A 288,358-nucleotide genomic window follows, 5' to 3' on the forward strand; every position below is an offset into this window, starting at 1 on the left:
ACCATGAAGAGGATAGCACTTTATCTAGATAAAAACTGGATTTCTTATTTTTTAAATATCTTGAACTGTTTGTTGCTCAGAACTTAAGCATGCCAACACTTCATTTGTTCATGCTTGAAGTGAAATGTTTTACTCTTCACTGGAGAAGACTGTCAGCGTGATCTTCATGTTACTGTTTCATACAAGTGATGAAAGTGTATCTTGCCTTAATTAGAGGCAAATTCGTATTTACAATAGTTTCTTTTTTTTTTCTCCACAAAACATTCTGTGGTCAGATACCTAGGAGGTGATTTTAGTCTTTAAAGGAAAAATCACTTTCCAATTGAAGGTGATTGATACAAGGAAATGTTTGTACTATATATAACCCATATATTTGGCTGCAAGTTACAAAGATTAAGAACATGAAGATTGAATTCTAATATATTTGGAACTGATTCATAAGAAAAAAACTATTAAAATTATCTTTGAATACACTCTTGACGCTAATTTATTAGGCAAAAATGTTTCAATCGCAGGCCTGTGGAAGCAATAATTCAGTGTTAAGTCATAAGTTCAGTGCATTTTTCTTTCCTTTTATGAATATGTAAAGAATTTTCCCCAGTGATTTTAACTGAAGTAATTGCTTTTAATAGAGTTAGTTAAAATTTAGTATTCATAGATTTTTGAAATAAAAAAATGGATAGTTTTTGGAATAAAAAATAAATATGGAAAATATTGCACAGACATTCAAATAGTTATGTGATGCAAGAAGAGAGGATTAGAAAAGATTAAAACACACTTCTCAATGTGAATCCACTTAGCTATAAATGTCTCTAATTTCTCATTTTTTATGGCTGAGTAGTACTCCATTTTATAAAAAAAACACATTTTCTTTATCCAGTCTCCAGTTGATGGGCATTTGGGCTGTTTCTAAGTTTTAGCTATTACAAACTGTGCTGCTATGAACATGGGTGCATATATATCACTGTGGTATGATTCTTTTAATTCTTTGGGAAAGATCCCCAGCAGTGGAATAGTGGGGTCAAATGGGACTTCCAGTCCTAGTTCTTTGAGGTATCTCCATACTGATTTCCACAGTGGTTGCACCAGTCTACACTCCCACCAGCAGTGGAGCAGGGTTCCTTTTTCCCCACAGCCCTGCCAGCATTTGTTATTGGTTGATTTCATGATAGCAGCCATTCTTTCTGGAGTGAAGTGGAATCTCAGTGTTGTTTTCATTTGCATCTCTCCAATGACCAGTGATGTGGAACATTTTTTCATGTATTTATTTGCTATTTCTACTTCCTTGCCTGAGAAATGTCTGTTCATTTCAGATGCCCATTTTTCAATTGGGTCTTTAAATTTGGGAGGTCTGATCTTTTTAAGTTCTTTATAGATTTGAGATAGGAGACCTTTGTCTGAGGAAGAGCAGGTGAAGATTTTTTCCCACATTGTAGGTTGTCTCTTCACACTGTTGGTGGTTTCTCTTGCTGTGCAGAAGCTTTTTAATAAGAAGAGATCCCATTTGTTCATTGTTTGTGCTAGTTCATGGGCAACTGAGGTTTTGTTCATAAAATCTTTTCCTACACCGATGTCTTCAAGGGTTCTACGTAACCTCTGTTCCAACTGGTTCAGAGTTTCTATTTTAATATTTAGATCTTTAATCCATTTTGATTTTAGTTTAGTTCATGGTGAGAGATACAGGTCTAGTTTTAATCTTTAGCGAGTTGAAGCCCAATTTTTCTAGCACCATTTATTAAAGAGGCTATCTTTCCTCCAGTGAGGGTGTTTGGCTCCTCTGTCAAAGATGAGATGGCTGAGTGTGTCTGGCATTGTTTCTGCATCTTCTAATCTGTTCCACTGGTCCTCAAGTCTGTTTCTTTGCCAGTACCATGCTGTTTTTATCACAGTAGCTTTGTAGTGGAGTGGCAGGTTGGGGATTGTGATACCCCCTGCCATGTCTCTGTTACCTAGAATTGCTTTTGCTATTCTGGGTCTCTTCTTGCTCCAAATGAATTTTTGGATTGTTTTCTCAAGGTCTATGAAGTATGCTGCTGGGATCTCAATTGGAATTGCATTAAATCTATATAGCAGTTTTGGAAGTATGGCCATTTTCACTATATTAATCCTTCCTACCCAGGAGCAGGGGATGCCTGTCCATTTTCTGATATCATCTTCAATCTCTCTTTTCAGAGTGCCATAGTTTTCAGAGAAGAGGCCTTTGATTTCTTTCATTAGGATGATTTCTAGGTATTTCAGTTTTTTGGATGCTATTGTGAAAGGAATTATTTGCCCGATTTCTCTCTCAGTGAGTCTGTCATTCGTGTAGAGGAAAGCCATTGATTTTTGTGTGTTGACCTTGTAACCAGCTACTTGACTGAATTTGGTTATTAAGTCTAGAAAACTTCTGGTGGACTTCTTGGGGTCTTCTGTATAGAGTATCATGTCATCTGCAAATAATGACAATTTGACTTCTTCATTTCCTATCTTTATTCCTTTTATTTCTTTCTCTTGTCTAATTGCCTTGGCTAATGTTTCCAAAACTATATTGAACAAGAGTGGTGATAGTGGACATCCTTGTCTTGTTCCTGATTTTAGTGTGAAGGATTTCAGTTTTTGACCACTTAGTATGATATTGGCTGTTGGTTTTTCATAGCTAAGTGGATTCACATTGAGGCAATACTCTTAAGTGAAATAAATAGGACACAGATGTGTAAATACCGAATAGTTTCTCTGGTGTGAGAAATTGAAAGTGTAAATAAGGACTAAATGTATAATAGGTAATGTGAAATAGGAAGAAAAGGGGCAAAGGGGAAGGAAGTGGGAGGGCTAGGGGAAAGGATAGAAGGGAATGGGATTAATATGAGAAAATGGAATAATAGGAACAAAAATCTTTGTAAATAGGGAGGAATGGAGGGGTTGAAGGGAGGGCTGGGCAAGGGTGAAAAATAAGAACCAAGAGAGACTATGTAAAGGTGCAAATTTCCAATGATGAATGTCATTATATTGTATACCTAAAATGTACCATTGATTAGAATGAATAATCGATAATGCAAAATAGGAAGAAAAGGTCCAAAGGGGTAGGGGTAGTGGGAGGGGCAGGGGAAAGGAAAGAAGGGAAAGGAAAAAATGATGAGAAATGGAAAAAATGGAAATAAAGTCTTTGTAAACAGGGAAGGGTGGAGGGCGTGAGGGGAGGGCTAGGAATGGGGAAAAAATAAGAACCAAGATGCATTATGTAAAGGTACAATTCCCAATGAGAAATGTAATTGTGTTGTATACCTACAATGTACCAATAAAAGAATTTAATAACAAAAAAAAGAAAAAAAAACACACTTCTCTATCAAACACTTCATCAGCTTTAAAAAATTTGGGGCTATCTGGTAATTTCTTACCTCTTCCTCTTGGATTAAAAAAAAAAAAAACTCTAGGCAGCTACATTTGCCTTCCAATCAGTTTTCTTTATGTAAAGACAATAGCATGGACACACTTTGTTACTTTCTGTCCCCATTTCTAGCATAAAGCAGAGAATCCTGTGGAGTACACAAGGCCATTCCACAGTCACAGTGATAGCACAAAGGCTCAGCAGTACTCCCTCCAATGGCTAGGGTTTTGTGTGTCTTTCCAGCAGGAGTGGGTAGGCCTGCTGTATTTCTCTAACTGCTGGATGTTTAAGATAAGTTATAGTGTTTTACACTTGAAAAAAATAAATATTTGCTTTATTGGTTACTTAGTACTTTCATGTCTAGATTATGGTACAGTATGCTAAAGTCTTTTGTTTAAAAGCAAATTTTGATAAAATGCTGGCATCCAGTCCTTTTATCTTGATGCATCTTCCATTCCAAGGCAATACCAAGTGGACTGGTGTGAAGAGAGCAAGGAATATTATCAGCCTGTGGGTTTGACTAGAAAGCCAGTCACTTCATTTTATGGCTTGGTATACTTTGGTTTTAAGATGAAATGGAAAAAAAAATGACAGAAATTGTCCCTATACATTTATTGTCATGAATATGCTTAATTTTATGGGCATGCCTAACAAGGAACTATGTTCTAACTGGCAGTTAGGGCTTATTTTAGATATTGGATTGTAGCTTTATTACAGATGGATTTTATCTTTGAACATTGAGTTTTGATCAACTTTGTAGATTCATGTGTATTAAAATACTGTGCATTAAATGTTTTGCCCTCCTTTGCTATTATAGGTCAAGGCATTTATCAGCACTACTGTTATTAACTCATGTAAATGGCATGGGTTAGTGAAAATTATTTCCTATTTTCTGCCTAATTAAATTTCTGTTTTCTAGTATTTCACTAATTTAATTTTGGTTCCCATTTCTGTATAACAAAAATAGTTACTGTATTTGTGTGACATTCACTTGACTTTGTTGCTAAAAAAAAAAAGACTTGTAGTTTTTATTTAAAATAATCTGTACCTTAGTGTTTTTTTAATTAAATTCTTTTATTGGTACATTGTAGGTATACAACACAATTACATTTCTCATTGGGAACTTGTACCTTTACATGATGCATCTTGGTTCTTATTTTTTCCCCATTCCTAGCTCTCCCTTCACCCTCTCCACCCTTCCCTATTTACAAAGACTTTATTTCCATTTTTTCCATTTCTCATCATTTTTCCTTTCCCTTCTTTCCTTTCCCCTGCCCCTCCCACTACCCCTACCCCTTTGGACCTTTTCTTCCTATTTTGCATTATCGATTATTCATTTTAATCATTGGTACATTTTAGGTATACAATATAATGACATTCATCATTGGAAATTTGCACCTTTACACAGTCTCTCTTGGTACTTATTTTTCACCCTTGCCCAGCCCTCCCTTCAACCCCTCCATTCCTCCCTATTTACAAAGATTTTATTCCTATTTTTCCATTTTCTCATATTAATCCCATTCCCTTCTATCCTGTACCTTAGTTTTTTAATGTAAGCAATTCAAGCACTTTAAGCAATAATGTCAATCTTGTGAAATTTCAGTTTAACAACCTGCCCCTAGAATTGTTTGGAAAAAATAAAAAAATAAGAAAAAAAATTCAAACATTCCCAGAAGAAGATATTAGCCTTCATCTTAATAAAATTCATGTTTACAATGATTTTTTGTGTGTGTGTGACTAGAAGCCCTGTAGATGACAGAAAGCAGAAATAAAAATGCCTAGGAGCAGCTTCACAGAGCTTGAAACTCTGGAGAGTTTGCTTAGTCTAAAATCAGAGTAGAGTCATAGCTAAATTATCAGAGATGAAGCAGCTTATTCTTCTGCAGAAAACGAGCATCTTACACCACTCATGTGGACAAGTTTATTGCTACCTGGTCAGTGGGTACTTGTGGTGGAAAATCCCATGTGGTTGAACCAGAAACAAACTGCAAATTAACTGTTTCACTGGCTCCAGGAATGATTGCTTTAAAATTAAGATAATGATATGATCATTTTGAATAACCATAAGATGTCCTTGCCATTGAGCTAAGATGACGAGATGGTTCAAATTCCTCTACTCTTCAGCCTAATACCTGTACCTTCCATTTTCCTTTTAATCCTAGAGAAAGAAGAGGGAGGCACTAGTTTCAATTAACTATTCTCTTTTTCTTTCTGTCATGTTTCCTCAAAGGATGCACTGAAACAAACGCGCCTGATCTGCTCACAACACCAGTTTAGCCTCTCAAATAGTCTGAGTCCCTGATATTGCATTCACTCATCTCACATCTCTCCAGTTGCCCTGAAATATTTACCAACCTTGTCTCCTATGGACCCATAGAATCTATTCCCCCAAAGGCTTTACCTCTCTGGATTACAAAGAATTTAGAATCAGGGAAAAATCCCCAAAAGAATAATAGCTTGTGGGCCTATAAAGTTGGGAGATTTCAAAGAGCATCCTTTCATTCATTTAATCTTCTTCAATGACACACTTCCTTTGTCTACATCTCCATCCATCATCTGCAACCCAGATAAGCTTTTGACGTTGAAACCCCTTTTAATAACAAATGCAATTTATCATTTTATAAACTATATTCTTTTTTGGCTCCCAAGATATATTTTAATAGTATATTGCATCTAAGTGTGTGCAATCATGAGATAGTAATCAACATGGTTTGGCTAAATTATTGTAACTTTCCTTTATTTCCTTACACATCCACTTGTGTAATTCTGAGTCCATATTCCTAAAATGAATAACTCTTGATTCAATAAACATACATAAATAAGACTGATCTTTGGACAGGCATAAGATTTATTCTCATAGAATACACACCTCTACCTGAAGCCCAGCCAAAACTGTCATCTCTTATAGAAATCTGGGCTTGTGATATTTCTTAGAGAAAAAATTTTAAATCAGGGAGGGAGGGATGACCTAAAATCTCATCAGTGTCCTAAATTCTGTACTAGTAATTTTAGAATCTTAATTTTAGAACATAAGATTGCACTAAGGAGCTAATAATACTACTAAAACTTGTTGCCATCTTTTCTCAGCCTAGATTAAAGGTTCTATAAGCAAAGAACTGTCTGGACGGGCCACTTTGTCTTCTCTAAGTAGAAGAAAACAGGAGACAGCTTCTGGGGTCATTGTTTATTGAAATCCCTTCCAGAGATCTCTTGTGATGCATCAATGACAACTATGCCCTATTCATTGTTTTCTCCATTTCTAATTACTTGTTTTAAAATTGAGTGTTTTCTAGAGGCCAATCACTGTGCAGGGACGTGATGGCAATAAATTGGCTCCATTCCTACTTTCAAGACAGTAACTCAGTTTTAAAGTTCATGTGTCTTGATCAGTGTCTCTACTTAGAATGGTGAAGTTATCCTTTGTTTCTGGAATCTACTGACCCTCCTCTTCCCTTTCAGTGCTTTTGCGCCCTCCAAAGACTCTTCTCTAAAAAGTGGCTTAAAGTGGCTTAAAATAATTAGCAAACAAATGAGTGGCTGCATGCCTCAGCCCTCCTTTCCCTCTCTTTCCATGTATCTACAACTCATCTTTCCCAGAAGACTAAGAATCTATTATTACAGAATAAGTTATGGGTTAGGCATATTACTTTTCATGAAATTTCACTTTTTATAAAGGGCTATGGGAGAAGATAAAGTGTAGCTCAGGATATGAAGCCTTTACCAATAAACATTCAGGCTATGGGGAACCTGGCTATCTAGTGTCTTACATCTCTTACGTTAACAAGAAGCAGAAACAAACTAATATGACTACAAAGGAAGATTTATGATAAGACAACAAATATTTCCTGGACCAAGGACAGAAAATAAACAATAGATGAGCATTTGGTGGTAAATCTACTGGAACCTAGAATGACAAATGCAGTTATTGTTCTCCATCAAGGTTTCAAATCTAATTCTCTTTGAATTTGGTCCATCTTTCTTTCTCAACCAGCTGCTTTTTCTATCCAGCAATCTTCCATATGGCTTAGTGTAAGTATCAGTCCCAGTTCTATATAATGAAGTTTTAGCCCTTCTATTCATCATTAACTAGTATCAGTCTTGATCTAGTTCAAACATGAGCAAGAGAGAGAAATGGGGAGATTATATGAGTCAGAATTGAACTGGTCCAGCTCATTCTTCACACCAAGCCCTTATATTTGCTGACTAAACAATGCATAAGCAGAAACTGGAGAAGGTCTTTCTCCTGGCCCAATTATGTGACCCTAGAAAGTACCAAGGTTCAGATCATGTAGGGGTGTTTATATAGGAATTGGATTTCAAAAAGTCTGTGGGTAGGGACAGTCAATGAAATATACTTTTCTTCATTGACACATAATAACAATACATATTTATGGAATACAATGTAATGTTTCAATCCATGTATACACTGTATACTAATGAAATCAGGGCATTTATCATACATTTATCATTTGTTTATGGTGAAAACAGAGTTGACTCTTTTAGTTATTTTGAAGTAATCAATACAATATTGCTATGTATAGTCATCCAACCGCAATAACACCAGACCTTATTGTTTCAAGATAACTGGGTAACTTTGTACCTTTGTGCCCACTGACCAATTCCTGCCCCACTACACTGCCCTCCTTCCCCTCTGGTAACCACCCTTCTGCTCTCTACTGCTAGGAGATCAGCTTTAAATCCTACCTATTAATTAAACATCTTTCTCCCATCTGTATCTGTAGGTTACTACAAAATATGATCAGCCATTGATCCTTTCCAATTATTATAGATTTTCTAACTCAATCCATTTTACATTGTTTGCTTGCCTCCCATATCTCTTTTATTTGCCTTCATTTCAGGCCCTCAACCTTCAGAACCTAACAAGTACTGAAGTAAACAAAATCCACATAGATCTGCCAGTGGCCATGATTGCCCACTTTGATAGCAATCATGATAAGAGGGTGCTCAGACAAATCCCATCTGCCTGGCAGTTTGTGGCTAGAACAGTGAGTATCATAGAGACAAGTGGGCAGAGCAGATGGGCTGTTCACAAAGGCCCTTCACAATGCATTGAGAGAGGAGCCAAGGGTCTCTAGATTGTTTCCTCTTCAGCTGACAAGACTGGATTGGCTCTGCCTCATAATATAATTTGCTTTCTTTCCTATACTTACTTGGTCTCTTAAATCTTTGTTAGCTTTTGTCTTTCTCTCCCTCACCTTCCTGCCCATATTCTAGCCTTAATCTTAGCTATTGATAAAAACCAAAAAGTTTTACAGAACACATAGTGGTCCAAGAAATGATACCATAAATGACATAAAAGAAAGTTTGTGCTGTTACAAAATTCCCTTATGAAGTCTCACAGTATTTCACAAATTCAACCAGCCTCTGGGGCTATTTCACAAACTTCATTTCATAGTGATGGATTTGATGTCATGGAAAACTTGAAAAGTAAATATATTTTATCCTTCAGACACAGCTTTTTGATGAATGGGAACAAGCTGAATGGAAACAAAATAGAAGGAGTTCTCTGGTAAGTTCCCTGGTTCCCTTATTTGATCTCTCATTGACCAACCTTATGACCTTGGGAAAAAAATGCCTAATTCTTATGGGGCTAAGTTTCCTCAAAAGTTAAGTACTGAGTTAGATATTAAAGCAAACACTGTTGGTTGCAAGGAATCATTTTCTCCCATCCTTCCTTGTTGGTGTAGCTGAACTCCTATGACAGAAAATATAACTGATCATTCTTAATGTACCCAGCATTCCATAAAGGTAGGACCCAGTCACCTAACAAGTCTTGGCCAATTCTACCTGAAGCCTTCTGAGAAAAGCTTTCTTTGCTACTGAAAATACATTTTCTTCCTACATGTCTATAATTTTGATGTCTGGAATTGTGGAAGCCAGCAGGTAACGATGGTACAGAAGCTCAGAATATTACAGAACATCTGAGGCAGACCCCTGACATTTTTAGCTGCTGAATTATCAGTCTACAAGTCATTAAGCAATTTCTCATTGTAAAAACTATTTTTAATTGAGGTATTACATTCCCTCTTAACCAAAAAGCACCCAACCTATTGAATAAACTTCATTACCTTTGAGATCTATTCTACCTTTAACAATCTATGATCCCACAAAAGATTAAAGAAGAGAACAATTATAATTATTCCTTTGAAAAGTAAATTATTTTAAGGACCAACAGACCTTTATGCCTTGGTTGAGGGAAAGAATGTCTACAGTTATATATGTAGCTTTTTGACTACCCATCATTCAACACCCTTCTGTTTTAGGAATCTGCCTCTTGCTATGGAAATCAAAAAGAGATATAGCCTTTCCTTAGAAGTTGGATATCCTAAGAGCTGGACAGTTGAGTGCTCACACTCAGTATTTTGACTCTCAAGGGTTGGGAAAGAGGGTTGCCAACACAGTTCTAAAATTACTGAGGCAGATCCTTGGCATTCACAGGACAGCAAAGGTACCACCAATCCTGGCTTGCTAACTAGACTTTCTCTGTGGTGTGAACTTGGATAAGGATTCCTGACGCTCACTCTCCCTGATACAGCTTGTTTGTTTTTGTTTGTTTGTTTGTTTGTTTGTTTTTTGGTACCAGGGATTGAACTTGGGAACTTGCGCTTGTGAGGCAGGGGCCGGAACAACTGAACTAAATCCCCAGCTCTACAGTTTGTGTTTTGAGCCCAGTTCTCCACTTTTCCAGAAGTTTCGGGGGGTGGGGAGGGGTTATCCCTCAATATATTTCAAATGAATTGTTTTCTGGTGTTGACTGAGCAGAGACTGTTTCTCACAAGCAAGAAACCAGACTGCTATCTTAAAGATGAAGAAATGTGTAAGAGTTCAGATTTTATACAGACTTATAAAAAGAAAATTCAGAACAGCTGGAGTTTTCAAAGAACATCTGGAATTTTTGAATACCACTGACTCCATCCAAGAGAAGAAGTCTTAGAGGCACTGAGGGAACCTAGGCAGTCAGTCCTCCATAGCTCCTCTCCCTGAGCATAGTCTCCCAAAGGCTCTAAAACAAGAAGTCATTCCTGACTTCAGAAAATACTCTCATTTCTCATTGCCATCTTTTAAAGAAAGCAATGATTGTTCTTCAAGGTGTTTCTGAGATATATTAATGAGACATGTGTTTGAAAACCAAAACTGAATAGGATATGACCTTTATTGAGGTGATACCTACAGAGTTGGCTGGAGAGAAAGAGAAAGTCTTTTCATTTAGTGGAGTTGTTTCCCTACTCCCCCCAGACCAGTCTTCCTGCCATATTTATAGAAACAAGTTACCAACACAAAATTAAATGAAAATATAAATGAAAGCTGTATCAAAACAATGATAATAACTTAATTATAAGCTAAATTTGTTGGTGTAAAAAGACAATGAGCAAAAATAAGCAAGAAAGATAATCATTAAAAAGAAAACAGGAATCAGAACAGTTCCATGGTAATACAGAATAAGAAAAATAAAATATTTAAATATATTAAATATGAGAAATTTAAAGATTAAATTAAATTAGGAGTGAAAAGGAAAGTAGAGTTGCAATTAGAGATAAGAAAGAAAATATAAAGCCAGGCATTGTAGTGCATGCCTGCAATCCCAGCACTCAGAAGCCTATAGCAGGAGGACCATAAATTCAAGGCCAACCTGGGCTACATAGCAAGCCCAGCCCCAGGAACTTAGCAACACTCTGTCTTAAAATAAAAAATAGAGGCTGAAGATGTAGCTCAGTGAGAAAGCCCTAATTCAATCCCCAATATCACCCCTCCAAAATTGTCACTTAATTCTGATATTTCACCTTTAATCTTTATGTTAAACATGTTAAAAGTCCTTCATGAAATGAAAATATATTACTCTGCTTAGATAAATAATTTAAAATGAAATGGCATGCATTCACTAAAGATGAATGAGGTAGCTTGCTACTAGCAAGGACTTGAGGAAATGAGACCCAGAAAATCAGTCTTATGGCTAAGACAAAAATCTGGTCTCAAAGTGCATGAATATAGAGTCCAACCACATATTTCAAAATTTTCAGTCCAAGTAAGCCTTCCTTCAACTAATTCATCCTATTGTCTCTGTAGGTATATTTACACTTCTCTGCTATTAAGTGTCAAAGAATGGAACTTAGAAATATAATACTATCTTCTATATGAAGGGATAGCCAAGGAGGCAGGTGCACATGTGGAGGAAAAGAAGAGCTCATACCTGTTTCTTAGGACCCAGCAGGTTCAAAGACTGAAAGAACAATAAGGGATATTTGGTAATGCAGTGCAAAGCAAAGAGAGACAGAATGCAAAGCAGCATTCTAAGAGGATGGCCATCATAGCAGAGAACAATTTCTGATTATCATGCAGATGCTACACTGAGTGTCTGAACACTTTCCTCAGTTCTGCCTCCCTCCATGGTCCACACTGGGTAGAAGTGATGGACCCGAATGATTTACACCACAAAAGAGACAAGGCCCAGAAGGACAGAGTAGAGGAGATAGAAACTTAGGAGCATCCAAAGAAAGAACACATTCTCACCTACTGATATTGACAAGACACCTTAAATGAGTCTTGTCACCTGTGAGGTGGGAGTTGTGGTCACACTTACTGAAGAGGTGGGTAAAAGTAGCAGAGCCACTTGCATCTTCTAGCCTTCCTATGGATTCCACATGAGTTGTAAGATATAAATAAAACCTGAGGGATTTTGGGTTCATTTTTCTGTACTTGGGCATGCTAATACAGTTAATTATAAAGATGCTTAATAAAGAGTCAAATTTTAATCCTCTGTACAGGCAATAATGATCTCTGGGTGAACCATAAGACAGAGATGGACTTGAAGCCCTGAGGGAGGTTTGGTGGGAGACGAAAGTGAACTTCACCTAAGATTCAGGACCTCAGTGGTCCCACCCATCACATTGGCCAGGACATCCTTTGTCTCTGGACTCTAGAACTTGGCTAGATACATTGGGTGGGAAAGTGGCCTACTTCCTGCTAAGAGCACTTTCAAATGTAAAGGGCCCTTCAAAGGTTTGCTTTTTTCCTGTCCTCATTTTTTAAATCCATAAAACTCCTGGCTATGGAGAAACCCAGTTGCTTTCTGAAGGAACAAAGTAGAAGAAAATGAATCTTAGAAATGACTCTGAGCCCTGTGTGACATTGGTTCAGTGTTAGCACTTGCAGCCCAAGTAGCATGAATTTTCAAGTGCTTTGTGCCCAGACTCCAGCGCTTAGCAGCTCTTGCTCTGGAATGGAGGCTAAAAGCCCACAAACTGAATGGAAAGTGAATGAAGCATTCCCTAAACTCCTCTCTCTGCACTGTCCTGACATGCTGGCTGCCTTCCAGACTACCTGATTAAATTAGGACCTAAATTTGTCCCTGACCTGCTTTCACATCTCTGGTATAATCAGTTCATGTAAGCTCAGTGTTCTGTGAGTTATTTTCTGTGAAACTTGGGTTTAGCTTATGCTGTTTGTCATATCTGAATTTTTCAAACTCTCACCTATGATTCTAATTATTCTTAGAAGGGTGTAATGACCTAATACTGTGGGAGCAAAACAAGACTGTGAGAGAGCCAAAGAAAAAAAGCTAGATCCATGTCTATGAATGATTGCATAAGCATGCTATTTCAGATTCTTTCAGAGGACACAGCAGGTCATGAAGAAATCAGAAAATCATTGAAATAATCTGACTCCATTCAGCACTTTTCAGAATATCTTAGTTTCACACTGGTAACAAGAACAATTCTCACTTCAGTACCATTTCATGCCCCTCTGCATGAGAATCTCTTTGGTGAGGTGTTCAATGCCTAGAATTCTAGAACAGAGTATATGAAAATAAAACACACGATTCTTAGCTTTAAAGGATGTAAAATTTGGTGAGGAAAAGGCAGAGAAACATACTTATAAAACAGTGTGATGAATACTATCATGAAGGTAAGTCTGTATGTTGTGAGAGCCAGAGCCAGAGACGGGCAGTCAGCCCAGTACAGCCTGGCTCAAAGGCCAGAAAGAAGAGAGGAAACAGAGGACAAGGGAAATGCCCAGGTTTATTTTTTACATTCCAGTGAGTTCTTTCACTCCCTCTATATTTTCAGAAGAGCTGAGAATAAGCTCTCAGCAGTGGCCCTGGATTCTCATAAAAGCCTGAGGAGCCCTATCTTTCCTTGAAGAATTAAGAGGAAGCACTAAAGGGCTGATGACAAACATGGGATTGAACTGGAGGAGATTGTGTTAAGTGAAATAAGGCAGGCAAAGAAAGACAAATACCATATGTTCTCAGTTATATGTGAAAGCTAAAGTCAATCTCAAACAAGGAGATCAGTATAGGGGAAGGAGGAATGGCAAGAGGGTGCAATTAGATAGGAGGAATGACTTCCAATATTGTATCATGTGGTAGGATGACTATGGTTGGCAATAATTAATTGAAATATCTAATAGAGAACAATTTGAATGTTCCTATCACAAAGAAATGATACATGTCTCAGGTGACAGATGTGTAAATTACCCAGATCTGATCGTTACACTTTGTATACATGTATTTTGGGCACTACTCCGGGAAAGATTTATGATAAAGCTAATGAATTTCAAAGTTTGGGGTCCCTCACTTGCATTGGCCCACTCTTCCATAAAGAGGACACTAAAAATTTTTATACTTCAGGATCTACAAAACTTGAATACAACCTGTACACAGTATAATTTTCTGTGACAAGAATCCACGTGTATACGTATTTCACATTTTGGATGAGATCACTGAACTCCAAAAGCAAGTCTGTAATCCAGGTTGATGAAAAAATTTTCTACCTCCTTAGAATTTCTGTGGTCTTCTTTTAACACTTCTGGTAGGATATATACCTTTATGTCTTACATTAGTTAATCAGGTATTTGTCGTATCTTCTTCATGGGACTGTAAGCACCTTGAAGCAAGCACTCGAGTCTGCTGTCTCCATATTCTACTCAGTGCCTAGCATGGGGCCTTTCATGTAGCAGACACTCAAATATTTGTTTGAATCTCCTGGAATTTATTTTTAGATGTGATGCATATTTAATCAACCAGTTAATAAAAAATTCATGGAAAGGATAAATAAACTTCTTTGACATCCTATTAAGCACAATTTGAATTTGGGCTCTATCTGTAAGATACTATCACTGACAGATTTGAAGATTAGAAGTGGTTCTTTCCATCACTAAAGTCATGTAAGAATGGTATAAAGCAGTGACTTAAGGCCCATACATACAAAATATTGTCTAATTTGAAATATCTTTACCAGTTAATATGAAGCCACTAATATTACAGTCTAACTATAACCTTGCAAAGAAATTGAATTCACAAATATGAAAAAGAATCCAAATCTTATTGAAGACTAAACACATACTGGCTACAACTTTCTCATTATCTTTAATAATGGGTCTACTATTTTGCCAGAGGCAAATTTCATTTGTCACATATAATTGGTTCTTTACAAAAGCAGCTCCAGGTACTAGAAAGCTTCAATTTCTATGCAGTGCTTCCCATTCAATTCAGAGGCATTCAAGTTAAGGTGACCAGACTATATAGTATTAAATTGAATAGGAGACATAATTTCTCATTTAAACAATATGAAGGTTAGAAGTGCTGGAATCAATGCTAAAGGCATCATTTTCCCTTGATCTAAATAAAAACTTGGTATAGAAGATACCAGAATTCCAAGTAAGCATTGTCATGTATTAACTTTGGCCTCTCACCTCAACTCTTACTCACTTGATCTCAATTCCACTGAACCTTTCCTGCTTCCTAAATTCTGTTTTTTCTTTCTCATTCTCAGTGGTTCTTTGATTTTGATATGCATCATAATCACCTAGTAAATTTGCTAAAATATAGCTCCCTGATCACATCCTTAGAATGTCCAATTCAGCAATGTCACTAGATTATTTAATGAAAGATATGTTCCCTACAACACAGTGTTGATATCAACTGAGGACTTGTTAAAATATTGCAAGCCCAGGCCCCATCCCAGCTCTACTGAATTAGAATCTGCACCTGTAGCATCCCTAGGTGATCTGCATACACATTAAATTTGCAGAGACATTGAACTACCCTCCTCTTCCTTCCATTGTTATGACCTGAGTGGAAGAAAGGTTTAAGGAGTGAGAAATGACTGTGGGAGATTAAGAAAAGACAAAGACAAAGAGATATAAAAGAAAATAAAGCTGGGGCCAGGTGGAGCTCTATCTCTTGATGGGAGAAAAAGACCACTAGGCAAACGTCGTGTGTTTATTTATAGTGGTAAGGGGAAGTAAAGTGTAAGGGGAAGTGTAAGGGGCTGGTTTGTAACCAGAACTAGGAGAGTAGCTAAGGTCTGTAGGACATCAAGTTTGATGATTTTTTTTGGCAAATGGGCAGGGAGGAAGACTTTTTTTTTTTGACCAGGCCTTGTTTTATCATGCCCTCTTGTCACTTGTTTGTTTTGTTTTGTTTTGTTTCGTTTTATGGGGCCCTATCTCATCTATAAAAGGAGATGAGTTAGGCTTGCCATAGAGATCTATAACACAGCAATCCCAACATTCCATCATATTTCAGTTTGTCTCCTTGATTCTATCCCTTCCTGTCTACTCAGAGACATTATTACTTAAAACTTCTCCATTTTTTGTATATGTTTACTGTGCAGTGTATGAAGTATAAGAGTAAATGCATCAAAGTTTCTACCACCATGGAGTTTATGTTGTCTTCAGGAAGATACACAATAAATAAAACCAACACATGAGATAAAACAGGTAATGACTGGGATAGGTTAAGAAAGAAATAAACATGGAAGAATGAGAATGGGGTAGGTACTATTTCATCCTTATTTCTAAGCACTTCTCATAAGGGATAGTCAGTCCATACCTGAGTCATTCATTAAGGTAGGTTAGCCACGGCCATCACCTAGGAGAAAGAATAAGATCCCTAACTGCGAGTGTTTTTCAATTTGCTATCTGGTGCATTATCCTATAGAGGAAAATAACATGTATGAAATGCTTGTGTGTGCCTTTACTAATAAGCAGCAAGCCATTACAGAGAGTATCCATCGAACCTGTTCTTCATAGAACTCCAGAAGGTAGAAGGTAGGTATGAACACTTCCATTTTACAGATGAGAAAACTCAGATTCAGAAATTATGTGCGCAAATTGCCAAAGCTCAGACTTAGGCTGAAATCTCTGATTCCTTGCTTTCTCTATAGAACCTATAACAATTTCTTATTTTGTCTGACAGACAGCACATCCTTAATGAGACAAAACCAATCTTAAAGACTTGTCTTGGCCACGATTATATAAGAGTGTGTAACATTCACAGAATGGTGAAAATGCAAATCCACTTCCCTGCTAAAATTTTAAAATAAATAAATAAAACAAAAAAACCTCCTTTGCCATAAAACTAGTAGTCAGATGTTTCAACTCAGAGGAACTCAGCAAAGTAGGTCTTGCTGAATTAAGTGTGCCTTTAATTGGTGTTTTGGTTAAATGTCCCTTTTGTAACAAATGAATTCAATAATAATTGCCATTAAATTGGAGCTCATTTTCCAAATGAGTGAACAAAACTGGGTGAGGCTGGAAAGTTTGGTTGTTTCATTTTCCATATTGTTGCATTATGTAAAATTAATGTGTATGAAGTAGTGTGTGGGGGTAGGCAAAAATATTTCCAGCATCAAAATACAAAAATACTTTGGTTAGCCAAAGCAAACACAACATGGGATATATCTTAAACCCTGAGCTGAATTCCTGACCAATTCTCTCACCTCCGGCATCCAGGCACAATAGTGCTACCCTGAGCACCAAGCATACATTTACATTGGTGTTTTGACACAAACTGAATGCACTGTGAGCCCTTACACTTTCTCTTTTATATTCTATCAAATAACAATATAAAGTAATTCTTTGCTTCCACCTTACTCATAAATTTTCTGGATAATGAGATAATAATATCATTGGAAGTTGTCTTTTGCTTCAACAAACTATGACTAACATCCATTGATTATTTATTTCATGCCAGACAATGGGCTAATTTCCTTATATAATTATATTAATTAATCCTCAGATACTCCACTTTAGATAGGAGAAAATTAGCAACAAGAATTTGAATAATTTCATCACGATTTCACCCATGAGTGAGCAAGTTAGAATTTGAATAAGCAAGAAATGTAGCTAGAGATCCAAATACTGAGCAATCTCATCTTCCTATCAGGTGCTTAGCATTACTACCAGCTGCATCATCTCAACATGGTCCAGTACTGACCTCCTAGTTCACACCCAGAAGCTACCAAGTTCTAAGGTTAGAATCCAAGTTTCGGTGTTGCGTAACCCAATTCTTCATGCTTTTTTCTGTACTGAATCTTTTGCCACTCTTGCATAGGTCACTTCTTTCTCAGACTCAGTTTCCTCCATTAAAAAAGGAGGTCATAACAAGGACTTTTCCAAATCTCATTCATTCGATCGATGTGAAACTGAAAAAGAGAAAAGAGGAAGACATAAATCTAACCACTGCTTCTCCATCAGTAGGTAAAGGGGGAAAAATTTTGCCCACTGCTTGAAACCCTCTCATCCAGAACTCTACACTGTAAAGAGCATTCTGCATACAGGCACTCATTGGCAGCCTTCTTTGTCCTACATCTGCTATATTATAGCAAGAAAAAATGCACATACAGCCCTCCCATCCTTGTCTTTTCTAGATCGGACTCCATTCCAACAGGTCAAATTCAATGTTAAGAAACATCTCTTTACCAGCCAACTTATTTAGCAACTTCATTACCCACAGTATATACTTTTGGGATAGTTAATATTCTGAAGAACACATAGGTATTTTCTTATGCATATTCTTATTGTTAAAATTCAAATAATACTGAAGAGAATATTTTTACTTGCTCCAAATTTCTTTACATGGTGGCCTGTTTTATAGGAACACTGATGGTTTTCACATATCTGGGGATAATATTTGGATGGTCTACTTTTCAAATGTGTTGCTTCTATTTCATAGAATTGCCTTTCCTAAAATGCATATTGACCTTCTTTGTCCTTTTCTTTTTTATTGTTAGATGTCTGTTCATTTCTTAATGCATCATATCTGTTGATTACTATTTAAATTTCTGATTTATGTTCTATAGTAGTCTGTCTGGCAAGTGTGTGTGTGTGTGTGTGTGTGTATGTGTGTGCGTAGTGAAAGAGAGAAAAGATTATGCGAGTTCTAGTGGAGTTTACATAGTTGGTTCTCTGGATGCTGGGGTTCGTCGCTCTCCTGTCATCATTTATCTGGGTCATTTCCTCACTTTTCTCATACCAGCTCCATCTTGGTGAGGATCTAAATAGAAACATGCACAGCTTTATAATTTCACATTTCCAAGTGATTTCCGTCATCTATAAAAAAGGATCACAGTAGATGTTTTCTGATCTACTTTCAGTGTGAATATTCTGTGATCTATAAAACTAAATTAGATTTTCCAGAGAAACACAATCAACAGGATATGTGTGTTTTCTCATGTGTATGTATATGCATATATATTTAATCCTATAAAATATTGTAACTTAGAGACTATGAGCCCTACATTACAAGTGAGATAACTGACGTGCAAGGCCTCTGAGTGAGTAAACAGCAAAACCCTATACTCTTTGCTCCACCCTGTGCTGTTTCCTAGTGTAAAATTTCTTTGTACAAACCATTCAAATTACTTATGTCATCTTCCTCTTCTTTAAAACAGAGGAAATTACACACACACACACACACACACACACACTTTAGTCACTTCCCAGAATCACTGTAAGAATAAAGCACATACATATACCATCATCTTTCTAAAGTAATTTATGATTCTCAGAGCACATTCACATTGTTGACCCCACAACATAAATATGTGGTGTCGTTAACCAAGTCATACAGATGAGCTTGGACCTCATGACTAGGAAAACCGCATAGCGTTATGTTTCTGCCGGCTATGATAATGGAAGAAATACTGCTAACATTCAGACTCCTTTTAAAACTCATCCATATAAAATTAATGTAGGTAAATACTTAGCATGAATATATCATTTGGCTATTCTCTCCCTATGTCTTTCCTCCTTGGAGTCTCATGGAAACTTTACAATGTAAATGTCACCATATCCCCATTACTAGATGTGAAAACAGATGCTAGTGAGTGGTATGATGTCTAAAGTTAGATAACTGTTGTAAGGTTGAGCTGAGATTTCCACCCAAGTTACCAGACTGCAAAACCCCTTATTTTAAACATTATACTTTATCAACTCCTAATACTGACATATGTGGTGGTTGTTAAGATTTAATAAAAGCATTATGGAACTGCAAGGCATATTTGAAAGGTAAAATTCCATTTTTTATAAATCACAATGAACATAAATTCAAAATTAGACTTATCAAGCAGTAGCTTCAGTTCTGTTTGAAAGGTTAATATTCTCTTCACAAAATCTTCCCATTAATTTCTGCTTTCCTTCTTTAACTTGAAAATGTACAAATGCATATAATTAGCATTTTATTATTCTATCCTTGTTATTTTTAAACCCAAATTACTCTAGCATTTATTTTAAAAAATCAGAAAACTTGCCCTTTTATTTCATTGACAAATGTTTTCTTACTTGAATATAGAAAGTCTGGATGTAATAAATTATTCCTGTTTGTATTTAGGCAATTAAAAAGGTCAGATCTAGTTTTTATTGGAAAAATATTAAAGATACTATTAAATTGCCATATTTTACTTCCAAGAATTTTTGTTAACCTGAAGAATTCAAATTATCATTTGGCCATAAAGAGTAGTACATTGTGTGAAAGATGAAAATAGGTATGTTTATGTCACAGTCTTGTCTGATATGTGTTTTGTACACAAATGCACATGTATATCGTAATGACCAGTCAATGACCAGTATTCATTTTGAGAAATGCCTCATTAGGTGATTTCATCACTGTGTGAACATCATAGAGTATACTTACATAAATCTAGATGGTATAACCTACTATACCTCTATGCTACATGAGATAGTTTATTGCTCTTTGACTACAAACTTGTATAGTGTGTTGTACTGAATTCTGCGGGCAACTGTCTCACAAGGAAGGTGTTTTTGTAGGCACAGATGAGCGGCATAGCTATATAGGGCATGTGCTATGAATGAAACTTGTAAAACTGAAATTGCTCTGGGTGAGACAGTGAATGAATGGTCAGTGAACAGTAAATGAGATGGCCAGGGACATTACCATCCACTACTGTAGATTTTACATGCACTGTACACATGGGCTACATGAAACTTGTAAAACTATGTTTTTGTTCAAGAATAAGTTCATCTTAGCCTACTGTAATATTTTTATTTTATGAACTTAAAAAAATCTTTTTGTTCTAATAATCCTTAGCTTAAACACAAGCATGTTATACAGGTATATGAAAATATTTTCTCACTTTATATCCCTATTCTACAAGCATTTTTCTATTTAAATTTTTCTTTGCTTCTTAAGCTTTTTTGTTGAAAACTAAGACAAAAACTTACTCCATAGCTTAGGCTTACACAAGATCGCGATCATCAGGGTCACTGTCCTCCGCCTCCACATCTTGTCCCATTGGAAGGTTTCCAGGAGTGCTAGGGTTTGAATATGAATGACCCCCAAGGTCCATGTGTTGAAGCCTTTGTGCCCAGAACATGGTACTATTAGGAGGTGACAGAAGCTATAAGAGGTGTGGCTTCATGGGAAGAAGTCACATCACTGGAACTTGGCCTTGAGGGGGTATTGGAACCAGGGCCCCTTCCTTTTACCTTTTGCTTCCCAGCCACCATAAATGAATAGGATTCAACTGCTACACACTCCTATAAGGATGGTCCTGCCATCACAGACCAAAGCAACAGAGCCAAGTAACCATGGACCAAAACCACTGAAACTGTGAAACCAATTACCCTTTTCCTTTATTAACTTGATTATCTCAGGTGTTTTGTCACAGTGATGAAAAGATAACACAAGAGGCAATACCACATAAGGAGCTATAATCTCTTATAATAACAGAGGCTTCACCTCCTGAAGTACCTGTCTGAGGCTGTTTTACAGTTAGCTTTTTTTAATATGAAGAAGGCATACATTCAAAAATAACAATAAAAATAGAGTAAATACCATAAATAAGTAACATAGGCATTTATTATGAAGTATTTTGTACTATATATAATTGGATGTGCTATGCTCTTATATGCCTTGCAGTACGGGTTTATTTATACCAGCATCACCTCAAATACACGATGATGCACTACAGTACAGTGTCATCATGGGTATGACATCACTTAGGCAACAGGAACTTCTTACCTCCATTATAATCCTACAAGCCCACCATACATGTGGCCTGTGACTTTCCAAAGCATACTTACCTGTCACATGATTATGTATTTTGTCTTTGTTTTTTCATAGTGGCCCCACCATTTGAACACAGTATTCTCTTTTTTGTCAATATGTAGTAAAATGAATGCAAATAAATGAGTAATGGTATGATTATTTAAAGGACAATTATGTGATAAATCCTTCTCAGGAAATTATCTACAAGCTAGTAAAGATTTTCCTGTGGGAACTATTTCCTTTACAGTAAAGAAAATATAGCACAGCACAGATTAAAGCCATATTTCCCAATGAGCCATATTTCCTAATATTACTAGAGGAAAATATCAGATTTGCTAACTAGATTTCTTTTACTATAATTGCTCTTTTACAGAAAACCAATATATTTGCTTTTGAGCTTGTTGAGCTAAATGTTGATTAATAAAAAAAATAGGATGACAGTAAAAACTAATTTTAAGAACATTTGTTAAACACAGGAGTACCTATTAAAGGGAACAAGGATTGAGAAGCCAAAGAGTTCCGGTATAAAGGGCAAGGCCAACATAGCACCCCACTTGCTGCCATGGTTTATAGACACAGCCTGGGCTTATATAAATTCTCAAATTCTCATTCAATCCTACAATTCTGTGATATTAGAATGCCATTTAAATGTTCCATGAAAACCAAATGTAATTCAGTGTGTGATGTGGAGGGAGGGTATGCATGTATTTAAACAATTCAACACTAGATGGCCCTAGTTACAAAACCAATGCATTTTCAAAAGCCTAAAAAGCAAAACTATGCCATTCTGAGAACTGATGGATTCTAGGGCACTAAATCAACATCCATTATCTTCCAAAATCATGTATGCATTAAAAATAGCATTGAATACTTATGTTTAAAATGCTATGGCTCTCCAGAAGAGCAAGCATAAATCCTAGAAGTCTTACAGGTAAAAAAACAAGTTGCATTGCCATAGGCTTGAAGGCTCTAGATTTAATTTGCTCTGAAATTATTTCACTTTATAGTCACATAGTACTCTATTATTTTAATGTTACTTTCACATATACCGATTGATTTGACCCTGTCAATAATCAGTGAGATAGATAATGGAGGTAGATACTTTCCTCTTCAAAGGGCAGGACACTGGGATTCAGACAGAGGCATTTTGTTCAAGGGTTTATGTCTTATAAATTACAGTGTTGGGACTGGATTCTCAAGGTCTTGACTCCTGGATCAGTGTCATTTCTATACAATAATCAAGGATTATTACATTAGGCTTCCCACTATATAGTATATCTGACATGACACTTCCATTCTTTAGAACAGTCCCTGCTAATGAATTAAATATCCACACACAACTATCAAATATTCAGAAACTGAATGTCAAATTCCTAGAGACTGGACAGAGAGGTAGTGTAATCATACGACAATTTATTCTTCACCGTACACCCAGAATATACACAAATGGATTATGTGTCTCTCCTTCAAACCCTCCAGTGACTTCCCATTGTCCCAGGATTATAATGGAAAACTACAATACCTTTATGCATGGCCTTTCAGGAGCTACCACCTAATCTAGTCACTTTTTTTTTTTTTGTCCTCTTACTACTCACTACTAGCTTTCTATTAGTTATCTGAATGTGTCAAACTCATTCTAACTCAGGGTGTTCACTTGTGCTGTTCCTACCAACTAGCACGCCCCCCCCCCAACACACACATATTCTTCAGGTCTCAGTGCAAATAATTCATCCTTTGGAAATTTTTCCTCACCTACCACTTGTTCCACAAAGCTCCAGACTTAGTTAGGTCCCTGTGTTTTCTGGTATGTTTGGCATCTGTACTTCTTCTTTATAATGTTATTACAACTACAATGAGTTTACCATTAAAGTATTTACTTCATGCACCCTTAATCTGCTCTATTAACTGCTAAATCCCTAGAGAGAAGTATAGTATTTTGCCAACTTTCAAAATTGTCATCAATGATAAAAAATAATTTCCACATCATAATTAGTAACACAGGTATACAGGTACCTGAAAAAAAGGCTCATAAACATTTCTTATTTCTAGTTTTAATTCTCTTGATACTTTCTCCTTTTTTTTGTACCAGGGATCAAACTCAAGTCCTTGTGCTTGCGCAGCAGGCAGTGAAACCACTGAGCTAAATCCCCGGGCCTTCTCTTCTATTTTTAATATGTTGGATACCATCTACTTTATTGAGTTATAGTCTATTAATAGCCCCAACTCTGACTTTAAATAATCATCCACTTACCAAAACTCTTAGCAGAGAATAGATGTCTGGTAGTTGCTTATACAAAAAAAACTAACAGAAAATGAATATTTACCAAGCATTATCTAAACTTGGTTTGTTTTTACAAAGTAAAAGCAAGCCTTGCCATGTTCGAGTGGGGTCCCAGGTCCTCTGACCCAAAGCCACAGATTTTCTCTGTAAGCATCCTTCAGAAGAAGAGAGCCTAACCCATTATTTTGGCTTTATTTCTGGTCACTATATTTATATCGCTGAACAATGGTTTAGAAAATATAAAGCAATAACTTAGAAATGTTACAAAATTCATTACTACCCTTGGCTCTTAATGAGTAATAGGTGAATTGTGGTAAGGAAGCCGGTCTGGCACCCTGAGTTTCGATGGCCAACCTCCAGCACCATGAAAAAGAAATGTGTACTATTGAAGCCACCCATTCTATGTGTTCTATTTTTTTAATGATGTATGCATTTATTCCCTCATGATTAAATTATGAAAGACAAAAACAATTCTAGGCCACCTGAAGCAGGACAGGAAACAACCAGAACTGATCTGACTTGGACTTCTGATGTGACTATCTTAGTTTAGCAATTGGAGTCTGGGTTTGGGGCCTAGAAGTCTGGGTTCAGAGAGCAGTTCCACTACTTTACTTGCTAAGTGAATTTGAACAAGCTTTTTTAGTTTGTCTCATGCTTCTTTCATCATCTCTAAAAGAAGGACAATATAGCACTTACATCATGGGATTATTGTGAGGATTCTATAAACCAATGCACATAAAATGCTTAATACAACAATCGAGTAAGTATTCAATAGATGTTACTCAACACCATTAGCCTACACTTTTTTTTCCCATAGAAATAGGCATTTGAAACTACTATGGGAACCCTTCATATCAATTAAGATAGGTGTTGCCAGCTGGTCTTTGAAGATTCCATAGTCCTCAAAAATCCCTTTAGTTTTTTGTTCTCATATCTAAAACATGAAGATCTAATGTCATGGACTGGAATAGCTGTTCCAGGCTCAGACATTATAACTGCATTCTAAGTCAGGTGCAAGGAGAAAGCATATTCTCTTATGGCAACCTGAAAATTTTTTCCTTCTCTTCATTCTGATCCTTTTTCTGTGAGTTTTTTCCTCCCTCCAGGGTTTTCTGTGTAGACTGAAGCTGTTACTAGAGAATTGAGAATGTAGAGTTTATATTTTTGAACATACCATTTCTCTATTCTTCCAGACACATAGCTACCATTGAGATTTCTGGCAATTAACAATAGCATTGGCTTTAATATAAGCCCAGTACACTGTTGATTGTTATGGTTTCAGAGAGCTGGCTCCCTCTTAAAATCTGAATGAGCAGCTTGAATACAAACAAGTATGTTCTCCCCAACCTGAGCTGGCCTTAATCTCCCCACATGGTTATATAAATGCTTTGTGTTTTCTGTTTGTAGGCCAGCGTTTATCTTCATACTTGACCTAAAACTCCACACTTGATGTAATACAGTGATAGAAAATGTGTGAAACAAAAAAAAAATTCTCAATTATCTTAGCCTTAATTTCACTTTGAAGCAGCAAAAAAACAAGAAAACTATCATAAACAGAAGTTTAGTTACCCAAATTGCAGTAAGTTTTACTTTTCAAATATATAAATTGATAAAACAGCTTCAAAATAGCATTTACCCCAGTGGTTTTTAATGCAAAACGCATTTTAATTCTGTAAACAAAAAAGAAGGATAATTTTGTAGATTCTGTTTGAGCTGTAGGGACCCACTATCTGGTCAAAGGGTTGTATGGACAGAAGAGACAGGGTGAGTTAAAGTTTAACTCCCAGGAATTGTAAACCAAACCTAAAGCCACTGAACCTTTGGAGTTTGATATGATGATTAGAACATAACCACAGTGACACGTTGAATTCGCCATAATCAAGGAACCTTTTCCGGGTGGGGATCTCTGAAATTACTCAGGTATGGTCCATGTGTTTTTCTTTTTCTATCTCAAGCCTGTGGAACTGTGCAATGTGATATCTGCGACAGTGCATGAAAACAGCTTTTGCTCTCTTCTAGTACTAAGTCTAATCCACTGTATTGTCTAGTTTGTTCTTAAGAAAACAAGGAACATATTGGAATAATCATAAATCTCAAAATGAAGTGACTGCTGCATATTTCTCTTTGATTTAATCAATTTCTAAGGTTTAAGAAAAAAAGCATATTCAGCCCCGTGGGTTTAAGAATGGGGCTAGTGTTCTGAGAAGCTTATTTAGTCAGACAGCAGGGAGAATTATAGTTTAGTGCCTGCTCTGGTCCTAGGACCTTGGAACCAGAAATGTAATTAACTTCTCTGACAGATTTTGAATTCTCTATATGGGTCATAATTTCTACGATACTTTAGACTTCATATGTTTAATTATGCCCTCTGCTATCAGCCCCCATTTAAAAAAACACGTGATTTCTTGCTACTCTATCATTATCCTGCTTACCAAAAGAATGCCCTAAGCCATTTCTTTATAATTCTTGCAAAAATGATAACAAAATCAGAATATGTTAAATCTCAACCTTGGAATAGCTAATAATTAGACCATTTCCATAGTCTGGGCAACTGTATTACAGGGGATATATTTTCACATCATCATTTTTTTCACCCCAAAGAGGTGATCCACAACCAGAGGATGAGGGTTCTAAAGGAAGAAATCAGTCCAGGCATTTAATAGGAATATCCTATTCCTGTCAGAAATCTCCTAAACCCTCTGATTAAAATACTTTTGTTTCATGATTATGAAAGTTCCAAGAAGAAAGTTTCCATGATAAATAAGTTTCTTTAGTATAGAATTTTGCAAGTGTGCACTGTGTATCTCCAAGATGAAGGCTATAAAATTATATGTGCTGTGTATAGGATTATTAATGTTTGACAGAACATATATTGGTATAAATTAACTCTAGTTATAATTCAGGAACCCCAAAACTGTGTTGTCTGATATGTAACATTCTTTATAATGTGCTGAGAGCATGTAATTGGAGGACAATTCTGGAAGGAAAAGTGAACTCACTTATCAAAGCAATGAGACTCTCCTGATAAATACAAAGAAATAGACAACTTACAGGGTTCATCCTTAAGGAGCATATTTTCTGGAATAACATTGATTCTACCCACTTTGGATGAATTTTACATTTTACTGGCCCAATTTATTATTTATCAAATTATGGGAAGAAAAGATAGTTGGCAAGAAAAAGAAACTGTCATGAAACAAATATTAAAAAATGGCATAATGGATATAAAAATCAATGAATACTTAGTAATTTCCAACTGGGCTAATACTAAGCACTCTTCTAATAATTTGAACATTTTCTACACTATATTTAGTAGACATTGATAAATGTGGCACAAAAAGTGACCATAGTCAAGTAAGTCAAGTGGTTAGACAACTTTTATTAATGTCTAGCATATTACACATTTAAATCATATCTATCCTCCTTATTACCACCTCATAAACCCTCTATCCCCTATGCCTGTTCTCTTCCTTTTGTCTCATAAGATTCTCCCTTCTACTTACATAGGACCTTGTCTTTTTCCATTTTTTAATATTTCACTTATAAAGGAAAACACGATACTTGCCTTTTTATGCCTGGATTGTTTCACTTGACATGATGATCTCTGGCTCCTGCAAGTGACACGACTTCGTTCTTCTTTGTGGCTGAATAATACTTCATTGTGTATATATACCATATTTTCTTTACCCATTCATATGCTGATGGGCACCTAGACTAGTTCCATATCTTAGATACTGTGAATTGTCCCCCAATATACTCGGGTATATAGGAATCTCTATAGTATGCTGACCTTAATTCCTTCATGTATATACCAAGAAATGTTATAACTGCACCATTTGGTAGTTCTATTTGTAGTTTTTTGTGGAACCTCCATACTGGTTTCCATAGTGGTGGTTATACTAATTTACATTTCCGCCAGCAGTGTGCAAGAGTTCCTTTTTCACCTCATTCTCACCAGGCTCGCGCTCTCTCTCTCTCTCTCTCTCTCTCTCTCTCTCTCTCTCTCTCTCCCCTCTCTCTCTCTCTCTCTGATCTTGATGATAGCCGTTCTGATTAGGGTGAAATGGAAATTCAGTGTTGTTTTGATTTGCATAAGTCTCTTCAATTCGTTTTCCCATTTATAGATGGAGCTATTTGTGGGTGCTTGTGTGTGTTAAACATTTTTAGTTCTTTATATATTCTAGACATGTATTAACCCTTTGTCAGCAGAGTAGCTGGTGAAGATTTTCTCCTGTTCTCTAGATGGTCTCTTCACTCTGTTGATTGTTCCCTTGCTGTGCAAAAACTTAATTTTATATAGTCCCATTTGTTGATTCTTGACATTATTTCCTATGCTACTGTGCTTCCTATTCAGCAGGAAGTCTTTGCCTGTGCCATGATTCTAACTGTTTCCCCTATGCTTTCTTCATGAAGTTTTAAGGCTTTAAGTCTTCTACCTAAACTGTGATCCAATTACCATTAATCTTTGTACAGGATGAGAGACAAGGACCTAGTTTCAGTATTCTACTTATGGATATCCAGTTTTCCTGGCACCATTTATTAAAGATGTTGTCTTTTCTCCAATGTATGTTTTGGGCCTCTTTGTCAAAAACCAGATGATTGTAGATATATGAATTTATTTCTGTGTCCTGTCTTATATTTCATTGGTCTATATATCTATTTTTGTGCCATTCTGTTTTGTTACAGGGTATTTTGTGGGTTTTTTAGTATAATTTGAAATCTGGTATGGTGATGGCTTCAGCATTGTTCTTTTTGTTTAGGGTTATTTTGGCCATTCTGGATTTTTTTTGTTTTTCCATATGAATTTTAGGATTTTTTTCTAGTTTTGTGAAGAATATCAATGAAATTTTGGTGGGAATTACATGAAGTTAGTCAATTGTTTTAGTAATATCACCATTTTAACAATATTAATTCTGTCAATCTACGAATATGAGAGGTCTTTCCATCTTCTCATGTCTTCAATTTCTCTTTTCCACCCTGTATAATTTTTCTTGCAGAGGTCTTTCACCTCCTTGGCTAAATTGATTCCTAGGTACTTTTTTTTTTTTGGTACCAGGGATTGAACTCGGTCACTTGTGCTTGTGAGGCAGGCAGCGGAACCACTGAGCTAAATCCCTGGCCCAATTCCTAGATACTTTTAAGCTGTTGTGAATGGAATTGTTTTCCTGATTTCTTTCACCACTAGTTCATCATTGCTGTACAGGAGACCAGTGGATTTTATTCTGGGTATTAGACAATTTAAATCAGGCCCTCTACTATATGATTGAGTAATAACATATAGTAAGCATTATATTGTGAAGGACACTTCTAAGTACTCTCTATACACATTTATTCTTAGAACAACCATATGAGGCAAATACTATTATGACAAAACTGAGTTTCAAACAAGTTACCAAACAGGCTCAATGTCACCCAGATAGTTAGAGGCAGAACTAGGTTCCCTAGCTGAGTGGTCTGATTTCAGAATACAAGCATATAACCATTGTAATGTAGGGACTATATGTGTAACTCTGTTCACTCATTGTGAATACAGAACCAAAACAATAGTCAATGTTTTCTTTCCTAAACATACTTTACTACAGAATATGTTCTTCCAGTAATAGCTATTAATGTCTCTCAGAACTGATATTCCTCAGAACACAGATTTTTTTTAAAAAATACATAATTTTTATAGCCTGTATCCAGCATTCATCACAACAAGAATCATTAATGCATCATTACTTTTGAAATCACCACAGTTGGACACATCTAGGGACCACACTCTTATCATTTCCCACCAAACAGGACTGTGCCTGCCTGAGAGGCTTTCAAAATTAGTTACAGAAAAATATTGGACTTTTCTCCAGACAGAACTAGGTTGGAATGCCTGTTCCAAATCTTCCTGGGTTTACGAATTTGTACACATTATTTGATTTTCCAGAATCTCAGATTCCTCAGTTGTGAAATAGGCATAAAATGATAAATAAATAGAATGATAAATTTATAGTTAAGCAAAGTCCCCAGTGCTTAGAAATTCAGTAAAACTCTCCATTTCTCTCTTTATAACAATCTCTTAAAAACTCCAGAAAAATCTTTTCAGACTTTCCAAATGTATCCATTAGCTCCTGTTTGTCAGAACAATTCCATTAAAACAGAAAACTGCATAAATAATGAAATTTTGATTAATCACAGATTCTATTCTATTTTTTAAAGTTACAACCTAAAATTCTTTTTTTAATATTAAAACACCCACAGGGTATACTTTATTTTAGAGAATATTGCAAAAACACCTAGTTGAAAGCCCAGTACCCCTTTTCCTCAAACCTATGGTAAACTCTGATATGATATATGTTCATTTCATCACATAGTCAATGTTAAAAATATGTTTCAGTAATTGTCTTTTAAAATACTGCCATCCCTCAGAAAGCAGGGCAGTACTTTGAGTACTGTTGCACAATGGCTGTCATTGCCTGATGTGTCTCTAAATGACTCAATAAGTTCAAACAACACAGTATTGATCCACCAAGGATAAACACCATTTTATCTTATTCACGGAAACAGTAACCAGGCTCCTCTAAAGTGCAGTTCTAACAGTCCAAACTCCCCCAGGAAAAGCGGCTGGAAAAGGAGCCCCACTCTTGCAGTGACAGACTACATTAGACATCTAAATCCCATCTGCTCCTTGACCTGGAATTGCAAATCCAGCCAGTTATTATTAACAAATATTTACTGCTAATTGGATCAGGAAAGCAAGTTTATCACTTTATGTCAAACTTAATCCAACTAACTAGGTTACCAGCTTCAAACAATATTTAAAATTTTTAATTTAATAAAATAAAATTTTGTATGATATATATTTTGGTTGATACAAATCAAAAATCAAAATATAAGCCAGGAATGCTGGTGCATGCCTGTAATGCCAGAATTCTAGGAGTCCAAGGTGGGAGGATTCCAAGTTCGAGCCAGCCTGGGCAGCTTGGTGACTTAGCAAGAACTTGTCTCAAAAAGTACAAAGGGCTAGGGGTTTAGCTCAGTGTGAAGGCCCTGGGTTTAAGCTCCAAACCAAAACACACACACACACACACATTTGATAACCACTAGGCTTGGTACCAGAACTCTTATGGGTACCAAAATCATCACAAGCTCAAGTCCCTTATATAAAATTGTGCAGTATTTACATATAACCTACTCACATCCTCTCATATACTTTAAATCATCTCTAAGCTATCTATAATATCAAAGACAGTGTAAAAGCTATTGCATAGTTGTTTTTAAAGGAATATTTTTAAAGGAATATAATACAAGGAAAAAAAGCCTCTGCATGTCCAATACAGATGAAGTTTTTTTTCAAATATTTTAAATCTGCAATTGATTGAATATATGAATGAAGAAACCACAGATTTGGAAAACTGTATTTCCTTTCATAAAACTGGTTGTCTTCACTAAAATGTGCTGGTACCTCTGACTCTCAGATTTGAATTTTTAAAAATATGTAAGCTTTTTATATATGGATATATAGGTAGAATTTTATTTATATAGCTATGTATTAACAACCATATGGAAAACATTTTCCATGCACGTTTATTCCAATGGGGATTGACCTGTCATAATATTAAGAGGGAAATAGTAATGAGAATGTAAGAACTTCCTCTAGTTTGCATAGTTACATACAGTGCTCTGCTCTAGAAAATAATATGACTAAAGAAAATCAGCATGTGACAATTTGGCTAGACAGAATGTCTAAGTGAGCAAATTGGTTTGTAATTCTATAAAACCCTATTTTCAATTATGTAATAATGTCTTCCTTCCTCCAGCAGTTAAAAAATTATCATTGTTTTGGGGTGCCAAATTGATTTAGGGAGACTAGATTTTTTTTAATTCATTAAGTTTATTGGTACATTTTAGGTATACAATATGATGACATTCATCATTGGGAATTTGTACCTTTTACATGATCTATCTTGGTTCTTATTTTTTCTCCATTCCCCTGCCCTCCCTTCAACCCCTCCACCCCACCCTATTTACAAAGACTTTGTTTCTATTTTTTCCTGGGAACACTAGAGTTAAGTAATAGATTAACTCCCCTACTCTCCCATCCTCATAGAATATTTGAGCCTATAAAAATATTTCAGCCTATAAAAATATTTCATGCAAAAGCAATTATATGAACTTTTAAATGCCAAATCTCTTCATAGTCCACTTAGTATTCTTAGTTTTTTTAAAGTAATTGAGTTATTATTCATTATTTCAATAGTACAAAGTTAGTAGTTCATTGAAAGATATTCTCACCCATTCTTTTTATATACCACAGTGCTGGTTATTAGTGGGTCTTCAACTACTCTACTGGAAATTAACTGATTTATTGAGCAGTTAAAAGGCTAGATGAAACAATGAAGAGAGAACATATGGGTCCACATGGATTTGAGAGAAAAATCAATGGGGGACCATGCTGGTCCCAGAAGGAAACAGCCCTTAAAAGATTTAATTCAGTCCGGATACTATAGTATACAGCAGAAGACCCAAAGAAATGGAGGGTTATAAAAATCTCCTAACACACAGTTAGGAGACTGGCAAAGTATTATACACAAATGCAATTGTTTCTCATTTCTAGCATTTTGGTATTTTGCATTTATTTCTTTTATTGGGAACTTGCTTATCTTTTTTAGCTGTGGCCTTCCACAAGAAATAAATTGGCTTAGTAGATATATTTAAACCCTAATGTCTCTGCTTATTTGCAGGCAGAAATCAGAAACTGATTTCATGGGGGAAAGAACTGTGGGGGCACAGATACATGTCCATCCCAGGAATCCTCTTTCTAATCCTCTTTCCTTAAGAGCTCTTGGGGCTCCTTATAATTCAGGCATTTTCTCCCAACAAAATAAAGTTACCACTTCATAATTGTGATAGTGATGTTATAATAACAGCTCAACTTTGATATTCTCACATAGCTACTGCTCCTTGCCGAGCCCATTGGCAAATTTGTAAATCTGCCTATAAAAGAGATACTCTTGTTATGTCATTTTTCTACTAGAGAAACTAAGGCTTGCAAACACGAACAAACTGTCCTAAATTTACAAGCTAATCAGTAGTGGAAGCAGGAATGATTCACAGCACTCTGGCACACACCTCACCCATGCAAACTGAAGAGAAATGGAATGCCAAAAAGCAATGAGGCTTGGAGCCGGAAAGAAACTATGAGATCCTTTGACAGAGAAAAGCTAAATGAATTTCTCAAGGATAGAAGACACTTCCATTAGGTTAAGAATCAAACTCAAAACTCCAACCATCACACAATAGCATCCAAAAAACTGGAATACCTAGGAATCATCCTAACAAAAGAAATCAAAGACCTCTTCTCTGAAAACTATGGCACTCTGAAAAGAGAGATTGAAGATGATATCAGAAAATGGACAGACATCCCCTGCTCCTGGGTAGGAAGGATTAATATAGTGAAAATGGCCATACTTCCAAAACTGCTATATAGATTTAATGGAATTCCAATTGAGATCCCAGCAGCATACTTCATAGACCTTGAGAAAACAATCCAAAAATTCATTTGGAACAAGAAGAGACCCAGAATAGCAAAAGCAATTCTAGGTAACAGAGACATGGCAGGGGGTATCACAATCCCCAACCTGCAACTCTACTACAAAGCTATTGTGATAAAAACAGCATGGTACTGGCAAAGAAACAGACCTGAGGACCAGTGGAACAGATTAGAAGATGCAGAAACAACGCCAGACACACTCAGCCATCTCATCTTTGACAAAGGAGCGAAACACCCTCACTGAAGAGAAGATAACCTCTTTAATAAATGGAGCTGGAAAAATTGGGCTTCAACTTGCCAAAGATTAAAACTAGACCTATATCTCTCACCATGCACTAAACTAAAATCAAAATGGATTAAAGATCTAAATATTAAAATAGAAACTCTGAACCAGTTGGAACAGAAGTTAGGTAGAACTCTTGAAGATATCACTGTAGGAAAAGATTTTATGAACAAAACCTCAGTTGCCCATGAACTAGCACAAACAATCACCAAATGGGATCTCTTCTTATTAAAAGGCTTCTGCACAGCAAGAGAAACCACCAGCAGTGTGAAGAGACAACCCACAATGTGGGAAAAAATCTTCACCTGCTCTTCCTCAGACAAAGGTCTACTATCTCAAATCTATAAAGAACTTCAAAAGATCAGACCTCCCAAATTTAAAGACCCAATCCAAAAATCAGCATCTGAAATGAACAGACATTTCTCAGACAAGAAGTAGAAATAGCAAATAAATTCATGAAAAAATGTTCAACATCAGTGGTCATTCGAGAGATGCAAATGAAAAGAATGCTGAGATTCCCCTTCACTCTAGAAAGAATGGCTGCTATCATGAAATCAACCAATAACAAATGCTGGTGGGGCTGTGGGGAAAGAGGAACCCTGCTCCACTGCTGCTGGGAGTGTAGACTGGTGCAACCACTGTGGAAATCAGTATGGAGATACCTCAAAGAACTAGGACTGGAAGTCCCATTTGACCCCTCTATTCCACTGCTGGGGATCTTCCCCAAAGAATTAAAAGAATCATACCATAGTGATATATGTGTGCCCATGTTCATAGCAGTGCAGTTTGTAATAGCTAAAACTTAGAAACAGCCCAAATGCCCATCAACTGGAGACTGGATAAAGAAAATGTGTTTTTTTTATAAAATGGAGTACTACTCAGCCATAAAAAATGAGAAATTAGAGACATTTACAGCTAAGTGGATGCACTTTGAGGCAATACTTTTAAGTGAAATAAATAGGACACACATGAATAAATTCCGAATAGTTTCTCTGGTGTGAGAAACTGAAAGTGTAAATAAAGACTAAATGTATAATCGGTAATGTTAAATAGGAAGAAAAGGGGCAAAGGGGAAGGAAGTGGGAGGGCTAGGGGAAAGGATAGAAGGGAATGGGATTAATATGAGAAAATGGAAAAATAGGAACAAAATCTTTGTAAATAGGGAGGACTGGAGGGCTTGAAGGGAGGGCTGGGGAAGGGTGAAAAATAAGAACCAAGAGAGACTATGTAAAGGTGCAAATTTCCAATGATGAATGTCATTGTATTGTATACCTAAAGTGTACCAATGATTAGAATGAATAATCGATAATGCAAAATAGGAAGAAAAGGTCCAAAGGGGTAGGGGTAGTGGGAGGGGCAGGGGAAAGGAAAGAAGGGAAAGGCAAAATGATGGGAAATGGAAAAAATGGAAATAAAGTCTTTGTAAACAGGGAAGGGTGGAGGGCGTGAGGGGAGGGCTAGGAATGGGGAAAAAATAAGAACCAAGATGCATTATGTAAAGGTACAATTCCCAATGAGAAATGTAATTGTGTTGTATACCTACAATGTACCAATAAAAGAATTTAATACAAAAAAAACCCTCCAACCATCAGGAGGGCTCTTGCCATTATACCACCTCCCATCATACACAAGTCTACTCAGCCTGATTCTCTATACAAATTTTAAGAAAAAAAAGATTAATAGGACCCCCATAGTTAAGAAATCTACTTTCTATGTCCTGAATCAAAGACTCATAGACAGGGACTCAGTTAAAGGAGACCCTTTTTGTGACTTGGGAGATGCCAAGGTTCAGATCACAGACATATATACAAGAGAAAGCACAGGCACCGTGAACATTATGACAGAATCAGCCCTGGAGACATCACTGAAAATACAAAGTAATTGTGCTAAAAGACTTGGATGTCCAACAACCAAATTCTGTTAGTGTCTGAAGAGGACAAAGTACCTCCCATCTGGAAGACACAACTTTCTCCCCTTGGGAAGAATAACTGGGCTTCTAGGTCCATGTCTGCTAAGGGATTCCCATATTACACTGACCTAATTTGGAAGTTTAAATTGAAGCTCAGCGGCTTCCAAATAGCAGCTCCCCCAGCCAGAATGGTGATTCATTTAGGGTAAAAATGAGTTAGTTTCCAGAAGTTCCTTATCAAAACACAAATTAACTAGGGTGCTAAGAATGAATGATAGGGACACTTAGCCTGAAATCACCTAACAGTTGAAAAAGCCGAGCAAAGCCAGATATGGTGGTGCATGGCCATAATCCCAGCACTCACGGGGCTGAGGCAGGAGGATCAGTGTGTGTTCCAGGGAAGCCTGGGTTACATAGTGAGTTCAGGGCCAGCCTGAACTATATAGTGAGACCCTGTCTTCAAAAAAACCCCAAAAATAAAAAAATAAAACTAGAATAAAATGCCTGGAAAAATATTGTGGGAATGATGCTTAGGAGAAGGAAGTTCTGATGGGGAAGAGAGGATGTAGAGGGTAGGCAGCCATGAGTAACCAGAGGGTGATATAAGGGTCTTGGATGACAGGTATTTGTCTGACTTTTGATGAAGAACTTATTTATTAAATAATTATGCTTAGCTATTAAATTCATTCAAGCACCACTATACATACAATAATTCTTTTCTAAATATACCTATAAAATAAAATTTTTTAAAAAATTTGTTTTCTGTCACTCCCTCATTGTACCAGGTACTTAATACAAGAGTACTGGCTTGAATTGGAAACGGGGAACGCCATTATATGGTCCCTTAGGATACTAAAAGAAAAACCTGAATCTAGAAACTCATTTTTATTTGCCTTTAAGAAACCAGCCATGAAATCAAGTATTTTCTGTAATAATAATTCAGTAACTCATAAATTACAAAGACTTCTCTAATTCTGCATGATGCAGTGTTATCATAGCAAAAAAAAAGAGATTATGTTAAAGTAGAGAATTCTAGACCCAGAATTTCTAGCTAGAGTCAAATCCTGACCCCACCTTGATCTCATTATTCCTGTTTGACCTTGAGCTAATACTTAGCTTCTCTATGCCTGTTCCCTCTTCTGTTAAGTTTAGAATTGTTTTAAGAATTAGATCAGAAATTACATATGAAGGGCTTAGAACATTACCAAGCAAATGTGTAGAAACCTTAATTATTATAGCCATAATTCTAATCACATTTCTATGTTGACAACAAAATTCTTTAATAAAAGCAAATGGTTGGGAGAAAATGAGGGCACGAGGTAAAAATTTATGGAATAATTTTTAAATTGGAATGAGGAGGCTCAGAAATTAATTCCATTCTCACCACTATTTGGAGCCTCATTTCCCTGATTCTGTCACAGTTTTTCCAAGGCAAAAATCCTCTCTGGTTAAGTCTGAATTGTTAGAAGAAACCTAGGTAATTACTGAGCAAAGCAGGAGAGAAAGATGGAACCTCATGCCAGAGGCATTATTATTCTCACGCATGATTATTTTCATCATTACAACAAAAAGATCAGTACTCAAAGCCACCTCTAAAAATTCAGGTAATTGTCAAAGAGTAGGATGATTACCGGTACTTAGCACAACAAAATGCAAGCATGAAATAAATTAACCTTTTCCTAAATCAGTCCCCTAGGCATAGGGACTTCCTGAAGAGCAAATCCCCAAAGAGAAAATTGAACACAGTGGTGGGTAGAAGCTCACTGGGTCCAGAGGGATATCAGGACTGCTCTGGAAAGTGTTAGAGGTCAGTTTGCATTTTAAGGGAAGTGACTGGATGAAAGGACAACAAAGGGACCCTCCCTTCTATATGGAAACAGTGTATGGCCATTCTATTACAGGGGTCAGTCCTCAAAGTGGCTTTGGAACTAAGGAATTCTAGCACACATTAGTACGTTCCAAGACATCTTTGTGTCTTAAGGCACCTGCACTCCATCCCCATCTCAACATTTAATGACCATTCCTTCTTCTAGACAAGTGCACAGCACATCCTCCTGTTCCCCATTGGATTTGGATATTGAGTTTATCCTGGAAGAGGTTGGATTATGTTAACTTATACACTGAGAATTTATTTGGTGGCACCCTCCACCCACCACTGGAGTTCAATGTTGTTCTCAGTGCTATGCTGGATACATGGATGGATTGTGCTTTTCTCCCTAACTTGAGGGAACTGCAGAGGCTTCTTCAGAGTTCCCAACGCAATCCTAGGGTAACTGATCACTTTCTTCTTCAAAGGCTCTTATTTCTCTGAAAAAATAATATTTATTTACTATGGTTAATTAGTACTTTCCTAAAGGCCAGAAAAGCATTCTATTTGTTTTTTAATTCCCAGATGTAGCACACACAGTGTTAGACACCTAATACTGGTACAATCTTGCTTGTTGAATTAGTCACTTCACTGGGAAGAAACAAAGAAGAAAACCACTGAGTGCTCTGTGCCTAGCCCCATGCTCAGTAGTTATCTTTTCTCCCTGAATTGGTATTATAACTCTAGGTGGTAAGCATTCTTATCGCCAAATATGAAATTAAGGCATTGGTCAAATAACTTGAGCCAGGTCTGCAAAGTACCAAGGAGAAGAACTCCAATATTCAAACCTAAATCAGTATGAATCCAAGATCCTGTGTTTTTGTTTTCTCTAATACAATTGCATCATGCCTATAAATCAATAATGAACAAATTGTATGGCAATATGTAATACAATTGTAATATCAGAAATAAAGAAGACAAAGTCTGTGACAATCAAAGATGCTATATAAAATTTTCATTTACTTTGACAAGTATCTATGAATTAGTTATTAAGTGTTCAGTGCTAAGGTCTGGACTAAAGACATGTGTACATGGCCTTTGGGAGTTTATAGTCTTCCCTCTATTTGCTACAGTCCTAGTTCTGCCATTTTTTCCCACCTGCCTCTAAACTGGTTTTTCTGCCTCTGATCCATTCACAACAAAACTCATGGAGTCACCTTCCTGAAGTACACCCATTTCTGGTAGAATTCTTCTGGGAACTTCACAGCAAGATAAGAACGTTCTATCATGCTGATGTGGAGTTCATTCCTTCCTACCTTACCAGCCTTGTTTTCACACACACTCCCTTAATACTGTCCTAAAACCTGCCTTCATCATCCCAAACATACTCAATTTCTTACTCATCCATGATGTTTTGACTTACACCTCTGTTCCTTAGAGTCCATCTTTTTTTCCTCTTCACCTAACTCCAAAGCATCCTTGAACCACTCTGAGTAAAGGGCACATGCTATAAGTTAATGGAGTACAAGGTTGGAAAAGTTCAATATGTGATGAAAGAAAAGTTGACATTGATTGATAGTGATAAAATATGGGTCCACTGAACATATTTAATAGGAGAGCAACATAATGAAAAGGATATTCAGGATAATTACCAAAGATTGTGACGATAATATTAGAGCTGGAAAATAGTAGAAACTAAATTAAGATGATAATATAGGTATGAAGTGATGGTAGAATTGATGGTAATTAATGACAAAAGAGCAACATATCAGTACTTCATGGCTGGCTAATAAACAGCCAAGAATTTAGTAAAAGCAGTTTATACCAATGCATGTAAGTTAGCACAAGATCAAAGCATACATAATGGGGCTTTTTCAAAGGAAACAGCCTTTTTTTTCTTTGTTAGAGTCAGAGGAGTTTAGTGCCACTTTAACACAGAGCTTCAGAAAGTTAGATTCTATAAACTTTGTTCAAGAATCAAATGTTTTCCATTCATCAGGGACTGGAAGTCTTGGAAATAATTGAGTTTTCAACTCAAATTTTTCCACATTGGTTTGAGGAAACCTAATACAGCTACTAAGTTCAAAAGAACAATCTCAGTGTGTGTGGGGGGGGGGTATGGGGTAGAGGGAGAGGAGAGAAGGAGAGAGAGAGAGAATAAAAACAACTCAACATATTTCTGTAACACGCCATATGCAATTGGCCCTAACACTACTGAACAATCATCAGCTTTTAAGGCAAAAAAGATCTATACTACATTCCATGATTAATATTTTATTGATTAACAAATCCACTTAAAACAAAACATATGCAAAGAAATTCTACTCTTCTCATTATGTCATGTCATTCCAGAATTTCTAATCTCTGCCATGCTGTTTCCTGGGGTTTTTAAGAAAGTCAGGGATGACAAAAAGAGTTGAGTATCATTACTTCATGAAGATAACACAAAAGTCATTGGTAGCCTGATCATGTAGGTACTAGAATAACAACACAGGAAGTAGAGAGCTATCTATATGCATTAACCAGGTTTCTCCAAAGAAATATAATGAATAGGATATGTTTGTGAGATGTGTGTGTATGTGTGGGGAGAGAGAGACAGAGAGAAAGACAGAGAGACAGAAAAGTTTACAGAGATTTATTACCTATAAAGAGATGTATTATAAGGAACTTGCTTATGTGATTATGGAAGAGGAAGTCTCAAAATTTGTCATTAGAAAACAAGACCTTGGGGTTAGACTGTGTGTATTCCCAGTCTAAGTTCAAAGGCCTGAGAACCAGGAGAGCCAGTGGTGTATGTCCCAGTCTATAAGCTGCCAAGCTGTGGACCCCAGAAGAGTAAATATTTCATTTTAATCTAAAAGTCAGAAAAGACTAGTTGTCCCATTCAACACAGTTGGGCAGGAGGAATTTCCTCCAACTAAGCCTTACTTGTCTGCGGAGGTCTTCAACTGATGAAATGAGACTCACTCCTTAATAAACAAATTGCTTAACTCAGTCCACTGCTTCAAATGTTTGACTCATCCAGAAACACTCCCCCCACATACACCCAGTATAACATTTGGCCAGATGTCTGGGCCCCCAGTAACCTGTCACATTTAATTAACCTTCACAGTATAAACTTAAGGGAAGTGGACATCTGCTCATGTTATCTGATTTTAAAACTCTCCACTGCTTCCCCCATACACCTCTGCTCTCAACATATGCACAGTTTTCATCTGCTCTTAAAATTTTTCAGAATCTCTTTTTGGATGAAAAAAACCCTATCATTCATCACTCAGTATAAAGCATTGAGAAGGATAGGTCACACATGAGTATCTCTGTTTCATAGTTTCTGCCCTCTGCAATTTTGCAAGATACTGTTGGTAACGGAGCTAATTATGAAAGGAAAGATGATGCCTGCACTCTTGTGTGGTGTTGTGCAGCCAGTTTATTCATCCAGAAGTTTATGCACAATTGTGCACATCTCCTAATGCACTCACACATGCACACAACCACACATACACCGCTGTTCTCTCTTCTAAAGGCTGTCCTTACTCTCACTATTCAGTTTTTGCTTCACAGGGCTCTTCTATACAGAGAGCCCTAGCAAACAATAGTCTTATGCATACAGTGTTAAATACCTGTTTAGTGGGTCCATACTAAGACTGAGTTAAAAACAAATTAGTTGACTTGGAATCTAGGAAGAATGAGAGTCTTTTTAGGTCATTATTTCTAAATGCCAGAAATTCAGAAAATATTTACTAATTAGAAATGATGAAAATATAGACAATATATTAGAGAAAATGTGGGATCACTATTCCATTTCCTCTGTTGTCTAGTCTTGAATCTTTTTTTTCTCTTAGTGAGAATGTTTATGTATCTATCCTATTTATTTGTCAGGTGGGATAAATTCATTACCCTAAATTGGTTTGTTTTGACATTTAACGTGTATAGATTAGAGCTGAAGTCAGCAGTTCCAAACTCAGCTGCATGTTATTATTAACAAGGGACCTTTAAAACATACCATTTCCAGGACCCCACTCTAGATCAGTTGGATCCAAATCCTCCAGATGGGAAGGCAATGCCTATGGCCTAAGCGAGAGTGGACTTTTAGCTACTTGCTAAAATTTAAGAACACTATCACTTAAACATCAAAATCCTGTTTTTGACAAGATTCACACAAGTTCATACTTCTTCTTGTTGTCTTTCCTTATATAATTCACAGTTCCAAGCTAAATCCCAGGAATTTAAAGGGCTTCACAATGATATTTAAAGGGCATTTTAAGCAAATAAATGGTGAAATGTTTTTTTCAAGTACATAAAATATGCCTCCATAATTCCCACTTAATGAGAAATGAGCTGAAAAGTACAAGTGTTTCTATTGGACTATAAATTACAGAATTTAAGGAGATCTTTAAAATAATAATTTGTTCTGGCTATTTGAAATTACTTTTCCCTCAAACAAAACAGAAAGAATTTCTAGATGTCAGAATTATTTTTCAAGAATGATGGTCTGTGAGCCAGATAAGCTTGTTTAACTTTCCCAATAGTTCTGGTAACTTTTTTCGAAATGAGATTATGTCTAATTCCTGAATTTAACAGTTTTTTAAATGAGAAAACATCTCCTCCACCTTGCATGTTTTAAAGCCCTGATATAGTTCAGATATATCATGCAGATGAATTCATACATATGTATATATAAACCATGTACAAAAATTACACTATGAGAATCATTTTTCTATTATGCATCTCCTTGTTCTTTTTCTCTGATAAACTCGAAGTTAATAGAAGTAAAGGCTTTTTTCCTAATACAGTTTTATTTTTCTCTGTAGATAGTTTTTATCATAGTACAGTTTCCCCAGGATCTTAAGTTTTACTATTTTATGTTACTTTAGTAAGGATTCAGAATAATTCCAAAAAGAATGGTATATGGATTTTAAACATCAACAAACAGTAATCAAAACATTGGCCCCATACATCTCTGAAAAAATATTGTTTCTTTAGAAAGTTATGAGTTACCCTTGCTTCTTGACAACAGTTACTCTCTTTTCTTTAAAATATACTATATATTTCAGACAGAATCAGCCATTTCTTAGCCATAAGAGCTACCACAGGAGCAGGAGAAAGAATAATGAATTAAAGCATGGAAGAGAGTTGGGGGAAAAAAGGAATAAAAGTGTATATGGACATTTGAAAGTGAAGGATAGGAGGACTGTACTTTCAAAGTAGTGTGTTTCACGCCGTGGAAGGCACCATGACTTTGGTTACCCACCATATCCTTACCTCATCAGATATTCAATCCATAGTTGATTTTTTCTCTCTGAATATCTGCAATCTAGAAGATCGGTGGAAAGAACTAACATTTAGTTTATGTACAATAAACATGAAGACAGAGTCACATCCTCCCAAGTGATGCATTACATGATAAACCGTGAGCATGTTACACCTTCAGGAAGTAATGTTTGGGTTCTATTTCTAAAGGGCTCAGATCCTGGTCCAAGTGAAATATCAGATTATCCACCCACCACCTGCTCAAAGGATCCCCTATAATAGCTCATTTTCACTTCACCCAACAGGCTAAATTACATAGTGTGTTAAGGAACCAAGGCCACATGTCCCTATGGAACAGAATGCAGACTCACAGTGTCACCCCATCAGCATCTTCATGGCTCCCTGTGTTGTTCATAGCAACACCTTAAGAGAAGCAGAATAGCTATTATAATCTCTCCATCCCCTGGCTACTTTTGTTTAAGGTGAGGAAACTTAGAAGAAATAAAATTTAGTAATTAAGACCACAGATCCTCTTCCCGGAATAACTAGATTCAGATTGTTAGTCTCTTACTTATTATCTGTGTAACACAAGACACATTAATTCACCTTTCTCTACCTTGGCTTATTACCTTTACTGCAGGAATGATAATACCTATCCCACTGAGGACTTATGAGGATTAAGCGATATATTGAAAATTTTTAGAACATATCATTAAATATGTATTCAGTAAATGTTGGCTGTATCTGTCTTATTTAAAATCTTTTAAAATTTTGCCACAAAGTAGGCAAAATGTTATCTTAGTTTTTCATAACTTTTTACTTAATTTGCATTTTCCTGATCACTAAAGATGAGAATATTTAAATTATAAATTTATAAGATTGTTTATATCTTTTTTCCGTGAATTGCCTATGTGTACTGATGTGTGAGTCTATCATTGACTTAAAATTATTTTTTGTATATTATAAATATTATTTCCCTATTACTTAAATAACAATCATTTTCTTTTAGTCTTTACCATTACAAAAGTCTGACATTAGTATGTAGTTCAATCTGTTAGTCTTTTCATTATGGCTATTTATGGGACTAGTCTGAAGACCTTCTGTACCACAAGATTATAAAAATATTCTCCTATTCTCCTATTTTTCTTCTAGTAATTGCACAATGTTTTTAAAGGTTATTTCTTTAATCTACTTAGACTGATACCATAGATTACTTTGCTTGCCAACTTTGTCTCTTTCTCACGTCATCTACGATTTCCCTATAACTTGAAATGGCATCTACTGGCAAATTCCAATACAAACAGAATTATGAGTCAGGATTTTTACTCTATGTTGTTAATCTATTTGTCTGTTCCTACATTTGTTCTATTGTTAACTTTATTAGGCTAGTTCCAAATCACTCTATACTTTTAATACATGTTATGGCACTAATTGCACATTTTTCCTGCCAGATGAATTGTGAAATCAATTTGTCAAATTTCAAAATAATTTCATTAGGATATAAATTGTAATTTCATTAAATTAATAATATGGGAAGAACTGGTATTTTTACAATAATAAGATTTTCACTTATCCAGGCCTTTAGATCTTTCAGTAGAAATTTATTATTTTTATCATACAGGTTTTAGAGACTTCTCACTGTTTATTATTCTTTTATAAGTTTTCTATTCATATTATACTTCACTATTTCTGTTAGAGAAATACCCCTTGTATTTTTTATTAATTCTAATGGTTTTAAATAGTTTATTTTCTTGTTCTTTTTAATGTTTTTTAATTTTTGGGGGGGTACCAGTGATCGAACTCGGGTCCCTGCGCTTGCGAGGCAGGCAATATTTTCTTGTTCTTAGTGAGGAGGAATGAATGAATTGTTTCAATAGTCAGTATGATGTGTGTTTCATGTTCAGACTGATGCTCTTTATCAATACAAACATGTTTGTACTCTATTGCTAACTTATGAAGAATTTTGTTATTTTTTAGAAAACAGTATGGGTGTTAAATTTTACTAAGTGCCACTTTTACATTTACTGTGATAATCATGCATTATCCTGTGTTAGTGAAGATAATTTAATGAAATCTCTCATGTTGAATAATCTTAAAATGATCTTTTTTATATATATTATTTTTAAACTTTGCTCTATCCAGGTATATATGTTCTTATATGTGGTATTTGTCTAGGTTGCCTTTTCTATTATATTTGCCTGGTTTTATGTTAGAGATGTGATAAGCCTTAGGACAATTTCACAAGATTTCCATTATTTTCTCTTCTTCATATAGCTATATATAATAAAGGAATTGTTTCTTTAATGATTTGCAGAACTTGCCTGATAAAACCATCTAGAAGTGGTGTTATTTGGAAGAAAAACATTGACTATTTTTCAGTGAAATTAATGATTATTAGTTTGTCCAAATTGTTAACATATCCTTGAGCCAACTTTGAAAATCCACACTTTTTTAACTTAATTTTCCATGGCATCTGTGTTTTTCAAATTATTGGTAAAGTGTTCTCATTTTTCACAAGTCTCTGGGTCTGTGGTTATATTTTTTCCACGTTATTTTTTAAATATATTTTTCCCTTTTTACCTTGTCAGGATTGCCAGCAGTATACTAACTTATTGATCTTTTCAATCATCTTTTATATTATTTATCAAGTATGCAGATTTTTGTATGATTAATTCTACTTTCACCTGTGATTTCTTTTCATTCACTTTGTTCTTTTCCTTGCTTCATTCGTTGAATGCTGTTATTTATTTTCTAGTAAATGATAACGTAGACTCTTGACCAGCTCTTGTAATAAAAAAGATGGGACTTCCTCTGAACATTTATTTTTAACATATTAAATTATATGACCAATATATCATAAAAGCTAAAAGTAATCAAATAAGCAAGAATGAAGAAAATTAAAGTAGTTCAGGAATCCACCACCTAGAGATAACCAGTCAGCCTCTTAGAATCAGTCTTTGTGAATGTAAAAGGTAACGCTCATGGAATCAGACCACAGGTTTTGTTTTGCAACCTGCCTTTTTTGTTTGACTATATTTCAAAAATGTATATCTCAGACATTAGATATTCTTCTAGAATATCAATTTGATCAGCTGTGCTGTTACACCAGACAAATATTTTTTATCACTGGGCATTAAGGTTGTCTCTAATTTTCAGTACAACATTAAATGCTCTATGAGAGATGAAAAACAGTTATGGGATCCTGAGGACTTTTCCCATTAAGAGGTAAAAACAAATATTGGTGAAATAACTAGATTAATTATTATGGCAATAGGAAGGATCTCAAGATAATGCATCCCAAACTGCATTTCTTTTAGCACAGACAATTGCTAGAAGAGAAAAGCATCACTGAGAGCAACACAACTGATGGCAAGGACAAGTCAACAAAAGTAGCACATAAGGAACCAGAAAGGAACATGTATTATTATTCTAAATATAATGCCCAGCACTGTATCAGGTCATCTCATGTCCAATATCTTATTCATTTAATTTTATTTAAAAATCAAATCATGTATTTGTGTTCCTATTCTTTTTTAAAGTTAGGAAACTAGGTTTTATAAAAGATAACATACTGGCAGAACTTAAACTGACATGGAAGGTTGTCCTTCTCTAGAAATGTAGAGCCTACTGCAGAGGAGGATTTTGTCAATATTTATAAGTTAAAAGTAATATATTCACTATGAAAAACTTTTGTTTCTTTTCTTTCTTCATTTTTAAGGCTAATCTATGCCCAAACTGGTATGGGTCAAATTAGTGCATAATTCACTACTAATCTGTTAATAACATAGAGGAGATTCTAATTATTTTCTAATATATTTTATTTTTTAAAATAAAATACCACATATTGATACTTTGTGTGATGTCATTTTGGCTACATTTTGGAATTTTATGTATGCATAATCTGTATTATTTTTGTTATGCTTCATGATGTGCAACCAAATGAAGATCTCTCACATTAATTCACTTCCAAAATAAACCTAAGACCAAATGTAAAAATTTTCCAAGTGGAAAGCTAGTTTATATCTCTTCTATCAAGCAATGCATAGTAATATTTACTTAGCATCATCAGGCAGATGCAGGAACTTTGGTCACAAACCCTTCAACCTTTACCATTTCAGTACAATCTGGAATTCCATGTAAAATGACCAGGCAATACTAAAAGCCTGAAATTCACTCTGAAACCATTTGTACAACCTGCCTGTTACATCAAGGTTATGTCCCTCCTACATCATGCAATGTCAACGCACAACAAACATTAGGGAAAGACTAGATTTGGCCTAGAGAGGTCCCGATAGCAAGTAAAGCCATGAATAACTTTAAACACTCACGGGGCACATTGCTACTACAGGCCCAAGAGGCTCCCACTCAGTTACAAAGGATACTTCTCCACTGTTTACCAAATCTGAAGAAAATCTTTCTCCTCATTCAGTTACCTCATTCAGCCTCTTCCAAAAAGTCAAATCATGCAAATAGTACAGTTAATGTAATAATAATGGAACTCCTCCATTTTCTAATTCTAAATCATCTACCACAGGTAGATAGCAGATATTAAATTAATATTTACTGACCTTTTTGTTAAATTTGAGGATAATTACATCTATTATTTTTTAAGCTCCTTTTTGTTTTCTGCCTATCATTCGCAACTATCATTTCTGCTTTCTCTTTCCAAGCTATTCTTTCTTGACTCTTTAAACGTGCTTTCCTGTCATGTGCTTTTCTTACTTTTGCCTCATGTCTTGCTCAATTTACCATTTTGAGACTCTAACTAGTAAAACAAAATCTGTTCCCCCACTTTTGCTGTTTTCCTAGTTGCCAATGTATGTTCTGCTAGGACAATAAACTTTTCCACCTTTCTAGCAAATTTAGATAACAAATCTTACTTAAAATCCTCTCTTGGCTGTCTTTCACAAATTGGTTCTCTGTGTGGAACCAATTTTTATGTACAGTGCTATAATTATAGTACAGAATATAATATACACCTGATAGATATGAATTTGGAAAAAATCTAAATCTCTTCCTCAAACCTGCTCCTCTCTTCCATATTCTTTTCCGTCTGTTTTTCTGCCACCTTCTCTGAAGCACATCCCACTGGCAGAATACAGAACTGCAGCTCTGACCTTGTCCAATAGTGAACGCTGGCAGTTTCTTTGAGGAGTCAGCCAAGTGATAAGGTGGGCTGTACACTCCAATCTTCCCTAACTTTCAAAATCCAGAAAATTTGAACCCCAATTCTAGGTTATTTTTCTTGCTTTATATTGCTGGGTTATTTTTCTTGCTTTAGATTGCAAATATAAAGCCAGAAATCCACCCAGAAGGAAAAAAGTGTATCCAAATTTCAACTCTATTTTTAATCATTTTGCACTTGAAAAATTTTTACTTTCTTGTCCCTCATAAATATAATGGCATATGCATAAATGCAGAAAAACCATGAAAATCAATTTCTCATGTAATGCAATTGTATCCCAAGATGGAACTTTCAGAAATAAATTGGAAAAAAGAGAAATAATATGTATTAAGTATTAGGACATTAGGTTCAGGTTATATTTACTTTTGATTAACTGTATGTCATAGTAATTTATCAAATTGCTATTTCAAAGTCTTTCATTTATCCCACAAGTATCTATCGAGTACTTAGCATAACATCAGGCTAAAACCTTTTGGGCAAACATCAATAAGTGCAAGATAGTCCCTACATTTAACAAGCTCACAATTCAGTGAGAAACACAGACATGGAAGCAAATAATTACAGCACTGGTGCAACAATAAAGAGCTGAAACAGCCTTTCTTGACAGGATGGAGGGGGTGGCATTAATGTTATCCACCTGGGTGGTCAAAGAAAGCTTTGCAGAGCAGACAACATTTCAATCAAATCTAGATGGATCAGTAAGGATAACACAGTAAAGTTAAGAGACATAGGAAGGGAAAACATTCTAAGCAGAAAGGCTGGAGGTATAAGCAAGCATGGTAATGCTAAGTGACTGAGCATATGAATGACACCTGATGGAAAATCTAGGATCTAGTTCAGAAGGGACAGTGTGTGATGCTGAGGACTTGAGACTTCATCTTCCCCACAAGGACTTTTGAAATTCCAGATCTTGGAATTAGATAGAGATTAATGATTATGACAATAAAATGATATCATCACTAACACTATTAAATGTTTAGTATTTAAAATGTATATTAGTATTTAATCCTCAGAGGAACTATGAAACAGAAATTATTATTATCCTGATTTTACACATAAGGAAACTTAGGCTCAGAGATCTTCTACTGGGACAGGAACAGAAAAACAAAATAGGAGAACATTTTTTAATTGCTGGTTTTCAGTATACATTTGAGCCAAGAGTTGGTTCCATTGTTGAGGGAAATATTCTGTCAGAGAGGGAGGGGAGACATTAATTACTGAAAGCTGGCAGCACTAGAGGAGACTCTGACTTCTCATACTGCTGGTCCATCCCTCATTCCATTTTTAGAATGAAAAAACAAAGAAAAAAGGGTGAAAGTTATATAAGAAAGTGCTGCCATCTCCACAAGGCGGATTCTGGAATCACTTCGCTTTCTCTCTGCCTCTGTCTTCCAGTAGAAGTTACTAACGGGAGCACTAAGTCACACTGTAGGGCTTGCTACACACTACGTCTAAACCTTCACAGCTGCTTTCTCATTCAACTTCACAACAGAATTGGCCACACTGTTTGTTGCCCTGGTACACAAAGGAAGAACTTGTTGCTTAGGGAGTGTGTAAATATACAATTCTTTCCTATAATATTGGCTATAGCCTTTCTCCATCCAACTTCCCTCTGTTTGTCCCTTTCTTCTCTCATCCATCCTCATCTGGAAAGCAGTGCTGTTCCACACACCTGTAGGATTTCTTACTGTAGAAGCTCTGAACTCAGAGCTTAGGTACTCTCTGTATAATTGGTGATTATATTGCCACTCCCTTTTTCACTTTAGATGTTATCTATCTATGCCTAATACTAGGTTAGCATTTCTTGTATACCAGAAGCTCTTCTAAAACCCCTCTAGTGCAGCACTCACATATTTTCACAATGACTCTGATAGAGATACTGTTACTGCTTCAGCTTAGGATACTGCGACACACAGAAGTAACTTGCCTAGAAAGGGAAGTGAGAGGCAGGATGAGGATTTAAACCCAGTCAGGTCCTTAGGTCAGTATTCCTACTGAAGCCTATGCTCCTTGACTTAGCAGGTCTTGGCATAGCGGGTCACCCCTTTGTTTTCAAAACCCTTCTTTATTTGGCTTCCAAACCATCTCACTCACCTGGTTCTCCTACATTTATGGTTTTTCATTTTAGTCTTCTTGCCAGGTCTTCTTTTTTTTAAATAACTTTATTATCCAACACACACACATACAAAAATTAAAACCATTCAAAGAAGAACAATGCAAGGGAAAAAAACTATAAAAATATTCAAATACAGTAGAACTCAACCAAAACAAAACTGAAAAGCACTTAAACATTTTCCCATATAACTTAAATAAGCATCTCAAGCACCAACAAGACACCAGAGGATGTGATTTGTTTCAGAAAGATCCCCAAAACCAACACTGAACAAATAATGATCTGGAAAAAAACTCCAGTTAGCTAGCAGACTCTACATACGCTAAGATTCTCCCTAATTTAAATTTTGATACAGTCATATGACAAGCAATGGAAACACAATCTGAGAAATATGGTATTAGGCCATTTCATCCGTGTGTATCCTTAATTACAATTTCAGTTTCTCACACCAGAGAAACTATAAGTATTTACACTTGTGTGTCCTATTTATTGACTTAAGAGTGTGGCCTCAATATGCATCCATTTAGCTATAACTGTCTCTAGTTTCTCGTTCTTTATGGCTGAGTAGTACTCCATTTTATAAAAACAAAAAACAAAAAACACATCTTCTTTATCCAGTTTCCAGTTAATGGGTACTTGGGCTGTTTCCAAGCTTTAGCTATTGCGAACTGTGCCACTATAGGGTGGCACATGTATCATGGGTGCACATGTACATGGGTGCACATGTATCGCTCTGGTATAATTCTTTTAATTCATTTGGGAAGATACCCAGCAGGGGAATAGCTGCGTTGAATGGGACCTCTAAACCTAATTCTTTGAGGTAGCTCCATACTGATTTCCATAATGGTTGCACCAGTCTGCACTCCCAACAACAATGGAGAAGGGTTCTTTTCTCCCCACACCCCAGCCAGCATTTGTTATTGGATGATTTCATGATAGCAGCCATTCTTTCTGGGGGGAGGTGGAATCTCAGTGTTCTTTTCATCTGCATCTCTCGAATAACCAGTGATGTTGAACATTTTTTCATATATTTATTTGCTGCTTTTGATTCTTTGTCTGAGAAATGTCTGTTCATTTCAGATGCCCATTTTTGAATTGGGTCCTTGAATTTGGGGGGTCTAATTTTTTTCAGTTCTTTATATATTCTAGATAGTGGTCCTTTAAGGTACAGTTGCTGAAAATTTTTTCCCCCATTGTAGGTTGTCTGTTAGCTCTGTTGGTGGTTTCTCTTGCAGTGCAGAAGATTTTCATAAGATAAGATCTCAGTTGTTGATTCTTTGTGCAAGTTCCCATGCCACTGAGGTTTTGTTCATAAAATCTTTTCCTATACCAATGTCTTCAAGAGTTTTACCTAACTTATCTTCCAGCAAATTTAGTGTTTCTGTCTTAATATTTAAATCTTCAATAGACTTTGATCTTAATTTAGTGCATGGTGATAGGCATGGGTCTAGTTTTAATCTTTGGCAGGTTAAAATCCAGTTTTTCCAACACCATTTATTAAATAGGCTATCTTTCCTCCAATGAGGATGGTTGGCTCCTTTGTCAAAGATGAGGTAGCTGAGCATATCTGTAGTCATTTCTGCATCTTCTAATCTATTACACTGATCCTTGGGTCTGTTTCTTTGCCAGTACCTAGCCGTTTCTATCACAGTAGCTTTGTAGTATAGTTTCAAGTTGGGGATTGTAATACCCCCAGCCATATATCTGTTGTGTAAAATTTCTTTTGCTACTCTAGGTCTCTTCTGGTTCCAAATAAATTTTTGGATTGTTTTCTCTAGTTCTGTGAAATATATTGCTGGAATTTCAATAGGCATTGCATTAAATCTATATAATAGTTTTAGAAGTATGGCCACTTTCACTATATTGGTTCTTCCTATCCAGGAACAAGGGATATCTTTCCATTTTCTTATATCCTCCTCAGCTTCCTTTTTCAAACTGCTATAGTTTTCAGTGTAGAGGTCTTTTGCTTCCTTTGTTAGATTGACTCCTAGATATTTCATTTGTTTGGATGCTATTGTAAAAGGAATTGTTTCCCTAATTGCTCTCTCAGTGAGTCTATTATTTCTATATAAAAAGGCTATTGTTTTTCGAGTGTTGACCTTATATCTAGCTACTCTACTGAATCTGTCAATTAAGTCTAGAAGGCTTTTGGCAGAGTATTTTGGGTCTTCTATGTAAAGTATCATATAGTCAGCAAATAATGACAGTTTAACTTCTTCCTTTCCTATTTTTATTCCTGTTATTTCTTTCTCTTTTCTAACTGCTGTGTCTGTTTCAAGAACAATATTAAACAGGAGTGGTGATAGTGGACATCCTTGTCTTGTTCCTGATTTTAGCATGAAAGTTTTCAGTTTTTGACCATTTAGTATGATGTTGGCTATTGGTTTTTCATAGATAGCCTTTATCAAGTTGAGATAAAGACCTATTTCAATTTTCTGTAGGGTTTTTATCATGAATGGGTGCTGGATTTTGTTGAATGTCTTTCCTGCATCTATTGAGATGATCATATGGTTTTTGTCCTTGACTCCATTAATATAGTGTATTACATTTATTGATTTACGAACGTTGAACCATCCTTGCATCCCTGGGATAACTCTGACTTGGTCAGGGTGTATGATCTTCCTGATGACCCTTTGTATTCTGTTTGCCAGTATCTTGTTGAGGATTTTTGCATCTATGTTCATTAGGGAGATTGACCTGTAGTTCTCTTTTTGGGTTGGGTCTTTCCCTGGTTTTGGAATCAAAGTAATACTTGCTTCCAGGAATGAATTTGGAAGCTTTGCTTCCCTTTCAATTTCCTTGATGAGTTTAAAGAGTAATGGCTTTAGTTCTTCTTTAAATGTCTTGTAGAATTCAGCAGTGAAGCCATCAGGACCTGAGCTTTTCTTTGTTGGTAAATTTTTTATTACATTTTCAATTTCACTCTTTGTAATTGGGGTGTTTAAAATTTCTATATCTTCTTCATTTAACTTTGGTAATTCGTATGTATCTAGGAATCTGTCCATTTCTTCAGTGTTTTCCGTTTTATTAGAGTACAGGTTCTCGAAGTAGATATTGACGATGCTTTGGATTTCTGCTGGATCTGTTGTGATGTCACCTTTTTCATTCTTGATTGCAAGGATTTGAGCCTTTTCTTTCCTTTTTTTTGATAAGGTTGGTTAAGGGTTTATCGATTTTATTCATTTTTTCAAAAACCAACTCTGATTTATTAATTATTTGTATCATTCTCTTAGTCTCCATTGCCTTGATTTCTGCTCTGATCTTTATAATTTCCTCTCTTGTATGAGCTTTGGGTTTGTTACGCTCTTCTTTTTCTAGAAGCTTGAGGTTCTGCATTAGATTATTTATTTCAGTTCTCTCTGTTTTCCTAATATGGGTATTGACTGCTATGAATTTCCCACTTAGAACTGCTTTCATTGTGTCCCATAGATTCCTGTATGTTGTACTAGCATTATCATTTACTTGTAGAAACTGTCTAATTTCTTCTTTAATTTCCTCTGTGACCATTGGTTGTTCAGGAGGGTGTTATTTAATTTCCATGTGTTTGTGGGAGTTTTGTAGTTTCTTTTGTTATTGACCTCCAATTTTATTGCACTATGGTCTGATAATATACAGGGGATAACTTCAGTTCTTTTACATTTACTTAGACATGTCCTATGAGCTAGCATATGGTCTATTTTGGAGAATGACTCGTGTGCAGCAGAAAAGAATGTATATTCTGATTTTGTGGGGTGGAACACTCTGTAAACATCTATTAAGTCCATTTGTTGAATAGCTTGTTTCACTTCTAGAATTTCATTGTTAATTTTTTGTCTAGATGATCTGTCTGTGATAATGGGGTATTGAGATCCCCTACTACAATTGTATTACAGCTTATTTGGTTTTTCATGTCCGTTAATATTTGTTTTGTATAGTTGGAGGCATTTGTATTTGGTACATATATAATTATAATTGTCATCTCTTCCTCCTGGACTGTTCCCTTCACAAGAATGTAGTGACCATCTTTGTCTCTCTTAATTAGTTTTGGTTTGAAATCTACTTTATCTACAAATAAGATTGCTACCCCTACTTTTTTCTATGTTCCTATGGTGTGGAGAACCATTTTCCATCCTTTTACTTTCAGTCTATGTGTTTCTTTTTGAGTTAGGTGTGTTTCTTGTATACAGCATATTGTTGGATTTTGCTTCTTAATCCATTCTGTCAGTCTATTTCTTTTGATTGGTGAATTGAGACCATTAACATTGAGAGTTATAATTGATAGATATTGACTCATCCTTGTCATGATGTTTTACTATTGGTGGTTCTTTTATTTCTTGGGGTTTTTTCCCCTTTCCCTTTAGTTTCTTACCTTGCCTGGTGGCTTCCCTCTGTTGGGCCTCATGGAGTTGTGATCTTCATTGTCTTTTTCTAGGATATGGCTTAGGATTGTTTGGAGTGCTGGTTTGGTATTTATGAAATGTCTCAGGTGTTCTTTGTCATGAAAGTGTCTAATTTGCCCATAGATTTTGAAAGATAATTTTGCAGGATACAACAGTCTAGGTTGGAAATTATTTTCTTTTAGGGCTTGAAATACTTGACTCCAGGCTCTCCTTGACTTAAGGGTTTGTGTTGAAAAATCTGCCATGATTCTGATGGGCTTTCTTTTATAGCTGATTTGTTTCTTTTCTCTAACTGCCTGTAGAATTTTGTTCTTCTGTTTGGTTTCTGGGATCTTGATTATTATGTGTCTAGGTGTAGATTTTTTTTTTATCATGGCTAGTTGGAGTTCTATATGCCTCACTTATCTGTATGTCCAATTCTCCACCTCTGTCTGGGAAGTTTTCTACTGTTACTTCTGTGAACAGTTTTTTTATGTCAATTGTATTTTCTCCTGTTTTTTCATGGATTCCTATCAGTCTTATGTTATTCTTCTTTGCAACGTCTAGCAGCTGCTGGATTGATTTCTCATGGTCCCTTACTATTTTTAAGAAATTTCTGTTTTCATGGTCCTTAACCGCAATCCTATCTTCTATATCTGATATTCTATTTTCAGATTCCCTTAATCTGCTATGCATGCTTTCAGTGGAGTTTTTAATCTCCTGAATATCTGTTTGAATCTGTTTCATGGGTTCCATTTCTTTCTTATATTGGGTGATCATAGTTTCTATTTCTTTCTTATGCTGGGCATTCATAACTTCCAGCATGTTTCTAAGCTCATCTATTTTTTCATCTGTTTCTGTTCTAGAGCCTTTAATTATGTCTTTCACTCTGCTCACCATCTCTGTAGTTATCTGGGAGATTATTTCTGCTTTGAGTTTTTCTAAAGCCTCATTCATCTGTTTTTTTACTTCCTGTGCTACCAGTTTAGGGTGTCCAGGTGGTTGATTATCAGACTTTTCCACCTCATTTTCCCCAGAAATTGCCTTTTGTGGGGTGGAGGTCTGAGTTTGTGACTTGCTTAAATGTCTTTTCATTTTTGTTTTTGGTACTGTCAGTTATAAGTCAATGAGTCTCAGTAAGCCAGACACAGACCCACGAGACCCAGACAGACCTCTGGCTGCACGTTCCAAACTGAGCTCCCTATCCTCCTGCAGGGCTGAACTTCTCAAGGTTCCACTACAGGTTCCAGCTGTCCCTCCCCTGAAAACAGTCCAAGTTCAAATGGGAGGTGATGATTCCTCCAACTTATCAAGTACAATGGTCTGGTGTGCCTATATTGCAGAGATTCTCTTCACTTTTCCAGAGGGCTTCAGTTTTCATCAGGGAGCCTGAGAGAGGCCGTCTCTCTGTTGTTCACTTCTGCAATTCAGGACAATGGCCTTTATGTCCCCCTGTGCCTCTGTAGTGTGGAACCAGGTAGCTGCACAGCCAAGAGGCCAAAGAGGTGGTGGAGGAGGCTGTTGTTACAGGCTCACACACGGCCAAGCTGGTGGCTGGTGGGCCCGTGCGGGGCCAGGGAGCGGGGTGTCCTCACGGTCTCCTGGATGCAAGTGGGTGGGTCAAGCCAGACAGAGCAGGGTACAGCCACCGGCATCTGACCGCAAGGCCAAAACTTGCCAGGTCTTCTTTTTCTCTAGATTTCTAGAAGTTAAAGGGCCCCAGAGATCACCTTTGGGCCTATTCACATTCAGTCCTTAAATGATCTCATTCATTTCACAGCTTCAATATCAACTCTTATACAGATAATCTCCAAGTGTGTCTCCTTCCTGGAACTCTCCCATGAAATGCAGACTGATACCTTCCTGCTATTGAACTTATCCACAGAATATCTAAAAACAACCTCAAAACCAGCAAACTCAAAATGAAGCTTCTGCTTTTCTTACACAAACTTCCTTCAACACTGTTATTCCAGTTGCCCAAGTCAAAAAATTGGATGCCATCCTCGGCTTATTGTTTTCCCCCTCGAAATGCAACCACTCAGTTTGTAAAATATTTCCAAAATTTGACTATTTTTTACCACCACCACCTCTGTCATCACTCCAGTGCAAGCCACTATCATTTTCTAGCTGGATGTTATAATGTCCTTTACTGGTTCTGCTTCTCCTCTTTCCTCCCTGCCAATTAGAGTGAGTTAAGTGAATTAAAAGAGGTAATTGTCTCCAATATAAAATGTAAGAGGGGTACCCCAAAACTCAGTAATCCAAACCAGTAATATTTTAATGCAATTTTTAAAACCAAAATCAATACAAAAATTCATTATGAACAAAACAACAAAATTTTAAATAAAAACAGGACTAGACCTTGCATTTGCATTCCATATTTCCCTTGCCTCATCCTAATCCAAGCCCTAGCTCTTCCCTTCAATATATCCCTAACAATCAGAAGAATCCTGTTAACAAATAAGTAAAATACTGCCAATCCTATGGGTTTGAATCCCAGTATAAAAGACATGTGACTGACAAGATCCTTCATGCTCTGATCAGCCCTTTCTCTCTGACCTCAGCTACATCTCTCCACACTCAACCCCTCCTGTAGCACACAGGCCTCTTCACTATTCATCAAGAAGCTCCCAGCTCAGTCTCCACATTTTTCCAGCTGCTGCCCAGAAAGCTCTACCCAAGTACAACCCTCCCTTCACCCAGATCTTTTCCCAAATTCACTTATGACCATACTTTCTAAACGCTCACCAACCCATGAACACATTCTCCACATTCCTTTTCCACACTTCACTTTTGTCTCTTCAGAAATTATAAGTGCATTACATTTATTGATCTTATTTATTGATTCTCCCACCCAGTATAAAACTCCATGAAATGTTTTTAGAGAAAAGGGTCTGTTTTGTGCTTTATCACATCCTCAGTGTCTTGAAAATTCTTGGAAGATAGATGATCAATACCTTTAATTAATAAGTGATAAATACTCAAGAATACTTTCATCTAATTCCAAAAGTCTCAACGCTGGCTATGTATAGTTTTGAACGCTGTGCTTCAATAAATTACACTGGGGACTATTCTTTCAAAATGCTCATATCCATAGAATTTACAACATGTTAAATTAGAAAATGTACTGCAAAAACATTATTTCAAATTGATCAAGCTTTTCAGCAGAAGTTTAACTTGCTAAACATTATTTATCTGGGATTCAAGATAACCCCTTAAATTAGGTCAACATTAGGAGAGAGTGTTGCTTTGCATAAATAAAAATTCAAGATCAGCTGTCTGTTATGTTTAGGGCTTTTGTTATTGTCGTTTGTAGTGCTGCGTCTTAAATATAGGGACCCTCACTTGCTATGCAAGTGCTTCTCCACGGAGCTACAATCCAGCCCCTTAAGTCTCTGTTGCAGCAGACATTGAATTTCCTGTCCTAATTTCCAATGACTTGAGGCTAAATTCAGAAGCTATACAAATCTTTTCAATAACTTTTGAATGAACTCCTGTGAGGTCCAAAGACCTTTCTAATGTCAAAATACCTTTAATCACTTTTACTAATTATTAATGAAAACTAAAGGTAGGTTTTGCAAAAGCAAACTCATTAGGTCACCATGAACTGTTATCTTTTTGATAGCAAAGATGAAATTCAGCAAATCTGCCATTTGTCCAAAAGACTATAGACTTTGCCTTCGAAGTAACCCCATTAAAACTTCCACAGTGTCCCTGCTTTTGTGGGTTAAAGCTGGCACAATGGGAGAGTTTGAGAATGTCCTGATGAAAAAACAATTTTAGTAACTTGGGAAAAGTACAAGAGTTAGATTTTGTCTTAAAGCTAGTTTTTTTTTTTGTAAATCCTCAAAAAATGAATTTTGTAGTTTTATTTATCTGTTTTAAGAGGATTTACCTTGTCCTACAGATATTTCTTCAACTACATTTGCCAGAAGTTTGGGATCATAAACTGAGTGTAGATCTCAATGGACTCTTCATGATAGTATTCATAGGAACAGTATTTACACTCTAAATGCATCAGTAAAGCTACTTGTCCTAACCTAAATTGCCACATGTATATCAAATCACCTCTGTCAGAAATTTTAATTTTTTCTAACATAATACAAAATCAAGATTTCTTTAAAAATCACTATTGCAAAGTATAAACACTAAAGCTAATACATTAACTGAATTAACAGACTGCCTGTAAAACATATGCCCTAAAGCTGGGTAGTAGATGGGGCTGGCATACAGAAAGCACTAAGTAAATACTTCTTAAAAAAATGAATGAAGCTGGGTATGCGCCTGTAATTCCAGCACTTGGGAGGCTGAGGCAGGAGGATTGCTGTGAGTTTGAAGCCAACCTGGGCTACATAGCTCAAGGCCAGCTGAAACTACAGAGTGAGACTCTGTCTCAAAAAAAAATTAATGAATGCAAACTGAACTGATCTGGGTCTAGAATAAGAAAGAGCCATCAGAAAAGCTGCAGGTAAAATAGGTCATGGTTATATGAACAGGATGACACTATTTTATCCCTATAAATAATGAATATTCTCCTTCTAGAATTGATTTTTTCCCTTTGGTTTTCTACATTACATTGAAAGTATTACATTCTAAATGATAGTTTTCAAAATTAGTCTGGAGGCCTTTTTTTCCTATTACTTAGTAATAGAATACTTATTGCTATTGCTACTAATAATAGTATGGTTTCTACTATTAATGGTCCTAATAATATTACTAAAAATAACACTTTATTGCTATTATATTACTTAAGTAATAGTAATTTTGTAATGCTATACCTTGAAGGTACATTTTTCCTGAAATGACCACTTCAGCTTCACTTTTTCTCTGTCACTTGATTTTTGAATCAGTTCCCAATATTGTTAATGGCTTATTTGTTGATTCTTTAAATCACAACAGAAATCAGTATAGAAAAATCTCAATGCACTAAATAGAAAATTTTCAAAATAATTTGTAGCCAAATACATTAAAGTTAAAATTGGCTTGAATCACTGTAAACACATTTCCTCTGTCTTGGGTGGCCCAGCACATTAGGCAGAGTAAAAATCTGGCTAAAACCTCACTGAGTCACTCACATCTAGCCCAGCAGGAGCACATCCATTCACCCCTTTGGACATGGGCACCTCAGGGCCAGGCCACCACAACCCAGAATCTTCAGAATGGCCATTGTCCCTGTGCTGCAAACTTGTGGGTCTGAGCAACCATTACATTTGAAAAGGGGTTCAAATCATGTTGCCAAAACAGAAAGTAGAGACAACAAAATGCTGAGCTTATATATTCATAACTACATACACAACAGGGACCTATGTAAATGTCCATCTTTTCCTAGATGTCACAAAAGGTTTCAGGGACTCAACTGGGTGAAGCATGTGGTGCATGATCAGAAGCATCTTGTTTTGTTAAAATCCACATCATGTTATTACATCATGTTTGTGTAATGACACCTGTATATCTGTCACCAGCACAATGTGTCCTAGAAATGTGTGATTGGAGAATAAGGATGTCTCTTAGGTAACACACAGGCTAGATAAATGAAGCTCAATCTCAGAATTTTGATGCCTTAACTTAGTTTATTTCATTTAGTGACAGTGTCTTTTCTCCACATCTGTAAGAACCATACCTCATATCTCATATCATTTTAACTGATGTGAATTAATTTGTTTTTGAGCAGTTGGTGACATCTTAAAGTAAGGTAGTGAGAATTACTGATCTGCATTTTAATTGAAGAATGGGTGTTATTTTGTTTTGACTTTTAAATTTCAACCAAATTGAACATTTAAAAAAACATTTTCACTGAGTACTTTAAACTATTTTTGTTTGGGTGTGGCTATTAGTTGCTCTAAATTTAATGACTCATTTATATAGAATGTTTCCTACAGATGTCCTTCATGAAAAGGACAAGTTTGGACTAGACAACCATAATTTACTTAATTTGTCTTAAACTTGGTTTCAGTGAGCAACCCTAATTACCCTGATTTTTTGCTGATAATCACTATCAATGGAATCAAATCACAAATCCGGGGATGGATTGAGCGGCACCCAGAAGGAAGCAGCCCTCCGCGCACTGGTCCAGCGCACAGGATATAGCCTGGTCCAGGTAGGAACATCTTGTGACAGCTGGTGAGACTCACCACCAAATTCACGGTGGTGGGGATATTAGTGGCTCTCAGATGTAAAACTTGAATGATCTGGCTGTCCTTTTCCAAAACAGAAGAAAACTATATCATTTCCATTTTATAGATCACATTCATTCTATTCTGGGTTATCCAGTCAACTTAACTTGACATTTGAAATCATAATCCACATCCACAGTCATAGACACTATCTCAGTTTTTAAAGCACATTTTGGAATATAAAAGGCAACTGGAATTTCCGGTGTTCCATGAAGTAAAACTAAGCTAGTATTTGAGGGAATAGCAAGAGTAAACTACTCAGAAACTAGCTTTGGTTTCCAGAGAAATTACTGAGATGTAGGAGGACTTCTACCTGCAAGTCCCTAAAACTGAACATTTTGTCATTCTACCTTTTTCTGTTTTTCTGGTTTTTTTTAGAATGTCTACCCATCCAGTCCAGGATATGTAATACTCACCTCTGTCCATATTTCCACTTTTGAAAAGGAAAAAAGAAAAAGTTGCTATTTTAAAGCTATTTATAGACCTTGGTTGTTAAAAATTACCTGTATAGTATTACTATAATTATGATAACTTCCTTTAGAAAGCTTATATTGCATTAAACTAGCATTTTGATTAAAGTTGCTCTAGCTACAGTAAGACGAAATATTGTAATTCCTCAGCTATTTTCTTTCACCCACATACTTTTTCAACGTAACTAAATCCAGGTACTATTATAAATACAAATAGCACCTGTGATTAGCAATAAAATATACAATCATGTCTTTTCATTAGGTGTCCCTTTGTCAGATTGTCGCAAAAAGTACTAAATTCTAGTTCTATGAAGTGTGACATGCTTTGTTATACATAATATGATAATCAAAGTTATTTATAGTTTTCATCCTAACGAAGAGCATTGTTTAGACTATTTTAAGATTTCAAAAAGTTCTATTTTCATGATGAACTTCGTTAAATCAAGATGAAACTGATATATTTATGCTACTTAATAAAAGTTAAATTACTTTAGAATCATTAATAAACTTTAAATGCTTTTAGTTCTAAAGTTAATCTTCTTCAAAATAAATGATTTAAATGTTTGTGCATCTTTTCACTGCACTAAAGGAGTATGTGTTTATATATAGAAAATTCTATAGAGTTTATAGTCTACAAAACCAATATATTTCATATAATTTTAATACCTCTTTATATACAGTTAGTTGAAAAAAGGATTTTCATTCTTTTGTAATTAACATTTCCATAAATTTTATAAAATCAAAGTGTTTCCAATCTCTTGGGCTTTTTGTTTTGTTTTATTTTGTTTTGATTTTTAACTTCTTGGTGTCTGAAACATTTACAAAAAGGCAGTGGTACTATAAAGCATTTCAACTTCTTTAAAAGCCAGAGGTCAATCTTTATATATAAAGATCTTTCCCCTTCTCTAATGACACAAAATATAATGGAAATAAGTATGAACCTGCCCAAACCAGCATTTATATTACTCTACTATCACAAATATAAGCATATAAAAGTGAGAAAATTATTAATTAAACTATAATCATTATATTCAATAAGTATAACTTACAGGAAATAATTCTATAACAATATAAACTGTCCATTTAATTTAACACTGGAAACTGATTCTTCCTTTTCTCCTAGATGAAATTCAGGTCAAAGTTCATGACTTTTTTGGTAACTTTCAAGTAAAAATGAAAAATCTTCACTGAAAAATGAATATGTCTAATCTAGTATAACAATAAAGACAACATTATTTGTCTTTCTCATTATGTAAGAGTGCAGGTGATTCCTATTCTTCTGATTTATGGTTTAACACTTCCTATACCAGTTTGCTTACTATAACATCTGACTCAGAGTTGAAGCAGAAGGAGGAATAAGAGCAAAGGAGAGGGGAAAAATGGTTTCACTTGACTCATTCTGGCACTGAGGCCCCTGGGCCTAACAGATGAGAGCTTTGTAGGACTATCAGAGATATCCTTAATTCCACTACCAGAGTATCTCACCTGGCTGTACATTTCCTGGCCTCCACTTCCTCTTCAGGCTCTTTTTTGACACTAGGCAGCCCTCTTGGAGAGCATGGAATTTAACAAATGATTCCTACATGTAGCCAAAATCTGGCTTGCTGTACACACATAAATTTTTGACCCAGTACAAATCTGGAAGTTAGAGGTGACACAAAGCAACCAGCCTCCCTCACCAACATCAAAGCAGCAGGTTATCTATCCTATCACTCACCTTTAGTTGCTTCAAGAAAAAAGAGAGACTCACCAGCCTAGTGTTTTCCTCAGACACAAAGGCAGAGAGAAGTACATGTCTATCACCCTAAGTGCTATATTCACAATCCTTTTCCCCTGCTTTAGGCAAAATCAAATGCACCTCTTTTCACTTGAGGAGAACTAGTGCTCAATGAAATGGCAGTTATCCTCACATATCTTTGTGTAAGTTCCAAAAACTTCTCTCAAACTCTCCAATTGTAGCTTTTCTAAACTGGGATGTTGTGAGAGAGGTAAGAATGCAAAAGCAGTTTCTTTCTAACTCCTTGTCCTCCTAAGTCCTTTAGAATCTAAACCAAAAACCTAAAGAGTCAAAGTTCATCTCAAAGTCATGTTACAAATAAAATGTTATATAAAATTTATATAAAAGTGGTCTTTTAAAAAGTTCATTAGGACAGAATTGTGACACATGATTTTTACAGCAATATTAAAAATGTGTGGTCCAATATCACCAGTCCTGTTCAATATACTTTTGGAAACATTAGCCATAGCTATTAGACAAGAGAAAGAAATAAAGGGAATAAAGAAAGGAAAGAAAGAAGTTAAACTGTCACTATTTGCTGACGATATGATACTCTACATAGAAGACCCAAAAAATTCTGCCAAAAGACTTCTAGACTTAAATGACAGGTTCAGTAGAGTAGCTGGATAAAAGGTCAACACTCAAAATTTAATAGCCTTCTTGTACACAAATAACAGACTCACTGAGAGAGAAATTAAGGAAACAATTCTTTTCACAATAGCATCCAAAAAAGGGAAATATCTAGGAATCAATCTAACGAAGGAGACAAAAACCTCTACACTGAAAACTACAGTATTTTTTTTTTAAGATCAAACAAGATATAAGAAAATGGAAAGATATCCCTTGCTCCTGGGTAGAAAGAACCAATATAGTGAAAATGGCCGTACTTCCAAAATTGCTATATAGATTCAATGCAATCTAGATTGAAATCCCAGTAGTATATTTCACAGAACTAGAGAAAGCAATCCAAAAATTCATTTGGAAACAGAAGAGACCTAGAATAGCAAAAACAATTCTAGGCAACAGAGACATGACAGGGAGTATCACAATCCCCAACTTGAAACTATACTACAAAGCTACTGTGGTAAAAACAGCATGGTACTGGCAAAGAAATAGGCCCGAGGACGAGTGGGATAGATTAGAAGATGCAGAAACAACTCCAGACATACTCAGCTACCTCATCTTTGACAAAGGAGCCAACCATCCTCACTGGAGGAAAGATAGCCTCTTTAATAAATGAGGTTGGAAAAACTGGATTTCAACCTGCCAAAGATTAAAACTAGACCCCTATCTTTCACCAAGCAGTAAAGTAAAATAAAGGAAATTAAAGATCTAAATATTAAAACAGAAATACTAAACTTACTGGAAGATAAATTAGGTAGAACTCGTGAAGACATTGGCATGGGAAAAGATTTTATGAACAAATCCTCAGTAGCACGGGAACTAGCACAAAGAATCAATAACTGGGATGTCATCTCATTAAAAAGCTTCTGCATTGCAAGAGAAGCCACCAAAAGAGCAAAGAGACAACCTACAATGTGGGGAAAAAAATGTACTAGCTGTCCGTCAGACAAAGGTCTACTATCTAGAATATATAAAGAACTCAAAAAAATCAGACCCCCCCCAAATATAAATACCTGATTCAAACATTGGCATCTGAAATGAACAGATATTTCTCAGACAAACAAGTAAAAGCAGCAAATAAATATATGAAAAAATGTTCAACATCACTGGCCATTTGAGAGATGTAGATGAAAACAACACTGAGATTCCACCTCACCCCAGAAAGAATGGCTGCTATCAAGAAATCAAACAATAACAAATGTTGGTGGGGCTGTGAGGAGAAAGGAACCCTTCTCCACTGTTGGTGGGAGTGCAAACTCGTGCAACCACTGTGGAAATCAATATGGAGATACCTCGAAAAACTAGAATTAGAGGTCCCATTTGACCCAGCTATCCCTCTGCTGGGTATCTTTCCAAAAGAATTAAAAGAATCATACCACAGTGATATATGCTCACCCATTTTTATAGCAGCACAGTTTGTAATAGGGAAAGCTTGGAAACAGCCCAAGTGCCCATCAACTGGAAACTGGATAAAGAAGATGTGGGGTTTTTTATGAAATGGAGTACTACTCAGCCATAAGGAAAGAGAAGCTAGAGACATTTATAGCTAAATGGATGCATATTGAGTCCATACTCTTAAGTGAAATAAATAGGACATGTGTGTAAATACCGAATAGTTTCTCTGGTGTGAAAAACTAAAAGTGTAAATAAGGTTCAAATGGTATAATTGATAACGTGAAATAGAAGTAAAGGTCTAAAGGAGTAGGGGAAGTGGTAAGGGTAGGGAAAGGAAAGAAGGGAAAAGAAAAAAAATGAGAAAAGGAAAAAATGGAAACAAAGTCTCTGTAAACAGGGAAGGGTGGAGGGGTTGAAGGGAGGGCAGGGAAGTGGGGAAAAAATAAGAACTAAGATACACTATGTAAAGGTACAAGATCCGAACGAGGAATGTAACCATATTTTACACCTAAAATGTACCAATAAACTTAATAAAAAAAAAAGAGTGTGAATAATTTTTCTTCAAAAAAAGAAAGACTCAAATAGCAATGAAGATAGTTTATTCCACCATAACATCTTATTCTATTATCCTAGTGGTATGATTTAAGAACATTTATAGTAGAAGAAAAAGCAATGTCATGATTTTAAATGTTTTATATGAAATTCTCACATATAGCCAATCTGTATACTATTTTGATCTTATACAGTCAATAATATTTTTTAAAAAACAGTTTAAAATGAGGATTTGAATAACAACAACAAAATAATAAAAAAATTATTGGGTACTACATTGTAACAGCTTTGCATAAATTAATTCACTTAATTTTTACTGAAGCATTGGCAGATAGTGTCTATGATCATCCTCACTTTCCTGATGAGAAAAATAGTCCTAAAGAGGTTAAGTAACTTCTAGAATTTATAAGCTAGGATTCCTTTGCTATTGGCCAAAATTTCTGGTCAGATCTAGAATACTAAAGGTAGTTATAATATGATCTTTAAAACTGTCATGTTAGAGATTAGCATACCAAGGGATACAGAAAAATTTTTGTTGGAGACTAAACTTTGTAAGATGACTCACTTTAAACAATATTTGTTAGCAGAATTACTATTGGTTCAAAACTCTCCAGGAACATAGGAGCCTAAAAATTCCAAAAAGTAGTTATTTAGGCCTAAAAACTCCAATCAGAATGTAAGTACACAGATGCTTAAATAGTTGTGAATAAAATGGCAGATCCATTCTGATTTTGGCTGCAAAATTTGGAGGATTACTCAATATTTCAAAGCACAAGACCTATAATCTTACTTGATCCCTACCACATAAAAGTTCTGTGATCTTGAATAAATGTCTTAACTGCTTTAGGCCTTCATTTCCCAACCTATCAGATAGGTCTTATCCCATTCTATTAGGCATGATTATGATTCCAGTATTTTTTGAATCTAGTTATTTCCCCCAAACTGGACTCTAATTGAAAGAGTAGACCAAGCTTGTGTCAAAATATAGCTTCAAGCCCTGCAACTTAGGGAAAATCCTTTACTCTTCTTGTCCTCCTACTCTGGATTATGGAAAAGATTAATATAATTATCAAAAAAGCAAAAAGGGCAACATTGAGTTTTCTTTTTTTAAATATCTACAAAATGATAATAGATATCTTGATACAATACAAGGACAACACCCAGAAGATGACAGTTTAGAAAGTTATGGTGTTTGCTAAGATACAGATTGAAGGATTTGGTTTTGCTGTACCTTGCAGTTTTGAATATTAAATGTTGAAATTTTATAAAAAAAAAAAAAGAATTCAAAAGGCAGAGGGTGGTTTTTGTGGTCCCATCACTAAGTAGGACAAATACAGCTATCAAGAATAGAATTTTGCAAGTTACTTAATAACATGACCTGTTCTTTTATAAAGCAACTGATGCAACAACACATGCTTGGGAGAGTTTAAAAACGTGCTATGTGATACCCTTTTGATAATTAGATATCTTCAGATATTGATGGCTGAAAATTTCATCAACGTACTTTTGAGAATAAAAGGGGCTCAATGCAGTACCTGAATATAGCAGGCATTCAATAAATATTATTGATAAAAATTGTATAATGTTGACAAGTTAGACTTTAAGCTTCACAGTTACAGTAAGCCCTGGAAAAATATTTGAGAATTACACTACAACGTTAACAAGTAAACAATCTTCATCTCGGGGTAATGGTACTATTTATGTGAGTTTTTCCCTGCCTTTTCACTCCTAACTATACTTCCCAGACTTTCTAAAGCTAGCAAATGTTTCTTTGTGAGTCAAGGAAAAAATTATATTATGGTGATCCTTTTCTTAAGAATGCATTAATGATGTGCATCATAAAACCTGTAACGTGGGATGCTTCCTCCTTTTCCTTAGAAAATTCTTTAGAACTAGGAAAATACATTCTCATAGATGAACACATTCAGAAATCTTTCCATCTAATGTTGGGTCAGTTTACATCAATTTTAATTCAACTACAACTAAAACTAAATATATATTTAATAAAGACAACCCTCAAGTAGTCTGAATGCTTTTTTTTAAAGTGGATGCAGGATAGCTACCACATATTATTTCTAAATTACCTAAAATAATAGCATGTACTAGCATTATTTATTTAGTGTTCCCATTGATAATCTATTTTCCAGAAATCACTATATATCAATCAGTGTTTATGAGCTATCATGGTCCTGTTGCTTTTATAAATCAATAGTTGTTCTGGATAAATATCAAAGGTTTTATTTTTCTGTTATGATTCCTTAGTCTTTATTATTGAAAACGATATGTTAGTGCAAGAATTTTGGGATTACAAAGTATAAAATGTTTTCCTGACCTAAAGTTCATATAAAGTATGAGTTTAAAGTGAATTTATTAAAAATAAAAAATGAAAAAGTAAGGTCACCTCAAATGAGCAATATAGTAAAAGTACCACATAATGTAAAGGTACTTTTCTGTAAAAGACTTCAAAATGAGGACAGGAATTTACACATAGGATGCTCATCATAGTGGAATTTATCATTTTTTAAAATTGAACCCATCTTAAATGTTCAAGAAAATATTAATAGCCAATTTAGTATGATCACCTCTATATTTCTATATTTCTAGTCCCATAAAACTATTATTTCAAAGAATTTTCAAAAATGTAGTCTTTATATTTCAATACTTAATTAAAATCTTATTGCCACATATAAATTTACAAATAATGTTTAAGAAATTATTCACCCACAGTTTTAAAAATTGGAAAATAAAAAATGCAATCTTTGATTAAGTATGTTTTTTTTCTTTTTGATGCCCTTCTTTATTTTCTGATCTTTCTCTAATGAAAATGTAGGACAGTGGCTGTGGGACCCACAGCAGACTGCTCAGCAGAGTCTGTACAGGCCAGGAGGGGGAGATAACACATCCAGAGTTCTGAAGGAAAAAAGAAACAGTGCCAGCCAGCAGCACTGTATCCAGCAAAGCTATCCTTCAGAAATAAGGAACATAAAGATTTTCTCGTACAAACAAAAGTGGAGGGAATTCATCACCACCAGGCCTAGAATAAAAGCTAAGGGAGTTTTTCAAGACAAAAGAAAGGACCATGAAAACATGTGAAGGCATAAAACTCACTGGTGAAAAGTAAGAATCTAGCCAAGTTTCAAATTCTCTAATACTGTAATCATGGACTGTAATACATTTATTCTTTAGTGCTAAGGAATATGTAATATAAAAACATGTAAATTATGACATCAAAAATTCAAAATGAAGGAGCTAAGCAATATAAAGGGTTTTTTAATATAATCAAATTAAGTTGCCAGTTAAAAATATAACCCATTATACTACGAGAATTTTTTCTGTAAGCCTCATCATGGTAACCAAAGTGTAAAAACCTTTTAACAGATACAATAAAAGAAAACTATGAAATCAAAATATACCACTAAAGATAATCTCTTAAGTACAAGATAGTAAGAGGAAAAAAGGAATAAGAAATGTATAAAACAACAGGAAAACAATTAACAAAATGGTGGTAGCAGGTCTTCACTCATTAATATTTACTATGAGTATAAATGGATTAAGTTTTCCAGTTAAAAGACATAGAATAGAGGAATGAATAAAAAAAATTACCTAACTATATGTTGCTTACAAGAGACTCACTTCACCAGCAAGAAAACACAGAAACTGAAAGTGAAGGGATGGAAAAATATATTTCATGCAAATGGAAAGCAAAGAGAATGGGAATAGCCACACATAGATCAGATAAAAACACTTTAACTCAAAAAATATAAAAAGAAAGACATTAAATAACAGTAATGTGTCAATTCTGCAACATACTATAAATAATATAATTAAAAACAATAAACAACTCTAGGACCCCATAGTTACTGACTGGCTTCATCTAGACTGGCTTGGAGAGAAGCAGATGGAAAACAGTGACATTGACATTCTTTTCCAACCACTACACAAAATCCTAGGGATCAAAATAGGAATTTGACTTCATGGAAAAATATAGCTTCTTGGTCCTTTTTCTCCTGTTGCTTGTTCTCACCACCTGCTCACATCCCTGCTATCCAAGGTCATTCATCAAGTGCATGGATGTTGATTCTTTAAATAGGTAGCAGTAAGCATGAGAATAAGATAGGACCAGAAGATCATCACAGGCACATAATGAGCTTATCACCCCAGCCACCTACAAGCCAATTTTATTTTAAAGCTAAGAAGCCTTGCTACTACTAGCCAGAGATGCCATAGTGTGGTGTGGAAGACTCCAAATGAAGGAGCAGTCTGTGAATCTATGGAGAGTGCATGTGCTCACCATTTTGCAGGAACCTTATTCCAAGAGATGAAGATGTGTTCCAGAAGCTATTTTCAAATACCAATGAAATAGCCCAATACAAGAGTTGACATGTGAGATCTACAATAGGAAATTCAAAATCTTTGCAAACTATACATTATGTTGCATCTCTTTAAACTAGAAGCACAACAACTTTCTATTTTAGCAGCTTAAAAATTGTGTGAACTTCGTGACCCAAATGGATAGAAGCATGAACTGGTTTTTTGGACTTTGGATTCTTTTTGCAGGCAACTTTAGGAATTTTTTTTAAATGCTATTTGTTAATACTCATCAACAACCAAAATAAGTGACTCTTTATTTTTAGTACTTAATACATATGAGATGGCAAGAAAACTATTAAACATAACTAAATAAAGAAGAAATTAGTGCAATCATGAGCTGTAATCATGAATTTGTCTAGGACCTTAGCAGCTGTTTGTGAGTCTTTACAACATTGAGAAGTGCTGAGCAGGGAACTGACACAGTGTTAAATGGTACCCTGCAGTAGCATTAAATAACAGTGAGAGAATCATTCCATTTCCAGCTCTCTTTCAGGCTTTCTGAGGAAAAAAGTTAGCTGTTGGAGGTATGTCTAAACCATAGTCCACTCCTGCTAATCTTTTTTAAACAAAGAGCAGGACAAGAGATCAAAGCTTATAGTTGACAATATCTATCTAAAAATTTATCATGATTTTCCTGTTTCATTTCTGTTTTTATAAATACCTTCCACTTGTGAGAAATGACACTGCTAGTTAACTCATAGGAAATATAAATATATGTGAAGAATGTATATATATTCTTACTAAAAATTCCCATTCTAAAAATATATTGTGCCAACATGAAGTCACTGATATAAAAATGAATATATATGTATGTATTCATTTACATATATTAAAATCTTGAATCAATGCAAAGAAATTCATGAAATAATTAATAGGTGTCAAGTAAATATGGATATGCAACTGGATATACACTAATTTTTAAATTTTGGCATTACCTGTAAAGTTCCTCCTATTCACTAACTCACAAAACTCGCTGGGAATGTTTTTCTCCTTTTAAGTATAGTGTCTATGTCAGTCTTTCTTTCATGAGTATCTTAATACCACCCCCACCCCAGGACTATTACAATCACCTAGTAAACCCCACTTTTTTAATAGATGAAAAAAATTAAAGTCAGGAAATATTGAATACCTTGCCAAGTCTCTCAGCTTTTGAAAAATTAAACTTCGAAGGTGTGATAAAGAGAAAAATGAAATTCCTTACATGCCAAACTGCATATATATTGGATGAGATTACCTCTAGCATGTATTGAAACTAGGAAAGGATCAAGACCAATTATCCAAACTAAATATTTCTTGTTATATTATATTTTATGCACATATGTACAGTTTTGTAAAGCTTAACCAGATCTTCAGCTGCTATAATATTAGTAATTCAAAAAAAGGCAAACTATGTATAAGTAAAAAGCTAGATGGACCTATTGAATGAATGACATATTCTAAAAGCCCAAAATGCATGAACATGTCACAAAAGCTTCCACCAAGTGATTTCTTAAATGCACTTTAGAGGCTCTGTAAACTGTAGCGGTGTGTCCAGGCACATGTCAGAGCCACAGGTGTGCATAATATAGCAGCATTCGGCCTTAGAAATATATGCTTTGCAGACATCATTATGCAAACTTTGTTGAAAAATATAAATAGAAAGCCTTAGAAGTGAGCTGGAATTTTGCTTATTCTTGTGTCAAAACATATGCACATACTCAGAAATGTTTTCTGATTTCCAATTTTGTCTATTCTTGAAATTAATATCCCTATGAATGGCCAAAAATTTACATTATAAAAAGCTTTATAAAACACACGCTATTTTTAAAAATCTGTTTACTTTTGAATGCTTCAAGCATTGAGATACTGGGTTCCTAAGGGGTAATTAACAAGACATAATCCTCAAAGGTAATGTAAAATTATTAAAAGATTATATTTTAAATGCATCAAAGTGATTAAAAATAAATTCTGCTTCAATGAAACAGCTAATAACTTAAGATAAAACTAAGACTATTTACCCAGGCAACAGAACTTCAATAGTCTATTTCAGGAGAACAATATCTAGCAATCATATTGCATATGCCCTGTAAAGATTATAGAAAGTAGCTCACAAGAGTAATGCCAACTTCCAGAGTATATAAGTTCAATGAACTATTTTTACTAAAATTCTCAATATTAAAATTAACTTTGTCAACATGAAGTTACTGATCTTAAAAATATGTGAAAATGAACAAACTACACAAAACATAATTACCTTTTAAATTAACTAAATGAAGACTCACTATAGCATTACCTGTTGTCCTCAGACAACAAAAACTCTGTAACAAAACTAAAAGTAAAAATCATATCTAAGAAGGTCCAGCTTATTTAAGATTTAAGGCCCCTTTGACTTGTCTTGAACCCTCTTCTATAATAAGAGCTCTAAAAGATAGGTGGACTGTGACAGAAAAAAACATCTAATAAAGACTCTTCAGTCAATCTCATAGATCGGTAATTGGGAACATACAATAGGAACTCATGAACCACAATAGACACAATCCAGAGAGATGTTTCAATACATTGATAGCAACTCTAAGAACCATCCCCTGGAGTTGGCCACAGAACTACTGTTCTGAATTTGGCAAGCTCATGAAGGCTGGAGATACCACCACACACAGATGATTGGGCAGCATCTAACAGAACAGGATCAGGAAGAGATACAAATGGAGTCAATTGCAAAGTGGATTAGAAAACATTGAAAAGCAGTTTAGTTTTCCCTCTTAGCGAGGAAAAATAAATAAAAAGAAACAAAAAGATGATTGTAGATTTAGAATCAAAACTTTCCCAAGAACCATTAGAGGAATTGAAATTACTACTCTGGAAAAAGACACCTAATGAGGGTTTATTAATAGCAGCATCCTTCCAGTTTATGAATAGGCTTGGATATGGGGCAGAGTGACAAGCTGGTCATGTTTGATGATGTTCAACAGGAAAGTAGGCATAATACATACTATGTAGAATTATGAGACTCCTGAACCAGAGATAAATCATCACAACTTTTGAAAACTATATGTGCCATGGAGTTCACTTGATTGAGAATCATAGGACCTTCATTCTACTGTATTTAGCAATAAATTAAACCACTGTGACTTTAAGCAATTCATGTAATGTCCCTGGACTCAGTTTCTTCTTTTATTAAATAAGCACAGGTAATGTAAGAACCAAAGAAAAATAATATCACAACTAAAAGCATGGGTGTAAGATTCAAATTTTATTTCTGCTGCTTACTGCTTGGATGAATTTACACAGTCTACAACTGGAATTCCTTATCCCCATAGGTCTCTTGAGAAGATTCTATAAGATAATACATATATAGCACTTGGCACAGTGCCTGGCTAGACTATTTGGTTGTTGCTTTTGTTGCTCTTACTTCTCTGAGAAAATAAAAGATAATGCTGGCTGAAAAGTAGAAAAGGAGTTCATATAAAGGTATCAGATAATTGAAATTTTAGATTTGGACAAGTTCATGGGCAAGCTTTTAGGGATGAAACACAAAACCACATCACAAATTCATAATGAAAATGTATCCACCATCAAAGAGTCTTCAACAGTAAAGCTTGCAATACTGCAATTTCTGCACCAGAACTCAATTTTATTTTATTGTAAAGCCATGATCATTCCAGTAGCAAGGAAAGCTGAAAAGACAAGTATCTAGGAGGAAAGGGTGTTTGTACCCAGATTTCCTCAAATGTAAAAAAGTTCAAATGCCTGTTGGTCAAAATGAACTCAGTCTTTTTAATTTTCATGCTAAGGCTTATTGCCCAGAATGATCTACCAAGAAAGGTGGTCTGATTTTTCCAAAGTCAGAAAGGTGGTACTTATAATGTCTTGAAGACTATAGCTCCATTGTGAAGGACTTGAAATGTCTGTGACAGGAGGAATTTCCAAATACTTTGATATGTAAACTGAGTTACTGGGTAGGCTCACTATTCAATATTTAAAGCCACTGCATTTACAGTTAGAATTGGATCCTGAAATTTTAATTCGCACAATTTGAAAGATTCCTCCCACCCCCTTTATATGTGGCCAGGAAGAGAGAAGTTTCCAAGTCTTTGATTGGAAAAGTAAAAGTTCCCAGCATTTAATAAACATCCTTTTATTTAAAAAGAAAAGAAAAATAGCTATATTCTTTTACTCTGAACTATTAATACATTTGAGCTGCTGGAGAAAATACATCCCATGAGAAGAACATCAACCAGGAAGGAAAAGAGCAGTTATAATTGGGCTTTATCTATTTTAAACTCTGCAACTATAAAAATAGTGCCTGAAATACCAAAACACAGAGTCCAACTGTTCTTTCTGAGTAATGGACAGCTATTCTAACTCTGTTACTAATGCCCAGGGCTTGCCTTAAATTGGTCTAGACTTCAACTACTGGTACATTCCAAGCCCAGTGGGTGGTTCAGAGAAGAAATCTGCCCCACAGCATAAATGTCAGGGAATCTCTGAATGGGTCAATCTAATTCTTAGAGCATTCTTTTCCAAATGTTTATACAAACCACAGAAAACACAGCAAGTTTACCTAATCAATCATTTAATCTCATAAGCAAATGAATCCTCTAATTCTCATGATATATACAAAATAGTTTGGTACATTTTATAGCAATTATACCAATCAAGAAAGTTAAAGGGAAAATAAAAAGGTCAATTTGTCAATTGTATATTTATTTTGCAACTTCAGACAAAGCTTGCCAAATGAGAAATTTGGAATAACCATTTTACTGTTATGGGTTGAGAGTTTGATTTCCTCAAGCTGAAGGGTAAAAATACTGCCAAATTTCTACTAAATTCATTGTGTAATTATTGATTATTATACATATCTAAGATATACAGAAAAGAAGGCAAGGGGGATCATCATGACACCAAAGAAGAGTTGTCCAGGGAGGAGTTTGGTGGTGAACAACTGAAACATGCATCTCTGTAAGCAACAGATGCAAGATATGTTCTCTTCAAAATTGAGTGTAATAAAATGAGTGGAAACTGGAGAGGATTTTGTTTGTAGCATGGATGTTGTTAAACTTTTTCATAAATAAGAGTATTTTAATGTATATATCTGTTGTAAATTCTCCAACATCCCTAAGTCAAGGCAGCAACGTTATGACTTAGCTGATAAAGTGGAATTCCTGGGTTCAGAACCGCATGGCTTCACCTACAACCATGTAACCTCAGCAAATTACTCTCTGGTCTCAAGGTCTTCAGGAAATTGGGCTGACAATACTTTCTAACCCATGGTCGTGTTGTGAGGATTAGACTATCACCCACACACAGTAAGTGAGGTAGAACCATTTGTTAGAAAATAAATAAATAAATTATTTAATATCCCTACAAGTGTCAAATTTATAGTGTTAGGAAATTTTTGATGAGCTACAGACCACTGAGTTCTAGAGGTTTTGTTTTGTCTTTTTTTCTAAAATATAAAATATTTCATTTCTCAGATTTTTCAGTGATACCAAAGTTTTGCTATTGAATAATCATATAAGAATGCAGGGTAAGAAAAATATTACAAGAAGTCTGTAGCCAAAATTTAAAATATTCAATAAGATGAAAAATCCAGTTGCCAGAAGTAAGTAAAGAAAAGATACAACACTCAGCACACTGTTTAAAGCAACATGATATAAATTGTTGGGAATGCAAAAGTGATGCTGACCATGGAGATCATTTAAATACTGTGATCCAAAGACCCTTTGGGCAAACTCTTATTTTAAAAATTGGAAGTTGATATAGAGATTTGACAGTGATACTAAAAGCTGTTTCACTTTGATTAAAAAAAAAATTTATCACCAAAAAATGTCTTTAAATAACTAATACCAATCTTTTTAGAATACCCAGAGAAAATATTTGAAATGCAGACTGAAGCTTTGAACAGTAACTCGTTCTCATGATGGGTAGTGACACATTGGGGCATTTATCTTTTGACTCCATATATTACTGTTTGTTCCCCAACAACATATATTATAGCATAAAACTTCTTAAATACTAATTGTAAAATTACTAATTAATCCTGATATTTTGTCCTTTACATGTTCCTTTCTCCAAAAATCACAATAAAATATAATGACTAGCTCTTTAACTGTGCCAAAGTGCAAAGTAGTTTACCTTTCCCCAGAAATGAACTAATGCAAATCAGTTAACCTCACTCTTCACTTTGGTCTTTATCCCCTAGAAAACAAAGATAACCCTGCAGAAAACACCAATGTTACTCCTCCTCAAAGGAAAAAAAGTACCTTTGTTAGGTCAAAGGTGGAAAGGACATTTGTTAAGACAAATGTGAAAAATAGAAGTTAACTCTATTTGGACTGGGAGCATCATTGTTCCCTACATAAAAATCCAACATTAGTAAATACCTCTTACCATTCTGTCATTTCTGAAAACAGACTTAAAACCCTCACCAGATATCCCCCAAATTAGCCAGTTAATTTCTCCACATGTGAATCTTCATATGGTTCTCTTCAGGAGCCAATAGTATCTGGCCCGGTTTAGGACAACATAAACCCAGGGAGGCAAGGAAGGAATTAATAATTGTTGATTGTTTATCACAGCCAAGAGCCATGCATATTTGATGTATTGTCCCCTCTGATCAAAACCTTCAGAGACCCTGTCATTGATCTAAGTTCCCACAGCTAATAAGTAACAGAGCTAAATATTCCAGCTCTGAAACCACACAGCCTTCAACATTAAATCAGACTTCCAGATTAAAATTAAGATCAAGTTTTAGAGAATTTATATGACAATAGATAAAAAACTCTTTAATTTATTAAGAAGGTAGATATCATGCTAGGCACTCTAGTAAAATAAAATAAAAATTTTAAATAATCACCCCTTATATTTGTACTTTACAAATTTACAAGTTTTAACAATGTTTATCTTGAGCAAGTCTCTGAACTACAGAGTGTGGTATACTTTATATGAAAGACTTCACTGTCATCTAACCATTCAACTATTAGTACTTATCAGTTAAAACGATTTTGAAAAATAATCAAGGAAATCAAACTAAAGATTTTTATCATCTGCTTCTCTCCTTCATACACCCCACCCTCGACTTGCAGGAAAATGGACAGAGAAAATACGGTGGGCCTCCACCCGGCTGGGATGCTGCACCACCAGAAAGAGGCTGTGAAATTTTTATTGGAAAACTTCCCCGGGACCTTTTTGAGGATGAACTTATACCATTATGTGAAAAAGTGAGTCTAAATTTAGAATTTAACTTTTCTTACCTCTCAAGGGAAAAGTATTGTTTTGTTTACTTTGCTATCACTCTTGTTCATCATGGTTTCTGCTCCAATTGCCAAAGCGAAAATGTTCCTGGCCATGAAGACAGCCTTTTTATTGCCTTGACTCCACTCTTTGACCTATTGACAACTGAACTATCATTGGTAATGACTCTCAGATTTATATCTTGTTCCCCAATAATTTTCTCCACATGGCCATCTCATTGTAAATTCATTGTGTCTATCAATCTAAAATCACATGACAACAATCTGTCTAAATAAAATACTGCCTCAACTTGACATTTTAATACGATTTTTTAAAATGCAGCATTTCCATATAAAAGGAATGTGTGTCCGTCATGGCTCAGACATGTGGCTATACAAATTGACTCAGAATAAAAGTTTGTTCCAGGGCTGGGGATTTAGCTCAGTGGTTCTGATGCCTGCTTTGCAAGAACAAGGACCCGAGTTCGATCTCTGGTACCAAAAAAAAGTTTCTTCCACAAGTTTGAATTTTTTGGTCTACCTTAATGTAACAATAAGATCAAGATTATGGCTTCTCAATATTATAATAAATAACTATCAAGAAATACATTTCCTCGAGGAAGCTCCCCTGCCACCATCCCATGATCCTAGGGCAGAGAAGGTGAGCCGCGCAGGTGACAGGAGCACCTCCCCCGGTGGGAATGAGAAGACACATAAACAAGCCTCAAAAACAGACTTCTGGATCACCTACAGCAACGCCAAAGGGGAATAAGATAGAACAATCTGATACTCAACCACCTGGACTCTCTGAACTGGCAACAAAGGAGGATCTGGGAAAAATGAAATCAGAAATATTTATTCAGATAACAGCAAAGATTTTGCTCATGGTGCAAGACATGATTAATAAATCTAGAGAGGACACAGATTAAAAAAATAGAGGATCTGAGGAACATGATGGAATCCCAACATAGGAAACAAATGGAATCCATAAAACAGATGCAAATAGATTTCCAGGAGATTAAAAACTCTATCGAAAGTCTGCGTAGCAGAATGAACCAATGTGAGGATGGAATTTCAGATATAGAAGATAAGATTGCAATTAGTGACCAGGAAAAGAAAAATTGCTTCAAAATTGTAAAGGAACATGAGAAATCAATCCAGCAGCTGCTAGACATTGTAAAGAAGAATAATATAAGACTGATTGGAGTCAATGAAGAAAGAGGAGAGAGTGCAGATGACATAAAAAACTGTTCACAGAAGTGATGGCAGAAAAATTCCCAAGCAGGGGAAAAGAACTTGACATACAGATAAGTGAGGCATATAGGACTCCAGCTAGCCTTGATCAAAAAAAATCTACACGTAGGCATATAATAGGATTCCAGAAACACAACAGAAGAATAAAATTCTACAAGCAGTGAGAGAAAAGAAACAAATTACATACAAAGGAAAGCCCATCAGAAATGACAGCAGACTTCTCAATAAAAACCCTCAAGGCAAAAAGAGTTTGGAGTTATGTATTTCAAGCCCTAAAGGAAAACAGCCTCCAACCCAGATTGATGTACCCTGCAAAACTATCTTTCAAAATGGATGGAGAAATAAGATACTTTTATGGTAAAGAGCACCTAAGGAACTTCATGAATACCAAACTGGCACTCCAAAAAATTTTAAACAATAACCTAGGAAAAGACAATGAGGATCACAACTTCAGGAAACCCAACAGAATGAATCCATTGGGTGTGACAAATTAAATGCAAAGGGGGAGAATCCAACAACAACAAAAAAAAGTCATGGCAAAGCTTTAAAAACTTTTAACTTCATCTCCCTAATGAGTGTATAATTCAAACTTGTTATTGTACTGATTAGTATTTTTCTGATTCTAGAGTTGCATACCTTTCCTTGTGCTATAATGGCTATTTATCATCTTCTTATGTCTACTTTTTAATTGGATTGTCTATTAATGAGGTGTAAGTGTTCTTTATATATTCTGGTCATAGGTTATATGCATTGTAAATATGGTCTGTTTAAGGACTACTTTTCATTTTAATGATGTCATTTAAAGTTCTAAATTTTGATGGAATCTCATTCATCAATTTTTTTTCTTTTATACATCATGTCTTTTGTATCCTAGGTAGTTCTTGCCTACCCTAAATTCACAAACATTTTCCCTTATAATTTCTTCTAAAAGTTTTATACTTTTAGGCTTTCTTATTTAGGTTCATAGATGCCTTCAAGATATTTTCATGTATGGAAATAAAGGGTTGAGGTTAATTTTTTATATACTGATACCAGGTGTTCTAGTGCAGTTTGGGGAAAACACCATCTCTTCTTCAGCTCTTGAATTGAGTTTATATTCTATAAAATGCTAATGTTAAATAATCTTTCAAAACTCAGTGCACCACATATATATGTGTTGTTCTATTTCTAGATTCTCTGTTTTATTCCAATGATCTATATGTCTTTCCTTACACCAACATTGCCTTGATTACTGCAGCTTTAGAAGTCTTAAAATTAGGTGCTAAACAGCTTCCAACACTGTTTTTGGTCCTTTTTTTAAAACTTTTCTAGGTCCTTTGTACTCCTACATAACTTTTAAATTTCAATATTCAATTCTTCATTTATAGCACATATACACAGACCTAAATTTTTATATATACCTTGTGTTTTCTAATCCTGCCAAATTCAAATACAGGTTCTAGGGGCTCCTAGAGATTTCTTAGTATTTTCTCTGTAGATGATCATTTCATCTACATATAAAGATTTCACTTCTACCTTGCCAATCCTATCCTAATTGTGTCATTTTATTGCCAGACTATTTTGGTTGGGCCTAGGTTTCAAAGTTTAATGGACAGATAAAGAGTAAGCATATCTGCCCTTGTTCCCCACCTTAAGGAGAAAGCATTGTATCTTCTCCATTTATATAAGGCATTCTCACTGGAAGTATGGAGTACATGTCTTTAATCTGTTGAGAAGTTACTGTTCTACTTCTAGTCTCCTGATAGCTTTTACCATGAACAGCTATAGAAGTAGTCCAATACTTTTTCTCCAACTAGTGACAGGATCATATGGCTTTTTCCTTTCCTCTGTTAAAAAGATGACTTTTGGGGGTGGATCTTCCAATGCTGAACCAACACTGGCATCCCTATAACAAAACCACTTTCTACATACTGCCAGATCTGACTTCTAATAGTTTGTTTTGTTAAACAAATTTCTATCTATGTTCATACTTTTTTCTTCTATTAACTTTATTCAGTTTTAGGATTAGCACAATGTTGAGTTCCTAAAATGAGGGGAGAAGCGTTCCTTCTTTTTTCTGTTTTAATTGTTTGATATAATTTATCAGTTAAAATGTATATGAGCCTGCTGTTGTCATGTAGGTAGGGTTTCAAGCTAGGAATATACTTTCTTTAATAGGTGCTATTCAAATTTTATATTTCCTCCAGAGTTAGTTGCATTAATTTGTCTTCCAAGGTACTTCTTAGAAGGTGTCAAATTTTTTTCAAAAAAGATTTTTGTAATATGCTTTCTATATCCTTTTAAATTCTGTAAAATCTGTGGTAATGTCTCCTAGATATTGATATTGTAATTTTTAAAATTTATAATTGATACTGTGTAACAGGAAGAAAAGGTCTAAAGGTGCAGGGGAAGTGGGAGAGATATGGGAAAGGAAAAAAGGGAAAAGAAAAAATATGAGGAAAGGAAAAAAATGGAAACAAAGTCTTTGCAAATAGGGAAGGGTGCAGGGGATGAAGGGAGGGCAGGGGAATGGGGAAAAAATACAAGAACCAAGATACTCATGTAATGGTACAAGATCCCAATGGTGAATGTACCTAAAATATACCAATAAACTTAATGGGAAAAAAAATACATTTCCTCAACTTTGTCACTAAACTCAAAAGTATTTATTTTTTAAGATTTACCAAGTGAATTTATTAACAGCAAGCATGTCCCAGAAAAATTTGGTAAATATGAGAGTTTAATTCTTCTCCTAAATTCCCAAATCTATTTTCAGTGTGCATGTGTATGTGTGTGTGACTCAGACTCAGAAACAGAACCATACATAATATTTTTTGTATTAAATTCTTTTATTGCTACATTGTAGGTGCACAACATAATTACATTTCTCATTGGGAATTGTACCTTTACATAATGCATCTGGGTTCTTATTTTTTCCCCATTCCTAGCCCTCCCTTCATGCCCTCCACCCTTCCCTATTTACAAAGACTGTATTTCCATTCTTTCCATTTCTCAATATTTTTCCTTTCCCTTCTTTCCTTTCCCCTGCCCCTCCCACTACCCCTACCCCTTTGGACCTTTTCTTTCTATTTTGCATTATCGATTATTCATTCTAATCATTGGTACACTTTAGGTATACAATATAATGACATTCATCATTGGAAATTTGCACCTTTACATACTCTCTCTTGGTTCTTATTTTTCACCCTTGCCCAGCCCTCCCTTCAACCCCTCCAGTCCTCCCTATTTACAAAGATTTTGTTCCTATTTTTCCATTTTCTCATATTAATCCCATTCCCTTCTTTCCTTTCCCCTAGCCCTCCCACTTCCTTTCCCTTTGCCCCTTTTCTTCCTATTTCACATTACCTATTATACATTTTATTTTTTTGACCTATTATACATTTTAGTCCTTATTTACACTTTCAGTTTCTCACACCAGAGAAACTATTCAGTATTTATACATGTGTGTCCTCTTTATTTCACTTAAGAGTATCGCCTCAATGTGAATCCACTTAGCTGTAAATGTCTCTAATTTCTCATTTTTTATGGCTGAGTAGTACTCCATTTTATAAAAGACCCACGTTTTCTTTTTCCAGTCTCCAGTTGACGGGCATTTGGGCTGTTTCCAAGTTTTAGCTATTACAAACTGCACTGCTATGAACATGGGCACACATATATCACTATGGTATGATTCTTTTAATTCTTTGGGGAAGATCCCCAGCAGTGGAATAGTGGGGTCAAATGGGACTTCCAGTCCTAGTACTTTGAGGTATCTCCATACTGATTTCCACAGTGCTTGCACCAGTCTACACTCCCACCAACAGTGGAGCAGTGTTCCTCTTTCCACACAGCCCTGCCAGCATTTGTTATTGGTTGCTTTCTTGATAGCAGCCATTCTTTCTGGGGTGAGGTGAAATCTCAGCGTTGTTTTCATTTGCATCTCTCAAACTCTCAAATGACCGGTGATTTTGAACATTTTTTCATATGTTTATTTGCTATTTCTACTTCTTTATCTGTGTTCATTTCAGATGCTGATTTTTGGATTGGGTCTTTAAATTTGGGAGGTCTGATCTTTTTAAGTTCTTTATAGATTTGAGATAGTAGACCTTTGTCTGAGGACGAGCAGGTGAAAATTTTTTCCCACATTGTGGGTTGTCTCTTCACACTGCTGGTGGTTTCTCTTGCTGTGCAGAAGGTTTTTAATAAGAAGAGATCCCATTTGTTGATTGTTTGTGCTAGTTCACGGGCAACTGAGGTTTTGTTCATAAAATCTTTTCCTACACCAATGTCTTCAAGGGTTCTACGTAACCTCTGTTCCAACTGGTTCAGAGTGTCTATTTTAATATTTAGATCTTTAATCCATTTTGATTTTAGTTTAATGCATGGTGAGAGATACAGGTCTAGTTTTAATCTTTAGCGAGTTGAAGCCCAATTTTTCTAGCACCATTTATTAAAGAGGCTATCTTTCCTCCAGTGAGGGTGTTTGGCTCCTTTGTCAAAGATGAGATGGCTGAGTGTGTCTGGCATTGTTTCTGCATCTTCTAATCTGTTCCACTGGTCCTCAAGTCTGTTTCTTTGCCAGTACCATGCTGTTTTTATCACAGTAGCTTTGTAGTGGAGTTGCAGGTTGGGGATTGTGACACCCCCTGCCATGTCTCTGTTACCTAGAATTGCTTTTGCTATTCTGGGTCTCTTTTTGCTCCAAATGAATTTTTGGATTGTTTTCTCAAGGTCTATGAAGTATGCTGCTGGGATCTCAATTGGAATTGCATTAAATCTATATAGCAGTTTTGGAATTATGGCCATTTTCACTATATTAATCCTTGCTACCCAGGAGCAGGGGATGCCTGTCCATTTTCTGATATCAACTTCAATCTCTCTTTTCAGAGTGCCATAGTTTTCAGAGAAGAGGTCTTTGACTTCTTTCATTAGGATGACTCCTAGGTATTTCAGTTTTTTGGATGCTATTGTGAAAGGAATTATTGGCCCTATTTCTCTCTCAGTGAGTCTGTCATTGGTGTAGAGGAAAGCTATTGATTTTTGTGTGTTGACCTTGTATCCAGCTACTTGACTGAATTTGGTTGTTAAGTCTAGAAGACTTTTGGTGGAGTTCTTGGGGTCTTCTCTATAGAGTATCATATCATCTGCAGATAATGACAATTTGACTTCTTCATTACCTATCTTTATTCCTTTTATTTCTTTCTCTTGTCTAATTGCCATGGCTAATGTTTCCAGAACTATATTGAATAAGAATGGTGATAGTGGACATCCTTGTCTTGGTCCTGATTTTAGTGTGAAGGATTTCCATTTTTGACCATTTAGTATGATATTGGCTGTTGGCTTTTCATAGACAGCTTCTATCAGCTTGAAGTAGAGTCCATCTATTCCAATTTTTTGTAGGGTTTTTATCATAAATGCATGTTGGATTTTGTCAAATTCTTTTTCTGGGTCTATGGAGATAATCGTATGGTTTTTGTCCTTGACTCTATTGATATACTGTATTACATTAATTGATTTTCATATATTGAACCATCCCTGCATCCCTGGGATGAATCCCACTTGATCAGGGTGTATGATCTTCTTGATGATCTTCTGCATTCTGTTTGCCAGTATCTTATTAAGGATTTTTGCATCTGTGTTCATTAGTGAGATTGGCCTATAGTTCTCTTTTTCAGTTGGGTCTTTCTCTGCTTTGGGGATCAAGGTGATGCTTGCTTCCAGGAATGAATTTGGGAGTATTGCTTCCCTTTCAATTTCATTGAAGAGTTTCAACAGTAGTGGCAGCAGTTCCTCTCTAAATGTCTTGTAGAATTCAGCAGTGAAGCCATCAGGGCCCTGGCTTTTCTTAGTTGATAAGTTTTTAATTACATTTTCAATTTCATTGGTTGATATTGGGTTGTTCAGAATTTTTAGGTCTTCTTCATTCAACTTTGATAATTCATTTGTATCTACGAATCTGTCCATTTCTTCTGTGTTGTCCATCTTATTGGTGTATAGGTTCCAGAAGTAGGTACTGATGATCCTCTGGATTTCTGCTGGGTCTGTTGTAATTTCACCCTTTTCATTCCTAATTGCATGGATTTGGGCCTTTTCTTTCCTTTTTCTGACAAGGTAGGCTAAAGGTTTGTCAATTTTTTTGATTCTTTTGAAGAACCAACTCTTGGCTTCATTGATTTTTTGTATTATTCTCTTAGTCTCCATTGCATTGATTTCTGATGTGATCTTTATAATTTCCTGCCTTGTATGAGCTCTGGGGTTGTCCTGCTCTTCTTTTTCTAGAAGCTTGAGGTTCAGCATCAGGTTGTTTAATTGGGCTCGTTCTGTTTTCCTAATATGCATATTCACTGCTATGAGTTTCCCTCGTAAGACGGCTTTCATTTTGTCCCATAGATTCTGATATGTTGTATTGTCATTGTCATTTAATTGAAGGAACTGTCTGATTTCTTCTTTAATTTCCTCTGTGACCCATTGGTTATTCAGAAGTGTGTTGTTCAATTTCCACGTGTTTATGAAATTTTTTGAGTTTCTTTTGCTATGGATCTCCAATTTCATCGCACTATGGTCTGATAATATACAGGGGATAACTTCAATTCCTTTGCACTTACTTAAACATGTTCTATGTGTGAGTATGTGGTCTATTTTGGAGAATGATCCATGTGCAGCTGAGAAGAATGTGTATTCCGATTTGGTCGGGGGGAAGACTCTGTAAACATCTGTTAAGTTCATTTGTTCAAGAGTTCGATTGAGTTGTAGTATTTCATTACTTATTTCTAGTCTAGTTGATCTATCTATTTGTGACAGAGGGGTGTTGAGGTCCCCCACTGCAATTGTATTAGTGCATATACGACTTTTCATGTCCGTTAGTATTTGTTTTATATAGTTGGGCACACTAGTGTTTGGTGCATAGATATTTATGATTGTCATCTCTTCCTCTTGGATTCTTCCCTTTACAAGGATGTAGTGTCCTTCTTCATCTCTCTTCATCAGTGTTGGTTTGAAATCTACTTGATCTGCAAAGAGGATAGCTACTCCTGCTTTTTTTCAGGTTCCTGTCTCATGGAGTATTGTTTTCCACCCTTTAACTTTCAGTCTATGAGTTTCCTTTTGAATTAAGTGTGTTTCTTGTATGCAGCATATTGTTGGATTTTGATTCTTGACCCATTCTGCCAATCTATTTCTTTTGATTGGTGAATTGAGACCATTAACGTTGATGGTTATAACTGAAACGTATTGACTTGTCATTGCCATGACTTTTTCTTTTTGTTGGGTTCTCCCCCTTTACATTTAATTTCTTGTCATGCCAGATGGGTTCATTCTGCTTTGCTTCCTGGGGTTGTGATCCTCAATGTCTGTTCCTAGGCTATTGTGTAAAATTCTTTGGAGTGCTGGTTTGGTATTCATGAAGTTCCTAAGGTGGTCTTTGTCATGAAAGTATCTTATTTCTCCATCCATTTTGAAAGATAGTTTTGCAGGGTACATCAATCTGGGTTGGAAGCTGTTTTCTTTTAGGGCTTGGACTATGTCACTCCAAGGTCTTCTTGCCTTGATGGTTTGTGTTAAGAAGTCTGCTGTGATTCTGATGGGCTTTCCTTTGTATGTGATTTGTTTCTTTTCTCTAATTGCTTGGAGCACTTTGTTCTTCTGTTGTGTTTCTGGAATCTTAACAATTATATGCCCATGTGTAGATTATTTTTGATCAAGGCTATTTGGAGTCCTATATGCCTCACTTATCTGTATGTCAAGTTCTTTTCCCCTGCTTGGGAAGTTTTCTGCCATTATTTCTGTGAAGAGATTTTTTATGTCATCTGCACTCTCTCCTGTTTCTTCATTGAGCCCAATCAGTCTTATGTTATGCTTTTTGGCATCATCTAGCAGCTGCTGGATTGATTTCTCATGTTCCCTTATAATTTTGAAGCAATTTTTCTTTTCCTGGTCACTAATTGCAATCTTATCTTCTATATCTGAAATTCTGTCCTCACATTGGCTCATTCTGCTGTGTAGACTTTCAATGGAGTTTTTCATGTCCTGGAAATCTATTTGCATCTGTTTTATGGATTCCATTAGTTTCCTATGTTGGGATTCCATCATGTTCCTGAGCTCCTCTCTAGATTTATTAATCATGTCTTGCACTAGGGGCACAATTTCTCCTGTTATCTGAGAAATTATTTCTGATTTCATTTTTTCCAGATCCCCTTTTGTTGCCAGTTCAGTAGGTCCAGGTGGTTGAGTATCAGGGTGTTCCATTTCATTTCCCTTTGGGGTTGCTGTAGGTGATCTGGAAGTCTGGTTTTGAGACTTATTTATGTCTTTTCTCATTTCAACTGGGGCAGAGGGCTGTTAGTGCCTGCACGGATTACCTCCTCTGAGCTGGGTGAAGTGTGACAGGGGCCGGGAGCAGCAGTAGGGATGGTGACCCAAAAGCCCTTTCCTGTGGGCTGGGAGCAGCAGGAGGGATGGTGGCTGGGAAGCCCCTTTCTCTGGACCAGAAGCAGTGGGATGGCCACTCAGAAGCCCCTCCCTCTTGGCCGGGAGTGGTGGGAAGGATGGTGGCCTAGTAGCCCCTTCCTCTGGGCCGGGAGCAGCGGGACTCAGTACCTTGGTCTGGTGATCTGGTGTCCTCTGCATCTTTGTAGTCTGGAACCAGGTGGTTGCCTCTCTGCAGGGGGCTGATTAATTGTCTTCTGCCGGACTCAGGACCTCGGTAGGGTGTGCACAGACCTGCCTGTCTGCATCGGGCTCAAACTATACTTAATTTTATCTCTACAATCCCATTTGGCATACATGCAATCTATAATCCTGTAAGAATTTTATATTCTTAACTTCCAATGAATATCAAGAGACGCCTATACTGCAGATGAAGCATGTTCAAACTCTTTCCCCATAACCCCAGAAGGAATAGGTATGAATCACTGAAAACTTCAGAGTAGGGTAGCAGAAGGGCAGTCAACCACTAAGGTAATGGTATATGTTTAATGACACTTCTGCCCACACACGCCTATTGTATCTGTTTAGGTCACCCTTTTTGTAGTAGCCCAGGACAATGAACTCCTGAATCTGGATTGCTAGAGGACAGCTGAGGTACAGGAGAGAATAGAATATGGGCAAGCAGAGGAGCTACAGCCAAGCGGTAGAGTGAGTGCTCTTCTGCTAAGGAAGTACGGCTGTGTACCAGTCCCATTGAGATGTGGAGGCATTTACCTTCATCCTACAAACTGTGAAAGTGACAGCATTTTCCAGACCATCTTCTGAAACACTTGTCTTTATTCTTACAAGAAGTTAGTTCAGCAAGGTTCCAAATGAGTGTTCACAGCTTTTGTTTTAAACATCAGTGATAGAATGTGACCATGAAAAGTTCAAATTGTGGACACCTCAAAAGCCAATTTAGAAGGCACGGATGACAATTCTATCAAGAAATCATACTTCTGATGACAAATGTGTTTTCAGAGCCGCAAGAAATTGCATAAATCTCCAGATAATTGCATGATGCAAGGTTATTTGCTCTGAAAAAAACATTTGTTCACTCATGTTGAAATGCCACTTGTATATATTTTCTTTATTTAACTTGACTTTTCCATCAGTCAGATGATTGATCTGAACCTGAAATAAAAAATATGCAGGCTATTCCACATGAGATTCAAATGTTTCAAACATTGGCAGGAGGCACAATGCAGAAAACATTGTGTGTGTGTATATACACATGTGTGTACATGTGTGTATGTTAATTTGGAAGGACAAATGATAAATATGAATTTTCTGTTGTTTTTTCTTATAGATTGGTAAAATTTATGAAATGAGAATGATGATGGATTTTAATGGCAACAATAGAGGATATGCATTTGTAACTTTCTCAAATAAACTGGAAGCCAAGAATGCAATCAAGCAACTTAATAATTATGAAATCAGGTAAAAGTTCCATTTTCTACATTAAAATTGAATCAAACAATATACCTGTTATCTTTTTGTCAAATTTGTCTAATATACTATATATTCAAGATAGCCAAACATAAATATTAGATATTTTCCTTGGTGGAAGTAAGTCTAATTGAATATTTGACTAATACCAATGCTACACAAGGTGCCAGATTAAGCTTCATGAAATGTTCAAACAAACAAAATTCATTAATTTCTCCATTTCACAAATACATGCTGGACACTATTTAAAATGCTGAAACTATGTCAAAGTATCCGTCTTCATAGTAAACAAACAAATATATAAGATAATTTAAAATAGTATAAAAAATAAAACCAGAGATGATGGTATAAAATTGTGTGAGGTGGTAGCTACTTTAATATGGTGTATATAAAAAAAAATCCTCTGGCAAAGTGAAATTTGATCTGGGATGTGAATGAGGAGGTGATAAGAAATGAAGACATAGATTTTTTGCAAATGGGAAGGGATCCAAGAGATGGAAGGGGAGAGAGAAGGGAAAGGGACATAAAAAGAATAAATATGTGCTGTGCACATGTACCAACTCCCCAGGATGAATACAATTGTTATGTATGGCAAACATGTACTAATAAAAAAATTTTTAAAGAGTCAGGTATGACAGACCTAGAATAATATTATTACAGAAAAAGGAAGGACAACAAGTATAAAGTTCCCAGAATGAGAGTAAGCTTGATGTGTTTGAAGGGCCGAAAGAAAGTCCATAGAGGAGGCAGAGTACAGCAGAGTAGTGAGGAGTGTTCAGGGTGAAACATCTGACTCATCTTGTACTCCATGATAAAGAATTTGAGTTTTCTTCAAATGAAAAGAGGAATCGTAACAGGGTTCTAATTAGGTTTAGGGTTTTGAAAACATTCCTCTGGGTGTTGGGCAGAGAACAGAGTACAACCGGCTGGGGACTGTAGGAGGGAAGCCACATAGCCACAAGTAGAAACTTGCCACGTAATGTAGATAGAGATGAGATGTCGGTGAGTAGACAAAGGTTCACTGGTGGAGATGAAAAAAGGATCTGACCTGGGATATATTGTGCAGGTTGAAGCAATAAGACTGCTAGATAATGAAGGTATTCATTTTGAGACAGAGTCTCACTTTGTAGTTCAGGCTGGCCCTGGACTCACTATGTAGCCCAGGCTGGCCTCAAATTTGAAGCAATCCTCCTGCCTCAGTCTCCTGAGTGCTGTTAATACAGGCATATACCACCATGCCAAGCTAGGCAATGAATTAAAAATGTGAGAGAGAACCAGGTGTGGTAGCTCATACCTATAATCCCAGCACTCAAGAAGCAGAGGCAGGAGGGTCACTATGAATTCAAGGCCACGCTGGGCTACCTAGTGAGTTCAAAGCCAACCCAAATTGTATAGCATGACTCTGTCTCAAAAAACCAAAAACATAAATTAAAAATAAATAAAGTGTGAGATAATTCAGAATTTAAGGAGGAAACCTAAGATTTGGTTCCAAGTACTGATGGATGTGATAGTGCTATTAGCATGGAATGGGCTGAGTAATAGTAAGAAACACAGGAAGAGCTCTACTTGGGGCACTTAACACATCAGACATCCCAGGAGAGACATGGTTCGTAGAAGTAACTGAATGACAGTAAAGTCAGGAGAGAGGCTGTGGTTGGAATAGAAATTGGAGGGGCAGGAAGTGTCTGCCAAATACAGATATCAGTGAAAACCATGGGACTACAGGAGCTTTCCAAGATATAACTGGTCCTAAGCAACCCATAACCTGTTTTCATAAAGTGGGGAGGGAGGGAAGGCTAACTTCAGAAAACTGAGTTCTAAAAATTTCATTTGGACAGGAAAACTGCTATAAATCTTTTTGTAAAGGAAGCCTTGGGCCATATGGGAGGAGGATTAGTGCAGCAGTAGAAAAAAAGCCATAGATAATAGACTTGGGGTCAACCAGGCTTCGCTTGAGTGCCAGCAAGTAACAACCTCTCTGTGCCTCAATTTCCTCATCTGTAAAATGGGAATTATAAGCCATTTCATAAATTTATTATGGAGATAACTATAAGATTTTCAAATGCTTAATCCAGTGTTTCAAATGCAGTAATAAATCAAAAAATGATAAAATAGCACAGTTTAGTTCTAAGATGCAGTTTTTCTCATCTATTCCTTTCTGAAATACAGATAAACCTTAAAATTGATGGAATCTTAAACTTGATGAATGCAAGAGTAGATTTTTCACCAGTTTTTTTCCTCCTACTCCTGTAGGCCACAAATAAGTCACATATTGTTTTTATAGTTCTATAAATGAACCAAATACTGTATCATTTTTCTTAAATTCTTTAACCACAGGAAGATAAATCAGATTTGGCAACTACAACTGGCCTAGCTACTACATTACTGGCCTAGTCAGTCAGACTCAAAGTTGAACTCTGGAACAGAATCTTGAATAAACAAAGGAGCCACTCCCACATGTGCCTCTATGGCCCCAAAAGAGTTTTGTGTGGTGTGTGGAAGACTGCTGGGAATAGGAATCAAGACATCTAAGGTCTACCTCAAGCTCCCTTGGACAAATCCTCTAGCTATTTGGAATATTACTTTTAACATCAGCACCTGACCACATAAAGATGTTCTGGGCATCCACCATATGAAATAATGTACACTAAAGCGCTTTAGAAAAGCCTACCCAAGGCTGTATTTTAATACAGCTTTTAAATATTATAGATATATGATTTCAGAATTGGAAAAATTTCCATTTCTTTGTCTTTCATGAAACCCAGACATTCTAACAGGAAGAATTATTCCCCCAAACAGCTTTTCAGTTGAGATGAAAGTGGAATTCACTGTAGGCTTTCAAAGAGTGTTCTATCTATTTAACACATTATTATCATTGGGGCTTGTCAACACTTCTGAAAATAGATAAGGTATGAAAAGTGAATATGATCAATCTTCTATGGTCACTGATAATTAACAGTGTCCTCTGTAACATTCACTGGAGTCATGGAGATACTTTACAAATTAGGGAGTGGGATAAGTGGAGTAGGAAATAGCTCAAGAGAGTCACTAGAGCTAACTTCATGACTTCCACTCTGCCTTGGGTCATCCTGCCAGGGAGGAAACTTCTCTTGCTCTTGCTGAGAAGACAATAATCTTCAATTTGCTTTCAGCCACCATTTCTCAGGGGACAGATATAACTCTTATCTGGAAAAGACCCACAACTGTCATATCATCCTCCTCATCATCAAATATTCACTGAACAACACTTAAATGCCTGGCTTCTAGAGACATTAAGTCAAGCCCTCAGCTTTAGAGAGATGGCTTTTTGTCTCTGAGTAATTCTGGGAAAGTGTCCTGGCAAACCACATGAGTTCAAAAATAAGAAACAGGAATTCTCAGCTCCCCCTTCTGGTAACCAATACGAAATAAAAATAATAATAATAATATAAATTATATATAAATATAAATAATATACATAATATATAAAAAATAATAATATAAATCTAAATAATAATAATGATAATTTCTGAGTAAATATCTTAGAGGATAGGGTTTTTTCTTTTTAAAGTTTAAAAAAATAATTAGAAGATCACTCTATTAACCTTTCCCTCCCCTAAGAAACCACTTTCCTTGGGCAAGGCCTGCCAGACTGAGGTGGGCTTGTCATGGTTCTGACACATGGTCCTTGGTTCTTCAGCAAAGCAGAGAAGAGGACCAGAACAGTGGCCCCACCCTGGCCAGAGTACCTGTCACACACCCTGGAGCCACTAATGCATAAAAGTCAGACCAATCTCCCACTCACCTGGCTGAGAGATTTTATCCATGACAAATGAGGAGTTTCTATTAAGAATACTTTTCCTATTTTAATAACTTTGTGCTATTACAAAAGTCATATGGCCTAATATGCAACACATGGAAAACATCAAAAACTACAAAGTAATAAAACTTAAACCCATTTTCCCATGATCCTAGTGCGTAAATTTAGATAACCACTATGTGGTTATTTTATTATATTTCCAGATTTTTAAAATATTTTTTATATTTATTTATTTTTATTTTTATATTTTTAATTTTTTTCATCAAAATGGCCTCACATCTTTACAAACTCTTTTTTTAAAAAAATGGAACTGCCTAATGTGAACTGTTTTTTTAAAACAAATAATTTTTCTTCTACATTATTTTTAACAGATTTTTTTGTTTTGAGACAAGGTCTCTCACTATGCAGTTCAGGCTGACCTTGAGCTCACTGTGTAGCCCAGGCTGGCTGAACTGGTGGCAATCCTCCTGCCTTCAGAGTGCTGAGATTACAGGCATGCACCACACTATTTTTAATGGTTTCCGAACATTCTGTGATATGAATGCTCATCTTTTGTTGCCCGTGATTGTCAGAGAGGAGCAGTACTGTCCATGATAAGGAACATTTAGAAAGGGGGAGGCATTTGGGGATGACCTGAGAGATGGCTATTAGCATTTAGTGGGCAAGACCCAGGGATAATAAACATTCTGTGAGCGCACAATAAGGTAACCGTCCAGTCACAAAGCCAGTGATGTCTCAGTGGAAATACCTTAATCTAGCTCCTACTGTAAATTATTGCTTATTTCCAATTGGAGTGCTACTTTAACAGCAATGAAATGTTTTACCTATAAAACTTCTTGTTCCTGTCTATTTACTAACATTCCTTTCCCAGAAGAAGGAGTATTTGGTCAAAAGTTATGAACACTCAAGATTTTTGACACATTTTGCCAAATACACTCTAGAGCAGTTTAATCCATCTGTCCTCTTGCAAGGAAGGCAGGTGCACTTTGTCTTGTGAATGAGCCATTTGGTGCAGTGGAAGAAACAGGCTCTGAGGTCCCAGAAGACAGTTTCGTCCCTAAGAATCTGAAGCAAATCACTTAATTTCTTGGAGTCTCAACTTCTTCATCTGTAAAATGAAAACAACACCTATTTTGCCCACTCACAGGCTCCTGTTAAAGGCCAAATGATATGTGAGAATCTGTTACAGTATAAGGGACCATTTTTAATAGCAATGTGTCAAAACACCTTCTCTCTTTGGCTACAAAAGAAGTGATCCCCGACAGGTTGCAGACCCCAGTGCCTGAGGCCTTGTAAGTGAAGGAGGAGGGAGGCCCAAGTGTAGCAACCTTAGTGTTGAGGTGTGTCAGGGAGCAGTGAAGCTCACAGCAGTAGGGAAATCCACGCATAGTCTAATGTAAGCGATGCTACCCAGCTTCACATCATTTTTTTTCCTTTAAAAATATAGAGGCCTCAACCAATAACAAATGCTGGCGGGGCTGTGGGGAAAGAGGAACACTGCTCCACTACTGGTGGGAGTGCAGACTGGTGCAACCACTGTGGAAATCAGTATGGAGATACCTCAAAGAACTCAGTCTGGAAGTCCCACTTGACCCTGCTATTCCACTGCTGGGGATCTTCCCCAAAGAATTAAAAGAATCATACCACAGTGATATATGTGCACCCATGTTCATAGCAGTGCAGTTTGTAATAGCTAAAACTTGGAAACAGCCCAAATGCCCGTCAACTGGAGACTGGAAAAAGAAAACGTGGGTCTTTTATAAAATGGAGTACTACTCAGCCATAAAAAATGAGAAATTAGAGACATTTACAGCTAAGTGGATTCACATTGAGGCGATACTCTTAAGTGAAATAAAGAGGACACACATGTATAAATACTGAATAGTTTCTCTGGTGTGAGAAACTGAAAGTGTAAATAAGGACTAAAATGTATAATAGGTCAGAAAAATAAAATGTATAATAGGTAATGTGAAATAGGAAGAAAAGGGGCAAAGGGGAAGGAAGTGGGAGGGCTAGGGGAAAGGAAAGAAGGGAATGGGATTAATATGAGAAAATGGAAAAATAGGAACAAAATCTTTGTAAATAGGGAGGACTGGAGGGGTTGAAGGGAGGGCTGGGCAAGGGTGAAAAATAAGAACCAAGAGAGACTATGTAAAGGTGCAAATTTCCAATGATGAATGTCATTATATTGTATACCTAAAGTGTACCAATGATTAGAATGAATAATCGATAATGTAAAATAGGAAGAAAAGGTCCAAAGGGGTAGGGGTAGTGGGAGGGGCAGGGAAAAGGAAAGAAGGGAATGGAAAAATGATGAGAAATGGAAATAAAATCTTTGTAAATAGGGAAAGGTGCAGGGGGTGAAGGGAGGTCTAGGAATGGAGACAAAATAAGAACCAAGATGCATCATGTAAAGGTACAATTCCCAATGAGAAATGTAATTGTGTTGTGCACCTACAATGTACCAATAAAAGAATTTAATAAAGTGCAAAAAAAAAATAGAGTCCACTTTGACACATCTTCTGATTTCTCAAAAGAAACCACACCCTCCACAAATGGTTCAAATAATATGATGACCTAACACCTTCCATCTGCAGGCCCTACCTGGCCCAGCACCATACGTGCTCAATCTCTACCTTAAACCTTAACCACACGGGATCATCACTAATCAAAATGCCTGCTCTTTTTGAAGAAATGGGCGTCTCTTAGGGGTCTGTGCCAGCGTGGACAACTGCCGATTGTTTATCGGGGGAATCCCAAAAACTAAGAAGAGAGAAGAAATCTTATCAGAGGTGAAAAAGGTCACAGAAGGAGTTGTCGATGTCATCGTCTACCCAAGTGCTGCAGATAAAACCAAAAACCGGGGCTTTGCCTTTGTGGAGTATGAGAGCCACCGTGCGGCTGCCATGGCCCGGAGGAAACTGCTACCAGGTGAGCAGCCCCAGGCAGAGCCCAACCCTCCTCCCCAACCACTGTGGTCCAGCAAGGAAAGAGAGGGATACTAGGTTTGATTTGTGTTTTGTAGATAGATAGATAGATAGATAGATAGATAGATAGATAGATAGATAGATAGCGATAGGGAGATAGGTAGTATTTTAAACTCTTCCTCTTCCTTATTTATCTCACTGTTGATTCAGTTCCCTGAATTTTTCAGACTGTGTTTAGAAATTTTCAGACTGTGTTTAGAAATATTTGTTCTGTGCATTGGGTTTAATTTATATGCACTGGAGAAATCCAGACCTTTCAACTATTAAAATCCTATAATGAGATTTTATGAACAAAACCTCAGTTGCCCGTGAACTAGCACAAACAGTCAACAAGTGGGATCTCTTCTTATTAAAACCTTCTGCACAGTAAGAGAAACCACCAGCAGTGTGAAGAGACAACCTACAATGTGGGAAAAAATTTTCACCTGCTGTTCCTCAGAAAAAGGTCTACTATCTAGAATATATGAAGAACTTTAAAAAATCAGATCTCCCAAATTTAAAGACCCAATCCAAAAATGGGCATCTGAAATGAGCAGACATTTCTCAAAGAAGTAGAAATAGCAAATAACCATATGAAAAAAGGTTTAACATCACTGGTCATTCGATCCAAATGAAAACAATGCTGAGATTCCACCTCACCCCAGAAAGAATGGTTGCTATTATTTAATCAACTAATAACAAATGCTGGAGAGGCTGTGGGGAAAGAGAAACACTACACCACTGCTGGTGGGAGTGTAGACTGATGCAACCACTGTGGAAATCAGTATGGAGATAACCTCAAAGAACTAGGTCTGGAAGTCTCATTTGGCCCAGCTATTCCCCTGCTGGGTATCTTCCCCAAAGAATTAAAAGAATTATACCACAGTGATATATGTTCACCCATGTTCATATCAGCACAATTTGTAATAGCTAAAGCTTGGAAACAGCCCAACTGCTCATCAACTGGAGACTGGGTAAAGAAAATGTGGGTTTTTTTAATAAAATGGAGTAGCCATTAAAAATGAGAAATTAGAAATATTTATAGCTAAATGGATGCACATTGAGGCCATGTTCTTAAGTGAAATAAATAGGACACACATGTGTAAATACCAAATAGTTTCTCTAGTGTGAGAAACTGAAAGTGTAAATAAGGACTAAAAGGTATAATAGATAGCATGAAATAGGAAGAAAAGGGGCAAAGGGGAAGTGGAAGGGGTACTGGAAAGGAAAGAAGGGAATGGAATTAATATGAGAAAATGAAAAAGAAGAAACAAAGTCTTTGTAAATAGGGAGGGATGGAGGGCTTGAAGTGAAGGCAGGGGTAGGGGGAAAAGTAAGAACCAAGAGAGATTATGTAAAGGTGCAAATTTCCAGTGATGAATGTCACTGTATTGTATACCTAAAATGTACCAATAAAATTAATTTTAAAAAATCTTAAGAATCATACCACAGCGATATATATGCACCCATGTTTATAGTGGTACAGTTCGTAATAGCTAAAGCTTGGAAACAGCCCAGGTGCCCAACAACTGGAAACTGGATAAAGAAGATGTGTTTTTTTTTTATACAATGGAGTACTACTCCACCATAAAGAATGAGAAACTAGAGAACATTTATAGCTACATGTATGCATATCGAGACCATACTCTTAAGTCAAATAGGACACACATGTGTAAATACCAAATAGTTTCTCTGGTGTGAGAAACTGAAAGTGTAAATAAGGATTAAAATGAATAATTAATAATTTGAAATAGGAAGAAAAGGTCCAAGAGGTAGGGGAAGTGGGAGGGGAAGGGGAAAGGAAAGAAGGGAAAGGAAAAAGTATGAGAAAAGGAAAAAACGGAAACAAAGTCTTTGTAAATAGGGAAAGATGGAGGTGGTGAAGGGAGGACAGGGAATAGGGAAAAAATAAGAACCAAGATACATCATGTACCCAATGATAAATGTAAACATATTGTATACCTAAAATGTACTGATAAAAGAATGTAAGAAAGAAAAATCTTGAATCCTTAAAGTGAAGAATCTTCTAAAAATTAAACATATCAATTGCAGTTATTTTTGCATATAAATTATGTTATCAGGCTTATTAGAAAAAGGGTATGTTATCTATTATAGTAGAGACATAATAAAATGCCAAGTGACACATTATCCCAGTGACAATTAAGTGGTGTACTCTTTTTATGACTCCCTATTGTCCAATAAATTCTGTGTAATTGAAGGAAGAGAAATGCAAGCTCTTCTAGGAAAGGCACTCTTGCCAGGTGCCCCGGCCATGTCAGTCATGTGGGCACAGATGTCTAATTCCAGTACTAGGAGGCTGAGGCAGTAGAATAGGGAGTTCAAGTACAACTTAGACTACATAGTGAGAGCCTATCTCAAAAAAAACTAAATAAAGCAAATATATAAAATGATTTTGGGGGCTGGAGAGGATGACAGTGAAAGAAGGTCCTGGGTAGGTGAATGACAGCTTTCAGGGACAGATGATCAATGGTCTTAATGTACGGACCTCTGGAAAGCTTCCTCAGCTTTTCAAAGAAAATAGCAAATTGACAGACTCAAAGAGTATCTGTCTTTATGTGTGTCTGGCTTACTAAGGCCTGAGAAGCTGGATTTCAGAAATTCTCAAGCACTTCATTATGCTTTCCCCCAAAGTCCTAACCTTTCCTTATGAATTCCTTGAGCAAGATCCAGCACAGAGGGGCTGTTTCACTCTGTCCATATTCACCACAAAGCCCCTTACTAATCAGCCTGCAAGCCATCCTAAGCTGGGTTTCACTCTTCTGGGTTTCTATCAGGCTGCCTCATCAGCAAACTAACCAGATGGGGCGGGATGGAGAACAAGTCAGTCAGAGCAAACTTTAGTTTCTAGAAAAAAACTCAGAATAAAACTGTTACTCACTTGGGTGATTCTATTTCTCCAATGTAGACTCAATAATAACAAAGGATATCAGTGATTGGCAACCCTGTGAAAAGCCTAATTTTAAAGAATGAGAAGATACTTATGAAACAATGATAAGCAAGGACCCTAAGTTTCTCCATCTTAATTGACCCAGACTTGGATACAGAGAAAATTGTTCTCTGACGTGGTACAATTGCTCCCCAGCCACTTCCTTTCTTAATAGTAGCCGTTGCCTTTTCACAACTCTTGTCTTCGTTGAGCTGAATATGAAACAGAGTTGTATCTAGCTCAGTTCTGTGAAGGCATTCTGAGGACAGTACTCAGCTTCTGGCTGCATCAGACTTACTTGCTGTGCTTGTTAAACACAGATTGCTGAGCCCCACAACCAGGGTCCCTGCTTTAGTATGTTTGGAGTAGGGCTGGGTAATTTGCATTTATAAGTTCTCAGAATGCTGCTGCTCCTAGGGCCACATATTTGGTAGCCAGTAATCTAAATCAATAATTGTCCCTCCAGTGCTGCACATTAGAATAACCTGAGGATGTTTTCAAACAATACAAGAACCCACATCAACCTCTAAGGAATCTGCTTCTCCTCAGTGTCAGATTGGAGCATTCATGTTTTAAATTTTCCGGATGATATCATTGTGCACACAAATTTTGTAAGCCTCTGCTAAGTCTATCAGCCAATGATGCTGGGTGTTCACCCCCAGGGACATAAATAAGAGTGCCTGAGGAACCATTCAGCTCACAAACATTTATTAAGCACCCACAACATATAATGCTTTCCTCTAAATGATGTGAGAGATTCTACAAATGAAATAATATCTAACCATTGCACTCAGAATGCATACTCTAACTGAGGAAAGTATACAAATAAGAAAATAGAAATATTAAAAGAAGTGCATAATGTTGACTCATCATTTAAAAAGTGAAAACTGAGTCCTTTATCTGCATCTTCTTCTTTTGTCTTCACAACAATGTTAAGTACTTTCATTATCCAGTTTTACAGATGAGGCAACTGATGCTTTGAAAGGATGTGTTGTCTAGCCAAGATCATTGTTCCAATCACTGAATTTATCTGACTTCAAAGCACATGTTCTTAAATCACCCTTCCACTCTTCCACCATAGCGCTCCACATGGATATCTGCAGAAATCACTGCTTTCTATGCCTCCTCTCATTTCTGTTCCCTCCAGATTTATGCAGCTCTTCAAGCTCATGTGTGGTTTACAATAGTCCCAAGCTGGGAAGGCAAAAGCAAAAACAGTGGTATTCAACTTTGGCTGCATATTAGAATTAAAAATCCAGAGGCCTAGACCCTTTGCAGCAACACTGGAAAAGACAGTTTTAGTGTCAGTGATGAGCTGGTAAATCTTTAATAACTGGCTTCCAGGGGAAAAGCAAAGGCCTGAATTTGTAGCATTTGCCCATTTCCATGGTATTAACTCACACATTGTGGCTATTTCAATCTACCAATGCGATGCAAACTGGCCCAAAAGATTCTGAAATTTTCTTTACCCATTTATCTGTTGATGGACACATAGGTTGATTCCATGACTTGGATGCTGTGTGAAGAAGTCTCTTTGACGTACTAATTTTGTTTCCTTTGGCTGTATACCCAGTGGCAGGATTGCTCAATCATATGGTAGCTCTATTTTCAATGGCTGTAACAATCCACATTCCCAAAAGTGTTTAAAATTTCTCTTTTCTCCACATGCTTGCCAGCACCTACATTCTGTCTTTCTGATAATAGACATTCTACCCAGTGTGGAGAAATCTCATTGTAGTTTTAATTTACATTTCCCTGATGATTAGTGATATGAACATTTTTTTCATACTGCTATTGGTACATCTTTTGAGAAATGTCTCTTTAAGTTTTTGGCCATTTTTAATGTGATTATTTATTTTCTCACAACTGAGTTGAGTTCCTTAAATATTTTGGATATTAGTCCCTTATCAGATATATGGCTTGTAATTATTTTCTCCTTCCTCAAGTTTTCACTTCATTAATTGTTTCCTTTGCTGTGAAGATGCAATTTCATTTTTCTCTTTTTGTTTTGTTGCCTGTGCTTTTAGGAGTATCGCAAACAAATTATTGCACAGAACATTATCAAGAAACTTTGCCCCATGTTTTCTTCTTGCACTTTTACAGTTATGCATCTTGACAGTTTTTAATTCATTTGAGTAGATTTTTATATGGTAGGAGAAAAGGATCCAGTTTCATGGTTCTGTAAATGGATATCCAGTGTGCTCCATACCATTTGGTAAAGACACTATTCTTTCTGAATTGTGTGTCCTTGGCACCTTTGTGCTAAAGACCACTTTAAGGAATAAATATATATATTTTAGTTGAAAATACTTGCCTTTACATGTAATAATTAAACAAAAAAAATGCTTGACAACACTGAAAATTCCCAGTTTTGTCCTCTCAAGCTTTATATTGTTTATAGGATATAGCTTGTTTCAAACCAATGAATAACAAACAATTTAGGTTTCCCATCAAATTTAGAACTTACCAGGCAGAGAAGTGAGGGACCTGGGAGGCAGAAAGAAGCAGATCGCAAGGTTGAGCCCAGCCTGGGCAACTCAGTGAAATCTTGTCTCAAAATTAAAAATTATAAAGGACTCGGAATGCAGCTCAGTGTGAGTGTCCTGGTTTTAGTCCTCAGCATTTTCATCCCTCAAAAAACTAGAATTTGAATTGACTCTTTCCCTCTTCTTATCAGTTCAATGTGAGTCTGAACCTCATAGACGTGCAAGAGCTGAGTTACAAACAACAAAGGAGAAAGGAGGTGAAGGGAAATAGTTCTGGACAACTTATCCTCTCTAAAGATCTTTTCTCTTCTATAAAGTTAGGAGTCATTACCTTCCCCGACAAGGCTACTGTGAGAAAAAACTGAAAAGGCACATTGGAAACACGGTGTAAAAAACGCAAATTATTATTATATGAATGCAAAAATAGTTCTTTGAGGTATCTCCATACTGATTTCCACAGTGGTTGCACTAGAGGTCCCATTTGACCCAGCTATTCCCATGCTGGGTATCTTCCCCAAAGAATTAAAAGAATCATACAACAGTGATATATGCTCACCCATGTTTATAGCAGCACAGTTTGTAATAGCGAAAGCTTGGAAACAGCCCAAGTGCCCATCAACTGGAAACTGGATAAAGAAGATGTGAGTTTTTAATAATAAAATGGAGTACTACTCAGACATAAAGAATGAGAAAATATAGACATTTATAGCTAAATGGATGCGTATCGAGGCCATACTCTTAAGTGAAATAAATAGGACACACATGTGTAAATACCGAATAGTTTCTCTAGTGTGAGAAATTGAAAGTGTAAATAAGGATTAACATGGTTAAAACGAATAATTGATAATTTGAAATAGGAAGAAAAGGTCCAAAGGGGAAGGGGAAGTGGGAAAGAAAGGGAAAAGGAAAGAAAGGAAAGGAAAAATTATGAGAAAAGGATAAAATGGAAACAAAGTTATTGTAAATAGGGAAGTGTAGAGGTGGTGAAGGGAGGACAGGGAATAGGGAAAAAATAAGAACCCAGATATATCATGTACAGGTACAAATACCCAATGATAAATGTAAACGTATTGTATACCTAAAATGTGCCAATAAAAGAATTTAAGAAAAAAAACCTTGAATGTACCCATTTCAGCAGCACAAATCCACAAACTGGAATGATACAGAGAACATTAGCACGACTCCTGTGCTGGAATGACATCCAAATCCATAAAGTACTCTAATTAAAAAATTAACTTGATATAAGCAAAAAAAAGAATGCAAAAATATATAGTGCTGGATAAATCTACCCTTTGAAGAGACTTAAATCTCTCAGCATAGACTTCTCTATTGCTCTTCATCTGTCTTCTTAATTAGGATATATTATTTTCTTTAAACTCCCAAGTTACTCATGTCCTGACAGGATTAGGAAAGACACAGTTGGTCTGAGTGTTGACTAAGTGTGAGGAACAGAGAACAAACCAGGGTGCCTGAACTATACTCATGTACCTGAGACTTTACATGCGCTGTGACAGAGTAAGAAGGTGATGATTAATCCCTGGAAACACATCTGGGTGAAGAAGAGGAAGAGAAAGGAATAAAGGGAAGATAGAAGGAAAAAATTAGTTGCCCAAATAATTCTTTGTGGACATCTCAGTGTTGGTGCCTGGATAGTAAAACACCACAGACTCCAACAGCAGCAGACATATGACCCAGTGAGCTTTTGAATATTTATTTCATGAAGTCAGACGCTGTGTCTGAGCCCAAATGCACTCTTTCTTTCTCCCCTTAAACAATTACCTTCACCCGGTAAAAGCTGTTCTAAGAGCCAAACATGCCCACCACGCTCTCATTTCTGCTCCATTTCAGACCACATACTCCTTCCCTCTATAATGAATCATTATAACAAGCCACTAGTCACCTCCTAGCCAACTCTGACATTTATCTGAATGTCTTAAGATCAATAACAACCTCTTTAATGGTCTTGCTCATCCAATACCTCAAGGGTCAGTTCAATTTAAAAGGCCATCAGTATGAACTGAGATGATGTTACCCTGATTTCTAAATAATTAATCACACCTGTGATCATTTGCAACAGGAAGAATTCAGTTATGGGGACATCCGATTGCAGTAGACTGGGCAGAACCAGAAGTGGAAGTTGACGAAGACACAATGTCTTCAGTGAAAATCTTGTATGTAAGAAACCTTATGCTGTCTACCTCTGAAGAGATAATTGAAAGGGAATTCAACAATATTAAACCAGGTAAGACATTCATGTGAAATTACTTCTTCAAAATGTTATTTAAAAGCATTTATACTTAAGGTTACTTTCTATAAGTTTAAAAACTTTAATTTAGCTCATTCTCATAATTAAATATAGATTACTCAAATTATATCCCATCTTTGAATTAGAAAATAGGGACACATGTTTTCTCACCACTTAACAATGTTATTATCTTATAATTATCTCTGTGATTATTTAATAAATACATTGTTTCCTTAACTAAGCTATAAATTCCACGAGTTCTTTTCTGTTATCTCCTCAGTCCTGAGTCAGTTTGTGAACCTAAGATATAATAAATGCTCAATAAATATTTGCTCTTTTAATGAATGTATGGGCATAACTACATGTCTAAGACAGGATTTTTCAACTCAGCACTGCTGCCATTTTGGAACACACGATTCTTGGTAGTGGGAATCTGCCCAGTAGATTGTAAGATATTCAACAGCACCTGACCTTTCACAGTAGATTCCAGTAGGACTCTCCGACCAGTAGTAATCTTCAAAATGTAAAAACCAAAAGAATCTACAGACATTGCCAAATGTACCCTAGATGTGGCAAAAACTGTCTCCAGTTGAGAACTACTGATCTCTTGCAATATATTTGTCACTTTAGGTACATAAGTAGGGAGGTGTCAGTTCATTTGCATGATGAGAAAGGGAAAGGACTAGAGCTGCTACTCATCTTGTCCATACTTCTCAGTATCAATTCTAAACTGTAATGTTGACACTCTGTTTCTTTCTTCTCCATATGGAAGTATGACACTGAGAAAGGTAAAGCATTTTACAAAACAATGCCCAAATGAGCATTTCCCCAAACCATTTCTGAATATCAGTTTTATGAACTGTTAGCTGATGTTACTGATAAAAGGGCTATGTGATCAAATAAGTTTAATCACCACATTCTGCACAATTAAGCAGGTTTCTTTATTACAGGACTTGGAGTCGCTAGCCGTCTAGCATGCTTTGAAATCTCTGAGGAGAGATGAAAGGTCCCTCATATCCCAAACATTTGGAGCGTGGTTCCTCCTTTGTGGCAGACCATCCTGTGAAATTAGTGTGTCTTGGAACACACTGGGCAATGCCAGCCTGTGGTTATCATAGTAGCACCATCTTTCCATGACAGACTTTATCAGGCTCCAGGTAAACTCTCCAGGATGTTGACAAGCATGGACCATGGTGCTATCATGTTAAACCACCTGAGAATATTTACTTTACACATTCATTTTGTCTGTTCCCAACTCTGGGTGCTACTTCAGGTATAATAGGATGATAAGCAGATGATTCTCCCCTAAGACAATTAGTAAGGATGTCATTTTTCTCCTTGTAAAGCATCTCCAAAAATCTGTCTTCCTTTGCCTCAAGAACTCTGCCTTCTCTGCCATGTTAGTATAATGGTGTGTGGCTCCATGCCAATAGCTATGGACCCAAAGCTAATATAGAAAACTGCAAACTGCAGACTGCTTCACTGTGCACCAAGCATGACACTAGGCATATTCACAGCATGTCGTTGATTCATCACAATGTCCCTATTGCAGATTACTTTGTCAGTTTCATTATTTTCTAGATAATAAGACTAGAGCCCAGAGTAGTTAAGCAGCTTGCCCAGGGTCACATAGCTAGAGAGTACAGACACCAAGTATAAACTCTGTGGGCCTCACACCCAACCTCATTCCATGTACTCATTCGTGCAACTCTTGCTCCTTCAGTAGATCCTATGTGCCAGGCACTGTGGGAAGAACTGACAGGTGCAGTATGTGTATGGAAGGAGTTGAAGATGATCCAAGAAAATATCCAGGACAGCCTATTCCCGCCATGCAAGAAAACTCATGCTTAGGAGAAGTTATATGTAAGCTGAGATCTGAAAATCGACCTCTTGTGGTCACAGCCACAGATATGTGTGTATGAATTATCGCTCTTTTGTCCTGCCTCCACATCCTGTGTTAGTTTTCTGCCTTCCCAGGGTGAATGATATTTATTTTTATGTAACTAAAAAGCACCTTTTATTGAAAAAGGCTAGAATGAGAAACTACTAAAAGGGTGCTTCCTTTTATGGTTACTGATTATCAGCTTTCCTGGTCTGTGTATTAGTCTATTGAAGACAGATGTTTCCTCAGTACCCAGTCTATGAAAATAATAAATGCTAGATCTCTCAATCTCTCTCCCCCCCCTCTCTCCTCCTCCTCCTCCTCCTCCTCCTCCTCCTCCTCCTCCTCCTCCTCCTCCTCTCCTCCTCCTCCTCACTTTCTCTCTCCCCATTGAGTCTAAAGCCTAAAGTCTGTCCAAAAATTTCAGGATTCTGGAGTACATCCTGATTCTAATGGCTCAACTTTCAGGGTTCTATAATAACATATAGATTATAGATTATCCTTTTCAGAATTCTACAAATGAATATGAATTGCCAAGAGTAAGTTGACTAGCAGACATCTGCTGCATGCAGAGGGAGAAGTCAGAGCTAACCAGCTCCTTTTCCAGTGAAAGGATATAATGTATCAAGGGTATAATTATCTACCAACATTCTTGGAAACAAGAAAATACCATTTAAGAATTCTATCTAAAATCTGACTCCCTTGGAGCAACCTGCATATTCCCTGCAAATATCTGACCATGTATCATTTTTACACTAATTAATCTGGAAAACATTATATTGCCACTGAGAAACACAAATGACAATCAAAACTGAAACTGGAGCCAGAAAATGTATGTTCTTTCCCAGTGTAGCCTAAGGGTATCTGCTATAATTCTAATTGTAGTACAAAATCTGATTTCCCTAGTGCATTTCGGCAGCACCAGGATCACCTAGAGGTCCTGGTAAAACACACCTTGCTTGCCACACTGGGCCTATAAATTTACACTTCTGTTCAGTTTCCTGATAAAGCTGGTGCTGCTTGAACAAGGGGCTGTACTTTGAGTTCTTAATATTTTTCCAATTCCCTATGAATTCAGAGTTTTCTTCTTTTCTAATGAATGAACCACAAATAATGACTACCAATATTCTATGGCCTCACCCTCTGTTAAATGATGACCAATCAATAAACTCCTGTGCACTAAAAAAGAAATATGTTAAAAATAATAAGCCATAATTTACCATAGAGTAAATGCTATTGTAGAGAAAGCCAACTTTTATAACACAAACTCTTACTTTCTAATTTTTCTGGTTCATTTGTATTTTGATTTGTTTGTTGGGGTTTGGGGGGTTTATTTTGTTTTGTTGGGTTTTTTTGGTTCTTTTGGTTTTGGATTTGCTATTGTTTGGAGGTTGTGTAGGGTTTTTTATTGGGGATTGTTGTCTTTGTTCTGTTGGAGTTGTTTGTTTGTTTGTTTGTTTGCTTGTTTTTGGTAGTACTGGGGATTGAAACCAGGGAATACCCCAGGCCTTTTTATTTTTTGGAGACTGTCTCACTAAGTTTCCCAGACTAACCTGGAACTTGCTCTCTTCCTGCCTCAGCCTCCCAAGTAGTGGCATTACAGGTATACTGAAGTTGAAGTATGCATTGGCTGATAATGTTCCCTCATTTCATGGGTATTTATTGAGTGATCCCTGTGTCCAAGGTGCTGCCTGGGAGCTGGGTGCAGATGATCCCAAGATGCTTCTGAAGCATACCCTTGTTCCCAGAGACATAACAGACTAGGTAAGGGAGCCTCAGAGAGAGTGACACTGAGACACAAACAGCAAAGACTGGAAAGGTAGGGGTCATTCTGGCTGGCCTCTTCCCAACCACTCAAACAAGCCATGGAGCTGAGCCATAATAATTATCCACATCTTATACTGCAAGGGTCAAGTTGGAATTTCAGTGAATTAAATGATGCATGCTCTGTGGACTAGATACCTTTAGTACAGCCAGACAACTTTTCTCTGTAACCACTGCCATATGAAGTCAATGCTAAAAGGAGAGGAAAGAGAAGCATCACAGTATTTTAAATTAGATTTACAGGTCTGCTTGTATTTCAGAAAAAAAAGGTAATTCATGGTCTTTGAAACCTGTGGTAGAGTAGAAACTGTAACTGCCTTTGTGACCTTGAATCTAAAAGGCTAACTGAATGTTGATGAGAAAAGGCAGAAATATTTTCTTCTCTTCTTATTTTTCCATATAATGTCTCATCCCACATTGTGTCTGGGAATCAAGGGGAAAAGAAGAAAACAGCCTCTCAAGACACATACAAATAGGTGTAAACTAAAGAGGATAATTTCGGAATCACCCCTCTGCAGACAGGCAGGTCTGCACATGCCCTACTGAGGTCCCAAGTCAAGTGGAAGACACCGAATCACCCTGCTGCAGACAGACAGGTCTGCCCACGCCCTATGGAGGTCCTGACTTGCGCGGAACACGCCTAATCAGCCCGCACCCCGGCAACAATCCTCTGGACCCCCACCCCCGCTCCTCTGTACAGCCACGTGGTTCCACACTACAAAGACGCAGAGGACACCGGACCAGCAGACCACGGTACTGAGTCCCGCTGCTCCCGGCCCAGAGGTAGGGGCTTCTGAGCCACCATCCCACTGCTCCTGTCCAGAGAAGGGGCTTCCCCATCACCATCCCTCCCACTGCTCCCAGCCCACAGGAAAGGGCTTTTGGGCCACCAACCCTACTGCTGCTCCAAGCCCCTGTCACACCTCTCCCAGCTCAGAGGAGGTAATCCATGCAGGCGCCAACAGCCCCCTCACCCAGTTGAAATGAGAAAACATATAAATAAGTCTTAAAACCAGACTTCCAGATCACCTACAGCAACCGCAAAAGGAAATGAGATGGAACACTCTGATACTCAACCACCTGGACCCACTGAACTGGCAACAAAAGGGGATCTGGGAAAAATGAAATCTGAAATAATTTCTCAGATAACAGGAGAAATTGTGCCCCTAGTGCAAGACATGATTAATAAATCTAGAGAGGAGCTCAGGAACATGATGGAATCCCAACACGGGAAACAAATGGAATCCATAAAGGAGATGCAAATAGATTTCCAGGACATGAAAAACTACATTGAAAGTCTACACAGCAGAATGAGCCAATGTGAGGACAGAATTTCAGATATAGAAGATAAGATTGCAATTAGTGACCAGGAAAAGAAAAATTGCTTCAAAATTATAAAGGAACATGAGAAATCAATCCAGCAGCTGCTAGATGATGCAAAAAAAGAATAACATAAGACTGATCAGAGTCAATGAAGAAACAGGAGAGAGTGCAGATGACATAAAAAAACTCTTCACAGAAAAAATGGCAGAAAACTTCCTAAGCAGGGGAAAAGAGCTTGACATACAGATAAGTGAGGCATATAGGACTCCAAATAGCCTTGATCAAAAAAATCTACACATAGGCATATAATTGTTAAGATTCCAGAAACTCAACAGAAGAACAAAGTTCTACAAGCAGTTAGAGAAAAGAAACAAATCACATACAAAGGAAAGCCCATCAGAATCACAGCAGACTTCTCAACACAAACCATCAAGGCAAGAAGAGCTTGGAGTGACATATTCCAAGCCCTAAAAGAAAACAGCCTCCAACCCAGATGGATGTACCCTGCAAAACTATCTTTCAAAATGGATGGAGAAATAAGATACTTTCATGACAAAGACCACCTTAGGAACTTCATGAATACCAAACCAGCACACCAAAGAATTTTACACAATATCCTAGGAACAGACATTGAGGATCACAACCCCAGGAAGCAAAGCAGAATGAACCCATCTGGAATGACAAGAAATTAAATGTAAAGGGGGAGAACCCAACAGAAAGAAAAAGTCATGGCAATGACAAGTCAATACGTTTCAGTTATAACCATCAACATTAATGGTCTCAATTCACCAATCAAAAGAAATAGACTGGCAGAATGGGTCAAGAATCAAAATCCAACAATATGCTGCATACAAGAAACACACTTAATTCAAAAGGAAACTCATAGACTGAAAGTTAAAGGGTGGAAAACAATACTCCATGAGACAGGAACCTGAAAAAAAGCAGGAGTAGCTATCCTCTTTGCAGATCAAGTAGATTTCAAACCAACACTGATGAAGAGAGATGAAGAAGGACACTACATCCTTATTAAAGGAAAAATTCAACAGGAAGAGACAACAATCATAAATATCTATGCACCAAACACTAGTGTGCCCAGCTATATAAAACAAATACTAACGGACATAAAAAGTCATATATGCACTACAACAATTGTAGTGGGGGATCTCAGCACCCCACTGTCAAAAATAGATAGATCAACTAGACTAAAAATAAGTAATGAAATACTACAACTCAATCGAACTCTTGAACAAATGAACTTAACAAATGTTTACAGAGTCTTCCACCCCACAAAATCAGAATACACATTCTTCTCAGCTGCACATGGGTCATTCTCCAAAATAGACCACATACTCACACATAGAACATGTTTAAGTAAGTGCAAAGGAATTGAAGTTATCCCCTGTATATTATCAGACCATAGTGTGATGAAATTGGAGATCCATAGCAAAAGAAACTCAAAAAATTTCATAAACACATGGAACTTGAACAACACACTTCTGAACAACCAATGGGTCACAGAGGAAATTAAAGAAGAAATCAGACGGTTCCTTCAATTAAATGACAATGACAATACAACATATCAGAATCTATGGGACAAAATGAAAGCATACATATGAGGGAAATTCATAGCAGTGAATACACATATTAGGAACACAGAACGAGCCCAATTAAACAACCTGATGCTGAACCTCAAGTTTCTAGAAAAAGAAGAGCAGGACAACCCCAGAGCTCATACAAGGGAGGAAATTATAAAGATCAGAGGAGAAATCAATGCAATGGAGACTAAGAGAACAATACAAAAAATCAATGAAGCCAAGAGTTGGCTCTTCAAAAGAATCAACAAAATTAACAAACCCTTAGCCAACCTTGTCAGAAAAAGGAAAGAAAAGGCCCAAATTCATGCAATTAGGAATGAAAAGGGTGAAATTACAATAGACACAGCAGAAATCCAGAGGATCATCAATACCTACTTCTGGAACCTATATGCCAATAAGATGAACAACACAGAAGAAATGGACAGATTCGTAGATACAAATGAATTACCAAAGTTGAACGAAGAAGACCTAAAAATTCTGAACAACCCAATATCAACCAATGAAATTGAAAATGTAATTAAAAACTTATCAACTAAGAAAAGCCCAGGCCCTGATGGCTTCACTGCTGAATTCTACAAGACATTTAGAGAGGAACTGCTGCCACTACTGTTGAAATTCTTCAATGAAATTGAAAGGGAAGCAATACTCCCAAATTCATTCCTGGAAGCAAGCATCACCTTGATCCCCAAAGCAGAGAAAGACCCAACTGAAAAAGAGAACTATAGGCCAATCTCACTAATGAACACAGATGCAAAAATCCTTAATAAGATACTGGCAAACAGAATGCAGAAGATCATCAAGAAGATCATACACCCTGATCAAGTGGGATTCATCCCAGGGATGCAGGGATGGTTCAATATACGAAAATCAATTAATGTAATACAGTATATCAATAGAGCCAAGGACAAAAACCATATGATTATCTCCATAGATGCAGAAAAAGCATTTGACAAAATCCAACATGCATTTATGATAAAAACCCTACAAAAATTGGAATAGATGGTCTCTACCTCAAACTGATAAAAGCCATCTATGAAAAACCAACAGCCAATATCATACTAAATGGTTAAAAACTGAAATCCTTCACACTAAAATCAGAAACAAGACAAGGATGTCCACTATCACCATTCTTGTTCAATATAGTTCTCGAAACATTAGCCATGGCAATTACACAAGAGAAAGAAATAAAAGGAATAAAGATAAGAAATGAAGAAATCAAATTGTCATTATTTGCATGACATGATACTGTGTATAGAAGACCCCAAGAACTCCATCAAAAGTCTTCTAGACTTAATGACCAAATTCAGTCAAGTAGCTGGTTACAAGGTCAACACACAAAAATCAATAGCTTTCCTCTACATGAATGACAGGCTCACTGAAAGAGAAACAGGGCAAATAATTCCTTTCACAATAGCATCCAAAAAACTGAAATACCTAGGAATCAACCTAATGAAAGAAATCAAAGACCTCTTCTCTGAAAACTATGGCATTCTGAAAAGAGAGATTGAAGATGATATCAGAAAATGGACAGACATCTCCTGCTCCTGGGTAGGAAGGATTAATATAGTGAAAATGGCCATACTTCCAAAACTGCTATATAGATTTAATGCAATTCCAATTGAGATCCCAGCAGCATACTTCATAGACCTTGAGAAGACAATCCAAAAATTCATTTGGAAAAAGAGACCCAGAATAGCAAAAGCAATTCTAGGTAACAGAGACATGGCAGGGGGTTTCACAACCCCCAACCTCCAACTATACTACAAAGCTACAGTGATGAAAACAGCATGGAACTGGCAAAGAAACAGACTTGAGGATCAGTGGAACAGATTAGAAGATGCAGAAACAATGCCAGACACACTCAGCCATCTCATCTTTGACAAAGGAGCCAAACACCCTCACTGGAGGAAAGATAGCCTCTTTAATAAATGGTGCTAGAAAAATTGGGCTTCAACTCGCTAAAGATTAAAACTAGACCTGTATCTCTCACCATGAACTAAACTAAAATCAAAATGGATTAAAGATCTAAATATTAAAATAGACACTCTGAACCAGTTGGAACAGAGGTTACGTAGAACCCTTGAAGACATCAGTGTAGGAAAAGATTTTATGAACAAAACCTCAGTTGCCCATGAACTAGCACAAACAATCAACAAGTGGGATCTCTTCTTATTAAAAGGTTTCTGCACAGCAAGAGAAACCACCAGCAGTGTGAAGAGACAACCCGCAATGTGGGAAAAAATCTTCACCTGCTCTTCCTCAGACAAAGGTCTACTATCTCGAATCTATAAAGAACTTAAAAAGGTCAGACCTCCCAAATTTAAAGACCCAATCCGAAAATGGGCATTTGAAATGAACAGACTTTTCTCAGACAAAGAAGTAGAAATAGCAAATAAATACATGAAAAAATGTTCCACATCACTGGTCATTCGAGAGATGCAAATGAAAACAACGCTGAGATTCCACTTCACTCCAGAAAGAATGGCTGCTATCATGAAATCAACCAATAACAAATGCTGGAGGGGCTGTGGGGAAAGATGAACACTGCTCCACTGCTGGTGGGAGTGTAGACTGGTGCAACCACTGTGGAAATCAGTATGGAGATACCTCAAAGAACTAGGACTGGAAGTCCCATTTGACCCTGCTATTCCACTGCTGGGGATCTTCCCCAAAGAATTAAAAGAATCATACCACAGTGATATATGTGCACCCATGTTCATAGCAGTGCAGTTTGTAATAGCTAAAACTTGGAAACAGCCCAAATGCCCATCAACTGGAGACTGGATAAAGAAAATGTGGGGTTTTTAATAAAATAGAGTAGTACTCAGCCATAAAAAATGAAAAATTAGAGACATTTATAGCTAAGTGGATGAACATTGAGGTGATACTCTTAAGTGAAATAAAGAGGACACACATGTGTAAATACCGAATAGTTTCTGTCATGTGATAAACTGAAAGTGTAAATAAGGACTAAAATGTATAATAGGTCAAAAAAATAAAATGTATAATAGGTAATGTGAAATAGGAAGAAAAGGGGCAAAGGGGAAGGAAGTGGGAGGGCTAGGGGAAAGGATAGAAGGGAATGGGATTAATATGAGAAAATGGAAAAATAGGAATAAAATCTTTGAAAATAGGGAGGAATGGGGGGGTTGAAGGGAGGGCTGGGCAAGGGTGAAAAATAAGAACCAAGAGAGACTATGTAAAGGTGCAAATTTCCAATGATGAATGTCATTATATTGGATACCTAAAATGTACCAATGATTAAAATGAATAATCGATAATGCAAAATAGGAAGAAAAAGTCCAAAGGGGTAGAGGTAGTGGGAGGGGCAGGGGAAAGGAAAGAAGGGAAAGGACAAATGATTAGAAATGGAAAAAATGAAAATAAACTCTTTGTAAATAGGGAAGGGTGGAGGGTGTGAAGGGAGGGCTAGAAATGGGAAAAAAATAAGAACCAAGATGCATTATGTAAAGATACAATTCCCAATGAGAAATGTAATTGTGTTGTGTACCTACAATGTACCAATAAAAGAATTTAATTTTTAAAAAATGGATAATTTCCATGTTGGTGATTAAACAGTTTCCATCTTACCTTCGCTCTGCACAAAAGTCTGTTTTTAAAAATGAGTAAGAAACAATATTTTTTAAATAGAATATTAAAATATCCTGGCACAACTACTATTTTTATGTTTACATGTTGCCATAAGTATGCACAATAATTCCTCTACCTAAAAATAGGCTAGGTTAGTTTGTTTTACTTTTACACAACAATCTAGATAAACTTGGCAAATATTTGTCAAATACCGAAGTATACCAATTAAAATATGAAGGTCTCTTTTATTCTCTTCAATTTTTCCTACCACTCCTGAAAGTAACCCTTATTATGAATGGTTTGGTTTCTATCTTTCCAGTTCTCTTTCTTCACGTGTATATTTCTACATGTATATACATATATATGGGTTGGTATTTTTAAAACATAATTCTATAATCTCATTTTCTAACTTTTAAAACCAAACAATAAGTCTTGAATCTTTCCATCCAGAGGTTTACTCTGTTCTCTTTAAAGATTCTTTTGTATTGATATAAATTTACCAGACTTAATTGTTCCCATGAAAATGGACATTGAATTGCTTTATGTTTGCTATTTTAATAGTGAGTATAATTTATATCTGTATGCACAGTCTTTGTATATACATAAGTACTTTTGCATAAAACATTCCTTCGAATAAAATTAGTAAATATCTATGATATTTTTAACCTTTAGATATCATGATAGCATGGGAGAAAATCTTTGCTCTCAGAGATTCTTCCATAAACAACTTTCTTACTTTTTTGTTTTTTTGGTACCGGGGATTGAACCCGCGTCCTTGTGCTTATGCAGCAGACAGCAAAACCACTGAGCTAAATCCCCAGCCCTATCTTTCTTACCTTTTTATTTAAAGAGTATTGGATAGGATATAAGACATCTGGTTTTGGATCCCAGCTATGTGGACTATAAATGTCACTTATCTTTTCAGAATTAGTTTCCTAATAATTAAGTAAAAGTAATTGAAGAAAAATGAAAGTGAATCACTGCTAAAATCTCTTCTAACTCTAAAATTCTATTATAAGAGATGAAAGAGATCAGATATACTTCTGGTGAGGGGCATAAAAAAGTAAGCATCTAAATATAGACTTATGAGATGGCCAATATTGAGTTCAACTGAATTCAACAATATTTTACCGGGCATTATCTTTTACATTACATAACATGAAAAGTAAAATGCTATTCTTATACTTAATGCTCATGTACATGTACCAGCTACCCACAATGAATATATTCATCACGTACCGCAAATATGTGCTAATAATAAATAAATAGACAATTTTAAAATTGTTCAAGACTGTATAATCTATAAAGTAGAAAACAGATTTATAACTAATTATAACAAGTCAGACTTATTTTTTAAATTATAAACAAAATCTTTTGTGCAATATATAGAATTTTAAACCTGGACACATGAAAATCTTGATAGGATCTTGACTTACAGTCAAGGAAGCTGACTGCATCATTTTCAGTGCTGTCTCAAATTTGCTAACAATACTACTTTCACTCCATTTACAGGTGCTGTGGAAAGAGTGAAGAAAATCCGGGACTATGCCTTTGTGCACTTCAGTAAACGAGAAGATGCAGTTGAGGCTATGAAAGCTTTAAATGGAAAGGTAATATAGGATAAAGAAAAAAATACACAGATTTTATCAAAGTTCAGTGTGGATATTCTATTCAAAGAAGCATTGCTGAGTCCATCACACCGCAGCTTTCCCCATCTCTGACATAGTTGTTGCAGTCATTTAAAATGATGGGAAACACAATAAAGAATGGAGATGTAGCTACTATATCCAAATCTACCTCTAGTGTTTTTCTGATTTGAACAAGTTACTGGTCCTCCATTTTCTTAGGAAGAAGGTTTAAAGTCGAATATTTCAAGGTGATCTTCCTCAACTTCTCTTATTTCTGTACTGTGTATTTTAAGGGGCTGTGGTCAGAAAAATGTCAAGATAGCTGTCATTCTGCCCTCAGAATTTGATCTTCCACCTGTGGGAGGCTTAGGATCTCTCAGCTTATAAGAGTAGTATCTAGAGTGTTCTAGAGAAACTGATATAATATATACATCAATCTAATAAACACTGAAAACCTTATGTAAACCACTTATCTTCTAATAATGCCCAGGACACACACACACAAAATCAAAACAAACATGCTTATCAAAGATCTAAAAGTCACCTGAACAAATATGTATACAAATAACTGTGCAAAGTACAGTTAGATAATATCATAAAAAAGAGATTTAAAGTAGTATGAAATTTCACAAAAAGAAGTAAGTTATCAAAAATCAGAAACTCTTCAAAGAAGTAGAAATAGCAAATAAACATATGAAAAACTGTTCGACATCACTGGTCATTCCAGAGATGCAAATGAAAACAACTCTGAGATTCCACTTCACCCCAGAAAGAATGGCTGCTATCATGAAATCAACCAATAACAAATGCTGGCGGGGCTGTTGGGAAAAAGGAACCCTTCTCCACTGCTGGTGTGAGTGCAGACTGGTGCAACCACTGTGGAAATCAGTATGGAGATACCTCAAAGAACTAAGGCTGGAATTCCCATTTGACCCAGCTGTTCCCCTGCTGGGTATCTTCCCAAAAGAATTAAAAGAATCATACCACAGTGATATATATGCACCAATGTTCATAGCAGCACAATTTGTAATAGCTAAATCTTGGAAACAGCCCAACTGCTCATCAACTGGAGACTGGGTAAAGAAAATGGGGGGGGGGGGATTAAATGGAGTACTACTCAGCCATAAAAAATGAGAAATTAGAGACATTTATAGCTAAATGGATGCACATTAAGGCCATGCTCTTAAGTGAAATAAATAGGACACACATGTATAAATAAATACTGAATAGCTTCTCTGGTGTGAGAAACTGAAAGTGTAAATAAGGACTAAAAGGTATAATAGTTAATGTGAAATAGGAAGAAAAGTGTCAAAGGGGAAGGGGAAGTGGGAGGGGTAGGGGAAAGGAAAGAAGGGAATGGAATTAATATGAGAAAATGAAAAAATGGGAACAAAGTTTTTGTAAATAGGGTGGGATGGAGGGGTTGAAGGAAGGGCAGGGGAAGGGGAAAAAAAGAAGAACCAAGATATATTATGTAAAGGTACAAATTTCCAATGATGAATGTCATTATATTGTACACCTAAAATGTACCAATAAAATTAATTTTAAAAATCAGAAACTCTTCATGAATATGAGAAGATAATATGTAAGAGAAAGATATTTGGTAATTGGGTATGATTTCAAGAGTATAATTTCAAAAGACAAAAAATGAAAACCAGAATCAGTCTTAAAGGCCAGAATTGAGAAGAACAACACCAAATTGGAGACGGGTAAAATATAGAGCAATTTGTTTAAAATATAGTTCACACCTAGTTGTTTTACCCATTGATCTTTGCATAAGTCCAAATCCCAACAGAAAACAGATAACAAAGGAATTAATTACAGATGTATGAGTGGGAAGTAGAGGAATCAAAAGAGATATTACGGAAACCTAGGGCTCATAACACTCCTGGAGTCAAAAGCACAGGGGCTGGAGAATTAATAGAAATTCTGAAAGGGGAGAGAATCATGGAGGGCTAGTGTTACAAAAGGAGTAGTTATTTTTGGTAGAGGGATAGGGCTGACCCGAAGTGATCTCTTAGAGAGGGAGACCAGAGGATAAATGCCTCAAAGTCACTGTTATCTCTCTTTGTGTCCTCCTGACAGGGTTCCTCATTGGCCAAATCCAATCATAATGCAGAAAGGCTGGAAGCTATAAAGAGGATTCCAAGTACAGTAGCTTCCCAAAGCAGAGGGCAGGCTAGAGATTGGTGTGGAGTAGATCTGAAGCATAAAAGGAGGACCTCCCAACCCAGGTCCTTTAGTGGTTTCTGGGATGTACGCACTCCTTGGAGGTCTTCAAAACTGTTTGACTCTTAGGTTGTGGGAATGGCTCTGAAATACAAAAGAAAACCACAAAGTAAAAATTAATGCATATTTAAGTGCATGCCTATGAAACAAAATACTATTTCTTCTTCATTGATTATCACAATTAGTGTTGTAAAAATGTTATTATTTTGAAAATAATTTGTAAGTTAGCTTTTCTCTAATTGGAAACAGTCCTGAGTGTGCATTACTGCTGAGAAGACACAACCAATTATAAATTAAAAGCTAAATAATTACACTGGAATAATTATAGTAGAAAAGTATTTAAATTATTCCCAGTGTTTGCAGCTAGATATTTTATAGCAATGTTCACACATAATGTAGTTAAATATATTTAATATTAATAGCAAATACATACTAAATATTATATTTAACTATAATGTGGTATGCAAAAATAGGTTTTCTTAGGATCTGTATACTTTTATATTTTGTATACTTGTACATATTTATATTTAATTCATTAGACAATATGAGACTTCAAAGTTTTTTGTGACATAATGATCATATTTACAATTTAGGAAAATTAACCTAGTAAGAGGTGACTTCTTACTGAGTGGAGAGAGATGTAAGGAAACTAGCTATGAAGCTATTACAGTCACCCAAATAAGGACTTAAACTAATGTGGGAATGGAATATAGAAGAGAGATCTACACAGAACTACAGAAAATGAGCTCAAAGGGTCCAGAAACTGACTGAAGATAGGGGTGACACAGGAGAAATCATTATAAATTTTCCAAATGGAAGAAATGGGAGACCGATACCAGACTCAGAAAGGGAAGCCTATTGGGAGAGAAATGTTATAAATTGAAGTTAGGACATGATAATTCATTTGTTTTAGAAATATTTGTGGATATCTATGATGTGAAAGAAATTTTTCTGGGCTTTAGCTATAGAGATCAATATGATATTGTCTTATCTCTTGAAATGTTTAAACTAAATAACTAAAATACAGTGCTTTGTCTAGAATTCAGTTGTAGGTGTTTGAAATTCTGTTGAAGTGGGCAGAGAAGTGCAGAACAAAATATATTACAATAAGAAATCTCACTTGGCAGTAAAGAATCATTCCATTCAAAACATGTCCTGATGTGGAAGTGCCTATAAGCAGAGATCTATGTGAGCACCTCATTTTCCTTAAGACAGAACTAAAAATAGAAAGAAACATATTCAAGGTCACTTCCTTCTTTCAATATTCCAAGTCTCTTTCTTCTAATTATATCAATATTATATCAATATTAGATTGTTGAATATCGATTGTATCCATCTTTCAGCGTGTTTCATCTACTGTATTTGACACTGGCTACTACTACTAAAAAGTAAGGTGTCCACATGAAACTAGGGACAGATTGCTCCAGACACTGACCAGAATGGCCAGGATGACCATGAAACACCAGCTTTGTCCAGCAGACTTCAATCATCCAACAACTACTGAGTCACACATGAAATTGAGGGCTAAGGGTACACATTCAGCTGCTGTGAAAGGGAATTTTTACGGAAACATTTTATACTATTTGCTTTCTTTACATAAAATAGAGATCCATCTTTTTTCATTCAAAGGAAACCATAAATGCTTTCTGACAACACTTTGTCCCTTTAGTAACAAAATAAATCAATCTCTCAAATATTTGTTGAAAACCATCTTTGTTTCTTGAGTAAGCAAATGGAATATAGGAGTCAGTTACGCATGTAGACATATACAGTCATGATGTTCAACATCTGGAGCTATTTGCAATTACAGAATGAATTACTACAGTAATTTTTGAGAATGTGGTTTCAATAGTGCATGACTGGAGAATTCTCAGTATCACTCCTGCCCCCTTTATCCCAATCCCTTGTCACCCCTGTTTATTAGCTCCCAACTTTACATCAGATCATATGATTCCTTCATTAAGTTCCTTCACCTGTATTTTATTTTTCTAGTAGTGAAAATCATATTTCTCTCATAATAAGCCTAAGAGTTCTTATATAAATTTGTAACTTAAAACATATATCACATAATAGACAATATTGGATAAATTTTTCCTTCAGTGACTGTATCTAGATTATAAATTCATAACCAATATATCAATGGACAATATATCATTGTCAAACCTGCTGGCATCTTGTGTGGCTTACCAACAAAAATCACTCAGAGGAAAACTAGGTGGCAGTCAAACACGAACCTATAAAAAGACAAGATGGGAGTAATTGAAACATTCACTAAACACACAGCAAATAGTCAAACACTAAGAAGGAGACATTATTAGGGCTCAGCCACACTTAACTATCCTAATATCTTTTTATGTTGTTTTTTCCTTTTTCTCCACAACAGGTGCTGGATGGTTCCCCCATTGAAGTGACCTTGGCCAAACCAGTGGACAAGGACAGTTATGTTAGGTACACCAGAGGCACAGGTGGAAGAGGAACAATGCTGCAAGGAGAATATACCTACTCTTTGGGCCATGTGTATGATCCCACCACAACCTACCTTGGAGCTCCTGTCTTCTATGCCCCCCAAGCCTATGCAGCGATTCCTAATCTTCATTTCCCAGCCACTAAAGGACACCTAAGCAACAGGGCCATTATCAGAGCCCCTTCTGTTAGAGGTAACATCAGTCAACTCTTGCCACTGAGTAACCCCAAGATTTCAAACGATTTATAGGGCAATAACATTAGACAAATCAGATTGGCCTAAGGATTGGAAGAAAAGGACTGGAAAATTGTTTATTAAAAATCAAATATGATATCAATAGTTCTTATTCCATACGAATCTTTTTTCACATTACAACTGGTTATAGACAAAAGCTTGGTCACATCTTAAGTGTAACAGAACCCAATGTAAAAATCTGATGTTTGCAAAGAAGCATAAAATTTGCCCAAACCAAAACCTAGTGGCATACTTATTAGCTGCTTCTTTATCATTAGACCACCATCTTGCAGTAACATGTAACTTTTTATAAAACTTCTGAAAGGGAAAGTAGTATGATCCGATGGAAACAAATCACCTCAAACAACAAAAACATCTTAAGTCACCTATGTATTTGATGGTGACTTAGTGACAATATCTTTACACATAAACCACAAATTATTATAAATACATTAAAAATGTGGTATAACTTCTAAAAAGCTAAACCATTAAGAAAATCTATTTATTTCTGTAGTACATAGGAAACTAAAATAAGCTCAGTCTGTCAGATCATAACTATTTCATGTTTGAATCCTATAAAAATTCCAAATGTTCAGTTTTCTGAGCTCAGTTCATTCAAACAATATAGGAGATAAATAAAGCTTTTAAAAACATTTTCAAGAGACTAGTTTGTCTCTGCCAATGGGATCCTTCAGTGTGATTGTTCTAGGATGTGGCTAATGCCACCAGAATGACAATCCCATTGTTCAAATATGACACCAATATGGGGCACATCAACAAACAAATCATGTATTCAAATCTATTCTCGGGTTTGACTGAGAAGCAAAATGGCACATCCCGATTATGTGAAAACAATTATCTTACTGTGTTTTGCTGGTTTTTTGTAAACATGAATTGGCCATTTTGGGACCTCTATTTTTCACAGCCTTAACAATTCCAAGCACTAATGTAATTATGCCTGAAAAAATTTATACTGTAAAAGAAATCATCCGGATTTCCTTCAGAAGAACTTGTTTATATGGTAATAAATTGTCATTGAAATATTATGCAAAAATAATCTAAAATATATCAATAAGCAGTAAATACATGAAGTGATCAACCAGTTGTGATGTAGAAAAAAAGAAAACAACTCTACTCTAAGGGAAACATATGTAACTTATAAAAAGAAAAGAATCAATGGATAATATTTATGGATGAAGGGCAATCAATTTAATTTTTTATCACTTTATGCCATCATTAGGAAATCAAAGTAACAACATGGTAAACAAAAATCAGAAGGAATCTAAACATGAAACTCAATGGAAATTTAAGCCTCACTTTGACAGATCATAAGAACAAGGATAGTAAACTTAAAAACGTCTTTTCTAAATGTTGGTTTTCCAATAAGCCATTAGGGGTGGGATAATTGGATGAGCTAGAATCAACTTCTAATTTACTGATCACTGACAGTCTCTGTAAAGACTGATTTCAGTACAAGTCATCATATTATACAGGGATCTTTTAATTAGTATATTCCCTACCTTGATTTGTTTTCAGAAAAACTTTAACAAAATGTTACCTGCAAATGGAAATTGCAAAATTTCTCTCTGTACCAAAATTGTTAAATTACTCATATAGTTAAGAGCTTGGATGGTATTTCTTTCAGGTAGTTTATGAGAAAGAGACACATATAGTGAGCCTTACCTTATATTGAGTTTCATTACATTAGAATCCTAGAGTTTTCTACCCCTCTTCAGGGTAGTAATCAATGTGACTTGGGCTAACTTTTCCATTACAGTAAGATTCAGGGTGATTTTCTGGTGGTTTGATTCAGTTTAATGCCTTCTTACATTCCTAGAAATTTACATGAATGTACCTGTAGGGGCTGCGGGAGTGAGAGGACTGGGCGGCCGTGGCTATTTGGCATACACAGGCCCAGGTCGTGGATACCAGGTCAAAGGAGACAAGAGAGAAGACAAACTCTATGACCTTTTACCGGGGATGGAGCTCACTCCAATGAATCCAGTCACTTTAAAACCCCAAGGAATTAAATTAGCTCCACAGGTAGGTAATGTCATTCAAGAGATAGTTTCTGTAAGCTGGGCCAAAGACCATCATTCATCTACCATTAAATTATTGGATTGATCTTAACTTGGGCTATTTTTTCTTTTAATAACATTAAGTGGCCAATCAATGTAATATCCTTTGGGGGAATGATAGGTATTAAGTGCCATTTTTCCATTACAGGGCCCTTTTTTTTAATCATAGTGTTTAAAACTTTAATCTTCCACTAAATTTTTCACTAAAATGCGAATAATCTAAGATCTACTACAAATGATCAGCCAATACCTCAACAAATATAAGAAAAAGACTGCAGCTCAAAGTTCCAAAACCTAGTAGAATGCATGTTGCATCATGTAAACCAGCTCAGAATAGATGCTGATTGTGTGTGAGACAGGTTGATTGCCAAATGAAAGGTATTCATGACAGGGAATCCTAAATAGACCATTTAGGACACCTTTTCTTGGGAAAATGTGTTTAAGAGAAAGCTCCAGCATGCTATCTAGGTGAATTATTAACTATAAGGTGCCATCAGTGGTACCAAATTAAGTCTTTTACCATGGTCATATTTGGGCAGCGGCATTATGGTGAATTTTTATTGCTTTCATTTAACACTTCTAGGTTTCCATGTCTGCATGAGACTATATCTTTTATTATAGGAAACTTAAAAGTTATAAAAGTTATCACAGTATAGAAACTAAATACCAGGGTTAAAAGTAAAGTAAAACATGATTCATGCTAACCCTTAGCATATGATGAGCTCTCTGAGATACACCTTGACTAAATACCAAGACTTACAGTTTGTGTGCTCTGAAAGAAAGCTCCTTACACCCAGACCAAATGTATAGGCCCAGGACAATTTTATGGAAATAGCCCTTATGAGTACAATCAAGAAGAAAACTTGGTTTTCTAAGAGCTCATCTTGGCTATTGATGTGTGTTGGGGGTGGGAGAAATTAATATATTTCTTTTATGCACAAATTAATTCGTGTATGGTTTCGGCTAAGCCTATCAGGTCACTAAAACAAGAGTGCCTATCAGAGTGGTAAACAGCACTCATTTGTTTAAAATACATTTATCGGACTTTGCTTATGCAGCATGTATTGTGTTAGGTGCTGGAACTTTAAAAATGAATATAACAAAATCTTTTCCATCAAAGGCAATCCACTGGCATAATACTGACACATAACAGATAATTAAAATGAAATCAGATAAGTGACATGATGGAACTTGCTGAGAAAATACAAAACCTACTCCTCTACTTCTCTTGGGTTAAGACCTAAAATAAAAAACATAGTTATCCTAGTACTTTTACTGGGATAGCTAGAAATCTTTTAAGAAAACTCTCTAAAACAATAACCATAAATTCTGCATGTATTTGAGAGCTACTATAGCAAGAGCAAATAGCTCTGCTTTTTACATTAAACTCAGGTTAGAAATTGATCATGTTTTATATTAATCTGTGAGTAACTATGGGTCACCTAATGAAAGTTCTTTAATGAATTTGTCTCTAAATGTGTACAACTGTGGTTGAGAAATTGAAGACAATGCCACCCTATTAGACATAAATGGAGAAACAGCCCTGCAGCAGAGTTACAAACCTCCAACCAGAAGAGCAGATGGACAGACACTGCCCTTCAGGCTGGCAAGTGGAGTTTGCTCTTTGAGCAGATTTGCTTACCTGGAATGAGCAGGCAGACTATTCACCAGCAAAAGCTAATTTATTCTTGCTCAAGAATCTTGGAAAAGGCTTTGTAGATGACAAGAAAAGCTATAATACCATTAAGGAAAGAGTTAAAGAAAATAAGAAAAATCTACAAATTAATAAACTGAACAATGTCATGTCATGCAGCTGGATTAGTGTTAAAACAAATGAGGTAAGATCTTCCAGAGACACATCCTGAGGCACTGTTCTGTCTCCTGGAGTTATTTTCTCAGACTTGGCCCTGTTTTGCACAGTATACTAAATCTCCTGAGTAAAAAGAACATCAAGATGTCTGCATCAACAAAATTGGCTCCCCAATGAAGAAAAAATGAGCCTTTAGAAAAGATTCAATTTGGAGCAATTGTAGAAGAAAAATGCAAAAAAATACTAAAACAAAGATCATCATAAAAATAGCCAGAAGTGCTAAGAGACAACCTACAATGTAGGAAAAAAATTTTAGCAGCTGTACCTTAGACAAAAGACTACTATCTAGAATATATAAAGAATTGAAAAAAATCAGACCCCCCCCAAATTTAAAGACCCAATTCAAAAATGGGCATCTGAAATGAACAGACATTTCTCAGACAAAGAAGTAAAAGCAGCAAATAAATATATAAAAAAATGTTCAACATCACTGGTCATTTGAAAGATGCAAATGAAAACAACATTGAGATTCCACCTCACCCCAGAAAGAATGGCTGCTATCAAGAAAGCAACCAATAACATGCTGGCGGGGGTGTGGGGAGAAAGGAACCCTTCTCCATTATTGGTGGGAGTGCAGACTGGTGCAACCACTGTGGAAATCTGTATGGAGATACCTCAAAGAACTAAGACTAGAGGTCCCATTTGACCCAGCTATTCCCCTGGTGGGTATCTTCCCAAAAGAATTAAAAGAATCACACCACAGCGATATATGTGCACCCATGTTTATAGCAGCACAGTTTGTAATAGCTAAAACTTGGAAACAGCCCAAGTGCCCATCAACTGGAAATTGGATAAAGAAGATATGGCTTTTTTTTAATAAAATGGAATACTTCTCAGCCATAAAGAACGAGAAACTAGAGACATTTATAGATAAATGGATGCATACTGAGGCCATACTCTTAAGTGAAATAAATAGGACACACGTGTAAATACTGAATAGTTTCTGTAGTGTGAGAAACTGGAAATGTAAATAAGGATTAAAATGATTAAAATGAATAATTGATAATTTGAAATAGGAAGAAAAGGTCCAAAGGGGTAGGGGTGGTGAGAGGGGAAAGGGAAAGGAAAAATTATGAGAAAAGAAAAAAAATTGAAACAAAATCTATGTAAATAGGGAAGGGTGGAGGGGGTGAAGGACGCACAGATAATGGGGAAAAAATAAGAACCAAGATACATCATCTACAGATACAAGCACCCATGATAAATGTAAACATATTGTATACCTAAAATGTACCAGTAAAAGAATTTAAGGAAAAAAATAGCCAGAAGAGGTATTTTGCCAAGCAAAAAAATATTACAGCAATCAATATTCATCTATTAATGTTTATCCACAAATATTGAACCATATAAACTTCTAACTTTTTTGAAAATGTAAGATTTAAACCCCATGATAAATGACATGAAATAAAAATATATTCTTAGGTTATCTCCTCTAAACCATTATAAACAGAGGGCTTTGGGTAATAATAAGTAAATCTATCCAAACATGCTGGAGGATCTTTTTTTTAATTGGGGCAAAAATATCAAACAAATAATGAAATGAAGCTCTTAGTAAAAATTTATAGCTAATGGACTAAACTAAAAATATATCCAAATAAATGGTGTGAAAATTATTTCATGAATTAATAGATATAACTTTTTAAATGGAGTTCAAATTCAGTTCAACTTAAATTTTATGAGTCATTAAACCATATGGCATTTTTTATCTTCTCAGATTAGTTTAAACTCTAAAGATCAGAGTTTAAAATCTGAAAATTAGAGAAATAATGTAAAAGTGACTTTTGAGAAAGAAGTAATTTTTTTATTCTTATAGATATTAGAAGAAATTTGTCAGAAAAATAACTGGGGACAGCCAGTGTACCAGCTACATTCTGCCATTGGACAAGACCAAAGACAATTATTCTTATACAAAATAACTATTCCTGCTCTGGCCAGCCAGAATCCTGCAATGTGAGTAACTCTCCAAATTCCTAATCATTTATGTGTCAGATAAATATTCAGTTGTAAATTAAGTGTATTTTGTCATTATCTAAACAATAAAAATATTCAGGTTTCTTAGCTATTCATTTGTCATTAAATACAACATTGAGGTGTGTAGGTGGCATGTATGTGCCACCTATAAGACAAACATCTAAAGCCCCAGATTTCAGATAGAAAATGAAGACTGTAGTATAATCAACCAATAAAAAAAAGCAGGTAAGATAAAATGTGATAGCTATGAGACTACAGCCAATTCCTTTATCTGCACAATATTTAGGTTGAACCATGTGCAATTGCCATTTTTATACATAAATTCATGACCCCCATTTAAAATTTAGGACCAAAGTTGTGACCTTTCTGTTAGTGCATATTACTTTCTGACTTTTGCTTTGAGCCTACCTTCATATATGTCTTAGGACCACTGTATTTCACATGTACCTTAGGAAAGCCATGTAGTAAGATACAAGTATGGCCCAAAAATGTAGTCAACTACATGTGTTCTAGGTCAGTGATGGAGAAACTTTTAGAGACCAAGTGCCCAAACTGCAACCCCAAAGCTCCTTATTTATCACAAAGTGCCAACACTGCCATTAAACTTCAATATTGAGTTTTAGTTTAGAAAAACAACTATTATGCTTGGCTCCTGTGCCAACAGAGAGGGCTCTGTGTGTCTGCTACAGCAAGCCTGCCATATGTTCACCACCATTGTTCTAGAAGAATTCATAAACATTCTTATGTGCATATGTATTTATTTAGAAGCCTTTAACAACACAGCGAATGGAAAATACCCATGCAAAAATCCCATCATCCAGTCATCTCAGCAGTATCTTAGATTTTCATTTAATTCAGTACACCCTGAATTTAAAATGCCTAACCTGGATAACTATGCTTTCCAGCCACCCTTTTACACCTCCAAAACTGAGTGCCTATGTGGATGAAGCAAAGACATACGCAGCTGAGTACACCCTGCAGACTTTGGGCATCCCCGCTGATGGAGGGGATGCTGGGACTGCAGCTACTGCTGCCACTTCTGCTACTATTTTCCCAGGTATGGAAAAATTGTGCCAGATGTTTGGGAAGACTTTCTTGGTACCAAGTACTCATAGAACTGCTTGTGAATCCCACCTACCTAAATTCACTTGCACCACCTGGGGACCAGAAAGAATTTGCCAGTTGAGTGGTCCATTCAAGCATGTGGCAGAAAATTGAGCAGGACAGCAGCAGTTGGTTTCTATGTCACCTCAGCTATAAGCAGATCTTGAATGAGTCAATTGCTCTGATTTTTGGCTGGTTTGGATTTTATTAGTAGTGAGAGACTATTAATAAGTGTTATTTATTGGAGCCCTTACAATAAGCAAGGCACTTACCCAAATGTTGGACAAGATTTATATTTTCTCAGAAATGCTCATGACACCACTAAGAGTTAGATCAGATCATAATGCCCATATACAGATGAAGAAACCAAATACTGGAAAGATTAAGTAATTTCACCAGTGTCATCAGCTTTTACAAACCCTTGAGTTCCCTCCCTGTTTTCAATCTTCAATCAACTTTTATTAATTCGCTTTCTGATAAAGACGTGATGAACTTGTGAAAATTATTTTCAGTGAAAAATTGTATGTGTGCGAGTGACAGACAGATTTTTTCAAAATGTGAATAGGCTCAATTTATCTGTTCTCTCATTTTGCCCGGGGCCTATACTGATTGCTGAATGTAAAGTCTATTTAAAAGATTTCCTCATATATGATGTACCCACCACAAGTGCTAATCATTGAAAAGATCCTCTAGAGATTAAGGCAGTCAGAGTGGCTCTATTCCCATTTGCAATAAAATTTAATTTCTTTTAAAGAAATTTGTCATTCCAGCTTGTCATTGTGTCAGCATGCCCTCCATATCCCCAAATTAGAGAGTTTTCACTAGACCTAGAATAATAGCATTCCTATTAAATTATACACCATGCTACGTGTAGGTGTGAGAATTCCATATTGCTCACATATATTCCTGACATCCAAAACACTTGAGGCTCATTCTCATTTTCTTTTATCTCTCCGAAATTGGAAATATGCCTTTGATTCTGGCAAAGGAGGCTAAAACCAATAATTCTTCACACACAAATGTGACCTCAATTCTAGCATTGTTTCTCTGTAAGAACATAGAGATGCTCTGCAGTGAGTCCTTGTGAGGTTACCAAGGAAACCATGGGCCCTGCAGAGAGAGAGGTCCTTGCTGGCCATGGTGAGCAATCAGCCTCTGTGCATACAAGGTGTTTCCATCTCCATCTACTCGAGACTTATGCATGCCAAAGCTACTCAAGTCCTGGAGAAAGTCGAGCCCCTGCCTTGCAGAAAGCTGCATCCCAAGAAATCTGACTAATGTACTATAAAAATACATGAGCCACTGTCAGAGAATTTTAAACTTTGTTTTCATAGTCAAAAGGATACGGTTTTACCCAATTTTTTTTAAACTTTATCTTTCTTTCTATTTGCTCCTACAAGAAGTTAAAATATTTTGGGCATGAGAATTGTCTTGGGAATGAATGCCTAAGAATGTGAGAGCCTCTCATAACTTTCTGTAGACTCAAACAAAAAGTAATACACACCAAAGGAAGACTCTGAAACACAAATACCCTTACACTTAAGAAATTAACCAAACTGAAAAATAAAACCCCAAAACTCTAAAGACAAAATCTATGCTATACACACACAGTCACATGTTTATATTACTTACTTTAGAAACACCATTTTCAAAATTATGAAAGTAATTGTTAACACATTTCTCATATCTTAGGAAATATACCAAACTTTACTTGTGTGTTAGTCAACACTATTGGCCAATGTGAACAACCAAGGTGTGCTTTCAATTTTTTAAAAACAGTCCAGCTAGCTTCCTGCTGCCACTTCCTGAGAAGCCACCAGAAAATAAATCACTTTTCTGAGGTTGGGCTGACTTCCACTACAAATAAACCAATGGGATTTTATTTTAAACAAATCAGATCCTCACTTGTTCCTTAAGAATACCTCTCCCTTTTACATATTATCTTTCACAATCTTTGAATCATCTTAGAAATGCCCAGGTTTTGGTCTAAAACATTAACAAAGATACATCACTTTTGATAGTAACTACTATGCTTTCTTCTTCACAAGTGAATGTCCGGCAGCGAGACATAATACTAAGATGAAAGTATATGGTTGATTTCATTACTGTTAAAACACTTTGGTTCTCTGAGTGAGGATGAGTATTAAAGCCTCTGAATATATCATGGATAGGCTTTATGGCAAACAGAAAAAGGAGCTTTTGGCATTCATGGTTAATCTAAATCTGGACGGGGCAGGCATTTGCTTTTATGGCATTATGTAGAAACACTCTAAAACTTAACAGTATTTCCCCTACTGTTTTACCCGGTCTCTATATATCTTCTTGGGTGAAGGTAATGGTTTTTAATGTTTCATTTAGGCAGAAGAGGGGTTTTAAGGAGGTGTAGGTTTGTAGCAGAACCAGACTCTCACAGTCCCTCCAGCCCCATGCCCTGCTAAACCCTCAATGGCCCTCCCTCCTTTATAAATTCTGAGATCCTCTGTAAATATTTGGAATTGCAAATTTTTTCAACTCAGCAGACAGTTACATTTCAGTTTCTTGGAACTTGTCCCCAGTGTCTCTAATCTTCTAAGTGTGATGTGATTCTGACATGAGTAACACAAAAGTGTTTCACTTTCAGGATCACTGTCCTAGAATTTTCAGGTGCCATTTAAAAATCACTGAGTCCTCTTCTTGTGTTCCCTAAGACAATATATATATATATATTTGCTTTTAGCTTAAAGTGATATATTAAATTTTCGTATTCCTAAAAGAAGACGATATGCCAAAGGAAGCAAACTTGAATTCCTTGCATGAAGTTTTCTCTGCCTCCTCCTCCAGGATATGCTGTCCCCAGTGCAACTGCACCCATCTCTGCAGCTCAGCTCAAGCAAGCAGTGACCCTTGGACAAGACTTAGCAGCATATGCAACCTATGAGGTCTACCCCACTTTTGCTGTGACTGCCCGAGGGGATGGATATGGACCCTTCTGAAGATGCCTCTCTTTTAATTAGGGATAAGATACATAAAACTCTTTTATAGAAGAAATAAACTTTTCAGTCCCCTAATGACATAAACCATGCCTTCTCTAAAGCAGTGCTTTTCCTGAGACTGTATAACTTATACCATTGTAGAGTCATGAAATGTGAATGTTATTTCTCAATGAAATCAAATATTAAGAAGTCTTTCATTTAACAGAAAGCCAAAGAGCCATTGGCCCCAAACATTGTTCTTCCAAGTTACTTCAGTGTCCTGGGAGTATGTTTACAGTCCCTGACAGAGCAGGTGAGATCTCTCAGCAGGCAAGAGCTGGAGCTGAGCAAACTGGGCCATCAGTTACAAGGGAGCCACTTAAACTCCAGAGTCTCAACCTTGGCTCAGAGCTGCTATGTGGTACACAAAGTCAAGAAGCGGCAAAAGGAAGGTGGAAAGACACTTCGCAAAATGCCTTTACTGTGTGGTGCATTATCTCATGTCTGAACTTATGAAAATTGTCCAATATTTTATGGATTCAGCATCACATCCACCTGAAAATTCCACCCAATTTGTCATAGGCCAGGATCTTCCTAGCCCACACACTTTCTTGGGCTCTCCTAGAAATTGATATGTATTGCAGATGTGGTTAAAACAATTCCGGACTTCTTGTTTATCCAACTCATTAGCCCACACTTATTTTTCCCCAGAACTCCTATCCTTCCCCAGGATACCCACAATACAAAAACCATGCCAACATGAAATGACTTTTCATCATTTTAAAAAGATTTTGAATTGTCCATCCTGATTTACTTTCATCTCAGACTCATTTTGCTTTTCTCTAATATAAAAAAGTAAATCATACCTACAGAATAACACATATGATACTTTTTCCTATTCAGCAAGTTGGCCTAAAATTCATTTTAAAGAGAAAAGTGAAGTTCGGTTTTCATTTCTTGTTTTTGTTGTTGTTGTTGTTGTTTTTTCTGACGTGCTGGGGACCAACCCAGGGTCTTATGCATACTACACAAGCACTCTACCACTGAATCCTACCTTCGGTCCTGCATTCATTACTTTGATCTTTTTGCAGTATCCACATTGCCATCTAGCATTCAAAGACAGTTAATTAACTTGAGGTTAGTCTTGAATTATCTAATCCACTTATATTAAAGCTGCCAAAAATTCCTTTACCTTCCATCCTTTAATTTTTAATAAGTATAGGCAGCTTTATTATACCTAATCCATTTGTCTTGAAAGCATCACAGGAAAATCTTACATCCATCACTGGTGATTAGAAACCATTCCTTTATGCAAGAATATTATTTGGCAAAGTCCCCTAAAGTTGAGGAGCTCTTTCCTGGGAACATCTGTTAGAGGTGGGACAGACGAGGATGCCACAACTTAAGAATGGAGTTAAAAAGGAAGCACTACTTTCCTGCTGTATTTGTAAGTGATTGCTTTGTTTAAAACAAAAATAATCAAAGTCCAATACCAAAGCCCATTGCTACCACTCCAGGCTCTTTAGTGATTTAAGACATACAGCACTAAAATTTTCATTTTAAAAAATCCATTGGCCCTTGTGAAATTCTATAGAATTCAAAGGGAAAATATAAGCATACACAGAGCAGAAAATTTTATCAACTCCTTAATAGAATTCTATGATCCAGAATCAGGCCAGATTCCAACCAGTCAGGTAAGCCTCAATCACAACGATAAGACCTTGTAAGCTTTCAGTTCTATTAAATCCAGTCAGACATACAGCCTTCAAAGCTGAAATTCTGAAAGGCTCTGTGGTTTCTGTTTCGCATTTAGCTCCTCATAGCCCCAAGGACTTTAGTTCCCAAACTTGGCTACACATCTGAAACACCTAGAAAACTTATAAATACACTACTGACAAGATTACACCTTCTACCTGTTACATCAGAAGGTCTTGGAGTGGGAGCCTATCATCAATATTTTTTAGATTCCTCAGTGATTTCAGTGTGCATCTGTTGGGAACTGCTGTATTCTTTAAATTTCTTCCTATCTCTTTTTATTTTCTTTTAATTTTACTTTGATGAAATAGAAAAATGCAAGGAAAACAATCTAAATTCAAACAAATAGCCAGAATATATATATATATATATATATATATATATATATATATATATATTTTCTGGTATTCTGGTTAGCAATAGGCATGTGTGTGTGTGTGTATATATATATATATATAATCTCATAAATATTATAAATGTGAATATAATTCATTTAGTTTCAAAGTCTTGAGCCAAACTATAAAACTACAAAAATGAGAAAATAAAAACTTTCTCCTAAAGCAATTCTTATATCCAAAATCATACTCCCCACAGACCTACCTTTATTCTCAAAGAGAATAATTACATTGACATTGAAAATGACCTTTAGGGAAGGCAAAGTTCTACTCAGTCTTAAGAGCATTCCAAATTCCAAGAGTAAAAGGTTTCTTAGCCCTTTTTTGTTTTTTTGTGTTTTTTGAGACAGGGTCTCATTATGCAGCCCAGGCTAGGCATAGACTTACAATGTAGTCCAGGCTGGCCTTAAACTGGAGCTCTTCCTGCCTCAGTCTTCTGAGTGTTGGGATTATAGGTGTGCACCATGACACTCAGAAAGAGCAATGGTTTTGATTTCTCTTAGAGTCTTTGAAAACAAATAGCAAAGGTTAGTATTCATGTTTAGTCAATATGAAATAGGAGTAACCCAGAGAAGTTTTAAATTTATTCAAAATGAAAAGACATTATTCAATCCACAAATCTCATGAGAAAAATTATTACTCTTGATAAGGTCATCTTTTTTAAAAATTAAGAGCAGAGATCTGAACACAACACATACTAAAAATGTCAAGAAAATTACCATTGGAACTCCCTATTGTTACTTTAGGATAAACATAGTTCTTCATGACATTTACCTCCTTTGGACTGATTTTTGTACAAATGAATAAATGTGGTTTTGTTTTTTGCTGACATTTTACTTAATTTTGGTAATATCTAGAGAAGATTTTGGATTCTATTAGAAAAGATTCATGGAAAGTGCCAATGTGTTTGTTTACTTTCCTCAAGTTAAGAAGTATAGAGTAAACCCTGCTATGATGAGTTTGAAATTATGAAGCTTTTTAAAATCAAGTTCAGAACCAAAAGTTAATTTTGCATAACATTTATATTTTTAGACTTAAGAAATTAATGCCTATGTAAAAGCTTCATATTTTCTTCTTTTCTTGACTACTTCCTAATTCTTTATTTAAAAAATTAGCCAGGCAACCAAGTGAAAATAACAAAATACTGAAACCAATAATTTAGAAATCACTATTAAATCAAAATTGGGTTTCTAAATTTTGGCTCTTAATAGTTTATTGATGATTAAAATTAGCCCAATGTTACTTAAACAGGAGTACATTCTGTGTCTCTTCCTATGAAAGTGCTGCTTCTTTTCAAATCACTGCACTTCTCTCCTACTTCCTTAATATATCAAAACCAACAAAAATAAAATTCAACTGTAACAAAATAAAATTCTCCTAGATGCCAAACCATACTGGGGTTAGGTAACAGCACCAAAAATGCTGCTAGAAAATTATCTCATATTTAGAAAATATTGACATTAAAAATATCTAACAAAAGAGGAGGTTTCAAAATCATAGTCCTTAACTTTTTAAAGGTGGGATAAAAATCAAACTATAGCTATGGATTGATAATGGCTCTGTAGGAAATTAGGGTTTGTTTCACTTAAAAGACTTTTTAAAAAATTCTTCCAATCACACAGATTAGCAAAATATTATATCAATATAATTTTGAACTTTGTTAATTTTCAATATATTTTACATGACTCTATAATTATGTCTTAGACCACTGGGTCATGATAACAATCCACATAGGCAGGAAGATTTCTAGGGTACCATTTGTAAAATAAAAGCCAAGAAAGAAATTTAATATCTGGGGTAAATTTTCTTTGTATTTAAGGCTACAAAGTTTGATAAACTTTATTGTTGTTGAACAACTACAGCCCTATTCAAGATTTCTTAAAGGTAATTTACAAGTGAATAATATGCCAATATTCACATACGGTCAGGTTACTTATCCTCTTCTAGAATTCATATAACAGTACTTGGGGTAGGTGAAAACATACCTAAAAATTAACCTAGAGACTTGGTGCTTTTTATATTTTATAGATATACACTTTTACTTTATGTAAACAATTGTTAAAGATAAAACTAAGGTTCAATTATAACAGTATAAAGACTTTGTCATAAATTCTTTAAAAAGAAAATATTAATAGCATAACATAAATTTTATATACTTATTGGATGATAGAAAGTGGGCAACAAATATTCCTACCTGACCTACAACCATTATCAGCTGGGTTATGTTATACTAATTCTCAAATCTGATGTTGAAATTTTCCTTCATTTTAGTATCATCTTGAAAATTAACTGAGTTTTACTAGCACATAGTCATAGTAAGTATAATGCATCCTTTGGGCTTTGATTGCATTGGCCAATCTGAGAAGAGCATTAGAACAAAGCAAAGAAAATCATGCTATAAGGACAGAAAAACTAGAAAAATGAAAATCTTTTCTCAGCCCCAGACCTTATATCTTTGCTTATGGCGTAAATCCTTAATTTTTATTATATGTAAAAAAGTACAGAATATTTTGTTGCTCCCGAATGGCCAGTGTGTTAAAAGCCAGGGTTTTTTTTCTTCTTACAATGTTATACCAAAATTAGAATGCATAGTATTAGAATAGAGAGCAATGTATATTCTAAACACAGGCTCATTTAGGGGAGAATGTAAACTTTATGCAAACAGTTCTTCTCAGTTTTGTAGGAAAGATTTTTTAAAAACCTTATACTCTACCTGAAAATAAAAAGAAATTAATAACCAGTCTAGATTATAAAAAGGGGGGGGACCAAAAATTTTCATTTATTTCAATATGCCCAGAAGAAAATATGAAACATTTCTACACTACTTCTCCTGCAAACTTTCCTCCTATTTTAAAAGAAAAATCAAAAGGAATATGCCATGGACTCTCTTCACATATGATACTGGATCTAATGGAAGAGAACACGCCAAGACACAGCACATTAAAAAAAAAAAAGTAAGCTGTCCACAAGAACTGTTTGGTTCTTGACTGAAAAATATCAACCCCACCCAAGACTGAGCAATATCTTTCTGAGTTGATGTGCATCCTGCTTTGCCAACATCTTGATTATGTCTGATGTCCCACAATAAATATTAACAATGCCTCCTTTCACTCCTAAATGCCTCAAAAGTTAGATGATATATTTTACAATGGGTTTTTTTTGCTTTTTGGTTTTTTAAAAATTTTTGTTTACTTTTGTTTAGTGTTACACAATTGCATTTTTATTTTTCGTTTACTTTTATTTTTATTTTTTGTTTATTTTTTAGTAATTTTTAATTATTTTTGTTTTTTATTTTTTATATTTTGTTTACTTTCATTTATATTTTTATTTTTGGTTTACTTTTGTTTAGTGTTACACAGTTGCAACATTCTTTCCCTCTTGAGAACTAATGCAATTTAAAGGATCATAGTGAATGGAAAGGAATGCATCACCTTCTCCACCAAGTCATCTTCAATCTATTCCTTAACTATCTGTCCCTTTCCCCAGTCTGCTTCTGGTCCTAATGTTTCTCTCAGTCCCTCTGGGTTGAAAGCCCTGAATTCCACTTTCATTTGTCAAGGCTTGTAGCCATTAGGCCAGATTAGGCATGGGACAAAAAGAATGATGGCTGCTGGGGACATCTGCTTGACTTATGAAGATCAAGATCTTAGTAGATCTTAGTATTAGCTGGTTCCGCCTTTCCTTGAACCAAGATACTTACGCACCAAATCAGAAAGAACTTCCTATGTAAAGCTTTACCTTAAAAAAATCATTTTCTTTTTCCTTTCTGTTTCACAACTGTGCCCAAACACTAAATTTCTTTGCATTTAAGTTCACTGTTAATGTTACTTATCAAGCATTCTTCATAAAAACTATTCACATCATCTTATACGAAGTTTTATGGTTATTTTCCTTTTGTGGAATTTTTACTATTCTTTTATTTGCTTTACTAATATTGAGAATTGAACAAGCTTTAAAAGCTCTATTGTTCTCAACTCATCAACCTTTTCTTTCTAGAATGTGTGATCAGTCTGAGTTTACTATATATCTGCTCTTTTGACAGAAACTGTGAATAAAAATATATTTCTTATTTCTGTCTTCAGCAAGCACAATTCAGTGGTCCATTCTGAGTTTTTCAAAGTTGAACATAGTCTCTTCAGCCAGCAGTTTTGCCGCTTGGTCACAATCCCAAAAATAAATCAACTCTATTCTAAACACTAAGTTTCCACTATTATTGCCAAACAATGAATTGGTACAGTCTTTTTAAAGGATGAATGTAACACTTGACCTATTACTACTACTTAAGTAAAACCAGTTTTCAAGTATTTTCCCCCAGAGAAATATAAAGAACTATGTAAAAACAGAAGCAGAAGACAAAGGTCTAGTTAGGGATTCAGAAGAAGTTTCACAACTCAGAACTGGAACTGACAAATTCACATATTGATTTATGATGCTAATGAGTGGGAATCATGCTTCCCACTTACTTGAAAAAACTTGGTCATCAGCTATTTCTGTTTTCTAAATATGCTTTTCTTTATAAAATTCAAAAATCTGTTTAACAAACCTTAACCATGGTTATACTTTTTGATTTGCTTTGGAGTAAATATACATTTTTTTACAAATGTATGTATTCATTTTGAAATTTGTCATCTTCTATTATAAGAGATTCCTGGTCTCCCAAACTGCACATGTATCATTTAAATCAATCATCATTATTGCTGGTTTAAATATTTAATTAATTATTGGAATTTTTATTCCTATTCCTTTATAGAATTCTTTTTTGTTTTCTGTTTTTCTGACTACAAAATAGCCAGATACTGTTAACCCTTATCTCTTAATGAAAAGCAAGCTGTCAGAGGATTCATTTCCAATTTGCAGGTACTAAACAACCTCTTGCTGTATTTTCCATTTGTTATTATTTTTATTTATGTGATGTTAGCTAAGGTACCAAAAGAAAGAAAGAAAAACAGTATTAAATAGTGTGCAGAAAGCACTTATTTTTGTACTTTGAGTACAATGTTTTTTAGAACTCTAAGCTATTTTAAGTAAAATTATACCATTCATTTATTGGGAAAATAATCACTGGTTTGAGTTATAAAAATTTTGGGTACCTCAGAATCATAAATCACATAAAATGAAAAACAATGCAATATTGTGTAATTCCAGGATGGTGAAATGATTTTAATAGAATTTTCTAGTACCATTAAAAAGTTTTTAAAATCATCAACATGAGTTGCTACTTTTTTCCTTCTTCAAAACTAAAGTTCGATTTTTTTTTTTTTTTTAGTAAATATCTGAATTTTTTTTTTTTTTTTTTTTTGGTACTGGGGATTGAACTCAGGTCCTTGCACTTGCGTAGCAGGCGGCAAGTCCACTGAGCTAAATCTCCGGCCCTTAAATATCTGAATATTAACAATCTGTAATTGCTACGTGTTTCTGGTGACTTCTTTACATTCTCATTTTTATATGTTTCCTCTGGTACATCTTCTGAAAGTAAATGTAACTTTCAATAATTAAGTACATTATTTTTCAATCAATAAAGAAAATAAGAGAAATACTGAGAAACCAGTAATAAAGCAAAAACAGAAAGATAAGTGCGCTTTCAAGTTAACTATTGCCCAGAGGCATCTGATGAGCCCACACAGACAGGAATAGGCAGAAGCAAACTGTTGCTCCAGGACCAAATCCTGTTGTTTGTTGGTCCTTGAGCTAAAAATGGCTTTTGTGTTTGTAGAGGGTTTAACTAAGAATGTTCTTTACATTTTTTAAAGATTTTTTTAAAAAAGAAAAAGAAAAGGGCCAGGGATTTAGCTCAGTGGTTTCGCCACCTGCTGAGCAAGCGCAAGGACCTGAGTTCGATCCCAGTACCAAAAATAAAACTAAAAAAAAGAAAAAGAAAAACTTACGGCTGCATAACCATTTATGGCCTGCAAAGCCTAAAATATTTACTATCTGGCCCTTTATAGCTAAAGTTTACCAACCTTAGACTAAGCCAATACCACCTATTTTGGTATCTGTTAGATGTAGCACCCTATTTCTAGGTACCAAATTCTGAACCAGCTAGGATTAGATTTAGCTGGCAATGACGATACTCCCAAACAGCAGTAGTTTTAATATGATAGCAATTTACTGTCTCTTGCTCGAGTCCCAAAAGACAGTACAATGCTATTATCCTGCTTTACTGTGTCTTGTTCCTTAATTTGCATGGTTTCCACCTATGGTCTAAGATTTATATGCCAAGAAGGATGGAGGACAGATAAAGAGGAAAGGATATCTACTAGCTTTGCCTTAGACAAAGTTACTGGAAGATCCCATATGCTTACATCACATTGGCCAGAATGTGGGCCTATGACCATACCCAGCTGCAATAAAGGATGGGAGCTGTAGTCTTTATCTAGACAACCACAAAAAAATTATTTTTCTATAAGAGAATATTGAGAGAAAACTAGCAGAGTTTGCCACAAATATTTACACCACAGAAAAGATGTAAAGATTAGATTAAGTAAGGCACATGAGATCGTGGCTCCCAACTTGGTACATGGTAGGTGCTTATGAATCTTGACTCTCCTTCATTTTGCCTTCACCAACTAAAAGGAAACTGCAATTTATGTCAGAGCCTCATAAAATATGTCGCCTACTGAAAATTTACTGTAGTAGGGAAAATTTCAGTGATGCTATCTCCTGGTATTCACACCACTGTATAATCCTCTCCCTTTGAGTGCAGGCTGGACCTTAGTAGCTTCATTTTAATGAGCAGAATATGGCAAAAGTGATAGAATATCACTTCCAAAGTTGGGGAATATAACGTGATGATTTGCATCTTCTTGCTCACTCACTATGAGGAAGCAAGCTGTATGGTGTCAGCTGGGCTCTGGAAAAATCCCATAGCAAGGAACTAAAAGTGTCCTGCAGCCAAAACCCCAGGGCATTGAGTCTGTCAATAACCATGTGACTAAGCCTGAAACCAGATACCCCTGCCTTTGAAAGGAGCAATTCAATGTTGTTTGCAAATAATGTAACAAACTTTGCTAATGTCACTATGGGAGAATATATGTCCCTTGCTAAAAAGGATGGAAGTTAAAGGGCCTTGTATGTTGTTAGAAAGCAGGGACTCAAAACTGCTGGTTGAGTAGAAAGAAGAAAGAAAGGGAGGCATGGTTTCAAGGAAGGGATAAAAAATAGAGGAAAAGAGGAAGGGAAGGAGGAATATAGAAAGAGAGGAAAGGAAAGAAAGGAAGAATGAAGAAGAGAAACATGAGAAAGAAGAATCCAGACTTGTGAGGACAGGGATAATACCGTACTCAGTAGCAAAAAGTAGTAGGTAATGCTTTGGCTCCCATATTTCAAACAATTAGAGTAAAGTTTCCTTTTGGTGAGCAGTGTCATGATAGAAATCACTTTAGATCCTAAAGAGTTTCACTGAGGAGAAAACAATCCTCAAATTTGAAAATTAGGAAGGACATCCAATATAATGTCAATGAAAAGAATGGACTCTGAGCTAAGAGCCAAGGGTTCCTACTCCAGCTCTGCCATTCCCTGGCTATTCTGAATACCTCACTGTGATGCTCAGCTGCTATGAAAGTTTAAACATGTGCTAACAATGGTGAACAGGTCAATATTTTCTCAACACAAAGTCAATATGCTGTTACAATGCCTACTTCCTTGACCCTTGCTAAATTTTCCATCCCATTTGTAAGCTCCCACCAAGAAGCAATATGAAAAAAACACACCAGAGAAAGCAAATATCTGGCACATGAGTAGCCACTCCCCTACTTGGCAAATATTGATAAGTGACACCATCAGTCTCCTGCTAATCTGCATACTAGCTGCAGAATCCTTTTTAACCAAGGGCTCCAGGTAGTCACTATGAATTGGTTAGTGTCACTGTGACTATTGGTTAGTCACTATGAATTGGTTAGGGCTTTTGGAAGATAATTGGATCATGCAGGTGCTGTACTTATTGGTAGATTCATCCACTGATGGAATCAGAGGCTAAGTGTGTTGTTGGAAAATGGGGCATGTCTGGAAGAGGAAGGTCACTGGGGGTGTGACCCGGAAGGTTACATCTCCCTCCTTGGGTCCTCTCTTCTCTCTGTTTCCTGGCTGCTATGACCTTAGCAGTTTCCCACAGTCCAGGCCCTCCCATCATACTGCTCCTCCCTTGGACCCAGCCAACTACGCAAGAAGTGAAACTTTCAAACCTGTGAGCCAAAATAAACCTCTCCTCCTTTAAGTTGTGGATGTTGGATATTGTGTCTCTGTGACAAGCAAGTAACTAAAACAATCAGAATACCAGTGAATGATAGCACAATAAATTTCTGCTTTCCTTATTATTACACATCCAAAAAGCTAAAGTTATAATTAACAAAACTACTTAAAGACAGCTTATTGTACAAAGTAAGACCTATCTACAGCCAACAATCAACATGCTGATCTACTGAATTAACTACATTAGCTTTTGTGGGAATATAAATATTTTAGATATTAACCTATTTCTCTTCTCACCATATTTTTCCCTTTCTCAGCAACTTCATCTGCCTATCATTGCTTCAATAAAGATATCTGACCAAAGATCAAAGAGAGATTTTTTGCGATCCTTTCTGGCTGTAGTTTTCAAAAAGCTTTATCTGTTTGAAGAATTTATAGGACTTTTGGAGGGTGCAAAAGAGTAGGAGAAAGTAAGTCATAACCGAGGCAAAATATCATAGAAAAGCAAGGGAAAACATGTGTGCCCTTCCTTCCCAAAATAGAATGGGAATGGGGAGCATGGTTTGAATCTAAAATATCCCCCAAAGACCAAAGGCTTGGTTGCCATCTGATGAGTTTTTGGGAAATGATTGGATCATGATGATTCTAACTTTATCAATGGATTAATGCATGGATGGATTCATAATTTCATGTCATTATTTGGAGGTGGTTGAAATTTAGGACATGGAGCATCTTTAAAGTAACTCATGTGGGTATGACTTCGAGGGCTATTCTGTATCTTCAAGGGAGATACAGTATAGTCTCTTTCTCTCTCTCCCTCTCCCCCCCCCGTGTGTGTGTGTGTGTGTGTGTGTGTGTGTGTGTGTGTGTGTGTCAGGTTCTTTTTCCTAGATGCCATGAGGTGAGCAGGTTTCCTCTCCCATGCCCTTCTGCACTGATGTTTCCACCTCACCACAAACCTAAAAGCATTGAGATCAGCTAATCACAGACTGGAACCTAGGATACCATAAGCTAAAATAAGTGGCTCCTTTCAGTTGATTTTCTCAGATCTTTTGTCACTGCACCAGAAAACTAACACAGGGAGAGAAGAAAGAATCTATAGCAGAAAGTACATTGAGACTTTAGATTCTAAGAGGCAGCAATCAGAATGTGACAAAATCTCAACAAACAGCTGCAGATTCAAGCAGCCTTGAATACATATCCATGCCCCAAACATGACAGTGACTTCTCAAGGGACTGTGAAAGGGATGATAGAAACAGAGATATTGGCCTTCTCAGAAATTATCTCTATGGTCAAATAATGAGGATCAGATTCTCCACTTCCTCTACTGTCCCTTGCCTTTATGTAGAACACCAAAGTTTGTAGCCCAGTCTCAGGAATGAGAGCATGAATCTTGGAAATCTTTATTTTCATCTGTCCCACAAACAGTAGCTCAGGCATAGTTGAGCTATAGAAAAAAGCATTTTTTTTCTTTCATGCTGTTCGTGACCTGAGATCTACACTTCAACACTCAAGCCCCACCTTGGCAGGGTTCCAAATAGCTTATTCAGTTTCCTGCAGCCTTGCAAATTGGCATAAACACAACTTTGGAGTCAGTCAGAACCAAGTTTGCTTTGTCAATTACCAACTAACTATTTGATCTTGGGAAAGTCAATTCTGTTTCCTTGTCTGTTAAAAAGAAATTATAATATAGCCCACAGGGTTATTGTGAGGACTGATTGAGATTAGGTACACTGAAGTATTTGTCCTGTGCCATGGTACACATCAAATAAATAAATAAATGTCATTACTATTACAAAAATCAACAAATTATACCTAGAAGTGTTCTGATAAAAATTTCCAGGTTCTTTTCTCTAAGAAACAAGTAAAAATCATGTTCACAGCCTAATTTGAGGTAAAATAAATGCAACTTTTCATTCTCACTGATTACGACAGAAAAGGCCAGCAGGTAGTTTGGGGTGGAAAGTCAAGGCATGAAGATTGATCCATAAAGGCAGTGAGTTTCCTGAACACTTTCAGCCTTTATCTCCTTGGAATGTAATGTGAGGGTAACCTGCGCAACTGTGCAGCAGGTACAAACACTGGAATGTCCAAGCAAAAGCCCCCTTTCCAGCTTTTCCAAGGAGCTCCTCAAAACCAAATGACTCAAGGGAGAAGGAATCCATGATGGGTGTGGAGAGGAGGCTTAAAATAGCACATAAAGGATTATTGCATTTTATAAGATTCTGAAAAATGCAAACAAACTACCCTATAGTGACAGTGGCTGTTTGGGTTTGGAGTTGGAAAAGACTGCAAAATTACAAAGAAAAGAGACACTTCTGGGTGACAGATATGATCACTGTTTTAAGCATGATGGCATTTTCATAGGTGTATGTATATGTCAAAACCCGTTTAATTATACAATTTAAATATGTATGGTATATTGCATGTCAATTATAGCACATTAAAGCTGGTTTTTAGGTTAAATGCATTCATATAATATGATCTATCCATTCCATTCCTAGGTGTTAACTCAAAAGAAATGAAGGCTATATCAAAGACCTGTATATGAACTTTATAGCAGCTTTATTTGTACTAGTCAATAACTACAAAAAGCTCAAGCATCCATCAACAAGAGAATGAATGGATAAATTGTAGTACATTCATACAGTGGGATGCTGCTCAGCAATAAAAAGAATGAACTATTAATACATGCTATAGTATGTGCAGCTGAATGAAGGAAGTCAGACAAAAGAGAGTACATACTATATAATTCCATTTACTTAAGATTCTAGAATGTGCACTTATCTGGAGTGTCAGAAAGCAAATGAGTCTGGGAGGAAGGACTAGGAAGAAGGATTACCAAGCAGCAATAGGAAACTTAAGGATGATGAGATTGGCTCATCAACTTATTATGAGGATGACTGTAAGAAAGATACACATTGGTCAAAACTTACAAACGTGCACTTTTATTGTATACAATTTATTGTGTATCACTAATTCCTCAATATAAAAATAAAGTGCTTATGAAATAAGAAAAGTAGTATGGTAATTGGAGAAATCAATGAAGGAAGATTCTGGTGCTCTGGGTATAAGAAAATACTGGCTCAGCTAAGTTGCCATGTAACCATCAGCAAGTCTTCTATCACCTCTGGGGCCTCATTCCTGTCCTGTGATATAAAGTGTTCAAGCTTTGTGCTCTCTATCTGTAGCATTTCTAACAAGATATGCTACTTTTAACTATCATCGCTATCAAGATTCCTCAAAATAGACTTTAAAGATACTGCCAGTCAGCTTCCTAAGGAAACTTCAAAACTCATATAAACTAAAGAGATAGGCGTGGCTCATCCACAAAATTTCCTTGTCTCCACATCGTCCCCAAATTGTGTAGGATCTCAGAACAAGAACCCCAGGTAGTACACTGTTTTCAAATAAAATCTAATTTGTTCTTATCTTGGTAGCTCCTACAGTTCTGCGATTCTGCTATCATAATCCCATAAATAAACTTTGATGATTCTAATGAGAATACAACGAAGGAAAACTAAATTTGAGAGATAATTACTGTCTCTAGCTTGATCTTTCCAAAAGGAATGAACAAAATGTGAAAAATATAAGTTTATTTATTCCATCTGGCAGTTCTAAAAATTTAGACTCCTGTGTGTGTGCGTGTGTGTGCAAGCATGTGTGTGTGCAGGCATACATGCACACGTGCCTGAGGTTACATCATAACCTTTTAGTATCAAGAGTGAGCTCTTTGGGTTTGCTTTTTCTGATAAGAGCTTGGATAAATCATGACCCTCAACTTGTCTTACGGATTTCCTTTTAGAGGTTGTAGACTTTATTGTTAGCTAATGTGTCTCACTAAGTGCCTTGGGAATCATATTGCAATGTCCAACCACAGTCTCATCTCCCACCAAATTTATGCAATAAAACATTCATAAGATGAAACATCTGATTTAGTGTTGGTGTGAAAGTCAAAATATTCTATGGCTTTTGATAAGGCAGAGTTTAGGCACAAGCTAGAGCCAAATAAGAATTCTTCTCATTAGTTTACGCATAGTAGAAATTCCCAAAGGTGCATAATTTTAATGTAGCTCTTCAATGCCTGGCTCTGACAGGGACCAACCTGGAAGTCAAGTAACCTGAGTTCTAGTCCTAGATCTACAATTATCTTCACCTGTGGTCTTTGTCAAACCATGTAACATGCTCAGAGGTCAGCCTCCTCTTTTATAAAATGATAGATCAAGAGCTCCTACATTTCATTATTAAGGAAGCAAATGGGTAATTCAGGTGAGTGAGCATTCCAGGAGAAATTTAAAGAATAAGCCACAGTAGCCTCAACTGTGATCAAACTGAAGAGTAAATCTTTGTCTAAACGCATACAAGTTCAGTTAAAACTGAGAAAACTAAAACATGTGGAAAACAAAATGTTTCTACGGTCTCATTTTCAAAGTAGATTCCAGCTCCAAAAGTCCATGACTGCCCAGGCCAAAGTACACTGGACAGTATGTGTATAGTAGCTCAGATCAAGTATGACATCCAGTGGTCTATTTGGCTAATGACATGTAGAGGCTTTCAAATAGCCTGGAAAATTCTTCCCTTTGGCACTTAATCTCACTGAAAAGATTTCCACTGGAGAAGAGCAACTGGAGCTAACAAGTATTCTTCACTGGATAACTGACAATGCAGTAGAAACTTTTCCTATTTATTTTACCCACACTTCACAGTAACTGTGAGACCAATATTATTGTCTCACAAATGGATAAGAAGACAGAAAAGTCCTAAAGGTTAACTAACTTGCCCAACTACCTTACAAGCCTGCAAATAAGAAATTTTAAATGTACTCTGACCCCTGACCTGACACCATGCTACCTGGCACCTGATGCCTGACATCATTCTGAAACTTCAGAGAATATGGTTCTGAGTGTCTATCTTATGAATGTAAAAATTAGTCTGAGGAACATTAATTGATGCCATAAATGCTTAAGGACATTATCAAGGCTGGAACGCAAGGCTTCCAGAAGATCTGCCAATTAATTATGAGTTCCAGTCTAACATGGACATGTTCTTTACCTCCAGACAAATTGTGATCATAAATTCCTTTGTTTTGCCTCAAACAGGATGTAGATTTATCATATCCTAACAGTTGAGAGACTAGAAATGAGTCTGCTAAGTGGTTCATTTCAACAATTGGCAGCAGAAAGTAAACAAAAGAAAAACTAATAATTTTTAAAATATATTTTGAATGTCTAAGTAGTACCATTAACACAGGGATAAAAAGTCTGATACATTAAGCCTTAATGATTTCATCTTATACAAGCTGGCATAATAATTAATATCATAACAATGATCTTGGGTTATTAAGAGAGATTAAATTATTCTTAGAGTCCTATGTTTAATCAAGTAAGGAAATATGTAATCTAATTTAGAAAGATAGTAAGAGCAAATATTTTCTATGTGGTAAAAATAGCTTATCTTGAAAACTGGCTTTGGTTTGGCATATTCTATAAACCCTTGAACATAATCTATAGCAGTAATCAGAAGATATCTCCTATCTAGCCAGAAATTTTTCTACCATTAGTCATTAGGTTAGCTACAAATATGGGTATACTGTTCCCAGAGGGGAACTGTTTAAAATACCCACTGCCTATTTTGCCTTGATAAAACCTAGTCTCTTTTGGTTAATCTCAGAAGAGAAGCCATTTGTAAGGATTTCAATTCTGCACTTCCAACACATGGAAGTAAATTCAAATATAAAGCCCACAATAACTTTTGGAAAAGATATTATCTCTCTTCTCTGTTCACTTTCCTCACACACTAACCTTCTCTGTGACCTACTACTTCAAGACTCCAGGAAACTTTTCTCTGCTTCTCTACCAACCATACTTTTTTTAATACCTGGAAATTCTCCTTGATGTCCACTCCCTTTTGTCTCTTTGAGCTTCTTAGCCATACTCATTAAAAGTGAACTTCTGCCTTAAGATTCAACTCAAATACAACGAAATCTCTCCTTCAACAAATCTTATCCTCTCATGGAGAAAAAAATTCTTCTTCTACTGAATTACAATGACATATTTAGTTCACATCCAAAAGCAATAAATGGACTCAAAGAAAAGTTGAGCACAGGTTTTAGAGTCATCAATTCTGTTTCGTTTGTTTTTTAGTCACTATTTTGCCCTTTCTGCAGGCCAAGCCATGTTCTATGCATTTCACACATATTAACTCAAGCCTCATGGTTTCCCCATGAAATAATTACTATAAAACTCATGATTTAAGATGTGTAACTATGGGCCAGGGATTTAGCTCAGTGGTTTGGATGCGCAAGCGGAAGGATCCGAGTAAATTCCCCGACACCCAAAAAAAAAAAAAAAAAGGGATGTGATGAGTCCTGGAGAAATTCGATACTTTGCCAATGATTATAGAGCTAATAAATGGCACAATAAAATTTCAAGTCGAGAAACCCTGACTCAGATCTCAGATTCTAACCACTGTTATGGTCGGCAGGAGGGGGGGCGGGGCGGGAGCAGGTGTCTCTGGGATCCCAGTAAGAGAATCGCGTAGTGGGCATGCTGGATCTACTATATCGTTCATGCCAAGGCCATACCTCCCCTGGGATGCCCTTGAAAATGATTAACCCCAGCACTGGGCCATTCTATCCCAAAACAGCATCCTTCTAGCAAACATCCTTTGTTGAAGAACTCCTTGTGATGATCCTGACCTGACTCTCTCAAGACTGCACTGTAATGTGATAATCTTCCTATCCAGTCATTTCTTCTTCCACTTCTCCCTTTACATGTGCCAGATCTGCACTGCAGTCTGAAAGTTCTTCTTCATCCTGTATCCTAATAAGGTGTTTTATGGAGCGGGTTCTAAGAAACCACCAGAAGTGGTCCAAGAAATCCAGTCATATTCTGGGGCTTTAAGACTGGCTCACTCACCACTAATCTGGCAAGGAGAATTCTATCCCAAATAAAATATAGGGCAAAGATACTTTCTATCACAGGTGGCAGTCTAGCTGCTAAAAATTTCACGAGTGTTGACCCTGGAAGACGACCTGGTGAAGGGGAATGCCCTTGACAGACCAATGATTAAGGTATTTGAAGATATTTGGGGACTATTCTTACAAACATAATATGGTTACAGTAACTATCAAGTTGTCCCATAGAAGAATAATGTGAAAGTGCAGGTGATTGACAAAGACCTCAGGCTAAGTGGGAAAACAAGGGGATTCCTTTGGTAGCTTCTCCTGAAGAGAAAATGCAGATACAGCTGAGAAGTCATCTCATGGGGGTGAGGAATACAAAGTATAATCTAAAGCATGGATCATATATTCAGGTTTCCCTTACCAGTTCATAAGTCTTGTCAACTGCTTCCCTATGTGGTTATCTTTGGTGGTGTTTTATAATTGTATAACAATTTGGAATGCAAGAATGAGATTTTCAAAATCTCACTTAATATTCAATTCAGCCCAAAGAAACAAACATTACTTCCTATTGACATGTGAGCTACATGAAACTCAGCATCACACAGAGAATAAGTGACAGAGCTAGGATTTAAAGAGCCCATCTTCCCTTGTTCCCTATTCTGAAGTCTCACTCTTAACCAACTTTCACATATAAAATACTCAAAATAGTCTACATAAAAATAGCTTCTGGACAAGTGTTCTCTGAAGCTGTCTTTTTTAAAATATTTGTTCCTTACTGGCAAGGCACCAAATCTATGCTCTCATCAAGAGAATGAGTTTGAAAATGGAATCTCAGAGAATTAAGGTATAATTCTGCTTTCATGGGTAATAAACTCAAAGCCTGGTACAGACCTGGGAACGGACTAAAAATAATACCACTCACACACATTAAGAATTCACCAGAGCTCAGAGATATAGGTCAGTGGTAGAGTACTTGCCCAACATGCAAAAGACCCTGGCTCTGATCCTCAGCACCATAAAAAATAGAAAGAAAAAGAAAAAATTTCCCAGAAACATCCCTTCTCTGCAGGTATCTTTCAAAATAGGGTCAGATTTAAGAGTATGTAGTTGGGTTAGGTTTTTGAGAGTGACACACAAAGCCACAAAACCACAAGCTGGACATCCAGAAGGACCAAATCACTTGCTTCTTCAACAAGAGCCTTTAGTGTCTCTATCACAGAGAAAGATCCACTGAAAATGAAGGTTCATGTGACCCCTCTTGTCAAGCAGAAGATCTTGTCCCTTAGCCATGTGAAAACTAAAATGAACTGTTGAGAGATCATATAATCCATTGGGAACAGTATAGGATTAGAAATCAGACAGGCTTGGGTTTCATTTCTACTATTGGCACTTTCTAACTATATGTTATGATTTAGATGTAAAACTTTCTGCAAAAGAGTTCATGTATTCTAAGGATAGGCTTTTGGAAGGTGATAGGATCATGAAAGCTCTAGCTTCATCATGGGGATTAATTCACTGATGACATCCATGAATTAGTTGAAGTCATTATTGAAGGTGGTGCAAACCAGAGGTGGGAAAGACGGCAGAGTAAAACACAGCAGCAAATCATGGCCTCTCTAGGACCTAGACTTGAGACACCTGGAAAACAAGAACTTAGTGAACAGAAAGAAAAGAAGAGCTGAAGGAATCCATAAAGAACTTACAGGAAAGCTAGAAATCACAGAGAAATTAGAAAAAACTGAAGACAATGCAGAGAAAAGAATGAAACAGTCTGGACAACTAACTCCAGCTCCCAGGAAGGTTGATCTTTCACCACAAACACAAGGTAAGCCCAGAGAGGGTTTGCAGCCGCAGTGATAAATGATGGATCAGCAATGCTAGCCCCAATTAAAGCCCAAGGTTATTGTAAGCTGCAAATATAATGTGGGGTTTTAATCAGACTGTGAAGGAGTAATGGTCTAGTCCTATGCGGTAAGAAGCAAGGCTGATCATGTACAGTTTTCTAAGAGGACTGGATCTGAAAGTGCTGAGATTAGGTCTAGTGGAATGCTTAGCCCTCCTCATTGCCTTTTTCCAGGACAAAACTCCATGGTCTGATTGTTTTTACCATCTGCCAATGTGATCAGGGAGATGCTTCAGCCCGTATATTTGCCACTTCCCAGGTTGTATGGACAGAGGGGCATCTGGAGCAAATGAGGCAAAAGCGGTAGGTCAGACTGCACAGAAGGGCACAAACACTAAAAGCCAGTGGAGTGAATACACACCTGAGGCATAATACATACCATTGACTGACCCTTCATAGCAAGAAAGGTGGTGCAGGACTCCACATTCACACAGAAAAAAGTAGATGTGGAAACACACCAGGTACTAGTTGTGCCTCACTATCATTCCTTCATATCTGGTGGATTTCAATACAATATCGCATGAAAGAAACTACTTACACAAGCACCTCAATGGGAGGAAATTTTGGCATTTATTTCTGTTTTTCTTCGGGGAAGGTTGTTTCCTTTCTTTTGCTCTTTATGTCATTCTTTATTTATTTTCAAATTTTCTTATTCTTGTACTTTTCCTTTTCTCAACCTCCTCCATTTATATTACTGTTACCACTAGACTGTATTAATCTTCAGCTATTTAGTTTACACTCTGCTATTATTGGTAATTTCTTTTATATTGTCAATGATGGTATAATTGTTGCTTTTATTGGATATTTGCTATAGCTCAATATTTGCTCTGCCTTTGTGTAAATATTACTATGGCATATTTCTTCTCTGTTATTGAAGGTCATATAGTTCCAACTTTTTTGCTTTTATGGTATGTCAATATCTGATTTATATTTGCACTATTATTATATTTTTTTTTTTGTACCGGGGATCGAACTCAGGTCCTTGCGCTTGTGGGGGCAGGCAGCAGAACCACTGAGCTAAATCCCCAGCCCTATCTTTGTATTATTATTACTAATTCTTTTCAATTGCTAATACTGGCATAGTTGTTGTTTTTAATTGGTTTTTACTGTATGTCATTATCTGGTTTTTCTTTGTGTCATCAACGTTACTGCTATTTGTGAGTGGTACTGGGAATAAAGCCCCAGAAAAAGGCTGAACACTAAGAAGACTCTCAGATATTACAATATGTAGATTGAAGAGGGTTATGAATACCAAAACAAACAAACACAAGGACACATTACAGGGAGATAGAATCTATCTGTAGAGATCTTCACAGTAGTGACAGTTTTTCTACCCTAACTGATCTTCAATTTTCAGCACAAAACCACTACAATACAAACATAAGAAAGCAAAGCAACAAGGTGCCTCCAAAAATCCTTAAATACCAAAAGCTGAACTCAGGGAACCTGAAGTAAAGAAAGTTACAGGTTGGGGTCAGGGATTTAGCTCAGTGGTTCCACTGCTTGCCTCGCAAGCTCAAGGTCCTCAGTGAGATCCCCAGTACCAAAAAAGAAAGAAAGAAAAAGAAAGTTACAGACAAAAAACTCAAAAACCAAATAGTTAAAATGTTTGAAAAAATCAAAGGAGAAATATATAAGCAAATTCATGAGATGTTTAGTGAGCTTAAACAGTATTTAAATGAAAAAAATAAATGATTTAATTAATAAAATGTATACTAAACTTAAAGAAGAAACAACATGTTGATTGAGTTTAAAAAGAAAATAAAAGGTATGAATGATCATTTTGTAAAGAATTAGAAATTGTGAAAATGTCAAGCAGAAATTCAGGCTATAAAAAATTCATTGGAAAGCATGTGTAGCAGAATTGACACAGTGTGAAGACAGAGTGTCAGAATTTGAAGACCAGGCTGATTTATTAGGTCACCATAAGACACCATGGAAGCTGGCAAATGACTAATAAATAAAGCAAATTCAAAATTACAAAAATAAAGGTAAAATTAAAGGATGAATCAAAAGGTATAAAAAATTTATTCCTGAAATCATAAAAATTTTCCAAATCTAAGAGAAAAATTCAATATTTGAATGCAAGATGCATATAGAACCCTAAATAGCCATTACCAGAAAAGATCCTTTCTACAACACATCATAATAAAAATTTCAGAAATTCAACAAAAATAGAGAATACTAAAAGCTGTTTGAGAAAAACAGGAGTAACCAATAAAAGCAAGTCGATAAAAATAGCAGTGGATTTCTCACTCAAAACTTAAAGTCCAAGAAGGCTTGGAGAGAAGTGTTTCAAGCCCTAACATAAACTATTGTAAACCCAGACTTCTATATCCTGCAAGTTGATGGAGAAATAAACACTTTGCATAATGAAGAACTTCTAAAGAAATGTACAACTACTAAACCAGCATTGCAGAAAATACTTAAAGAGGCCACCAGCATCGAAAAGCCCAAAGATAACTATATATCTAGTTGAAACAGTAGTTTTTAAAAAGAAAAAAACATAAAGAAATCAGCAATGGAAAAATGACAGGATTCAGTAAATACCTTACAATACGCTCAATATCAATGATTAGCTCCCCAATCAAATGACAAAGACAAGCAGATTAGATTTAAAAGGCAAATTCCAGTTGTATTTTCCCTGCAAGAGACACATTTCATCCAAAAGGAAGCACATAGACTGAAAATGAAAGGATGGAAAATAATACCCCATGCAACAAGAACTGAAAAGTAAGGAAGGAGTAGCTATCTTATTTTCAGACACTCCAGTTTTCAAACTTAAATTGATCAGAAGAGAGAAATATTAGCACTATATAACAGTAAAGGGAACAATTCATCAGTAAGAGATAACAATTATAAATTTATATGCACCAAATATTGTGCACCCAGCCTCAGGAAATAATAACTACTAGACATAAAAAGGACATAGAGACCAATATAATCATAACAAGGGACTTTAATACTTCACTTTCACAAATAGTTTAATTAGACAAAAAAATTAACAAAGAAATATCAGAGTTCAATTACACCATTGAACAGAAGGACTTAAAGAATATTCACATAATGTTTCATCCAAAAACAATAAAATTCATGCTTTTCTCCACAGCACATGGAATATTTTTCCAAAATAGTCCTTATGTTGGGCCATAAGGCAAGAATAAATAAATACAAAATAATGTAAACAAACCTATGCATACTACTGGATCATATCAGGATGAAACCAGAAATCAACAGCAAAAGAAACCATGGAAAGTATGTAAGCATGCACACATTAAATAATACATTATTTATTAATCAATGGATCACAGAAGAAATCAATGAAAATTTTAAAAATTCCTTGAGTTAAATGAATGGGAGAGATGGTAGAAATAGGTTGGAAGGGGAAGTAAAAAGGATCAAGATACAATATGTGCATGTACTAATTTTCCACAACTAATGTATTTATTATGTATTACAAGCATATACTAATAAAAATAAATAAACAGAAGAACAAGAAAATAGGTGAGGTATAGTTGTGATGAATGGGTCATAGCAGCATGATCCTTGGGACTATATCCCATCCCCATTCCTTCTTCTCTGCTCTTTCTCCCTCTGTTCCAGGCTGTTACAAGGTGAGCAGCTTTGTTCCACTATGCCCTTCTGCCATAATGTCCTGCCTTATCTCAGACCTAATGCAATAGAGCTAACCCACCATGGACTGAAACTTCTGAAACCATGAACCAAAATAAACTTTTTCTCCCTTAAATTGATATCTCGTGCATTTTGTCACAATGACAGAAAGCTAATACTCTGTATGTTTTGTACAGATAGCTTTGACTCTACCATCTCCATCCCCCTATTCTATAAGACAGATAAAATCCCAAAGCTGTAATGAAGAACAATAGATCAGTTAACATATAGTAATTACCTAGTACAGAGTGTGGTATGGGAAAGAACATGCTGAAAATACTTTCAAACAAATTTGCCATGTTCAACTATACTTAATAAAAACTGTATTGGACAAAGTTAAATCAATTTCTTGCCTTCAGTTTCTCCAAATTGCATCGTGAATCTGTATGAAAAGAATTTTGTATACAGTAATTCCAAAAATTATTAGATCATAGAACTTTTTCATGACTTTAATGTAAACAATGCTAGAAATATCAATTTTAAAATACCAATTTTAAAATCTAACAAGTTCTCAACAAATATTACTTGCCTTCCTTCCACTCCCATCTAGACTTCTTTACCTCCTAGAACTAACATATAAATAAAACAATTTGGTCCCTGTGACTCCAAAGACAACAGAAGTATATTTTTGAGTTTTGAGTTTTTAACCAAGACTTTCACTTAAAGTACCATTTTTTTATTCGTACATGTTTGCAGTGCATAATGTTGACATTCCTTGTGGGGAGTTGGTATGTGTGCATAACACAGCTTAATTCTCTTTGTACCCCTCTCCTGCTGCCTCCCTCCCTCTCCCTCCATCTCTTGATCCTTTCCTCACTGAGAAAAATCTACCTCCCTGCTTCCTATTATCTATCTTTCATTTTGCTCTTTACTTATACTTTGTATTTCTAGAGGAAACAAATGATTCAGCATGTTTTAACAACATGACTGTAATTTATATTGAATTAAAAACACCTGTAAGAATGTATCAGAAGGGGTCAATCAACATAGTACCCTAAAAATGCAGGCTATATTATGTGACTAGAGCATGTGGTTTTACGTAAAAAGCACAAGATTTCCTCTCATTGTCGTATGGCATATTTCTACAGTCTTTGTGTTACTTCCTGCCTGATCAGTAGATGGCACTGTAGATTTAGTGTAGGGAAAATTCCATTGAGTAAGATTTTACTCTAGGGTGAATATCTTGCTGTTCTCTCTCTCTCTCCCTCCCCCCCCCTCCAGGGCAATCTGTGTATTTTGATAGAATCAGATATGGGGTCAGGTAGTGCAAGGCAAAGTTTTCTGCCCCTCCTGGAAATTTTATTCATAAATCATTCCAAACCCTTGAAAATGGGCATTTATAGAATTCCACACATAAGAGGGCAAAACCAGACCACCATTTGGCCTCTCACACAGACCATCTGTTAAATGGTATTTCCTAAAATTCTACAATTATAAATAACATATGGACCTTGAAAGATTAAAATTCACAATATTGAGGGCTCGTGTTAGATTTCTGGACAGAAAAGGGAAAGGGGGCCAAGGAGGCAACTTCATCTGGTTTCAGAGGATGTCAGTGTTTATCAAACTGAAGTCTTTTTAAGAATTCAATAATTATCTTTAAAAATTTCATAATGTTAAAAAGTCAGGCACCATGAACTAGCACAAATAATCAACAAGTGGGATCTCTTCTTACTGAAAAGCTTCTGCACAGCAAGAGAAACCACCAGCAGTGTGAAGAGACAATCCACAATGTGGGAAAATATTTTCACCAGCTGTCCCTCAGACAAAGGTCTACTATCTTGAATCTATAAAGAACTTAAGAAAATCAGACCTCTCAAATTTAAAGACCCAATCCAAAAATGGGCATCTGAAATGAACAGAGACAAAGAAGTAGAAATAGCAAATAAACATATGAAAAAATGTTCAAAATCACTGGTCATTTGAGAGTTTGAGAGATGCAAATGAAAACAACACTGAGATTCCACCTCACCCCAGAAAGAATGGCTGCTATCAAGAAAGCAACCAATAACAAATGCTGGCAGGGCTGTGGGGAAAGAGGAACACTGCTCCACTGTTGGTGGGGGTGTAGACTGGTGCAACCACTGTGGAAATCAGTATGGAGATACCTCAAAGAACTAGGACTGGAAGTCCCATTTGACCCTGCTATTCCACTGCTGGGGATCTTCCCAAAAGAATTAAAAGAATCATACCACAGTGATATATGTGCACCCATGTTAATAGCAGCACAGTTTGTAATAGCTAAAACTTGGAAACAGCCCAAATGCCCATCAACTGGAAACTGGATAAAGAAAATGTGGTTTTTTAATAAAATGGAGTACTACTCAGCCATAAAAAATGAGAAATTAGAGACATTTATAGCTAAATGGATGCACATTGAGGCAATACTTTTAAGTGAAATAAATAGGACACACATGTAAATATTGAATAGTTTCTCTGGTGTGAGAAACTGAAAGTGTAAATAAGGACTAAAATGTATAATAGGTAATGTGAAATAGGAAGAAAAGGGGCAAAGGAGAAGGGGAAGTGGGAGGGGTAGGGGAAAGGATAGAAGGGAATGGAATTAATATGAGAAAATGAAAAAATGAAAGCAAAGTCTTTGTAGTTAGGGAGGGATGGAGGGGTTGAAGGGAGGACAGGGGAAGGGGGAAAAATAAGAACCAAGAGAGTATGTAAAGGTGCAAATTTCCAGTGATGAATGTCATTATATTGTATACCTAAAATGTACCAATAAAAGGATATACAGTTATTTTTTAAAAGTCAGGCATGGAAATGCATGTCTGCAATCCCAGCATTCAGGAGGCTGAGACAAGAGGATCACCATAATCTCAAGGCAGCCTAAGCTACAAAGCAAGTTCCAGGACATTGTGGAATACATAGCAAGAAACTATCTCAATAAAAACCAAAACCATGTATTTTATTATAGGGAATAACTTAAAATATTTATATAAGTGTACTATGTGCTATCCTGGATACATAATATGTGCCAGGCACTTTTTTTTTTAAACCCAACCACTCTTTTTATTTTACAAGTAATTGGACACAAAAGTATAGAGGTCAATATTCACTTACAAAAATAAGTTTGGTCATTTGTCATAAATACTCTGCAGTTGTAATAGTAAATTCATTTTCCCATCTCCCCATCCTTCAGGGTTCTGCTTCTCAGAAAGCTCTGCAGAGGTAGGTCTGCTCCAGATTCTTACTCTTTTTCTTTTTCTTTTCTTTTCCAAAACAGGTGATTTTGTGTCTTGTGCTTTTTTCTTTTTCTTCAAACAACTAAGAGGATTGGGGCCACTTATTTTCTTGCGTTTTTTTCTTCTTCTCTGCTCAGGATTTTTCATTAAACCCTGTTCTTCTTTGAGTTGCTTTATGCTTTCTTTCTCATGCACTGAGACAAGCTGACCCAACTCCACTGCTTTAACAAAGGCGATTGTTTTCGGAGACGGTCTGTCCAAGACTATAGTGTTCTGAATAATAAACATGAGAGGAATTCCAGCCTTTTTCTTTACTTTCACAGATAAATTCTGATCCTGTGTTGCCACTAAATAATGGTGAGGATTTCCCTCTTCAACCATGGAAAGCAGACAGTCTGATCCACTCACTGCATTCTTGAAATGGGGACAGTTTCGAACTTGGCTTTTTTGTGCAATTAGTTTTGCCCCATATAAGTCTTTTCCCAACGTTTCTAACTCCTTTAATACACATCTGGTAGTGCACAGCTGAGCCTCCCCCATCAGGCAGCGGGGCAGCTGCTCCCGCAGCCGAACGTGGCCCCGCAGCGCCGCCTGACAGAAAGTGCTGTCCAGGAGAATCTGGTATGGCTCCCGGACTCCAAAATTGTTGCTAAAGAAGCCAAGATGCTTCTTGGCGTGTTTCTGCCTAGTGATCTTCATTCTTGGTTAGGTGGACCGAGGCCACCGGGCCAGGAAGTGGCGCCACGGCCCTACCTATTCTTTGATACTCGCGGCGCCGGCTACTCCCGGCCAGGCACTTTGATAACTATTTAACATATACATTTCATTAATCATCACAACCAGGACATAAAATAATAAGTATCTCATATTGGGGAGGAAAAAAAAGCACAGAATGCTTATGAACTTGACCAAGAATCCACAGCTGATAACCGATGAGGATGGGATTCATACTCAAGCCATGCAGCTCCCAGGTCCTCCTTGGTAATCACCGTGCTGCACTATCCCTTCAAGTATTGGTAGAGCAGTAGCAGTATTACTTTGTCACAGGTTACTGAGAAAAGAAATAAGGTGAGCTTCACGTAATCGATGCTTTGTATAATAAAACGACCAGTTGGTGCTCCAGCACCTGCTAAATATGAACTTTGCAATAGGATGGAGAAGACCAATGATTAGAAGTGAGTCATCACAATGAAGTACAGGATAGACGGGCAGACTCAAAACATTACAAGAGTAATCAGATCCATAATCAAATTATAACTGGTAATTGAATTTCAGCAATACAGTATCATGCATCCCACTTAATAATTGTTATTATTTCAGTCTTTCTGGTTTGTGGGTTTTTTAGTGTACTTAACATTTTTAAATTTATTTACTTTTTATACTTAAAAAATAGTAAGTAAAACAAATTTATACCTGATTTTGTTTCCATAGATTTAACTAATATTTAATAAGAAATTATAAGTGATGTTGGGATTCATCAGGACTGTTTTTTCCTTTTAACTCTCATTCATTTATCTCTCAAGCTTGAAAAACACTAATGTAGGCTAAGGACAGGAATGCACAGTAGGGCCCCCCACCTCGTTCACAGTATCTAGCACTGGTAGGATTTAGAGCCCAAAGCCTCAGTTTTTCCTGGACTGCTCTTGAGTTCTCTGCCTAGCTCTGCCACACGTTTTCACATCCAGAGACATGCTGCCTAACTTGTTCCTAGAGCTACACATCACAGGTGACCAAACTTTGTAATGAACAGACTTGTGTTTGGAAGGCAGAACTTCCACCTCAAAGATGCACCCAAGTCTGGACAGATTTACTTCTCACTGCTGTGGAAAACTAAGGAGCCTTCTCACTCCTCCATAGAAAAAGGCACCAAAAAATGTCACAGAAATTATAGCAATTTTCCCTGTTCCTGGTGCCTGCTTGGACAAAGAGGCTTTGGACAAAGAGATGATATACATATTCATTCATTTAAGATGTAGTTATTAATTAGGCCATATTTAGACAGTGGAATTACAATGGTGAACACAATAGACAATTCCATAGTTCAATTTCATATGGAGATAATTGCTGGGAGGAAATAATACAAACCAAAGATGAAATGGGAGGGAGCTGTTTTATATTTGGGTGGTCAAGTAAGGTGCCTCTGATCAGAGGACATTCACTAAATGATAAGGAGACAGCAAGGCAAATTTTGGAAAGAGCACACCACCTAGAGGAAATAATCAATGCAAAAAGAAAAATGTTATTGACAAAACAACTGAAATTTTAAAGTATTGTAAGATACTATTTTGTACAACCTGTCATAGAGTAATAACCTAGGGAAAAAATTTCTTAGGCAATCAGTAAAAATGGATAGTTTAAATAGGCGAATATTTATAGAAGAAGTGAGAATTATGACTAAAGAGCTTCCCCCAAAATAGGAAATAAAATAGAAATCTTGAAACCTAGATGGTTCCACATGGGAAGTCTATGAAATGTACAAAGATCAGATAATCCTAAAGATACTTAAAATCTTACAAAGTATAGAAAAACAAGAAAGGTTTCAAATATTCAAAATTCTTTCTATTAAATGAATGTAATACTGATACTAATACTTGACAAATATTGCAAACACACATGCAAAACACAACACAGACTTACTTATGAAAACTGTTGTGGAAATCTTAAATATTGGAGGATCTAATTTATCACTGTATTTTAAAATAGGGTTTATTCAGGAATGCCAACAATAGCTCAATATTAGAAAACCCATTATAAGAAATGTCATATTAAAAGACATAAGGAGGAAAAACTGTATAATCACCCATGGATGTCAAGATGATACTTGTCAGAAAAATGCCAATTCATGTTAAGAATACTCAGTAAAATAAGAATTGGTGGACCGGGAATACAGCTCAGTGGCACAGTGCCTGCCTGGCAAGAGCAAGGCCCTGAGTTCAATACCTGGTACCCCCCCCAAAAAAATTGCTGCATAGTCCTTTAGTATTACAATTATGTATGCCTCAGCCATAACCCAGGAAACTTTAAAATGAGGAACTTTAAAATTAAAGGAAAAATTAAAGGAAACTTTAAAGTGAGGTCATAATGATATGTATTTCTAATAGTCTTAATATCATATTGTAGATTTTTACACAGTTAGATAAGATAAAGCAATTAGAAAGATGAACAAGAACTATGAAGGAAAATATAGACCTATCACTATTTGGAAATGATATGGGTATACAGAATCCACCAAAAAAATGTATACACATTTCTGCAGTTTGACATGCTAATAAATAAATGTCTGGAAGCTAATAGTGACCACTTTGAGCACCCCTTGTAATTGTAGAAACCAAAGGTAGCTTGTATTAATCTCATGATGTCTCAGTAAATTTAGTATTAAAATATTTACACAAGTTTTTCTTTTCCTGATGTATACATTTTTTGGTGGACTCTATATTTAGAAGGCCCACAATAATCACTGGAAACTACTACAAACCATAAGAAAATTAAGGAAGGTAAGATAAATAGCATACAATAAATCAATAGCTTTTACATATACCAACAATAACCTGTTAAAAGATATAATGAAAAATAAAAGAATAATAGCAACAAGTAAAAAAGCTAACCATAAACCTAGCAAGAAATGTACAAAACTCATATGAAGAAAACCACAAAACACTACTAAAACAATCGAGTCACTTAAATAAAAATTCTTGGCTAGAAGGACTCAGCATCATAAAGATTTTGATTCTTTCCAAGTTTATTTATAAAAAAAATGAATAACAATAAAATACCCTTAACTTTATTCGGAAGCTTAAATCAGTCAGTTATAGAGTTCATATAGATGAAAAACTAAGCCTGAATAACCGGGAATATACTAAAAAGAAAAGCAATGAAATGAAAAGATACCCCTAGCTGACTTTAAAGCATACTATGTGTCTCTATATTTAAAATTGCGCTATTATAGCATTTAAAAAGCTGAGAAATGAAAGAGAATATCTAGAATAGATATTCAGAATAGGACAGAATATCTAGAAACAAACTGAAATGCATTAAAAATGTAGTTAGTATTCAGTAAGGACAGAATCTCAAATCAGTGAAGAAAATACTACTTATGTTAGTAATAGACCAATTGAGTCATCTACAAAAAGATGGAACACTGTATGATTCCATAAGCACTAGAGAAAATATAAGTAAATCTCTTTATAACTTAAAAGAAGATAAAATTTTCTTTACTGTTTCTCAAAGTCCAGGCTACATAGTCAATAAAAAATTAAAATTTTGCATAGAAAAAACTGCTACAAGCAAAATCAAAAACAAATGTCAAAGTGGAAAAAATGTAGTAAAAATTACTAACATTTATTTTTTACTCAGAATCTTATAGCTCACCTAGGACTCTTATCTCAGAGTTATATTGGCAAAACAAATATAAATGATTTGTAATAGCAAAAGTCTGGAACAACACAAATATTTAACAAGAGAGGACTGATTAATACACTATGTTGCAAGTACCAACTACAGTAACAGGAACCTTCAGGAAACAATAAGAAAAATATCAGTGTTTGTGTGTGTGTGTGTGTGTGTGTGTGTGTGTGTGTCTGTGTCTGTGTGTGTGTGTGTGTGTGTGTTACTGGTACTGAACCTAGAGCCTTGTACTATACCACTAAGCTACTTCCCTGGCCCTTTTCTTTCTTTTCATTTTGAGACAATCTTACTAAGTTGCCCAAGGTAGCCCTGAACTTGTGATCCTCCTGCCTCAGCCTCTTGAGTATCTGAGATTACATTGCTATGCCTCCATGCCTGGCAGAAAAAATATCTATATACATCATTCATGACATAACGTTTTGGTCAACAACAGGCTACATATATGATGATAGTGGTACCATAAGATCAAAATGGAGCTAAAAATGTCCTATCATCTAGTGAGATCATATCTGTCATAATCTTCTAGCAAAATACATTTCTCATATTTGGGGTGATGTTGGAATAAGCAAATGTACTAGTTGTACAAAAGTATAGCACATAAAATTACATGTAGTACATAATACTCAGTAGTGATGATGAACAACTATGTTCCTGGTTTATGTATACTGTACTTTGTGTCATTATTTCAGAGTGTACACCACTTACTATAAAGGTTTAAAACAGTTTACCACCAGCAGCTTCATAGATCACATGCTCACCTCATCTCTCAATGTCATCATTTTTTTGTTTGCTTGATTTAACCTTGTGTTTACTGTGGCCCTGAGATGAATAGACAATTTTATACATTATATATCATTGTATATGTCGTGTCATATAGCTTAGGTGTATAATAAGTTTTATCATCTAGGTTTGTGTAAGTACAGTGTACTATAATGGCCCTACAACAAGGATACTTAATCCAAAAATAAATTAATGCCTCTGAATACTGGAAGATTTCTTTTCAATAGAGTCTGTAAAGAAGTCTCTATTCATAAAACCGTGTTCTGAAAATATTCACCTATTTAAATGTGAAGTGAGTTATTTACAAGAAGAAAAAATTCAATTACTACATTTTGCAAAATGTTTATAAATATGGATATAAACATCTTCTACCTTAATTTAAAACTAGGCCCACCAAATGTTTTAGGTTCATCATCATTCCTTTCTGGCTTTACCTCTATATAAACAGAAAGATGGACTATGAACTGACATTTTCCTTATTTGTAGCAAAGTTTATGTTTGTGTAATATAGTAGAGAGGCAGAAGACCAACTCAGTTAAATTGCACCTGAAAATAAACATACATGTTATATTTGTCATAATTTTGTCTTCTTATAAATATGTAGTACATATTCATAGTCTTGCCCATAATTCATAAAAGATCAATTCCCAAAATTATTCAATGTTTATCCTATATAAAATTTTAGTTGAAGCTGTATCTCAACTGATTTATTTGGCTTTTCATGATATGCAAATTTACTTCAAATTTTACTATAATCTTGGACAGTGAAAGATGACACTCAAAAGTAACCAATGATAGGTGTGAGATCAGTTGCCCCAAAATTGCCATATGATCCAGGAAAGTAAAGGACACACACACAATTACTATAGCCTCTGCCTATAAGGCACCCAAGAATCTCTTTTGGCTGGTGCCTAAATTTGAGGAAACTAGTCCATTTTCCAGTATATTAGTTTGCTAGTTCAAAGTGCCACAAATTATGTGGATTAAATAGACTGCCATAACAAAATACCACAGAGTTGGTGGCATCACAGAAATGTGTTGTCTCACAGTTTTGGAGGTTGGAAGTCCAAGGTCAAAGTGTTAGCAGGGATGATTTCTTCTGAGATTGGTAAGAGAGCGTCTGTCCCATGCCTACCACTGGTGATTTCTAGTGGTTTACTAGGCATCTTTGCTTGTAGGGACATTCTAATCATTGTCTTCAGGTTCGCATTTCATTCTCCTTAGGTACATCTCTTTAAAAGACAATCTATTTATAAAGACACTGGTGTATTGGATTAGGTGCCCATGCCAATCCAATCTATTCTCTCAACTAATTACACCGGCGACTGCTTTATTTCTTAATAAAGTCACATGCTGAGGCACTGGGGGTTAGGACTTCAATATAGTTTGGGGGGAATAACATAATTCATTCCATAAAAGAAAGTCAAAAAACAAAAAGAGATCACTACCCCATTTTCTACAAGTCAGCTAGTAAAGATCAACTTTCTGATTTTATACAAATATGTTAATATTTGAACTGACCACCAAAGAAAATACCTAAATGATAGCAGTCATAGGGTATATTAACTAGAATATGGATTCCAGCTTCTCTAACAATGAAATGTTATTGTTATGGTTTAGATCTAAAAAGTTTCTCAAAATATGTATGTGTGTGGATGGTGATCAGATTGTGGGGGTGCTATACTCACAAGTGGATTAATCCACTGACGAATCTGTAGCTGAATGTGCTGTTAGGAAGTGGGGACTGTTTGAGAGGTGCAGCTCAGAGGGGCATGACCGAAAAGGATATATTTCCCTTCTCAGCTTCTTTCTTTCTCTGCTTCCTGGCTGTCATGATGAGAGCAGCTTTCCTCCACAGTCTTCCACCATTCCCTTTCTGCCTTGGAGCCAGCTGACCATGAAATGAAAACCTGAGCCAAAACAAATCACTCTTCCTTTAAATTGTGGATGTTGGGTATTGTGTCCTAGCAACAAGGAAAGTAACTAACAATTACCATGAAAAATGAGATGGAAGTTAGTTTTACCTTCAGTTAAGCATCTGAGACTAAGAATTCAATGAATGATTTGACAAAAAACTATTAGGAACCCAGACATCTTTTGTATCATAATCTTCAACATGAAGCTTCCATTTCTGGGCTCAAGCGGCTGTTCAAGCTTTTTCCATCATGTTCATTTTCACATTTATTAGGGAATTCAGACAGTGGAGTGTATACCTATACCTTTTGAGAGGACAAGTGAGAAGTAAAACACATCACTTCTCTCATCCCATTGAATAGAACTTAACTAAATGGCTGTATCCAGCTTTCAAGATGAAGACTTGGGCTATACCTAGGCTTGGAAACGCAGTCCTACGACTGATTAAAACTATCACTATTGAACAGTGGGAGAGCAGACATGTGACCTCTAATAGTCCCTCCTACATCCAATTTCTACTACAACTCCAAACTAGAATATTAACTCAATTCTTTGCAAACTCCTCCCACTCTTATGAAATTCCTTGCATTCAAGTTCCAAAGGCTTAATCCAATCAAGATTTCTTGAAGTTTCTCTGCCATTCCAGTCTCTTTTTCTTCTCCTTATATAACCTACTCCTAACAAAATCATCAATTTCTTTTATTTCAACCATTTGTTTGAAGTTGATGCTTTCCATGTCTTTTACCTTTTGTCCTACTTCCTTTCTAATGCCTCACTCCATATCTTCCAATGTGTGCAGAACTTTAATAGCTACATGTTTTGTCAAAGTCTCAGACATCCAAAGCTAGATTTACCACTGTGTCTTTAAAATCTGCTTCATTTTACCCTAGCTCTTGTTTATACTGTTATTATCACCCAAAATATGTTTTAGGATTTTCATTGTTTTTGAACAGTCTTCCTCTCACTCCCTATCCAGTCAATCAGTAAATTGTGCCCATTTTAATTCTAGTTTTATGCACCCATCCCCTTCTGGTCTATTCCTAAAGCCATTGTTCTGGTTCTGGTTCCAGCTTGCACTACTGCTCAGTTTAGATGACTCTACTGTTCTCTTCCCATTCTGATTCTTTCTATACTAGAACCAGAAATGTTAAAGCACAATTTTTAAAAAGATTAGGGAAGGCAAAGTGTCATTGGGACCAGTCATGATTCAGTTTTCAATAGAAGAAATTTTTTATTACTTATGATTTTCAAAATACTTACATGCATCATCTCACATATCAACTAATTCAATTAACGGGTAAGTAAATTAAGTGCCTCTATATAACCCACATTGTGCCAACATCTTTACCTTATTTTAATCTCACATTCTAAAATGTTAAGTATGATTATCAATTATCATTCTCTTTTTAGACATTAAGAAATTGAGATGAAGTAACTGGGGCATTACAAAATTAATTTATTTGTGGTCTAACACATTAAATGATGGGACTAAGATTTGAACTAATTAATTTCTGGAATACCTTCTCTTAACTATTAACTCCATAGAAATCAAAGAAAGTCTTTAACACTATCACCATTTCATACACCTAGGAGGATGAATAACCTTCTTAGAATAACAGCCATAAATCAATCTAAAGATTACATTCTAAAACCCATATTTTTTTCTTCTACTTTATACCCGTTTATATCCTATGGTTCCAAGATATCCCTCTGTTAATCCCTGTGAGATTATCTCGTATTTTTGAATGACTGAGGATAAGAGAAACTCATAAAAGATTAGCAATGAGTCAGCACAACACCATCACAGTTTTGGAAAGACATCCAAAGTGTATACTGTCCTCATGATGGTGACATCAACTTTTTCAAATCATACGTGCTAATTTCTTGAAGTAACACCATGCAGATGTCTTTCTCTGCATTACCATCCCAGGCCACTGGCCATGTAGGGGATATCATACATCCCTGTTGGACTTTGTTCTAAGCTTGCAATTGCCAGGATATTAAATTCTCACATTCAGCTAGCTTCTCCAGTATGGAGTAAAAGATGAATCTGTTATATTAAATAAGGAAACTATAATAAAACAGAGGATATGCCAAGTAAATGTGCCCAGATTCCTGGTCCAGGCAGTGGGTTGGTAGATCTCTTCTTCTCTAGCTAGTATTAAGCCAATATCAAGAGGCTTCTACTTTGCTCATTATCCTAAAACAAAATCAACAGAGCCTAGGTCTCTAATAACTTGGCATTGTGAGTTTATGTGGATGGCTCAGTTTTATAAATATTTTTAGGGGTAGGTAGAAGCTCTGCACCTCATTTCAAATGAGAAAGTAGTCTTCACTGGCTGTACTTGCCACCTACCAATAGTGGGTATAAAAATGCAAAAAAAGAGCCGGGGATTTAGCTCAGTGGTGCCACAGCCTGCCTCACAAGCGCAAGGTCCTGAGTCGGAGCCCCAGTACCAAAAAAAATGCAAAAATAAATCATACATTTGGAAATATGAGATAGACAGAAGTAAATGAAGTCTTTTAATAAATTCAGTTCAAAGAGACAGGCTTCTAATCTATGGGGCTCCAATATCAACGGAAACTGAGAACCAAAAGCAGTTTCCTTGGTTATAAAAGAAGTGTTGAATTAGTAAAGCAAAGGACAAACACACTCAAGGACATTTATGCTATAGGTGGACAATCTCAAGGGGGAAAATGCTAATACAAATATAAAACAGTATTGCTACTTATGAATGCAAATTCAGTGCTATGTCTGACCACTCTTTCTTTGTACTCTATAGACCTGAGAAACTACTTGATATGCCTCTACTTGGAACAGCCTACTTATCTTGTACACATGCATGAACACACATGAACAAACACACATACACACAATATTCCTCTTCTTCTGGCTAACTTCTGCCTATATTTTAGGTCTTAATTTCCATGTTATTTCTTCATAAAAACTACTGTCACTCCATCTCTGAGACTCTGAACTAGTCTAGCAATATGGTTCACTCTGTACAGTAATTGCCTGTTTACCTGTCTGCTTTGCACATTAAACTCTAAGTTGTGCCAGATGGCATGAACTATCTATGATTTCATCATTGTTTTATCTTAGGGCTTAGCATAATGGCAGCCATAAAGTGCACAAGTTCTCAGTATATACTTGCTAAAGAAATGCATACATTTTACAATATAGTTGCAATTCCTTTTTATCATCATGGTTCAAACGTATGTTCTTTTCTAAAATATATTTCCTAGGGTAATTAGTTCCAGTTATTTCAAAGAGAAATTAAGTCAGGCATGCAGATATTATCACGTGCCTATTGTGGTAACACACAGGGCTGATCAAGATGAAATGTGAAGTAACGTAGCAGCTTCAAGAGCAGGCGCATGATTCTTGGTGTCCACTGTCCCCAATTGTGGAAGCAAGTTTTAAATGGGACAGTCTACTAGAATGAGTCCCTGAGTGATATGTGGAATAGATCCTCCTGCTGTTCTCAATAGATTAAGAAATAAACCTCAAAGCTTGCAGCATAACTAATCTATCTTGACCAGAACACTTTATAACACCTACTTGATCCATCTCTTCCTTCTTGCTCTCAGAACTTGACTCCTCTCTACGGAAGTAGAAAAAGACAAATGTTCTCTTTCCAAGCCTCCTTTCCAGCTAAGATTTGCCATGTGTCACAGTTCTGGACAAAGAAATGAAAAAGAAATTTTACTTGTGCTCCCATTAAATATTTCCACCTTCCAAAATGAAGTTCTGCAAGAACCTTCCTCCCCTATTTTTCCTCTGCGTGCAACTTCATGAAGCTATCTTCTGACTGAGGTCTAGGAATTAAAGACAATATATTAAGAAAAACATGAATGACATCACCAAATGGTATACCAAATTTGAATTTAACACCTCAAGACCTACTATTACATGAGATTGCAAATATCTGTACTGTTTGGGCAACTGTTGAACAGGAATATTTTGTGACTTACAATTAAATGCATCCTAACTAATTGTGTGAGGAATGTGTGAGCTTTCCTCTCTGGCATCCTATCAACCTGAACTTCCAAAAACCAGGATAAGCCATCAAGACATGGTTGGATACCTGGAAATCACAAACATCATTTGGAAGCACTAAAGAAAAAGAGATCATCTAGTGATGAAATTCTTTGGCTAAAGATAAAAACTGTGCTAAATTCAGAAAATGACACTGTTCTTGCTTATATTGGAAGAGAAGCATAAGAGGGGAGATTTGAAAAGGATATTCACAAGTAAATTCCTTCTTGGTTTCTTTTTCAGAATTAAGTCACAAAACAATTTTATAATTATCTACTCTACTAGGAAACTCACTTGCAAAAATAGTACAAAAAATGTCAACTATATTTGTTTTACCATATTTGTATATCTTCAGAGGTTGGGAAATAATTGATGAAGAAGCATCTCTACTATGCTTCAGTGTTTTTTTACAGGAGTTATTTATTTGTATCACTCTCCAATCTTATGTACATGTAATCTACTAGCTGTTTTAATTTTTTAAAACTATTCATCTATATTACCTCTCATTAGAAAATACTTTCCCAAGTATAATTCTTAACTTATTATTAAATATTCTATTGAATATTGACAATTTTGCAGAGCACTCATCAAAAAATACAGACTTGGAAGAGAAATCATTCAGTGCTTTTTGAAGTAGTGATAGTATTCTGAAAATGAAGCAGGATGCAACAAATAAAACACGCTTTGACGTGAGAAACAAAATCTCCAAAACAATTCTCCCATCAACCCACACCACCATGTGTGCACATTCTTTACCATTTTTAGGAGTTTCCTCTACCTGATTTAACACTGGTGGGCCATTCCCAATAGCAGCCATAGGCACAGACTGGATCTATGTTTTTAGGTTAACAGACCAAATCACATACTTGATGAAGTTATTTTATGCTTGGGTGAATAACTATGGTACCTATAATGCAGGAATTCAGATTTACTTTTATACACTGAAAAAGTAGAATGGCATGGGCTGAAAGAAATGACAGCAAATGAGAAAATAAGTTTCTGTGGGTTATTTGAGACGAAGAGTCTAGGTCTACAGAAGGTTGAAGGAAAGAGGTTCACTAGGAAATACAATGAATACCTTAGTACGGTTGCCAGCGAGCAACAGAGAATCTCAGGCAGACTTCCTGAGGAAGCTTCAATGGAAGGAAAGGAGATGACAGAAATGATTCACTGGACTGGGTGTGGTTCAGTAGTAGAGCATCTGCCTAACATGGATGAGGACTTGTGTTCAATCCCCATAACCACAAAAAAAAAAAAAAAAAAGTGAAAGCCATTCATAAATTCTTCTGAGTGGTGAGAAACAGTTTTTAAAACCCTAATATCATTTGTTATGATTTGCGGGGAGGAGTTGAAGTCAACTGATTGCAGAAACATTTGCTCTTTTAGGTCCCTAAGCTTTGATAACAAATACAGTGATGTCATTAGGAAAAATGATCATAACCCTTGGAAATTCTGATTAGTGAATTCTTCAGCAGTTAACTTCCATAGAAACGTGCTGTGGAATAATGATTTTCCAAAGAGTGTCTCAGGTACATTCTAATTCATTTTTAAGTATAAGCCATACATAAGTGAACATTAGTGCTATCATATTAATATCATTATTATTTTCAAAACTTACAGTTTATTTTTGAAATCAAGATTGATTTTCACCTAAAATGTAAAAGCATTTACATTAATATGAGGTGAAGGGAGAAGGAAGGGGATTGAAAAGAATTAAGATATGTTATGTACATGTACCAACTCCCCATGAGGAATGTAATCATTATGCATGGCAAACATGCCAATAAAAATAAAAATTTTTAAAAAGTATAATTTAGGTTTTGGAAATTTACTTTGCACTTTGGGGGTTTCTGGTTAACTTAGATCATTTTAAATGTAATTAGTACTTTCAGACAAAAGACATTAGATTGTCATATCTAATTCACAGGGACATTAGGCTACATAGTTCATAATGTCCAAAAATAACTTTGGTAACAGTATTTACCAAATTGTCCGGAGACTTTTCCTCCCAAATTACAGTACCCAACACAGAATATGCATAACATCTGACTTCAAGATTACTGAGTTTCAAATGTTTTTCTACAATTTATACAAGGGATGATCAAAAATATGGTAAATGTTTAAATTTTAAAATATTTATTACAGTAGAAGACATACTGGCATCAATGCCTCTCAAGTACTCCCCTTTTCTTCAAACACACTTATCCCATTGTTCCTGCCACTTTCTAAACCAGTTCTAGAAGTCTTCTTTTATGTCTTTTCAAAGTGATTAAAAATACAGTGAATGCTGCTACCAAGTGCCATCCAACAGAAAGACTGGCTTGTGAAAACATTATGGTGTATCTTCATCCACCTTACCCACCAGGTCTGGCACTGTTCCACTACTGGCTCTTCCTTGAAGTCAAATTGATCATGAAAAGTAAACATTTTGAATTGATTCAGGACATCTAGGCAGCCATGACAGTACAACTAAAGGTATTCATGAAAAAAATTTCCAAAATTACTTCAGAAAGTGACAAGAATGATGGGATAACTGTGTTCAAATCAAGAGGGTGTATTTTGAGGGGCATTAACTGCAATTTGTCTTTTACTGTAATGTTTTAAATTTTAAAACACCATACTTTTCTATCACATCTCATATATTAAACTGGATATTCTCTCCTTCAAAATATTCACCTTTTTACACACATTAATCTCAAATGTGATCTCACTAATGATCAAGACCAGGCACTAGTACAGTGCTGGACATTTAAGTGTCCAGCACATATTGAATAGGTCCATGCACATGTGACCAAGTGAGTGGTAATAAAAGAACAGATGAATGAACTTTGAACCTCCACTTTGAGGACTGCTTTCCACTCAGTAAACCTCATTTTAAAATCTACATTAATGACAAAGCTTTGTGGTTTGGAGTGAATTTGATTGGCAAAAACAGTCAAAACTCATTTAGAGTAAATCTTGAGAATAAGAGATACAATCTACTAGAATAAGGACACTTAGGGAAATACAAGGCATGATCAAAATATCCCATGTCCGACTTCTCATAATTGGCAATTCCAGAAATGACAAGAAATTACTAGGCATACCAACTCCAGAGTGACTGCTTAGAAGGGTTATGCTTATTTGAATGCAGGAAAAACTGACATGCTAATTTTCTGTTTCTCTAATTGGGGTTCTACATTTATGGTAAAGTTATATAATATTTTTAAAATGCAATAGGGGAAAGTTCTATAAGTTTATTTGAATCTGAAATTCACAAAACCTCATTTTTCCAGTCTGTAAAATAAAAGATGAATCTAAACAATTTCTATAAACTTTCCAGTGATAACATTCAATAATTCTATAAATAAATAAGCTAAATATTGCTCACAAATACTTAACATTCTCACCAACATGTCAGAGGTTTTGTATTGAAGAGAATTGTCCTTTAAATAATCACAAAGCCTCAAAGGAAATCATGCTTTAGGCTGTAGACCACAAGGTGCATGGGTACTGGAGTAAGATACATGGGACACAGACACATAGAGACACACACACACACACACACACACACGCATACACCTTTCCCTCTCCCTCTGTCTCTGTCTCTCTTCCTCTCTGTCTTTCTCTTTCTCTCCTTTACACACACACACACACACACACACACACACACACACACACACGACTCTGTCCCACCAGTAAACTATCTGTCCCCAAACAGGGACAGTTATAGAAGTCCAAATGGCGATTCACACTTATGTGAAACCAGTTACATAACACGCACAGAGTAAAGCTGGACTTTAAATATCTGTCAACTTTTCACTAAGTAGTTACAACTTCAAAAGCAGAGGAAGTGCCTTCAAAGGAAAGTATAACTGCAGACTCCAGAATTTCCTGCTTCCGATTATGTCCAAAATATCTTATTCTGTAGATTCCAGGCTGGGCAGTGTCTGGAATATGCCATTGAATTGTTGCATTGCTCCAACCAAAGACACCCTTGTGCCAATAAAACCTGTTGGTAAAAAGCAAACAAATAAGAAAAATATAATTTTAGTCTTATAAATGTGTGCTTAAAAAAATGTGTGATCATTCAATGAATATTCAAGGAGTGTCTACAATAAGCAAGGTACTACTCTAGCTACTGAGGACATAGCAATGAAACAAATACAAATACCTATTTCTTTTTTTTTTGCTTAAATTCTTTTATTGGTACATTGTAGGTATATAACACAATTACATTTCTCATTGGGAACTTGTACCTTTACATGATGCATCTTGGTTCTTATTTTTTCCCCATTCCTAGCCCTCCACCCTTCCCTATTTGCAAAGACTTTATTTCCATTTTGTCCATTTCTCATCATTTTTCCTTTCCCTTCTTTCCTTTCCCCTGCCCCTCCCACTACCCCTACCCCTTCGGACCTTTTCTTCCTATTTTGCATTATCGATTATTCATTCTAATCATTGGTACATTTTAGGTATACAATACAATGACATTCATCATTGGAAATTTGCACCTTTACATAGTCTCTCTTGGTTCTTATTTTTCACCCTTGCCCAGCCCTCCCTTCAGCCCCTCCATTCCTCCCTATTTACAAAGATTTTATTCCTATTTTTCCATTTTCTCATATTAATTCCATACCCTTCTTTCCTTTCCCCTAGCCCTCCCACTTCCTTCCCCTTTGCCCCTTTTCTTCCTATTTCACATTACCTATTATACATTTTAGTCCTTATTTACACTTTCAGTTTCTCACACCAGAAAAACTATTTGATATTTATACATGTATGTCCTACTTATTTCACTTAAGAGTATTGCCTCAATGTGCATCCACTTAGATATAAATGTATCTAATTTCTCATTTCTTTATGACTGAGTAGCACTTCATTTGATTTTTTAAAAAACCACATTTTCTTTATCCAGTCTCCAGTTGATGGGTAATTGGACTGTTTCCAACTTTTAGCTATTACAAATTGTGCTGCTATGAACATGGGTGCACATATATCACTGTGGTATGATTCTTTTAATTCTTTGGGGAAGATCCCCAGCAGGGGAATATCGGGGTCAAATGGGACTTCCAGTCCTAGTTCTTTGAGGTATCTCCATACTGATTTCCACAGTGGTTGCACTAGTCTACACTCCCACCAGCAGTGGAGCAGGGTTCCTCTTTCCCCACAGCCCTGCCAGCATTTGTTATTGGTTGATTTCATGATAGCAGCCATTCTTTCTGTGGTGAGGTGGAATCTCAGCATAGTTTTCATTTGCATCTCTCAAATGACCAGTGATGTTGAACATTTTTTCATGTATTTATTTGCTATTTCTACTTCTTTGTCTGAGAAATGTCTGTTCATTTCAGATGCCCATTTTTGGATTGGGTCTTTAAATTTGGAAGGTCTGATCTTTTTAACTACTTTATAGATTCAAGATAGTAGACCTTTGTCTGAGGAAAAGCAGGTGAAGATTTTTTCCCACATTGTGGGTAGCATCTTCACACTGCTGGTGGTTTCTCTTGCTGTGCAGAAGCTTCTTAATAAGAAGAGATCCCATTTGGTGATTGTTTGTGCTAGTTCATGAGCAACTAAGGTTTTGTTCATAAAATCTTTTCCTACACCGATGTCTTCAAGAGTTCCACCTAACCTCTGTTCCAACTGGTTCAGCATTTTTATTTTAATATTTAGATCTTTAATCCATTTTGATTTTAGTTGAGTGCATGGTGAGAGATATAGGTCTAGTTTTAATCTTTGGCAAGTTGAAGCCCAATTTTTCCAGCACCATTTATTAAAGAGGCTATCTTTCCTCCAGTGAGGGTGTTTGGCTCCTTTGTCAAAGATGAGATGGCTGAGTGTCTCTGGTGTTGTTTCTGCATCTTCTAATCTGTTCCACTGGCCCTCAGGTCTGTTTCTTTGCCAGTACCATGCTGTTTTTATCACAGTAGCTTTGTAGTATAGTTGGAGGTTGGGGATTGTGATACCCCCTGCCATGTCTCTGTTACCTAGAATTGCTTTTGGTCTTCTGGGTCTCTTCTTGTTCCAAATGAATTTTTGGATTGTTTTCTCAAGGTCCGTGAAGTATGCTGCTGGGATCTCAATTGGAATTGCATTGAATCTATATAGCAGTTTTGGAAGTATGGCCATTTTCACTATATTAATCCTTGCTACCCAGGAGCAGGGGATGTCTGTCCGTTATCTGATATCATCTTCAATCCCTCTTTTCAGAGTACTATATTTTTCAGAGAAGAGGTCTTTGATTTCTTTCGTTAGGTTGATTCCTAGGTATTTCAGTTTTTTGGACACTATTGTGAAAGGAATTATTTGCCCTATTTCTCTCTCAGAGAGTCTGTCATTCATGTAGAGAGAAGCTATTGATTTTTGTGTGTTGACCTTATATCCAGCTACTTGACTGAATTTGGTTATTAACTCTAGAAGACTTTTGGTGGTGTCCTTGGAGTCTTCTATATACAGTACCATGTCATCTGCAAATAATGACAATTTGACTTCTTCATTTCCTATCTTTATACCTTTTATTTCTTTCTCTTGTCTAATTGCCATGGCTAATGTTTCCAGAACTATATTGAACATGAGTGGTGATAGTGGACATCCTTGTCTTGTTCCTGATTTTAGTATGAAGGATTTCAGTTTTTGACCATTTAGTATGATATTGGCTGTTGGTTTTTCATAGATGCTTTTATCAGTTTGAGGTAGAGACCATCTATTCCAATTTTTTGTAGGAGTTTTATCATAAACGCATGTTGGATTTTGTCAAATGCTTTTTCTGCATCTATGGAGATAATCATATGATTTTGTCCTTGGCTCTACTGATGTAGTGTATTACATTGACTGATGTGCATATGTTGAACCATCCTTGCTTCCCTGGAATGAATCCCACTTGATCAGCGTGTATGATCTTCTTCATGATCTTCTGCATTCTATTTGCCAGTATCCTATTAAGAATTTTTGCATCTATGTTCATTAGTGAGATTGGCCTATAGTTCTCCTTTCTGGTTGGGTCTTTCTCTGCTTTGGGGATTAAGGTGATGCTTGCTTCCAGGAATGAATTTGGGAGTATTGCTTCCCTTTCAATTTCATTGAAGAGTTTAAACAGTAGTGGCAGTAGTTCCTCTCTAAATGTCTTGTAGGGTTCAGCAGTGAAGCCATCAGGGCCCGGGCTTTTCTTAGGTGATAAGTTTTTAATTACATTTTCAATTTCATTGGTTGATATTGGGTTGTTCAGAATTTTTAAGTCTCCTTCGTTCAACTTTGGTAATTCATTTGTATCTAGGAATCTGTCCATTTCTTCTGTGTTGTCCATCTTATTGGCATATAGGTTCCAGAAGTAGGTATTGATGATCCTCTGGATTTCTGCTGTGTCTGTTGTAATTTCACCCTTTTCATTCCTAATTGCATGGATTTGGGCCTTTTCTTTCCTTTTTCTGATAAGGTTGGCAAAGGGTTCGTCAATTTTGTTTATTCTTTCGAAGAACCAACTCTTGGCTTCATTGGTTTTTTGTATCATTCTCTTAGTCTCCATTGCATTGATTTCTCCTCTGATCTTTATAATTTCCTCCCTTGTATGAGTTTTGGGGTTGTCCTGCTCTTCTTTTTCTAGAAGCTTGAGGTTCAGCATCAGGTTGTTTAATTGGGCTTCTTCTGTTTTCCTAATATGTGTATTCACTACTATGAATTTCCCTTGTCAGAATGCCTTGTGTCCCATAGATTCTGATACGTTGCATTGTCATTGTCATTTAATTGAAGGAACTGTCTGATTTCTTCTTTAATTTCCTCTGTGACCCATTGGTTGTTCAGAAGTGTGTTGTTCAATTTCCACGTGTTTATGAAATTTTTTGAGTTTCTTTTGCTATGGATCTCCAATTTCATCGCACTATGGTCTGATAATATATAGGGGATAACTTCAATTCCTTTGAACTTACTTAAACGTGTTCTATGTGTGAGTATGTGGTCTATTTTGGAGAATGACCCATGTGCATCTGAGAAGAATGTGTATTCTGACTTGGTGGGGTGGAAGACTCTGTAAACATCTGTAAAGTTCATTTGTTCAAAAGTTCAATTGAATTCTAGTATTTCACTACTTATTTTTAGTCTAGTTGATCTATCTATTTGTGACAGTGGGGTTTTGAGGTCCCCCACTACAATTGTATTAGTGCATACATGACTTCATGTCTGTTAGTGTTTGTTTTATATATTTGGGAGCATAGATGTTTGGTGCATAGATATTTATGATTGTCATCTCTTTCTCTTGGATTCTTCCCTTTACAAGGATGCAGTGACCTTCTTCATCTCTCTTAATCAGTGTTGGTTTGAAATCCACTTGATCTGCAAAGAGGATAACTACTCCTGCTTTTTTTCAGGTTCCCGTCACATGGAGTATTGTTTCCCACTCAGTCTATGAGTTTCTTTTTGATTTAAGTGTGTTTCTTGTATGCAGCATATTGTTGGATTTTGCTTCTTGTCCCATTCTGCCAGTCTATTTCTTTTGATTGGTGAATTGAGACCATTAACATTGATGGTTATAACTAAAATATATTGACATGTCATTGCCATGACTTTTTCTTTTTGTTGAGTTCTCCCCCTTTACATTTAATTTCTTGTCATGCCAGATGGGTTCATTCTGCTTTGCTTCCTGGGGTTGTGATCCTCAATGTCTGTTCCTAGGATATTGTGTAAAAATTTTTGGAGTGCTGGTTTGGTATTCAGGAAGTTCCTAAGGTGCTCTTTGTCAAGAAAATATCTTATTTCTCCATCAATTTTGAAAGATAGATTTGCAGGGTACATCAATCTGGATTGGAGGCTGTTTTCTTTTAGGGCTTGGAATATGTCCCTCCAAGCTCTTCTTGCCTTGAGGGTTTGTGTTGAGAAGTCTGCTGTGATTCTGATGGGCTTTCCTTTGTATGCGATTTGTTTCTTTTCTCTAACTGCTTGTAGAACTTTGTTCTTCTGTTGAGTTTCTGGAGTCTTAACAAGTATATGCCTATGTGTAGATTATTTTTGATCAAGGCTATTTGGAGTCCTATATGCCTCACTTATCTGTATGTCAAGTTCTTTTCCCCTGCTTGGGAAGTTTTCTGCCATTACTTCTGTGAAGAGTGTTTTTATGTCATCTGCATTCTCTCCTGTTTCTTCATTGACTCCAATCAGACTTACATTATTCTTCTTTGCATCCTCTAGCAGCTGCTGGATTGATTTCTCATGTTCCCTTAGAATTTTGAAGCAATTTTTCTTTTCCTGGTCATTAATTGCAATCTTATCTTCTATATCTGAAATTCTGTCCTCACATTTTCTCATTCTGCTGTGTAGACTTTCAATGGAGTGTTTCATCTGGAAATTTATTTGCATTTGTTTTATGGATTCCATTTGTTTCCTTTGTTGGGATTCCATCATGTTCCTCAGCTCCTCTCCAGATTTATTAATCTTGTCTTGCAGTAGGAGCACAATTTCTCCTGTTATCTGAGAAATTATTTCTGATTTCATTTTTTCCAGATCCCCTTTTGTTGTCAGTTCAGTGGGTCCAGGTGCTTGAGTATCAGAGTGTTCCATCTCATTTCCCTTTGGGGTTGCTGTAGATGATCTGAAAGTCTGGTTTTGAGATTTATTCACGTGTTTTCTCATTTCGACTGGGGGTGGCAGGAGCAGTGCTCTTGGCACCCACGTGGCTCACTTCCTCTGAGCTGGGAGAGGTGGGACAGCATCAGGGGTGGTGGTACAGATGGTGGCTGGGAAGCCCCTTCCTCTGGACCAGGAGCAGTGGGACAGTGGCTCAGAAGCCCCTACCTCTGGACCAGGAGTGGCCGGACAGACAGTGGCCCAAAAGCCCTTTTCTCTGGGCTGGGAGTAGTGGGAGGGGTCTAAATACCTATTTCTTAAAAGAGGAAATTTAAAGAACAATTGAAGAAATATCTTTACTTTTTCTGCCTCTCTAGCACTACACTCTATCCATCCCAGGGAGCTTTTCTTGATAGAACACAGATTGTTATAGTACTCTCTTAGACCTTATCAGACTCTATCAACTGATACTTCTTTTCACATCTAGCCTGTTTTGTTTAAAATGTGTATTTAATGAGCATACATACCACATTCAATTCTACTCAAAAAATACTGAGGATAAATGAAGTGTGGTCAAAATATAAGGTGAATGTTTAAATTTTAAAAATTCATTACAGTAAAAGATACATTGACAGTAAAAGATACATTGACATTAAATTCTTTCAAAATACTCCCCCTTGCTTTGAACACACTTATCCCATTGTTCTTGTCATTTTCTGAAGCACTTCTAAAAGTCCTCTTTCATCAGTATCTTTACAAGGTATAATTTAAAACATGATGAATACTGCTGCTGAATGCCATCCAGTGGAAAGGCAGGCTTGTAGAAACATTACAGTGTGTCCTCACCCAGCTGTTTCACCAGATCTAGCATTATGTAACTTCTGGTGCTTCCCCAAAGTCAAAATGACCATGAAAAGCAAATGTACTGAATTGATTCAGGATATACAGGCAGCCACAACAGCACAACTAAAGACACTCACAAAAGAAGACTTCCACAATTGCTTTAGAAAGTGGCAAGAACAATGGGATAAGTGTGTTTGAAGCAGGCAGGAATATTTTGAGGGGTATTAATGCCAATGTGTCTTGCTGTAACAGATTTTAAAAATTTTAACATTTGCCATACTTTTTATCATACCTCTCAGTACTGAGAAAGATGGACATAGTCTAAAGATGGCTTAAAGTTTTATGAAATTTATGTTCTATTGGGGTAGGGATGGAAATAAAGAAAACCAATAAATAAACCAATAAATTTGAGAGTTTTAAGAATGATAAGCCAAATAACAAAATAAGATAGAATCTTCTCTGAGAAAATGTCATTTACACTAAGTCCACATAGATATGGAAGAAGAGTATTTTAGGAAGAGAAAACAGAGAATACACAGTGTCCAAAGTGGGAACAAACTTGGTGTATCCAAAAATAGAAAGCAAGTGATCAGGAACAGAGCTTATCAAGCTGTGGAAGAGTGGTTGAGAAGAGAAAAATACTTGGACTCAGATGCTGCTGGCCCCAGCCTACCACAGTGAGGAACTCAGACATTGTTCAAGGTACAGTGAGACACTGATCAGCAAATTACTTGATAGTTATGTAGAAAGCCAATCCCTTGGGTACAGAGAGTGTCCTCAATATTTTGTTGCTGAGTGATTGGCTTTGAGCTCTCTATAAATATTTGATGCCACTTGCTGGAATGAGCAAGGCAGAGTTCTAAACCTGTCCTGCATGTTACCTGGTATTCTGAGTTTTAGCTTTTAATATAAATCATTCGTCTTCATTATCAGTATAACTACTTTTTGTTTAATAAGTATGTATTACTTGGTACACACACACACACACACACACACACACACACACACCTATACTTTAAAGTCCTAAAAAAAAAGAAAAAAATTATACTTGTATTTACATGTGGCTAACAAATGGACCACAACATGGTCAAATACCTGTTTGCAGAGGGCCATAGGAATCAAACCAGAATACAAACAATTAATTGGTTTGAGACTTACGTGAATTAGATACAAATTACCAAATATTTTACCCACTTCAACTTCACTTTTATACTTGTGGTATAACATTTATAGACCTCAGAACAGAAATATTTTTCTATTTCAAACCAACTGTCAAAATCTTCAAAATACTTATTCAGCTCTGTAATTTGATAACAAAAGGTAGACAGATAAATATCTAAGAAAACACAAACTTGATATCTCCTCGCTTGATTCTGAAAGAGTTAAACATCCAGGGCATTCCACCACTCCCAGCACAGAGCAAGGGGCTTCCAGGCCACCATTCCACAGCTCCTGGTGCAGAGGAAGGGGCTTCCAGGCTGCCATACCACTGCTCCCAGTGCAGAGGTAGTGGCTTGCAGGATGCCATTCCACCACTCCCTGCACAGAGGAAGGGGCTTCCAGGCTGCCATGCCACCATTCCCAGCACAGAGGAGGTGAGCCGCGTGGGCACCAACAGCACCCCCACACACACCCCTGGGTCAAAATGAGAAGACACATAAACAAGTCTCAAAACCAAACTTCCAGATCACCTACACCAACCCAAAAGGGAAATGAGATGGAACAATCTGATACTCAACCACCTGGACCCACTGAACTAACAACAAAAGAGGATCTGGAAAAAAAGAAATCAGAAATAATTTCTCAGATAACAGCAGAGATTGATTGTGCTCATAGTGCAAGACATGATTAATAAATCTAGAGAGGAGCTCAGGAACATGATGGAATCCCAATGTAGGAAATAAATGGAATCCATAAAACACATGCAAACAGATTTCCAGGAGATGAAAAACTCCACTGAAAGTCTACACAGCAGAATGAGCCAATGTGAGGACAGAATTTCAGATACAGAAGATAAGATTGCAATTAGTGACCAGGAAAAGAAAAATTGCTTCAAAATTATAAAGGAGCACGAGAAATCAATCCAGTGGCTGTTAGACAATCCAAAGAAGAGTAACATAAGCCAGATTGGAGTCAACAAAGACACAGGAGAGAGTGCAGATGACATAAAAAAAAAACTGTTCACACAAGTAAAGGCAGAAAACTTCCCAAGCAGGGGAAAAGAACTTGACATACAGATAAGTGAGGCATATAGGACTCCAGCTAGCTTCAATAAAAAAAAATCTACACATAGGCATATAATTGTTAAGACTCCAGAAACTCAACAGAAGAACAAAGTTCTACAAGCAGTTAGAGAAAAGAAACAAGTCACATACAAAGGAAAGCCCATCAGAATCACAGCAGACCTCTCAACACAAACCCTCAAGGCAAGAAGAGCTTGGAGTGATGTATTCCAAGCCCTAAATAAAACAGCCTCCAATCCAGATTGATGTACCCTGCAAAACTATCTTTCAAAATTGATGGAGAAATAAGATACTTTCATGACAAAGAGTACCTTAGGAACTTTGTGAATACCAAACCAGCACTCCAAAGAATTTTACACAATATCCTAGGAAAAGACAATGAGAATCAAAACCCCAGGAAGCACGACAGAATGAATCCATCTGGTGTAACAAGAAATTAAATGTAAAGAGGGAGAATCCAATGAAAAGAAAAAGTCATGACAATGATAAGTCAATACATATCAGTTATAACCATCAATGTTAATGGTCTCAATTCACCAATCAAAAGAAATAGACTGGCAGAATAGGTCAAGAATCAAAATCCAACAATATGCTGCATACAAGAAACACACTTAATACAAAAAGAAACTCATAGACTGAAAGTTAAAGGGTTGAAAACAATACTCCACGGGAACCCAAAAAAAGCAGGAGTAGCTATCCTCTTTGCAGATCAAGTGGATTTCAAACCAACACTGATTAGAGACAAAGAAGGACACTACATCCTTGTAAAGGGAACAATCCAACAGGAAGAGATGACAATCATAAATATCTAGGCACCAAACACTGGTGCACCCAACTATATAAAACAAATACTAACAGACATGAAAAGTCATATATGCACTAATATAATAGTAGTGGGGGACCTCAGTACCCCACTGTTACAAATAGACAGATAAAATAGACAAAAAATAAATAATGAAATACTAGAACTCAATCAAACTCTTCAACAAATGAACTTAACACATGTTTACAGAGTGTTTGACCCCACAAAATTAGAATACATATTCTTTTCAACTGCATATGGGTCATTCTCCAAAACAGACCACATACTCGCTCATAAAAAATGTTTAAGTCCAAAGGAATTCAAGTTATCCCCTGTATATTATCAGACCATAGTGTGATGAAGTTGTAGATCATACCAAAAGAAACCGCAAAAATTTCATGAAAACATGGAAATTGAGCAACCCACTTCTGAATAACCAATGGGTCAAAGAGGAAATTAAAGCAGAAATCATACAGTTCCTTCAATTAAATGATGATGACAATGCAACATATCGGAATCTATGGGACACAATGAAAGCAGTATTATGTGGGAAATTCATAGCACTGAATACTCATATTAGGAAAACAGAGCAAGCCCAATTAAACAACTTGAAGCTGAACCTCTACCTTCTAGAAAAAGAAGTGCAGGACAAACCCAAAGCTCATACAAGGGAGGAAATTATAAAGATCAGAGGAGAAATCAATGCAATGGAGACTAAGAGAACAATAAAAAAAAAATCAATGAAGCCAAGAGTTGGTTCTTCGAAAGAATAAACAAAATTGACAAACCCTTCGCCAACCTTATCAGAAAAAGGAAAAAAAGCCCAAATCCATGCAATTAAGAATGAAAAGGGTGAAATTACAACAGACACAGCAGAAAGTCAGAGGATCATCAATACCTACTTCCAGAACCTATACGCCAATGAGGTGGAAAACCCAGAAGAAATGGACAGATTCCTAGATATGTATGAATTACCAAAGTTGAATGAAGAATACCTAAAAATTCTAAACAACCCAGTATCAATCACTGAAATTGAAAATGTAATTAAAAACTTACCAATTAAGAAAGCTTCACTGCTGAATTGTACAAGACATTTAGAGAGGAACTACTGCCACTACTGTTTAAACTCTAATGAAATTGAAAGAGAAGCAATATTCCCAAATTCATTCCTGGAAGCAAGCATCACCTTAATCCCTAAAGCAGAGAAACACCCAACTGAGAAAGACAACTATAGGCCAATCTCACTAATGAACATAGATGCAAAAATCCTTAATAAGATACTGGCAGACACAATGCAGAAGATCATCAAGAGGATCATACACCCTGACCAAATGGGATTCATCCCAGGGATGCAGGGATGATTCAACATGTGCAAATCAATCAATGTAATAATACACTATATCAACAGAGCCAAGGACAAAAACCACATGATTACCTCCATAGATGTAGAAAAAGCATTTGTCAAAATTCAACATACATTTGTGATAAAAAAAAAAAACCCTACAAAAAATTGGAATAGATGGTCTCTACCTCAATCTGATAAAAGCCATCTATGAAAAACCAACAGCCAATATCACACTAAATGGTCAAAAACTGAAATCCTTCACAATAAATTCAGGAACAACACAAGGATGCCGACTATTACCACTCTTGTTCAATATAGTTTTGGAAACATTAGCCACAGCAATTAGACAAGAGAAAGAAATAAAAGGAATAAAGATAGGAAATGAAGAAGTCAAATTGTCCTTATTTTCAGATGACATGATACTCTATAGAGAAGACCCCAAGAACCCCACCAAAAGTCTTCTAGAGTTAATAACCAAATTCAGTCAAGTAGCTGGATATAAGGTCAACACACAAAAATCAATAGCTTTCCTCCGCACAAACAACAGACTAAGAGAATAATAGGGCAAACAATTCCTTTCACAATAGCATCTAAACAACAGAAATACCTAGGAATCAACCTAACAAAAGAAATCAAAGACCTCTTCTCTGAAAACTATAGCACTCTGAAAAGAGAGACTAAAGATAATATCAGAAAATGGATATGGTTTTTTAATGAAATGGAGTACTACTCAGCCATAAGAAACTAGAGACATTTATAGCTAACGGGACGCATATTGCGGTCATCCTCTTAAGTGAAATAAATAGGACACACATGTGTAAATACCAAATAGTTTCTCTAGTGTGAGAAACTGAAAGTGTAATTAAGGATTAAAATGATTAAAATGAATAATTGATAATTTCAAATTGTAAGAAAAGGTTCAAAGTGGTGGGGGGGGCAAGAGGGGAAAGGGAGAGATCAGAGTTACAGTCTGGAATCTGGAAAGAATCCATATATAAATTGTGTTTAAAACTATAGGAAGAGATGTAGATAGAGACTAGGCTGGAGCTCATCAGTGGGTTGGGAAGGAAGAGTCACTGAGATCAAAGGAGAGAAGGGTGTGTTTCCAGAATAAGCACATACAACTATGTAGAGTACACAGTACTTGATAGTGTGATAAATGACTGTTACTGTTTTAGGTACTTATCATAACATGCTGTGCTCTTCATACTTTAGAGCATAATCCTACTTCTATAAAAGAGTTTACTGTAAAACAATGTGCTGCTATGCCAGTGGTAGCCTCATGTATCTCATGTTTAACTGTGTATTTGGATAATATCAAGGGGCCATCAGAGATGACTGATGTATACCTTCTCAGTTTGCACTTAGAAGTTGGCACTCTGTGTGGTACTTTGCAATACACAGGGATGAAATTGCCTAACAACATATTTCTCAGATTATATTTCCATCACGTGTCACATGACTGTATTGAAATTTAAATTTTAAAAAAATGGCCTATGTGGAGTCTACTAGCTAATTAGAATTTTTTTTCAGACCAGTATGTATTCAATATCAGTTTTGAAAATCTCTCTAAAACAAATCACATCCTTTGATGTCTTGTTAATGCTTGAGATGTTTTTTTTTAATTATATGGAAAAATGTTTGAGTACTTTTCAGTTTTGCTTTGGTTGAGTTCTATTATATTTGAATATTATTATAGTTTTTTCCCTTGCATTGGTTTTCTTAGAATAATTTTAATTTTTGTACATGTGTGTGTTTAGTGAATGATAATAAAATTATACATTTAAAAAAAGAAAATGGAAAGACATGTTCCGCTCCTGGGTAGGAAGGATCAACACAGTGAAAATGGCCATACTTCCAAAACTGCTATATAGTCTCAATGCAATCCCAATTGAAATGCCAGCACCATACTTCACAGACCTTGAGAAAACAATTCAAAAATTCATTTGGAACAAGAAGAGACTCAGAATAGCAAAAGCAACTCTAAGTAACAGAGACATGGCAGGGGGTATCACAACCTCCAACTTGAAGCTATACTACAAAGCTACTGTGATAAAAACAGCATGGTACTGGCAAAGAAACAGACCTGAGGACCAGTGAAACAGATTAGAGGATGCAGAAACAATGCCAGACACACTCAGCCACCTCATCTTTGATAAAAGAGCCATATGCCCTCACTGGAGGAAAGATAGCCTCTTTAATAAATGGTGCTGGAAAAACTGGATTTCAACTTGCCAAAGATTAAAACTAGACCCATATCTCTCACCATGCACTCAACTAAAATCAAAATGGATTAAAGATCTAAATATTAAAATGAAACGCTGAATCAGCTGGAACAGAGGTTAGGTAGAACTCTTGAAGACATCGGGGTAGGAAAAGATTTTATGAACAAAACCTCAGTTGCCTGTGAACTAGCACAAACAATCAACAAGTAGGATCTCTTCTATTAAAAAGCTTCTGCACATCAAGAGAAACCACCAGCAGTGTGAAGAGGCAACCCACAATGTGGGAAAAAATCTTCACTTGCTTTTCCTCAGACAAAGGTCTACTATCTCAAATCTATAAAGAACTTAAAAAAAATCAGACCTCTCAAATTTAAAGACCCCATCCAAAAGTGGGCATCTGAAATGAACAGACATTTCTCAGACAAAGAAATAGAAATAGCAAATAAACATGTGAAAAAATGTTCAACATCACTGGTCATTCAAGAGATGCAAATGAAAACAACACTGAGATTCCACCTTACCCCAGAAAGAATGGCTGCTATTATGAAATCAACCAATAACAGATTCTGGCTGGGCTGTGGGGAAAGAGGAACCCTGCTCCACTGCTGGTGGGAGTGTAGACTAGTGCAACCACTGTGGAAATCAGTATGGAGATACCTCAAAGAACTAGGACTGAACTCCTATTTGACCCTGATATTCCCCTGCTGGGGATCTTCCCCAAAGAATTAAAAGAATCATACCACAGTGATATACGTGCACCCATGTTCATAGCAGCACAATTTGTAGTAGCTAAAACTTGGAAACAGCCCAAATGCCCGTCAACTGGAGACCGGATAAAGAAAATGTGGCTTTTTACAAAATGGAGTACAACTCAGCCATAAAAAATGAGAAATTAGAGACATTTATAGCTAAATGTATGCACATTGAGGCAATACTCTTAAGTGAAATAAATAGGACACACATGTGTAAATACTGAATAGTTTCTCTGGTGTGAGAAACTGAAAGTGTAAATAAGGGCCAAAGGGTATAATAGACAATGTGAAATAGGAAGAAAAGGGGCAAAGGGGAACAGAAAGTGGGAGGACTAGGGGAAAGGAAGGAAGGGAATGGAATTAATATGAGAAAATTTTAAAAAGGAAACAAAAGTCTTTGTAAATAGGGAGGAATGGAGGGGTTGAAGGGAGGGCAGGGGAAGGGAGAAAAATAAGAACCAAGAGAGATTATGTAAAGGTGCAAATGTCCAATGATGAATGTCATTATATTATATACCTAAAATGTACCAATAAAATAAAAATTTTTTTTAAAAGAGTTAAACATTGAGCCTCTCAGCTTCCTATAAGTAAATGAAGAATCACTGGCTACACACAAGCATGAATTACATATTTGAATAGGTTCGTTCTTTTTCCAGTAGGAATGTTGTGCTCTACAGAGACATTGTAACTCCTTCACCCAACACCCTTTTCAACCAACTTGGAAGAAGGTATTAGTTTTCAGGGTAATATGTGTGATCACAAAATAATGAAACTAACTAGATACTTCTAAGAATAGAAGCCATAACCTCATTAGCACTATCTTTTTTTTTCCCCATTAAGTTTATTGGTACATTTTTGATATAAAATACAGTTACATTCATCATTGGGATCTTGTACCATTACATGACTATCTTGGTTCTTATTATTTTTTTCCCCTTCCCTTGCCCTCCTTTCACCCTCTCCACCCTTCCCTATTTGCAAAGACCTTGAATCCATTTTTTTCCTCTTCTCATATTTTTAACTTTCCCTTTTTTCCCTTCCCCTACCCCTCCCAATTCCCCTGCTCTTTTAGACCTTTTCTTCCTGTTACACAATATCAGTTATACATTTTTTAAATTACAATATTAAGATCTAGGAGACATTACCACAGATTTTACAGAATTTAAAAGGATATAGAAAGATATTACAAAAATCTTTTTTGAAATAAATTTGACAACTTCTAAGAAGTACCTTGGAAGACAAATTAATGAAACTAACTCTGGAGGAAATATAAAATTTGAATAGCACCTATTAAAGAAAGTATATTCCTAGCTTGAAAACCTACCTATACAACAACAGCAGGCTCATAAACATTTTAACTGATAAATTATATCAAATATTTAAAGCAGAAAAAAGAAGGAACACTTCTCCCCTCATTTTAGGAAATCAACATTGTGCTAATCCTAAAACTGAACAAAGTTAATAGAAGAAAAAAGTATGAACATAGATAGAAATTTGTTTAACAAAACAAACTATTAGAAGGCAGATCTGGCAGTATGTCGAAAGTGGTTTTGTTATAGGGATGGCAGTGTTGGTTCAGCATTGGAAGATCCACCCCCAAAAGTCATCATTTTAACAGAGGAAAGGAGAAAGCCATATGATCCTGTCACTAGTTGGAGAAAGAGTATTGGACTAAATTCTACAGCTGTTCATGGTAAAAGCTATCAGGAGACTAGAAGTAGAACAGAAACTTCTCAACAGATTAAAGACATGTACTCCATACTTCCAGTGAGAATGCCTTATATAAATGGAGAAGATACAATGCTTTCTCCTTAAGGTGGGGAGCAAGGGGAGATATGCTTACTCTTCATCTGTCCATTAGACTTTGAAACATAGGTCTAAACCAAACTAGTCTGGCAATAAAATGACACAACTAGGATAAGATTGGCATGGCAGAAGCAAAATCTTTATATGTAGATGAAATGATCATCTACAGAGAAAATACTAAGAAATCTCTAGGAGGCCCTAGAACTTGTACTTGAATTTAGCAGGATTAGAAAACACAAGGTATATAGAAAAATTCAGGGCTGTGTATACTTGCTATAAATGAAGAACTGGATATTGAAGTTTAAAAGTTATGTAGGAGTACAAAGGACCCAGAAAAGCCAAAAACAAAAACAAAAACAGTGTTGGAAGACGTTTAGCACCCAATTTTAAGACTTCTTCTAAAGCTACAGTAATCAAGGCAGTGTTGGTTAAGGAAAGACATATAGATCATTGGAATAAAACAGAGAATCTAGAAATAGAACCACACATATATGGTCCACTGAGTTGTGAAAGATTATTTAACATTAGCATTTTATAGAATATAAATTCAATTCAAGAGCTGAGGAAGAGATAGTGTTTGCAGCAAACAGCACTAGAACACCTGGTATCCATATATAAAAAATTAACCTCAACCTTTTTTTCCATACATGAAAATGACTTGAAGGGATCTATGAACCTAAATATGAAAGCCTAAAAGTATACAACTTTAAGAAGAAATTACAAGGGAAAATATTTATGAATTCAGGGTAGGCAAGAACTACCTAGGATACAAAATACATGATGTATAAAAGAAAAACATTGATAAATGAGATTCCATCAAAATTTAGAACTTTAAATGACATCATTAAAATGAAAAATAGTCCTTAAACAGACCATATTTACAATACATTTAACCTATGACCAGAATATATAAAGAATTCATACAGCTCATTAATAGACAACCCAATTAAAATGTAGACATAAGATGATAAATAGCCAGTATAGCACAAGGAATGGTGTGCAACTCTAGAATCAGAAAATACTAATCAGTAAAATAATAAGATTGAATTATACACTCATTAGGGAGATGAAGTTAAAAGTTTTAAAAGCCTTGTCATGACTTTTTCTTTTTGTTGGATTCTCCCCCTTTGCATTTAATTTGTCACACCCAATGGATTCATTCTGCTGGGTTTCCTGGGGTTGTGATCCTCATTGTCTTTTCCTAGGATATTGTCTAAAATTTTTTGGAGTGCTGGTTTGGTATTCATGAAGTTCCTGAAGTGCTCTTTGTCATGAAAGTATCTTATTTCTCCATCAATTTTGAAAGATGGTTTTGCAGGGTACATCAATCTGGGTTGGAGGCTGTTTTCCTTTAGGGCTTGAAATACATCACTCCAAGCTCTTCTTGCCTTGAGGGTCTGCACTGAGAAGTCTGCTGTGATTCTGATGGGCTTTCCTTTGTATGTGATTTGTTTCTTTTCTCCCCGTTTGTAGAATTTTGTTCTTCTGTTGGATTTCTGGAAGCCTAACTATTATATGCCTATGTGTAGATATTTTTTGATCAAGGCTAGTTGTAGTCCTATATGCCTCACTTATCTGTATGTCAAGTTCTTTTCCCCTGCTTCAGAAGTTTTCTGTCATCACTTCTGTGAACAGTTTTTTTATGTCATCTGCACTCTCTCCTCTTTCTTCATTGACTCCAATCAGTCTTATGTTGTTCTTCTTTGCATTGTCTAGCAGCTGCTGGACTGATTTCTTGTGTTCCCTTACAATTTTAAAGTAATTTTTCTTTTCCTCCTTACTAATTGCAATCTTATCTTCTATATGTGAAATTCTATCTTCACATTGGTTCATTCTGCTGCACAGACTTTCGATGGAGTTTTTAATTTCTTGGAAATCTGTTTGTATCTGTTTTATGGATTCCATTTGTTTCCTATATTGGGATTCCATCATGTTCCTCAGATCCTCTATTTTTTTATCTGTGTCCTCTCTAGATTTATTAATCATGTCCTGCACCATGAGCAAAATCTTTGCTGTTATCTGAGTAATTATTTCTTATTTCATTTTTCCCAGATCCTCTTTTGTTGCCAGTTCAGAGAGTCCAGGTGCTTGAGTATCAGAGTGTTCCATCTCGTTTCCCTTTGGGGTTGCTGTAGGTGATCCAGAAGTCTGTTTTTGAGACCTGTTTACCTGTCTTCTCATTTCCATGGGAGGGGGTGCTTCTGGCGCCCACAGGGCTCACCTTCTCTGCCCTAGGAGCTTGGGATGGTAGCTGGGGAGCTTACTTCCAGGGTCTGGGACCAGCTCAGCTTCTCTGCCCTAGGAGCTTGGGATGTTGGTGGGGGAGCTTCCTTCTGGGTGCTGGGACTGGCTCACCTTCTCTGCCCGAGGAGCCTGGGATCTCAGCAGGGGAGCTTCCTTCTGGGTGCTGGGACCAGCTGAGCTTCTGTGCCCTAGGAGCCTGAGATGGAGGTGGGGAGCTTCCAGGTGCTGGGACCGGCTGAGCTTCTCTGCCCTAGGACCCTGGGATGGAGGTGGGGAGCTTCCCTCATTAGCACTATCTTAACAGAAGCACACACCATATTGCTTTGTAGAAAAGCAGAATCAAAATGAAGTCTATTAAATATAGCCAGAAAGATCCCTGGGAATTTGTTATTATGAGTACCCCACTTTTAGTCAGTCCTCTGTGCATGTTTCCTGCATTACTAACCAACTTCTGCCAAGGTCTGAAAGACAAAATATTCACTAGACATGCTCACCGAGTGTCCCAGGAAGCATCATTATACACTATATGCCAGGCTGCTGTAGTGTCTTCATATTTCTCCACAGTGAGGAAGGTCTCATGGGTCTGAAATAAAATTAATATCAGGCATGGCATAGTCACAAAAAGGATCCAGTCTCTACTAACTCCTATTGCTGACCACACACCAATGCCCTGATTCCTTGTGTGAAACTGTATTAGAATTTCATCTGAATTCTTAGGTGTTCCCTTTAATATTCTATGCAATGTCTTCAGAATATTAACTTATCCAGTCTGTTAAAACCATGACATTTTTAGACATTTCAGAGAAATATAATTATGGAGCTGATTGGAAATTGGGGCTGAGAAGAAACTGGGGGAAAACTTAAGAATTAAAAAGGACATAAGCCAAGTCTTTCCATGACTTGTTTATTGCTCTATATCCAAGACTTTTTTGGTCACCTTATGATTTAGAAGGGAAAATGAGAGTTTCTTCATCTTTCAATTTCCTGGTAGATGAATTATTAGTTACCATAACTGCCTGAATGAAATAATTGGAAAGAATACATAAATCTTCCCTGTACCAGGCAATTCCTATATTTTGTCATAATGGATTCCTAGAAACCATATTATAAGAAGATTTTATTTCTTCACAGGAAGATTACTGTAACAGGGCAAATTGTTTCAAGCCATGAATTTAGTTGCAAATAAAGCACAGATATGAATGTGACAGGTTAATAAATACAAAGGCCATAAGTCACCAAAATCCTTTAGACTGTGGGCCTTAAAAGACAATACTTGTGCTTAATTCACCCTCACCTTTATCCATCACAGTGCTTTACACATGTCATTTACCAGTAATCAAATAACTCTTTGCTGAACGGATCATTTTTTACCACTGGCCTTGTAATTGCTTAAAATTCTTCTCTAATCAGTCTACTGATGGATGATATTTAATGAAGAAGTTTTCATAACCATGGTGACTTGTAAAAAAAGCTGTTTCTGCCCATTTACAGTAGAATGACACTGAGGAGGCCTCAAATGGAGTAGGAAGCATGATAGGACCTAATAAATAGGTCTGGGGTACAGAGTGGAGCACAAGTCTACACGACAGAATAACCAGGGGCAAAACACATCCCTACCATAAACTCTTCAAGATGCACAATTAGTTACTATCAATTAGTCAACCTCTCTATGATTTAGTTTACCAACCTCAAAATTGTTGATAAAATGTAAGTTATTGGGAGCAGTAAAGATTAAATTAAATCCATGCAATAATGTATGTGAAGCACTTAGCCCAGGACCTGCAAATAGTAAGTATTCAATAAATATTGATAATGAGTACTAGTAATAGAGAGTACTAGTAAATATTTTGCACCAAGTCCCAGAACATTTTTATAAATTAAATGTATTTTCACTATAATGTTTTAAGCACATTGTTCTCCTGTTTCTCCATGGAAATAATGACGATAGAGTTTACCTACCCTAAGGATATTAAACAACAGCTAAGACTAAAGATTTGGTACAACAATGTATTAGCTTCAGAAAATAGTGTTATAAACATGTAAACATTTGGATATATCTCCAATCCAAGTCATTTAAAATAGGAGCAGGGGCCAGGGATTTAGCTCAGTGGCACTACACCTGCCTTGCAAGCACAAGGTCCTGAGTTTGATCCCTGGTACCAGGAAAAAAAAATTTTAAATAGGTGCATAGTGACTATCCAAGAAGCAGAACATTTTCCCCCTATCTCATATCTGATGATGAGAGATTGCCACAATTGTTGTGGCAATAACGATATTTTATGAACAGAAATGGGAAGGTTCTCTTAAAAAAGAAAGATAATTCAGATTACAAGTGATTATGGGCCCAGGGCAGAATGGCTCATCAATAGCATAAATACAAACTCAGCCACAGTAAAAAATATGACCCAAGAATCACTTTTAATAAGTCCACTCTCTTTTCCTCTAAAAATTTATTTACTTAAATGCTTACAACTAGAATATGTCCACCTATGGCTTGTGTGGTTATAAGGCCATTTGAAGAAATTTACAGAAAACTAAAATTACTTCATATTATTAGTAGATATATTATGCTTGTGTAGAAATATTATATATATCATACAAACAAAAAAGCCTGACATGATTTGAAACAAACTATAAAGAGTAATTACCTCTTGAAAATCAGATTTGTAGGTTGAGGGGTACTTTCACACTTTATCTTATGCACTTCTGTTTGCTTTTACATTGGATATGTATTTCATCTGTCACTTTTTAATATTTTTTTGGTACCGGGGATCGAACTCGGGACCTTGTGCTTGCGAGGCAGGCATCAGAACCACTGAGCTAAATCCCCGGCCCCAACTTTTTAATATTAATAAGTAAATACCTTATTAATGCCAGGAATAGGGAGTAGGGAAACTTGTCAATGCAAAAGAAAGCCCATGGGGCCAGAACCCAAGCCTATAAGAGATCCATCTATTATGCCTTTTGATCCTTATTTACACTTTCAGTTTCTCATACCAGAGAAACTATTCGGTATTTACACATGTGTCCTATTTATTTCACTTAAGAGTATCTCCTCAATGTGCATCCATAGAGCTAGTTTGAAATAGGAAGAAAAGGTCCAAAAGGGAAGGGGAAATTGGAGGGGTTGGGGAAAGAAAAGAAGGGAGTGGAATTAATATGAGAAAAGGAAAAAATAGAAACAAAATATTTGTAAATAGGGAGGGGTGGAGGGGTTGAAGGGAGAGCAAGGGAATGGGGAAAATATAAGAACCAAGGTATATTATGTAAAGGTACAAATTTCCAATGATGAATGTCTTTATACTGTATACCTAAAATGTACTGATAAATTTTATTTTTTAAAAAAGAGATCCATCTGGAGATCAGTGATTCCACAACAGAAGAGGGGTTACAGGTAGTAATGATGAAAGAGGAAGAAAGGGCCCAAAAATGAGAGGAAAGGACCTCAAGACACACTTAACTTGTTTGGTCTTTTTATTAGTTTGTCAAACTCAGTAAAGCTCTAAATTTTAGTACATTGTTTTTAAATTACTATTCTCAAGAGACAGTGCAGACCTATATGAATTGTTGTAGATAGATAGATAGATAGATAGATAGATAGATAGATAGATAGATATTCCTAGAGACAGTAAGATGTTTTCTATACTTTTTCCAGACTCAATCCATATTTACTGTACACATTGAACATTTTCCCACATAGAAAAATAAGATGGGAAACAAGTAGGGACATTCTATGTGTATGTTGTTAACTTCTAAAGCGATATTCAAATGAATGAAACAATAAAAAGTGGATTTAGATTTATAAGAAAAAATTGATACTTACTTGGTTTTCTGCTGAATTCTTCGGGTTAGCACCTACAAACGTAACTTCAACAACTTCTCCCTGGAAATAAAAATTCATTTGGTAAGTTCTAATGAAAGAGTTTTTTGTTGTACTCAAACTTTGGCATTATCTATTATATGTTTTAGGATTCTTGGTCACTGAGTAGATTCCATTCTATATGATCAAGTAATACCTTCTAAGAGCATCAGAGAAAATGCCCTTCCAACAATGAACACAGAAATGTGGAGCCAGAGAAAAAAATTTTGTAAATTCAGATGTAGATGAAGATCTAAAGCTATAGTTTACATCTGTGATAGGGCATTGAAACTGATTCTTTAGCCCTTGAAATTGTCTTCCATCTCCCTCCCATACACATATAAGAGATAGACTGAATCAAATAAGGTCAAGCTAGACTTTTCATTGGATGACATATTTATATTTATGCAAAACACAGCATCTGGTTGTACACTATCATCCCACTTGAAATAACTAAAACACTAGACAAAATATGTATTAAACAATGGTTTTAAAGAAAATAGGCATTGCCAGTGATTTAGCTCAGTGGTTCTGCTGCCTGCCTTGCAAGTGCAAGGTCCCAAATTCGATACCCGTATCCAAAAAAGAAAATAGGCATTGTGAAATGAAAGACAATGATCACTGAGTGGTAGAAGATAAAGAAGATTAGCCCTACAATCACCCCAACTTAATGCCTTCAGATAATTTATAGGCTATGGAAAAAATTTTAAAAGGGGCAGAATTCAGTCCATGTCAGATATTTATCTATGCTGAGGATGTGGAAGATGGAATCTATGAAAGTTAAACAGTCTTTGAGTTACTTTAGAGTACAAAGAAGTGAGTACCATAGAGAGCAGAGTTCTAAGAGCAAGAACTAGAAACTTGTAAAGGGCTCTGCTCAACCCTACATGCATACAAGGGAGTTACTCAAAGCCAGGAAAGGAATCACTGAACAGAATTCGAGGGAATAATCCCCAGGTTCATATGGAGTTGTGGAAGGCTCCTGTTCCTGTCTACCAGAGGGGAAAATCTCTTAATTCAAAAGAGCTTTACTTTTGTGTGTGTGTGTGTGTGTGTGTGTGTGTGTGTGTGTGTGTGTCGTTGGGGAAAGAAGAAGACCATCCTAGACTAAAAATTGCTCTGGCCCTGCTTACAAAGCTTAGTAATTGGTTAAAAACAGCAGGTATAAGCAAGAAGACTAAAGTTAGCTCTTTGAAGACAAAAATTACCAAAGTCAGGAAGAAAAAAGCAGCATTGTTATCAACGCTACATAAATTAAGAGCATTAGGAGGGAATGTTATAAATAAGAAATGGTATATTATGCCAACAAATTATATAGCATATATGAAATGGGAAAATTCTTAGAGAGATGGAAATTCCTAGAAATATACAAATTACTATAAAGACAAGTTAAATTCCAAGAAAGACACATAATGGACTCAAAGAATAAAAATTTAAATAGGCATATAACCAGTAAAGACATTTAATTAAGGGCCAAGGATTTAGCTCAGTGGTTTCGCTGCCTGCTGTTTAAGCACAAGGACCCGAGTTCGATCCCCAGTAGCAAAGAAAAAAAAAACAAATCAGAATACCCTATCTTGTTCCTGATTTTAAAAACAAATAAAACAAACAAAAAAAAGAAATTTAATTAAAAGAAATTAAATTGATAATTAAAAATTTTCCATAAAGAAAACTCAGATATATTTTTGCAAATAAATCTGATCAACTATTTAAAGAAGTTAGAATACAAATACTTTGAAAAATTGTTTAGAAGATAAAAAAGGAAACACTTCCCAGCTCATGCTTTACAATTTTTATGTTTTAAATCAAGAATGTCTCACCAAAATCTCATGCACTCAGAATGTGGGGCTTGTGTAGGGTGACTAGGTCATGGGGAAATCATTGAGCTCATCCACTGGTGTGTTCAGCAGCTGACTTGCTGTTAGGAGGGATGGTCTGGTCAGAAGAGGTAGATCACTGTGAGCATGACCTGGAAGGATATATCTTCCTCCCTGGCTCCTTCTGAAACAGATTAGGGCATGCCAAGGCTGGCTGGGAAGTAAGTGTGACCTATTACTTATAAAATCCCAGGACACTGTGCCGAACAGTTAGTTCCCAAAGCCCTGAATATGGACTTCTTGCAAGAATTTCAGCAAGTTTTTGATAGAATGCCCTAGACCTGACATCAGCCTGAGGAGTAGATTATATAAAAAGAGACAGTCACCATTAAGCACTAGTTCTTGTGCCTCTTCATAATAGTCCGCCCTTATGCTGTAGGATATACTTTTTTCCTACTTTTACTTAGCCTAAACTCACTCTGCAGAGTCTATTTCTTTTTCTACCTTTAATAAAACTTTTTTGCACTTGTCTTGACCAATTCTTTGCTCAACAAATGACCTAGAAACCACCTCCAGAAGAAGACTCTAGCACCCCAAAACCTGGTGTCATAGCCACCATGGCTTAGCCAGCTAAGAGAGTAGGTAAGGCCTTTGGGCACATTTTTTTGTTTTTTCTTCTGTGTTTTCTTTTTCTCTCAGCCACAGGAGGCCTGCAGGCCTACTTGAAGTTTATCTTTCCTTTTCTTCTTTTTCTTGTTTGCAGTCACTTTGGGTACAAGTTAAATAGCCAGAGAAACTGTTATTATGCCTTTCTGTCCTCTCATTTCTGTTCTCCATGATACTTTGCTCACTTTCTCACTGTTTTAGGAAAAGATAGCTGTTGGTAACTTGGCAGCCTGCCTGATTAGCTGCCTACCCCAGTTCATTCATTTTTATTCCCAAAGTCTCATCTGTGCTTTTCTCCTAGATGGCTATTTCTTTCTCAGGGCATGATCTTAGTCAGGGCTGCCATATTGTCTTGTCACATGTTGGGTACCATCTTGTCTTGTCATGTTGCTGGCCACTGTTTGGGGTCAGCCACTGCCATGTTAGTTTCTAGACCCTTCATTGTTTTTTCTAACAAAATGCAGGTTATTTAGAACCATATGCCTGATAGCCTAAGCAAAACAAAAGCACAGCCAGCAAAGCTTAATTCAAGAGACTGTGAGTCCTTCTTAGGATTTTTAAAGGGGTTTTTTTTGCCATTTCTACTACCTAAACAAAATACCAAAGCTTTTATTATGGAGTAAATGCAAGAGATATTGTTTCCCAAGTGGCTCCACTCTGCTTAAGTAGAGCAATTAAGAGGCACAACCCCTTCTCCCTAAGGAGTGAGAACCCCATATGGAGACAAAAGCTCTTCAGTAGGGCTTTCTTCCTTGCTTCTATGAAAGACACCCTAAACTCTGACAGAGATATCTGTCTAGTAAATACCTGAGTCTCACAAGGGATACTCTGAACTCATGAGGTCTTCTCATTCTGCATGGGATGACATTTTAAGGACCCAAGACCTAGTTGTCTCTTTCTATAGGCCCACAAATAAGCCATGGGAAACCTCTTAAACCATACCCCACATATTCCATTGACTTTGCCCCTCACCCATATCCTTGATCAGTGGGAGGTTTGACACTGCCGATTTAAAAAGGAATAATTTCTCTGCTATTGCAACATGGTTTGGGCTCAACATGAACTAGGAAGTGCCAAGAGATGGGTATGGGATGGCAGTTAAAATTATGAGACTATTTTTTTTAGTTAAATTGTTTCTACTTAAAACATAGAAGGTGAAATGAAATCCCTTATGTTCAGGCTTTTGTGACCCTTTATCTCAAGAAAAGCCCAGAAAGTATGGTATTTAGAGTGGTCCCGAAGGAAGAGAGAGATATCCTTGATGATCCTGTCCTCAGATCCCCCATCTGTTTCTCAGGAGATATGGGTCTCTCCCATCTGTTTAATAAAGAAACTTCAGATGTGGCCCCAAATACCTATGACTCAACTGCTGAACATGGCTTTTTCTGTGTTCAACAATCGGGATCTAAAGGTGGGTCAAAAGAGAAAAGGCTAAAATTATATCTGTAACAATTGGTAATGCTTAAAATTCACCTAAATTGTCTAACAGAAAAGCCAAGGACAACTGAGGTCCATGGTTTAAGTGCAAGAAATCTGGACACTGGGCACACTACTACATCAATCCACTGCCTGCTCTGAATGTGAGGCACCCAATGTGCCTGACTCCTGGGACTAGAGGGTTGACTGCCCCTGCACCAGAGAGGGGCTAGGCTAGCCAACTCTCTTATCCTACTCTGAAGAGAACCAAGAGAACCTAGAATGCCCCATCCACTGATATTACCATCTCCTATGAGGAACCCTGGATAATACTGAGTATCGTAGATAAGCAAATTCAATTACTTCATTCAGTTTTGACTTTCTTCTCTGGAAAATCCTCTAGATCTATATCCATAGCTGGGATCAAATGGTTCTCTAGCTGGAGATTCTTTACTCCTGCTCTGATATGTCAGCTTGAAAGACAAATGCTGAACCATGAGTTTATTACTGTCCCATAGTGTCCTACTCCCTTTCTAGGAAGAGATTTACTAGCAAAATTAAGGGAAATTCTCAAATTCCAACAAGAGGGCAAAATGGATTTTACCTGTTGGGACTATGCCAGGTCTCTCTGACCTAATTAGTCAACAGGTAGATCTTGCTGAATAATATAATAAAATACCTGACTTAAGAAAACACTTCTTCCTCTACATATAAGAAAAGAGAGGAACTGCTTTGGGTGTCCTGACCCAAAGGTAAGACAAGAACTCTGCTCAGTGGCATACTTTTCAAAAAGTTGGATAGAGTGTCTGCTGGATGGGCACCCTGGCTGAGAGCAGCAACAGCTACAGCAATGCTAATAGAGGAAGCTGCAAAATGAACTTTAGAACAGAAACTAGAAGTCCTGACTCCCCATCAGGTAAGAGCAATCCTTGAAACCAAAGATTATTTGTGGTTAACAAGGGAATGGCTTGCCAAGTCTCAGGCCATGCTCTTAGTCACCCCTGAGGTTATTACAAAACTTGCAGTACTCTTATTCCTACCTCTTTGATGTCTACAAGCTGAGACATTAGTCAGTCTTGTGAACAAGTCATCTCCCAGAGCTGTGCAAACAGGCAAGACATCAATGACCTGCCCCTCCAAGACCCAGAAGATGTGTAATTCACTAAAGAAAGTAGCTTTGTCCAAGAAGGACACTGAAAGGCAAGTTGTGCAGTTGTCAGTTCACAACAGGACATTGAAGCAAAACAACTTTCCCCAGGGACCTCTGCTCAAAGAGTACAGCTCATAGCTTTTACTCCAGCATTGATATAAAGAAAAGGGAAGAAGCTACAGTGGTACCTTGGTTCACAAACTTAATTCTTCTCATAATTCTGATCACAAACCAAGTTGGATTAGAACTGAATCAAATTCAATGGTTAGGTACAATGTTGACCTTATGGGGACATTGATTTGGTTCTCATCCAATTCAATTTACAACCAGAATCATGGAAAGAATTAAATTTGTGAACCAAGGTACCACTATACAGATGCAGAGAGGGGGGAGGGGGCTCCAAATATGCCTTTCTGGTGCTACATATTCATGTAGCAATCTGGAAAGAAGACACTTGTTAGTAAGCAATCATCTATAAAACAAGCAGGAAATTCTACAATTCTTAGAAGTAGTCTATCTTCCCAACAGGTCGATCATGGTAAGGGATTCCAAATAGACATGTCTAAAATCTCCTTGGGAAATCAAAAGGCTCATAGAGAGGCAAGAAGGGCAGCTCTACAGCCACTAAAGACCTTACCTTATTCCCAATTCCTGAGGAAGCATTCTGGTCCTTCCTCAAGGGATGCAGTGACAAGCCATAAAAATACTATATGGGAAATGGTCACTAGAATTTTCACAGGAATAAGAAGAAAGCTATTCCTGAGAACCTCTGGAAGTCTAAAGGCTCCTCTTCAGAAAGCAAGACTCTAGTATTGCACCAGGGGCAGATAAATACAGCCTCGAGTGACCCTAATTCACCACAGCTTAAATGGGCACCTGTATTGGGGCTCCTATTTGTAATTTGATCCATTATGTGGGTAATCTTGCTAAGGTTATGGCTCTTGGGCTCTCGATAATTTATCTAACCTCCCTCTTCGCCATACTTGTTCTCCACAAGAAGTATGGAGGTCTGACCTGGTCCTCATATTTGGGTTCTACATCCCCAAATAAGAGTAAAGTTACTTTCTTTCTCCCATCAAATAGCTCAATAATCATTCTTTTCTCATACTCTTCTGAGAGGGTTTTTTTTTCTTAAACCCAGCCAGTGAGCCACAACAGCTCAAGGTAGTTGGAGAGCACTTAATCTCCAGTAGGTATGGTCCACGTCCTAGAGAAGCCTATGGCAGACAGACCTCTATTCCCTCAGTACCCCATAAAGACTTATGGAGATGTGTGTCTCTCAGGAGGAAATGAGACAGGAGATTAGTGGTCACAAAGCTGGCTGAGGAAGTAGATATGACCTATTAATTACAAAATCCTAGGACAGATGACCAGAACAGTTCCCCTAAGCCCTATACATAGGCTTCTCATGAGAACTTGAGTAGGTTTTCCTAGTATGGCCCAGGCAAGTTGTCAGTCTGAGGACTGAGTGATACCAAAAGAGACCACACTGAGTTTTCATCACTGTGTTTTCTTTTGCATGGATGGCCTGACCTCATGCTGTAGGGTGTACTTCTTTTTCTATTTTTACTTGGCCAAACTTGCTCTTGCAGAGCCAGTTTATTTTCCTACCTCTAATAAAACTTTGCTATTGCTTACACTTGTGTTGACCAATTATTTGATCAAGACATAAAGAACCTAGAAACCACCTCCAAAAGGAGACTCCAGCACCCCAAAAAACCTGCAAAGATATTTTAAGGCAATAGAGACAGAAACCATAAAAAAAAACCTTAAAGAATCTTAAGAACAAGGCTTGCTCCTTCCTCCCTATGCCCCTCTGCTATGCTATTTTGGCTTAGAGCCAGCCAACCATGGACTGAGAACATGAGCCAAAATAAACCTCTCCTCCTCTAGGTTGTAGCTGTTGGATATTGTGTCCCAACAACGAGAAAGTGACTAAGGTAGAAATGCTGATGCCAAAGACAACATGTGAAAAGAAAATTACAAATATCCCTCATAGACATGGGTGTAAAACTTAGTAGTGCATTAGAAATCAGATTAAGCAACATAAGAAACCATTAACATCAAAACTAAAGGGTATTTATTTAATAACTGAGTCAAGAAAATATTCCATATTAGTAGAGTTAAAAGACAAAAAAAAAACAAAACACTTGATCATCTCAACAACACAGAGAAGTACTTGCAAAAGCCCAATACCTGGTGGCCAGGGATTTAGCTCAGTGGTTCTGCTGCCTGCCTTACAAGCACAAAGATCTGAGTTCGATCCCTGGTACCAAAAAAAACCAAAAAACCCAATACCGACTTCCAACCAAAGCTCTCGACATACTAGGTATAAAAAAGAACTATCACAACCATCTACAAAAACCTTAAGGCCTCATATTGAATGCAGTAACATTAAATAGTTCCCTCCTAGGATCACAAAACAAGGCAAAGGTTTCCAGACTCACAACTTCTATTAAACACTCTATTGAAGGTTCTAGACTATTCAATGAGGGAAAAAAAGACATTAAAAAATACAGAAAAGAATAAATAAACCAATTTTTATTTGTAGATGATATAGTATATATTGAAATTCCTGAGGAATACATACTAAATCAACAATACCACCTATTAGAACTAATAAATGATTTAGTAAGGTTACAAGACTGAAGATGAACATAAAATATACTGATACAGATATTGTTTTATTTCTAGCTTTTTTTGCTTTTTTTTTTTTTGGTGCTGGGGATCGAACTTGGGACCTTGTGCTTTCGAGGCAAGTTGCGGAACCACTGAGCTAAATTCCCAGCCCCATTTCTAGCTTTTTTTAACTCTTGATTAAAAGACATCTCTCAGCTCCAGCAAATGGGTCTTTGACCATCTATTTAAGAAAATGAATAATTTATATTTTAGTAATTCAATTGTAAACAATTACCCCCCAAAAAAGTATTTCCTATTCTTATTACTTTTGCAGAGTCTCTGCAAAGATAAGAACTGTCAAAATTATCATTGCTAAACATAGTCTATGGCAGTGATGGTGAACCTTTTAGAACTTTCAGTGATAACAAATAGTCAGCTGTGGCACACGTGCCACAGGTTCACCACCACTGGTTTATGGTATGATAAGAAGGTGGTGACATTAAACAACATCCTCTCCTTCACCTCCCAAAACAAGTCTTTGAAGTATTTTAAGATCTCTCTCTGAGGCTTACCACTCTGTATTCAGGTTTCACTGGCTCCAGGACATCCCCAAAGTTTCTGCCTATTGGTGCTCTATCCACAATATTAGGGATAAGTGGGGCTATCAAATGTTTGAAAACTGGAGGCTCAGGACCACTGCTCATGTTGGCTACTGTGTCCTGAAATAGAAAGCATTTGCCTAAAGAAAGCACAACATAAAGCCAAATACCCTTTTCCCAGACCTCCACTCCCAGAAATGTCTTCATTAAAAGAAGCAAAAACTGCACACATACACACCTGCACACACATGCATGCATGCATACACATACATATGCAATCCAAGAGCTAGTAGCCTTTAACAAATGTGAGGAGAACCTGGCTAAAATGAAACTCCAGATATCCACAGTTTAAACTTTTGTCTTTAGAAGACAGTTTTGGTGAGAGGCAGCTGTTTTATTCCCATTGGAAAGATAGCCCAGGGATCAGAGAGCAAGCTCAGATGCTACGTATGTTTAGATTCTGAGACAGGAACTTTTTAACTATGTGACTTTGGATAAGGTCTTGACACATAATAAGCTTTTATAACATGACCCTGGCATTATCTACTGAATTTATAAAAGGTATTGAGACCCTTTCACCCAGAGTAGTACTGAGTCCTTCCCCATCCTTTTCTGTGCTAAAGAATATAACAAATGCATTTTTATTTAAAATTTAAGATCAGCCTACATCTTGTCTGATTTAAATCAGCTTTCCACAAAATTTGCCACTTTATCAGTGTCATCAAAATGCAAATCTCAATCTTTAAATAGCCCTTGATACATATTTAATGTCTTTTTAGGCTCACATTATATAGTTAATCTTTGCTACAGCATATGGGATAGGTAGGTATTGTAATTCTCACTTTGCAAATGAGAAAATATACTTGGAGATATTCAGTTGTTTTTTCAAGATCACATAGCTAGTCTTAAAATACATGACCATAGGGCCAGGGATTTAGCTCAGTGGTGCCACCGCCTGCCTTACAAGCACAAGGTCCCAAGTTCGATCCCCAGTACCAAAAAAAAGTAAAAAGATATATGACCATAAAGTAGACCATGAAACAAAGGGAACATAGTTGCTTTCACTAAATATCATTTTCTTTTTTTTTTTTTTTTTGGTACCGGGGATCAAACTCGGGACCTTGCACCACTTGTGTGGCAGGTGCCAGAACCACTGAGCTAAATCCCCAACTAAATATCATTTTCTATGAAAAATACAGACCTAAAACTGAGGAGAACACTATGATAAAATAATGGTCATTTAAAATATGCGCAAAGTAAACATGCTATACTGAAATCTGAATCATGCAATCAGTGACAAATGGTGGAGGCTTATGAAATTGCTAATATTCAAATTATTTCACCTAGAGGACAGAAATTTCATCTATTTCAATCCAATGCATTCAAGATCTTTCTTTGAAAGGGATTTATTGTACTTTCTGGGTCATAATTATTTTTTCAGCTTTTACCAAGGCTTATGTGTTATTATATAAAGATCTGTTTACTAAGCTCTTAATGCTGCTTGTTAGCTAATCTGAAATCATAGCTGCAGCTTCAAAAGTAACCATACTCCAAAAGGAAGATTTCTAAAGTGAAGCTTCTTTAAATCAAATAAGTGTGTGTATAGTTTTTTCAGGTAGATGGTATGTGTGCATTCCAAGGCAATATTCTATTTCATCAAATCTAAGCCTCCATTTATTAAAACAACTTATATTATTTTTGGACCAAGAAAATAAAAATGTTATTAATTATAATAGTAAAACTCCTCTGGCTAGAAGATGCACTCTAATTCCAGAGATGTCGTAATATGGACAACTGACATCCTAAAATTGCTGACCTACTCAACTCTTGAAGTGAGTGGAGAGACGTATGAAGATTAGAGAACAATGGTTCAACTTCCAGGTATAATTTGGTGAGCCTGATCACTTACCATCTTCCAGCCTTTCTGCTCATCTGAAAAATGAGGGAAAATAGTATCTCCTTACTTCATATGATGTGTGTGAGGAAAGTGGCCACAACTAAAGGATGTTGACTGACTGCAGCTATGCTTTCAGAGGTCATTTCTATAGCTGGTTACTAGAGAAGTTTCTCTGATTGTGTAGAGTACAAGGATGTTGACCTACTCCAAATTTTGTTAATAGTAAAATTTCACTTTTTCTTAGAGATGTTAGTAGCTTTAATTTTTGTAGAAGTCTCTGGTTCTTTAATATAAAAATTGTCAAAAAAATTTAATATGAAAATTGTCCAAATATTGAAAATGTGAGTCTTAAGGTTTTCTTTTGCTTCCTCTGTGCCTCCTCACCCTGAGATAAACAGGCAGAAACACAGGCAGACATACATGCAATACTGGATTACCGTAGCAATGGCCTTAGTAAGAGCTCTGAAGAGCTGGATGTAAGCCGACAGAGTGTGTGGTCCATAAATAGTAGATGCTGCCTCATATCGCTGAGCCTGTAGGAGAAGCAGAGAGGTATAAGTGATTCTGAGATTTTAATTCATTTACAGAGGTGTAGCATTTTAGGCAAGGGTGAAAACTGGACGTTTCGTGTAAGCCAGCATAATCTTTGATATTAGTTATAAGAAAAGAGAGTGGGCATTTCCATTTACCATGCAAAATAAATGGTTCCCATCAGCTACTTGTTAAATGCAACAGATTGTCTTTGCTTGCACTATTTAGGCTGTCTCTCCAATTAATAGGAAAAAGGGTGATATCTCCTCAGTTTCTGTCTGTTAAGTACTTGTAATATAAAACAATTTATTTGGGGGCATAAATTAGGAGAAAAAAGTCCTAATAACTCCTGGATAAATGGTGTTGATGATACTCTCTGCAGAAATTTAACCCATCATAGAGATATGAAAACAGAGCCAAATGTACCTCTTTTTACCTGAACTCCGCGGAACCCTCAGTCATCCAATCTAAAAATGCACTCATCACTCCAACATACCTGCATTCCCTGATACATTCTGCAGCCCAGTGAATGCCACCCTTCCACTGTCACAGGGGGATCAGGTGGTAGTCATTTTAGACAGTGCTTTCTCTCTCACCCTACATCCTATCATTCTCCACATCTTGTCATTCTCCCTCCTTGAAAATCCTTGTCCATGTTCCTCTGTCTCTACTTCCCTTACCTTTGTTCAAACCCTTATCTGTAACCCAGATGTTACTATATAGCTTCTTAATTAGTTCTGTCTCTACACATTCCCTTCAATTCATTTTCCTCATGGCCTAGTGAACTTTCTAAATCACAAAGTGGATCAAAGTACTCCCCTGCTTTGACTCCTAGTGCAGTTCCCCTAAGCCTTTCTTATTAAGTCAAAGCTCTGAGGCATAGGATATAAGACTCCATCAGCTAAGCTCTGCCTCTTACTCTCTTATCTTGCCATCACCCTCATCATACTTATTTCATGGTACTCAACTAATCACAATCCACCAATGTGCTGAGTCTGCCCCTCCTGATCACTGATGTGTAGTCCCCTCTATATAAGGCATCTTCCTAATTTTTACTTGTTTGACTTACCCTCACATGTTCTCAGATAGAACTCAGATAGATCTTACCTCTATCTGAACATCTCCCAGTCCTTGTCCTCAAATACTCAGTCCAATCTAGTACTTTGTCACCTTGTTTTCACATCACCTGTGCATGCCTTACACAAAATGCAATCATTTGGTTTTTTTTTTTCTTTTTCTATTAAATTCACTTCTAGCGGTATGGGGTTAGGGGCAATCTTTACATTGTTATGCTCCAAAATGTGACTAGCACAGTGTCTGTCACAACACATATCTGTTGACTTAATTAATGAGTTAATAGTAATCTCTGCAGGAGCATATCCCTAGACTAGGAGATGAGATATTAGGGGTTCCTATCCTTGTCTGTGCCATGGCCACCTTTGGCAGGCTCCTGAGACCTATAGCCCTCTCTCAGATTCATTAATAAAATTCATTAATAAAATTCAAAATAAAATCGATGAGAGTGACAAAGGAAACCAATTAAATGAAATGCATTTATCAGACTGTTACAAACCAATTTAGTGATATAATGATATACATGCTTCTTTATTGTGCTATTTGATAATAAGACTTACTACTGTGATTTCAAAATAATAAAAATAAAAGATATTCTCAGATCTGCAATAACTGTATGTTATATTAAAATATCTGTTAGTTCAATCCCCGGTACCAAAAATAAATAAATAAAATAAAATATCTGTGGTTCTTACTGGTGACAAAGTCAGAGGTACTGCTAATATTATTGTTGTTTCCTACATTCATAGTTGAAGGAAATGCTAAATAATAGAAAGTAGTGGGAAAAAAGAATGCAATTTTTCCTACCCTAGTTTGCCTCAGTTAAGAACTCATATTCAACAGTGCTTTTGTTAGGCTGAAGCATGGGGCCCAAAGGTCTCTGAGGTACAGTCTTATTCCCTAGCCAGGGACTACTGGAAGGCGGCAGAACCATTAAAAAGTGGGCCTTGTGAGAAGACTTCAAGCCATTGAGGACATGTCCTTGAAGGGAATAGTGGGTTCCAGCCACTTCCTCTTTCTCTTATCTGCTTCCTGCATATGAGGTGAATCACTTTGCTTCACCACACATTCCCCCTATTTTCATCCAAAACCCTAACCAGAGACCAGAAAGGAGTGTGTCTACCAATCATGAATTGAAATGTCCAAAGTAGTGAGCCAAAATAAACCTTTTTCTCTTTATAAGGCTATTATCTGAGGAATTTCAGTCAAACCAAGAGAAGGCAGCAGGACAGATTTCACTTCTAGTGTCTGAATATTTGCCAAGGGGTCACTGTATGTCTGTTCATGGACTGCCATGATATAACAGCTGGTAATTAGAAAACATTAACTGTGGGACTCCAGACTGTTGTCATGTGTTTAACCACTATTGTTAAAAAGTACAAGGGAGGCCACTTGGTTCTCTCTTGCATGGATGACCCATCCTCACAATGTAGGGTGTACTTCTTTTCCTACTTTTACTTGACCCAAACTCACTCTGCAGAGCCTGTTCCTTTTCCAACCTTTAATAAAACTTTTCTGTCATTAAAAAAGAAAGTACCTGTGTTGCTTTCTTAACTGTTTATAAACAAAGAAGCAATGCCATCCACAAATCTCTCCAAAATTCTCTAGGACTTTGTTTCTTGTGGATACAATAATACTCTGCTTCCACATATAGTGTAAGGATTACTTAAGATTACATTTGCAAAGTGCTTAAATGGTGCATCCAATTAATCAGGTACTGTCAGTAGGAGTTTTCCCAAGTTCTATAGAGGCTTAGTCACAAGATTATGAGTAGTTATCTGTATGCCATGGCCTACGCTTATTACCAATGTCTCTGACAAAATTATTGTTTTGAGGAAAGATGGAAATCAGACTAGAATTCTGACCTGAACTTGGGAATTATGAACCTGGAAATCCCAGACACAAGCTCTGGCTTAACTATTCTCATATATTCCCCATTAAAATAAAATCATCTTTCAGAAAAATAATTGAGAAAAATCTATGAAGCATTCAGTTGACATATTAGTCTTGGCCAAGGTGTAATTCATTTAAATGATGAGAACACTTTTACTTTACCTGGTATTCTTCATAAGTGGTAATGTAATGTGTGTAAACATTGCATAGACCTGAAATTGCAACAGTTATATCCTTCATCCCATATGATGCAAATTCCTAGGAGGGAAGAGTAGAGCCCAGTAAAATTCCTCATCATCTTAAACTTATTATCACCCCAATTATATTTAAGGCACAACCACTGATGTGAATTATTAGTTTAAGATGTTTCTCTGAACAAAATTTTCCCAATATCAAAACCACCAAGAAAGGCAGAGGTATCAGAGTTCTTGATGAAAAGTTATAGGCAAAACTCTGCACTACATTTGGGCATGTCAATAGATCTATGAACATCTTAATAATCACATTAGCAGATATAGAGGCTTAGTAAAATCGGGGCTGAGGATTTAGCTCAGTGGTTCCGGTGCCTGCCTCACAAGTGCAAGGTCCCGAGTTTGATCCCCAGTACCAAAAAAAAAAAAAGAAAGAAAGAGACTTAGTAAAATCAATTTTGAGAGATCTGAAAATCAACTTTCTAAAAAATATAAGTGAATATTACCCAACCCAAATAGTTATTTCCAGTTCCATGTAACAAGATATTTGTTTATATGTCATTATAGAACTGTTTTTAATACTTCCTACATATAAAGAAAATCATAGATACACATAATACAAAGAACTCCAAAAGTGAGATACAATTTATACTATGGCTTATATCTAGATGTCCCCCAAAAGGTGGTGCTTTTGGAAAAGGAGTGGACGATGAGGGTGACTTGTTGTTAGGAGGCGGGGCCTGGGGGGGAGGCAGGTCCCTAGGGACGTACTCTGGAAGGTATATGTTCCTCCCTGGCTCTGTTCACCTCTCTTTCTGCTTCCTGGCTTCCAGCCACAATGTGAGCAACTTTTCTTCCGCTACACCTCTCTGCCATGCTGTCATGCCTTTGAGCCAGGGGACTACGGGCTAAAAACATGAACCAAAATATTTCTTTAAGTTGTGAGTGTCAAGTATTGTATCCCAGCAACAAGAAAGTGACTAAGACATTTGATGTACAGTGTTCACAGACTTTCAGATTAGCAATTGGAGATTATTTATTAGCTAATCCATAAAACCATTATCAATTCTTAAATCATTTATCCATAAATACCAATAAAATATTTTTAACCTGACAATAATTCCCTTATGTTTTAAAATCTGTTAATTACACAAACGATATTTAATATTCACCTCTACCCATTAATTTGAAGAAGTATGGAACTCTAGAAAAATTTATGAAATTACTCAGAATTTAAAAGATATCAGATCATAGAGATAGATGGGGAATGAATATGTAGCTATTTCATTTAATATTTAACATACCTTCTGAATTGCTTCTCGAAGTCTTCGTCCAGACATAGTCCTAAATCAAGAAAACAAAATCATATAAATGTTTTTTTATTTGTAATATATGAAAATATACAAAAAGACTTGTAGTGAAAGTCAAGAAAACAGAACTATGTAAATGTTTTCTATTTAGAATGTATGTAAGTATACAAAAAGACTGGTAGTAAAAGCCAAAAAGTTACCCTGGATCATCACATAATAGTAAAACTATAGGAAATGAATGACAAAGCAAAGCTAAAATTCAGGGGTACGTTTTATTTTTTTTCCTGTCTGCCCTATTTACAAAACAAATTCTAAACTGAAAACAGTCAATTTGATCAAAGAAAGAAAACAGAATCTGTGAATGTTATTAGCAAAAGATTATCATGATTTTTTTCCATTCATTGATTCAACAAAATATATCAGTTGAGTCTTTGTTAATAAGAGCTGAGGCACAGAAAAAGTGTACTATGGTTCCAACCAACGAAGAACTTGCCATTTCATTCATATATTTAACCCTTCAATTAAACACTGAGCATTTCCCATATACCAGGCCTATTTCTAGTTGCTAATGATTCAGGAATATGGAGCTTATAGTCTAGGGAGCAGAGATGGTCAACAAGCAAATTTAAAAGTGAGATGACCAGAAATGATAACCAGGGTAAGGATGACAGGGAATGGCGATGATCGTTGAGGTAACAATGTTCACAGTGATGCTGATCGGGGCGTTGGTGGTAGTGGTACTTGTGGGTGAGGACTGTTTTATATAGTGTGATAAGGACTGGCATCCCTGTTAGAGATTTGAGAAAAGGACTGAAGGAATAAAGTACTGGGTAATTGGAAGGAATGTGTTCCACACAAAAGGAACCATCACTTCAAAGGCCCTGTGTCAAGAGCATTCCTAGTGAGTCTAGGCAGCCTTGGGTGGCTGAAGCATGAGCAAGGGCAATTAGTAAGAAGTCAGGTCAGAGAATATGCTTAGTAATAGGTCGTGTAGGAAATCACAGTATGGTGTAATGATTTAAGGATTTACCTGGAATGAGATGGGGAGCTATTGGATGGTTTTGAGTGAGGAAGTGACATAATTTGACATATGTTTTAAAGGAATTAATTTGGCTATAGTTGGGGGATATACTACAGAAAATTAAGGGAGAAATGAAGCAGAGAACATAGTATATTGTAATAATCTGAGTGAGAGATAAGGGTGACTTAGACCATGGAGAAAATAATAGAAAGTGTTGGGTATACATATTTATAGTGGCACAGTTTGTAAAATAGCTAAAGCTTGGAAGCAGCCCAAGTGCTCATCAACTGGAAACTGGAAGTTTTTTTATAAAATGGAGTACTATTTAGCCATAAAGAATAAAAAACTAGAGTCACTTATAGCTAAATGGATGCATATCGAGGCCATAATCTTAAGTGAAATAAATAAGACACACATGTGTAAATACCAAATGGTTTCTCTGGTGTGAGAAACTGATAGTGTAAATAAGAGTTAAAATGATTAAAATGAATAATAGATAATTTGAAATAGGAAAAAAGGTCCAAAGACGTAGAGGTGAAGGGAGGGGAAGGGGAAAGGAAAGAAGGGAAAGGAAGAATTATGAGAAAAGAAAAAAAAATGGACATGATGTCTATGTAAATAGGGAAAGGTGGAGGGGGTGAGGGGTGCACAAGTAATGGGGAAAAAATAAGAACCAAGATACATCACGTATAGGTACAAGCACCCAACGATAAATGTAAATGAATTGTATACCTAAAATGTACCAATAAGAGAACTTAAGCAAAAAAAAAAAAAAAAAGAAAGAAAGAAAGAAAAGAAACTGTTGGGTATTTACAGAATGCACAGAATTTTCTGAAAGAGGGAAAAAGAAAAAACAGATAATTCAAGGAAGATTCCAAGATATAGGGCCTAAACAACTGGAAAGACATAAAATTTCTACTTACTGAGGTGGGAAAGACTGTATAAGAAGTTTCAAACATTATTCCATGTTTTCAACTCCCAAATTAATTGCTGTGAGCACTTATATTTTAAAGATATTTCATGTCTTTCAAATGACATAAAAATTCATGGCATTATTTTATTTTATGGTACATTCACAAATGTTTATATTTTCCTTAGGTTACAAATCAATAATAGACATAGAGAGACTTATTTTTCAGAGAACTCACCAAAAGTGGGTAAAAATATTTGTCATTATTTTCAAATGTAAGTACAGTAGGATATCAAGGGTTCAGTACAGAATTATATTCCCATATGAATTAATTCCAAAAGAAACATAAAATAAACATTTTTAAACTGAGAAATAAAAAGAACTTACGTAAACTCTCCAGGGACAGCAGCTATGGCCAAAGACCCAAGAGTAATAATTTGAACATCAACAATATCTGGATGCCAGGGATGAGGTCTTGATATCTAAGAACCAAAACAAGAAAACTGTGTCTATGGACAGACACAGATCTAAAAGCTTGGGGGGGGGGGGTTATCCTATTGTGGTATTTATTTCCAATTTATGATGAGGTACCAAATATACTATATGGGCATTATATAGTCCTGGTCATAACATGTAAATTTCAAATGCTAATGCATCATTAACCTGGCCTTATCAGTGAAATTTTTGGTGAATTTGTCATTATGGAATCACAATGTTGTTAACAAACAACCAAGGGTTCTCCTAGAGCAGTGATAGTGAACCTTTTAGAGCTTTCAATGATAACAAATAGCCCACTGCAGCACACATGCTATAAGTTTGTCACCACTCTCCTAGACTATTATGAGTGACTTTTTATATACCATGAATAAGGAAGGCCATTTAGAATAGTTTAATGTAATGATTTTTGTTTTCAGTGTAATAGCACCTTAATTTTACAGTTCCCACGTCTTGCACCTTGCTTTCCAAGGTTTCTCCAAGAAAATCTACCTTTTTCCATATTTAAATTAGTGTTAAATAATATATCCCTCCATCCCTTCCTTTCCTCTTTCTTCTCTAATAATTTTAATAGGATATTTTTTAAATCTTAAGAATTTTAATAGACAATTAGGAAGAAATCTATTTTTAAAATGCTTCTACCTGAACAATCCATATTTCTATGAATACTGAAATAATATCATTTAGAATGTAAAAATATATGTTCCAAAGAAGATTGCTTTATTTCATTAATAATGTTACCTAAAGTGTGAAAGAACTGAGACATGGACATTGAGACATTCTGTGCAGAGTATTTTCCTGAGGCCAACATAAATGAATTGTGAATAAGATAAATATTATCCTATTCTTCCTTTCCCACTCTTCTGCTTCATTTATTTCTCAAAAGTGCAATAAGGCAAATCTGTATATTTTTCTTTTTATTTTTTATTGCATATTATATTATATTGTAAATTATATATATTTATTATATTATTATTTTATATATTGCATGTTTATTATATTATTATATTACATTTTATTATATTAGTATATGTTTATGGTACACAATGTTTACATTCCTTGTGGACAATTTTTAAAAAGGAATTAAGATGTGTATGTACATGTATCAATTCTCCCCCAACCTGCTCCCTCCATTCTGGTTTCACTTATATGAGAAACCCAAAGTATAAATAAAAGATAATAGGAAATGGGGAGATATGTCTTTCTCAAGGGGGAGAGGGATCAAGAGATGGAGGCCAAAGAAGGGGAGAGAAAAGGGATAAAAAAGGAATTGCAATGTGTTACATACATGTACCAACTCCACACAAAGAATGTAAACATTATGTATCACAAACATGTATTAAAAAATAAGAGGATTAAGAAATAAGTATATTTTATAATCATAATTCTAAGTCCTTAGAGTTCGACTCATAGGATTCATTTAGTATTGAAAGTTTTAGGTGGGAATACATGAAGTCCTCAGTTAATTTCACTATGATAATGAAGATGCATTACCTCTCCAGTGTGAAGAAGGATTGGCTTTGGTTTATGACACTCATTGATTTCTTGAGATGGTCTGCCAAGGAGCTGGTTCCGAAGGGATTCCCAAAATGGATCTGTTTCTGTTGTCCCTATTAGAAATATTACGATTACTATGATTTTTTTGAAATAACCCTCTGAAAAAAAACATTACTTAGACAAATATTGTACAAAAATCATTTAGAAGTTTTACAAATTTCATTAAGATTGTTGTTCAATAATCTCAAATTGTGTGAATAATAAAGGGGGCAGGGCAGAGGAAGGGGCTTCCAGGCCTCCATAGCACTGCTCCCAGCACAGAGGAAGGGGCTTCCAGGCTGCCGAACTACCATTTCGAGCATGGAGGAAGGGCCTTCTGCATGACTGTACCATCGCTCCCAGCTCAGAGGAGGTGAGCTGCACAGGCATTGACAGCACACACACCCTGGCCCCACTTTGAAATGGGAACACATGTAAATAAGTCTCAAAATCAGACTTCCAGATCACTTACAGCAACCCCAAAGGGAAATGAGATGGAGCACTCTGATACTCAACAACCTGGACTCCCTGAATTGGCAACAAAAGAGGACCTGGAAAAAATGAAATGAGAAAGAATTTCTCAGATAACAGCAGAGATTGTGCTCATAGTGCAAGACATGATGAATAAATCTAGAGAGAAGCAAGAGGAGCTGAGGAACATGATGGAATCCCAACAAAGGAAACAAATGGAATACAGAAAACAGATGCAAACAGATTTCCAAGAGATTAAAAACTCCATTGAAAGTCTACACAACAGAATGACCCAATGTGAGGGCAAAATTTCAGATATAGACGATAAGATTCCAATTCGTGACCAGGAAAAGAAAAATTGCTTCAAAATTGTAAAGGAGCATGAGAAATCAATCCAGCAGCTGCTAGATGATGCAAAGAAGAATAACATAAGACTGATTGGAGTCAATGAAGAAACAGGAGAGAGCGCAGATGATATTAAAAAAACCTGTTCACACAAGTAATGGCAGAAAACTTCTGAAGCAGGGGAAAAGAACTTGACATACAGATAAGTGAGGGATATAGGACTACAACTAGCCTTGATCAAAAAAATCTACACATAGTCATGTAACCATTAAGATTCCAAAAACCCAACAGAAGAACAATGTTCTACAAGCAGTTAGAGAAAAGAAACAAATCACATACAAAGGAAAGCCCATCAGAATCACAGCAGACTTCTCAATGCAAACCCTCAAGGCAAGAAGAGCTTGGAGTGAAATATTGCAAGCCCTAAAGGAAAACAACCTCCAACCCAGATTGATGTACCCTGCAAAACTATTTTTCAAAATTGATGGAGAAATAAAATAGTTTCATGACAAAGAGCACCTTAGGAACTTCATGAATACCAAAGCAGCACTCCAGAAAACTTTAGAAAATATCCTAGGAAAAGACAATGAGGATGACAATCCCAAGAAGCACTATAGAATGAATCCATTGAGTCCAACAAGAAATTAAATGTAAAGGGGGAGAATCCAACAAAAAGAAAGTCATGACAATGATAACACAATATGTATGAGTTATAACCATCAATGTTAATGGTCTCAATTCACAAATCGAAAGAAATGGTCTGGTAGAATGGGTCAAAAAGCAAAATCCAACAATATGCTGCATATAAGAAACACAATTAATTCAAAAAGAAACTCATAGACTGAAAGTTAAAGGGTGGAAAACAATACTCCATGTGACAGGAACCTGAAAAAAAGAGGAATAGCTATCCTCTTTACAGATCAAGTAGATTTCAAACCAACACTGATTAAGAGAGACAAAGAAAGACACTACATCCTTGTAAAGGGAACAATACAAGAGGAAGAGATGACAATAATAAATGCATAAGCACCAAATGCTAGTGCACCCAATTATATAAAAAAATACTAATGGACCTGAAAAGTCGTATATGCACTAATACAATTGTAGTGGGGGACTGCAATACTCCACTCTAACAAATAGATAGATCAACTAGTCAAAAAATAAGGAACAAATTACTAGAAATCAATCGAACTCTTCAACAAATGAACTTAACAGATGTTTACAGAGTCTTCCACCCCACAAAATCAGAATACACCTTCTTTTCAGCTGCATATGGAGCATTCTCCAAAATAGACCACATACTCACTCATAGAACATGGTTAAGTAAGTGCAAAGGAATTGAAGTTATCCTCTGTATATTATCAGACCATAGTGCAGTGAAATTGGAGATCAATACCAAAAGAAACTACAAAATTTTCATAAACACATGGAAATTGAATGACCACTTCTGAATAACCAATGGGTCACAGAGGAAATTAAAGAAGAAATAAGACAGTTCTTTCAATTAAATGACAATCACAATACAACACATCAGAATCTATGGGATGCAATGAAAACAGTATTACATGGGAAATCCATAGCAGTGAGTACTCATATTAGGAAAACAGAGAGAGCCCAATTAAACAACCTGATGCTGAACCTCAAGCTTCTAGAAAAAGAAGAGCAGAACAAACCCTAAGCTCATACAAGGGAGGAAATTATAAAGATCAGAGCAGAAATCAATTCAATGGAGACTAAGAGAATGATACAAAAAAATCAATGAACCCAAGAGTTGGTTCTTCGAAAGAATCAACAAAATTGACAAACCCTTAGCCAACCTTATCAGAAAAAAGAAAGAAAAGGCCCAAATCCATGCTATTAGGAATGAAAAGGGTGAAATTACAACAGACCCAGCAGAAATCCAGAGGATCATCAATACCTACTTCTAAAACCTATACGCCAATAAAATGGAAAACACAGAAGAAATGGACACATTTCTAGATACATATGAATTGCCAAAGTTGAACAAAGAAGACCTAAAAATTCTAAACATCCCAATATCAGTCAATGAAATTAAAAACATAGTAAAAACTTACCAACTAAGAAAAACCCAGGTCCTGATGTCTTCACTGATGAATTCTACAAGACATTTAGAGAGGAACTACTGCCACTACTGTTGAAACTCTTCAATGAAATTGAAAGGGAAGCAGTACTCCCGAATTCATTCCTGGAAACAAGCATCACCTTGATCCCCAAAGCAGAGAAAGACCCAACCAAAAAGGAGAACTATAGGCCAATCTCACTAATGAACATAGATGCAAAAATCCTTAATAAGATACTGGCAAATAGAATGCAGAAGATCATCAAGAAGATCATACACCCTGACCAGGTGGGATTCATCCCAGGGATGCAGGGATGGTTCAACATACACAAATCAATCAGTGTAATACACTATACCAATAGAGCCAAGGACAATAACCATATAATTATCTCCATAGATGCATAAAAAGCATTTGACAAATCCAACATGTATTTATGATGAAAACCCTACAAAACATTGGAATAGATGGTCTCTACCTCAATCTGATAAAAGCCAACTATGAAAAACCAACAGCTAATATCATACTAAAAGGTCAAAAACTGAAATCCTTCACATTAAAATTAGGAAGAAGACAAGGATGTCCACTATCACCATTCTTGTTCAATATAGTTTTGGAAACATTAGCCACAGCAATTAGACAAGAGAAAGAAATAAAAGGAATAAAGATAGGAAATGAAGAAGTCAAATTGTCTTTATTTGCAGACAGCATGATACTCTATAGAGAAAACCCCAAGAACTCCACTAAAAGTATTCTAGACATAATAACCAATTTCAATAGAGTAGCTAGATATAAAGTCAACACACAAAAATCAATAGCTTTCCTCTACAGGAACAGCTAAGACTCACTAAGACAGAAATAGGGCAAGCAATTCCTTTCACAAGAGCATCCAAAAAACTGAAAAACCTAAGAATCAGCCTAACGAAAGAAATCAAAGACATCTTCTCTGAAAACTATAGTGCTCTGAAATGAGAGATAGAAGATGATATCAGAGAATGGAAAGACATCCCCTGCTCCTGGGTAGGAAGGATCAACACAGTGAAAATGGCCATACTTCCAAAACTGCTATAGAGATTCAATGCAATCCCAATTGAAATCCCAGCACCATACCTCATGGATCTTGACAAAACAATCCAAAAATTCATTTGGAACGAGAAGAGACCCAGAATAGCAAAGGCAATTCCAGATAACATAGACGTGGAAGGGGGTTATCACATTCCCCAACTTGAAATTATACTACAAAGCTACTGTGATAAAAGCAGCATGGTACTGGCAAAGAAATAGACCTGAGGACCAATGGAACAGATTAGAAGATGCAGAAACAACTCCAGACACACTCAGCCATCTCATCTTCAATAAAGGAGCCAGATACCCTCACTAGAGGAAAGATAGCCTCTTTAATAAATGGTGCTGGAAAAATTGGATTTCAACTTGTCAAAGATTAAAACTAGACCTATATCTCTTACCTCATACTAAACTAAAATTGAAATGGATTAAAGATGTAAATATTAAAATAGAAACACTGAATTGGCTGGAACAGAAGTTAGGTAGAACTCTTGAAGACATCGGTGTAGGAAAGGATTTTGTGAACAAAACCTCAGTTGCCTGTGAACTAGTACATACAATCAACAAGTGGGATCTTTTCTTATTAAAAAGCTTCTGCACAGCAAGAGAAGCCACCAGCAATGTGAAGAGACAACCCACAATGTGGGAAAAAATTTTCACCTGCTGTTCCTCAGACAAAGGTCTACTATCTTGAATCTATAAAGAACTTAAAAAAATCAGATCTCCCAAATTTGAAAACCCAATCCAAAAATAGGCATCTGAAATGAACAGACATTTCTCAGAAAAAGAAGTAGAAATAGCAAATAAACATATGAAAAAATGTTCAACATCACTGGTCATTCGAGAGATGCAAATGAAAATAACACTGAGATTCCACTTCACTCCAGAAAGAATGGCTGCTATCACGAAATCAACCAATAACAAATGCTGGCGTGGCTGTGTGGAAAGAGAAGTACTGTTGCACTGTGCTGGGAGTGTAGACTAGTGCAACCACTGTGGAAATCAATATGGAGATACCTCAAAGAACTAGGACTGGAAGTCCCATTTGACCCAACTATTCCCCTGCTGTGTATCTTCCTCAAAAAATTAAAAGAATCATACCACAGTGATATATGTGCACCCATGTTCATAGCAGCGCAGTTTGGAATAGCTAAAACTTGGAAGCAGCCCAAATGTCCATCAACTGGAGACTGGATAAAGAAAATGTGTTTTTTTTTTTAAACTGGAGTACTACTCAGCCATAAAAAATGAGAAATTAGAGACATATATAGCTAAATGGATGCACATTAAGCTGATAGTCTTAAGTGAAATAAACGGGACATACATGTGTAAATACCAAATAGTTTCTCCAGTGTGAGAAACTGAAAGTGTAATGAGGCCTAAAAGGTATAATAGATAATGTGAAATAGGAAGAAAAGCGGCAAAGTGGAAGGGGAAGTGGGAGGGGTAGGAGAAAGGAAAGAAGGGAATGGAATTAATATGAGAAAATGAAAAAATGGGAACAAACTCTTTGTAAATAGGGAAGGATGGAGGGGTTGAAGGGAGGGCAGGGGAAGGGGGGAAAATAAGAACCGAGAGAGACTATGTAAAGGTGCAAATTTCCAATGATGAATGTCATTATATTGTATACCTAAAATGTACCAATAAAATAAAATTTTAAAAAATTAAATATAAAAGAGGCAGGATTTCTTGTGCATCATAAAATAACAAACATTATTTAAATAGATCATCTATATGGACATAAAAATAACAATATATTTTGCTCAATATACCCAAAGCTTTATTCCTATTACCCTTGGCCATCTATAGTATGATTAACTATAAATTTATGAAGTAAATGACCCTTTTCTCATTATATTTTATTTTTGCTCATGTACTTTTATTAGCATGTTTGTTGTACATGATGAATTGCATTCATCTGGGGGAGTTAACATATATAACACGACTTAATTCTTTTTGCTTCCCCTTCACTTCCTCTCCCTCATTTTCCCTCTATCTTTACATCTCCTTCAGATCTGCACAAATTATATCTTCCTGTTTCCTATGCACTATCTTTTACTTTATTCTTCAAATGTTTTACATTTTAGATTTCTCATATAAGTGAAACCATGGGATAGTTTAACCTTCTGTGTATGATTTATTGTCCTTAGAGTTATGATCTCAAGGTACATCTATTTTCCTACAACTGACTCAAATTTATCCTTCTTTATGACTGAGTAGTTACTCTATTGTATATACATATGATATTTTTATCCACTCATTTGTTAATGGGTATACAATCTGATTCCAAGATTTAGATATTATGAGGTGTGCTATGATAAACATGGGAATGAATGGATCATTGTAATATGATGTTCTTAAATCTTTTGGGAGATATGAAAAATAGGTATAGCAATATAAAATAGAATTTTTATTTTTGCTTTTTTGAGGAATCTGTATATTGATTTCCATAGTTTTTGTACTAGTATACATCCCAACAACAGTATAGAAGGATTCCCTTTCCCCATAGCCTCACCAGAATTTGTTGTTTTTTAGGGTTCTTAATTATAGTTATTCTTTCTGGAGAATGATAGAATCTCAATATTGTTTTAATTTGCATATCTCTATTGGCCAAAGATACTGCACAAGTTTGCATGTACCCATTATCCATTGGTTATTTGTATTTCTTCTTTAAGAAGTTCCTATTAATTTCAATTACCAAGTTTTTTATTGGGTCTTTTATTTTAGGGGAGTCAAATGTTTCGAGTTCTTTATATATTCTAGATATTAGTCTGCCTGAGGAGTGGCTGACAAAATTTTTTTCCCATTTTGTAGATTGTCTCTTCTGTATGTTGGTTGTTTCCCTTCTGTGCAGAAGCTTTTAAATTTGACATAATCCCATATGTTGATTCTTGGTGCTATTTCTTGTGCAACTGAGGTCTTCTTCACAAAGTCCTTACTTACGCTTATCTCTTTAAGAGTATTACCTATTTTATCTTTTAGCAGATTTGGGGTTTCTGTTTTATACTAGTTCACTGATCCATTTTCATTTGATTTGATTATAGAGCAAGAGATGTGGATCTAAATTCAATCTTCCATATGTGTACAACCAGTTTTCTCTGTGTCATTTGTTTAGGAGACTATCCTTTCTCAGTGTATGTTTTTGACCCCTTTATAGAAGATGAGATAGCTTAAACATGCCCAAGAATGTTTCTGCATCTTCAATTTGGTTCCATTGATCAACATGCCTGTTTTTGTTCCACTATCATGCTGTTTTTAATCACTTAACTTTGTAATACAAATTGAAATTGGAGATCATAATGACCCCTGCTTTGCTCTCATTGTTCAGGATTGTTTGTGCTATTCTGGGTCACTTCTAGTTCCAAAGAAATTATAGGACTTTTTGTTGTCCTGAGAATGCTGTTGTTGCTTTGATTGGGATTTCATTAAGTCTATATATCATTTTTGTTAATATGGCCATTTTTACTGTACTTGTCTGCCTATCCAAAAAAGGGGTCTATCTTTACATTTTCCAATGTCCTCCTCAATCTCTTTTTTTCACAGTACATACTATAGTTTTCATTATAGACTTTTTTCACTTCCATGATTAGGCTAATTCCTAAGTATTTAATCTTTTTAAGCTATTGTGAATGGGATTGTTTTCCTGCTTTCTTTTGTGTTCATTGTTGATATACAGGAATGTTATTAATTTTTGTGTGTTGATCCTACATCCAGCCAAATTGCAGAATTTATTAGTTCTAAGAATGTTATAGTGGAATTTTTGGGAGAATTCTATGTAAAAGGTCATGTTATCTGCAAATAATTACAGTTTATCTTTTCCTTTCCTATATGTAACTCTTTTATTTCTTTCTCTTGCCTGATTGCTGTGGCTAAAGTTTCAAGTACTATATTGAACAGGAGTGGTGAGAGTAGACAACTTTGTTTTGTTCCTGACTATAGAGGAAAAGCTTTCAGTTTTTCTCCATTTAGTATGATGTGGCAGTAGGTTTGTCATAAGTACCTTTTATCAGATTGAGTCCAGGTCCTTCCATACCTATCTTCTTCAAGGTGTTTTCCATGAATGAATGTTGGGATTTCTTTCAAAGGCCTTTTCTGTTTCTATTGAGATGATCATGTGATTTTTGTCCTTGCTTCTGTTTATGTGATGTATTACATTTATTGATTTCTGTATGTTAAAGCTTGCATGCCTGGAATGTTGTCTGATGTATGATATTTTCAATGGTTTGTTGGATTCTGTTTATCAGTATCTTGTTGAGGACTTTTGCATCTATATTCATTAAAGAGATTGGCCTATAGTTTTCTTTCTGTGTTGAATCCTTATCTGGATCAAGGTAATGCTAGTTTCCATGAATGAGTTTGGTAGTACTCTTTTTCTTTCAAATTCATTAAAGACCTTGAGGGATACTAGTGATAGGTCTTCCCTAAAGTTCTTGTAGAACTTGCAAGTGAATATATTGGTTCCTGGGCATCTCTTAGTTGGTCAGTTTTTTATTACTGTCTCAATTCCATTGCCTGTTTTTGAACTGTTTGGGATTTTTATATCTGCTTGATTCAGATTTGGTTATTCATGTGTCTAGTAATCTATCCATTGCTTCTAGATTCTTCAAATATTGAGGTGAGTTTTTTTAAAAAGTTACTAAAAATTATCAGTTATTAAAAAATTATTTCTGGATTTCAGTAGAGTCTATTGTGATTTCACTCTTTTCATTTTTAATTGAAATGATACAGGTCTTTTTGTTGTTTCTTTTGGTAAGTTTGGCTAAGAGTTTGTCTGTTTTGTTTACTCTTTCAAAGAACCAGTTGTTCAATTCATTAATTCTTTGTTTTATTAATTTTTGCTCTGATATTTATAATTTCCTTCCTTGTACTAGGTTTAGATTTGGATTATTATTTTTCAAGGATCTTAAAGTACATAACTGGGTTATTTATTTAGGCTTGCTCTGTTCTTTTGATATGGGTATTCACAGCTATAAATTTTCCTCTTAGGACCACTTTCATTATGTTCTGGTATGTTGTATGGGCATTACCACTTGATTCTAGGAATCATTTAATTTCTTCCTTGATTTCTTCTATGATCCACTGATTATTTAAGAGTGTATTGTTTAATCTCCATGTGTTTGCATAATTTCTGTGGTTTCTTTGGTTAGTGATTTCTAGTTTCATTGAACTATGATCTAATAATATGCACAGTATAATTTTGATTCTTGAGTATTTGAGCATGCTTTCTGGTCTATTTTGGAGAAAGTTCTGTGTGCTGCTGAGAAGAATGAGTATTCTGGTGTTGGGTGGAACATTCTGCAGATACCTATTAAGTCTATTTGTTCAAAGGTATGGTTCAACTTTGATTATTTCTTCATTGATTTTTGTCTAGTGGATTTGTCTATTTGTGATAGTGGGATATTGAGGTCCCCCACTCTTACTGTCTTGATATATATCTGATCTTTTATGTCCAATAGTATTTATGATATTGAGTTTGCCAGTATTTCATCCATAGACATTTATAGTCGTTATCTCTTCTTGTTGAATTGTTACCTTATTCAATATATAGTGACCTTCTTTGTGTCTTCTGATCAGTTTTGGCTTGAAGTTCATTTGTCTTAAAATTAGGATTACCACTCCTCTTTGCTTTCAGGCCCTATTGCATGTAATATTATTTTCCAACTTTTCATTTTAGCCTGTGAATTTTTTTGGATTAAATATGTCTCTTGGAGCCAGCATACCACTGATTTTTTTTTTTTTATCCAATCTGACAATCCATGTCTTTTGATTGGGGAGTGGAGACCATACACATTAAGAGTTATTAGTGAATGGTACTGATTGCTGTCATTGAGTTGTTTTTCTATTTGTTTCCCTTATTTTTTCCCTTTTGCTAAGCTGTTCACCCTGCTTCTTGTTTTTACTCCAGCAGGTCCCTTGGCTTTGGTATCTTTATTGTCTCTATATAGGATACATTTGAGTATTTTTATAGTGCTTATTTGGTAATCATAAATTTCAGGTGCTCTTTGTCATGGAAGGTCCTTATTTCTCCATTAATTTTGAAAGATAGTCTTGCAAGATATATTAATCTGGATTTTAAAGTGTTTTCTTTTGGGGATTGACAAACTTTCCTCCAACCTTTCTTGGCCTCTCTTGTTTTATGTTAAGAAGTCTTATGTAATTCTTATGGGATTACCATTATAAGTGATTTGTTGTTTTTCTCTAACAGCTTTTAAAATTTTGGCTTTGTGTTGCATTTTTGGGTTTTTGACTATGCTGTATCATGGTGAGCTTTCTGGATCATGGCTATATAGTGTCCCATATATTTCACTTACCTGTATGTTGAATTATTTCCCCATACTTGGAAAGTTTTCTGCCATGATTTCTTCAAATAGACTTTTTATGCCATTCATGCCATCTTCTAACTTTTCTCTAATTCAAATTAATCTCAGGTTCATTTTATCTGCCTCATCTAGCCTCTGTTGGATCCATTTTCTGTGCTCTCTTATTATTTTTTAGGTACCTTTGAATATATGGTCGCTTGCATCAGCCCTGTCTTCTAATTTTGACACTCTGTTCTCACATTGGTCACTTCTGTTATCCATATTTTCAATTGACTTTTTCCTCTCTTGGATTTCTGTTTGGTAGTTTCATGGATTTTAATGGACTTCTCATGGACTCTAATTCTTGGCTACACTGGACATTCATTTTTATTTGTGTCTTTTTTAAGTTCACTAATCATTTTTTATTAAGTCCGTTATCACTAGTTATATCATCTCTGACCTCACTGAGCACCTTATTGATTTGTCTTTTGTTTCTTCCTTTATTTCACCCATTGATGCTCCTTGGATTAGCTTTGAAAGAGTTAGGAGTTTGCGAGGCATTTTGTTGCCTTCCTTTCTCATATTTCTGTGTGTGTGTTTGTGTGTGTGTGTGTGTGTGTGTGTGTGTGCACGCTGAAAGTTGAGGATCAACTAGAGTGGAATGGCATTATTGCTAGTATGGAGATATCTTTAGTTAGTATTTAATTTCCATTAATGGGATCTTGGCTTTGTTTGTAGTTTGGTAATTTATCTACCTCTTCAACCTACTCTGTTTGATAGGATTGGATCTGATTACTGTGTTACAAGGAGTGAATCCCCACCAGTGACAGAATCAACAGATCCAACCATATATCAGTCATGTACATTAAAATTAGTTTTATCAATTTCACCCTTCTATCAATGTCCCATACAAACTGTACTACACCACTACTGACAGATAGACTAGGATAAGGAGGGAGAGAAGGGAAAAAGGAATAGAAAAAGGAAGGAGGTACATCAATAAGAAGAGAAGTACGATATCAATAGATAAAAGGCAGGCAGGAGATCAGCCTCTAAAGTCGGTGTAGTGGCACATGCCTGTAATTCCAGCACTCAGGAGGCTGAGGCAGGAGGATCACCACAAATCTGAGGCCAGCCTGGGCTACATAGGGAGACTCTGGAGAGAGAGAGAGAGAGAGAGAGAGAGAGAGAGAGAGAGAGAGAGGGATGGATCAGCCTCTGTTTAAATTGTTTTACTAGCTGGAATAAAGAGTTAATGTAGAGGGGTTTAAGAGAATATTTGTGGGAGTAGGGAGTAGGATAATGGAAGCAGAGGGAAGGAAGTATAATTGGAGATTGAGGGAAGCTATGAGAATATCAGAGCCTGTTAATGTGTGGATAATTAGTTTATATTCTATACACAATATTGGTGAGGGTTATCCTGACTTACTTAAGAAAAAATAGTATTTGGATTAAAGTACTGGTTAATTCTTATTCTCCTTTGTATATATACAGACACTATATATATATATATATGCATATATACATATACACATATATATACATATATACAAATATATATGTATATATATTTGAAAAGGGGGAAAGGATGAGAGGAAAAATAGAAGCATAAAACAGAAAGGAAGAGAGAAGGAAAAGAAGAGAGAGAGAAAAAGAAGAAAAGAACACAACCACTCCCCCCAAAAAAAACCCCACAGTTGCAAAAACACTAAATCAAAGCATTCTCACAGTCCCATTTATATTACAGCCTGAGTTCAACTGCAGGTCTCCAAGCTGCCCCATCTCTTATTATTTACTCAATTGCCTGCCTTTGAGCAAAGAAATTTGCTAATCCAGGTGGCCCTCTGCACCCATTTCCCCACTCACTACAAGCCAAGCTCTGGATGTGGCTAACTGTAGGCTTCACTTCTGTCACTTGATGCAATCCCCTCAGTTAATTCAAGGAGAGGCCACAGAGTAACTGGCCCAGTACACAGTTCACTGACTTCTGTCGGGGCCCTCTCAATCCTGTTCCTTTCCCTGAAAGGCAAATTTCACAGCTCTCTTTGTGTTCTCCCTGCACAAGCCTTCTACCTAGCACATCTCTAGATGCCCTCTGGCCTGGGTGCCACTCTCTAGCTCTCCACCTATAGTCCTTCCTCATTCCCTCTCTCCAAAGCATCACTCTCTAACCTGCAAATTTGGTAGAGCCTCAGATCCTGCTGCATTCAGCAGTCCCTGTGTAGGCACTTGACACTAGGTAGCATGCGGGATGTCCTGTGGGCACACATTCTGTGTGTGGGGGAGGAATGGGTGAGTGCTTATTTCTGGGTCAGTCTGGTCTCTTCTCTCCCCATTCTTCTCTCCATTGCAGATGCTGCTTGCTCACTATAGCTCCCAGATGTGGTTTTCTCATCATTGAGATCTGGGTCCCTAATCAGAATCATACACTAATTTCTAACATCCCCAAGCGCCCACCAGTGTTTTCCCATACATCACTTGCAGGCTTTTAGTTTTTCTGATGTTCCTCATTTGCAAATATCTTGCTCACTGTGTTCCTTTTTCCAGCAGGAAGGATAAAAGGGCTGGGAGCCTATTCCAGTGACCTGGCCACTAATGATGTGCAGACTCCCTCCTTCAGGGTACCTGATCCTTTCCCAAGATAGCATTATGCCAGACCTGGGGTATAAGAGGTGCCACAGTCCAGAAGTGGTCCTATGCTCCTTTCTAAAGTCCCCTCCTACTGGGTGGAATCCAGTGAGTTTTTCCTTCCATTTGCCTTCCTGTATCTGGCTTTCTGTATAGCCCTTGCCTCGGTGTACTTCATTCCTCCATTGCACATATGGGAGTCTCCCTTCCTTGTTGCTGCCACTAGTCAGCCATGGTTATCTTTCCACATTTCCCAGATTTTAGAAGAGCATGGAGGTGTTCCCCAGCTGAGACCCACCATTTCCTTGCTTCCTACATTGCTCTATGACTCTCCCCACTTTTTATTTTAAAATATAAAAATGACACTTCCAACCAGCAAGCCTGGTTTGTGATATCTGAAAGAATTTCTTCTGAGTCCCCAGTCAAGCATCTCCTCACACACATGACATGAGCACTAACAACAAAAGGCAACCCCAAAACGCATAATGCGGGGAAAAGTGTTGTTCACTATATAACCTATGAATTTGACATCTATAATCCATCAGAAAAATATGACAATTATAAACATTATTTATCTGATATATGAGCACCAAAATCATGAACTAAAACTGATAGAAATGAAGAGAGAAATCAACAATTCAACAATAATAGTGGAACATTCAATAACCCACTTACAATAATAACTAGAACAACCAGCAGATCAACAGGGAAATAGAAAATTTTAACAGTACTACAATCCAACTAGATCTAACAGTCAAGCTATAGAACACTCCAACCAACGACAATAAAATATATATTCTTCTCAAGTGCAGGCAGAACTTATCCAGAGTAGACTGTATGCTGTTCACAAAATAAACCTCAATAAATTTTGAAAGGCAGAAATGATACTCTATAAGTATGTTTTCCAACCACAGTGGAATGAAATTAAATATAAGAAATGGGAGATACTGTAGAAATTCACAAATATTCAGAAATTAAGTAGTATGACCCTAATGATCAAAAAATACATCAAGCCAGATGTGGTGGCACATGCCTATAATTCCAGCATTTGGGAGGCAAGGTAGGAGGATTACCATGAGTTCAAGGCCAGCCTGAACTATATAGAAAGACTGTCTCAAAAAAATGGAAAAGAAAAAAAAAGTTAAAGAAAATCTAAAAATACTTGGGGATGGATTAAAACTATGCTGGGCCTGTATCTAGATGTTCCCCAAAAGCCTCATGCAGTTATAGATGAGGTTTTTCAGAAGTAGCTAGATCTAGAGTGTGTGATGCTGGGATTAAGTATGTGATCAAGGGTGTGTGATTACTAAATTAGTCAACTGATTGGTTTGGCATAGTTCTGGGTGTGGATAATGGGAAGGCCCTGCCCTGTTATAAGTGCTATGTGCCCTAAGGGTAGGTACCTACCCTATGTGGCCTAAGGGTAGGTATCCTGGATGGATGTAAGGGACAGAAAGAGTGTCACTACTTGTCTCTTGTCTCTTTCTGGTTCACTACTCTGCTTGCTACCTTCTGCTTTGCTGCCTTCTGTCTGCCATGAACTGTTTCTCCTCAGTGAAGCCCCTCTGCCATGTGCCACCCTTCCTTGGAGCCAGTTGATTATGGACTGAAAACTCTACAAACTATAAGCTAAATAAACATTTCCTCCTTTAACTTTGGGTGTCAGGTATTTTGTCAGCAACAAGAAAAGTAACCAAGACAAAAACGAAGACACAACACATCAAAATTTATGAGATGCAGTAAAGCAGTCCTTGGGAGGAAATTTATGGCTATAAATGCCCATATTAATAAAGATTTACAATTAATAAATTAATTTTTGCCTTAAAACACAGGAAAATAAGAGTAAATTAAATTTAAATCAGACAAAAAGAATGAAGATTAGAGAAAATTAATTCAACAGAGAATAGAAACAAAATTGATCAAACCAAAAGGTGGGTTTTTTTTAAAGGTCAATAAAATTGACACACTTGGATGGATTGACAAAGAGAAAGAGAGAGAAGATTTAAACTATTAGTATCAGATGGTAGAATCTTTACTTCTGACTTTGAAAATTTTTTTAATTGTAAAAAAATACTATAAGTAGTTATATGAAGTTAAATTACATAATTTAGATGAAATAAACAAATCTAGAAAGACACAAACTACCACAAACTAACCCATAAATTTAGGCAATCTAAATAGAGCTATAAAAGCAACGAGAATGAATTAGCAATATTTTTTAAAGTTCTACTTGCAAAAAATAGCCCAGCTCAGATTACTTCCCTACTGAATCCCACCAAATAAAGAATTAACACCAACTCTACCGAATCTCTTCCAAAAAATAGAAGAAGGAACACTTCCAAATTCTATAAATGACTTTGATATGAAACCAGACAAATAAGTCACAAAAAAGAAAACTTCAGATTAATGCCTCATTAATGTGGACAAAAATCTACAACAAAATACTAGTAAAATGAATACAGCAATATATGGAAAGAATTACTATACATTATGACCAACATGGATTTATCCCATCAATGCCAGGTTTAACATTCAAAAATTGATTCATGTAGTACATCTTAATAGAATTTTAAAAATTCAATGATCATCATAATAGACACATAAAAAAATCCAACAGCATTTTATGGTAACACTTAACATATCCACAACATCCTCAACCTGATAAAGAACGCTATTTTTAAAAACTCACAGCAAGGATAACACTTAATAATGAATGACTAAATACTTTCTCCTGCTATTAGGAATGCCATACCCTTGTCACTTCTACTCAACATTGTACTGAAGGTTTAAGCCAGGGCATTTATGAAAGAAAAATAAGTAAAAAGCATCTAGATTGGAAAGAAAGAATTAAAATCATTTCTATTTGCAGATAACATAACATGTATATAGAAAAGTAAGTAAATCACTTAAATAACTATTAGATCTAATTAATGAATTCAGTCAGTTGCAGAATCAAGGTCCATATATAAAATCAATTATATGGCTATATACTTATAATGAATACTCCAAAATAAAATTAAGAAAATAGTTTCAATTACAATGGCATAAAAAAATAAGTTACTTAGAAATAAATTTAACAAAAAGCATAAAACTTACTGAAAACTACAAAATGTTGAAACTAAAGACCTAAGTAAGTGGGAAAGCATTTGAGTTCATGAATTGGATTTAATGTGGTTAGGACAGCAATATTCCTCAAATTTTAATCTACAAACTCAATGCATTCATAATCAGAATCCCAATTGGCTTATTTCGACAAATTTATAAGCTGATTCTAACATTCATATGGAATTGTGAAGGACTCAGAATAGTCAAAAATGATCTTTTAAAAAAATCTCAAAGCAGGGCCAGGTATTTAGCTTAGTGGTTCCACCTGCTGGCTCTCAAGCACAAGGTCCCAAGTTCGATCCCTGGTACCAAAAACAAAAATCTCAAAGCAAACAGAAACCAAGACAGGGAAATACTGGCATAAGAAGTGGCATGTAGATCAATGAAACAGAATTGAGATCCACACAATACAAAACAAATCAGTCATACAAGCTTAAATACCATGTTATCTCTCATTTGGGTGAGGCAAAGTACAAAAAAGAGAATAATAAAGGATGCATAGAAGGAAACAAGATGATAAACCAAATGCAAATGGGAAGGGGTCTAAGAGACCCAGGGCAAGGGGTGAGGGATAAGTAAGTAGAATTGAGATACACAATGTACAGGAATCTAATAACCTCAATGAATGCAAACATTATATGTCATAAACATGAACTAAGAATTATAACAATAAGAATGAAAATGGAGAAAAGGGATTTAGAGGCAAAGGGAAGGTGGAAGGGAACTAAAAAAAAGAAGTGAGTTGTATTATGCACATCTACCTACTCCAATGAATGCAAACATCATGTACTGCAAATATGCACAAATAAAAAAAAGGAAAAAAAGAATGAGAATTCAGAAATAAAGCTATATGTGCATATTCAACTAATTTCTAAGTGTGCCAAGATCATTCAATAGGTAAAGAATAGTCTTTTCGATGCTGGGATAACTCGGTAGCCATGCACAAAAAAAGAACTGAGGCTGACCCCAACCTTATGCCACATAAAAAAATTAACTTACAATGGATCAGAGACCTAAAACTATAAAACTTTCAAAGGAAAGAGAATAAATCTGTAAGACATAGGACTTGGCAAAAGATTCTTAGGTATGATACCAAATCATGCATAATGAAAGAAAAATATCTGTTCTTCAATAAAAATTTAAAACTTCTATGGTTCAAAGAATACATTCACAAAAGTGAAGAGAAAACCCACAGCCTGGGAGAAAATATTTTCAAATCATACATCTGATAAGGAACTTTTATACAGAATACTGTGCATAAAGAACTCTTCATAACAGAAAGACAAAACTCAAACTTTAAAAATAAGAAAAATGTGTGAAAAGAAAATTCCCCAAGGAAGATGTACAAATAGCCAATAACTACATGAAAAGATTTTGACATAATCATCAGGCAGGTGCAAATCAAAACCAAAGTGAAGTATCACTAGTGTAGCCATAGTCAGTATGTCAAATAACAGGTATTCGCCAAGATGTAAAAAACTAGAATCCTATACACTGCTGGTGTAAATGGAAAATAGTGCAGCCATTTCAGAAATATTCTGCAAGGTCCTCAGGTGATATATAGAGTTACCATGTGATCTAACAATTCAACTGCTAGGTGTATACCCAAACAGAAAAATGAGAACATAGATCCACTCAAACACTTGTATGCAAACATGTATACCATCATTATCCACAATAGCCAAAAAGAACAGAATAAATCAAATGTCCATCAACCCAGCAATATATAACAAAATCTGCTATATCAATACAATAGAATGGAATTCAGCCGTAAAACAGAAGGAAGTACTGCTGCATGCTACAACAGGGTGAACTTTGAAAACACAATGCCAAGTGAAGGAGGCCAACACAAAATGTCATATATTCTATGATTCCATTTACATGAAATTCCTAGGACAGAAAAATACAGAGACAGAATTTAGTATTTGCTTAGATCTGGATACAAGAGGGTAGGGAGATGAGATAGCTAAGGTACGCAGAGTTTGAAGTGAGAGAAATCCCCTAAAATTGATTGTGGTGATGGTTGCATATATCTGTGAATACATAAAAACCACTGAACTATACACTTTAAACAGATGGACTGAATGGTATGTGAATTATATCTCAATCTATTGTGAATAGTGTTGCAGTGAATATGGGAGTGCAGACAAATAATTTTAAATTGGGTGGGACTGGGGTGGAGTTGAGGGAGTTTGAAGGGGATTATTACTCAACAATATGCACTTCAACGGCATGAATGGGCTCTTCCCTGTGGTTATGGAATGTCTCCCCAAGTCATCCACTGGTGCAGCATTCCTTAGGGAACAGGCCCTCAGAGGCTCAAAGTGTGTGGTTCCATCTGCTCTTTTTTATTTTTTTTTATTTCCTCATACTTATGATGGGTTATTTTAGATTTTATGCTTATATCCTGATTATCATTAATTATCAATAATTTAAGAAATGAAATTATTGGGGCAAGGGATTTAGCTCAGTGGCATCGCACCTGCCTCACAAGCATAAGGTCCTAAGTTTGATCCCCAGTACCAAAAACAAAACAAGAAAAGAAATTATTATTTAGAACATTAGACCAAATTGGATAAACACTTCCCAGGAAAAAAGATGCCAAATACATTGCCTTTCAACTATATTCCTCAGATGTTTTCATGGTTCCAAAACACAAATGTAAAATATAAGCATGAAATAAGCCAAGATGTTACCTGTGTGTGACATTTTTCAATTTTTTCCATCTTCTGTCCTTTACAATGTATATGATTACAATGATAATCCAGATATAAGCATAAAATCTAAAATAACTCATCACAAGTATAAGGAAATATAAAAGGAAAGGACAGATGGAACCACAGGCCTCTGAAGGAATGTTATACCAGTAGACGACTCAGGGAGACACTGCATAACCACAGGCAAGAGCTGATTCATGTTGTTGAAGGTGCCTATTGTTAAGTGATAATCCCCTTCAAACTCCCTCAACTCTACCCAGGTCCCACCCAATTTAAAATTATTTGTCTGCACTCCCATATTCGCACTATTCACAATAGCCAAGACATGGAATCAATCTGAGTCCATCAACAGATTAAAGGATGAAGAAAATGTGATCTATACAAAATGGAATACTATTCAGCCATAAAAATGGTAGAAATCCTGTCATTTGTGGCAACATGGATGGACTTGGATATCATAATGTTAAATGAACTAACCCAGGCACAGAAAGACATAGGCCATATGATTTCAGTGACACTTGGAATTGTTTAAAGCTGAGCTCACAGAAGTAGAGAGTAAAATAGTGGTTACCAAAGGCTGGGAGGACAGCAGAGAGGAAGGGATGGGAAACAATTACTTAACAGGCACAAATTCACAGCCAGGTAAGAAGAATCACTTCTGAATGTTGTATTACACAGAAGAATGGGCCTAGTCAACAATAACATATTATATGATTCAAATTAAAACAGAAGATTTTGGGGGGGACAGGGTCTCCACTATACAGTTTAGGCTGGCCTCGGACTCACTATGTAGCCCAGGCTGGCCTCAAACTCACAGCAATCCTCCTGCCTCAGCCTCCCGAGTGCTGTGATGACACCCATGCACCACCATGCCCAGCAAAATAGCAGATTTTGAATGTTGTGATCACAAGGAAATGATGAACATTTGAGATGATGGATAATCTAATTATCCTGAGTTGATCATTACATAACATGTAAATGTAATGAAACATCACAATGTACCCCATAAAGACGTACAATTCTCTTTCAATTAAAAAAAAACTAATTTTAAAATAAAATAACAGAATAAATCATCAATACATTGAAATGCAAAGCAAATTTAGCTCTCACTATATTTGAATGAGAAGTTAGGTTACAAAAGACATTTACCCCTGAGAAATCTGGGCTGTCATATACAAACCTGGAACCCTGCAGACTGTTAAGTTTAGAAATAAAGGTAGTTTATGTACTGGCTTTGTTTAAACCTTAATAGGGAAGAGAGCCCTGAAGCCCTGGAACCTGAAGCACAGACTTCATCCACCTTCACCTCACCCTGTGTAAAGTTGAGGCCTGAAACTCCATCAGTGGTGCCAGCTGCAAAACTGTAACCCAATGCTGGTTTGCATGTTTTTGCCTAAAGGAGAGTTTTTGAAAACAAAGAAAAATATGTAAGTTACAGGGCTGGTAAATAAGGAGAACAGGCCCAGCTCTTTGCCTTGTGGCTGATCGTTGTGATTCAGCAATACTTACTGTGTGTGTAGAATTGAGCCAGACAGTCACATCTGTCATATTCACCCACTGGTGAGCTGAAGCCACCGGTCCAGTCACCTTCTGGGAGGCAGAGGCACACAGTTCCTAGAAAACCCACACAGGTTTACTGTCCTGAGCAAAACGGCTGAAGTTAATACAATGGTGCCCCAAAGCTACTTCTGCTCTTCAAGCTGCTTGGAAATAGTCCCCATCCACGTGGTTCTCTCAAGTAAACTCAGTGGCATCCCACAGGCTTGATGGCTCCAACACAGTGACCTGTGTCTATACCCCACAGACATGAAATTCTAGTGATACAGGCTGTGACCCAAAAGGCCCAGACCTCACTTAAAAGATGGTCCGGAAAATGTAAGATTAATGAAAATTAAAGTTAAGATTAAGAGGGGTGGGCCAAACTACATTGTTTGCCAGAATGCAAGTGCATCCTCAGGTAGCATCCGTACTGGGTTTTCCCTGGCAGCTCCTTGAGTCCTCCAACAGGATACAGCAAGTGCCATGTAGTGGCTTGAAAGACTTCAGGCCCCATTTAAGTTACAACAGCTGCCCTTCCTTCAACCCTCCCTTTGGTGTTTTTATTTTTGCTTTTTAATATGGCCAGTTCATGCTTTCTTCAATCTTATGGGAAAATAAGTCAAAACATACTTGGAATGTCTATGTTTATTGATCCTGCTTTGGCCTGACAATCAGTTCCTGTCCACTCTGTCCCCATCCCCCTTTCTGCAACCATACAAGGGCTCTGAAGATGAGTCTTTCGGAGCACCAGCTGCAGCCTGCCACTGCTAATGAAGAGGGAAGCTGCACCCCGCTGAGAAGAGACTCCAGGATGTGGGGCAAATCTCTATGGCTCCTAGACCCAGGGTGGTAACAAGATTTCCAACACCAAAGTGTGTCACAGCCACACACCCTAAATAGAATCTGTTAATTTAGAATAATGCACTGACAATACCACAGTAATTAAAAAGAAACTGCAGCAATTAGGCTGGCTGCTGCCACCAATTTTGTGTCTGATGTTTTTAAAGACTCTTTTGTTCTTCTCCTCTAATTGCTTCTGAAGCATTTCAGAATGTTAGGAATAAATTATTTACTTACACACACAGGCAGAGAGAGAGACAGACAGAGACAGAGACAGAGACAGACAGAGACAGAGACAGACAGAGAAGTGTGGTGGAAAACAGAGATTTAGTCCTCTTTCTCAGGGTCATTATCAGCTGAAGCTCCTCCTTTATCTTCCCCTTGGAAATCTGTCTCTACAGAAGCTGGTAAAAAGCCTAGGAACAAAATAAAAGATAAAATCTAGGAGAGGGAGGAGGAAGAATAGCTCCTGGTAATGTCACTGCAGTCCAGATTCTTCAGCACAAAGTTTTTTGTTGTTTTTTTTTTTTAAGTAAAGATGGCTGATCTTTGCCTATAGAAGAAGAGTAGAAAGTAACCAGGGTTGCAGTTTCAAGAGCTGCCCCTCACAGTTTTATGGTCAGGTGACTTTGGGCAGGCAAAAATCTAACAGATTTCCAAGAATTTGGATCAGTCTAGTCATACAGGATGCCATCTAAATTGAAAAATTTACAATCTGTCTTCTGTCTGAGGCAAGCACTCTGGCTTTCTAAACATTCTAAAATGCAATGCTTTCCTGTTGCTTGGTTTTAAATGTACTTCCTTTAAGAAGTCAGAGACAGGGCTGGGGATTTAGCTTAGTGGTTACATCACCTGCCTCACAAGTGCAAGGTCTGAGTTCGATCCCCAGTACCAAAAAAAAAAGAAGTCAGAGACAGTTTCTGTGTCGACTCCTTTCAGGTCAACATCTTCCAGACGTCCCAGCAGGCTGAGCTCTTGCTGTCTTCTTTGCAGTTACTGACTTGCTAATGAATAATGCTAGTGGATTTTAAAGAACAATTTTAAATGATGATGAAATGAGCAGGGCCCATGGGTTACCTTTGCTCTCTGGTATATGGTCCGTCCTATAATCTGTGTGCTGTCAAGCATATCTCCTCCAGGTCCTTTAGCCATGCACATGATAGGCTGAAACCAAAAGAGACAAGATGCATTCTCAGTGAAATGATGATTATTTTTTAAGTTATGGGAAATTACACCTGGATCTAAGCAAATAAATTTTTAGGCTATATTCTAGCATTTCTTTTTAGATATTCTCTCAATTTACAGACTAGGATAAACAAATCAAATTGAAGCAGTGGATGTTTTTAGAAAGTATTTCAACAATTTACTTTTAAAAATTAGGAAATTGTGGTTATGTGACTTAAAAGAGTTGCTGCAGATCATACAGGTAGCTAATAGACAGCTGAGCTAAAACTGGAAACCAAGGCTTTCTACTTGTTGTACACCTTTCTAGTGCTTATTCTTGCCTGAGTCTTGTTCATGATCTTCTTAAATTGAAACTCAGTTAAAATCATATTGGGACAACCATCGGGCCTTCTGGGGAAAAAAAATGAATAAGTATGGTTCTATACCCTATTACATCAGAAAAAAATGAAATTGATCAAATACTTAAATATTATAATTGGAATCAAAAATACTAATAGAAAACATAGGTGAATATATTTTATTGTCTGGGTATATGGAAGATCCTTCAAATATAATAAAAGAACAAGCTTAGTAAATTTGACAGCTTAAACATTTTAAATGTCCATATGGAGAGGGAGCATGAAATTAAATAAGAAAAAATTACTCCTTATGCATCCAAAGGAGATATCACTACACTAGATTTTTGCACTCCCATGTTTCTTGTAGCACTATTTATGATATCTAAGACATGAAATCAAACAAGTATCCATCAGTGAATAGATTGACAAGGAAAATGTGGTGCATATATACAATAAAATATTATTTGGCTATAAAAAAAGACCTTGTCATGTGTAGCAACATGGATGAGACTGGAGGTCAGGTTAAATGGAAGACAAATAGCACATGTTCTCATTCATCATAGAAAGTAAAAAGTCGATCTCATAGAAGAAAAGAGTAGAATAGAGGCCACTAGAGACTGGAAAGGGGAGAGAGAAGGAAAAACAGAAAGAACTTGGATAAGGAACACCAAAATTTAACTAGATAGGATGAATTCTGTTTCTAGTTCTGGCTTTTTAAAGCACAATACGGTAACTATTAGTCAAAAAAAACTATGATATATTTCAAATTTTCCAATAAAAATGATTAACATTTGAGATGAAAGTGCTTATTACTCTGATTTAATCATTATACTTTGTATGCATGTATTGAATTATCATAGTGAAATCGATAAAGTTGTAAAAATATTATGTCCCAATTTTTTTAAAAGAAAAAGAAACCGAGACTCCTGTTAATACCTTCTGATTCCTGATTCATTCATATATTTTTCTTATTGAATTTACTTATTTTATTTTTCATTCATTAATTTTTATTACCACATGTCTGATTCATTCACATTGAATTAGTTTCTCTTATTTGAAGGAAAATGTAGCCTAATGGATACGTCGTGAAATACAGAAGAAATAGATAAATCTCACACACACTCACACACACACACACACACACACACACAAAGAAAAAGAAAATGTAACTGGCCATTCCACAATAAATATGTTCCATTTCATGGATAATGAAATTAGAATTTAAACTACAAAGAAATAACTCTTTGTATATCATGTTGACAAATATTACAAGAGTGACAAACAGCTTTGGGGGCTTGGGAAGCAGTCACTCATACACAGTGGGTGGAAATTCACTGAGGGAGCAGTTGGGAGACATGTAGCTTGTGTTAGGCATGCTTTCTCTTTGACAGCAAACTCACTTTTAAGAATTTATCCCATGGTAAGATTCATAAACTTGTGTAAATATATATGACAAGGACAGTGATCACAGTACATATGCTTACATAGATAGCAAAGGAAGGGAAGGAGCATTCCAGAAGGAAGGGAGGGATGGAGGGAGAGGAGGCAAGGGAAGGAAGCAGGATGGAAGGGAGGGAGGAAAAGGAAACACCTATTGGTAGAGAATGAGTTAATTAAATTATGGTACTTAAAACTGAAAATTATAGGACCAGGGAATTAGCTCAGTGGTTCTGGCGCCAGCCTCACAAGCGCAAGGTCCCAAGTTCGATCCTCGGTACCAAAAAAAAAAAAACCTGAAAATTATAGCCAGGGATTTAGCTCAGTGTTTCTCCTGCCTGCCTCCCAAGCATAAGGACCTGAGTTCAATCCCCAGTACCAAAACAAAAAAAACAAAACCCCGAAAATTATAAAGTTAAGTTAATAGTGTTTTAGGGCATATTGACTGAAAATGAGGAGACTAATTATAGAACAGAATTATAGTGTGCTCCTGTGTATGCAAAACTGTATGTGTACATGAAATGGAGAGATAAAAGGCTATCACTGACATGAAGAAAGCCAATCCAACACATGCACAGAGAGAAACAGAATACAGGGCTGTGGTGGGGGGCTGGATTTTCTTGTAATTTTTTCTGATTATAAAAGTAAATTATGCTCATTATAGAAAAATATACAAAAATGCAAATAGGAGAATAAAAACTACTTTTATTACCAGGGATCGAACTCAGGACCTTGCGCTTGTGAGGCAGGCAGCAGCACCACTGAGCTAAATCTCAGGCTAAAAACTACTTTTAATAGTGTCAAAAAGGAAAATCATTGCTAACAATTAAAAAGTCTCACTTTATCTTTTTACTATAACACAACTGTTTTTGAAAAACTGCAATTATAATGAGTATATAATATTAAATCATGACTTTCTTATTCAACATTATATATTAAGAACTTTTCCCCACAGTGCTCAATATTCCAGTGTAAGACACTAAATTGATGCATAATATCCTACTGCAAGTGTGATTTATTTAGCTATTTTACCTGCAGATTTCAGAATTTAACAAGTGATCTTAAAACTTACTGCAAATTAATAATATGTGAAAAACATTACAAGTGAAGATTCACAAAGGAAGTTTCTATATAAAAACATTAATATATAGCACAATTGTTAAAAGTATACTGCTGAGGACCGGAGACGCGAGCACCACCAGGGCAAGCAGCCGCCGCAGCCGCCTCCGCTGGGCTGAGGAGCCGGAGACGCGGGAGGGCGAGGTGGCGGCGGCGGCGGAGCGGGCACCCGGCGCGGGCAGAGCGCAGCGGCGCGGGTGTATTCCAGAGAAAAGTCTTCAAACATCTTTGCTGTATTTGATGCTGAGAGACTGTCAGGGGACTCAGGCTTATGAGGAGGTACTGTCACACAAAACAGTGTCTAGTGAAGACGACAAGAAAGAGAGGAAAAGATAGGAAAAAGAAGCTAAAATCTTATAGAAAACCATGAGATCTATTCGATCTTTTGCCAATGATGATCGCCATGTTATGGTGAAACATTCAACAATCTATCCATCTCCAGAGGAACTTGAAGCTGTTCAAAATATGGTGTCTACTGTTGAGTGTGCTCTTAAACATGTCTCAGATTGGCTCGATGAAACAAATAAAGGCACAAAAACAGAGGGCGAGGCAGATGTGAAGAAAGATGAGGCTGTAGAAAACTATTCCAAGGACCAAGGTGGTCGGACATTGTGTGGTGTAATGAGGATTGGCCTGGTTGCAAAAAGCTTGCTGATTAAGGATGATATGGACTTGGAACTGGTTTTAATGTGCAAAGACAAACCCACAGAGACCTTGTTAAGTACAAAGAAAATCTTCCTATTCAGATTCAGAAACTCACAGAAGAGAAATACCAAGTGAAACAATGTGTAGATGAGGCATCTATTGTAATTCAGAATACAAAAGAGCCCACACTAACTTTGAAGGTAATACTTACTTCTCCTCTAATTAAGGACGAATTGGAGAAGAAGGATGGAGAAAATGTTGCGATGAGATCCTCTGGACTTACTGGACAGGCAGAAATGCTTGAATGCCTTGGCGTCTCTCCGACATGCCAAATGGTTTCAGGCAAGGGCAAATGGATTAAAATCATGTGTAATTGTTCTTCGTACTCTACGTGATTTGTGCAACAGAGTCCCCACATGGGTCACCATTAAAAGGATGGCCACTAGAGCTTATATGTGAAAAGTCTATAGGTACTTGTAATAGACCTTTGGGCGCTGGGGAGGCCTTGAGACGAGTAATGGAGTGTTTGGCATCTGGAATACTATTTCCTGGGGGTCCTGGTCTTCATGATCCCTGTGAGCGGGACCCGACAGATGCTCTGAGATATATGACTGTCCAGCAAAAAGAAGATATCACCCACAGCGCACAGCATGCACTCAGACTATCAGCCTTTGGCCAGATTTATAAAGTGTTGGAGATGGACCCCCTTCCATCTAGTAAGCCTTTTCAGAAGTATTCCTGGTCAATTACTGATAAAGAAGATGCTGGCTCTTCAGCTCTAAAGAGACCATTTGAAGATGGAATAGGGGATGATAAAGATCCCAGTAAGAAGATGAAACGAAACTTAAGGAAAATCCTGGATAGTAAAGCAATAGACCTGATGAATGCACTAATGAGGCTCAATCAGATCAGGCCTGGGCTTCAGTATAAGCTCTTGTCTCAGTCTGGCCCTGTCCATGCTCCGGTCTTCACAATGTCTGTAGATGTGGATGGCACAACATACGAAGCCTCAGGACCATTCAAGAAAACTGCAAAATTTCACGTAGCAGTGAAGGTATTACAGGCAATGGGATACCCAACAGGCTTTGATGCAGATATTAAATGTATGAGTTCCGATGAAAAATCAGATAATGAAGGCAAAGATGAAACAGTGTCTTCAAACTCAAGCAATAATACTGGAAATTCTACAACTGAAACCTCCAGTACCTTAGAGGTAAGAACTCAGGGCCCTATCCTCACTGCAAGTGGCAAAAATCCTGTAATGGAGCTCAATGGAAAAAGACGAGGTCTCAAATATGAACTCATCTCAGAGACTGGTGGAAGCCATGACAAGTGGTTTGTAATGGAGGTAGAAGTAGATGGACAGAAATTCAGAGGCGCAGGTCCAAATAAGAAAGTAGCAAAGGCAAGTGCAGCTTTAGCTGCTCTGGAGAAGCTGTTTTCTGGACCCAATGCAGCAAATAATAAGAAAAAGAAGATTATTCCTCAAGCAAAGGGTGTTGTGAATACGGCTGTGTCTGCAGCAGTCCAGGCGGTTCGAGGCAGAGGAAGAGGAACTCTGATGAGGGGAGCTTTCTTTGGGGTACAGCTGCTCCTGGCTACATAGCTCCAGGCTATGGAACACCATATGGTTACAGCACAGCTGCCCCTGCCTACGGTTTGCCCAAGAGAATGGTTCTGTTACCCATTATGAAATTCCCAACATATCCTGTTCCCCGCTACTCATTCTTTTAGCAAATGACAGAAGCTCATTCCTATTGAACAACAGTACAGCACAATACAGAATGTCAGAGAAAAAGCCTTTTTATCCTGCTTTCTTTGAACACATACCTGATCAAAATTATTTGTAAAGAACATCTTTCCTACTTTTTGATTTTAACAAATGCAAATTTAGTTCTCTAAAACTTGAAAACAGACAAAAAAAAAAAAAAAAGTAAACCAGTTCTGTGAAACGGTACCTCATTTCTGGAAAATAATTTATACCGGCCCTTATGTTCTAGGGAAATAGAAGTCTAGCAGTTCAAAGTTTAAGTTTTAAGAGAGTATCAGATTATGTAAAATTAAATTTGTGAAGGATGTACAGAGTCTCAAACACTGATCACAAATAAACAGCTTTGTTGTAATGCAAAAAAAAAAGTTTACTGCTCCATGGGTAGGGTTCACTATAATAAAATAAATAGCTCAGAAATAATGTATAACAAAAGTAACATCACAAATAAAATGTTCTACAAACATGAGAATAAGAACCCAAAGAATAGCACCTGCAGTTCATGTCAAAGTTGAAAACAAATCTAAATGAACTTTGGTGAAAAGTAGCTGAATAAATGTCGGTATAGCCTTACTTGCCATCTTTCAAAATTGTCAAACAGATCTGGAGATACATATAAAGATATCTAAGGGGCCGGGGATGTAGCTCAGTGGTGCTGTGCCTATCTAGCAAGCACAAGGTCCTGAGTTCAATCCCCAGTACAGGGAAAACAAAAGGAAAAAAGAAACAAAGACAAAAAAGAGATATCAAAGGCAAATTTCATAGACCAATGAAAAAAAATTCATAAATAAGTCATAAAACTTTGTTTATGCATATGTAGATAGATGCATAGGAAATGATGAGAGAACAGTAACTTCTGAGAAAGAAGCATATAAAGGGGGAGACAAATAGGTACTTTCAATTTTTACTTCTCTATTTATCCATGACCTTTGAGTTTTTACAACAAGGTATTTTGTAACTTTAAAAGAAAAAAAAGCTTGCTTTATATTTTTAAACACTATAGATTTCTAATCAGTGAGAAATGTCTCAAGCAGGTAGTTTTTGGGGCAAACTTGCAACTTCAAATATGCCAAAACAAAATGTTTTACACTGACCAAGTTTGGTGAAAGATACTTAGTCTACATTTAACTTAACATTTAATCAAATGGAAAACTATAATTTTTAACTCCTCAAAATTTAGTGAGTTTGGCTGGATATTTAGCTCAGTGGTTCCACCGCCTGCCTCGCAAGAGCAAGGACCAGAGTTTGATCCCCAGTACAAAAAAAAAAAATTCAGTGAGTTTGCACAGGTACTTTAGGGAACAGCAGGTATTAGAGATACATAGACCAGTGTATATCAAGGACAACGTACTTGTAAAATCAATGATTAATATTCAAATCCAAACATAAGGTATTTATGAGATGTACAAAAATGAAGATTCCTTATGATGTAATTACCTACCCCACCAATGGAACAAGTGCTATTGGCATTGTCACAAGACTCTCCCGTGTTGATGCAGTGTGGGCCGAGAATGTTGGGGGACACATCTCCTAGGAGTGATGATGCAAAGGCTGCTACAAAGGGTCCCTGCCAAAAGAAACACCCCATTGCCTTTTATTCTTTCTTAGATTCTGCAGTGACTTCCATTTAAAATGCAAACATTCCATTCATTTTACTAAACTACTCAAAAATCATTTGCAGCAATACAAAGAGGATGTAAAATAATCTGAAACTTTTTTTATTTCTGAAATGGCTCACACTGTGGTCAGTATACATACCATTACTGAAAATATTCTAATTATCAACAAAGCTATTTCAAGGAGAGTGAGTTTCAAATTTACACCTCAAAAAGAAACATTTTGACAAGAAACACAATGTGTAATAACAAATTATAAAATGCTGACCTATCAATCTAGTCTCTGGTGTTTTCTCTAGAACTCAGAGATCCATTTGCCCTTTAAAAATAAATGTCCTGTGGCTTAAAAAGAAAAGAGCAACTGCAAGCTTTCCTATTGCAAAATGAAACACAAACATACCATCCACCATCTGGACCTGCCCCCTGCGGATCTTGTTTCTATCTCTTCAGCCTGCTCAGTGCCATGCAAGACTCCAGCCTCCAACCAACTGGCCTACCATTTCATCTTAAATGTCTAAATTTTTCTTAGGAAAAGAGATAACTACACATTGCAAATCATATGTCTCTTTTGATATTAAAAAGACAATGTCAAAGTGCCTAGCACCCAGGAAGCGAGCATAAATGAGAACCTCTTATCTTTTCCCTAAAATACAGAATACAAATAGAAAATAGAGTTTTGTCAACAAAGGAGCTAGAAGACCAGACTGAATGTTACTGAGGCTAATATCTTTGTAATGAAATACTCATTCTAGGTGCCTGGAGCTCTCATCCCATCCTATGTTCTTTCACATTCAGTGGTCACATACAGTGGTCAAGCAGAACAGCATCCCTCTTTCCACTAATTTATATACAGATAAAGATAGTCACTAATTTGCTCACAGTTGGAAAGGTTCCTGCAAGTGCATGGACTAGCTTCCTTTTCCCTAACATGTCTGATCACTCAGTTTCAAATTTACAAAATAAGTCTGATGGATTAAGGTTGTCTCTGTTTTAGGCTTTGTTGTGATTGGATCCTAAATGCCACTCTCCTGGCAGTTCCTGAGTTAAAGGCGAGGTCCCCAGCTGAAGGCACTATCAGGAAGTAGTGGAAGGCACCTCTTTGGAGGAAGTAGGTTACTGAATGTATGCCCTTAATGAGCATACTGGGACCACAGCCTCTTCTCTTTTTTTTTTTTTTCTCTTCCCAGCCACCATAACATGAACAACTTTTCTCCACCACATCTTCCCCACTATGATGTTCAGCCTCGCCACAAGCCCAAAGCAAACAGGCCAAGCAACTATGGACAGAAACCATGAGCCATAATAAGTCTCTTCTTCTTTTAAGTTGGTTTATCTCAGGTATTTCATTACTGTAACAAAAACCTGACTAAGAGAGAGTTTATTACAAGAAAATAGAATTAGATATTTGGAAGAAATTTCATCACTAAGAACAAAGCCTGGACCAGTGAGAAAGACATCACCTGTCCTCATTCAAGCCTTTTATACCAATAAGAGGGTTCTTAATACATCTATAGCCATGAAAACAAAAGTTAGCATTAACACAGTTTATCATATTTTCAGCTTGATCAAAAACTATTACAAACAAAACTCTCAAACTTTCTATTCCTTATGCAACTGACTGCAACTTTATGAAACCATAAATAGTATCTGCCACAAAGAGTTAATGGTTTATTAATCATTTTTTTAAATTCCTATTAGGAATTTAAATATCCATTAGGGATAATGGCAAATTCTTTCTATCCAAGCACATGTGTGATCCATAATGACACTTTATTCTAGAAATCTGAATCAAGTATTCTAAACATTGAATGAATGGTGGCACTCAATGAATCAAGAAAGAAGCTTTCAATGACATCAATTCTCACCTGGCCAGGTAGATATCCTCTGTTCTTCTCCTGCTCAAAAAGGTAAGATGCATAGCCCATATTATCGCTATTAACAAGGTGGTTGGTGTTATTCATGCTGACTGGGTGGATGCCAAACCAACTGTAAAAGAGCAAGAAGCCCTAAGTTAACCAAGAGAACTAGGGCCAGAAAATGAATACTAGGACCTTGAGTTTTCACCAGGAAAAAGTACTTTAAATGGTAAGCATTCCACATTTATGTTGTCTCACTGTTAATGAGCTTAAATTACAGAAAATGTACTCAAGAAATCTGCTCATTTACTTATATAACTAAAGTATATAATTCCCTTTTCATGAATATTTCATTGTTGTTATCCCAGCATAAGCTTCTAACAAGTGCCAAGGCTGGTCAGTTACCAGATGATATATCTAAATAAGTGTATAGACTTTGACTTTATCCTTCAAAACAAGCACAAAGGTAATAAGTGTTCAAATTGATCCACTCCAATTCAGCAGACCTTTACTAAAGGTCAGCTGTATGCCAAGCACAGATAGTTTGTTTGCTCTTAGAATCTCCCAGAAGACAGAAATGTGAATAAATGGCCTTAATACAGTGTGAAAATGGTATAAAGAAATAAGCATAAAGTGCTTGGAGACCACAGACAACTACCAATTCATTCTTAGGGGCATTACAAAGAAGGGCAACTGCAGAATAAATTCATGGAAGCATGAAAGAGGGTATTACACATAATTCAGTATATGGTTAAGCATAGTAACTCCTTGTTTGAACACAAAGCTATACAATTTACCAATTAATCTCACATCTGTTTCTTTATTTGAGCTTCACAACAGCCTTACTTGGTTGTTTTATCTTTATATTTATAGATGAGTCACAGAATCAAAAGGATGGCCCACTTGTCAAAGAAGACTAGGACTCAAGTCTGTGTCTCAAGACCCCGGGTCTACTGACCTTTGTAACATCAAACCATCACACAGGTGAAAAAGATATTTACAAAATGGAAACCAATAAGGCAGATTAACTGGAATGCTCAAGGAAAGAGAGATGTCAGTTCATGAAGTTTCAGGTTAATTTGGGATTTTTTAAGTCTTGTCGATTCAATTCTTTGCTGAAAAAAATTTTAAACATTTTAGTTTACATTCCTACCTAATAATATACTGTACAAACAATAAATATTTGCTGAACTATTAGGAATATTTTTGGATTTCCAGATCAGCTTTCAGGATTCAGTTCTCATTGCCTCATACAATAGTAGATGTAGGTCAGAGGTGGCCAGCTCAAAGGCAGTGGGGCCTGGAAGGCAACTTAAGTGAGTTAAACTGGATGGTAAAAAAGAGACTAACATAGTCTGTAGAAGATCTTGGCAGGGCAAAAATCTGCAGCCTCTAACAAGTCCAGACAAGCCTGCCTTTTAGGAATGTAAGCCAATGCTGACACATATTCCAGATCTTCCAATTTTTTCCAAAGGAGCCGTAAACTCATGTGTGTGTGTGTGTTGACTTTAAAGTTCTTCAAGAAGTGAATGGCATGGAGACAAAAGCCAAATTGCTACATATTAACAAACAATACAGAAATCCACAAACATAGTTTGTGCACTGTGTTTGGATTCTAATTCAAACAAAATAACTATTGAAAGGAACATACAGAGATGGAGTAGGGAGGGAAGGATTGGGAAAGGGATGAAAAAAGAATTAAGATGTGTTGTGTACATGTACCAACTCTCCATGAGGAATGTAATCATTATGTACTGCAGACATATACTAATAAAAATAAACATTTTTAAAGAATAAAAAGCTTTTAATATATTTAATTCATGAAAAACTGAACACAGGTTGACATTAGAACCTTTTAAGAAATTATTTTTAATTTTGTTGGTTGTGATAATGATTTATGATTATACATTTTGAAAAGGAATTCTTTATCTGATAGTGATAACACTGAAATATTTATATATTCTGAGTGAAATGTATGATATCTCCCATTTGCTTTGAAATATTACAATAAAATGAAGGAAAGGGATGAAACACAATGCCAGAGTACTGCCAATAAATAGAAGCTCCACAAATAGATAGTTGCAGGGAGAATTATCATATTAACTCTAAATTGATATGTGTTTGAAATTTTTCATAATAATGGACATTTATTTCAAATTTTTTAAAGCACAGTGATACTCCAAAAGTTCAAGCTAAAATAAGCTAAGTTCATCCCCTAAAAATCACAAGGTTTTTATATTATGAAAACCCCACTAGTTTTCTGAGTATGTGTGCATGTAGTTTATGCATGTACATGTAGTTTATGTCTTTCTCTTAAAACTCAAATATCAAAATAAATTCTATTCATTTTAACAGGATACAGTTAGACCTGGTTACAGTATTGCAGGGAAAGAATTCCTACTGGGTATAACAGCATCAACAGACCCAGTTTTACAATCACTTATGACAAACCTACTTCCACTACGACGGGGAAAAGCTGAAAGCTTTCCCTCTAAAATCAAAAACAAAGATGTCCGTTATCACCATTCCTGTTCAATACAGTGCTCAAAACTTTAACCAGAGCAATCGGACAAAAGAAAAAAAATAAAAGGGATACATATAGGAAGAGAAGAAGTCAAATTACCACTATTTGGTAATGATGACATGAACCTTTACATAGAAGACCCAAAAAATTCCCCCAAAAGGTCCTAGAATTGGGCCGGGGATTTAGTTCAATAGCATCGCACCTGTCTCGCAAGCACAAGGTCCTGAGTTCAATCCCTGGTACAAAAAAAAAAAAAAGATTCCTAGAATTAATAACCAAATACAGCAATGTGGCAGGGTACAAAATCAACACACAAAAGTCCATAGCATTCCTGTACACCAATAATGAACCCACCAAGACAGAAATTAGGAAAATAATACCATTCACAATAGCATCGAGAAAAATTAAATACTTAGTAATTAACCTACAAGGAAGTGGAAGGCCTCTACAATGAAAACTATAGTACTGTGAAAAAGAAGACCAAGAGGACATCAGAAAATGGAAAGACATCCCTGTTCCTAGATAGGCAGAATGAATATTTTTTAAATAGCCCTACTACCAAAACTACTATATAGACTTAATGCATTGCCAATCAAAATATCAGCAGCACTCTTTTTAGAACTAGAAACAACAGTTCTAAAATTTATATGGAACCAGAAGAGATCCAGAATAGCAAAAGCAATCTGGGCAACAAGAGCAAACCAGAAGGCACCATGATGTGGGATCTCAAGTTATATTACAAAGCTACAGTAATTTTAAAAAAAGCATACTATTAGCACAAAAATAGATGTCCAGATCAATGAAACGGCATGGAGGATGCAAAAACAAGCCTAGGAACATTAATCTTTGACAAAGGGGACAAAAATGTACACTGGAGAAATCAATGTCTCTTAAATAAATGATACTGGAAAAACTGATTATACACATCCAGATGATTGAATTTAAACCCATATCTTTCACTATTTACTAAACTAAAATCAAAATGGATCAGATATATATATTAAAACAGGAACATTTAATCTGCTGGAAGATAAAATCAGTAAAACTCTTAAAGACAAAGACTTTCTGAACAGAACACCAATTATATCAGAAATAACAACAAGAATTAATAAATGGGATTGTGGCAAATTAAAAAGCTCTGCACAGCAAAGGAAACAACCAAAGTATGAAGAGCCAACCTAAAAAATGGGAAAAAATTTTGCAAGCTATACTTCAGACAGAGGACTAATGTCTATAATATATAAAGAACTCAGAAAAATTAAACCTCCCAAAATAAATGACCCAATTAAAAATAGCCAACTGAAATGAATAGAGAATTCTCAGAGGAAGTACAAATGGCCAATAGATACATGAAAAAAATGTTCAACATCTCTGGCCATCAAAGAAATGGAAATTCTAAAAATAACATTGAGATTCAATTTTACTCCACAAACAATGACTATCATCAAGAAATAAAATAACAGGGGGCCAGGGATTTAGCTCAGTGGTTCCAGAGCCTGCTTTGCAAGTGCAAGGTCCCAAGTTCAATCCCTGGTACAAAAAAAGAAAGAAAGAAAGAAAATAAGAAATTCTAGCAAGGCTGCAGGGGGAAACAGGAAACTTTCTCCATTGTTGGTAGGAACAGAAACTAGCATAACTACTGTGTTAGTTATTGTTCTCATTGCTTAAACAAAATACTCAACACCTAAAGTTAAAGGAGGAAAAGTTTAATTCACCTCACAGTTTGTAGAGGTTTCAGTATATAGTCAGCTGGCTCCAAGGCAGGGTGGCACATGGCAGAGGGGCATCACAAAGGAGAAACAATTCATGGCATGGCAGGCAGGAAGCAACAAGGAGCAAGCAGCAAGAGCAGCAGCAAGCAGTGAACTTATCTTTCCCATTTATCCCAGGCAAGCTTCCACACTTTGTGGTGGTGTCACCCAGAACTATGCTAATTCCACTCAGAATACTGATTTAGTACCATACACCCTTATCCCAATATCACATGTGCTAGATCCAGCCATTTCTGAAAAACCCCACCTATGAGTTCATGAGGCTTTGGGGGAATCTAGATGAAAGTCACAACAACTACTGTAGAAATCAGTATGGAGATTCTTCGCCAAAAGAAAATAGAAATTTCATTTCACCCAGCTATTCCCCTTCTAGGTATTTTCTCTAAAGAGATAAAGACATCATGCTACAGTGATATATGCATACCCATGTTTATAGTAGCACAATTCATAATAGTTAAATCTTGGAAGCAACCTATATGTCCATCAACAGATGAATAGATAGCCCAGGCTCGTAGGGCAGTGAAGCTCAGCCGGTCCCAGCCCCCAGAAAGAAGCTTCCCTGCTGCCATCCCAAGCTCCTAGGACAGAGAAGGCGAGCCACGTGGGTGCCAGAAGCAGCCCCACCCCCCACCCCCCACCCCCCCTTGGAAATGAGAAGACACTAAAACAAGCCTGAAAAACAGACTTCCAGATCTCCTACAGCAACCCCAAAGGGAAACGAGATGGAGCACTCTGATACTCAACCACCTGGACTCTCTGAACTGGCAACAAAAGAGGATCTGGGAAAAATGAAATAAGAAATAATTACTCAGATAACAGCAAAGATTGTGCTCATGGTGCAAGACATGAGTAATAAATCTAGAGAGGACACAGTTAAAAAAATAGAGGATCTGAGGAACATGATGGAATCCCAACATAGGAAACAAATGGAATCCATAAAACAGATACAAACAGATTTCCAAGAAATTAAAAACTCCATCGAAAGTCTGCGCAGCAGAATGAACCAATGTGAAGATAGAATTTCACATATAGAAGATAAGATTGCAATTAGTGAGGAGGAAAAGAAAAATTACTTTAAAATTGTAAGGGAACACAAGAAATCAATCCAGCAGCTGCTAGACAATGCAAAGAAGAACAACATAAGACTGATTGGAGTCAATGAAGAAAGAGGAGAGAGTGCAGATGACATAAAAAAACTGTTCACAGAAGTGATGACAGAAAACTTCCCAAGCAGGGGAAAAGAACTTGACATACAGATATGTGAGGCATACAGGACTCCAGCTAGCCTTAATCAAAAAAACTCTACACATAGGCATATAATAGTTAGGATTCCAGAAATCCAAAAGAAGAATAAAATTCTACAAGCAGTGAGAGAAAAGAAACAAATCACATACAAAGGAAAGCCCATCAGAATCACAGCAGACTTCTCAATGCAGACCCTCAAGGCAAGAAGAGCTTGGAGTGATGTATTTCAAGCCCTAAAGGAAAAGAGCCTCCAACACAGATTGATGTACCCTGCAAAATTTATCTTTCAAAATTGATGGAGAAATAAGATACTTTCATGACAAAGAGCACCTCAGGAACTTCATGAATACCAAACCAGCACTCCAAAAACTTTTAAACAATGCCCTAGGAAAAGACAATGAGGATCACAACCCCAGGAAATCCAGCAGAATGAATCCATTGGGTGTGACAAATTAAATGCAAAAGGGGAGAATCCAACAAAAACAAAAAGTCATGACAAGGCTTTTAAAACTTGACTTCATCTCCTTAATGAGTGTATAATTCAATCTTATTATTGTACTGATTAGTATTTTTCTGATTCTAGAGTTGCACACCATTCCTTGTGCTATACTGGCTATTTATCATCTTATGCCTACATTTTAATTGGGTTGGCTATGAATGAGCTCCAAGAATTCTGTATATATTCTCCTCATAGGTTATATGCATTGTAAATATGGTCTGTTTAAGGACTACTTTTCATTTTAATGATGTCATTTAAAGTTCTAAATTTTGATGGAATCTCATTTATCAATGTTTTTCTTTTATACATCATGTTTTTTGTAACCTAGGTAGTACTTGCCTACTCTGAATTCATAAATATTTTCCCTTATAATTTCTTCTTAAAGTTGTATACTTTTAGGCTTTCTTATTTAGGTTCATAGATCCCTTCAAGTTATTTTCATGTATGGAAAAAAAGGGTTGAGATTAATTTTTTATATATGGATACCAGGTGTTCTAGTGCCATTTGCTGAAGACAATATCTCTTCCTCAGCTCTTGAATTGAATTTATATTCTATAAAATGCTAATGTTAAATAATCTTTCACAACTCAGTGGACCATATATGTGTGGTTCTATTTCTAGATTCTCTGTTTTATTCCAATGATCTATATGTCTTTCCTTACACCAACACTGCCTTGATTACTGTAGCTTTAGAAGAAGTCTTAAAATTGGGTGCTAAACGTCTTCCAACACTGTTTTTGTTTTTGTTTTTGGCTTTTCTGGGTCCTTTGTACTCCTACATAACTTTTAAATTTCAATATCCAATTCTTCATTTATAGCAAGTATACACAGACCTGAATTTTTCTATATACCTTGTGTTTTCTAATCCTGCTAAATTCAAGTACAAGTTCTAGGGCCTCCTAGAGATTTCTTAGTATTTTCTCTGTAGATGATCATTTCATCTACATATAAAGATTTTGCTTCTGCCATGCCAATCCTATCCTAGTTGTGTTACTTTATTGCCAGACTAGTTCAGTTTAGACCTATGTTTCAAAGTCTAATGGACAGATGAAGAGTAGGCATAGATGCCCTTGTTCCCCACTTTAGGGAGAAAGCATTGTATCATCTCTATTCATAGAAGGAGTTTTTGTTGGAAGTATGGAGTACATGTCTTTGATCTGTTGAGAAGTTTCTGTTCTACTTCTAGTCTCCTGATAGCTTTTACCATGAACAGCTGTAGAATTTAGTCCAATACTCTTTCTCCAACTAGTGACAGGATCATATGGCTTTCTCCTTTCCTCTGTTAAAATGATGACTTTTGGGGGTGGATCTTCCAATGCTGAACCAACACTGCCATCCCTATAACAAAACCACTTTCGACATACTGCCAGATCTGACTTCTAATAGTTTGTTTTGTTAAACAAATTTCTATCTATGTTCATACTTTTTTCTTCTATTAACTTTGTTCAGTTTTAGGATTAGCACAATGTTGATTTCCTAAAATGAGGGGAGAAGTGTTCCTTCTTTTTTCTGCTTTAAATGTTTGATATAATTTATCAGTTAAAATGTTTATGAGCCTGCTGTTGTCATATAGGTAGGTTTCCAAGCTAGGAATATACTTTCTTTAATAGGTGCTATTCAAATTTTATATTTCCTCCAGAGTTAGTTTCATTAATTTGTCTTCCAAGGTACTTCTTAGAAGTTGTCAAATTTATTTCAAAAAAGATTTTTGTAATATGCTTTCTATATCCTTTTAAATTCTGTAAAATCTGTGCTAATGTCTCCTAGATCTTAATATTGTAATTTTAAAAATGTATAACTGATATTGTGTAACAGGAAGAAAAGGTCTAAAAGAGCAGGGAAATTGGGAGGGGTAGGGGAAGGGAAAAAAGGGAAAGTTAAAAATATGAGAAAAGGAAAAAAATGGATACAAGTTCTTTGCAAATAGGGAAGGGTGGAGGGAGGGCAAGGGAGGGCAAGGGAAGGGGAAAAAAAATAAGAACCAAGAGACTCATGTAATGGTACAAGATCCCAATGATGAATGTAACTGTATTTTATACCTAAAATGTACTAATAAAGTTAATGGAGAAAAAACAAACAAACAAAAAAACAGATGAATGGATAAAGAATGTGATCTATATACTCAATGGACTACTACTCTGCCATAAAGAAGGATAAATTTGACCCTCACCAGCACACAGGAGGTGAGGTGCTCCCAGCACACAACAGGAGGCTTCTGGGCTGCTGTACCATCCCTGCTAGCACACAGGAGGTGAGCAATGCAGGCACCAGCAGCACCCCCCCATCCCCCATCAAAATGAGAAGACACATAAACAAGTCTCAAAAACAGACTTGCAGATCATCTACAGCAACCCCAAAGGGAAACGAGATAGAACACTGATACTTAACCACCTGGACTCCCTGAACTGGCAACAAAAGAGGATCTAGAAAAAAATGAAATGAGAAAGAATTTCTCAGATAACAGCAGAGATTGTGCTCATAGTGCAAGACATGATGAATAAATCTAGAGAGGAGCTCAGGAACACAATAGAATCCCATCAATCTCAGGAAAAAAATGGAATCTGTAAAACAAATGCAAACAGATTTCCAGGAGATTAAAAACTCCATTGAAAGTCTACACCACAGAATGAGTCAATGTGAGGAAAGAATTTCAGATATAGAAGATAAGACTGCAATTAATGACCAGGAAAAGAAAAATTGCTTTAAAATTGTAAGGGACCATGAGAAATCAATCGAGCAGCTGCTAGATGATGCAAAGAAGAATAACATAAGACTGATCAGAATCAATGAAGAAACAGGAGAGAGTGCAGATGAAATTAAAAAAACTCTTCACAGAAGTGATGGCAGAAAACATCCCAAGGAGGGGAAAAGAACTGGACATACAGATAAGTGAGGCATATAGAACTACAATTAGCCTTGATCAAAAAAAAATCTACACATAGGCATATAATTGTTAAGATTCCAGAAACCCAACAGAAGAACAAAATTCTACAAGCAGTTAGAGAAAAGAAACAAATCACATACAAAGGAAAGCCCATCGGAATCACAGCAGACTTCTCAGTGCAAACCCTCAAGGCAAGAAGGGCTTGGAGTGACATATTTCAAGCCCTAAAGGAAAAGAGCCTCCAACACAGATTGATGTACCCTGCAAAATTTATCTTTAAAAATTGATGGAGAAATAAGATACTTTCATGACAAAGAGCACCTTAGGAACTTCATGAATACCAAACCAGCACTCCAAAAAATTTTAGACAATGTCCTAGGAAAAGACAGTGAGGATCACAACCCCAGGAAGCCCAGCAGAATGAGTCCATCTGGTGCAACAAGAAATTAAACACAAAGGGGGAGAATCCAACAAAAAAAAAGTCATGACAATGATAAGTCAATATGTATCAGTTATAACCATCAATGTTAATGGTCTCAATTCACCATTCAAAAGAAATAGACTGGCAGATTGGGTCAAGAAGCAAGATCCAACAATATGCTGCATACAAGAAATGGATTTAATTCAAAAAGAAACTCATAGTCTGAAAGTTGAAGGGTGGAAAACAATATTCCATGTGACAGGAACCTGAAAAAAAAGCAGGAGTTGCTATCCTCTTTGCAGATCAAGTGGATTTCATACCAAAATCTGAACACTCTGGTCCCAAGAATTTCAGATAAGGGATCCTCAACTTGTATGTACAAATCTATTTTGAACATGTGTTTTTATTCCTCTCATGTAAAAACTTAAGAACAGGACTGTTGGTTCTTAACAGTAATACAAGAAATTTCTATATTGTTTTCCAAAATGGTTTTATCATTTTACATTCACATCAGCAGTATTAGAAAGTTCTAACTGGTTCACACCTAGGCTGACATTTGTTCTTTTAAAACTTTTAACTTCATCTCCCTAATGAGTGTATAATTCAATCTTGTTATTGTACTGATTAGTATTTTTCGGATTCTAGTGTTGCACACCTTTCCTTGGGCTGTACTGGCAATTTATCATCTTCTTATGTCTATTTTTTAATTGGGTTGTCTATTAATGAGCTGTAAGAGTTCTTTATATATTCTGGTCATAGGTTATATGCATTGTAAATATGGTCTGTTTAAGGACTACTTTTCATTTTCTTAACGATGTCATTTAAAGTTCTAAATTTTGATGGAATCTCATTTACCAATTTTTTTCTTTTATACATCATGTTTTTTATATCCTAGGAAATTCTTGCCTACCCTTAATTCATAAACATTTTCCCTTATAATTTCTTCTTAAAGTTGTATAGTTTCAGTCTTTCATATTTAGCTTCATAGATCCTTTCAAGATATTTTTATGTATGGAAAAAAAGGGTTGAGGTTAATTTTTTATATTCAAATACCAGGTGTTCTAGTGCCATTTGCTGAAAACACTATCTTTTCCTCTGCTCTTGAATTGAGTTTATGTTCTATAAAATGTTAATGTTAAGTAATCTTTCAAAACTCAGTGGATCATATATGTGTGGTTCTATTTCTAGATTCTCTGTTTTACTCCGATGATCTATATGTCTTTCCTTACACCAATACTGCCTTGATTACTGTAGTTTTAGAGGAAGTCTTAAAATTAGGTATGTGTTCCAACACTGTTTTGCTTTGTTTTGTTTTGTTTTTACTTTTCTAAGTCCTTTGAACTCCTACATAACTTTTAAATTTCAGTATCCAATTCTTCATTTATGGCACATATACACAGACCTGAATCTTTATATATACCTTGTGTTTTCTAATCCTGCTAAATTCAAATACAAGTTCTAGGGGCTCCTAGAGATTTCTCAGTATTTTCTCTGTAGATGATCATTTCATCTACATATAAAGATTTTACTTGTACATTGCCAATCCTATGCTATTTGTTTATTTTTATTGCCAGACTATTTTGGTTTGGGCATATGTTTCAAAGTTTAATGGACAGATGAAGAGTAGGCACATCTGCCCTTGTTCCCCACCTTAAGGAGAAAGCATTGTATCTTCTCCATTCATATAAGGCATTCTCGCTGGAAGCATGGACTACATGTCTTTGATCTGTTGAGAACATTCTATTCTACTTCTAATCCCTGATAGTTTTTACCATGAACAGCTGTAGAATTTAGTCCAATACTTTTTCTCCAACTAGTGACAGGATCATATGGCTTTTTCCTTTCCTATGGTAAAATGATGACTTTTAGGGGTGGATCTTCCAATGCTGAACCAACATTCCCATTCCTATAATAAAACTACTTTCTACATACTGCCAGATCTGACTTCTAATAGTTTATTTTATTAAATAAATTTCTATCTATGTTCATACTTTTTTCTTCTATTATCTTTATCCAGTTTTAGGATTAGCACAATGTTGATTTCCTAAAATGAGAGGAGAAGTGTTTCTTCTTTTTTCTGCTTTAAATGTTTGATATAATTTATCAGTCAAAATGTATATGAGCCTGTTGTTGTCATATAGGTAGGTTTTCAAGCTAGGAATATACCTTAATAGGTGCTATTCAAATTTTGTATTTCCTCCAGAGTTAGTTTCATTAATTTGTCTTCCGAGGTACTTCTTAGAAGTTGTCAAATTTAATTCAAAAAAGATTTTTGTAATATGCTTTCTATATCCTTTTAAATTCTGTAAAATCTGTGGTAATGTCTCCTAGATCTTCATATTGTAATTTTTTAAAATGTATAATTGATATTGTGTAATAGGAAGAAAAGGTCTAAAGGAACAGGGGAAGTTGGAGGGTAGGGGAAAGGAAAGAAGGGGAAAGAAAAAATATGAGAAAAGAAAAAAATGGAAACAAAGTCTTTGCAAATAGGGAAGGGTGGAGGGGGTGAAGGGAGGGCAGGGGAAGGGGAAAAAAATAAGAACCAAGATACTCATGTAATGGTACAAGATCCCAATGAAGAATGTAACTGTATTTTATACCTAAAATGTACTAATAAACTTAATGGGAAAAAAAGGAGAATAAATTTGAATCATTTGTAGGAAAATAAATGCACCTTGAAACCATAAAACCATAATATTACATGAAATAAATCATATATACAAGCTTAAATATCGCATGACTTCTAATATATGATAAACCCAAAGTATTAATAATTTAAAGATCAAAATAAAAGATATACAATAGGAAACCAGGAGATATAACTTGTGCAAATGGGAAGGATATCTAGAAATGGAGGGAGGGTAGAGGTAGCAAAAGAAAAAAAAAGAAATTAAGTTGCGTTGCATATATGTTAATTCCCCATGATGAATGTAATCATTATGTACAACAAATGTGTACTAAGAAAAATTAAAGTAATAATAATAATAACAACATTCTAATAAGTCTTCTTCTGACTATGACTTTTTTTGCTTTTTGTTTGAGTCACCCTAGTTAGTTTTGAAGAAAATGCAGTAATGGCTACACCAAGTACATGATTCTCAAACAAAACATTTCAGTCTGACACTCTCACTCTGAGGTTAGCCAAATCAACCACACTGCATTCTCTCCGCTACAATTAAAGAAAACACACAGAACAGTTCCTTCAATATGGCTAATTATTTATCAAGTACTAGACAAAGGACTTTATTTTGATGATCTCATTTTCTCCTTACAAGGGCATCTTGAGTTATGTACTATTACGGCACTCATTTTACAACCAAGGAAACCAAGTCTGGGTGATGAAGTACACTGATGAAAGTCACACAGTCCTAATTTGAGAAGCAGGGCTATAGGTCCATGCTTATCAGCCTACAGAATTGCTCTGAGTCTGTCCCTTGTCTTCATTTCTTGCTAATCCAATATAAATTGAGTAATTTTGACTCTGTGTAGGTCGCTGGAATATGAAGATGAATGAAGCGTCATCTCACCCTTGAAAAATATTTCACAAAGAATGTGACATTTGAGGGAGTCTTAAACAGTGAGTAGAAACTTGGCACAAGAATCACTAGAGAAGAGGAGTTCCAAGCAGAGGAAAGAACTTGTAAACTTGTGGAGATGTGAAAAGGTGTATTCAGAGAATTGTTAGACAGGGTAGCCAGAGCAGAAGCAATATAATCAAGGAACTGAAGGAGCTATACAGGGCATTTAATCAACATGTAATTATCGGGAGCCATGGATGTGATCAGTACTGTGTTAAATCCCAAGGAACATAGAATCACGTGTGTTCTCCACCACCAGGGAAGTTACATTATCCACACTGGTATCTATGGAGAAATCAAATGCTAAGAATTTTGTTCTACTAATTAGACTATAGACTTGATTTCTTATTTATTTCATTTGCATTAGAACTTAGAAAATAAACTTTTTCTTTACAAAATTGAAGAAAAATATATATTTAAAAGAGTTATATTTGAATTGCAGGAAAGGAAGATGTATTTTTCCTTCTCTGTCCTTTGAAATGTGTGCTATTAAAATATCACATGTATCACAGCAACTAAAGAATTATGGTGGTAGATAAATACTCATAAAGATATGCAGGGAGATGATCATATTAATTTAAAAAGACTGTACTTAGAATTTATTTTATCTGGTCAAAAAATACTCTTCAAAGCAAAGTGCAAAAGAGAGGAGAAAAGCTCAGCTAGCTTCAGAAGTTCAAATACAGACCAAAAAAGGATCAATGTGACCCTGATAATAAACATTTTAGAAGACAATGTAAAATAGGATACAGGGCTCTGTGCAAGTCAGCATGATACAATCAAAAGGAAAGTCAAGCGATTGGGGATCTTATCCTAGTTCGCAATAAAAGTAGTTAAAATTCCTGGATATCTGTTCCTGAAACTGAAAAATAGATTTTAATGGTGCTTTATGAATCAATAAGCGGCATATTAATATAGAATATTATAAGTTTTTTTCTCTAATGTAAATGAGGTATTTGGAGAAAAAGACCTCTGGGCACTCTTTCAGTTCATGTATTGTGTTTCCTATTCTGGAACAGAAAAGAAAAGCTCCTTAAAAATTATAAACCAGTAGCAAGCCCACTTCATGTTCCATCCTCTCAGACTTGGGCCCTCATATCCAGGGTGTAGGTAGTGGCCTAAACAAAAGTGACTGGTAACAGAGGTAAGAGGGGTTTAAGTCTAACTCCTGTTCAGCTTCCCCAGCCAGGAACTTTTATTACCCTAGAAAAGGGGACACCTTTGTGACATTTACACCCAAGGCCTTTGTGGCCCTCTCCAACCTAAATGATCATAGAGAAATAGAACCTTGTGCATCCATGAGCAGATGTGTTCATGAAGTTTCATGCTCTTTGGGTGAACCCAATTATAGGTCTATAGTAGATTGAATAGTACTCCCCTCCAAGAATTCATGCCTATCCAGAACCTCAGAGAGTGACTTATTTTTAAAATAGTCTTTACTATAATCAAGGCAAAGATCAAGCAAGAACATACTGACTTAGCGTGGGCCCTAAATCTACTGACTGATAACCTTACACCAGAGGGGAAAAAAAACAAAGAGACACCCAAAGACATGGGTGATGTGAAGATAAGGCAAAGATTAGAGTGATGCATCCACAAACTAAGGGAGTCAAAGACTAATGCCAACCACTAGAAGCTAAGAGAGTGGAAGTGATTGTCCCTCAGAGGCTACAGAAGGAACTAAGTCTGCCAGTGCCATAATTTTGGACTTCTTGCTTCCTGATCTGTGAGGGAACAAATTTCTGTTGTTTTATGCCACCCTGTGTGACAATGCATGGCTTCCCTAGGAAATTAACACAAAGGGCATATCTATAGAGGCTAAAAATACCAGGTCTGGAGTGAGACACCAGTTACTTAAGCGATCTGAAACTCAGTGTTCTTATCTGTAACATCATAATAGCAGTAGCTACCTCACAGCACTTGACAATTAAAAATCACCAAGACTGACCTATATACTAAGAATGGAAAAAAGAAATTCACTATGATGACACTGATGATGCTGACATTGATAATTCTGATGCCATAGCTGATGACAATAATGATAAGGAAGATATATAGAGCTCTGACAACATACATATATATAATATATATACATGATTTATTATATTAACACAATTTTGAAATATATGGACCCAAAATATGTGTTGGATCCATGCATACATGTTGAACCCGTACATAAGCATGAAATGGGAAATAAGAAAACTCTGCCCTCTTGTGATATAGACTTGCATATTTATAAAACACTCATGCTTATTATTTCCTAGTCCCACTTGTAGGATAGGACATAGGAAGAGGTCAGGGCAACCCAATCTTCATTAGATATTGCATGAATGCAAAATAAATCTTAAAGAATTATGCCACTGGAAATTCACGTTCTGTCTGTTGTGGTGCCTGGCATTAGTTGCTTTGATAAACACACCTCTATCACCTCCCTCATATTCTTTCTCATCCCACTTCATTATAAATTGTTTGGAGGAGAGGAAAGCTTGTTTTATCATGTGATGTCAGGACTGTTGGGCCTAGTATTCTTCCCAAAGGGCAACCTGAATTTTTAAAACCAGCAGGAGCAATGAATAGAGGCTAAACTGTTCAGATTAAAGATAATGAGATAAATCTACCACACTGATTTAAAATATATATATATATATATATATATATATATATATATATATATATGATAAGCTACAACCCAAGGAGCCCTTCTGAAGTTTCCAGTAAACCTGGTGCTCAGTATTGAGATTTCCACCATCTCTGCTCCAGGGAACCAGTGAACATTCACAACTAACACTTCTTATCTTCAAAAATCCTGCATGAAAAAAGGCACTCTCCATAATGACATTGGAGTCTGTTTGGGTGGATCCTACTAAATTATGGCAAATAAAAATACTTGTGCCCTAAATGGTATGATTAAGTGATCAACAAAAGAAAGACAGAAAATGGCCAGGTATTTTTTTTTAATTCAACATAACTATGAACTGAAGAAATTCAAAGCAAACAATAGCTATTTGGCTTGTTTAAATCTATTACTTGGCAACTATTATAAAAATACCAAGATTGGCAAAAGACTAGGAAAGAACATTCTGCTCATGTTTGTAGGCAGGAGTATGAGTAAGCCAGGAAAACTTTTCCAGAGGGCTATCTGACAATTTATATGAAGAGCTTTGAAATTTAAACATTTTCTTTGGCTCAGCAATCCCATTTCTAGGGATTGTTTAAGGAAATCAAATTAGTTTAGGGAAATCATTGCCAAATAAGTATGTTGAAGAATTATTATCACTATTTATTTTATGACAGAAAAATGTGTACACAGTCTAAATAGCAAATGATTGCTAATTAGTTGAATATATTCTAATATATAATAGAATATTATACAGCAATTTAAAATGATGATTTTTAAAACACTAGTTAGTATTTATATATATTCATAAGGAGTTGCTAAATGGAGGAAAAAATGAATGGTATACACAATAAAATCCCAGCTTTTAAATAAAAAGTATGTATATGTTTAGAAAAAAGGTATACAAAAAAAAGTTTATAGGAGTTATCTCTGAGACTCAAGATAAATGGGGGATTTTTAATTTTTTAAATTTTTTTCATACAGTTGAACTTTTAGAAACTATGATTAGTGAAAGGAAGATTTTAAAAACTACTTGGTAACCACCTAGAGTGAGCTTTGGTATAAACTATGGGTAATGATGTGTACATGGAGGTCCACTGATGAATGTAGCACTCTGCTGAAGGATACTGAAGTGGGGAGACTTGAGCTAGGATGGGGCTTCTTTAGGAACCCCATACTTTCCACTCAATTTTGATGTGATCTTAAAACTGTTCTAAAACATGAACTTCATTAATTAAAAATACTAAAGTATGGAGCTGCCCCACCACCAAGGAGGACCCTTCCATGTTGCTGTACCACTGCTCCCAGTGCCAAGGAGGGGAGCCATGAGGGTGCCAGCAGCACACACACATCCCCACTACCCCACCACTGTTGAAATGAGAAGACGCATAAACAAATCTCAAAACCAGACTTCAAGATCACCTAAAGCCACCTCAAAGGGAAATGAGATGGAACACTCTTATACTCAAACACCTGGACTCCCTGAACTGGCAACAAAAGAGGATCTGGAAAAAATGAAATGAGAAAGAATTTCTCAGATAACAGCAGAGATTGTGCCCATAGTGTAAGACATGATTAATAAATATAGATTGGACACAGATAAAAAAAATAGAGGAGCTGAGGAACATAATGGAATCCAAACATAGGAAATAAATGGAATCTATAAAACAGATACAAACACATTTCCAGGACATTAAAAACTCCACTGAAAGTTTATGCAGCAGAATGAGCCAATGTAAGGAAAGAATTTCAGATATAGAAGATAAGATTGCAATTAGTGACCAGGAAAAGAAAAATTGCTTTAAAATTGTAAGGGACCATGAGAAATCAATCGAGCAGCTGCTAGATGATGCAAAGAAGAATAACATAAGACTGATCAGAATCAATGAAGAAACAGGAGAGAGAGCAGATGACATAAAAAATCTGTTCACAGAAGTGATGGCAGAAAAATCCCAAGCAAGGGAAAAGAACCTGACATACAGATAAGTGAGGCATATAGGACTACAATTAGCCTTGATCAAAAAAAAATCTACACATAGGCATATAATTGTTAAGATTCCAGAAACCCAACAGAAGAACAAAGTTTTACAAGCAGTTAGAGAAAAGAAACAAATCACATACAAGGGAAAGCCCATCAGAATCACAGCAGACTTCTCAATGCAGACCCTCAAGGCAAGAAGGGCTTGGAGTGACATATTTCAAGCCCTAAAGGAAAAGAGCCTCCAACACAGATTGACATACCCTGCAAAACTATCTTTCAAAATTGATGGAGAAATAAGATACTTTCATGACAAAGAGCACCTTAGGAACTTCATGAATACCAAACCAGCACTCCAAACAATTTTACACAATATCCTAGGATAAGACAATGAGGATCACAACCCCAGGAAGCCCAGCAGAATGAACCCATCAGGTGCAACAAGAAATTAAAGTCAAAGGGGGAGAATCTAACAAAAGGAAAAAGTCATGACAAGGATAAGGCAATACGTATCAGTTACAACCATCAATGTTAATGGTCTAAATTCACCAATCAAAAGAAATAGACTGGCAGAATGGATCAAGAAGCAAGATACAACAATATGCTGCATATAAGAAGCACACTTAATTCAAAAAGAAATGCATAGACTGAAAGTTAAAAGGTGGAAAATAATACTCCATGCAATAGAAACCACCCCTGAAAAGCACAAGTAGCTATCCTCTTTGCAGATCAAGTGGATTTCAAACCAACACTGATTAAGAGAGACAAAGAAGGACACTACATCCTTGTAAAGGGAACAATCCAAGAAGAAGAGATGACAATCATAAATATCTATGCACCAAACACTAGTGCACCCAATTATATAAAACAAGTACTAATGGACATGAAAAATCAAATAAGTACTAATACAATAGTAGTGGGGGACCTCAGTGCCTGACTATCACAAATACATAGCTCAACTAGATAAAAAAGAAGCAACAAAATACTAGAACTCAATCAAACTCTTGAACAAATGAACTTAAGAGATGTTTATAGAATATTCCACCCCACAAAATCAGAATACATATTCTTTTCAGATGCACATGGGTCATTCTCCACAACAGACCACATATTCACTCATAGAACATGTTTAAGTAAGTGCAAAGGAATTGAAGTTATCCCCTGTATATTATCAGACCATAGTGTGATGAAATCGGAGATCAATACCAAAAGAAACTGCAAAAATTTCATAAACACATGGAAATTGAACAACACTCTTCTGAATAACCAATGGGTCACAAAGGAAATTAAAGAAGAAATCAGAGAGTTCCTGCAATTAAACCACAATGACGATACAACATATTGGAATCTATGGGACACAATGAAAGCAATCTTACAAGGGAAATTCATAGCAGTGAACACTCATATTCGGAAAACAGAGCAAGCCCAATTAAACAACCTGATGCTGAACTAGAAGCTTCTAGAAAAATAGCAGGACAAATGCAAAGCTCACACAAGGGAGGAAATTATTAATATCAGAGCAGAAATCAATGCAATGGAGACTAAGAGAACAACATAAAAAAAATCAATGAAGCCAAGAGTTGGTTCTTTGAAAAAATAAACAAAATTGACAAACCCTTAGCCAACCTTATCAGAAAAAGGAAAGAAAAGGCCCAAATGCATGCAATTAGGAATGAAAAGGATGAAATTACAACAGACCCAGAAGAAATCCAGAGGATCATAATACCTACTTTGAGAACCTATACACCAATAGGATGAAAAACACAGAAGAAATGGACAGATTCCTAGATAAGTATGAATTACCAAAATTGAATGAAGAAGACCTAAAAATTCTAAACAGCCCAATTTCAGTCAATGAAATTGAAAACATAATTAAAAACTTACCAACTAGCGCAAGGACCCAAGTTCGATCCCTGGTACCAAAAAAAAAAAAATGCCAACTAAGAAAAACCCAGGTCCTGATGTCTTCACTGCTGAATTCTTCAAAACATTTAGAGAGGAACTACTGCCACTACTGTTTAAACTCTTCAGTGAAAATGAAAGAGAAACAATACTCCCAAATTCATTCCTGGAAACAAGCATCACCTTGATCCCCAAAGCAGAGAAAGACCCAACTGAGAAAGACAACTATAGGCCAATCTCACTAACGAACATAGATGCAAAACTCCTTAATAAGATACTGGCAAATACAATGCAGAAGGTCATCAAGAAGATCATACACCCTGACCAAGTGGAATTCGTCCTAGCGATGCAGGGATGGTTCAATATATGCAAATCAATCAATGTAATACACTATATCAATAGAGTCAAGGACAAAAACCAAATGATCCTCTCAATAGATGCAGAAAAAGCATTCAACAAAATCCAACATGCATTTATGATAAAAACCCTATAAAAAATTGCAATAGACAGTCACTACCTCAATCTGACAAAAGTCATCTATAAAAAAACCAACACTCAATATCATACTAAGTGGTGTAAAACTGAAATCTTTCATACTAAACTCAGGAACAAGACAAGGATGTCCACTATCACCACTCCTGTTCAGTATAGTTTTGGAAACATTAGCCACGGCAATTAGACAAGAGAAAGAAATAAAAGGAATAAAGATAGGAAATGAAGAAGTCAAACTGTCATTATTTGAAGACAACATGATACTCTATATAGAAGACACCAAGAACTCCACCAAAAGTTTTCTAGACTTAATAACCAAGTAATAATCAGCAGAGTAGCTGGATACAAGGTCAGCACACAAAAAGCAATACCTTTCCTCTACCCTAACAACAGACTTACTAAGAGAGAAATAGGGCAAACAATTCCTTCCACAATAGCATTCAAAAAACTGAAATACCTAGGAATCATCCTAAAAAAGAAATTAAAGACCTCTTTTGTGTAAACTATAGCACTCAGAAAAGAGAGATTGAAGACGATATCAGAAAATGGAAAGACATCCCTTCCTCCTAAGTAGGAAGAATCAATATGGTGAAAATGGTCATACTTCCAAAACTGCTATATAGATTCAGTGCAATCCCAATTGAAATCCCAGCAGCATACTTCATGGACCTTGAGAAAACAATTCAAAAATTCATTTGAAACCAGAAGAGACCTAGAATAGCAGAAGCAATTCTAGGTAACAGAGACATGGCAGGGGGTATCACAATACTCAACTTGAAACTATACTACAAAGCTACTGTGATAAAAACAGCATGGTAGTGGCAAAGTAACAGACCTGAGGACCAGTGGAACAGATTAGAAGATGCAGAAACAACTCCACACACTCAGCCACCTCATCTTCGACAAAGGAGCCAAACACCTTCACTGGAGGAAAGATAACCTCTTTAATAAATGGTGCTGGAAAAATTGGGTTTCAACTTGCCAAAGATTAGAACTAGACCTATATCTCTCACCATGCACTAAACTAAAATCAAAATGGATTAAAGATCTAAATATTAAAGCAGAAATGCTGAACCAGCTGGAACAAAGGTTAGGTAGAGCACTTGAAGACATTGGTGTAGGAAAAGATTTTATGAACAAAACCTCAGTTGCCTATGAACTAGCATAATCAACAAGTGGGGTCTCTTCTTATTAATAAGCTTCTCCACTGCAAGAGAACCCACCAACAGTGTGAAGAGACAACCCGCAATATGGGAAAATATTTTCACCTGCTGTTCCTCAGACAAAGGTCTGCTATCTAAAATCTATAAAGAAACTAAAAAAATCAGACCTCCCAAATTTAAAAACCCAATCCAAAAGTGGGTACCTGAAATGAACAGACATTTCTCAGATAAAGAAGTAGAAATAGCAAATAAACATATGAAAAAATGTCCAACATCATTGGTCATATGAGAGATGCAAATGAAAACAACACTGAGATTCCACCTCACTCCAGAAAGAATGGCTGCTATCATGAAATCAACCAATAACAAATGTTGGCCGGGCTCTGGGGAAAGAGGAATACTGTTGCACTGCTGGTGGAAGTGTAAACTGGTGCAACCACGATGGAAATCAATATGGAGATACCTCAAAGAACTAGGACTAGAATTCCCATTTGACCCAGCTATTCCCCTGCTGGGTATCTTTGCCAAAGAATTAAAAGAATCATACCACAGTGATACATGTGCACCCATGTTCATAGCAGCACAGTCTGTAATAGCTACAACTTAGAAGCAACCCAATTGCCCATCAATTGGAGACTGGATAAAGAAAATGTGTTTTTTTAATAAAATGGAGTACTACTCAGCCATAAAAAATGAGAATTAGAGATTATATAGCTAAATGGATGCACCTTGAGGCGATACTCTTAAGTGAAATAAACGGGACATACATGTGTAAATACCAAATATTTTCTCTAGTGTGAGAAACTGAAAGTGTACATAAGGACTAAATGGTGTAATAGATAATGTGAAATAGGAAGAAAAGGGGCAAAGGAGAATGAGAAGTGGGAGGGGTAGGGGAGAGGAAAGAAGGGAATGGAATTAATATAAGAAAATGAAAAAATGGAAACAAAGTCTTTGTAAATAGGGAGGGATGCAAGCGTTGAAAGGAGGGCAGGGGAAGGGGGAAAAAATAAGAACCAAGAGAGATTACGTAAAGGTGCAAATTTCCAATGATGAATGTCATTATATTGTATACCTAAAATGTACCAATAAAATTAATTTTAAAAAATACTAAAGTCTGAACAACAACTATGCCTAGCACTGGCATAACGTTATTTCTGCTGTTTTCCATTGAGCGAATTGTAGAAACAGGATTAGAGAAATAATTGCCACTTGATGTGGAGAAGCAAGGTTACTTTGGATCAATCATGTGGGGTAAGAGACATTACCATATTGCTATGGCCATCACTGAAATCTACAATACGCTATTTAAAGATTTTTTAAAAATCTCTATCAATCCAAAATATGTTGAGAAGTGAGAGAAAAAATAAGCCTTGAAGAAGAAAGACAGTGGTAAAATATATGGAGTATATGTGTGGTCATAGTCCAAAACAGGTAATTAAAGCTATATGGCATTCATAATAGAAACATCTAAGTTGTTAAAAACAAAGAAAATAACAGAAAAATATATATGGAAAATTCTAACTTACAAAGAGCTAACTGAACTATTTTCATGATACTACATAGGCTTCAAGACAAAAAAAATCATTATTAGATATAAGAAGGTCACTTCTAAAACAAACAAGCAACCAAAAATCACTTTTAGTGCATAGAGAAAACATTGTTATTTTTTATAGCAATGTTCTTGTGTCAAGAGTGAAACCAAATAAGCATCTACTTTTAACAGAATGACCTGTTAGTCACACTTATTTCTTATTAAATTTTCCACATAGGAAAATGGACAGAACCAAATGCACCTGAATATTTACTATTTTTTTATTTGGGGTAATACAATTTTGAGTAAATTTTCTCCTTTCCACTTCTCTATATTTTTAAGTTTTTATGCTGAATATAAGTTATTCATGTACCAAAAAAATAAACTTGGAAAAAATAATAACCCCCTCAGATTTTTTCAGGTTAAGACCTTTCCAGATATCCAACAATCAAGTCCAATGTCTTCTGCCAACAGATTTTTATGGTTTTGTTTTCTAAACTGGGAGCAGTCTCAGTTATACAAGCCCAGTTAATCTCCGTTATCAGTAAACTGTCTTCACCCTTTATCTATAAACCCTTACCGAGCACTTCCCTTTACTTAAGGACGGAGAGACACAGGAGGAAAGCTCACTCACAGCCCTGGCCCTGGCTCCACTGGAGAAGCAGACAGCAGATGGCAGGGGCAGAGCAGAGGAAGTGACAGAGAAAGCATCACTCAAGAGGTCATAGTCATGGATGGCAGAGATTTACACACACACACCTTTCTGAGTTCTGTAAGTCAGTATCATTTGAACAAAATAATGTAATTCCACAAATAGGATTATTCTAAGTTTGTACACCAACTGTTCAAATAGCATGCACAAAATCACTGCCCCTGTTGTTTTAGAAATGTGCCTTTAAACGGACCCTTACATACATACCCCTTTCTGTAAGAATTAAAGGTTTGTAGCATGTAAAGCAGAAGGCGAGGAAGCAATCATGCAGACCTTCTCAGCCCTTCTACTTACAGCTCCAACAAATAAGAAGCATGTCATGCTGATTTGTCTAGAGGACTGACCAGGAAAGGAGAGGGAAGGGGGAAAGGGGGGTGCCACTTCTGCAAACTTAAGAAAGAGAACTTGGCAGAGCAGAAGTAGGTGGAGGGAGGCAAGAAGCAAGAGAAGCCTGTTTTGTTGCAGCTGTCATTCCCAAGCTGTTCTCACAAGTGTGAAAACAACCAGAGCCACCATTCAAGGTTACCTGCCCATTTCACTTTCTTTTTCCTGTTTTCAAACCTCTGCTTTAATTTCTTCCTTTATATTTCTTCATATATATGGATCTCGCAAGATCAGTCTTGTCTCCTCCATTGGATTTCAGACTCTGTGGTGATTTTAAAGCTCCTAAAGCAGATCTTGTAAATGCTACACAACTTATATTTATGCAGAATTCAGAACATCCCAAACATGCTCCCTAGTCAGTGTTTCTGCTTAAGGAAAAAAAGGATAAAAGACAGAAGTATTTTCTTGACATACATACATCGATGAACTGGAATAAAGAGAGGCCTGACAATTGTAGAGGGTTTCATGGTTTAGGGAATAATTTCACCCACTTAATTTTATTCCATTCCTCAAACTGCTGCTCTTCCTAATCCTTCACCAGCACTCATCCCCAACCCCAGTTTAAATCATTTTAATGATCTTTCCAATGCTGTTGCATAAAAACCAAAATCTAGCTGACCATTGTGGCACACACCTATAATCCCAGCACTCTGACATGCTGAGGCAGGAGGATCACAGGATTGAGTCCTGTCTCAAAATAGAAAATGCAAAGGGCTGGGAATGTAGTTCAGTACAAATACCCCAGGTTCAATCCCCAGTACAAAAAAAAAATCAAAATCTAATCTCTGTCTCACAATATCTGGCCCTTTGTCCTCTGCAGTTCAAGACATACCTGCCTCCTATCAGCACATCACATGGACCTGACTTTCCCTCATGCTTTGCCAATTGTGTTGCATGCTCTTTTCCAGCCCTCATTTGCCAGTTAATTCCTACTTTTCCTTCAGTTTTCAACTTCATTATCACTTCCTCAAGGAAACTCCCTCTCTTCTGGCAAGATCAAATTACTCTAATTACTTCCTCAGGACTCAACCTGATTATAGTTCAATTATATAATTCTTAGCATGTAATCCAACTATAATTTTATGTGTACTGTATGACTAATTAAGTGCCTTGTCTCCATTGGTAGACAGTAAGTACTGTAAGGGTGGCAATCATGGCTATTTTTGCTCATGATTGTATTCCTAGGACTACTTCAATCCATGACACATATATTCCATGGCATTTAATAAGCAAATGAAGGGCCAAGGATTTAGTTCAGTGGTTCCGCCGCCTGCCTCACAAGCTCAAGGTCCCAAGTTCGATCCCTGGTACCAAAAAAAAAAAAAAATAAGCAAATGAATGAATAATAATCTATACAGAGAGAAAATAGTATATTCTCATATGAAAAATGGTGAAACTGAGTCTCAGAGAATTAAAGGGGTTTGTTCAAGGAACAGAAGCATAGGCATTTGAATTTATGGAATTTGATTCCTAATATCAAGTAAGGACATTCGTCATTCCAAAGACTTGAAGTTCTGCCTGGTGCAGAGTAAGTACGTGGCAGGTGGAGATTTATTGAATGAAGAACTAAAAACACAAATAAAAACAAAAAGGAATAATTCATGAAATCTCGTGATAGGATTTTCAGTGTGAAAAGGATAATCCTGGATGTGACATTGGCAGGTCACATCATCTTTGTTCCTCTGATGAGGATTGGATTCAAAGATCTCCAAGAACTCAAAGGACTCCAATGACCTCTGGAATTGTGAGATTCTGTGCTTCTAGAATTCACACCCTGGGATTCTGCCTGACAGCAGGCACCAGCATGTGGTGGTTGATTACATAGCAGCCCATATTTGACTTTATGTTTTGGATCATTTTTAATGTATTCAAAGAGCAATTATCATTATGCAACAAGAGGCAATTACATCAAGAATTACATATGGCAGCTATGGAAAAAATGAAAAGTTATTGCAGGATGTTAAGCACAGCAGATGGAAAAGATTTCTCTAACCTTGACAGCTGACCCTGGGACTTCCAGATATGTTATATGGTTATATGCAAAGGAGTAAAAAGTAAAAAAGTGGCCAAAAAGTTAGTATTCTTTAATTTTTTTCCCATTGTTAAATGATTCAGAAACTAATAAAATGTAATTGTGAGTGTTCGTAGTCATTTAATCAAGAAATTGAATAGAAATTATAAGGGAGCCAGGAATGGTGCCACACATACCTATAATACTAGCACTCAGAAGGCTGAAGCAGGAAGTGCAAGCTCAAGGCCAAGACTAAGCAAGACCCTGCCTCAAAAGAAACTAGGAGGGAAAGCCACCTTCTCCCAACAAATGTAAGATATGCAATGTAATTAGTCAGGCCCTTACGTTTTCATCCTTACCTTCTCCTAATCAGATCCCATACTAAAGGGCTCTGTAATCTATAGCCTATTTACCTTTCCAGTTTATTTCCCAGCCACTCTTTGCCCTAGCATATTCTTTGGCCTCACAACTCACTATTTTTCATGACTCTCTGAGATATTCCATTGTCCTCCTCCAAAGTTATTTTCTCTCAGAAACTTTCCACAGTGCTCTCAGGAAGAGCTGAATGCTGCTTCCCCCAAAGGCCCACAGTATTATTTGTACCCAAATGACAGCAGTATTGTTCATCTCATTGTATTAGGGTCATTTGTCTGTTTTCTTGTCTGCTCTCCAGTCACCCCACTAGCAGTATAGAGGCCATGCCTTACCTTACTTATCAGAACCTATGCCAACCTCATACTGCAGACCTGACACTTAGAAATTCTGAGTTAAATTTGAGGTAGAAATTAATCAATAAATGAATGTATTATATGGAAGAATGAGTCTTATGTCAACCCATATAGCAATGTTTTTCAGGGAGTTTTTAGTGAACCTCTTTAGACCCAAAGAAGTAATTCCAATGCTAAGAACTTCAAGCACTCTTATTGCCAATAATGAAGTTGTTTAGAAAGGATGAAATTGTGCTGTGTTCCTTACCTTTTAGCTAACACTATTATATTCTTTTTCTATTCCACCCACAGAACCAGAGCTTGGCGTGCATTATGTCATTTAATCCTCAAATAACACTATCAGGTTATTATTATTTCCACTTTCAAATGGGACAGTTGAGCCAAGTGGGTAGTATTTTCTCCAAGACACAAAGTTATAAGTGGTAGGCAGAGCTGGGATTTGAACCCAAATCAACCTCACCCTAGAACCTTGACCCCTTGTCACCATGATGTGCTCCACCTGGTTTGGGGACTAACCCTAGTATGTGACGAACTAGTCAGTCTACTTTTCTTTATTCCTTTCTTACTTTTAATTTACTTGTACATTTGTTTTAAATTTCTCTTAATTTTCCGTAGAATCTTTTTATTAGTATATGGTTACAGTACATAGTGATTAGAATCACCATGGGGAACTGATACATGTACATAATACATTTTAACTCCTCTCTCTCTCTCTCTCTCTTTCATCCCCTACCCTTTCTCTCCCTCCCTGCTCCTTCCACCTCTTGGCCTCCTTCCTATTTGCAAAAGCTCTATTTTCATCATTTCTTCCTTCAATTCTGTTTTTGCACTCCCTGGCCCTCCTCTCCCCTCCCTCCAACTCTCCCCTCCCTCCAACTCTTGCTCCCTCATCCATGTGAAAAAGAGCTGCCTACGGAGAAACTTCCACATAGATATTTTCATAATTCCACTTCACAGATACCTCATCGCCATTCTAACATTTCCTATCAATACTTAAAGGACTCACTTCATCCTATAGTATGCTCAAAAATAACTGAGAGACTGAGTAGTCACACAACTTGTCTAAAGCCACATAGCTAATAAGAAAGGAACCAACCGAAGCCATTTGCCTCTAGCACCCTGAGCTGTCATACATTCCCTTAGGTCATGTTTGCATCCTTTGAAAGTTCACAGGTCAAGCTGTCTAGAACTATATCACTCACCTAGTCAATTTTTGAATCAGTCCAATGGCAGTGACCAAAATCACATATGAATGCAAATACCTTCTTTCAAAGAAAACCAAAACTTTATGTTTCCAACATGCTGTCATTGCCAGATAACAGAGCCAAAATCTGTACCAAGCTGCAATTTAACTTTATCTGCATCCTTTTGGTGGCCTTAGTCCTGCTTCTCGCCCTAATTGGCACGATCCTGCACCAGATTTAATCCTTTTAGAAAGATATAATAATCTCAGACCCATAGCCACCTGCTTGGTTGGTTAGGTTATTTTCTCATTTTATTAAGAGATAACTGTCAAAAAAATTTAAAAAATAAAAAATAAATTAAAAAAAGAGAGATAACTGTCAGCTGAATGTGGTGGCCCATACCTGAAATTCTAGCACTCTGGGAGGCTGAGGCAAGAGGATTCCAAGTCCAAACCCAGCCTGGGCAACTTAGCAACTTAGTGAGACCGTTTTAAAATAAAAAAGGACTAAGGATGTAAATCAGTGCAAAGATGCTAGATTCAATCCCCTGTTTATATGAGTTTTTGTTTTGTTTTGTTTTTTGGGTTGTTTTAGTTTTCTGTAACAGGCTCTCACTGTGTAGCCCAGTCTGACCTCCTGATTCTCCTGCCTCAGTCTCTTGAGTGGTGGGATCACAAGCATCCAGCACCCTGTCTGGCACATATGTGGTCATAATATAGAAATAAGCATTAATGTTTACTGAGTCTTCATATCATATACCAGACGCTGTGCTGAACTCTTCCCCCAGATCCCTTACTTCAGTAACACTTACATATGCCCCATTTCACAGGGCAAGCACTAGGTCAGCAGCACCTGAGTACATTGCCCAAGGTTCCATGACTGATCCCATGAGCATCCACTCCACCTGCGGTAATTTGGGTTCAATCACACATCTCATTCTCAGCATCTGCTAGCACTATTCTAGTCTAGTTCCCCTATAAATAAGAAAAGATACATGGACAGATTTATAAAAATAAAATTAAATTAAAAACCAGGAAGGAATAAAATAGATTACCTGATAAGGCCCAATTCAGCTTCATTCAAATCGACCATTTTCAAAACTATCATCTCCTTCTCTGTGTTTGAAGAATACCTGGTTAGCAAAATAAACAAATAAAAAAATTTATTCAGGTCTATATCAGAGACTACCCCACATTTATGATGAACAATAAATTCATGCACACATACAGACACACACACACACACACACACGCACATGCACACCAGAAAGAAAAAAGAAGCATACCACTTAGTGAGACTCCCTGATTCCCCTGAGAAGAAATAGTTCTGCAAACAGCATCTAGTAACTCAGCTAAGTTTGTAGTTGTGATCAACGTGAGGGCATCTAGGCCAAGTGACTGCAGTGGAAATATATTTTTATATGTCACATTACATAACATATGTGTACTTCTTACAAAAAGTTCTTTTTTAATATTTCTCCTCATATAAATTTTAATAGAATATCTTAAAAAGATCAGAGAGGCTGGGCTTGGCCCAGCTACTTGGGAGACTGGGTTGGATTCAAGGCCCCCCTGGGCAACTTGGTGTGACCCTATCTCAAAATAAAATTTAAAGAAAGATCTGGAGATATAGCTCAGTGTTACACCACTTGCCTAGCATGTGCAAGCCCCTGGATTAAATCCTCAGTACCACAATAAAAAAAGAAAAGGAAACAAAGAAAGAAAAAAGAGCAGAGAGTATGCAAAACCAAAATCATTCAAGACCTGCAATTTAAATGTTCTTTATGTCCTTTCAAGAAAAACCAGATATTTCCTAAAAATCAACACCTTTCAAAGCTATTGAAAAATGCGCAATGTAAAATATCAAACTGAAATCATTACTGTACATGGCCATAGTAGCCAAGTACGTTCACAACCTGTTTCATCACTTTTAAATAGTCATCATCATCACCATCATCATCTCCTTTAGTTGTTCCATTTAGTTACATTGTTTTATTTCTCAGTCTTTTTTCCAAATTCTTTATTCTTTTATCTTTCTTTCTTGCCCACTCATGTGGACTAAGATAATTTCTTCTGGATTTTGTACAATGAGAGTTATTTATTAATTTAGCAAAGATGCATGTTAGGCACATTTTAAGCTCCATTTTATAGTTGAAGAGGTTGAGAGCCAAAACAGTAAATTCAGATGAGTGAGAAAGCTAAGCGGAAACCACAGTTGTGCCTGATTTCCGAGCCCAGGGTCTTCACAAACCCACACATGATTCTGATAGCCAACACAATGCAAAGACGTGAAAAAGTGATATTTGTTTCTACATTCACTTTTCATTTCTACTTGTCTTAGACAAACATGTTCTCATTATCAGATCCACCAGGTAACTAATCAAATAGCAACAAAATTTCAAAGAAAATTCATTGATTTTATTCTGCTAATTCCTGCTCACCTTGCTCTCTCTGACTGTGGATTATGAAGGTAAGAAGTAGGGCTTCGGTTGATCTGCACACCAACAACATTTCCTTTATTGATGAAGATTTTGCCAGGTTTCATATTTTGGTGTGCTATGTCAATGCTCTGAAAATTAAAAGAAAAAAAAAAAAGGAAGTCATAAGCTGAGACTCCTGTTGGGGATAATGATTTAGACAATATAAAGAGAAAAGCCCTGTGGTCAATTTCCTCCATTATAGGATAAAAGCTGAAGAACCACATTTTCCTGAAAGTAAACAGAAGTGGCCTTCAGGGTGGAACTAGAGAAGTGTAGGAAGCCAGGTGCTAATTAGCTGCCTAAACTCACAAATTGTTCCATCTTCTCAGCTCTTAGGAATGTTTGCCATTTTGCTATCTCAAGTGGCCAAAATGGGAGACCTGACTTCCATGGCACTGAAACAAGATTTTTTTGGCCTGGAAAGAAATTTATGTACAATAAAAGACGTAAGAGTTAAGCCCCACGTCGTGTATTAGCCTTGACTGCGGAGGCTTCAGCAACACCAGCTCTCCTAGTATCTGCTTCCGCGTTCGGGAGGAGTCTGTGCCCTTGGAATGGATGAGGATGGAGGAGGGACGGAAAGGAGGAAAGTTCTAACATTGAAATCTCTTCCTGGACATCGTTATTGGCACCGTTCGCTCTGCACTAGGCTAGAGCATGACCAGAAAGAAAGATGAATTCTCCTCTGCAGTTGAAGAGCTGCGCGTCCCTCTCTCTCCCCTTCTCATTCCCCCGTCATCTAAAGCAGAGTTTTTCAAACTATTTGACAGAGCCACAGGGAGCGATATATTTTTCATCATAACTGAACACATACCAAATATACAACTGAAGGCAAAAATCACAAAATAAACTCTACCCTCCCTGTGTATCTTGCAGTTATTTTCCAATCTATTTTACTAGAGTTCTTTCGGATTTAACATTTACTGCAACCCCTGAAATTTGTTTCATAAAATATTAACACATTGCTGGCCACATTATGGAAAACTCTGCTAAGAAAATCCTGCCTTTGCCAGCTGGATTCCTGAACTTTGTGAGAGGCTAAACCTGGAAGGCAAAGAATAAAGAAAAACTTTAGTTTGAATTTTGTGCAAAAAAATAAGCAGAAAACAGGGGTGAGAGGAGTACAAAGTACTCAAGCCAGGAATGGGAGAGGAGCTTGAAGGTGTTGCTTAGGAGTCCCATGGGGGTGGATCTGGGGTACAGAGCTTGAGAATTGAGTCTGTGTGTTTACCAACTGGATCCCCCTTGCTCTTTGGGAAATATAAGGAAATATTAGGATTACTAAGAATTACTTGTAGTTCGCTGATAGGTTTCTCTTCATGTGACTTTATGTGTGCCCATGTGGGGCCCTATAATTTATGAGGTTTATATATAAAATATCTCTTTAGATAACAATATGGGGGCTTACTCCCATAGAACACTTCTTTTCCAACCAATCAGTGTCTCAGACCTAATAACCCCATAGCTCAGAACCGGAAGCAGAAAGAACAGGAAGAAGAAAGAATGGTTAAGTGTGGTCACACTCAGATCCTAGAGAGGTTTCCCTATAAAGGACCACACCATTCCTAAGCATCTGTAAGGAATAGGGAAGAACAGCCACCTCTGGGGCTCTGTGCCTACCTTCATGATTCCAGAGACCATGTATTCGAAGGTTCGATTGCTAAATCCTTTGCTGGCAAGAACAAATAAAGTGTACTGGAAAAATCCTCCTGGGCCCGAGTGTGTATGACTGCCACTCAGGATAACATTGTCTCTTCTGTACAGGGATCCATACTTACTCTTCAGTCTATTCATGACCTTCAAGGAAAAAAAAAAGAACAAAGAAGAGGAATACCAGAGAAGCTCAGCATGAGAAAAGGGTCTGATAAATTCAGTTACTGACCCGCCCCTTTCAAGTGGCCTTCTTCCCTCTACTTCAGTGTATCACGGGTGGTAAGAGGTACAAGCATCACAGCAATCGCAACAGCTAACATTTTATAGATTCTTACTGTGCGCAAGCACGATGGTGGGTATTTTATATACGTTATGGCACTTTAAAATATTTAAGACAACCCCAAGAATTAGATACTGTTAGCCTCATTTTTTAGCTAGGAACATGAAAGTACTGTATACAGAAGTCAAATTGAGCTGGGTGTGGTGGTGCATGCCTGTGATCCCAGCCCTCACGAGGTGGAGGCAGGAGGATCTTCATGAGTTCGAGGCCAGCCTGGGCTACACAGTGAGACCTGGTCTCAAAAAACAATCAAACAAAAGTCAAATAATTTTCTCACTGATCCAAGTCTCTCTAACTATGAAGGCAGAGCTCTTACCCATTCATCTTTCAACACACAGTATTAATATCCAAGCACTTGTTCTAAGGACTGGGAATACAGCAAGGTGCTTTTATTCTACCTTAAAGATGTTTTTATTCTAATGAAGGATAAAGACAATAAACAAGCAAATAAATATATAACATGATATCATATAATAACAAATACTATGAAACAACATTACTAGGTAGGGGTGTTAAGAAATATCTTTCTGAAAAAAGGGTGTCGCAGAGACTTAAATGAAGAGAAAGGCCAGTGGTGTCACATCCAGAGGAGAGCACCCCAGGTGCAGTGAATAGACTTTGCAAAGGCCTCTTAGCTCCTCTGCTGCCTCATTTTTCAAAATGAAGAGTTCACCCTGACACAGACTATCACACCTACTGGTCTAAGGAAGGCATCTACTCTGTGGAAGGACACTCATACTTCTGGAGAAAGTCCGTGTAGAAGGGAGTCATCTTATCAATACTAGCTAACCTCATGAGTGAGCAGCCTTAGAAGTAGATTCTTCAGGCTCAGCCAAGCCTCTCAGCAACTGCAGCCCCAGCCATCTGTGTGCCATTTCATGACACAGAAGTGATGATGTGTGACTCATTCTAACACAAGTCAAAATTGTCCAACTCAGCCACTCTGGAATTTCTACCTATAGTAACAGATGATTAGTACTGCTTTAAGCCACTAGGCTTTTGGATGATTTTTTTTCAGCAATAAATAACTAAGACAAACCTTTACTGAAATAGTCAATGTTCATTGAATTAGTCAATCAATGAGCATCCAAATGCATGACTAGTGTCTTTATAAGGCATGTATACATTAAGAAAACAGAAAATTAATAATGTTACCGAGTATTTCTGATTACTTTCATCAGTCGCAATCTGAAATTTGGTATTACTGTTGCTTCTTTATGACATATCATTAAAATGATTCAACAAAATTGTCAAACCCAAAGCAACCACTGTCAACAGTTCCTTTGAGTATGGCGTAGTCTGATAAACTGTCTTACTGGAAGAAAATCCCTTTATTTGTATTATTTGTCAATGTCTATAATGTAATACTCCTACCATAGTCAATGTCAAGCCATCAAAAGTTTAACAGCCAGCTCATGGGCATCCTAAATATTTAATAATTGATCCCTCTTGAGCTGTTACGACCCAGTTACAGCGCATCACTGGTCCACCGAGGAGAAGCAGCCCCTGTGCCATATGTATATTTAACATACATAAAGAATCGACCTCTTCTACTGTAGCTGAAGAGCTACTCCATCCTCATTTTAGACATGTGGCTGGTGAAAAACAAAGATTTTATAAACTGTCTGCCTCATTAACCTCTCCATGACCCCAAAGACCAATTGTGAGGTTACCATGTCCGTACAAGCAGTCCTGTGACACTAAGAAATTTGGAAATGTGACATACTGACTAAATCCCTCTGACCAAGAGCCCTCATGCTGCATCCCAACAAGTCTCTGTGTTGCTTCTGTTTGACTCTTTAGCTCCAACTTCTCATTCCCACATAATTTTCTACATGGCAATTATCCTACTCGCAAAGAAGAAAGGTCTATACAGAGCAGGGGAAATAATCAATGATGGTATACTATGAAGCTGAACTGAAATCAAAATCTGATATTCTAACAATTCTGCAGCCAAGACAAGATGGTAGAAAAAAGAACTCCAAGTCAACTTAAAATTTCTTCTAACCTCACTCAATTTATTCCTAAAGGACTATAACATTAGGATTTTAAATTGAATGTATTTCTTTATGTCTATTAAAGAATCAAGTTCTTAAAATATAGCAAATATGAATCTTGAATTTTAGGACAAAAGAATTATGAATAACACACAGAAATCTTATCCTAAACTACAATCTCTGATAAGAAGACTGACACATGGTACATCTAGGGAAAAGGAAAAAAAAAAAGAAATTAAATACTTAATCATATAATAACCATACCTGCAAACAGCCATTAGAAATAATATGCTTTTCCCTTCATGAAAGAAGAGTATTTTAACACAGAGCAAAGCAGGTACATTAATGTCTATAACTCCCTTCTTTTTTTTTAATTCATTAAGTTTTTTGGTATATTCTAGGTATACAATATGACATTCACATTGGGAATTTATACCTTTACATGATATATCTTGGTTCTTATCCGCCCCCCCATTCCCCTGCCCTCCCTTCAACCCTCTCCACCCCTCCTTGTTTACAAAGACTGAAAGTATAAATGAGGATCAAAATGTATAATAGGTAATGTGAAACAGGAAGAAAAGGTCCAAAGGGGAAGGGGAAGTGGGATGGGTAGGGGGAAGAAAAGAAAGAAAAGAAAAAAATATGAGGAAAGGAAAAAATGGAAATATAACTCCCTTCTTTGTTGTCAGCTTACATTCCATTTCCTATCTCTGACACTCTTGGGAGAATGATGTAGAAGTAGTTAGAAAGTCGCTCTGTCATTCTGCTTTCCTGCCTACCTCACTGCTCAGAGATCTTCCTTAGTCTTTATTCCATGCTGGAAATTTTATCAATCTTAGAGCTAAAACCGAAAACGTACCTAAAACCTGGTGTTGAAAAAGAGCTTAAAGGTACTTATTTAGCTGTATTTATTTTTCTCACCTCCCCTTCTGATAGTTTGGGATTACTAAGCAGCTTTAAAGGCCTTCCCATTGGGTCTCAGATTGCATGGCCAATATAGGAAAAGATGTTACGTTGTATCCAATATTAACATGATAGCATCTACAAAGTAATCCATTAAACCCCTCTCCCTTCCTCCACTCCACTCGCACAGTCTATTTTGTGACTCTTCTGTTTCTTCTAACGTCCCCACCATTGCCAATCAGAACTGCCTTTGGTTCCTCAGAAAAGCAGAACAGTGCAGTGATAATAAGTATAACACCAAAAATGCTTAAAGTTTTAATGACAGTTCCTCCCTATGTACCCTTGGATAAGTCCCTTGATCCTCTTCAACTTGGTTTCCTAAACTAATGACGTATTAGAATTGCCCTTGTAGAGTTGTTTAAAGGTTTTAATGTTTATTTATATACATATAAACTGTATATATATATATATTCATTTATTTATAAAACATTACCTGGCTCATCATGCGTACTACATGTTAGCTTTTATATTTATTCTTCCACAAATCTCATTAGCATTTAATTTCATCACTATCACCATGAGGTCTCATGCCATCCCATTGAAGACCTCTATGCCAACCTCAAATGATGTAGATAAAATTGCCAGGCAAATTTAATAACCCTTCCTGCAGCCCTAGCTTCTGTTTGTTGTGCTTTCAAACTTCCAATGCTTTATAAAATTCTTCTGGTTCCACTGCCTGCCTCACAAGCGCAAAGTCCCGAGTTCGATCTCCAGTACCAAAAAAAAAAAAAAAAGAATTCTTCTGTATTAAATGCCCTTTGTTTGAAACACCTAGTATGGTTACTGTTTTCCTAACTAGACTCTCATCTATAGTGCCTCAATATCAATACTAAAGAATCTGCTCATTGTGTCCTCACCTCTACTTCCAGTTTTTTCCAAAACATATCAAACATTACTGCCTAAATTATCCTAAAACAAAACTGTGTCCACATCACTCCACCATTCAAAAGTTTTATAAGATTCCCATTCACAAAACTGAAAACAACCTGGCATTCCAGACCCTCCACAATTATGACCAATACACATCTCCCATGTATATCTCCACCTACGTGTCCCCATACATCCTAACAGAACTCTTCTGTTTCCTAAAAAAGAATTTGTGCGTGTTTATGCTGTCCCTGTCTGATCTCTCTCCCTCCCCATTTTAACCATCTTAAATTCTGTGCACACAGGAGTCATTTCCATTACAAAAATACTTTTCTAATCCCATTTCCTCAATCCTCAGGTGATGATCTTAAAAAAACTATATGTGCACAAATTCTGTGATATTTGTCCCTCTAAGATTTAAAGCTTGAGTTTCTTACCATTAAGTATGCTAGAGCTAGTGAGTTGCTTAATAGAATAGGGTAAACATAATGATTTGTAACTTCAGCTCTTTGCTGTCACTTAACAATAAATGCTGCTTTCTGCTTTCACTTTACAGTAAATACTTCTACACTGTCCTCTTTTGACTCTCTGCCTTCTGCTTCTGGGTTAAGAGAGGAACCTACCAGCTGGATGGTAACAATACAAATACAACCAGGATAATACACTGAATTCCCATGTGCTGGTCACCTAGTTTCCACAATTACTAATCCATGGCCAACATGATCAATGTTGCATTTTAATTCTCAATGACTAACTCCTTGCAACTATTCTCAATTGTCTGAGAACTTGATAGGAGATTAGTGATTAATTACCACTCTCAAACTTCTAACAAAGATGATTAAATGAGCAAGTATATAGGAAGGTCACCTGGAATATAATAAGCGTCCCCCAAAATTAGCACTCATAGTATAAGCCACCTGAAGAATTGAAACCAAGTTTTGATCAAGGTTACTTAGATGCAATGATGATCATTCTCCTTGTATAATTGCCTGCTAGACTGGCCATAGCATAATGTTGAAGGCAACAGAAACTCATTGGGTAAGAAACCAGGAGTGCTCAGTTCCAGTCGCATTTATCTACAGACTTTTCCTTAAATCATGTCATGTCTTTCATCTCTGAATTACTTACCTCTAGCCTGAGTCGTTGGGACACCATGCCTATTTCAATGCTGACAAACACCACTCGATTTGACCCGTCAGGTTCCGCCATGATGAAAGCACGACTGTACAGCCTCGTGAGGAGGCCTTGTGCATTCTGGCCAGCTTTGCCAAAGCCCATCTAAAGAGAAAGAGAAACTCAGAGCCACTTGTCTCACTCCCCTGATACCAGCAACCAGGTACAAACATTTAAGAACAGACTTCTTCAGAAAGACAAAGATAAAATCTACATAATACTCTGCCCTGGGTGAGATGATATGTACACTTTCACAGATATAAATAATAATAGAAGCTTTAATGTTGCAAAAAATGTAAAGGCAAAGTATTGATCAGACCAGCAGAATATATTCTCTTTCATTAAGGCAGGGAGGGAGCTGATGTGGGTTGGGAATTGGAATTTAGGAATAATGATTAGTATACTTCAGGCCTTTGAGGGCCTATCTGTTCTTTGAAATGGAATCTTCTCCTGCTTCTCTTCTTCAAGCTCCACACTGCTCAGGAACTTCATGAAGACTGGACATACCTCCATGTTGGTTGCTTAGTATGTGATCTTTTTTCTGAAGAAACTGGCATCTTATGTCCTTTACTAAGAACACTTCTCCTTGGCTTTTACGACATTACTGCTCCCTGAGTTCAGCCAAGTCAGATCATATATACCTACCCCAAACCCCTTCATTTGTCACATCATAAAATCCACCCATCAAAACTATACCCAGGTCTTCAGAACACCCATCCACGGTTGGCTTCCCCCTCATGAGAGTGTACATGCAGGGTTCACATTTCAGGGCAACTTTTAGAATAGACAGCTTGGAATAATTCTTAAATCTAAAGTTTATTCAGTAAGTAAAAACAAATCCCATCTGACAACTTCACAGTCTAGTTCCTAGGGAGGTATTGACATAAATAGGCATTTCTAACATCATAGCCAAAGAGTTAAGTTTCAGCAGCTAACACTCCACCCTTGACCTATAGAAGTTTTATTTGGCCTGCATGACGTTGGCCAACACCAGATTTCCAATTTTAACTGCAGGTGACTGCATTTTTCAAGTGAGAGATTTAAAGCCTCAAACCTCCAGTTCAGAGACTTTCTGGCTTCTCTTGACAAAACTTTAAGACAAGGAAGTCCTGAGCCCACAGCTCTACTCATAGAAAGTGATCAATTCACTTTACAAAGGAGTTGTGGTTGAATAAAAGCTTCCCTCTTCCTTGTAGGATGATATTCCTTGTCCTAGACAGCAGCGTCAATTGAAAAGCTAGAAGATAATGATGATGTAATAATCAGGAATGAATGCAGGAAGCAAAATAATAAAATTATTTGTTTCATAGTCTTCTTGAGAAAATCATCATCTACCTACCAAATTGATATCTGATACTTGTCCTGTGCAGTCAGCTCGCCCAACACCAATATGGTAGCCACTAAAGTTCTGAAATAGAGGCTCTGGGGTCACTGGAGAGGTTTGAGTGGCTGTGGGACTCTGGCTTGCTGAAGTGTGTTGGGTTGTTAAAAAACCATGGTTTTCTGAATCTAAAACAGAGTAAGATATTTGAGAAACAATAATTCAGTATGCTTATTTGTCTGCTTCAATTAAAATACATAGGTTCAGGTTCCTAACGAAAAAATCTGTGTACATTCTCTTATAACAAGATACACAGTGAAAAACATCACGTAAGTCTTTTTGAAATCATAATTCTAAGTAGGATCTTTTTCTTGGACTAGAATGTTTAAGACTAAAAGTCCTAGGCCTTTGTTAAATGTTCTTCACCTTCTCATCATGAATGTTTCGGTGTCATACTCACTCATTTCATTCATTCCCCTGCTTTCTCTTCCAACCAAACAAAACAGATCTCAGATTCCTGCCATACAATTTGCTAAATCCAACCTCTGGCAATTTGTTTCTTCCATTCTCTCCATTCAGACCTATAACTCCATTCCTCTCCACCAACCAGTCTCCACTACTTCCTTCAGATCCTTTTCCACCGTACCTAGTTTCAGCTCAACTCCTCCCTCGAGGATGCCACCCAGCTGTTTCTACTCTGCTCTGGTTCTCCCTGGCCTTCTAAAGCCTTTTATTAATGCAATTAAGTCACTATATACTTGGTGACATAGTTCCACTTTAACTATTTTCATATCTATATGTGTGCACTTATACATACATATTCTATTTTAAACACACATGAATGTCAAGGAGGCAAAATGACAAAGAGATTAAGATGCAAATGCCAAAAACCAATTGCCTGGGTATGAAACCTTACTCTACAAGTTACTAACCAAACAAATTACTTAATGTATTTCACACCAATTTTCTCATTTATATAATGGACTAATATATATGCTTCCTGGGATTGTTTTGAACATCAAATTGTTAATACACTTTAAACCTTTAGAACAATAGCTGCTACATAGGTTTCATTCTCTTTACATATTTAGACACTATATAGTATATATATTTATATTTATATATATTATATATTTATATAGTTTTATATATTTATATTTATAAATATTTTATATATTATAATATTAATATATACTTATATATTATATTATATACAATGTATTATATTATATGTAAAATATTTTATATTATATATTTAAATATGTATTTATATAAATATATTTATACATTTATATATTTTTATATATTTAAATATATAATATATATTTGTTTTTTCCAGCCCCACACAATAGCCAAGAGTAGCCAGAACAGTAAATGTCAGTGTTACAAGGTATTAGTGGTCAGAAAGTGTCTTGTCAAGGTAATTACAGCTGACTTCTGGGATTCTAAAATTTTGGAACTAAAAATATTAGCAATCACCTGGTCCAGTCTCCTCAGGGTTACAGACAAGGACCCTGTAGCTTGAAGAAGTGACCTAAGCAAGATTTCATAAAGAACATGAGATGAATCAGGTGCCCAAACCAGATCCTCACATAAAACCTAATGCTCTTTCCACCAAATTCTCGATGGAGTCCAAGCCTGTCATATGCCCAGGCCCACATTTCCTACTTAACATCAAATATTGCAGGAAGAGAAGCAATATGTCTGCTTTTGCCACACAGCTATCAACATAGAAATGTGATATCAACTAAAGCCAAACCTAGCACATAGCCAAGAGCAACTTCTTCACAATCTTGGGGTCTCAGTTTCCTATATGTAAAATGGCACTACAAATAACTCCTGCCTTTATAGAAGTTTTGTGATGAGAAAATAGTATAGAATCCTTACTATAGAGTTTCACACAAATAAACCAATCAATATACAGTAACTACTACCATGAGAATAATATAGTTATTAGCAACCTCCTTGAGTCTCCACCTCCTAGTTCTCTAATTTGGAGAGCTAAAACTAAGTCCCAAAGATCTTTTCATTTCCACCACTGCAAGATCCTCTGCTCTGTCAATTGATGGAACAGAGGATGTCTGTTCCTCTGCATTTCACAAGGAATTCAAAGCACCAGGACATGGCAGAGAATATGCTAGAAAAGAAGCCACAAAAGAGAAAACTAAATTTAAAAATTCCATCTCTGAGCTGGGAGTGGTGATACATTCCTGTAATCCCAGCTACTTGGGAGGATAGGACAGGAAGATCACAATTTTAAGGCCAGCCGGGGGAACTTAGCAAGACTCTGTCTCAAAATTAAAAAATTAAAAGTTCTGGAGATGTAGCTCAGTGGCGCAGCTTTCCTGGGTTTGATTCCTAGTATGGAGTGGGATAGAGGACATTCCACCTCCATTGTCATTTTGTCTGAAGCCAGCCCTTCCTTCACTTTGGTCAAAGCATGCAATCCCCACCTATCTTCTCAGTTCACAAGTATGTATGCTAACCCTAAAGAAAGGCTGCATCAACAGTTTGTGATAGCTAAAACTGGGAAACAGCCCAAGTGCCCATCAACCGGAGACTGGATAAAGAAGATGTGGTTTTTTATAAGATGGAGTACTACTCAGCCATAAAGAACAAGAAACTAGGGACATTTTTAACCACATGGATGCACATTGAGGCCATACTCTTAAGTGAAAATAGGATACACATGTGTAAATACTGAATGGTTTCTCTGTTGTGAGAAACTGAAAGTGTAAATAAGGATCAAAATGAGGAATCGATAATGTGAAATAGGAAGAAAAGGTCCAAAGGGGAAGGGGAAGTGGGAAGGGTTGGGGAAAGAAAAGACAGGAATGGAATTAATGTGAGAAAATGAAAAAATGGAAACAAAGTTTTTGTAAATAGGCAGGGGCGGAGGGGTTAAAGGGAGGGCCAGGGAATGGGAAAAAAAATAGGAACCAAGCTATATCGTGTAAAGGTACAAATTTCTAATGATGAATGTCATCATATTGTATACCTAAAGTGTACCAATAAAATTAATGAATGAAGAAAAAGGCTAGGCCTGGGGATGTAGCTCAGTGGTGCCTCGTTTGCCTCTCAAGCACAAGGTCCTGAGTTTGATCCCCGGTAACGCAAAAACAAAAGGCTGCATCAAAGACCTATTTCCAGTTTTCCCCGTAAATATAGTCTACATAGTTTCAAAAGTTAAATTTGTTTTTAATAGCACAAAAAAAAATCAGGATCTGGACCACAGATTTAGCTCAGTGGTTCCACTGCCTGCCTCTCAAGCGCAAAGTCCCGAGTTCGATCCCCAGTACACCCCCACCCCAAAAAAATCAGGATCTAAAAATCCCAATTTTCAACTTCTCTTGAAAATTCAGGAATCTAAGACCATGTGACAACAAGCGCTCAGGAAAGCAGACCCCCTTCTCCAGAACTGCACCTGCACCCAGCCTGTTCTGTCTCTGCATTCCACTTCATTTACAGAACTTGATTTGCCTTCATAAGAATGTGAGTCTGAGGCTTGCTTCCCTAAAGCTTTTCACAGACCAAGTGACATTCACTAAGACTTTTGTTCTTCTTCTGCCCTCAGGAGAAGATGATGCCAACAAAGAAGCAAAGAGAGAGATTAGAGGCTGGGAGAAAAAGCTGATATTGCTGGGCTTTGAATGATCTTGGGCTGTGCTTAGATAAATGGAAAAGCTAAAGGCATGTGCCTGTCAATTGGCTATTTGAGGGCAAAGGTGAATTTGATTTAAAAAAATTGCTATCAATGCAGGAAGAGTAATTAAGTAAAGGTAAATGGCCATCCCAGACTGCTTAAGTACACACTACACAATCACCAGACATTGTTTCTTATCTTGATGCCTCCAGTAATCAAGAAATTTTCTGCAGATCTAAGAATAGTGCCCCAGAGGACCAATGACACTTGCCTTTCTGGTTTTCAATGGTGCCACTGGTGATAAACAAGAGGCTGAGAAGAGCCACTGTAATGGCAGTCATCATTACAAGGAGGAAGATCAGGCATGTCTCCAGCAGGGAGAACGTATGTTTTGCCATTTCTCCTGAGACAAAGAAGAAACATGACAGAGGAAAAAAAAGACAAAATCACAAATTAAATGCATGTGCATCAAACTGCCCAAGGGTAATAGAAATTAGCTTTTTCGTATTAATAGACTATGCCAAGGATAGGAAGTATAGAGCATACTTACCATGAGCTCCATATTCTAAGCCAATGGCTTCCAACACCAACCAATTACCACACATTTGGAGAAGGCTCAGATATGGTTTCAAATCACAGCACAATGCTCCTCCTGGCAACTACCACCTATGATTTGGCACTGGCAACTGAGATAAAATCTATTTCCTCTCCTTGATTCAAGCATACCACTTCCTTGTGGCAATGATGGCTGTTGATGGATCTGTACATGGGCCAAGACTGGGAATTCTGTCAGAAAGGATGATTGATACACACATACTGCTGTATTTAGGAGAAAAGGGAATGGGGTTAGAGCTATCCTCCATGTTCTAAGTAAAATTATTTTCTCAAGATGGAGGATAAAACTGATAACTTTGGTCTTCATGTACTAATTTGCAATGATTACCTGGCGAGAAAAGGATATAGGAAAGGGGATTGGCATTTCTCATCTCAAGCCAGGTGTTAGTAAAATTTCTCTTTCAGAGATCAGAATTCTCCCACACGTTTTGCATTCCTGTTTTATAAATGCATTTTTTTTACAGATTCCTTTCATATTTTTGAGAAATCAGCACTCAGAGTGGGCCTATAGAAGCTAAAATTTCATATATTGTAACAAGAAGTATAATATAATGGTTAGAAACTGGGTTCCAAAATCTAACTCCAGAGCTTAAGTCTCATTTCTACACTTACTGGGTCACCTCAGGAAATCCTCCCTCAATACTGAATCTCAGTTTCTGCATCTTCAAATAGGAATATAATGATAATTCTAGAACCTGTCTCATAGAATTTCTATAAAAATAAGGTGGTATAATGCAGGTAACACTTCTTTTCTTCCGTATGATGTAGCAAGTGTTCAAAATGTTAGCATTTATTATTAGATTTCACAATAACAAAGATTCAGTGCTCCTCTCTATTTTTGAAAGGAGGGTTATAAGAAGCTAGCACTAATGGATTATTGGAGTCAGAGGTGAGACTTTCAGAGCTCATTTTCTTAACTCATGCATTAGGATATATAAGCAATAATACGGGCTTGGAATCCCAGAACCTTTTCTTCAAATGAGTGATTTGTAGCTATGACACTGTTACCCCAAATTGCAAAATGGCAACAAATAGATGCATTTAATATGGCCCAAACAACTTCTTTGTTTTGTTTCAATTTCACCTAGATGACAAAATAAAAGATATTTGTATAGTCTCTCTGTAAAGATAAAGTTTACACTTAGAAATCTGAAAGTTCACATTTTCTTTCACAGTCATCCATAAATATGGCAGCAGCTGCTGTTGAGTTAGAGCAAGCATTCTCCAACCTACACCCATCCAGCCTTGTCCCTCTAAATCACTCCCTGGACTTTGTAGGGATTTGATTTCACAATCCTAGGTCTAGAGGTAAAATATCAGGATAACAGCAAACACTTCAGAGGTAGGATCAGTCAAAGACACTGGACATCTCACAGCTCCTGAGTATTGGGAACTTTCTTAATCCTTTAGTCACTCCCACAATCACCTTTGCTTCACAGCAAGGACAACCTTAAATCTAGGACAAAACTAGTTCCAAGGGCTGGGGATTTAGCTCAGTGGTGCTGCCGCCTGCCTCGAAAATGCAAGGTCCCAAGTTCAATCCCCGGTACCAAAAAAAGACACAAAAAAACTAGTTCATTGCTGTCTTCCTCCCAACTTCTATCATCAGTCCCAGGAATCCCAAAATGCAGTGAAAATATGCTTTTAAAACTTTCAAAACTAAAGAGATGTACTAGACAGTAGCTGCTTTCTCACAGAAAACTTCAAAACCATTATACCTAGTTCTTGCTCAAGGCTTTATTTTCTATGAGCCTTCTTCTGAGCCAAGATGACCAACAACTGGATGTCTCAAGCCCAGAGCATCAACACACAGATTGTGTGTGTAAATGTAGTCATGCAATAGGAGCCTTGGTGGTACAAATTTATATATGAATATGTACTTTCATTATATACTATTTAATTTTATTATATACTATATATAGCTAGAGATATATAGATCTTTTGGCTACTCCTGCTCTGCCAAACTGAATAACCCTGCGAAGCTTCTAGACAAGACAACAATGGCATTTGATTCCACATAAAAATTTCTACCTCATTGGGGCCAGGGATTTAGCTCAGTGGTTCTGGTGCCTGCCACGCAAGCACAAGGACCTGAATTTGATCCCCGGTACCAAAAAAAAAAAAAAAAAAAAAAAATTCTACCTCTTACTTAGACTTGAGTAATCTATTTCATACAGTTCACCACTCTATTTAGCTGCCATAATTGCTACCAAGACGTTAACAATCTTTTTAAACCACTTTGGCTAATTTTACTATCACCTTTAGAGAAATCAAACTTTAGGTTTGCACTATTTATTTCCCCATGATGATTAAGATATGAATTTGAACATGAGGCAGATGCCTTATCTGCCTTCAGAATGTAAATGCACCTTGAAGGGCTGAGCCCGTGATTACATCTTAAGTGATTCTAGATTTCATAATGGTTCTCAACCTGTCAAAACCTACAAGCTCGGTAATGAGACTTCTGTGACACAAAAGCAAGCCATTTAACATATCGTTTATAATCCTGGAGTCCCTGTTTTTCAAGGTGTCAGTAAAAAGTAACAACTTGGCAAAATGGGTTTCCAAAGCTATAAAAATGAAATGGAAGCTTTAACATTTTGTCAAGATCTCTGAGACAATAAGATGATTCATAATTTCCTTTTTTCCCTCCCTCTCCAAGAAAACAATCATCCTTACCTGATTCTACTACTCAGAAGAGTGTCTGTATCCTAGTAAAGCAAATGGGTATTCAGAACCCTGTGCTTTTTCCCTTTGCACGTTCCTGGGCTTAGACTTCTCAACTTGAAAACCTGCTGAAGAAAGAATTTTATAGTCAAGTCCAAGAGAGTTAAAGTTCTCATTAGCATATCTTTGTAGGCTTGGTAGCAGGATAAGATTAAAGATTGATTTAAAAAAAAAAAAAAGCTTATATGCGCAAACTCTCCTAGGACAGCTATTAGAGATAGAAGATGCAGATGGCCTCCTAGTCCAAAGGTCATGTCAAACCTTGTACAACTCTTCCAGCATAACAAGTTCTGTGGGAAGCCTGAAATCCAGGTCTCTCTGTCTCTCTCTCTCTCTCTCTCTCTCTCTCTCACACACACACACACACACACACACACACACACACACACACACACACACAGGCATCTGCCTTATTTACCACTACTCATAGAACCAGTGATCAGAAGCAACAGTGATGAATGATGGACATTAGTATGGCTTTGGATACCAGAGGGCAATATTTATACCAATTTCAGAACAGAAAAGTGATCTTAATTTTTAGGCACTTGCAAAAGAATGCAAAGTTTTAGATTTACTAAGAATATAAATAATTATACAATAGAATAAGAATATCATCCAACCATTAATATTATGTGAAAAAGTTTAATGACATTAAAATTACCTATAAATGTCTGATTTACATTACAA

General features: G+C 36.3%; 2 protein-coding genes, 1 non-coding gene and 2 pseudogenes across 10 annotated transcripts in view; 3 read left to right on the forward strand and 2 right to left on the reverse strand.

Moving 5' to 3' along the window:
* Positions 1 to 25,777: 25,777 nt before the first annotated feature.
* A1cf (APOBEC1 complementation factor) lies at positions 25,778 to 130,246 on the forward strand. 3 transcript variants are annotated; one of them, XM_004858325.4, is made up of 12 exons: positions 25,778 to 25,875; positions 60,340 to 60,483; positions 76,813 to 76,947; positions 87,965 to 88,095; positions 94,596 to 94,834; positions 102,380 to 102,544; positions 114,275 to 114,372; positions 119,003 to 119,276; positions 121,155 to 121,360; positions 125,079 to 125,215; positions 126,142 to 126,293; positions 129,161 to 130,246. In XM_004858325.4, the coding sequence occupies exons 2-12, from the start codon at positions 60,385 to 60,387 to the stop codon at positions 129,310 to 129,312; spliced, it is 1,788 nt and encodes a 595-aa protein (XP_004858382.1). In that variant the 5' UTR covers positions 25,778 to 25,875; positions 60,340 to 60,384; the 3' UTR covers positions 129,313 to 130,246. The 3 variants fall into 3 exon arrangements, with proteins under 3 accessions (XP_004858382.1, XP_004858383.1, XP_021094774.1); XM_004858326.4 differs by having other exon boundaries at positions 121,179 to 121,360; XM_021239115.2 differs by lacking the exon at positions 60,340 to 60,483 and having other exon boundaries at positions 25,787 to 25,875; positions 129,161 to 129,459.
* Positions 101,425 to 101,531, forward strand: LOC147825634 (U6 spliceosomal RNA). The gene has a single exon (XR_015440631.1). It is a non-coding gene; the product is annotated as a U6 spliceosomal RNA (small nuclear RNA).
* A 24,819-nt stretch (positions 130,247 to 155,065) lies between the features above and the next one.
* Positions 155,066 to 156,149, reverse strand: LOC147825635 (rRNA-processing protein UTP23 homolog pseudogene; annotated as a pseudogene).
* A 13,892-nt stretch (positions 156,150 to 170,041) lies between these two features.
* The window catches only part of Asah2 (N-acylsphingosine amidohydrolase 2), a 144,641-nt gene continuing 26,324 nt past the window's right edge, over positions 170,042 to 288,358 (reverse strand). For 2 of the 6 annotated variants that reach the window (XM_021239109.2, XM_087184855.1), the window contains exons 2-22: positions 287,624 to 287,736; positions 284,601 to 284,732; positions 280,705 to 280,874; positions 279,321 to 279,470; positions 273,993 to 274,169; positions 272,334 to 272,461; positions 270,948 to 271,025; positions 242,275 to 242,395; positions 240,235 to 240,360; positions 233,379 to 233,465; positions 231,432 to 231,536; positions 231,234 to 231,315; positions 211,173 to 211,288; positions 209,571 to 209,665; positions 207,247 to 207,286; positions 205,914 to 206,009; positions 202,691 to 202,786; positions 200,330 to 200,476; positions 192,054 to 192,113; positions 188,725 to 188,813; positions 170,042 to 170,430 (exon numbers count right to left, since the gene is read on the reverse strand). In XM_021239109.2, coding sequence (XP_021094768.1) covers positions 170,241 to 170,430; positions 188,725 to 188,813; positions 192,054 to 192,113; positions 200,330 to 200,476; positions 202,691 to 202,786; positions 205,914 to 206,009; positions 207,247 to 207,286; positions 209,571 to 209,665; positions 211,173 to 211,288; positions 231,234 to 231,315; positions 231,432 to 231,536; positions 233,379 to 233,465; positions 240,235 to 240,360; positions 242,275 to 242,395; positions 270,948 to 271,025; positions 272,334 to 272,461; positions 273,993 to 274,169; positions 279,321 to 279,470; positions 280,705 to 280,874; positions 284,601 to 284,727 — 2,280 coding nt within the window. In that variant the 5' untranslated portion in view covers positions 284,728 to 284,732; positions 287,624 to 287,736 and the 3' untranslated portion in view covers positions 170,042 to 170,240. Of the gene's footprint in view, positions 170,431 to 188,724; positions 188,814 to 192,053; positions 192,114 to 200,329; positions 200,477 to 202,690; positions 202,787 to 205,913; positions 206,010 to 207,246; positions 207,287 to 209,570; positions 209,666 to 211,172; positions 211,289 to 231,233; positions 231,316 to 231,431; positions 231,537 to 233,378; positions 233,466 to 240,234; positions 240,361 to 242,274; positions 242,396 to 270,947; positions 271,026 to 272,333; positions 272,462 to 273,992; positions 274,170 to 279,320; positions 279,471 to 280,704; positions 280,875 to 284,600; positions 284,733 to 287,623; positions 287,740 to 288,358 lie in introns of all 6 variants that reach the window. The other 4 variants (XM_021239110.2, XM_087184856.1, XM_021239112.2 and 1 more) reach the window with 3 other exon arrangements.
* LOC110344597 (spermatid perinuclear RNA-binding protein pseudogene) lies at positions 236,563 to 239,020 on the forward strand (annotated as a pseudogene).

The sequence above is a fragment of the Heterocephalus glaber genome, unplaced genomic scaffold (genome assembly GCF_053883595.1).
Source record: "Heterocephalus glaber isolate CG9 unplaced genomic scaffold, H.glaber_assembly_v1.0 deba00001497, whole genome shotgun sequence".
NCBI classification, from domain to species: domain Eukaryota; kingdom Metazoa; phylum Chordata; class Mammalia; order Rodentia; family Bathyergidae; genus Heterocephalus; species Heterocephalus glaber.

Excerpts from the sequence above, each read along its gene's own strand:
- A1cf (XM_004858325.4), top strand. The coding sequence starts at position 60,385 with ATGGAATCAAATCACAAATCCGGGGATGGATTGAGCGGCACCCAGAAG. Across the intron at positions 94,835-102,379 it reads CCGGAGGAAACTGCTACCAG|GAAGAATTCAGTTATGGGGA; the intron begins GTGAGCAGCCCC and ends CATTTGCAACAG. Across the intron at positions 102,545-114,274 it reads ATTCAACAATATTAAACCAG|GTGCTGTGGAAAGAGTGAAG; the intron begins GTAAGACATTCA and ends CTCCATTTACAG.